Source organism: Falco rusticolus, chromosome 3, assembly GCF_015220075.1.
Source record: "Falco rusticolus isolate bFalRus1 chromosome 3, bFalRus1.pri, whole genome shotgun sequence".
Classification (NCBI taxonomy): Eukaryota; Metazoa; Chordata; class Aves; order Falconiformes; family Falconidae; genus Falco; species Falco rusticolus.
In genome coordinates, this window is record NC_051189.1 from 14,041,498 (window position 1) to 14,329,855 (window position 288,358).

At 39.7% G+C, this 288,358-nt stretch overlaps 3 protein-coding genes and 1 long non-coding RNA gene across 14 annotated transcripts; 2 read left to right on the top strand and 2 right to left on the bottom strand.

Moving 5' to 3' along the window:
* Positions 1-1,016: 1,016 nt before the first annotated feature.
* HHLA1 (HERV-H LTR-associating 1) lies at positions 1,017-24,528 on the top strand. Its single transcript, XM_037381732.1, has 16 exons — positions 1,017-1,222; positions 5,640-5,748; positions 7,743-7,802; positions 9,841-9,921; positions 10,361-10,444; positions 10,538-10,621; positions 11,986-12,069; positions 12,634-12,690; positions 12,784-12,870; positions 13,718-13,810; positions 14,888-15,085; positions 15,840-15,911; positions 16,162-16,233; positions 23,226-23,382; positions 23,723-23,805; positions 24,022-24,528. The coding sequence occupies exons 2-16, from the start codon at positions 5,673-5,675 to the stop codon at positions 24,063-24,065; spliced, it is 1,332 nt and encodes a 443-aa protein (XP_037237629.1). The 5' UTR covers positions 1,017-1,222; positions 5,640-5,672; the 3' UTR covers positions 24,066-24,528.
* Positions 24,529-27,775: 3,247 nt separating this feature from the next.
* Positions 27,776-51,293, top strand: OC90 (otoconin 90). 6 transcript variants are annotated; one of them, XM_037381727.1, is made up of 16 exons: positions 27,776-27,995; positions 29,126-29,221; positions 32,959-33,024; positions 33,216-33,275; positions 33,549-33,723; positions 37,624-37,739; positions 39,395-39,523; positions 41,022-41,063; positions 41,932-41,988; positions 44,223-44,273; positions 44,596-44,652; positions 46,536-46,685; positions 47,037-47,135; positions 48,696-48,870; positions 50,013-50,119; positions 50,605-51,293. In XM_037381727.1, the coding sequence occupies exons 2-16, from the start codon at positions 29,176-29,178 to the stop codon at positions 50,913-50,915; spliced, it is 1,641 nt and encodes a 546-aa protein (XP_037237624.1). In that variant the 5' UTR covers positions 27,776-27,995; positions 29,126-29,175; the 3' UTR covers positions 50,916-51,293. The 6 variants fall into 6 exon arrangements, with proteins under 6 accessions (XP_037237624.1, XP_037237623.1, XP_037237625.1 ...); XM_037381726.1 differs by lacking the exon at positions 27,776-27,995 and adding an exon at positions 28,004-28,076; XM_037381728.1 differs by lacking the exons at positions 27,776-27,995; positions 44,596-44,652 and adding an exon at positions 28,004-28,076.
* Positions 51,294-56,220: 4,927 nt separating this feature from the next.
* Positions 56,221-142,457, bottom strand: EFR3A (EFR3 homolog A). Of its 6 annotated transcripts, XM_037379301.1 has the most exons (25): positions 142,204-142,457; positions 136,973-137,026; positions 130,385-130,474; positions 118,080-118,156; positions 116,139-116,266; positions 115,537-115,687; positions 106,123-106,244; positions 102,401-102,550; positions 96,151-96,288; positions 91,025-91,103; positions 89,979-90,114; positions 88,235-88,399; positions 83,270-83,384; positions 81,322-81,373; positions 78,098-78,270; positions 77,581-77,656; positions 74,224-74,385; positions 72,856-72,987; positions 72,271-72,338; positions 70,972-71,099; positions 65,813-65,901; positions 62,232-62,280; positions 61,074-61,177; positions 60,456-60,505; positions 58,972-59,227 (listed from the first exon to the last, which is right to left on the bottom strand). In XM_037379301.1, the coding sequence occupies exons 3-25, from the start codon at positions 130,395-130,397 to the stop codon at positions 59,122-59,124; spliced, it is 2,463 nt and encodes an 820-aa protein (XP_037235198.1). In that variant the 5' UTR covers positions 130,398-130,474; positions 136,973-137,026; positions 142,204-142,457; the 3' UTR covers positions 58,972-59,121. The 6 variants fall into 6 exon arrangements, with proteins under 6 accessions (XP_037235197.1, XP_037235198.1, XP_037235199.1 ...); XM_037379302.1 differs by lacking the exon at positions 130,385-130,474; XM_037379303.1 differs by lacking the exons at positions 130,385-130,474; positions 142,204-142,457 and adding an exon at positions 141,537-141,555.
* Positions 142,458-157,076: 14,619 nt separating this feature from the next.
* LOC119144088 lies at positions 157,077-177,698 on the bottom strand. The gene is made up of 3 exons (XR_005102959.1): positions 177,371-177,698; positions 162,992-163,075; positions 157,077-157,216 (listed from the first exon to the last, which is right to left on the bottom strand). It is a non-coding gene; the product is annotated as an uncharacterized LOC119144088 (long non-coding RNA).
* Positions 177,699-288,358: the final 110,660 nt, after the last annotated feature.

The window sequence follows — 288,358 nt, forward strand, 5'->3', positions numbered from 1 at the left end:
CTTTGGGTAACATTACAACTTTCTTTGCCTTAGCTAGTGGAAGTGCAAGTCTGGGACAATGCAATTAAACAAAGGCAAGTGACAACAGAACAAGCCTGTTGACACACTAGTTACTCAGGCAATATCTACAGTAATAAATTAAGTAGTGCTGGGGAGCCTGGCAACTCAAATGTTCATAGTATTTGTAGGGCCATGACATTGATAGGACAATCTGAGAGTGCTCCTGACCAGTAGCTCCAACCTTTCCCAAGCTGGACCATTCCCAACAGGCAGTGTGTATGCAGGCATCCTGTGCATCAAATCTGCTGGCTCCTCTTTATCCTCTCCCTTTCTAAGAGGGGTCAGAATATTTGTGTCTTGAGGCTTTGTGCAGCACACCCTAAAGCACTTTTTATTTCATAGACTGACTGTGAATCCATTTAGGTTTCCTTTTAGTAATCGCTACAAAGTTTTGGATTACTTTGCACATTGAAGTGTTCAGTGGCTTATGATAAAATTACTGAATGGATGATTATCTGCTTTTAACAGTGTTGCACCTAAAACTCACCGGTTTCAGAGGAATCACTTAAAGTCCACTGGAGTAAAAGGGAGCAGAATTTCACCCACTGTTTCCAACAGTGATCACCTCTTGGATACTACTAAACATCACTCAGCATCACCAAAATTGCTTATGTCATTGTGACCGTATCTCTCCTCCTTGCCACTTAACTAACACAATTTTCTGGTTTAACTGTAATTTTGTTCCTTTTGATTTTCTATAGCTAAGATACACTTCAGATTTCTCCGCTGGCCTCTTGACAAATGTCCCCTGTTTAAATCACACCTTGAAGAATGGCTAAAGTTTTACCAAAAGGGGCTTACCCTGGCCTACCTCTTACCATCAAAGATGGCATTGGCCTAAAGGCAGTAAGATGAGCTGTCCCTTTAAAAGGGAAAAAAATCCTTTCTACTCCACAGTTCAAGTCATTACTGCCAAAAGGAGCTTCCAATCCTCACCTGACCTGCCACAGAGCCTTTCCATGCAGGCACTTTGTGTGCTTTATGATTGTGTTACCTCAAGTTAGTCTTTCTGGGATTAGGATAACAATTTTCACAAGATTTTAAAGCAAGATTATCAAGCCTGTCTACTCGAAGTCTTTCATAAAGTGCTTATTAAGACCTGGCAATAACCTCCAGTTTTATATAGGCTCTGAAGATAATAATCTTTGCCAAAAGAAATCAGGTAAGTTGATATTAACTATTCCAAATCTCAGTGGTTTCAACATGTACTTGGAGGAAACCATTTCAACTGTGCTATTAATACTTGGTGGAAATGTAGCAAATGAGTAGTTTTCTTAAATATATATATCTTGCATTTTATTAAATCCTCATACAAATAAATCTGAACTTAAAAAGTAGTTGTAGCAATGTAATGAAACGTGTAATTGTAACGCAGGCGTATTTTCACATTAGCATGGACTATTTCTTTAGACCTGGTGTATCATGGTCTGCTTAAAATGAGAGATGACCTTTAGACCTTTGGAACTGAATGAAAGTAAGGAAATGAATACTCAAGGACTTTCCTTTTTTATTTCTTTGTTCTCTTCTGTTCTGCTCTGTTTAGCATGAAGACACGCGAAAACTACTTGATATTTGATTGCCCTCTGTTTGTACAGGAAAAATGAAGACAATTCAAACTGCATGGTTACCTGCCACATTAAAATGAGTTCTAATGAAGCATAGTTAATAAACACATTGGTTTTAGATTGCTGCTAATCCAGAGTAACAAAGAGGGATTTCATAGGGGTCTTCATGAGTGTATAAAGAGAATCTGAACTGGATTAAAATCTCCAGTTCAGCAGTTCAGGGAATTCTGGATCAACAGTTCTAAGTAAAATGGATTCTACTGATACCATTCAGCTTAAAACAAACAAAGGAGGATTATCATGCCCAGTAGAGGTGAAGGAGAATTTGTAACTAAAGGCTTGACCTTCTGCCTGTATCAGATAAATGTTTGGAAGGAAAATATTCACTGAGTGAGTTTATGGGATTTGTCTGTCAGCTCATGGACGTGTGGCACCTGTGCCTTTACTGCCTGTGAATCTCAGTATGTTTTGAAATGGAAATTGTTAGTGATTTTGAGCTGAAGTACAATGAGGGTTTTGTATCTGCAATCTGGACGTGTATTTTGGTCATCACAGTAGTGTCACTTATGTTGCGGGCAAAAGATATACAGTTACAAAATAATAAAGTCTTGCACCTGATAGATAAAAATTAGATATCAGATAACCAAAGTAATGCAAACACAACATGTATCGTAAGAGTTAATATTACTAATATCCACACTGCTGAGAGTTAAAGTATTTCAAGCAGCAGTTCTAGGAATATTTGTCACAGATGGCTTTGAAATTTAATTGGACAGCATAAATGTTCAGAGGCTTAATGCTGGGAGAAGATTTTGGAAAGCATTTAAAACTTAATGCTTCAAATTTAAATCAGTTTCTACCAATTAAGGAGTAAGGGCAGTATTTCCTAGAGTAATGTTCTTTGTACTCAGATTTCTCTGCCATTTGTTTTTAAGCATCTTGTACTGGCCAGGGGACAGCACAGTGCTACATCTGGCAGTCAGGCAAAATAAGGCCTCTCACGAATGGAGGATTTTCCATTATTTTATACCAACGTTATTTAGTATTTCTTTGCTAGAAATAGGACAGGATTTGGCTTATTATGATACATGCTTCCGGGTTATGTTTGCATGTTGTCCTGGTCATTAGATGTTTTGCTTGATTGAGTCTGTAGTTTATAATCACACTTCAATTAAATGTGGGTCTTACGGCCACACAAATGCCTGCTTTAAATTCCTGCTGCAAATCAGCATCGTATGTGGAGAAAAACGTGTGTGTTCGTTAGCATGGAGGAGCAGCTCAGTGGGGAGGGCAGCAGGGAGCTGCAAATTCAAGTGAGCTGGAAAGCCTCTTCCAATGTGCTTCCAAGAACAACTTTGTATCTCACTCCATTTTGTTTCTAATTTTACAGCTCTGTTTTTCTTCTTTTTTCTCTCTCCCTTAAGATGCTTTGGTAAGACAGTTCCTTCATATGCCAATCTTCTTGCCTTTTTCTCTGTCTCTTATTAATGCGCTCTCTCTAGCCCCTGCTATAGCCTGCTGCACCAAATCTTCTGTCAGATGATTTTCCCCTGTCCCACCACCATGAACAACTCTGGGCCAGTTTAAATACATCAGGAATTAAGTTAGATCCCTGATAGGAAATTACCTACTACCTATCAACCCTTTTACTTATGAGCTTTTGTAGAACAGTTGTGTTTGCACATCAGTCTGTGAAATGCTCTTACCAAGGATTTTGGTGTTAGTCCATGTGTGATTCACTGGTGACCTAGGAGAGCCCGTGTTCCTCAAAGCAGGTCCTAGAAGTCAAGTCTCCCCACTCTGCCATGAGTGCTGACCACCAATCTGAAGGGGCAGACTGAAAACACCTGCTTCTCCTACCTCCTAGGTCTGGTTCTCTCACTTGCCATGCAGCCAAAACCCTCATGAAGGGCAGAGGTTTGGGCTTCTTTGCCAGTCTGGGCTGCGGAGACCCTCCAGCCAACCAGTCTTGTGCCGCAGGGACAGTACATGCAGGGAACGGATCACGAGCAACATGCTCAGAAGGAGGTCTGTAGCACATAAACAGCCGTCATCATGAAGCATGACTCATGGTAATGCAGATCTTGCAGAACTAAGGAGACAGTCATTTCTCATAATACAGGAATAAAAATTCATGAAGTTCTACTAAGAAAACAGCAAATTCCCACTGCTGACCTCAGTCAAAGACATAACACAACAGTCTCCCCCTAACAGGACACTTAATTGACTAGATGCACCAGCCACTATAGCCCTCTTACTCCAAAACATACATAGTTACAAACCTCCCCTTGACATGATTGCCATCCCGCAACCCCCACTGACCCAGAGCCGGCCCTCCCCAACAGCCACCTCCCTGCACCTTTGCAAAGCACTAGTTCTTCATATTCAGCATCACCAAGGAGTATCTCCATGAACTCTTCTCCATTTCATACAGCCAAACCAAAGAGGGAAAAAAATATAAAAACTGAACAGAATCCAGAGGCTTGGATTAGTTTTATATCTACCTCAGCATGGGCTACGTCACCACTGCTTCCATCACGTCAGCATGTTAGCAGGTTTTAGCTAACCTACTAGTCTCCCCTAATTACAGAGTCCACAGATCCATAGAAAAAGCTGTTACAAGACCCAGCAAGCTTCATAATACCCAGCAGTGGAAGCAGGGATAGCCTTGCCTGGATGTCAGGCCCTGTGATTGTCACGGCAGCAATACATTCATGGTCTGTAGTCTGGTTGTTGGTCAGATCCCAAATATTGTTGCAAGAGTCAAGCTTAGGATTTTTGATGCTAGACTGGTCCATGGGACACTGGACTCTGTCCATGGATAATTAGTCCAGCTCACAGAAAACTGATGGGGTACCAAGTCAGGGGAATGAGATTTGGCCAAGGCTTCCTCTCTGCCTCAGCTCTGTTCTTCTGAACATGCTGTGCAGAAACCGTGGATGTGTATAGGCTTGGGGTTGAGTAAAAAGGATTAGGCAGATGGACTGAATAGATGCGATGAACTGGCTAAGAAGCTTCTCAGACCTTTGTTTGAATAGCAGAGCTGTCACTTAAACACTTTTGACTCATCAGATGAGCAAACACAGACGTTTCAAACACAGAAATGCTTGGTATCATTTCATCGTCCCAAGGAAGAGTCTCTTTAGGACCATTAGGAACAAATCAGCTGTTTTCAGAATGTGTTAATTCTCTAGTGAACTCAATATGAGAAAGATTTTAAACATGATGATAATAGTTTGTTAATCAAACCGTATTATCTTCAAGATAATGATTTGCTGCGTACTTGCAAGATTAGCTACTCCAAGAAGATATGAAAAAAGTCTTTTGGATTTTTTTTGCGAATTTTTACAAGTTTCCTTATTTTCTGACAACTACAGAGCCTTGTGTAGTTTACAAAAAAATGAGGGAACATGTAAAGAAGCAGGAACTTCCCTTTTTTTTTCTAACCACTAATTAAATCTTTGAAACCTGGAAAGCAGCTTATTGTCTGAAAGGCATAGCATATTAATCTCTCCCAAGCAACTAGGCAAGGCAGTACAAGACACAACTTGGTGACAATAATTAACTACCGAAATCCGAGACTAGGGATGACCAGGCAAGCAATGTTTCTGCAGAAAAGGAGCTCAGTTGTTATTTGGTCTGAAATTGAACATAGGTAAATTTAATCTGGTTTCAACAGAAAAGGTTTAGACACCTGATGTGTCAGTGTCCTTTTGGGCACAGATCATCCTGCCAAAAAAGAGGGTGGTGTAGATGATCTTACCAAGTCCCACCAAAGCCACAGTTAATGTAGGACTCAAAAATCAAGTTACATACCAAATTCATGACAGCTGCATATACACAGCAAATACTGTTTATGTGATTACTGATTCTTTTCCATTTACACCACCAATCTTTTCTCTGCATCCCAGAGATCTAGTATTTCTCTCATGGTCACATTTGGGACAAGGGTTGGATAAAATTGCACCATATCCCAAACTTTAACACCACCAAAATAGTATTTCTTTCTCCTAGAGCAGCCAAACCTACTGGAAGTCAGAGTCCATAATGCAGCGGTTCTGCTGGCACGTGGTAGCGAAGATGAGCTTGGGCTTTCTGTGTCTCTTTCTGGTTTTCAACACAGGTAAGGATGATGGCTTGGTGTTCCCCAGGGAATAACCCAGGTGTCTCTTTCCCAGTTGCCCCCATAGCCCCTTTCTCACATCCATGGCAGATTTGGTTCTTTCACCCTGTGTAGGCACGGCTGATGTGCTGGACCTCCAGGGCTGATGCCATGCAGTAGGACAGACCAGATGATGGCAAAGGTCCATTCTTGGATCCCACACCATGAACCTGGAGTCAGAAAGGTTTAGATGGAAAGAGAGAAAAGGGCTAGGAGAGCTCTATAACCTAGATTGTCAGTCCAAATGTAGCTGCTACTGAGTGAGAGTTGTTAATATAGCTGACTAGCAGTGTATGAGGAGTCACAATTTACAGGCATGTACCATTTTTCCTTTATATATGTTGTCATGGTGTCATGGTTTAACCCAAGCTGGGAACTAAGTACCACACAGCTTCTCTCTCACTCCCCCACCTCAGTGGGATGGGGAGAAGAATCAGGAAAAAAAAGGTAAACCTTGTGGGTTGAGATAAGAACAGTTTATAATCAACATGATGATGATGATGATGATGATGATGATGATGATGATGATGATGAAAAAGAAAGAGAGATAAGAATAAAACCCTAGGAAAGAAAACAATACAATTGCCTACCACCCGCTGACCAATGCCCAGACAGTCCCTGAGCAGTGATCAGCCCCTCCTGGCCAACTCACCCCCAGTTTATACACTGAACATGAAGTTCTATGGTATGGTATATCCCTTGGGCTAGTTCAGGTCAGCTGTCCTAGCTCTGCTCCCTCCCGGCTTCTTGTGCACCTGCCTACTGGCAGAGCATGGGAAACTGAAAAGTCCTTGACTTAGAGCAAGCAATACCGAGCAACAGCTAAAACATCAGTGTCTTATCAACATTACTCTCATATAAATCCAAAACACAGCACTGTACCAGCTACTAGTAAGAAAATTAACCCCATCCCAGCCAAAACTAGGACATATATATAAAAAGAGAAAGAGAAATGTATCCAGGGATTGTCTTCTATACAAGGCATAGACTTTTGTACAAACAAGGACAAGCACCCAGGTTTCACCAGTTTAGGTATAAAGAATTATGCAGCCCCATCTCCTCTTTCTTCCCCTGCTTCCAGTCCTACAGATTTCATCTTACTGAAGAGGAAGCTGAACCCAGATTTCCTACTCCCTGGTGAGAGCTCTGCTTATTAGGTTCTAATGCAGAGCAGGGCATCACCACCATTGAGGTGAGCCCGCCTCACCACCAGCTCCCAGGAAAGGATGTCTCTCTGGGGAGCTTGGATGGACTGAGAAGCTGAAGCTTCAGATGGGCCATGTGAATTTAATATTTGCTAGCACTGGCTCATTTGGGGATCCTTCTGGATTACTCTTTGGAGGCACTCAGCTCTCCACTGATATGATAGGGTACCTAGCACCAAACTCCTGTGCTTCAACTTGTCCTGCAATGCCTAAATCACTGCTCTGTACCTTGCCCTTGTTGGCCTCCAAGGGAATCCCAGGATGTGAATCCAAACTCCTGAGCCCAGCTTCAGTTCATTTCTCCTATAACACAGCTCTTGAGAACAGTACTCAATTGAATGACTGTTCTGAATAACAATCTCACAGCCTGTGCAGATTTGTGCAGATTTGGCCTGATTACGCCATGGGCCTCGCAGTCAGTATTGTGTGCAAGTCTAGTGCAGATCTCTCCAACAGGTTGTTGCTATTTTTTCCTTTTGATTCTTGAGTTAAGGGGACGAGCTCAGATATTTAATCTGCTTTCTTTCTTTAGTTAGCATCTAAATGACCCGTCAAGTCCTTTAGGACATCCTTATTTTTAGGCACTTGATGAGCTGATGTTGTGGATACTCAGTGGCCTGCTTTGCAGTGCTGATGTTCATCAACTTCTGAGCTATAATAAAGGAGAGCAGCAAAGCAATCCAGGAAGACAGCTCAACAGAGAGTTGCTTGGTATCTCAACAGGGAAAACTGTCTCTCTTCACTTCACAGCTTCATGCATAAGGAAAGAAAATAAGAAAGAGAAGCAAGTGGCAGTGCTGGCTACTGCAGGTAACAAGCAGCGTGTCAGGAGACACCGTGTGGGACTGTTAATGGGAGTGGGAGGTGGCATGCTGGGCATGGAGGTGGCAGCAGATGGACCTTTCTGCAGAGCCTGTGAGCCCCAACCACCCCTGCTGCAAGGGCTCCTCATCTGACCCAGGGCTCACTCAGGTCCTTGGCCGTTTAACCTCTGTCCTTCCAAAATCCTAAAAGCTCTTCATTCCCTTTTGTTTTCCCTTTCCTCTCTTCTACACTGTGGACAAGCCCTGGGGTGCAGCTTGGTTTCAAGCTGGTTGAAAATAATACTGATGTCATTGGAAAATTGCATTTCTCCCCAAATGAGATTTTGTTTTCGTCTTGGCTTTCTGTGCTTCCTTTTCTGTCCTGCTCTGTTTTTTCTCTCTCTGTCATGCACGCAGGCCTTCCTCCTCGCACACACACAGATACCACACTGCTCTGCTTCTGCACGACTCTGTGAGAGGGAGGCAAAGGAACATCCTTGCAAAGTTTGACTCAGGAAAAACAAATAAGCAATGCCAACAGAAAGAAAGCATGTTAAAATAAAAAATACAGCTACAGCCCATTTATTCTGTCGTAGCACTACAGCCATCAAGGTAAGTGGGAAAAAAAAGTAATGAAATCCGTATTGCCATCCCAATTCCATGTTGCATCGGGGAAGGGGAACATTTCCTAGGGCCTGCCCCCTCCGTTCGTGATCTGCAGAGCGAGCCGCCGCGCTTCTGGCAGTAAGTACCCACTGCCCGGCGCGAGGGGGCGCCAAAACGCCAGGTCGCGCCCGGCGGCCTGCTCGGCCTCTGCTGGGGGCTGCCCGGGGCCTGCCTGAGCTCTGCCCGGCCATGCTCAGCCTCTGCTGGGGCCTGCTGAGGCCTGGTGGGGCCTACCCGGGCCCTGCCTGGCCCTGCTCGGCCTCTGCTGGGAGCTGCCCGGGGCCTGCCTGAGCCCTGCCTGGCCCTGCTCGGCCTCTGCTGGGAGCTGCCCAGGGCCTGCCTGAGCCCTGCCTGGCCCTGCTGGGCCTGGGGCCCTGCTGAGGCCTGCCTGGGGCCTGCCTGAGCCCTGCCTGGCCCTGCTGGGCCTGGGGCCCTGCTGAGGCCTGCCTGGGGCCTGCCTGAGCCCTGCTCAGCCTCTGCTGGGGTCTGTTGAGGCCTACCCGGGCACTGCCTGGCCCTGCTCGGCCTCTGCTGTGGCCTGCTGAGGCCTGGTGGGGCCTGCCCGAGCCCTGCCCGAGCCCTGCCTGGCCCTGCCCGAGCCCTGCCTGGGGCCTGCCTGGGGCCTGCCCGGCCCTGCTCAGCCTCTGATGGGCCTGCAGAGGCCTGCTGGGGCCTACCCGGGCCCTGCCTGGCCCTGTTTGGCCTCTGCTGTGGCCTGCCTGAGCCCTGCTCGGCCTTGCTCAGCCTCTGCTGGGGCCTGCTGAGGCCTGGTGGGGCCTGTCCAAGCCCTGCCTGAGGCCTGCCTGGCTCTGCCCGAGCCCTGCCTGGGGCCTGCCCAGCCCTGCTCAGCCTCTGCTGGGCATGCTGGGGCCTACCCGGGCCCTGCCTGGCCCTGTTTGGCCTGTGCTGTGGCCTGCCTGAGCCCTGCTTGGCCTTGCTCTGCCTCTGCTGGGGCCCTGCTGAGGCCTGCCTGGGGCCTGCCCGGGCCCTGCTTGGCCTCTGCTGGGGCCTGCTGAGGCCTGCCCGAGCCTTGCCTGAGGCCTGCCCAGCCCTGCTCAGCCTCTGCTGGGGCCTTCTGAGAGGCCTGCCTGGGCCCTGCTTGGGCTCTGCTGGTGGCCTGCTCAGGGGAGTAGGTGATAGGGAGCCTCACATAAATTTTGGGTACTATCGCACTGCCAGCTTTATCTTGCTGTTTTCCAGATTCCTTTCTGCACTCCTGGCATCTTTATTTCTCACCACATGTTTTCCAGTGCACTTCAATACATAATCCGCTCATTTTGTTTTTCCCATTCTGCAAGGTCTGCATATAAGTAGGGAATTCAAAACCATTTCCTTGTGCCTTCATGCAGCCAGCTGCTCAGGGACCCCTTCTTTTTCAGAGCTGCCTGCAAAGTCTGTGGATCTGGCTGCTATTAACCTGACAGAGCTGGTGAACAGTATGCTGAACACAGCGCTCAGAGGTAATGTGACAGGGCTGGGCAGGTCAGGCAGGCTGTCAGTCCAGCAGTGAATGCAATAAAGAACTAACAATGCTAGCAGGGGAAGCCGTAAATGCATGCCATCTGCCTCCAGAACTGATTCTAGGAGCACATTACCCTTGTGCATTTATAATGCAGGTAGCTGTCTGCCCCAAAGAATATAGAAATCAGTACGTGTTTGTGTATAGAGACAGCATAATGGGATGCCTTTAGAAAGCACTTTATCAGTGTAGGTTCAAATTAAAAAAGAAGTAATACAAATGGTCCTTCCCTCAGTGGAAATGAGAAAGAATTGAGTCTCAGGTAGCTGTATAGTGTCAGCACCTCAGGAGTCTTTTTAGAAATTGAATGAGCAGAGTCAAAACATGGTGTTGTCATAATTTGTTCCAATTGCTAATAGCATGGACATTTGTTTCTGCAGGTACCAAAAAACCCTTCTCTTTGCTGAGTGTCACATCTTATAGCTCATTTGCCTTCCACAAAGTGTCAGTCACCATTTATAACAGTGAGTGCTTTGTTGCTTTGCTCCGTGCAGGAGCATTTTGTCTCACACAGCTTGTGCATCAAGACACTGATTTTTTTCTGTCTTTCCCTACAGTTTCTAACGTGAAAAATGTTGACCCTGGCAAGTTCCCTATGCATTACTGCTACTGTTTGAACAACATGACAAATGACTTGACAGGTGGGTACACAAGAGAAGTTGGAAATTGCATGTTCTTAAGCTGAATTACTTCCTTTGGAGCTGAAAGCTGTAGCCTAAATTCTGCAGACTTCATCCTTATAAGTAGCATCACCATACTGAGTTCAACAGCCATAACTCATGATGAGTGGCTGCTCTGAAACTTCGGGGTGACTCCATGAACTTAGTCTCAGATGGCTGTACCCAGCCAGCCAGTCTGGGGTCGAGCCATCTGTCAAGTGACCAACACGGTTTACCCAGCAGAAAGATCTCCCCTTCCTCCTCAGACTACAAAGAGCAGTGCAGGAGAGACAACCCAGCAATGTATGTACATTACCTTCTTCACTTTCACTTTTCTGAAATAACCCACAGGAGATGAACAAGGGCTTCTCTGCACCAACAGTAATTTCAGTAACTTCAATGAGTCCAACAGGAGTGAAAAACAAGGCTTTATATCTTCATAGAGCTGTTTAATGGAGTGTAAAATACTACTGGGCAAATCCTTCACCTATAATACTCACTCACACCCCTGGTCTCACAGTATTTAACATTTCAGGATGGATCTGAGCACTTGAATTCCATGGCTGGTTAATGTAAGATATCAAGAGTAGCTCAGTAGCTAGGGACCAGAACCCATTCTCTCTAAGCTTCAAGTGATGACCACACACATGAGCCACAATGGCTTTCATGGCTTTTTCTGGACCCACACATCTCACAAGCCTTATTGCATAATGACCCAGTTTGCCTTGGAGGATAATGGAGAAACTTTAATCTTTCTGTCTCAAATCCAGAACATCTTGGTGATTAGAGCATCCTCCCAAGTAGCAAAAATTCATGGCCCAGCACAGGGCTCATGCCTGTCATTCCTTAAGTGAAAACATTGAGCTGTTACTGCTAGGACCTGTTACAAAAAAGCCGTAACACCACACCACCAGTAGCCATTTTTTGAGCTGACAGCAACATCATCGGTATGTCTGAAGTAGACCTCAGAGGAGAGAATCAGATGCCTCCTGGAAGGTCCTACATGGCAGACAGGCAGTTAGTGCAGGCAAAGCCTACAGGTACAGCACTCTAAGTAGAGTTACTTTAAATTGTTCTCTTGAACAGATAGATTCCATTTAAGTTTACTTCTAGGCACATTGGTGCTATTGTGGATATCATCTTTGAAATATACTTCTGCAGAATATTCCAGTGGCTTCTGAAGTCAACTCCTGTCCAGCAGAAACATTTTGAACATTAAAATATTTTAGACATTGTCATGTACAAGTATATATCCAAAATATGATCACATATAAAAGTGATTTTGTGACTTAGCATAGATGATAGAATATGTGTTTTCAATCATAAACTTTCTGTTTTGTTGTCAGATTTTACAGCTTTACTTGTTGATATTGTTGGAAACTCCACCAGTTATCTCACAGAAATTTTCAAATCCACTTCTATTCTCTCAGGTTTGCATTTCCTTTTAACATGTATCATTGTCTTATTTGTCTGACTTACTCCTGGTATGGAAACAAACATAAAAATGTGTATAAAAGCCTGTTCCTCTTACTCAGCAGGATTTTTCTTGCAAAGCATGGATTGCAGTTGTAAATTAAGTCTCCTTAGAGGAACTAAATATATATGTAATATGTATATATATGATATAGAAACATACATGTTTCTATGAATAGCTATGTTTTGTTTGAAAGTTTGGTGAATTATTACTAAATACTGGAATTTTTGGGAATTAAAATTCCCAAAGAATAATTATTGGCTATATTATCTTAATTTTTTCCATGTAAATATACTTGTAATTTGGAATTTAACTAGGTAGGAATATTTCCCCTAGAAATATTAGCATTTGGATTTGATGACGGTTCAAGGTTTTTGTCAGAAGTCAGATCAGAAGGAAAATATTTGGCCAGCTGCAGTAGCCACATACCGTTTCCTGGGTTTTTTTTCAACCGTTTAAGATAGTATCATATAATGAAAACTGGTAACAATGATCTGGTTTACATTTTTTTGCCTTTCAGTACCTCAGAGCAATGATTCAGATTGTATCTACATCTGTGTGATGACAGGGCAGACAGGTAGAAGTTAAAACCATTCCACCCCAAAACATTGCCATATTTATTCTCTAGAAACAAGTCATTCTTGATATTTATAAGCATTTCCATTTACAGGGAGAAATTTGTCTGACTTTTGGAAAATGCTGGAGAAGTCTCCTGTTATTAATTACACGTTTTCCAGTAACACATCTTCTGACCTGGGTAAGTACATCCTGGGGAATAAAAGGAAACAGCAGCAACAGTGAAAATCACATCCAGGTAGCACTTGCAAAGAATACTCCATCTTCATAATTTAAACATTCTTTAAATATATTATTTTATATTTTTATATTACTTATATATGTACATATATTTTATTATCATTAAAATAGAATATTTTCTATTGTTATCAATGTACTGTAATATTTATATTAGAAATATAAGTAAAATTTACAAACTTTTAATTTATTAGCTACAAGGTCTTCTAGTGGAGGACCAAACAAAACTTCCTAGGATGAGAGCTTCTACAGAATTCAGCACTGACTGGGGAGGGTTTCTGGTGCTCTTAATCTAAATATGTACCTTCCTTAGCACTCAGCACAAATTACCTCCTACCTTTACATGAGTTACTTTCAGAATGGAGTTGAATATATTCAGCCAGTGTGCTGCGTGGCTCCTCCACCCCAGACTGCTTTGCCAGGTTGAGCTGCACTTCAGATGCTCACCTCTCATTGCTGCTCACCTCTCATTGCTGCTCATGACTATTTCTCATTTTCAATGCTTTTTCAATGATTAAAATTGAAATTTCTCATTTTCAGTTTTCAATTATTAAAACAGGCAAATAGATACTGAAATCAGTGGCAAGTTTACCTGTGCCGAAAGCTGTAGGATGCTTCTCTTCTGTTAAAAAAAAAAATAAATCAAGGACACTTTGCCAAAAATTACTTTAATTAGAAAAGACAACAGCTGTTGTGATTATACCAGCCTTTTTTTTTTTTTTTTTCCTTTTTATCACACAATATGCAGTGGATGGTGAGTGTTCTAACTCTTGTCTTCTCATACCTCAAAGACCTAGATTCCATTTTTTCAAGTTTCATGAAATTACAGGAAGACCCAAACAAAACAGTGGATCCATCAACAGAACATGCATGGACATTTAAAAGTAAGCGGATATTGTGAGATCTAAATTTATATTCTTAACATCTTGACAAGTGGTCATGTGTTTGCTGCACAGCACTGTGATGTTGAACTATAATTACAGAGTAAGTTTGTCTGAAACAGCAAAATACGAGGTCAGTAGTGCACTGAATAGCAGGAGGATAGAAAAACTATTTTAAGAAGCCATTTTATTAGAAAAAGTTTTCTCAAGAGGCAGAGAAGTAAAGAAAAAATGGTTGTTGGTTTTAAACAACAAAGAAAAGATTATTTGAACTATTTGATCTCCTTTTTTATTGTAATTTTTTCTGTATTTTTCTCTATCTTTGACTGTACGTGATGTTCAGTTGTGAGTACCTGAGCATTTCATAATTTCAGTGCATTTAGGTTCACCACAGAGCTAAAAAATAGAAAAATGCTAGTCTGCCTCATTTTGAAAGCCAAAAAGCAAGGCTTCACACTTGCTCATGCATAGTAGGAGCCAAGAGAAATTCAGACCTTGACTTCATACCTCCTCACCACTGCAGCTGCATATCTGTACAAAGTTTCTACATGTTCCCTGGTCAGTCTGCTCTCTTTTTATAAGGTCTTTTGATTTGTTTAACCACATAACAACCTTTATTCTTTTCCAGCCCCAAATGTCATTCCTGCCACAAAATGTCGTCAGTTCTCAAATTCCAGTATCTGCCCTCCAGTATCTGCCTGCTCCCCTTCACATAGACAAGAGCTTTCATCTCTTCCCTCTGTAGTAAAGCAGTTCAGGAAATACAAAATAATTTATGTGAAGAAAAAACCCACCATTTTTCAGGAACACTTCAGTTTCTTCTTTTGTTTATGAAAGCTTGCACATTAAAATGTTCTTAGTTAGAATTTCAAACATTATTGGCACTCATTATGTTTCCATATTTAAAATGAAATCGAGAGGTAGCCTAATCACCTGCCAGGGGAAGTACTTAAGGAGTAGATGGGATTTTCTGGGTGTATTTTAGATATTATTGCTCCCCAGTGTGTTATGCTTGCTACCGCTATGAGGCATTGGCATCTACATGTTGTTGGCACCCTTCTGTCTCCTCTGCTTCTCCAGCTACCGCGATCCCTCTTGCCCAGAAAGGGGATGAAATCCCCACCACAAGGTTCCCACCATGGCCAAAGACGGTTGGAGCTAAAGGATCAGGGTTTCCATCACCACATGTGGATGCTTCCAGACCACGAGGCACAGCCAGGCCCCCTCCGACTGCTGCAGGGAGCTTGGCCCCATTGCCAGCCCTGCAGCTCAGCCCCAGTGAGTATGGCAAGGAGGACTGACACCTGCTTTATCCTGCTAGTGGTGGGGTTTGGCCAAAAGCTGAAACTGCATCTCTGAGGTGGAGGTTGGGACACCCCTCAGGGAGACCCGCTTTGCATCATTAGTGAGTCGATTTCTATATTGTAGAAGTGCTACAATCAGTTACAGGGTCCATCCAGCAGTTTCTTATGCTTTGGGGAAAAACTAAGTCTTGCTGCTCACTTCTGCTACCCACGTTTTCCCTCACAGTTTGCTCCAAGTTTGGTGAGCAGACCTGTAGGAAAGCAACGCAGAGCTGCTTCTCTTGGTCTTCACTAAACGTACCTTCTTTAAATCCTACCTTCCTCTAGCCCAGGGGTCCTCAAACTTTTTAACCAGGGGGCCAGCGTGGGGATGCAGTGGCAGGCAGTCATCTGCGGCTGTTTGGTTTCCCCCCCAACCCCGGGGGGGGAGGGGGGGGGGAGGGGGGTTCTGTAAATACCGGGGGCCAGATTGAGGAACCTGGGGGGCTGTATCTGGCCCATGGGCCATAGCTTGAGGACCCCTGCTCTAGCCCATGGATTTTTCAAGATCAAACAGAGTACAGCTTTTGCCCTTCCTTTTTCATCTTGACATTTTTATATGCCGCTGGAAGAACTGGGTGAGGGACTTTGGCTGTTGAGCTGTCTCATATATAGCAATTCTTCTCAGTAGACAGATAAATAACAAATATCCCGAATGACACGAAGCATGTGTCTTTCTGTTCCCATAGCTGACATGTACGCATTTTGGATGCAGACAGTGTCTCCTCAAGAAACCAGTAAACTGATGCAAACAGAGCCAGGTAAGATTGATCTGCAATAGTAACAAAGTGTTGGCACATTTATGAAATAGAAAATAATATATATATAGAAATAGGTGACTGTAAAATATTTATACATCAGTGTCTGTATGTTTATTAGTGGTCTGTGACTTCAGCTTTCTGCCCCCCCCCCCCCCCCCCCCCCGCCTTATTCTTTCACTCAATCCTTTTTTTTTTTTCTTCTTCTTTTTTTTAAATGTCAAGGCAAGTTATGTTCTTTTCCCTCCTTCAGATTTGCCTTCCTCAGTACTGTCTACACCACCCTACAGACCTGGGGTGACACTGAAACTTTACTCAGCTACCAGTAAGTAACTGCATCTCATGCAGCAAAAAAAGTTGTACGTTTGAAAGTATATCAATATGCAAAATTTCCCACACAGAAACAACATAAATATTTAATTTACCTGATACCTTATGTATGTAAAACACCCACAATGTCTAAGGTACCGCTTCCATATTTGTTTGTGAATCATACAGTGTCACATGTTCAAAATATAGATTATACTGTGGTGATAGAAGTCCGTTTGTCAACTTTAACATCGATTGGTTACTGAAGAATCTTAAAATTCATGCATTCTTTCTAAAATAAAGTGTCATATTTTAAATCTCCCTATTGGTACAAATAAAATGATTAAGTCAATCCGTGCTGCATGAAATCTCCAGAATTGCCTTAAATTTACAATACTGCAAACTTCCTTTTCAGCTAAAGAAGGATCATTATCAACTAGATTTTCAGGAAAGTTCAATTCTTCCTTTTAAGCACCAAAATAAAGAGCTAGAAATTAAGAGTTAGTATAAGATTATGTGTCACTCCACTTAGAAGTATCATAAACTCACGTTTGCAATAAAATTATATTTACGGATATATTACAATATTACAAAGTATAGTATTTATTTATATTTATTTTTAGCGTTTCTATTTATATATAATATATATAATATAAGCATTTATATTTATATTATTTAATAAGATATTACATGTTTTGAAAATGTGGACCTGATTCAGTGCCAGGAAGGGATTTTGAACTCTGGGAGAGCCCAGCTGCGACTGTGTATGTGTCTGAGACCAGGCTGCCTCTGGAGTACAAAAGGAATAAATCTCAGCCACAAATCCCAGTCTTGGGGTCTGAAGGTGACTAGTTCAGCTCTAGGTACAAGCATCATGGGCACCTACAATTAGGTAAAACGCACTCCATCCTGTAGATATCTTTAGTACCCTTGGGGTCCTTCTACTCCCAGTCTGGTGTCTTTGCTTCCAGTGGTGTCACGGGAAACCAAGCCACTTGGCCAGCTGAGCAGCAGACAAAGTACAGCGGAAGCTGCATGTATATCACAGTTCCTTATTATATACTCCCTGTTAACCTGGTAGTTAAGGAAGTAATTTTAAGGGATACATTGGCGTGTATACTCCAGCATTGATACTGACGTGGAAAGAACGATAGAATTATGATGTTCTATTGGAGGGAAAATCCAGACTGCCTGTCCTGGGTTCCAGATAAAATTGACATACCTGTATTCCAGACTGGGACTGTGATTGTCTGCTGTTTGGTGCAGCATAATCTTTTTAGGAACAGAAATTTGGTAGCTACCACTGAGGTTGGTGTGTAAACTCCTGTAGTACATGAAGCTGGGGCAATGCCTGTGCTCAGCTCAAGACTAGAAAGGTAAAAAATGTTCCTCACTTTTCCAGAATAAGCAGGTAGCTCAGTTCCAAATTTTCCAGTTTGGCTGCTTAAAGCTGTGATGGAGCTAGGAGCTCATGGGGCACTCTGGGAAGAGGCTGTTCATGGTCCCCCTGTTGACGATGACTCTGCTGTTACCACAGATGAGTGGGAACATGAGTCTTGCTGGGTGGTGAGGACTACTGGAAGGAATTTTGGAAATCTGTCCCTCAACTGCTTGTGTTTCTGTGTGGCAGCTGTCTAAGAGAAGCATAGACACCGGGTAGTGCAAAGATAATGTATTGAACTAAACTGCAGGGGTCTTCTGTATCATTTGGACTTGATATTGTAGGGAAAACCAGAGTAGTCTAAAGAACTAAAATGCCAGTCAAATAATATGTTTGGAAATCTAGCAAATACAACAAAAAAAAATAATTATTGAAAACATGAGCAAATAAAGGCCTGAAAATTCTGAAGGAAAGCAAAGAGAAATGCTGATTGTATGGTTTGTGATGGATTAGTAGGAAACATGAAAAAATAAACTGCACCGTTCTGGTATTGTCAAAGGAAATCATGGGGTTTTGATATGGATTCCTAATAAATCTGACAAAAAGAAAACCGCTGTTTACAGCCTGTGAAAACAGGAGAGGTAAAGAAAAAAACTGAGCATCACCAGCAGGTTTTTGCACAAAGGGAAACTCTGCAGCCTTGTGGTTCTGCTTATGGAGCTGACCCAGGGCACTGGGGATACAGTCATCTCCCTGGCTCCATACGGGTAACCCTGGTGTTTTCATTTTGGGATTACCTGGAGGCTTAAAATCCAAATTCTGGTCTGGATTCCCTGGTAATCTCACCTTTTCTAATATTTTCATACTGACTTCTCTTGGCTCATTGCTGAATTCTAACACAACTTGTCTGTAAAGGGTTTGGTTGGTTTTTTTGGATGGAAAACATATTTGAGTCAGAGAGAAAGGTTCTTTCACAAATCTTCAATTTTTCTGTCACTGGGAATAATCACATAGTAGGTGGGCAGTGGTATCTTACAATTTTGGTGTCATTTGCTTTTTCCCGTGGTTTTGCTCTTGTTGCCTATTGCAGAATCCAGGACCAGGATCCTGTGCTGTCACTTTTTGTAGCTTTTGCTGTTTATGATTGTGTTTTTCATAGTTTCTAGTCCTGTTCTGGTTGGCTGAGTTTTATGAGCATGTGTTGGGTTTCTTGTCTTTCTTTCCCTTTCTTTCTCTTTTTTCTTTTTTTTTTCTTTTTTTATTTTTTCTTTCTTTTTTTTTTTTTTAACTTATACTATTAGGAAAAAAGCATTTGAGAGCATATGACTCAGTGGGGCATCCATTTTCAGAAATAAATAATGTTATCAGAGTTAAAAATACTGACCGTGAAAGCCAAATTTTGACAACACCATCAAGTGATCATGCAAACACAAGTCCTGCAGAAAGGCAGTGTCAGGGAAGAGTGGGAGGAAACTGTTGCCTAGGAGGCCTAAGAACACTGCAGCAATAACCTACCTACTGAGACATGTTTTGAAGGAGAAGACTCACTAGTGCTGAGCCACAGAGCAGGTCTTGATGTAAGAGGCTTTTCAAACCATAGAGATAGGAAGCCAAATATCCTTTTTTGATCTTTCTTTCATTTTACTTCTGTTTAAAGAGCTCAAAATACCAGAGTCCTCATCTTACACCCCATGACATACATTGGTTGCATGAAGAAAATGAGCCAATGTCTTACCACGTGAATATAGTTTGACTTCTTGACACTCTGGATGGTGTGAAGAGAAGAATTTAAGATGAACTAGGTCTTATCTTGATTGGGAGCCAAGGAATATGTTATGGCAATTCTTATCTATCAAAAATTCTGCACAAAAACTAAGGTTCTCTGCATGTGTTATTTGCTTTGGGTGAGTTCAACTTAAGGATTAAATAATGGCCAGCCAACTAGAAGTTGCTGGAGTGTATGACTGGACTTGTGGTGGGCACAGTTCATGTGCCAATTGCTGTCTGGTGACTACACTATAGACCCTGGGGAACCTAGGACTGGGAACCAGCCCATTTTGAAAAGGCTGGAAACGTGGATTTCAATGTGATCAGGGAATGGAGAGTTTATCACAATGTCTATCACAAACTATGACGACAGAGGCTGTCTACATATAGGAATTGTGCATTTGAGGAAATAAATCAAACAGTGGGTTCACAAAGCAATGAAGGGCATCCATGATGCTCTGAAGGCTGAGACATTAGTCCAAGAACTCATTTCTTAAATCACAAAAGTGGATGCCAACAATAAAATATACAAGTGTGCATATTAGAGCGTGCAGGGAGGGATATTGGCAGTCTAAATCACTCACAGTAGCCGTAACATTGCTTTTCACTGGCAGCAAAATTTAATTTCAGTGTCAGAGAGATGGGATATTCAGTATAATATTGGGAAAGTCCAATTACTACCACAAGAATTGGTCACCTATCTGGCTGTGACAGTTACACGGTAATTTTAAATAGAGCAAAGCTCTGCACAGGGAGCTGTGGTTCCTGTGTTTCTGTGCTCCTTTGACTGACTCAGTTTCTTAGGAAAGAAAATTCTTAGAAAAAGAAGTTCTGAAATAAATTCCTACTTTAATTTTTTTTTAAAAAAAATTCAATCCAAATCTTTAGGAATTTACAAATTGAATACCAAAAATACATTTCACAGTAGAAATTTATTACAGAAGAAATATAAAACATTGCTATGAAGTGCTGAGAATTTTAATTTCAACCATATGATGTAGGTATACTATCCAATGCAAATAAAATTAAATATAACATTCATTGAAAGAGAACTTCAGCATTAAATAAATATAGTATTATGTTAATGTGACATTAATTTAAAATTAAGTGATTGTCAAAAATGAAAACCAAAGCAATTTGTTTAACTTTCAGCTTTTTAATTTAACTTTTCTTTCCCACATAGATGAATCCAAATTGAAATTGCAGTCATTCAGCTTACATTTAGGTAAAGCTGAATTTCTGCTGTTAAAACGTATAGCTTGAGTAAAGCATTTAACACCTGTTAGGCAGGGTAGCGAGTACCCACTTCAGTGGAGACTTAGATTCATTGGAGGGTGGCCTTTAGTGAGTTTTTATTATTCACAGAAACTCTAACATGACCTTTCATGAGCAACTTATATGAAAACCATGTTGCCGCATGCTTTGATGTTCGGTTATTAACAAGAAGAGTGTTTATTAAAGCAAGAAGTCATTAATTTTTCATTGCCATAGAGTGGAAAAAGATCAAGGTGTGTCAAATGCTAGTAAGTGGACAAAGCCTGATGACATTTATGAAAAGCTCCTAAGATTAAGAGAAATGCTGCTCCCTTTTGCCCATCTCTGACTGATCATGAAACTTGTGTAGCACCTTTGACACACAGCCAGTTTTCAGAGGGGCCCCTGAGTTTGGGAGCTGCAAGTGCCTGCCTATTACTCCTCCATGGCTCCTATTACCTTCGACAAGCACTGGCAGAAGAGAAATAGTTTTGTAGCGATCTCTTTCAGGTTGGCAGAACCTTTATTTTTCTCCTGCCCGTGAATGCCATTTTATATTAAACTTTTTGTAGGCACTAGATGACTCAAGCTTATTTCAACAGAACTTCATTAGTCCAAATTTAACCTCTGTAACCTCTCCTATCATATAACATAAGATGGCCCAAAGCTATAAAGCATGTGAGACATGTGAACCTGGAAATGCAATTACACTGTCTAAGGGGATTATACTCTGCAGGTAAAGCAGTTTATCTACACACGGCCAAAGCCTCCTGCTAGTTACACAAATGGAAAAACCAGCTGACAATCACACTGCAGCCACATTCACTCTGCACATTCGGGTTCTTTCACCCCAGAGGGTGCATGTGAGGGGGACACCCACCTCATGCAAGATGTGCCGCTCTCACAGCCTGGTCCTTGGTTGTCTTCTCAGAGCCCCAGCATGGCATTTGCAGGATGTCGCTTATTTTTTGGAGTGCTGGTGTAGGGGAGAGATCCTTTTTTAAGGACTGCTGTATGCAGGGGACAACACAATGTATGCGTATGCAGCCCCCCAGGGTCAGATGTGATGCCTTGCAGGGCAAGTAGCTTCACTGCAGCAACCTAAAGTGTACCTTCACCTCTTCTTCAGAGCATGGTTATTAAATATGCAAAGGAGAGGTCATTACACACCCATTTTAGCCATGCCCCAGTAGTCTTTTAGCATATTGCCTATTTTTTTTTTCTAGAAAGTCCTTTTGATTCTGACCCATCATAAACCTAAAAGTGCAAGATCATGTGTGACAGGTAATGGCTTGGAGAAGACAAGACTATGGCAAATATTAGGTTTTTCTCTTAATATGATGAAGAAAAGGCCTGAAAAATGAAAGCAGCTTCAGTTTTCCTTACTTTTTCTCAGTTTCCCCCATTTTCATCTTGCCTTCTTTTCTCTTTCCTATAAAAGAAAGGGAGTCTGAAGAGAGATTGTATTTGACACTGAAAAACCACATAGAGATTCAGGATTTTGTTACAAGCTGAGATCACCTATTCTGTAGTATTGCTTTTTCTGCAGTCTGGCACAGCTGCATTTGCTGGTGGGATGAAATGGTTGGTGTGCAAATGTTTATCTCTTGCTGCTGACTGCAGAAGATTCAATGAACAGAGTAAACTAGATGTTTTCCTTTTAGCTGGCTCAAGAGAGGGGAAGAGGGGGCCCGTCCCCAAGTACACCATTGCCCTGCATTTTTATGAAGTTAAAATAATAAAATGGTTGTCGCTTGAAGGAAAAAACATTGATTAACCAGCTGGCTTCTGGCAAACAATTAATAAAATGGATAAATTATTCCTATCTTCCTCTCAGTGCAGGCAAAAATTGACCTTTCTCCTCTTTTTAACTGTCAGTTTTCATGAAACCAGTAGGAATGTATTCATTGAGAGGATCTTTACCCAGTCCTAAAAACTGGGCTGAAATTAGCTGATTATTCAAATCACTAGAAGCAAGAAGGGGGAAACTGGTAAATGAGAAATGGCCAGATAGAAAGCCATAACTTCTGCATAAATCATGTTGATTTTGTTGATGCATCTTTAAAAAGTGATGGAGAGAGCAGTGAGAGTCTGTTTATTAGCTTTGTCATATTTAATCTAGAATTCAGATTTAGAGGGTGGATGTAGGGAAGCATGTGGAACCGGAAGTGAATCTTTTATTAAAGTAGCATATCCATATAGAAAATATCAAATATGTAAGTGTATAGTGCTGTTCTTTATCTTGCTCTTTTGCACTGTGGCAAACTGATGCTTCAGTGGGAACTGAACCTTCACTTAAATGGGTAACAATAAATAAATTACCTCTTAAGAGTTCCTTATATTTGTGATAAATAAAAGGAACGTGGTTTTACGTAACTGACCAGTAATGACAAATAATAAATTGAACAGAATATTTGTGCTTTCACTCAAGCAACTGCCAGGCTATGTGTTGTTTTCTTATCAATTATCTGCCTCACTCAGATTTGATTTTAAGATACCTACATGAGCTTATTAGTCTGCATGTTTCTTATAGCCCAGATAAGGCATTGCAAAAAATTTAATGGGACAAGTATTTGAACTAGTTCAGAGTTGTATTTTTTTCCTAGGGTGTCCACAGGCAACCCTCAAAGAGTCCCGTGTGACCTCGCCTCCTGTCACTCTTGTAGTGCAAAAGATCAATCCCTGTGTGATGGAGCTCTGTAGGTTTTTTCAGCTGTGTCTCTGTGTTGGTCAGAGAAGATATTCCAGAAAGGAAGCCATGAGGTAAAACTTGGCACTAGTTTCTCTCTCTCTCTCTCTCTCTCTGCTTAAAACTCCATCAGGCTTTTTTAAAATGACAGTTTTCAATCCCCAGTGCTTATTTTTGAGAATCCATTGTGACTGGGTGAGACCCAAATGGGTCCCCAGTGCACCAATCAATACTTGATCTGGCTTCCAGTATTCCAACTGAGTAAAGCTCAGCTGAATTTTTCCAAATATCTAATGACATCACTGAGGTCAGAATCTAGTTTTTTATTGCCATATTCAATATTAGCAGTATGATTCATACAGCTTATAAAAGAAAACAAGCTACTACTCTCCTAACTTTTAACTACATCTTTAGGTACTGTGTGGAATACTATTCCTGGTTCTTGAAAAATGCAAGTTATGTCTGTGAAAGAGTCAAAAGAGTTGCTTACTCCCACAGTAAGTATATTTTATCTTTATATCTCTACATACCTGATTATGAGGGTATAACAAAGTTTTATATATCCACAGAGTATTTGCTGTCTTTCATCAGATAGCTATTTAATATTTAAGGGATTAAAAAAAAAAAAAAAAAGATTGTTTAACCTTCATGTATGTTTTTAATATTTTCCTCATAAAAACTCTTCTGATGACAGTTCTTTTGTGTTCTTCCAGCATTAAAACAAAAATGCCTAAAAAACATCTGTATGTTGGTCTAGAACGCTGAGGTATTTTACTGCAAATTGGAAGACTGGTGGTGGTTTTAGTTGTCTCTTTCATTTCCCAGTGTAAAAATCAGGATGCAACCTGTTATTTGCAAATATTTGTAACAAGACATGCTATTAACCGCATGTTAAGCTAGAAATGTGTCTTCCTCCAAGGCATTGTAAAAATAATGTGTAAAAACAGATGTATTTTATACAAGTGATGTAACCGCAATAAAAGCATTGAAAGGCTTTTAAAAATTGTGTTTCATAAAGGATATTTATATGGTTAGCTGGTGGATGCAAATAGTTTATTCTACTTTTATTTACAACTAAAATAAATTAATCAAAAGTAACAGATACAAAATAATTGGAAAAAAAAACCTGAAATACTGAAGACAACAAGGATTTTTCCTACTGTTAAACATGCAGATTGTCCATTATTCCAAATCAAGAGTCTCCCATTACTTCAGCAACTCATCTAGTGCAGAGCTCAACCATGGAAATGTTCACACCTCTCGTATTTTCACTCTGTGATATATTTGTGTGAATTCATGAATTCACTAAGATTCATTTTCTTCCTTACATGCACCTCTTATGAATTAAAAGGAAAGAATAACTGAATAAATGGCACAGTCCTGTATTTTGCCACAGCACACTACACCACATGATGCTACTATGAACCCAAAGTACATCGTTAAACTGTTAATATTTCAAAAAAAGAAGATTATTTGCACTACAGCTGGTGTACATTGATGTTCCACTGAAGAAATATGTGTCCAAAGTAATACAAAGCCAAACAGAAAGGTGGCATCATAAATCCCTAGGGAAAGGTGGGACGCAGCAGCCCTCTTCCAAAACACATTTCACTGTGGTGCCCAGTAGCATGACGGAAGCATTTTTGTCATATCAAAGAGCAGGATAGATTGGTGTATTACCAATTACAGTTGATATTGTGGAAGAAATAGAAATGCTGATATAGTTAATTTATAGATCAGAAATACTAACATGGCCGTGGTACTGCAATGCTGTGAAGGGGTCTCACCCTGCAGCACCTCTCCTCATCCGAAGCAGGATTAGTTCTGCTGTGAAGAGCTGGATGAATAACACTTTTGTGCAACTCTTGCTTTTAAATCTCACAAAACCTCCTTAAAATGTGAAGACATGATTTAAAAAGAATAATCTGTATTGTTTCTTATATTTTTATCATTAAGTCTTCTGAGAACTCAGGAAGAAGGACATGAGAACAAGAACTTAGTGGGAGAAAACAATAATTAAAGTCAGTTTGACAGGGGTTTTTTTTATGTTTGAATAAATAGACAATATAAAAAATACTTTTTTAAAAGCTTCCCTTTTAAAAGATTGTGTTATTATTGTTTTAACGAATATCATCAGCTCTGCATCGTAGCGGCAATCTCCATGCTGGGAGGACACTTTTGTGTTTATAAAAAAATCATTCTGTGTTTTTCCTGCAGGAATGCAAGTCCTTGAACAGATTGCTAACCTCTCTATACTGCGATAGGGTGTGCTTGAGCTGTGTCTGGCACTGTGGGTAGGTCACAGCCATCTCCACTCTAAGGTCTTGGAAAGGGCTGAGAGCTACTGCCCCAGCGTGTCCATGGGGAGAGAAAGTATCACATAGTTATGGGTGTCTTGTAAAAAAGGCTGAGAAGGGATTAATGGCACCTGTCCTGAACGACAACAATCACGGCTGACTTACTGTTTGGCTTTCCCAGGATAATAATGAAATTAGTGAGAAAAACTATGAAATAAGAGGAGGAATGAAAAAGCAAGGCTCAATGAAAAAAAGTGAACACATTGGCTGCCCTCAAAACCAAAAGATTTTTCCATATTCCAGGTTTTCAGTCCTGCAAAGCCTCTGTGCATGTTTTGCAGAAGTACAGAAATGATGGTGGCATATGGGCAAATGAGTGTCTCAGAGGACGCACATTTATTGTTATGCCTAGTCAAGCCCACTCGGATTTGTCAGGCTGAAAATGTTCTTCAAGGCTGTAAAAATGCAGTTCAGGCAATCCCTGGAGAATCCAACTGGAAGCACCAAAACTCACATGAAAGTGGATTTTGGTATCATTAAGGCATAATTTCTGCCATGTTTCACTCTTCTTTTAAATTTTTTTGACAGGGCTGGTTACAGAAATGGTATGACTGGACCTTGTCCTTTTCCTGGCAGCATGTTGGTACTGAATCGATAGAGAATCACAGAATCTGGTCCACCCCCTGCACAGGCAGGGCCACCTAGAGCCAGTTGCCCAGGAACATGTCTAGATGGCGGTGGAATATGTCTAGATGGTTGTGGAATATCTCCAGAGGAAAGCAGGGGAGAGACTCCACAACCTCTCTAAGCAACATGTGCCAGTGCTCAGCCACCCTCACAGTAAAAAAGTGTTTCCTGATGTTCAGGGGGAACCTCCTGTGTGTCAGTTTGTGCCCATCGCCTCTTGCCATTTCACTGGGCACCACTGAAAAAAGCCTGGTTCCATCCTCTTTGTACCCTCCCTTCAGGTATTTATAGGCACCGATGAGATCCCCCTGAGCCTTCACTAGGCTGGAGAGTCCCAGCTTTCTCAACCCCTCCTCATATGAGAGGTGCTCTAGTGCCTTAATAATTTTGTAGCCCTTTGGATTTCCTCAAGTTTGTCCGTGTCTGTCTCATACCGAGGAGCCCAGAACTGGACACAGTACACCAGATGTGGCCTCACCAGTGCTGGGTAGGGGAAGGATCCACTCCCTCAATCTGCTGGCAATCCTTTGCCTAATGCAGCCGAGGATACCTTTAGCCTTCGTTGCTGCAAGGGCACACTGCTTACTCAGGTTCAACTTGGTGTCCACTAGGACCTTTCCTGCCTAGCTGCTTTCCAGCTGGCTGCCCCCCCGCCTAGATCGGTGTATGGGCTTTTACCTCCCCAGGTGCAGGCCATTGCACTTCTGGTTGAATTTCATGAAGTTCCTGTTGGCCCATTTCTCCAGCTTGTCAAGGTCCCACTGGCTGCAGCATGACCCTCTGGTGTATCAGCAGCTCCTCCCAGTTCAGTGTCATCTGCAAACTTGCCAAGGGTACACTGTGCCCCAGCATCCAGCTCATTAAGGAAGATGTTAGGCAAGACTGGACCCAGTACTGACCGCTGGTGTACACCGCTAGTCACTGGCCTCCAACTAGGCTTTGTACCATGACCACCACCCTCTGGGCCCTGTCACTCAGCCACTTTTCAACCCTCCTCACTGGGCTCATCCAGCCCATTTACCAACAGCTTCTTTATGAGGATCTTATGGGAGACAGCATCAAGGGCCTTTCTGAAGACCGTGCAGCTCCCAGGGCCTTGGAGGAGGCAAGCCTTTTGTTCACATACTTTTACAATTCCCAACTTGTCAGATTTCTCACTTCTCCGTGTTAAAACTCAGTGGACGGTTTGCCTTTTGTTGATGGCATCTCTGAAGGGTAGCTGTGTCTGCCCCTGGCAGAAGTGATGGGGAGAAGCCTTCCCAAAGCTCAGTGACTCAGCCTTGCCCTGGATTTCAGTCAGCTTGGATCAGAGCCGCCGTGGATAGATGAGAGCAGGATACTCAACCCTGAGGAATGCCAGTGTTCAAAGCTGTATACATTTTCACTCATCATTCATCACTGAACACTACCTCTTGCTAAGCTATTAAAGCCATATTCACATGCCCCAGAGATTTTGTGAGTGATTAATAACAATGAGATGGTTGTTGTTTAATTACAGCCAAGAGTATTAGGGGAAGTTACTATATGGTGAATGCACCTGCAGAACAGACTTCTCAGTATAGATCCTTTACATGGCTGGAGCTATATTACTAAGATACACTGTGGGCATAATAACTCTCAGGAATCTCATGGAAGAATTAATTAATAAATGTTGAAGTGGGATTGATAAAGGAAGTGATCACATGGGTGAGGTCTATATCCAGGTGGGTATAAATCGCTTAGTACTGACTTTGTTGAAGTCCATTTGTCCTCCATCCAACTGCTTTCGAGTAATATTCCTCAAGGTAAGCCTTTCTAGATGTACTCTGTAAAACGGGCATCAGGAAGAAGACAATGCAGAATCAGCTATTTGGGACTGGGGAGTTGTAGACTGAAGTTTAGGTAAGAGATTTGTGATAGACTATAAATATTTAGAGCTGTTAGATTTATAACCTCACTTCCTGGTGAAATATTACAAGATCTATTAGTAGAAATGAGTGCAATATTTGACCTTAGGGGAGCAGATAATCGCAGTAGTAGATGATGCAGTAGATACGTATTTGAAAACTGATGAATAAATGTTCATTTATTTGGCTGTAAAAAATTCCCTGCCTGACTTACTTAGAAAATCATTCTTAATTTAGGGTAATCAATGACTGTAGTTCAAAACCAGTCTATTGTCTCATTTAATGCATGCTAGTGTAAGGCTTTTTGCTTCAGAATTCTGTGCACACGTTTCTGTAAGGACAAGCACACCCAGAACCTGAAGATCATCAAACAACATAGTGTAAATATATGATACATTAGATCAGTCTCAACACAGATTAAATGGTCAACTACAAAATGGGAGATATCTTTGTGATGTGAAGCAAATTATATAATGGACTGCAGATTAACTGGGTTCAATAGAAGTAATCCCAGAATGTCTTTTCATTTACAGAGTGTTTCACAATATCTGCATTTAAACATAATGTGAAGAATTGTTTAAACATCCTGTTAAATCAAGTAAGATGTGAAAATTGTTTGCAAAAGAAAAGAAACTTCAAGTACACCATTTTATTGCAAAATGGACTTTCCCTGTCTATGGTATTTCGGCAGAGCCTGTTGACTCACCTAAAGCAATACCAAAACAATTATTTGTCAGGTTTATAGAGAACATCATTGGTAAAATCTGAAGGATTAATAAGGTTCATCATTGCTTTAATATGTGCATTTAGTATGATAAGGGTAAAAACTGAATTGCATCAAGGAGAAATATGGCCAGGCTACAAAAGGGTGATTTTCTAAGCTGATGTCTCCCCATTCCCAGATTCAAGAGATAACATTCTGCCTAATATTTCACTTAATTCACCAGGCATACCGGTCTGCTGTGTGACTTTTTCTTTTCTCTGGATTAAATAAAAAATGATTCTATTCCTGCTGGTGTCTATGTCGATGGTGTTACACAGTGGTAAGTGGCAATATATTTTTATGATTATTTGACATTTATACCTAAATAATACTTTAAGTATGTGCATTTGGAAACAATCATTTAGAAGCGTGCTTTCTGTCCCCTCAAACCTAGTTATTCAATGCCCAAATGGATTTACATAAGTTTATCTGTGGAGTACTTATATTTTTATCAGGACTTGTAGTGAAACAAGAAACATTTAGTGGGCTTAAAAATATTACCAAAAAATTGTGACTTCCCTTCTGCCAGCATTTGGTCATTATTTAAGTCCTTTGGACTCTAAAATAGTTACAAGTTACATGGAAAGAGATTCTACTCGTTAAATAGAAGTGTATTGTCTAAATTTTCCAAGCCGTTCAGTGCATCCTGAAACATAACTCATGTTCAGCTAATGCTCCTCCTTCAAATTTTACTAATAGTCTTGGAGTTATTTTCATATAACTCCTTAGATACTATTATAGCGAGCGAATGAGCTTCCAGCGACAGGCATAGGCAAACATTCCAAATTTCTTCAGTCCTTGCACCATGTAAGAATGTCATTAAGAGTAGCAGTGTGCAGGTAAAGACGCCTGAAAGTCTAACACCGTTTCTGGTCCCTCCATGGGGTTATTTCCCAAGGAAAAAGGAAGCTGAGCATCTTGGCATAGACAAAACTCTGCGCTGACCTACTTCAACTTCACCAGTTGCCTCTCTTCTAAGGTGGCGTGTGCATTAGGAGTTGGTACAGCAGCAGGTCTAACACAAAACACATGGGCTAAAATACATTGATGAAGCTGAACCTGAAGACTCCTACTATACGAATAGAAATTAGCAAGAACATAAGCACTTCCCACTGCAGTGACAGAGAATACCAAAATAACTACACTGTTTATTTAAAAAAAATAAAGGGGTATTTAGTCCCCAGGTGTAAAGAGGATTGTATATATTGATAATATCTGGTGCACTCAGAAGTATCTGCACACTCAGAAATTTTTCTGACATAACATTTGAAGGATATTTCCTCTCAAACCTCCAAAGCCTGTGCCACAGTTTCATATGCTTTTCCCCCAGCTATGCACAATCTGAGCACAAAGATTTAAAATGTTACCATTTTTAGGCTTGGAGAGAATTATTGATTAATATTTTTGTGGGATCTATTCTGCTGATCTCTGCTTTGGCTGAAGCAAATATCCGTGCATGAACTAGCATCTCTGTGAGGAGCTAATGTGATTTACCTTGAATAAATCAAATAGGTAGGGTTTGCTGCACCCTGGATTTTCCCTGCACAATCAAGGTTTCCACTCCCTGAAGACTGTAACTGTGTTCATGCCCTATGTTATGGCATTTTAATTAGCCGCAGTTGCCAAAAAAAAAAAACCCCACAAAAAACAAACAACAAAACCAAAATAACTGGAGGTGCACTGATGGTTTTTTAATGGGCTTTTTTGAAATAACACTTCAGAAAAGTGTTGTCGGAGTGGCAGCATCACAGACACAGTCCAGAAACATTTTTACATGTATCTGAATGTTGAAAGACATTCTGCGGATAAGGCATACTACTGGAAAGCCCAAGAGCAGATGTATCACACAAGTCTCCTCAGGACATATGCCAAGTCATTTAGCAGGTTTCAGAGAAAGGCGAGAGAAGCTGACCTCCCCAGGGGCTTCTGAGGTTTAAAGGACTGATTTTTGTAGTGCAATTTTCACTGGCTCTACAGGGAATGATGTAGGACCAATAGCCCCAAAAGACATGGTAGCAAAAGAACAGAGAATAATTCATCCAGAAAGCATTGTCTCTTTGTTCCTGCCCCCCAATTTAAACAAAATTAAGTGATCTTGTTAGCAAACAGTGGTTCATTGATCTTGACTCAGTGACAATTAGAAATACAGTTCTTTGTAATGAAAGGATTGTAAGAGCCAAAGGTTTACCAAGCTGCTGACCCTGTGGGAGAGATTTTTCTCCATGGGAGCTTCAAACATTTATGTATTAATTGGGTGTGTGCAAATTAAATTTTCTGAGAAGAACTAAGAGCAACTGAAGGATGCTGGAGCAATCACAACTTCCAGCAGTTCTGTAACGTGGCTTCATCAGTACGCTCCTCAGTGTCATTTCAACTCAATGGGATTTTCATGTTTTCCAAAATTTTGCTGAAAAGTCTAAATGATCAAGGGCTATTCATCAACAGACACTGTGTTTGAGCCATGGTGTTATGCAGCCTGTCAAAATCTGGCTCTAGATGCACTTGATGATAGAACATGCCTTGGGGGAGAGATGTTTGTCATTGCAGAGCAGATATAGGTGTTAAGCCAGAAAATAAGGGGCAGTTTTTCTTTAGCAAGGATGTGATTGAATGCATAGCATGCAGTGCTGTTAATTTTGCAAGGTACACCATGATTTTGCTTGAATCTTAATTCCTCGTGGCCATCAAGCTTTCAACAGACTTGTTTCAGTTCTGTGAAAAGGCCAGCATTTATTGGGAGACCTTTTCTGGTTTGTGGAAAACAGTCAGTTCCCTTCAGACCTTGCTGCGATGAAGGACACTTCTGACTGATTGCTGTTCATCTGAAAGATTTTTGTTGTAAGCAAGACTTTCAGGGAAAGAATAACTTCAGAGGAAGCACCTCTCCTTGCCTCCTTCAATCTCATATCCATATTCTGCCCCTAAAGTTGAGAAATTAATTGCTGGAGGCTTATGACTGTTACCATGATCATCTTGTTCACTACAGAAAAGTTGTAGACATCCTGAGAAGGCACTTATTTACAATCTAAAAAAGTTCTATTCTTTCCTAACCCTTTGCTAAACAGAGAGTTAAGCCTTGTATCAAAAGAACCCACTACTCTGCTTTACTCTCTTACACCTACATTTATTGCAGGAAAATGCAACAGAATAGCAAGATAATTGTCAACTCTTTCCCACAATCTTTCAGATTCAGATTCTGAATTCTTTTCAGATTCAGAGAAAATGGACAGCTTTCCTAATGCCAGTTATTCTGAGTTATTTCTAGATGCTTGAGCTCATAAATGCCCTTGACTTATGACCTTTAAAAAAAAAAGAAAAAGAGAAAGATGAAATATAAATAAATCCAAATTTCTAAAATCTCTTTTAAAATCATGCAGAAGATAAGAACAAGGAGAAATATAAATGGGAAGGGAGAAAATAAGTATTAGGTTTCACCCTAATTCAGGTAATGGCAAACAGTAAAAAGATAAATGTCTAGAAAATATACAACAGCATCCTCACAAGGAAAAGTAGATAATTAAGTTAAGGAAGAAATAGTGATAGGAAGAGAGGCAATAAGGCAACAGGCAATAAGGAATCAGAAAACTCAAACCTCTTGACTTCAAATAACCTGCTTCAAATAAGAGCACAGGGTTACAGAGTAGAAACGTTCTGGACAATGAAAGTATCGGGCAACTAAAACAATTTTATAGAATTCTACTGATACATCCCAGTAAGTGCTACTGTTCAGAAGAGCACAGGAGTACAAGGGTTAGCACATCCTCACTAGCAATACCTCGGTTTAACAGAGGACTGATTTTTAAGCTGAAGTCAATGTGACTTACCAGTACGCTTCTGGGTTTTTCTGTGTGCAGATGGAGTATTTCATGGCTTTAATAAGTCAGCTTGCTCGTGTAGGGTGGTATTCAAAATGCCTGCAGAGTACATGTCACAATGAAGTATATGTTGTTGGTTCGTTGCTTTTATTTATTTATCTGTTTAAACATCTTTTCTCCTCAAATTTGTTTGCTGAGGTAGGTGGGCAAGAATTGGAGCCACCAGCGTTCCTGCCAGAGCTTCTTAACGCACCTGAAAGAATTTCGAGTAAGAATGGTTTAAGCTTTACTTTCCACAGTATTGCATGGCAGTGGGGAATCACTTGTACTCCAGAAGCATTGCAGGGAAGTGTGCTGTTAGCAAATAGCTAGTAACTCTTATCTCAGGGGCAGTCTGGGGTCAGTTCTTGTCGTGTATTTTTTTTAAAAGAAATGTGGTTTGTTTATTTTTTTATTTAGACAATGCCACATTCTTCAATGGAGTCTTTCAAAATGTGGGAAGTGTTGCATTGTTTTTTGGTAAGTATGTGTTCCAGCTGCACGTGAGCACCAAACAGAAATCCCATGGAGTTTCCTTTTATATACACGGAAAACAAACAGGGATTTTTGAGGCTGTAGATTTCCCCAGAGAATATTATCATACTAAATACTGCTGAGTGTCAAGGATTGCTCAGCATCCCTGTGTTACTGCCTTGTTCAGGCTCTGTGTTGACGTCAGTGTCACCCATGTGTGACCCACTCCTGGCTCACCCCTATTTACCGTGAATTTTTTAATGGCTGTTCTCTTTCCAGACTGCCTGGGTTCTCACTTCACGTGGTTACAGTCCATCTTCACTAACTTCCCTGCCCTGCTCAACTTTGTGAACAAAATGAAGTGTGTTACTGGCTTTTGTCCCAGGGATTTTGAAGACTATGGTTGCTCTTGCCGGTTTGAGATGGAAGGGCTCCCTGTGGATGAAGTTGACGAGTAAGTCTTATCCAGATGTCCCTGACTGTCAGTGCCCTCGTGCTCTGATACCTGAAGCATAACACTTGCCTAAACGATTTAACAACAATTGTAAAAAATCAGATTTATTCAGAGGGTAAGTCCCACACCGTCCTGCCCTATTGAATCTAGTGATCCCTCACTTGCAACCTCAATAGCTGATATGACCTACAAAAGATAACTTCAGCCCTGCCCTGTGTTATTCCTACCTGCTGGTGAGCACTATCTTTTTGCTGGGCCAACACCCCATACCAGTTGCCTTACAGCATGGCTTGGAAACAGATGAAGTCGAGGTGGTTATAATCTACAACATGTAATGATCCACGTGCTTCTTTTTTTTCTCCTAGTTCAGACTGTCTCTTTATTTTCCCACACTTTGATGCAGAGAAATATTCCCAGCCTACAGATAAAAGCAGAGTACCCCACACCTGCATGTAATTCCACCAGTGCAAATCTGGTGGTGCAGCTGGTTTAAACTGGTTGCAAAGAGTGGCCACTAATGCAACAGAGTAAATAAACACTATATCCATGTCCTTGACATACATTTACCCAGGGGCCTCTAAATTCGGAACAGACCTTTGTGAACAAAATGTAATTTTGTTGTACTGGGGAATTGTGTCTTGCACTTAAATCGGTTCCTAAAACTGGAGGACCTTTTAATAAGGTGGCTGGGAGAGCAGTTTAGTGGGTTTACAGTCTTATCAAAGTGGTGGTATTGGAACCTGTGTAATACACCAGCAATGTAAGCTCATAGTGGATTATAATGAAAGCGTTGGCATATGAGGGAGGTTAAGCATCAATATAATCAGGTTACAGCGAAGTATGACTTCAAGTGGCAGTTAGGAGGTTCAGTAGATTACCTGTGTACACGTTGAGGTTGTAAGACACTGGAGCATCCAGGCACAGAGATCACTGTAGCTCAATGGCTTCTCCTAGTACCATGCACCAGGAGCAAAACCATCCAAACTCCATTCTGTGCTTTGGAGGGATACTGCCCCAGACCCTGACTAGGCTAGTGAGAAAAAAAGTAACCTCAGACCAGGACAATCAAATGGTTGTTCACTTATGCCAGCAGGAGATGTGAAAAGAAATTCAAAGAGAATCAAGATCCATCATGTCTAAACAGAAAAAAAAAAAAAGTTTTTCCAGCAATGTATCAATTCCCTGAGTGAAGACAGCAATGGCTCAAAAAGGGCTAATGCCTATAGCTAAATGGAAATTAATCCATCCACTTTGCAGCATGGGTTGGGAAAATGAAGATCTAACCCTGCTACCGGAAAAAAAGCCATGAGACTTCTTATGAAAGGTTTTCTGAACAATCCTGGTGACGTGCTAAAACGAGAGCTCAAGTCAGTTCAATGGATTGATACCCAAAAAGCTGAGCACCTGGGCTTTTGCTTCACTCAGCTTCATTTTAATGCAGAGCAGCATAAATACAGAAACAGCAGAAGGGTCTATCAGCAGTTTTTTTCCTGAGAAACGTCCACAGAATCAGTTTGTGTTTACAAATTGGTTAGCAGCCCTGCGGTGATATTTCCTTAGCAGCATGGCAACCTCACTGCAGTTTGGAGTAAATGGAGACTGATTATTGTTTTGCCACTGACACAGATATGCCCTTGGTTCAAGAAAGTCCCCAAACAGGTGGCTGCTACGTGTCTTTCTCAGACACAGTTCCCACAGCATTGCAATTGTTTTGTGAACTTTATTTCTTAGAAATTAGTTTTTTAAACCTTGGATTTTGTCACTGCCATGTCTCTTCCATTAAAAAAAAGGGCTGAGCATCACACTGTAGGTTTTTAAGGCACTGGAAAATGTTTGTGCCCATAAGCCCGACCTTTTCCCACAGTAGCTAAGTGTCATATTTACATTAGGAGCCTAGTCTACCTCCATAGTCCATGGGGAAAGAGAAGCATGCCCAGAGAACAATCTATGCCTTACAATCCCTGCTCACGCAGGGAAGGCAAGTAAATTTTCAGGTTAACTGTTGCAGTAAGTGTTGATGCAATTGTGATGCTCTAAACAAAGAAGAACTGCAGGGAGTTTGTATCAGACCAATTATGCAGTTAGAGGAGCTTTCAGGTGCTGACACCTCACTAGACCTCAGGCAGAGACAGGAATGGGTCTTGACATGTTTCATCAGCTGTGTGTTTAAAACCCTGTTCCTGATGCAGATTACAAACTTAAGCCTCGCCTCTGAAACAAGGCGCAGTAGCATCTGTGGTGGGGAGGAACCTTCAGGGCCTCTCTGCTGAATGCCATGCACGCTCGCTTGTGTTCAATGCACTCCTGCAGTCTCCTAGACCAGGTCACAGCAGGGAGAAAAGCCGCTAACAAGCAGCAGAGACACTGGCGTGCAGGAAATTGGACTCTGAAACTTCATTGGCTGGGATGACGCTATTCATGAGCTCTGATCCGCTGCTGGCAACCTGAGCAAACCTCATCGCTGATGCCTTTCACCAAAGTCAAAAGTCTGATCATGGTTAGGACTTGGATTGCTTCCCTGGTTGTGAGGACAAATTCAAAGGTGTAATAATTACTTATTAATATAGTAAGTGATTAAATATTAAATGCTTCCTAAATATAGGAAGTGAGAAAAGTGAATGTGTAGCCTAGAAGGGAGCCTGCAAGGGGCAGGTGTTTGCTCCCTGCTCTGATCAGCGCAGGAGTGCTTCTGTCTGCCGGTGGGTTCCGAGCATATGCAGGGCCATGGGTGGTGTGTGATAACACATTCACCACGTCTTTAACAAAATGCCACATGCACTTAACTAAAGTTAACTCCTTACATCGTCATCTTCCTGGCAGCAGGTGCTGGCTTTGAGCGTTAACATTGTCTCTGCATTCAGCAAGGTCAAGACCAATGGCAATTCAATAACAGACCCATGTTCTGAGTCCATTTCTTTGAAATGAGGATATTTCAGTCTAAATCTAACAGCAAGTGCCTGCTTAAGCTATATAACAATTTTATATGAGGTAAATGATGATTGAGTATTTTACCGGCGTTTCATTTATAGCTGATGTCAGTGCACAGAGATGCTCCTATAATACAGAAGCAGATGACTTGTCTGTTCAAGAAGAGCTGAAGAGAAGAGAATATTGATGAAGAGCTTATTGTTTCAGTTGACTTTCCATTGCTATTCACAGCTAAAGTGGTCATGCAGGCATTGGAGGTTTGCATGACAGCTGGGGTGTAGGAAAACGCAAGGCTTCTAACAGACTTTGTTGTGTGGTGGTAGGAGAAAAATGCTTTACCCCAGTGAGAGAAAAATAGTTTGTACCCCCTTCCCATGGCTAAATGGTGCATTTTTATTCTGATTGTTGCATAGAAGAGAAAGTACAAGAAACAGAGGGTAACTCTGCCTGTATTTATATGGTCTCAGTGAGACACAGGGATTCACAAGGCATTGCAGAGACATTAACCCTCCATGACTGCCAGGTTCTGTGTAGTTCCCCAAATCTGCAGTGAGAAAGCTGGTGGCAGGACTAGATCTGAGGCCTCTAGAGCAGAGCTGAGGGGGACTTTTTGGCAGCAAGCTGACAGTGCTGTGGGTGGATATTTGGGCAGTGGTAGTGGATTTCTCATTTAAACTGCCTGTAGAGTCCTTGTTAGAACTCAGGTACCACCGCAGGACAGACATGGATGTGCAGTCTCCCACAGCACGCAGACCTGCTCCCACCACCAAGTTTTGCATCCAGCTGTACTTATCCCACTAGACTGACTCAGGGAAAAGCAGTATTCAGCCTTTTTTGTGTCAAGGGACCTCAATGAGGACCCCTTTTTCTCCTTTGGCATCTTTGGCATTCTTGTGTAAGAGCAAGTTGAAAGCATTGCAGCCTGATCTTGAACTGAAACTGAATTGGTGAACTCTGTGTTATTTCATTAAGATGCTGCTTCCAGCACCGCAAATGCTATGAGGAAGCAATGGAGATGGAGTGCACATGGGACCCATCAAAGATTTCTACAGATGCTGTCAGTTGCTCTACTGAAAACCTGACCTGTGGTAAGACTAACCTATCACAAGAGCTTAATATTGGAGCCTCACCATGACTAAGACGTTCATTCTGGTCTATCTACCAAAAGCCATATGTAAATTAAGCAGAAACTATCTCCATCTATGGATTTTTAAGGGATTAAGTGTTCTGCTTAGGGGTGAATGGAAATAGGAATATGTAGAGGAATGAAGCTGGGTTAATTAGCATTGATAATATACAACTGTGGGCTGGCTTCAGGGGCGGTGGGTTGGCCGATATAGATAAGGTGCAGGTGTGGCTGGTTAAGTGAAGGGGTTGAGAGCCAATGAAGGGAGAGCAGCCGAGGAAGAGAGAGAGAACACACACCCCCTGGGTGAGGTAAGACAAGGAGAAAGTGGTGGAGGCACTCTATGAGGAGTGTGCTGGTATGAGATGGTAAAAAGACCTTGTTGCAGCTTGATAGTTTGGAGGGTGCTGTGACAAGAATACACAGAGGCATCAACACTCAACTAGGCAGGAAAACTGAATTCAAATAATTAGAAACTCACCAGGGCTCCTGTAACAGGCAGCCTCTTGCTGAGGTTTCACTGACTGCAGGACCATGAAGCATCACTTGAGGTGTCTCTACGCATCAGAAATGCAGCAGATGCTGGGGACACACTGCGAAAAGTTCCCTTCTGAAGCTCGAAGGCCTGATTTTTGTATACTTTGAGGGATCAAATTCTTTGTTCACAGTGTTGTGTACACTCCTCAGCTACAACCAAAGAGGGCAGGGGCCATGCTGTTGTAACAGGAGCTACTCCAGGCAATACTGGTACAGTCCTGGCAAGTGTGGAGTGGGGCTTTTTGATGCCTAATCATTTTTAATAGAATTTTTCTGCAAGTATTGGCTTTCAGACTGTATGATAGAACATGATTATGGGATACTAGCAAAGAGGAGCAGAATCCCAAAACTAATACCTTTTCAGTTTGACTCAGATTGTTGCTTAAACAATTTCCCTTTCTTGTTTCAAATTAAAAACATTTTTGCTATTTAGGCCAATGTATAAAGATCCAAGAGCATTAAACGTGAATAGTACTTTTTTAGCTCTTTCTATAATCAGATAACATTTTGTTCAAAGCAAAGAAAGGGGGGGGCAGGGGGAGAATAGTCCCCATTAAAAATACAAAACATGAGTATGACAGCTATGGAAAGTCAATGCTTTTTGAAACTCTGGAAGGTAGAAGCTTTTGAAATGGTAAGATGGTATTTCCTGGGAAACTGTTTCATATCCTTTATAAGAAGGAAATCACAGCTTGCATGAAAGGCTTGGGTAGTGGACTGTGATTTCATGAGGTTTGGAGTTTTTTAGACATGTTTTAATGAAGTCTGTGAAATGTCAAAGCTGGTACCAGCTAGATTAAGTTTTCCATGGAAAAACTAGAGGTAGCCAAGTACTGCTCTGTAGTCCTCGATACTCTGTAGAAAAAACAACACAAGCAAGAAGTCTATCACCAGCCATGCCAGGTTGGCGTTTCAGAAACTGGATTGGACTATGAAACTTGACTGTGTTTAACATGAAGCAGCACAGTATCAATAGGTTTGCACTGATGATTATAGACACAGTTCTTGCAGAGATGAAGAAGCAGGACACAGAAAAGATTTTTCAGTAGTACCTTGTTTGGATTTTTGTTTTCTTTCCAGAGTCTGGGGATCCCTGTGAACAGTTTCTCTGCAACTGTGACAAAGATGCCATTGAATGCTTTGTGAATGCGCATATTAACTCTTCCTTGAATGGGCTGGACGTCTCTTTCTGTCCGTCTCTGGTTACAGGTAATAATAAGGATCACATTGACTGCCTCCTCCTGCCAGTTTTTCCACTGGCATCAAATTAGACCCAACAAGAATGAAGCAGCAGCTGGGTGCTTTCCTGCAATAAATCTGGCAGTCTGTCCTGTTCTCAGTTTCATGTGTCCTTTCCATTTACAGCTACTCAAGTGAATACCAAGCGAGAAGAAGAAGGTAGACTAATTGCTGTCCTGGAGCAAGTCCAGGAGAGGTTACTGAGCTGGTGAGGGGGCTGGAGCACATGATGAAAGAGGAGGTGGCTCAGGGGAGATGTTTTTCCTGTCCTCGCTACCTAGTGGGGTTTGTAGAGAAGATGGAGCCAGACTCTTCCTGGAGGTGCACAGGCTGCAACAGGGAAATTCCTGTTAGATATGAATTAAAAAAAAAAATAATAATTGCGGGAAGCTGCTGCCAACCTTGTGAGGCTTCTGCCAACCTGACTGAATGGGTGATCCTTGGGAGGATTAGTGACCCCACGGAGGTCACTAGCAGCAATGTCAAACTGCCAAAATATTGCTAGCTCAAATCCTCACTTCAATCATGCAAACACTAACTGGAAAAGCAAAAATAGACCTACTCCGCTCTGTTACTCGGTTTCCATCTTGGAAGGAGAAATCCTCTCTGAAGCTGAAGGGGGTATTTATCTCCATTGTCATACACTGATCTCTGCTCTGTAGCTGAAATTACAGCCTTGCAAGGCTGAATACCTGTCCTGTGGGAACAGGGCTGGATTAAAAACTTAATTCATATGGATTGCAATCAGAGCATGGCAGCGGGAGGACCTTTGAACTCCCAAGCTGAGACACGTGAAAAAGCAATGCTAGTTTTTCTAATCCTTTGGCTTGTATTCACACATCCCAGTGCTAAGGACAGATATACACATCTATACCATGTGCCGGATGCATGCATCCCCTTGTGAACAGGTCAAGGGAGAAGAAAATGCCAGGGAAAGTTTGCACCAAAGCCAGAAAATTGTTTAATGTAAGCCAGTAATCTCTAACTGGGATCAGATGGCTCTAATATAAAGTATGGCAGTTCCAACGCATCACAAAGAAAGGGGAAATTGTTAGGTGCTAACAGGAAAATCATGCAGGTTTTACCACTGCTGATAAAGGTAGATTCAATTTTAGCTCGCTGAATACCTCTGCTAATTTTAGGCTCCTGATTGTATTAATGGGAAAAAAAATCCTTTGAATGAAACATTTTTATCTAGTGTTCACTCATGTTATTATCTTCCTGTGTAGCTGTTCTGTCCAGCTGAGACTTTGAAAAAGAAATAATAACTCTGACAAATTTCTAGGAAAAAGATTTTGGTAGATTCTTTATTACAGAGAAAAGATTGAATGAAATTGAGATGTATTTCCCTAAATCTTTGCTTTAATAGGAATAAATTCAATGAACTCCTGATTTTTACTATTCAGATTAAAGAGTGACAAACCCCTTTCCTGCCCTTCAGTCTATGAGAGAGCTTTCTTTTTTTCAGAAACAACCAGCAAGAGAGAGCTGACGACACTTCATATGGAGGGTATGTCCTTATCTCTGTAATTCTTTGACTGGAGTGTATTAAATTGAGACCAGTTTATACACAGAAAAATAACCTGAGTATTTCAGAAGCTATGAATTCCTTTCTGAGAAGCAAAGATGTTTTAGCAAGATGTCAAAATATTAAAGGAAGAGAAAAAAAGCCTAATAAATCAAAGCACCATTTTTGTGACAAGCAGTTACTCGGGTGCATGGGAAAATTTCAGCCAAATAACTCCTCTGTCTGAGAAGGAATTCAGAAGAGAACATTGAATCTCATTTAGAAATACTATAAAGAGAAACACACTAAAAGCAAATTAAAAATATTTTCAGATGGATCCTTTTCTATTTGCATGCACATTTAAGGCCGTGCTTCAACAAGATTCCTAGCCAAGTACCTGGATTTAAACATCTAAGTTTTTTGCTAAAATTTTAATTCTTATATTGATCCTTTCACTATAGGCCATGCATTTAAGTACCTGCTGAAATGGGGATTTAAAGAATGCTGATTGCTAGCCAATTTCTCTTGTTTAGGTTGAAACTCTTTGTGATAGAGACTGAGGGATTTTTGGTTTATTGTACTGTATGTTGCTGAGCAGAATTTAGTATCAGTAGTGAATAAATATACTAAGGCTTTATAGGCTTTTATACCTTTTGCATATTAAGGCTTTAATACTGCTGCCGTAATTATCAATAATTAGGTTTGCTCTTTCTGTATTTATGTCATGTAATAACAGCATAAAAAGCACAATAATAATCCTATTTAGAAGTAAGTTCCATTCTCATGACTCTGGTCATGTTACACCAAGATCCAGTCTAATGAGCATTCTAAGCCATAACTCTCTGCAGTAGGAATGTTTGTATTTTTGCAGAGTTCCTTCATCATGGGACTGACGAAACACAAGCTGCAACTGCATCCGTGGAAGAAGGTTTGCAAGTTACAGTGCAAGAAGCACTGGTTTCAGTTCCCAAAAGCTGAAAGAGTAAAATAGAAGAACAAGCTGTTTGCTTTCCTTCTGCCCTTCTAAAAGGGCTGATACAAAAGTAGATAGAATGGTTTGGTGATGAAATTCAAGACTGAATGAGAAGGTGCAATTTTTCAATTTGTGCATGTAATGTGCTTAACCAGTAAGTTTCCCAAGGGCTGAGAAAGAGCACTCTACAACAAAACCCAGGCCTTTTTTCCCCTGGGAACACAGGTTGCAGCAGGTGAGCTGTTTGGCAGAGGTGTCCTGTGTGGGTGCCAGCCACTGGGCCCATAGCCAATTGCATAGTTCTTGTCTTTAAAGAGATGTTTAATTATACAAGATCAAGCAGTAGCATAAGGAAAGATTGAGCACGGTTTATTGCAAAAAAAGCCAGCAGTGTGGTGGTTTATTCACTTGCGAAGCAGAGGTCCAGGTTGAAGTCCCTCTCATTCTGGTGCCTCTTCAGTGAGTTCCTAAACCATGAGACCAAGTGGTTCTTCTGACAAGCTTCATTTTTGTCCTGCTACAATCAATGGTTATCTTGTTCAGGAAGAATGCTTGTAAAATCACATCGCTGTGGGATAAGAAAACTATTCTCTTCCTACATGCGTGGTGGGCACAAGACATGAGGCCATGGACAAAAGTCATCCAAGGCCCTGGGTGGCTCTGGGAGGGCACACATAGTAAGTGAAGGCCAAGTCATACAGTAGTGAAATAGAGAAGGGGACCAGTCTTGGACCACCCGTTGTCCAATGCAGCCAATGCACCCTTGTAATGTGGCCCCATGACAAGCAAAGCCATTGTGTCACGTACGGAGACCCCATGTCTGCCAAGCACACAAGCAATGTGCATGGGATGATGGGATGGGTGCAACCAAGCCACCACCCAACTCGGAGAAACATGGGAGTCATTTTGTGGGAGTGGAGAGAGGTAGAAAGTTGCACTTTTTGAGACATCAAGAACCTGGTTTCAAGCTGTAGTGTCCTCCTCTGTGTTTCTCAAATTGAGCCATTGCCGTAAGTGGGAATCTGGAATAATGAAAAATCATATGGATGTTTTTCTTTCTTTTTTTTTTTTTTTTAGGAAACAAAGATTCAGACTTTAACAGTTTTTTGAAAAAAATTTAAAAATGTGCTATGGGCACAAGGGTACCTACCTGAAAAGGCTTTATGCCAAGTTAAGTGCTGGCTGTTTCTTCATACCTCTCCTGTATTACTAAGGAGGTCTTTTACCAGCTGTTTCTTGTTCTTGCCTAACAACAGCTCCAATATTCGTTCATGTTTTTCTGGCTGCTTCTGGGAGGCTTGGTAACACTAAACTGAGAATGCCTGAAGGAGTGAGTGCACCTGTACTTGCACATCTGTAGCATCTTCTGCTTCCTGAAAAAACGATTACTTGTGCATGGTTCATCATAAGTCTCAAAATATTGCCAAGGGATAAAAATCTGTATTAGAAATTTTAGAAAGCTGACAACATACCACAGATAACACAGCTAGTCAGACTTTGAAGGAGACATTTGGAGAAACCCTTACCATTTAACTAGTTGTTTCCCCATTTTAGCCCAAAGGAGCTTCGCCATTGACAGCTGTGGAAACTGCATTAAACCAAAGCTAAGTGCTACTCAGAAGCTCATTCAAAGGCAAAGACATTCTTCTTCACATCACAAGATCCTAACAACACCCAAAAAGATGCAGAGACAATTTTTTTCATAATTTGATGGCTGTTTATAATTTACAAAAATGTAGCTGACAAATGAATATCATTTTGTCATGCAAAGAAGTATGTTAGAGGTTAGGGAAGTATTTGGCCTTGTAGCTGCTCATCCATACTTGACTTCCAATGCAAGCACAAGGTGTTCAGGAGAAATGTGGCACCCTTCCGTGGGCAATAGTGGGATTCTGGACCTAATCCTCTTCAGTGTATTTGTCTGTCAGATGGATTTAATATTGAGTTTGCCACTTCAGTCACAATTATGCTGCTGCTTTGTTAGCGTAAAGCGCATTATTTGAACACAGCAATGAGAATATCAGGATCACTTTGTCTACAACAATCAGTGAACTGCTGAGAAAAAAAATATACATTAAATGCCTGGGTCTTCCTGCTTTGCTGAAAAAGTTCTTCTCAGCAGCTTAACTTTTCATAAGAGTCTGTGCTGGCAACTTAATTTCCGAGTTTCTATTTTCTGTCTTCATCAGTGATTTCTTTTGAGCCCAGTGAGATGGTCCTGGGGGCTTCCAAAGCCAGAGGTAAGAGACTGATCATATTTTTGTTGATGAATCAGGCACTCTCAACTCCAGATGAAAACTGATTTTGGTTTATGAAGTACTGTGGTGTCACAGCCAAAAATTTGCAGCACAGGATTTCTGGAGATTAATTCTAGTTCTTCTGACTGACCTGCACATCCTTCAGCAAACTGCTCCATTTCTCCCAGTTACCCTCCTTATAAAACAAGTCAAATCATGATATTTATTTAAGCCTTGTGATGTCTTCAGTTAAAGTCACTCCAGAAATGCCTTGCAGAAATACAGCTGGTAGGTCACTACCATGATGCCTCTGGTTTTTGTACAGTTACCACAAGGGACCGCAGAGGTACAGCTCCTGCTCCCTCCGTCCTCTTGATAAAAGGTCAGTGACTCTCAGCTTTCCTTTTGTGTTGACACAGCAATATTTCATCTAAAAGCATCACAGTTAAAATTCCATGCGTGGTGACAACAGGGCTGCCAGAGAATCAAATTTAGATCAGGTCAGAGAGCAGATACACAACCAAGAAAACCAGACTGAGAAGGATTAGCTGTTCACGGCCTCCAGCCACTCATTTGCACTCCGCATCCAGGTATTTGTGAAAATATCTTCATGTAAGGTTTTCTGATATAATAGTTGGTCCTTTAAATTACATTCATAGCCTTTGCTGCCAGAAGGCTTCACTTTGATTTTGCTGCCTCCTTTATTGTATAGAATTTCACAGAATTCTTTCCCACTCTAAAACCTATTCCAGCTTTTGCACTTGTTAGTGCTTTGAGCACAGCCATACCAGTAGCTACAGCTAGAAGTGGAGCACCTTGGTAGACCTGGAAGTTTTCAGCAGCCTCTTTTACGTAGAAAGAATTGTTCAGGTAGACTGAAATACACCAGAAAAAACATCAAGGAACGCTGAATATGGAGAGTAGAAAGCAGTCATTTTTTGACTCTGATCACACTGTCTGAACAGTATCCCTGTCTCCAGCCCTAACACAGATGTTTGGCACTGCTGTACCAAGCATTGGTCAAAATTACCAAGTTTTTTGTTCTCCTCTGTTAAGCTGAATGGATCAGAAAATCTGTGTGTTGTGTTGCAGATCTGCATGGCTCCAGGAAGATTATTTGTAATATCTGTTCTCAGCTAAGCGCAGAATTTCCCAAACTCCAGTTTTATTTTCTACAGCTAGCAGGAATCACTTTCATTTCAACACATCGCTGTCAAGCAAAGTGGCATAAAATGCGCACCTTGCTGAGCTATTAAAACTAGCGTGTTGCTATTGATCCCTTTCTGCAGCCTTTCATGGGCTTCATTGCATTCTTAGCAGTACTTCCATTTTTTAGTCTATTCTCTTATCCTATGGCAGGTTATTTTCAAGACATACTAAAGCCAGAACATCAGAGGGACAAATTTAATGAATTGGGAGTTTAATCCATCTAATAGATTCAGACAAGGAACTCAAAAGGAAAGGCTTTGAACATGTGGAAACACGTGCTCCCTAGTATTTTCAAAATTTTTTGTTTGTGAAATGCCACGTTCTTCATATTGACATTTAGGAAAAAAATGAAATCATTTGATTTCCATTTGATGTGTTTTCTTTTACAAGTTAGCTTATATAAAAAAAGGCTAAAAAAGAAGGATGATGTTAAGTAATGCCCTAATTAAACAAAACGTTCCTGCTCAACAATAAAGCTTCAGATAATCTAAAAACAAATACCCACTTAATTTTTGGGATAAAGAGTCTCCTTAAAGTTATGCTTCTATTCAACCTCAACTTATTTTCCCCTTGATATTTCCTTGTGGTTACAAGATAGTAAATCCTTCAGCTGCCCAGCTCTGCATCCATCAAATCATTTTCTGCCTTCACCAATGCTGCTCTCAGTTTTGGTACTCTCATGTGAACTGACACCTTTTTTAAGCCCTTTACTCACAAAATGACATCTCATAACATCTCACCTGTGCTTCATCTCTCAGTGTGGCCATATTATTTTCAGCAACTGGCACAGCTCTTTACCTCAGTATGCAACATATAAAATTGAAAAAAATAATCAGCAGTTAAACTGGTCCTATTTAACCAGTGTCTTTTCATCTGAAAGGCAAGAGATGTGAATACTCTTTGCTTTTCCAGTTCTCATCTTGAATGTTTTTTCTCTATGACCATCAATTCACACAAGTTCTGCCTGAGGATATTGCTCTGACCAGCTATCTAAAATGAAAATCTTGCTGTTTATTTGTCATGTCTTCTTCTGCTTTCCTCTTCCTGCTTATTCAGAAGAGGATGGATTTATGGAAGCTGTGGTCCCAGCGGAAGAGATAACCACCTCCCCAGCCTCATTCTCAGGAGATATTAACTCAATGCAAGTCAAAATTGTCCCCACCGAGAAGATTCCTGCAGGCACATCTGCAGGGACAAAAGAAAAAGGCAAGTAAAGACTGAATCTAATTTACAGCAATCCCCTACTCCTGTTCACAGCTATCTGAGAACTCAGCATTTCTCATAGATATGCAGAATAACAATATTTTCTCCCTAAATCTGGATAGATTACATAGAATATAGGGTGCACAACGCTGAGTGCACTGGAAATGGCAGTCCACTGTCAAACACTGACCAGGAAAGCTTAACCATTAATGAACAGTCTGCCAACTATGAATTAAACAAATGTTAGAAGACTGCCAACTGATTATGGTTCAGAACATGCACTTTTGGGCACGTTAGTGAAATGAGAGTTTATTCTACCTTTGCAAGTCTAATCTATGCATATGTCCTCTCCAGAGACAAGCCCTGCCATGGCTGGCCAGAGCACAGCTTCTTCTGGAATAGCTCCAGAACTGGTACTGTCTGACAGGGGACCTGATGAACCTGCAGGAAAAGGTAAATGAAATATTTTTTTCACAGTTATATCTCACGGAATGTTCAGCTACCTATGTATTAAAATGTAGGTGTATATTAAATATAGAGATTATAGTTATTCTAAACGAGTTAGACAAGCCCATGTGTATTGGTATTTATAATAACAGCAGGAGATGCAGTCACCTGCAAAAGCTTCCAACAGTTCAATACCTTCCACCAATGTGCTATCATTAACACTTACAGAAACTATTTATGATTAGCTTGTACATAAATTTTTCATTCAGTGCAGGGTCTAAAATGAGCTCAGTGAATGTTTCCCCTTGCTTTTGTTTTTAGGCAGCAATTTAATCATGTATTTGAGTTAACTTTATTTTACAAGCAGCAGAAGCAGTAACAGGAACTTCCCCTGCTCCTCACAGACCTCTTGCCAAATTCTTGCTGGAGTTGGCTTTTTTCTCACCATTTCTGATTTTGTTCCAACTCCTGCTCAGAGTTCACAGGGATCCCAAGACATTTCAGACCTGTCACTGCTGTAAATCCACACTCATGGACTGTCCTATCCATCTTGTTAGGCTTCCCAATGGAGAGAAGCAATCCCAGAACTGGAAAAGAGCAGACATGAAGAATCAACCCAGCCTTTCATCAAACTGGAAAATCTCATCGTAAAATACCAGCTTTTGGAAAGCGCCTATCAGTGCATGAACCTGGGGTTCGTTCTTAGTGAACTGAGTAGGCAAAGATCCAAGCAGGCACATGGGCAGAATTTCCTACTCAGGGAAGTAATCCAGGGTTGTCCTTGGAAGAAACAGGGAGAGTCAGTCTAGGGATGCAAAAAAGAAGATGGATTACTTATGGGGGCAAGGAGGATGCACAGGGAACAGCAGCCCTCCTTCTCTCTCCTACTATCCAATCATTAGCCCCTTCAGGTCCTTTCCTTGGTAAAGTCCCAAAAGATGACTCCCTGACTTCTTTTTTTCTTAATATGGAACACAGTTTGCTCTCAAGGAAGCCACAGAGGCATTAGGGTTGGGACAAGGAGATGTCAAAACCTCGTTAAGCACAGCAACCATCACAACAGATCACTCCTGCATTTGGGCTGGGGGCATCACAGCTCAAATTGAACTATATTTCAATTTTTTAAAAAAATAAGTTTATTGTTTCCTCCAGCACTACAAAGTCATAGCCCAGCTATCACTATGCAAGCACAAGAAGTTAGGAGTCTATTTTCTGAATTCTCCAGGACAGAAGCTACTGAATAGTGAGCTAGGTTTGAATATTTTAGAAGGAAAATGTAACTATGAAGGATTAGAAAGGATTGCAAAGTACTCTCATTGCAATCCAATTTGGCTTGTAATTTATATCTTCATAGGGATCTCTCTCCCCTTTAAATATTTTCCCCCTTCTGCTGTCTTGCTCAGTAGCATTCTAAGAGCCACAGTTCATGGACTGGAACAATAATTTACAAATAGTAAAATGTTGTCTTTAAAAGTTTCTGATAGCTCTGAAAATAATTCTATCATCACAAGAGAGCTCCCAAACAGTGGAAACATGATGTGTCAAATAACATTTTTTGCTTTATAGTATGTGAGCGATTAACCTTTCTGCAAGAGAGAGGAAATGGCAGAGTGAAGAGGGAGCTGCCCCAGCTAGGAGAAATGCTGTTCTGTTTGACTGAGCGATGCCCAGAGGAATTTGAGTCTTATGGTTGCTACTGTGGCCAAGAAGGAAGAGGTTATCCTGCTGATGCACTGGACAGGTGGGGGCTCTTCTATGATCTGTCATTAACTGTGGGTATTATTGGGGTGCCTGTGGAGCAACAAGGATCAGAATACTTTTTGTTGGGCCTTATGTAGCTACGTACCAGTAGGCAGACTGCATTCGGGGGGGGTGGGGGGGGGGGGTGGGGGAAATCTCCACTTACAAACTTGAAATACTCCATTGTCACCAAGACACATTCTGTTATTGCATCAATGATATGGAGAGGACTTACTAACTCAAAATAAGAAATGAGAATGATGGGAGGTAGGTAGAGCGGAAGGAAGAGTATGTCAAAAGACATGAGGATATAAGGGTTGCCGTGAAACTTGGCTAAGAGGTGGTTTGGAAAGTGATTTATGAAGCAAGAGTTAACACACACCCGTGCCGCACTGTCCTTTAGAACAAAGTAGGGCTGGAGTGAAGCACGGCCCAAGCTGCAGCCAAGAGCCCTGCCGTGGCTGAGTGTCACAGCATGGCATGGGTGACAAAGAGGAAGAATTCTGGAGTAATGCAGAGAATTCAACCAAAGCAAAGAAATCTCCTCTGAGAGCATCATATTTACAACGAAAAATCTCTCCCTGTGTGGAAGTTCATAGTAGTTGGGGCCACATCAGGTCTAAGGACAGCACTGACATACAGCACACACCATTTTCCTACACTTGCACACAAGTAAGACTGCTTGAGTATGACAGACTAGATGAAGGCTAGTCAAGGCTCAGGCTCTCACACAATTTTCACATTTTCAGCCAACAATATTTAAACACTTGAAGACGCTTCTCACAGCAGATTAGGTCACAGTCACAATTGTAATTATATGTCTTCAGATGAAAAAAAAAACAAACAACAAACCCAAACCCTAAAAACCTACAGTGTTGTTAAGGGTGGGAGACCAAAAGAATTAGGAAGGAGGCAGTGAAAGTAGGAACAGGTATAGGAGGAAAGTAGGAATGATTTGGGTTGGTTTTCTTCTTCTTTATGAAAAAGATTTTTCCATGATAGGAAAACTAAAAAAAAAAAAGTTTAGGAAAACTAAAATTTCTCAGTTTTAATGGGCATTGAAAATAGAGATAAAATAATTGCAAGTACTCTGTGATGCAGGAAGAGTAAGTAATTTTCATTTACATCTGGTATTTATTTTAGCTGCTGCTTCTCTCATCACTGTTGTATGGAACAAATTAAGAAGCTTGGATGTCATGCAGAAAGCAGTTCAAGATCTGAAGTTGTATGCTTTGATCATAAGCCAAAATGTAAGTTTGTATTAGAGGAAATTTTTCGTGTCCTGGCGACAGCGTATCAAAGCATTACAGACTGAATGCCACCATGCCTGTGAGCTTCTAGAGCCGAGTATAGACCATAGAAAGAAAAATCTGGCTTACAGAATGTTAGCTATGTTTACTATAAACCCAAGCTTTTTTCCTAGTTGAGATAAAGGTTATTATACCATGTGACCAGGTCAGGCTAGAGAAAACTACATTCATACATTTTATGCTTGGAGACAGAAGTCAGCTGTCGGTGTCTTTACATTCACAAATTCAACTAAAGCCAGTCAGACTGTCAGCTGCCCAGCCCCTTGGCGGCAGGCTTCTATTTAGATGACTAAAGGTGAATTTGGAGACTAAAATTCAAGGCAGATTTGAAAATTTTATTTTCAAAAGCTCATCTCTCCATGGCAAATCATACGTTGACTAATTGCAACTGCTTTCACACATTAATTCTAAAACTTCTTTTTAAGGTATTGGTTGGAGCATGTGTGAGAAACTACTATGTGCTTGCGCTAAGACAGCAGCTGAGTGCATGGCTTCTGCCTTCTTCAATGAAAGCCTTAAGTTTCCACACAGGCAAGAATGCCAAGAAGAGAAAGTCTTATGTCACAGTGACCCTTATGAAAGACCTTCAACAGGCACAGAAATAGGCACCGGGATTTCCAGCTCCGAGGAGAGCAGCGAGGAGGAAGGTCCACTGTGGACTGTATTAAGAAGAGCAAAGAGAGACACACACGGTCCCATTGGAAACTCCAGAACCGCGCAGCATGAAGGCAGATAACCAACCACCGCCAGGCGCTTGAGAAACGGCACAGAGACTCTCCCAGACAGCCCTTGCCTACCTTACTCTTTCTTAGCACTCTACAGGCTGCCTTATGCTTGCCAGCGCACAAACGACATAATCCTAGACTAGGTATTACATGTTAGGCTGTGTAACTCCTTACCGTAGTGAAGCTGGCACTATAGACCATCTATTTAGGTCAGATATTACCTTAAATAATTATTTGACGGTATTCTGTATTATTTCATTCCATTTCTATGTAAAAACTGTTCTGATCAAAGACTGATTTTTGCTAACTGTAGTCAGTTCAGGCTGAATCTTGCTGATGATGGCTAAGTATTTCAGGTTTTTAATTAAACCAATCTGCAACTGCTCCAACTCAGTTTGCAGACATTCTTCCTTTACTGAGCTTAGCAGGAAACACCCAGAAGAAAAGCTAAGGTAATTACATGAAAATGAGTTCCTTCTTCCCTTCCTATCCAATTTTCAGCCTGCAGTTTCTGCTGCTCAGTCAGATCATGACAGCAGAAGGCATGGTCCTTGCCCCAAAGCTGTGTACTACGCACGGTTACCTCCAGTTCTGAGAGATTTCAAGATGTTAAAGGGAATAAATGTAAAAGTTTTGCTTCCTGGGCTCAATTAAAACTAATGTGTTCCAAAGCATGTAATGTAAAGCTGGAATAATGCTTTTTGCCTTTTACTGAGCCCAGATTTGTTTGCTCCCCCTTCCCCCATCCCACCCCAAATTCACCACCCATAAGATTTACCAGTTATCAGACAACACAGTTTAAAAGGGTATGTACATCTTTCTTCATGGTAAGGTGCTAATTTAGACTATGGTTTGATCATAAAATATTGGACAAGTAATAAAATTACTAGAACTTGGCTACTAATAACAAAGCTAAACAACAGCAATCCCAGCTTGGGTCAAAATCACTAGCAACCTTGTTACTTTGATATGAAGGATGCACTAAAAGATACAATCTTTGTAGGCCTTTCTCATTAGATTTCAGTTGTAAAGCACACAACAGCGCAAATATACAGCTTAAACACAGGTGGTGACCTGCCCAAAATGACATATAATGTCTTATTCAATGGGATTACTGATATTTCCATATTTTCTCTGGGCACGTATCTGCAAAATCAAAACTACTAATAAGATACTTCCTCTGTAAGCGCATTAACTGTAAAAGTGAAGGTTTGAATTCTTTACCAGAAGCAATCATATAATTTTAACTTGGTTGGCCATTCATGCGTTGACCTGCCATAATTGACTTCGTGTTGTGTTTGCACCACTTGTGACGTCTTCTAAAAAAGTTAGATCAGTGATTCCCACTCTTTTATTCAGTTCCTTTGTCTTATACTCTTCAGCTGCATCCTTGATGCAGTTGTGCTGTATCTCACTAGGAAGCAGCAACAGCACCTCACTCTCACCAGCAGCTTCCCCAGTGCTGAACACCGAGAGAAACACAAGCCCCACAACTCCCTCACCACCACCACCACCTTCAGGTTCAGAGTTTGGGTTCAGTTCTGCATTATGTCCCAGCGTAACTTCCCAGGCATCTCAGAAATGAGAACCAGAAATCAAGAGAAGATAGTTTTCCTTCCCACTTGAGGTGTCTTCAGATGTTAACTACCATGACAGAATGCAACAGCTCAGGTACCACATTACCTGATACACTTGGGTTCCAAGTTGTATGATTCTGAGCCTGCAAACCTACGGTAGGATGAAAAAACTCAATGTGGCCCAACAATGTGCACTCGCAGCCCAGAAAGCCAACCGTGTCCTGGGCTGCATCAAAAGAAGCGTGGCCAGCAGGTTGAGGGAGATGACTCTGCCCCTCTATTCTGCTCTGATGAGACAACCCCCCCACCCCTGGAGTACTGCATCCAGCTCTGGGGTCCTCAGCACGGGGAAGACATGGACCTATTGGAGCGAGTCCAGAGGAGGGCCATGAAAATCATCAGAGGGCTGAAGCACCTCTCCTGTGAGGAAAGACTGGGAGAGTTGGGGTTGCTCAGCCCGGAGAAGAGAAGGCTCCAGGGAGACCTCAAAGCAGCCTTTCAAAACTTAAAGGGGCCTTATAAGAAAAACAGGGACAGACTTTTCAGTAGGGCCTGTAGCAGCAGGACAGATCAGGCATTGAAGAGGTCCCTGCTCATTGCCAGGGGGTTGGACTAAATGACCTTTAAAGGTCCTTTCCAGCACAAACCATTCTATGATTCACTAAGGCTTTTTAGAACAAAACCCATTGCTACAAACTTTCTAGTGATTGAGCTGCTCTGAAAGGTCTGGATTTCTTCTCTATAATCTTCCACAGCCTTGAACCCTGACACAGAAGCATTCCTTTCAGATCAATGACCGTATCCTAATGCTGGATAGGAAACACTACCCATGTTCTTCCAAATCATGAAGCAGTCAACTAAATTGTATCATTTGATCTCCTTGTGCAAACTGAAAGTTGTGAGAACAGCAGGTGAAAATGCCAGTGAATGTGCTCAGATGAGCAGTTGTTTGTATTCTATAAACCAGGGGTCCTCAAACTTTCTAACCAGGGGGCCGGCGCGTGGATGCAGCGGCAGGCAGCCATCGGCGGCTGCTTGGTTCCCCCCCCAACCCCCGGCGGGGGGGTCTGTAAATAACCAGGGGCAGGATTGAGGACCCTGGGGGGCCGTATCCAGCCCGCGGTCCGTAGTTTGAGGACTATTTTTCCTACATTAGAACTGCAAAGGATTCGGGCAGTGCAGGAAAAAAAATAAAAAGCAGCACACACACCAGAAAAACCAACCCCAAGATAAAAAAACAAACCAAAAAGGTATTTAGCCACATGAATCTCACTGCCTACGGCGGCTACACCCTTAGCACTAGTGAAAAAACCCCAAACCGAACAAAAAGGTTTTCTTTAAGGCAAGGCAGACAGGACAGTTAGGTGATGTGAGAAATTCTATCTGCAGACAAGACTTTAATTAACACCCACCCCACCCCCATTATGCTGTATAGAAAGAAGGCACTCCAGTACTTAAGCAAAATACTACAATTCTGCAAAATGCCCATCTTTGTCCAGTGCCGACAACGAGACTGGTATGTTTACTTGTTTCAGAATTGGAATTTTATCAGCCTTTTATCATAGTGATGAAAAACTATTTTATATTTCACAGCATTTATAAATAAAAATGATAATCAAAGGGCAGCTCGATAATTAGCTGAAATTAATTAGCCAGAAAAACTGGCCTTTAAACAAGTGAATTAAGTGCATTGCTGCTTAACAGCAATACAAGCTTCTTTGTCTGATTGACAGTAGCAGTGCTGCTGCTCTGAAGCCTACACTTAAAGTACACAGTTAAGAGAACAAACCCAGCCCTTTCGCTAATTATTAGAAACTAGTATTACATTCGTGGTTATGCAAGTAACGCATGCATATATTCACTCAGAGATGCTGAGCTTTCTGATTGCAGAGATAGAGACGGATCATTTGAATTGCTCAAGTGACAGAGAAATTACAATATAAATATGCTGTCATTCAGGCAATGTTGTCATTACTTCCTTCGGGCTTTTTTCCAGTATCTCTCTTATTTCAGGAAGAATTTAACAGCAAAGTTGTTCTGTAATTAGTACCACATGAATTGTGTTCATAAAGAGAAGTCTTAAATAATCTAGCTATGATTAGCTAGATTCATTCATCCTCTGAAATCAGTGCTGAAAGAATAAAAAAATGGTGAGCAGATCAAGATGACAAATTTTGCACAGCTTTTTTTTTTCCTCCTCTTTTTCCTCTCATTAACTTCACACTGTATTTTTCAAAGATTTGGGGCATAGCTGGCCAAAACCTAGTTAGTTTCCTCAAAGCAAACAAACAACTAATTTATTAAATACTAATCTAAAAAGATTTCCTACTTCATTACATACTAATTTACTTTCAACTTTTTAAGCACTTATTCTTTGACTGTAAAGTGGTAAAAGTATTAAAGATTTGGGAACATGATTTCATAAACAACTTGATATAATTTAAAATGACACGAACTCTGAAAACCAGCACTATTCAGGTGTAGTGGTCATCTTGATCACAGTATCATTAAAATGTCACTGCTTACATGAGTAAAGTCGTTCAAATAAAGACAACATTGTGAAGAAGAAAAGACTTTCAGACAGAAACTCTCCCAGTACCCAGAAAGTAGCTTTTAACAGATCACCTTTGGTTTGTCTTACAGCTGCAGTGGCTGCCACTTCTGTCCCTCCTTGCCTGGTCTCATGTGGTAGGGTGCCAGAATCACTTATTCACCTTTACACCTTCTCTTTAGCTATGATTTAAAATAACCTCGCCAGCGTGGCTACTCTTTTTCTCCCCGCATTGTTCTGAGGTATCCATCATCAAAATCTTGCTCAGACCAACGTGAGCAACAAAAAAAGGTTGCTGTTAAGAGCAACCTCAAGTGATCAGGTTCCGAGATCCATGATAAGTCACAGATCACAGAAAGAAGATGCTTACCCTCTAATATTTCCTAAATATACAGAAAGTTTTAATTAATGCCTGCAAAAATTAAGAACAGTGGAGCAAGGAAAAAAAAGACAATATAATCCTCTATATAGTAGAATGTATCACATGTGAGCGAAAAAGGTCCCAGCTTCCTCAAAATAGAAAAAAAACCCACTGTTCTTCCCTCAGGGTGCATACTATTAAAACCATTTAAATGTCCAGAGACACTGCAGAGTCTCCTCCTGTGGAGCCTCCTTCTCTGGAGACATTCAAAACCTGCCTGGACACGACTCTGTGCAGCCTGCTCCAGGTGAACCTGCTTCAGCAGCGGGTTGGGCTAGACGATCTCCAGAGGGCCCTTCCAATGCTGACCAGTCTGTGAAATAAATGCATGTTATCCAAAAAAAAAAAAAAAAAAAAGTAACAAACAACAGAACACTCAGCCCCACTAGATGGCATCACTGAAAAAGCTGCCTGTGGGTGAGCTGTGTATCGATCTTCGCACACACCGACAACTTTATTCATCGATACTACAAACTCAGTATGTCTGCTGACCAGGAGGCAGGCCTGAAAAGCACAGCTTATATGTCTTCTTGAAGCTTCTTTGCTATGAGGAAGTGATTTTTGAATTGTTGCATTCTCAAATTTTGGTGCTTTTAGTAATAGTAATAGTTTAATCATAAATAAAAGTAGTAGTTTAATAATGCTGCGATGCAATGACATTTGCGGGGGGGGGGAAGGTGTGTAAAATTAGGTCTATATTACATGCAAAAAAATGTCACTGACATTTTAATTGTAAGCAATAAAAATTAACCGACACCTCAGAAATATTAATTTTAAATTTTAATTTATTTTATTGCTTAAATATAGATTGCACAGTGTGTTCTTACATTTATTGAAAATGGTTCATTACGTACAGTACAGAATATATGACCATCAGAACAACAGACAGATTAGCCCTACTCTGATTTTGGACAACAGGCTATTTCTATCTTTTGAAATTAACAAGGATTTAATTTACTTTAATGTGACCCACTATCAAAAGCTATAATTTTTCAAATGACATAATGGGAAAGAGAACCCAAAGCAAAAGCTGGAATACATTTAAAGGGCTGGATACTGATTTATAAACATTGTGACAGCACTCAATGTGTTGCAGATAACACAGGACCAGTATGCAGATGGAGCTTTTAAGTTCTGCAACTTGTCTCAAGAACATGTAAGTGAAACAAAGCAACTTTATACTGTACAATGGCATTCTTAATCCATTTGGTTTCTTTCTTTAGCTACATATAACAATAGCTACCAAAACAGTACATTTTACAGTCACTCCTATCTCCCAGCTCTCTAGAAAGGCCCGAGTGAAGCAATTATCAACTTACAGACTCCCTGAACTTCCAGAAAGGAAGAAATTAAATATCATGTGAACACAGTGTGTTACAAGCTCTTCATTCCCTGCACAATACCTGCACAACACCTGCATTTCCCAAACAAACTTTGTTTGAACATTGAAAACATGGAAACCTACTATTAGCATAAATGAAAAAATACTTCATAAACAGAAAACGAAATGCTGAATCTAGTTATTTTCACATGCAGCATTCATGCAACAGAATTTAATCACAGAAACAATCCTGTATTTACAGCACAGTCTCCATACTGCAAGAGTGTAAACAGAAGTACATTCTTTCTTAGACTCCTCATTTTCTTTTTGTACAAAAGTGCAGTGTTATTCTTAAAAAATTACAGTGGATAAGTGTTTTACATTGTATCCCTAGGTTAAATTTACGATTTAAAAAATTACACTCTTTATATAGGCCAAAAAACTATTATGTCTTACCTTAAAAAAAAAAAAAAAAAGAAAAAGTGAAAACTAAAAGCTAGAGTCCTATTTATGTGTAGACTGTGGTCTGATCAGGCTGATAACGCTGCAGCAGTAAAAATCACAACGGAATGCTGTAGATAAGGGGCTGTTTCGTCATCCACTAACAGCTGTGATTGCACTGTTAAACTGAAAAGAAGGTCTCAATTACCTTTTGAGTTTTGTGAATGCTTTCTGAAAGTCTCAGCATGTTATCTCATAGGTTTAAGTAGCTGATATTATGTCACATCAGGCTTTTAAAAGTAGTCCAGTGGAATACTGTACTACAGTTCAAAAAAATTAAAATCCTTTTTACAGTGGGCTTGCAAATGCTCAAACCAGCTAATTAGCTGGTCTGATAACCAGATTCACATCTTAGAATTATGCAGTCAAAGATTATTTTAGGCTGGAACTTCTGAAGGTCATCAAAACCAAGCTCCTGCTCAAAGCAGGGCTAAGAGATTGTTAGATCACTTTATTCACGGCCTGATTGCTGTTGATGGAAACTGCTGGCTAACTTAAATGTTTTACATTTATTACACATATTTGAGAACATTCATTCATGTTTGTGTTGCTTCAGTCAGATTCAGAGAGATTAAGGGACTTCAAATGTACTATTCATGGCATCAACAAAAGCTGGTTTTTTTGTCTGCAGAATTTAATGAGTCATAAAGCTAGTTTTGACAACTCTTATCAAGATGTCAGTGATTTGCCATATCAGTTTTACTTCACTTATATTTGAATATATACTCAGATACATAAACCTATGAAAGTTACCATATTTTCCTTATTTCTAGAAAGGTTTGAGAAATGAAACAAAAACGAACACAGAGATGCATCTCTAAAAATGCTTTTGCTTGACAAGATATATAATGAGTTCTGGTCTTTAAATGGTTTCATCCGGTTTTCTTTCAATTTCTAAAATATCATTAAAAAGCTGTATTAAACTACAGAGAAATACCTCAGAGAATATATTTGTAATTTCTGTATTTATGATTTAAAATGCCCTCAGTTTATTTTCTGCTATACTAAATATATCTCTCGTGTATTTATACTAAAGCAGACAGTAAAATACTACTGCATTTTCAAAAGTACAGTTGTAAACCATACACCTTAAGACATGAAAAATATTGCACAATTCAGTGCTTCGAGAGGAGATTTCTCCTCTCTTAGGCAAAGCAGTTAACTTTTAGCAAGAAACACATGACATACACTGGGTGTATACACCTATGTGATGCATCAAAAAAATACTTAAGAAGTGTCCATTAATTCATTTACTGTACTTGAACACATGTAAGGTATTGGTTTTTTCCACATAGTCCAAAATAAACAAGTTGACTAGCTATGACAGCATGAACAAAAGGGAGCTAAGTTAGTGCTCCACTGGTTCCATTTAACGAGATGAAGCAAGCCAAAAGCATTCTATTTGGATATATAGTTGAGATGGAGAGGAGGAAGAAAACACCAACCAAACAAAACCCGAAACAAACCAAACCAAACCCAATTCAGCTTCAACACGTTCTTTAGTTACAATGCCTCAAATAAAGGAATTTACAGAAATACAATATCCTAGAGTAACTGAAATATTCACCTATATGGCAAGACAAGTTTTAAATCTGACTTTTAGATGTACTCAAATATGAAAATGAATAAACATGATCTATGAAAAAACCTAACTACAAATCTGTATTACAGAAGAAAAAAACTCAAGACCATCTCATGAGTTTGGCTAGAGTAACTTGTATTTGGCTCACGACCATCATTATTTTAAAGTTAGCTTAGATGAAATAAACAATAAAATTTGAAAACTCATCTTGTTCTTTCTATTGTACTCTACTCTAAATAATGTCCAGCAGACTTCAGAAGACACTTAATACACACAAAGATCTGGAAACTTCATCTCATAGACTGGAACAGATTGGTAATGAGCATGTCCAGCAGTAATGGTCATCGTTCCTGAGGGGCTAGGTGGAGGACTGTGTGAGAAGAACAATCAATATATATAATTTATAATTATAGACTGCTTTCTTTTTTGTAATGTTATACACTAATAGCTGATAAACAAGAGTAAACTACCAACCCCCAATCATATTTTATCCTATTCCTGAAATTCTAATGAAATTATCATGCCTTGGGTTTTATTTTTTTGTACTTTGATCTAAACCATCAACTTCGCTGATGTTACAGAACTATGAAAATGTATTTTATTACTAACAAATACTATTTATGCTGCACAAAGGATGTTCACAGCTGTCTATAATAACGTCATGCACTATTTTGGGTGTTCAATATCTACATACTTTCTCAAACAGATACAGCAATGGTAAAACAACAGCATTCTTCAGTACTACCAGTATACATAGAAATACTGTAAGTATACTATGACATGTTTTCTGGATATTCTCCACTACCAAAAAGATTCAAAACACCCCCATGAAAATCAAAGTGACTGTTTTAGATGAAGACTACTTTTTTTTCAGCGCGCTGGTTTTAGCTGGGGTAGAGTTCATTTTCTCCATAGTAGCTGGTATGTGGCTGTGCTTTGGATTTGTGATCAGAACAGTGTGGATAACACAGGAATGTTTTTGTTATTGCTGAGCAGCGCTTACACAGAGGCAAGGGCTTTTCTGCTCCTCACCCCACCACACCAGCAAATAGGCTGGGAGGGGCACAAGATGCTGGGAGGGGACACAGCCAGGACAGCTGACCCCAACTGACCAAAGGGATATTCCATACCATACGACATCACGCTCAGCAATAATAGCTTTAAGCGAAGAAGTAGGAAGCAGGGGACATCTGGAGTTACAGCATTTGTCTTGCAAAGTAACCGTTATGTGTGATGGAGCCCTGCTTCCTGGCAGTGGCTGAACATCTGCCTGACGATGGGCAGTAGTGAAGGAATTCCTTGTTTTCTTGCGCGTGCTGCTTTTTCTGTACCTATTAAACTGTTTTTATCTCAACCCATGAGTTTTCTCACTTTTACCCTTTCAATTCTCTTCCCCATCCCACTGAAGGGGAGTGAGTCAGTGGCTGTGTGGGGATGAATTGCCTACCAGGGTTAAACAACAACATTCATCTAAAACAATTCTTTCCTGCCTATTACATGTTTTTAAGAGCACTATGACACGACCCATCTGAAAGCAGTCACAATTAACTTTATAACTAATTTTTCATTTATTATATTCTTCTTGCATAAAGCCTTACCGAATGGTGAGTTCCAGTATCTGTGCAAGTCTATCATGGAGCAAGTTTGCCTAGGGGAAAAATAAAATAAAATAGCAAATTATTAACTGCTATATATTGAACCGCTAAAAGGAATGAGCAAGGCCACACTCAGTGAGCATGTTCCACAACACCACATGGCAAATCTAGGCAGCATTTCTTGTCTTGATTTCTTTTTACACTGCTGCAAGGATTCTGAACCCTGAAGAGGGATGTGAGTTTGCTTAACAAACCTGAAATACATTTAAATTATTCAAAATATATAAAGAGCTAAATACTGCTCCAGTTATTCCAGAATGAAAAAAGAATGGACTGTGAATCTAGATTTCAAAGATAGCAAGGAAAACATTAAGATGAAGAGTGTACAAGACTTCCATTCCTTTTCAAATGGTCTAGGAACAACCAAAAGCACACTTTAAATAACTGGAGTCTCCAAACACTGATATAATAGTGGACACAACAATTGAGGACAAAGATCTGAACTTCTTCAGAAGTAACAGCAGCAGCGACATGATAATATAAATCACCTTTAGCCAGCACATCCCCTTTAATGCTTATACAAGTATCTTCAATGCTGTATAACATTTTTCAGAAACTCACTTTGGTTTCACATTGTGCTGCAATTTCTTCAAATGGTGCTTTTTGAAACTTTTCAATCACAAGACGCCTTTTCTCTTTTTCTTGTTCTTCAAGTCCATTGTTATCTTAAAGTTTAAAAAAAAAAAAACAAAAAACAAACGTAATCTTTGCCTATCAAGTACAAGTGATATAAACCTTCAAATGTGCACTGAAGAAGCATACACAGTATTTGAAGTGATGCAACCATATGCAAGCAAGCTGTCATCTGTCATTGCTTCTACAGAAAAATGCAGATACAATTCCAGGGAGCTGGTGTGAGGACCCCTTTCTTGCTATGTGCTTTAACTACAAGTACATTCAGGTTTCCTTTTGCTTTATCATCTGGACTCAAGACTGCACTTCTCAGTCACTGCAAACAAGTTCAACAGAAAAGAACGGAGTATCTTCCCTCCCAGTATCATGAAGATAGGTGGGCAGAATTTTCTATTAGAATTTGGGAAAAGTGAGTTCAACCTCCATAGGCTGCGTGAAGCTACAACCAGCTGGAACTTTCCAGCATGTAATGAATTTAAGGAAAACTGTCAAATTTATTTACTGAAAATGTCAGTGCCTATTGTTTAAAACATTAAAGTCTATTCCATATTTTGGACAAGATTTTGGTGGACCGAACAGCATTTATTAGTAATTAGTGATATGAAAGAAGGAACAATGATAATTCTCAGTTCTGGTAACTAGGTCGCTTGTCATAAAAATATTCTTTTTAAAAAAGTAAGTGTTTTTGAAGTCTGCAATGTGTACCTTACAATCTGTTTTCTGAATGCACTGAAAACCTGAAAGTCTTGGTATGCAAAAAATACCTAAGTTGTTTTATAAATAATTACTCAATGGAACTTGAAAATCTCACATTATTTATAGCTTGGACTATAAGGGCAAATTTAATAGATGACAGCCATTTCCAGATGCTTGTCATTCAGTCACACTAGCTTCAGAAACTGAATTCACTAAAATTATCAAGATATCATTTCAGAAATTTAGAAATACATAGCTGGTTTTAAATAAATTTACTAACTGAATAAACCTAAACGTAGTATTTTAATTGTTATTCTGACCATATCTTTTTCTCTAGCAATTTCACAGTAAGCTAGAACTATGCTGCATAAAAACTGTAATAAATCTTACCAATTGCTTTCTTCAAAGCTTCAAAGGTGATTTCTTCAGTATTATCAACCTAAACACAAAGAAACAAAGCCCCTTAAAACCTCACATGTAACATATAAGCTTCTAAAAAATAAGGAATGTGATAAATACAGAAGGCCAAAACAGCCACAGCATTTTCTGCCTTACAATTTTCTAATAGCTTTATCTGGAGGTTCTATTACAGCTGACAGATCACTAATTCATGTTTTTAAGCCACTGCAATTAGTGAGGAAATTGTTATCAAACAAGATCAAGAAAAACTTTCCAAGTTCTAGCCAAGACAGTCTATGGCAACAATACTTTGGAAAAGGACTTAATTTTGGCAGAACAGTCCTTTGGGTCAGGAATATGCTGCGGTGTTTCTATAGTTAAGCGTCAGTACTGGTTCTTGGACAGCTCTTGTGAATAAGAGCAACTGCTTCCTGAGACTAGCTGAGCTACCAGCAATGTGGTACTAAAAGAAGAGATGGTAGCAAAGGGTAGAGTGGAAATTTATTACTGCTTTAGGCTAACTTCATACCAGTACGGGCTCCCAATAATTTGGTGCTTATGCCATAAACGTTGGAGCTAAAAGGCTCTTCTTAACAAGCTCTATTTGATGCACTGAGAAAATCTGTTCATTTAGCAATATGAATATCCATTTGTTGCTGCAGATGTACTTCATTAGGAATTGCTTGGGGCTGCAAAATTACCAAAGATGCATGAACATTTTCTCCGAAGAGCTCCAGCTCATGGATCTTTTGAGTTTCAATTCTTTGTAGACCTAGAGTTTCTGTATCATTAAGTATATTTACAGTGAAACCACTGTGATAGTAGTAGGGGGAGAACGCTTAGGTGGCAGAACAGTGTTCACTTGAATATACACCATGGTTTCTTGCCTTGGACTGCCTTACGTTAATCCTTCAAAACTAACTACATGTAAACTGCCAGCACTTTTATTTTTCCTTATAAACACTAATTGTTTAGAATGGTCTAATATGATTTAAGATAAAAGATCTGTAAGGTAGCAAAAAGTTATTTTACCCTATTCAGAAGACTCTAAACTCCTTCAATTTTTCAATTCATTGATTTGACCTATAGTAAATGGAAAAGCCAGAAGTAACTGTTTCCTTTTTACATCGGTGATGTTCCAGGAGATGGAGCTGTAAATGATACTTTTCTAACAGATTTTACCACATTAGCATTGTATTCTCTACCTCTGAATATATAAAAGGTTAACAAAGACACAGCAAAACACCCTTTATGCCAAATATTTGTGGATGTGGCTAGAGATAGAGTATTCAGGTTTTGAAATAATCACCTTTTACACAATTCATATTTGGGAAATATTACTTGTTTATGGCAGCCTTTCAGATTTCTAATTAACAACCATAGTACTTGCCGATATTAGCCAGCATTTTACTTTGTTATTAATATCAGAAGACCTAGCTACTTTTACAAGTGTTTTCATCTTATAAATGGTGGTAACTATGGAATAAACCATCTTCCTGAACAGGATTCACTAGCAGACTTGCCACAACAAAAAAACGTTTGATTGCATGTACAAAAGAATTTCATTTGTATTGTATACAGTAACAGATATTTTATGAATAAACAGTCTTCTACCTCAGACAGTGTACCAATGATACCATACATCATTAATCCTAAAACTTCCATTAAGTGGTTTATCCTTGCAATCATAAAGCCTCATGGTCCTTTGGATAATGTTATACTTACTAATCTACATAGGAATAAAACAAGATATAATATACTTGAAGTTTTTTCTTTTTTCCTCCTCTTGAGTTACATCCAGTTTATCACCTTATGTGGCAGGTGGCCAAAAATGCACATTACGAAGGCACAAGATTAGCCAAAATTACAGAGCACCATTATTGAAGTGGTTGAGTCACCATCCCTGGAGGTATTTAAAAGACATATAGATGTGGCACTTAGGGACATGGTTTAGTGGTGGACTGGGTAGTGCTGAGTTAACAGTTGGATTCAGTGATCTTAAGGGCAACGAGAAGTTCATTCTTGACTATCTACCAGTTTTTCAGTTGTTCATGATATAGGTATCAAAGGGCAGTTAGTTAATTGGAAAGTACTGGTTTTCCCTTTGCATTGTAAACAAACATTGCAAAGCAACTAAAGGAGGAATGCTTCATTTCATGCATTTCTGATCAATAAAATTCTTGTTTATAAGAAAGATAAACAGTAATTCATTATCCAAGACATTGTACCACATTAAACTGAGAACTCATGCAAAGATTTTGATTTATCTACAACTGCTGTATCATCTTCAAAAAATGTCCATAGATCAATGCTTAACACATCAGCATAATCACCTAAATCTGAAGTGGAAACTTCTATAATTTAACTCTACTTTCATGAGAGATGTTCAATATCATACATATAACACATTATTTTAATATGTAATACATAATACAATAACATATAGTAAAAGATTTTTAAAAAGGATACTAATTGCAAACACCCCCATTCCTATTTAGAGCCTTTACTTCCTTCAGAAAGCTAAAAATTGTGATAATCTGGCTTTTTTTCAAACAGCTTTTCTTCTTTCTTCTTAACTTGTGTCTAGTTTATCTCTATGCTTGCTAAAGCATGACAGCAAATGAACACAAAATACCACCTGAGGTATCATCAGCACAAAGCAGAAAGAAAAAATAACAGTGATGCAAAACCTAAATCACTTCTGTCCATAAGTTCTAAAATGAAACTTGCTCCTTTGCAATAGCTTAATATTGCATTTTTAACTAACATTCACTTTGACTCTATCCACACATTGTTTCATATCCCTAGCTGGTTTGTGCTTGAAGATGGCAAAGGTAGGTTTCTTTTGCAGGTCCAAACGCCTCAATTTCAACAGCTAATCTCTATCACAGCCAGGAGAAATCTGGTTAATAAGAATCAGCAGAATCTTGAAAAAGATTCAGCAGAAATAGAAATTTATTTTAAGACATACTTCAAATGAAGTGTCATAAGATGTGGGATCATTTAACTTATAATGCAGTCTTCCTAAGGGGTAATCAGCATCAGCTCCTGTACACTACATATGAACTTTTTATTGCTACCTTATTCTTCCTGTGACTATGAAGCACTGTGTGCTAAACTGTTTTGGTCTATGTATGTAGCCTGCCCAGCCTTTACCTGCCACCCTCAAAGACAGCAGGTGTCCCACTATTCTTCTATCTGTCAGCCCCATGCTGATGAAAAAGATGCTCAAGACACTTCAGATGATGCAGATATACAGATGCAGGACTCCATTTGATCCCTCAAAATCCAAAGAAAATATTTCAGGATATTTACTCACAAAATATTAGTTGTTCAGCATAGATATGTATTACTACCATATTCTGCAGCACTATCTGTAAAAACTATAACAACAAAATGTTTTTTACAGCAAGATCACATTTCTACAAACACAGGAGTAAAAAAAAAAAATCAAAATAACAAAACAATTTATATTGCTAAAACAATTAGATACAAGACTTTCTGGGAAAACTTCATTTGCATCCCCCCCTCCCCTGAATATACTGCTTTAAAATATTCCACCATTTTCATACCTTATCCTCTGTGTTATTGCCAGGCAGAATATCCACCTGAATAGATACTGTGTCCACAATGCTCTTCCTCCTAGAGAGTCTGTCCTCATCTAGAAGAAAAACAACTTATCTCACTTTTGTATAACAGTTGAAACACGATCAATCAAATTTCTACGCATCAGATGCTGATTTGTTTCTATATGCCTATCTAACCAAAGATCATGTATTTTATCATTTGGACTGTTGTGAAAAGTTACCAGTTACTGATCTGAGTTACTAAATATGAAGGAAAATAACCTTTTTGTTGTCCCTTCCCCCTCTGATCCCAGACCTTGCCAACTTTCCCTTAGAACACCAGATTTTTTTTTAAAAAAAAATATGAGATCTTATCAAATGCCTAATAAATAACATAGCACATGATGATATATTGCTGCAGAGTAATTTACAAATATTTTTTTCATTGTGAAAATGAAATATTAAGATCTTAATCTGAAGGTATTCTGAAACAGAAAAGGGCTTCTTAGAAGCTGCCTCATTGACAGAAGAAATGAAGATTTCTGAATGAAATGAACAGCACTCCTTCCTTGTTCTTGTTACTATAAGCACCATATTCAGTCAGAAGTCTAAAAATCTACTTGGAAGAAAAATTTCCGTTTCTAACTTCCTAAAAACATTTTAGCAAGTCCAGCTGGCCTCTTCAGAGTAAGACCAACTGTGCTAATACTAAAAGGAGCACAACAATTTCATTAATGCATAAGCAGATCATCATCAAATGATCCATCAGTTGATGGATTTTCCTTTTGTGATTGCATTCCTGAGACAAACACACCAATAAAATTTTCTCATTTCTGACATTTAATCCATTAACAAAATATTAAAAAAAAAAATCAGTAAAAATACATTTACAGACATGTCATGAGGATCCTCTGACAAATGGAGACTTGAGTGGCCTGACTTCTGTGTATCTCATTTACAAAACCATGAATTGTGATGGCACATTTCATATTTTAGCTGAGATCAAGACTTTTAGACCTGGCCATTATTTTCTGATGACTTGAACTGCACAGTTAGAAGCACCTACAGGCACCTGATACTAAGATAAGGGGAGCAACTGTAAACCCCCCCCCGCCCCCACTGCAAGGTAATTTATGCTGGTTCTTCTGCAGCCTTTGTTTAAACTGCTTCTAGCGAAGCCCTTTTGCAGTGCAAATATTGAGTATGAACAAACAGGATTCATTCCAGCAGAGCTGAACATACTCAGCTTTTGAAAATCAAGAAATAACTTTCACAAGTCACATAAACAAAATGCCATTTTAAGATCAAGAGGCAGTGACAGAACAAGATTAGTGAAAAAACACCTGAATTCTAGCTATCTTTGCCAGGTTCTCAGAGACCCGGAAGCATTTGAAGTGGCATTTTGAAGGATTTACTTAATTTTTAATCCCTGATGGCTCGCTGGTACACGACCCAGTACACACAGTCTGAGGAAAGCACCTTATCCCTCAAGAGTAAACACAAGACAAAACTACATCTTTGCTGCCATCTTGCTGCTCTCTCTGCAATCGACATGCAAACACCAGAAGATACATTTCTGGGACTACTTTGGATAGAATTAATTTTTGCAGTGGATGCCTCACTCTACTTGCCTAATAAAAATGCCCATTTGTCTCTAATTTCAATGTATTAAGTGAGTAAAAATTTGTGAAAATTGCCATTTTTTTCTGTTGTATGATGTAAAGGCCATCTCCACACACACAAAGGAGCCCAGTGGCACCAGGGCAGTGGCGGAGCCCTAATAACCACTGCCCTGTCCCCTGCCAGGGCTGTCCCAGGCACCCACCCATAGGGCAGTGGGAGCAGCTCTCTGGGTCACCTCACTGACTGTGGCGGTATCGGTGACTGGGGTACCGAACACATTGTGGGATGCAGGGGAACAGCATCTTGGGATTGCATAAGGCTCAGTAAGGGATGTTTAGGGGAGGAAGCAAGGGTGGGGAAAAGGAGGACTGAGATGGTTTGAGAAGGAGCAAGCAAGGAAAATACTGGGTGAAGGCATCAGTCCCATGTAAACCAGTTACTGATTGGTACCTGCATCTGGCCCTGCTCTGAGCATCACCAGCACAGCCTGCCCCATCTTCTGATTGAATTCCATTTCTCTTTTCCTGGGGGAGGGACTCTATTCTTTGTGCAGGTGTGCACATGGGGGTCTGAGCGCAGCACCTGGAGTCAGACCACAGGTCAGAAGGCCTGTGTGTCTGGAGCAAGTGATAGTGCACAGTATCAATGTGTGATCACGAGGGAATATCAAGCGGGACCAGCAGGTGAGTGGGTCAAGTGGCCTGGGAGCAAGGGGTGTCTGTGTGCGTCTGGCGCTCTGTGTCTCTGAGGGGGAGGCACCTGGAGCAACCAGGAGGCTCAGGCCAACTGTCCGAAAGACCATGGAGCCTGGGGGGTTTATTGAGACCCACATGTACACACATGTCTGCGCTTCTACGCACAGCTGGGATCTGTATCAGCAGCTGGACTGGGGCTGTGGGCCGTGGGGACTCACATATTCAGGTGCCAGTGACTGGGGAGACTGCGAACCAGGAGACAGCTGGTGAGCAGTATGTAAGCCCAGCTGCTGGTGGGATGCACACAGAACATATGCATGTATACCTGTGCCACTAACAGGCCTTCATCCTGAAAAGCCAGCCAATAAGATGAATCATCATTCTGTGAACAGCTGAGAGCTCCTTCCAACTTTTTACCAAGTTCTTGCAACGTCACTCAGAGGTAATTAGCACTACCACAAAAATGATACCTACAGCCCTACTACCTGCTCTGAAAAAGAAAATCAGAATATAATGTAGAATCCCAAATCAAGAGTAAACACAAAGACAAACCTTGCAGCTGGTAACACTGCTACAGGTATATCAAGGAGATAAAAAAAAAAAAGCAGAAGGAACAAAAAATACACTAAGTACAACACAATTTCTGGCTTAAAGATCTTCTAAAAACATATTGTCTTTTTGACTGTGCACATCCTATACAGACACACTACAGCTAGCAGGAGAGCAGGCTGACTACAGCTCAGTTTTACCTTTTGACTTGTGTCTGCACTTATGAGGTTTTTTGCCTGATGAAAATAGAGCTAAATTAAAAAAAATTATACATTTATAGACAAAAAAATTATTAAATGTGCATTTAAATTATCAGCTTCCCCCCTCCCCAAATAAGGAAGAGAACAAGGTACAGGAAGTTGCAGATATTAATGTCATTCAAACTGGTAAGAAGTCCCAAAACCTAAAACAAAGACAGGATGATGATTTTATGTCTATAAGTCATTGTTAAGCATTATATCATTGATATTCACAAATGCTAGAAATAATTAAGATAAAAGCTTTACTGGCTTTCTGGGTTCAACCATAACTTTCACAGGAATATAGAAAAATTGGATCCATCTTTTACTGAAATTAAATAGTATGTTTTGAGCACTATAGCATTATAATACTAGCAATGAAACATTTCACTTAAGTAAAAAATGAAAAGTTCAAGAATTCCAAGATACTCACTTTGATCTTGATTTAGTTAAATCAAAACCTTGGAAGTTCTATTCCACAGGATCAGAGATTAATGATCTTAATTAGACATGATAACAGACATGGAACCTGTTTTGATTACAGCTCTTTACAAAAAGATTACAAAAGAACTAGAATAATCTGATTCACATATGCTGAGATTTAGTGTTAAATATGGCCATTTCTCATCACCTGAAAAGGCAGTTAATCACATATTTGCAGTTAAACTCACTTAACCTTGATATCAGAACTTGCATTATCTTCCTCTGTAGAAATGCATTTTAATCAAATTATCCATGAAAACCCTAGCAAGGTCATTTGAGTACAAATAAACCTCAGTTTCTAGAGGAGGCTTAACAGAAACTTTACGCTAGGCTCTTTTTCTCGTTCACTCAGTAAAAATTTGAAAACATTTCCTTACTTGCTACCTACCTCTTCTGCCAATACTAAAATGTAACATTAACTATTTTTCTGGACGCTAGAAGAAATAATCCATCAAGTATAGCAACATTTTCCTTTTTTAGAAGACAACAACCAGCAACAGAAAACACAACACACTGCAGTTGTGTCAGAATATATCACTAGTTTGCCTGCTAGCACTTGGGACAAAACCACATCTGCTGTTCTGGAGAACTCATTCCCTCCCATAGCAGCTATCCAAAAAAGCTTATTCAAGAGCAGGCAGCAATGTCTCTGAATCATACTGTAAGTGTGATAGATCTGGTATTCACTGTCCATATGTACTATGTTTCTTTCTATGTGTGTGCTACAAAACATAGGAATCACATTTTCCTGCTAGGTCCTTCTATTTCACAAAAAGGTCATGTTTCAGACAGGGATGCCCCATCATCTATTACAACAGCAACCAGTTACGTACACAGAAAAACAACACATGGTTAATAAAAAAATTCTTCAGAAAATGTTTTTCAGCCCATTTTTCTCAATTGGCTGTTGAAAATACATTAAAACCTGAAAACACACAGTGCCACATACCAGCTAGTCATTCACACACTATGCTTGCATCCCAGGTAGCACAAACTCTCACAAATCTTCCTCAGGCTATTTTCATTGTGTTACCTGACATTAAGCTAGCATAGGTATCTAATGGAGGAAGACATAAAATTCTTGATTAAATCAACATCTGCTCATCAGGAATTTTACAAAAGCCATAACTCAAGTCAGCACAAAGCCATATGGCAGAAGGATGGAATATGTTCCAATCCAGTCTTTACATAAAAAGGATAAACTATGTCAACTTGTGTAATCCTTCCTTACCTTCTAACCAAGTTAATACTGAGTGAGGAACAGTAATAATCACTACTATCTTCTTAGGTATTCTTTCAAAAGCAAAGACTTTAACAAAGAAGTGGGTTCAAGAACTTTCTGCCCCACCTCCTGAATTTAAGGAAAAAATAATCTTAAAGGGCACAGTGTTGAAACTTCTTAGCAATAATACAGCTGCTAATGAGGGGGGAAAAAAAACATCTTGGAAAACGAAATTACACTTAGGATTAAGTTTTGTTGCCAAGTAGGCACATTACATTTCATTGGCACACAACACTTTAAGAAAGCATTCTTAGTAACTGCTACTTAGTAGTCTTGCCACTAATCACCACTCACCTGTTACCTGGGGTACATATGGAACTGACAATCTTTCCACGCTGTATCCACTGCCTCCTAATGATTCTGCAATCTTGTTTGTCAGGAAAAATAAATTTTTTTCATCCTTCTCTAAGGATTTTGGAAGACTGTGAAAATATATATTTGAAGTTATTATCTACCAACAGATATTTGCTCATTACGCAAAGTACTTTTCCAGTGTATGCAAGCAACCAAAAAGGGTCAATGGCAATGATTTGATGGAAATAAAAATTGCTTAGTTTTTTAGGAATAAATATACAGCCCCGAATTGCTCCATTTAATACCTCTGTAACAGTTTAAATTATCTTAACGTTTCTTGGTTATCAGTATGTTCCTCACCTATTCTGCACATCTTGAAAGAATATGGTCTCTACATAGAAAAACCTGCAGAGTAATAGTATTTCCCATTTGCCAGCAACGTGCCATTTCATCAAAAAAGATTAAGGGTATCCTGGGCTGTACCAGGAGTACTGCCAGCAGGTTGAGGGAGGAGATCCTTCCCCTCACCACTGATAAGACCGTACCTGGAGTACTGTGTGAAGTGCTGGGCTCCCCACAACAGTAGAGACAAGAGTTCAACAACGAGTCACTAAGGTAGATTAAGGGACTGGAGCATCTCTCCAATGAAGAAAGACTGAGAGAGCTGGGATGGTTCAGCATGGAGAAGAGAAGGTGGATCTTATCAATGTATACAACTACCTTAAGGGAGTGAGGATGGAAAGACAATAGTCAGGCTCTTTTCAGTGGTGCCCAGTGACAGGACGAGAAGCAACAGGCACAAACTGAAACACAGAAGGTTCTGCTTGAACATCAGGAAACACTTTTTTACTGTGAGAGTGACCAAGCACTGGCACAGGTCGCCCAGGGAAGTTGTGGAGTCTCCATCCTTGGAGATATTTCAAAGCCATCTGGATGTGGTCCTGGGCAGCCTGCTCCAGGTGACCCTACTTGAGCAGCAGCATTGGACCAGGTGATCTCCAGAGGTCCCTTCCAACCTCACCCATTCTGTGATTCAGTGAAAATGCATTTTGCTGTGTTAGCACTTACACCAAGCATCATACTGGGCGGATGTAAATGCCTCTCACTACAGTAAAAAAAGTCTGAAAAACATATTTTTTCCATATATGCTTTTAATGCTTGGTTTTCTTCTGCCTATTCTGTACGCTATTAATCCTCTAAATTATTTTTCACATATGCAATGTATTTCAGTAATGTGTGATTTTTAATGGTAAAATAGGTACTTCACTGTTCCTTATTTCACATTCTATATGTACTTACTTGCATTTGTCCTTGAAAATTGTTTCTGGCAGAAAATAAGATGCTTCCAAACTTCTAGTTTCGATGACCTGAAAAAAAACCCAAGACAAACAGCAGAAATGGAGTAGTTCCATAGCTGTTTTCTCCAATGACTAAATTGCCTGAAGAGGTTTTACTGTAGCAGATTACCAACCCTTCACTAACATCTACCTCAGCAGAAATTAGGCCTTTAGAATTTATTTTAACCAGAGAAAGATTGTGGCACTCACCCTTTAGACTAAAAATCTAGTTCTCAGGTCTTGTGCATGTCAGTACTGTTACCAAAACCAGGGAGGTTGTAAAGTCTTATACCAGATGGGGATTTAGCCCATTATATATGGTACCATAAACAAAATACAAATGCTATACCCTGAGAGAAGAATATTCTGTGCATAATTTTTAGAGTCTGCAAGTAATGCCATTGGAGACTGAAGACAAAGAGCAATGTTTGTGGACACAAGTACAGGAGATCAACACCACAAGCAATTACTTGACAAGTTATTTACCCATTTTACAGTAGGATATGTACTGTTCTAAACTGACTTAAATGACTTAATTATGTGTTACCTTGCTGACATGCTGACAAAAAGCAGGAACTGCAATCATCTGACTCAGAAAGTTTAAATATGCTGCAACCAATGCCATTACACCACAACGATTGAACATTGGCAGATTATCCTCATTGATGATGGCAATGTCCTGAAATATAAAGGATAGCATCATACTTTTCAAGTTAACAGGCTGTCCTGAATATATGAAAGTTGAAATTATTGTTAGTAACACTAGCTGACATATGATGACTATCTGGTATTAGTTAGCATTTCATACCTCTTATCTTAAAATCCTAATCTTTTAGCTCACTCCTGAATTACATCTATATATTGATCCAGAGTTAAAAGAACTTGAAGGATTCAACCCCCATGAAGAGAAATAAATCTACTCAACTCAAACCTCTGTTTCTCAGAGAGTACAGGTTAATGACTGTAAAGTCTCTTGTCCTTACCACCTGCTGATCCTAACTTTTTAAAGGAAAATTAGAAATTAGAAACAGTAGTTTAATAATAAAAAACACTCTTGTGAGTCACAGATACATAGTACCATAAAGGGAATTATTTAATGCTTATTAGCATTTCTATGTTTATTCAGATTGTATTATTTTTGCTCTAGTAAAACTCACAATGTCATTTTCATCAAGTAAGGATTTGGTTCAGTGACATGTTAAAACTGAGGATGCACTCTGTGTTTCAGAGGTTTCATAATGCAGGTGCACACTAGGGAATAAGGTTAATGACAGCAAGTGAACTGGGGATACAGGACAACTTCAAATTTCTATGGCACATACTAGCACAATTTTTTTTGGAATGCTTTAATTTCAACACAGATAAATCTACTAAGTTACACTGTTTCACTGAGTACTGTATGCAAGTATGAAATAATGTTTGATCCTGTAAAGGAAATGTAAAGGAATAAAGGCTGTCAATACATTCATACAATTTTACCCCAAAGTAAGATTAAATAGCCTGTTTCAACAAATATTTCCAATCGATCAATTAACAAAAAGCTTTCTCCCAAAGTGAGGACAACCCACACAATGTATATGGAATACTGATTCATGATCACAGGTTGTAGGAAAACCTTGTCAATTTGTTAAATAATATCAGTCATTCTAGGGAATATTTCAACAAATATCACTTCTCCTATATTTCCTGAAGAGAACACGCTGTAGAAGTTTGTAACAAATCTGATTAGCTGAAGCTTCCCTATTAATAGTGGCAAGAACAAAGTACACTTCCTTAATGGATTGATCAAATTCAAACTGAATTATGTGAATTCCAATCTGAAGATCAATATACAAACAAAAAAAAAGTTATCCACATCTCCAATTAAAAATTCAAATTGTCCCTCAATGAATGCAACACTGATTTAGACTCGTACCTGCAAAGCAATAGCTAATCGAATGAGATCAATAACCACTTCTTCATTGGCTAGTTCAATTGTGGTAAGAGCTAGAGATGTAAACAGTAGCTCAAAGTTTTTTTGGACATTGTCTTCTTCTTTACAGCCTAAGTAGATGTGTCTGTACAACTGCTGACCATGCTATAAAAGACAAAAAAGGGAAAATGAGTACTAAAATCACAGAATACTTTAGGTTAGAAAGGCTATTTAAAGGTCCTCTATTCCTATCCCTACTCCAGGCAGGGCCAACTTTGATGTTATTTTAGATAAAGAATTAATAAAAAAGGATAAAATAAAATACATGTATATACATATACACACAAAAAAGTACGATTAATCAAGACTACTATAACAACAGCTTCTGTATAAATACAGTACTATTTAATGTAGAACTATACAGGTGGGGAATATACAGAGAACTGCATGTGAATATTGCACTGCGTGTCAGACATTGGCATTCATTTCCTATTGAAATATTCAGAAATAAATCTGCCCATTTATGAAAAGGAGGGGGGAAAAAGAAGATCTTGAAACATCCACAAGAACATTCAAGTAACTGAAGAGCTTTCAAGGGTTATCCTTGTGAAGATATCACTTTTATTCACTAAGCAAGTCTCCTTGAATAGCAAACTAAGAAAAAATTCTTCTAGAGGATGTTTCAGAAGATGAGTAGGGCTCTCTAATGTACATAGAGGCCTCCACTAACTGTAGTGATGAACGCTGATTATCTAATGAAGGACCCTCAAATTAAAAGTGACTTTCCCTTCCTTGTAACACTGTGCCTAACCAATCTTCGTAAAGAAACTATTATCTTAACACAAAAAAAACCCAAAACAAACAAACAAAAACCCCAAAACAAAAGAAACCACAGAAAGGCAGGATAAGCAGCAGGTTTTGCATGCAACAACCCAGTACCACTCCAGCATTCTTAGTCTGTAGAGGATACAGGTCTGTATCAGTTGACCCAGTTGATTTTCAAGATCTAAGGACTGATGCTTTATCTCTGGAAGAAGTAGATCAGCTCCAGAAGGAGAAAACTCGTATTTAACACCTGCTTTTCAAGCAGGACATATACACGTAAGAAATAATAAAGATGGCATTGTTTATTTTATTACTTCTAAAATCAAATATATAGATGTTCAAATATATGTTTTATTTACAAAAGTGGGAAACCAAGCTACTAGCAAAGCACAGAAGCCATTATGAAATAAGCATTGTAAGAGTTTGCTATTTAAAGACAAGGCATATTTGGAAAATAAAGGCATATTTGGAAAATAAAAGTAATGAAATTATTCATCTCACTGATAAAGAATTAAACTTGCACATGAAAATAGATTAATACATGGATCTTCTCAACACACAGTATCTTCCCAGAAGATGGCAAAATGCAAGAATTGCCAATGTTGAAGTAATCTTTACGTTTGCATAATTCTAGTATTAACCAAAACAGGTGTAAATTTACTACAAGGAGTATTAACTGTACTAATTTAGCAAGAACATTTATCTTGCAATATTACTTTAAAGTTGCACAACTCTAGTTTGCATGTTATTACATATGTAGTATTTTTGCCTCTGGACAACTTAAAGTGCAATTATTCTGTTTTATAATTAGAATATTAAATTAAGTTAGCACTCTGAAGACAATTTTTTTTATTTCACAGCTAACAGGAAACAAAGTAGCATGGGATAGCTGGAAGAAGTCAATATATTTTCTCAGCTAACAGTGATATATGTTCTAGCCTGCTTTAGAGGTGACTTCAGTAATTTGTATTTTTTTGTTTACAAACCTATCTACACACATAAACCACAGTCAAGAATGACAGACCACACTAAATAACTGTAAGTATATTTCCCACAAAGAAAATAAGGTGTTTACTATAAAGAATTTCACCCTACATTATCATCATCTAAAAAAAAAACCACCTGTTTTTCTTTAGAACTAAACATACTCAAAAGTCAACTGGCATAATGTCCTGTAAAAACAAACTTGTAAGGAGATGCATTTTTTCTTCAAAGTTAAATTTCTTTAATCTCTTTACCTAAAAGGTAAGACACAAGTCCCTGTACAAAGGCTTTTTTAAAAAGATTTATAAATAAAAATTAATCTGAAAATACAACAAAATAAAAGCTATACAAACGAGAAACTACTACCAAGCATAAATAAAATGCTGCATAGGGATCTAACTATAGGGAAGGTTTTTTTCAAAATAATGGTTTAGATATACACTGTTCTAATTTCATACATGCAAAAATTTTCACTGAAGATATAAATGAAAATTTCATTCCACAGAACCACCTCTCAAGTCTAGGGCACCTCAACAGTGAAGTCACTCTAATTTGAATTAAAGTTGCTCGACAGTGATCTTTGCAACCTGTCGCACAAACAGAGTTATAGAAGAAAAGCAAATCAACTGATTCAGTTATTGTGGCACTGTGCTCCCCCCCCCATCCCGACCTAACAACGAACAACTGTATTTGGCCCAAAGTGGATTTGGGAGCTTGACTCCAGCAGCATGCCTATCCCACAAAACAGGTAATGGATGTGGTCTAACAAATAACTGAGGGACACCCGGGCTGAGGTGGGGGCCTCACAGCCTGCTGTCCAGGAAGGCTCCCACACATCTCTAACTGTGAATCTGTACCACAGGTCGGTCTGTACAGAATCCTCCCTGCTCCAGCACACCCTGCTGACCTTCCAGAACTGATACCTCCTTAAGGGCCAGTCAGCACACAATAATTGACTTAGTCCCATCTCACCATGAGTATAAAATCTGGCACTGTAGACTTTTTTTTTAAGGACAAGAACTCAAACTACCGGGTCAGGGTCAACGGGCCTGGACCTCTCCTCACCAAGAAGGGATGTCTCTTTACTAAGATTTGTGCCTTTGACTACATCAGATGTCACCTGGGACAATACTGTTAACAGAAGTGCTGAACTCTTAACTCCAGGTCGATTTTTGCAGGAAGTGCTTTTATAAGCAGCAATGCTGAACTTGTCATATCTGTCACCTTAGGAAAGCATCAATTTTTTTCAACTTTGTGAAACTGTTTCAGTGAAAGGCCTTAAACTGGGCTCTGACAGGCAAATATTGACTCTGATGAGTGGCTCCACATATAAATCCTTTTGACTTAAAACAGTTGACAGTCTGAGACTAGGATGATCTAGCCGCACCTAGACTACTCTCTGAGAAGGAGTTTAGAAAGCAATGGGATACCTTCCAAACCTTGTGACTCAACAGGAGGGCTGCCTCCCCCACAACCCCACTGACTCAAACTAATTTAACAGTTACTTTATCTTCTTTCCAGATAGGAAAGTTCACTTTTTCATCCTATTACCTTTTTCATGAAGCTCACGTCTTGCCTTGAAATTTTGTCTCGTTTTATCTTTAGATCAGAAACATCTGGTATTATTCTACAAAGGAAACAAAAACGTTGTTTTAGCAAAAAGTAGCTGCGGAAGAGGATGTGAAATACATGAACTATTCAACCAAATCTTGAAGTAATTTCCATTTTAATTATATCAATGTTTAACAATGACATTCACATTTCATTTGAAGAAGGAGAAACATACACAGAATTATGACAATCACTTTTTTTTTTCTCTCTACATAAAATACCACATTCTGTCTTCCGGTTAAACTAGCCGATATTGGCAATGGTCATTTAAGGTATCATGCACTGAGGCTTACCTGTAAAGCTCTTGCCATCAATAAATGATGCTGAGCACTGTGCATTTATCAGAACCGTACATTAACATTTCAAATGAGGAAAAAAATTTAAAAACCAACAGTACTTATCAATTCAGATATTAAATTAGAATTTCAAGTAGGCCAAAGCAAAGAGAAAGAACTACCGTATCCCTCTGAGCTTTGCTCTGTTGTCATGCCGATCAATGAGATTATGCAATATTTCCAAGACCAGCTGCCTTAGCTCAGAGTCTTCCATGAGTGAAGGAGACAATAATGGGTCCAGAAATGGGGGAGGAAGTGCATTAGTTATCATCGTTGCTTTGTATCCTGAAGTCACCTGTTCATTGTTGGAAGTAAAATTAGTGTGTGTCATTATTGCATTGTAAGAATTACTTGCAGCTGTCACTCACCTTTTAGAGGGCTTGCTTTGGCACCTGAAAGGTGGATTCATACTCTAGTATTGTATTAGTTTTGAAAATTCCTAAACTCACTATGAATTTGGAAAGACTTTTATACTCATGTTCAAATGAACTCCCTCATCTGTTTTGAAGTGGTACTTCTCAGGAACCTTCTTCTACCAACACACCCGAAAGAAAAAACAAATTGAAATTCTTTCAAAAAATGACCTATGAAAAGTTGCAGGGCATAAAATGAAGATGGTAATAATTCCAAGAGATTTTTCTATTTCAGGGTCCGAGCTGCTCATACACGGTACCAAGTATGTTCATGTGAAGAAAAAAAGATAAATCAGGGCTTTTATGTACAACTTGAACATTCATGGATATTACTTTATTGCAAAAAAGCAAGCAGCAAACATAATTTTCTTAAAAATCTGTTACCATGGTGTTTGTTTTTTTTTGGTTTTTTGTTTTTTTTTTTAACCTAATACTACCTTGACTTGCCTCATTCAATGACCTTTATTTAAAGCAAGCTCTGTAGGTACATAAGGAAAAGTTAACTTCTGACAATTTAAACATTAATTTGCTAAAAATTTACAGCAGTCAGAAATGTTTAGAATTTACTGTCTCTTAAATGGAGGTTACCAGAATTTTACAATCTCAAAACCAAAACAGAATTCAGAAAAACTGACAAGCATAAACTGTTGAGGATGACAAAGCAAAATTATTCAAAATTTAATTATTAAAAAAGCAATCATATTTTTATCTAAGACTTTACATAATAATTATATCTTCATTATACATATCTCAAACCATTACAGCTTTTACAAGTGAACTGTGTTGTGCTGTTTTTTGCTGGGACAGTGTTACTCTTCCTCATAGTAGCTGGTATGTGACTGTGTTTCGGACTTGTGCTGGAAACAGTGCTGACAACACAGGGATGTTTTCCTTATTGCCAAGCAGTGCTTACACAGCGCCAAGGGCTTTTCTGCTTCCACCCCACAAGCAAGGAGGCTGAGGGTCTGGGGGTGAGCAAGAAGTTGGGAGGGGACACAGCCAGGACAGCTGACCCCAACAGACCCAAAGGATATCCCAGATCACATGACATCATGCTCAGCAAGGGCTGCTGTTGCCCAGGGACTGGCCGGGTATCAGTTGGCTGGTGGTGACCAAATGGGTTGTGGGCAGCATTTTTTATGTTGTGTGGGTGGGCGTTGTGTTTGATTTTGTTTTATTTACCACTAATTTTTCTTTTTCTCCCCCCCCCCCCCCACCTTGTTTCCCTTTTTCACTTATTAATCTGTTTTAATCTCAACCCACTTTTCTCAGTTGTACCCTTTCAATTCTCTTCTCCATCCCACTGTGGAAGAGTGAGCAAGTGACTGGATGGTGCCTTACTGCCTGCTGGGGTTAAACCACACTGTGTGAGCAAGTGCTATTCCTATAGCATAACTCAACAGGCTGAAAGGAAGCTAGCTGGCAGAGGATACATGAAGGTATTTAATCAATCATTTTGAAAATGGAAAATTACTAATATTACAAACAGTAAGATTGCAAATAGAAGTGCATGCTTTTAATGAAGTGCCAGATTTTAATTGCATATACCACATTGTCTGCCTGTGTGTATGCATGACAACAGGCTAATTATATTGTGAAGTATTATGCTTTTGTAAAGAATACGTGATGTGCAATGCTCCATTCCGTACACAGAACAGGCAGGGTTTAGTAGTTTCTAGTTCTTTATTATGTGTGTAGACTAAGCCTTATATGCCACAACAAAAGCTTTGCTCTGAACACAAACCCTTCCCACATTTTTTCCATGATATTTATCAATGTCCGAGTAATTCATTAAGCATCAAAACATTCACTTTCACATCTTTGTGCCGTAATGGGATTTTTACTTCCATATTCTGAGAGGATCAAAAGCAAAAATCACTATCAAAAATGTTAAATTCATTCCACATGCATAATTTGAATCCCTTAAAGCATATTTAAGACTGTGCAGCACCCTGAATAATTAGAACAATTCCTACCAACTTCAATGGAAATTTTTAAGATTGGTGAGATGAATATTGTCAGGAAAAGTTTATGCATAGCTGAGTCTACCTTTAATGAAGGCAATGTGCAAAATGACCCCCTGAGGTCCCTTCTAATGTGTTTTCTCTCCTTAAATTGCAACTGTCAATACTCAGGTCTTCTGCAAGCCAGAATCTAGAATTCTATATTCTGACAAAGAAAGAACAGTTTTAACTGATTTGCCTAACACCACACAACAATTTCATGTCAGAGCAGGGACAGAAATTCATTTTCCAGGAAGGCACTCTTCTGCTTTAGTCATGAAATCATTCTTCATGCTATTTCCCCTACTTCAGTCACTAATTTTTGGTTTCTGCAACAAAACAGGCCAGAATTCTACAGGCAAGGGCCTCCTTTACTACCAACTTCTGATTTGTACCATCAGGATGTATTTCCAGAAAAACTCCTTGAAGGCTCACAGTTGAAAAATGTACTGGTGATAGAATATTTAACCATACCTTACAATAAACTTGAGAAATACTAGGAAGGAAAGAACAATGGTGCCTGAAGCTTTAAGGGCTTTGAAGTAGGCATCCATTCCTACAGTTTTAAAATATTACCCATTTTGACTAATTACAGGTTTTCTGGTGTCAAGAGACAAAAGTGATTTCACTTCAATGTTGCCAGCATTGCTGGCAGAACTAGTCAACTCAACCTCTTGATGATGTTCTTTTGGATCTGCAGATCCATTTATAAATGGTAAAGTGCTCTAAGAGATGAACAAATATTTCTTGAACTTCTTGTAATGTTAAGTTGGGAAAACGCTGTCACAATTTTATGCAGTAGAACTGCGGATCTAAGTAATATGAAGGTATGTTTAATTTCATAATGCAGAGTTGTAATACTGTACTTATATGTATAAATATATAAAGTGAAGCATTTATAACATAGTATACTGAACACAGAAGGCTTACCATAAGTAGAGATCTCAGCAACATGATTTGAATCCTCCTAGTTCCCAAATCCCTACAATTGGAAAAAAGTTGAAAATTAGTTTCTTTGCATATTTTCAAAATATTATTCTACTTCAAACGTCGTTCTAACACCTCCATTTTTGACAAGGGAATACAGCAGTCTTGGAAGGGATGCTAGCCGACCACAAATAAGGGGCAAATCTCTCTAAACGAGGTGCAATAACTAAATGTTTTTGAACAAGACATTTAAAGGAAGGCTTAAAAATCAAAGGCACATACAATTAAAAAATACAGTAAGTGATATATGGGAAGTTGATCTAAATCTTCGTGTTTCATTCCAAAACCTCTTTGTATCTTGAACTCTTCAACTGCTACATGCTTGACTTAATTTTCACAAGCATCAGCGCTCAGCATTTCTTCTGAATTAAATTTGAGTCTTTTTAAGAAACCAGAACACTTCTTGTTTAAATCAGACCCCAAAACTTTGAGACTAGGAAAAAGTTATCTGCAAAATCAGTAGGAAAAACTGAAAGAACCCTCAGTTTTCAGATCACAGGAAGGAACACAGAACACCACTTAACCTTTCTTCATCTGTTCTCATTTCCATCTGCTAGTACAAAAAGAGGTTAAATACCTATTGGTATATAGTCACATATGCACTGTTCTTGCAAGATCTTACAAGATAAAAGTGCACTTGGAATAAATTGGCCCAAAGAGACTCTTTCAAGAAAGTTAAAAAGGTACAAACCCTTTTGTCTACCAAACAGTATAAGGAAAGAGCAAGCCTCTTCACAAAAGTTATCCCTTGCATAACAGTGGAAATTTCCACCTTCGCAGGCTATAATCCTGGCTATATTCCGTTGGCAGTATCATTCATGTCTTTTGTGTAACGGAGACCAAATTTTCAGGCAGGTAACACAAGACTGTATCAGCAGTCAGAAAGCCTGCTTTATTTGGAATGACATACACGCATCATACTAACATACTACTCAGTCCCATAGTTACATAAAATCCCACGAAGGAAAACTGTATAGTTAAAAAAACAAACAAAAACCCCTACACCAGCTGGTAATCCAAATAAATCCAAATCCAAAGGGATTAGTATTTTCAAATACCACTTTAACACGTGACAACTGCCTGGCACAGACAGATTCCTGTCTTCCATGGAACAGTGTCCTGTACTGCAGGGACCCAATACTCTATGAAAAGCTACCAAGCAGCCAGGAGAATGACAATGACTTCCTACTGAAGACAGCAGGTGATCGGACATATGCGGCACAAAGTATCCATGCATACCTGCAAAGAATAGCTGCAACCTTCCCACTGACTTTCCCCATACTGAGAAAAATGAGTCATTAATCATAATTATTCATGTTACAGGGAAAAACATTACTTTGGTGCATGGCTGCTTTTTCATTATGGGTTTATTACAGAAATCTGCCCACCTATATCGTTTTCCTATTTCTACACAAACAGGGAAAATCTAAACCAAAACAAATTCACTGGAATTTCTGTGGTTGATTTCTTAATCTGAAGTCATCTTGTATAGAATTAAGAAAACGCAAAAAACATTAGTAAATTATGCACCTACTTGAAGAAATGTAGTCACAGTTCAATTTCCCTCACTCACAAAATACACATATAAGTAGTTATGGAATTAACCACCATTAAGTGGATAATTTTAGAAATGTTTGTACAGATGTGGAGAGAAAAAATGTTGTAGTGCAAAAAAATAAACTGCATTCCAATTGCTATTTTCTACCGGTAATGTGTTTGGCAACTGCTTTCATTTGTTGACACTGTGCAAATCTCTATTCTGCACAGTATTTAATACAGACCTTAATGAGTGAGAATTTGAATTTCACTTTTCCTAATGCTTTTCACTTCTTATCAGCATTCTAAAATCTAAATTTTTAATTAGAAATTAAAAAACGCAGGATATACAAACCCAAGGTGACTGGTATCCAGTGATTGTGTAGTTGTCCCCAAAACAGGTACTTTCCCCATAATGAACATCATAATCTCTGATCTCTGGTAATCTGGGAGATTGCTTCCAAAAAATCCTAAATAAAAGTTGAAGGAAATTACAGAAGGAAAGAGATATAGGGCCCTTCCCTTCCTAAGAAAAGCCTTATGAATACAAGGAATGTATTAACAAGGTCAAAATAGATGAAGTATAAACCCATGATTTGTTTTAGGGTGTAATACTCACATTTCAAGCATTGGAACAGGCTGTCCAGGGAAGTGGTTGAGTCACCATCACTGGGGGTATTTAAAAGACATGTAGCTGTGGCAGTTAGGGACATGGTTTAGTGGTAGCCTTGGCAGTGCTAGACTATGACATTGAAGGTCTTTTCCAACCAAAACAACTCTATGATTGTATGTTCATTTCTGCTGAATGGCTTGACAGTGTCTTTTCATGACACTCACTTTCTTCTTTGAATCCTGAAACTTTCTAATTTTATCTTCCTTTAAATATATAATTTAAAATTAAGTATGTGACATCTGTTAACTTGTAACTAGTGAGGCATTGGAAGTTCTTCTAATAGAAAAACAGTGTTGTTACTTTTGTCTGTTCTGAAGTCATCATTAAATATTACAGGTCTGCAAACAGGAATCTCAGACATATTTACTTAAGAGACTACCATGCTGAGCAGCTCTAGTGCCAGCACAGTTGCAGCAGAACACTCCAGCACAGTGCACAGGGCTTTCCAAAAGTGGGGGAACCTTAGGGGAGTGGAGAGACTCACCAGAAGCCTACATTTGGTGCCACAGCAGCTGAGGAGATCTGGGCAGGGCCAGGAGCAACAGCAGGCAAGCACCTTTATCTATAAAAGAAGCCCCTGGGGAGCACTAGTGACCAGGAGCAGCATGGCAGCTGGCATGCAAGGAGGGTGCTGTAGCTCTGCCAGCTCAACCAGGGAGCAATGTTATCCACCCGGCAGAAAGCCGCAGCCTCTAAGCTCTGCACCCACCATGACGGATGCAGCCACCCAGACAGAGCTGCGGTGGGAACGCGCAGCCACCCAGGTGCCGGGCTGTGCTCCTGTGGGAGATGTGCCCGTGGAGGGGAACTGCTCCGATTAGTGACAGAGCTCCAGAGGAGGCAAGTAGGCTGAGGAGTGTTGGAAGAGTGCAAGAGAGAGAGAGAGAGAGAGGCTACTGGAACGGCACCCTACCTTCCCTGGGACAGGCCAGTCAGCCCACAGGATGCATTATGGAGGATTCCCTACCCTCTCTCCACCCGGCAGAACACGGTGACTTAAGGAACTGGGGGCCATGGTGACAAGTTCCTGCCTGGTGCAGCAGGAAGTACTAATGCGCACAGCATGAAGAATAAACAAGAGGAGCTAGAAGCTTTGGCCTAGTCCCAGAGGTACATCATCGTTGGCATAAACAAAATTTGGTGGGATGTCCTATGCCTGGTGTGCTGCGATGGACCGTTATAGGCTCTTCAGGAGGTATAGGCAGGGCAAGTGAGGAGGGGGGCTGCCACTGTATACAAGAGAGAGGCTGGATTCTATAGTGCTCACAGATGGTGATGACACGGTTGGGAGCCTCTGGGTAAGGGTGAAGGTGAAAGCAAATAAAGTAGATGTTGCTGCGGAAGACTGGTATCGATCACCAAGCCAGGATGACAGGAACAATAAATTGTTCTACAAGGAATTGGGGGATTTCTGTAGATCAACTGCCCTTGTCTTTATGGGTGATTTTAACTTCTCAGACAATACTGTACAGCGGACACAAAACAGAAAATTTCTGAAGCACGTTGAAGATAAGTTGGTGCAGATACTAAGGAAGCTGGCTGGGAAAGGTACCCTCTTTAGATCTGTTGTTTGTAAACAGAGGTGATTGGTGGCTGTCTCCGCCATAGTCACCACGAAGTAGCTGAGTTTCAAATCATTGGCAATAGCAGAAAAACTGCCGACAAAACTTCAACCCTGAATATGGGGTCAGCAGCCTTTGGGCTGCTGAAGGAGCTAGTTAGTAAGGTCCCCTGGGTATCTGCTTTTGAAGGTATTAGGGTCCATGAATACTGGTCACTTTTTAAGAGCCATCTCTTAAGAGTGCAGAAGCAAGCCATTCCAAAGTGTTGGAAGTCAAGCAAGCAGGGCAGAAAACCAGATTGGCTGAGGCAGGGATCTTCTTCTATAATTAGGTGGAAAAGGAAAGTGTATGGATATTGGAAGCAAGGACAGGAGACACAGACCACAGAGAAGCTGCTTGACACAGTAAGGAGAAAATTTGTGTGTGGCCAAGCTCATTAAGGTTTAAGCTGGCCAGCACTGTTAAGGACAACAAAATCAGCTTTTTAAAATATGTTAACAGCAAAAGGAGGATCAGAGATAACATTGGTCTGTTGCTTGATGAGGTTGGTCACCTCACAAGTAAGGTCATAGGCAAACCAGAGAAGTTTAATGTCTTTTCCACCTCTGTCTAACACTGATGATGATGGGACCCCTGGAGCCCTGTGTTGGAAGACCATGACTGGGGGGGGGTGGGGTGGGTGATAAACCCCCAGCGACCCTGAACTTGTTTAAGACTTGCTGCTCCAGCTGGATGAACCTAAGTCTCAGGGGCCGATGGGATTTAGCTCAGGTTCCAATGTCATTGCAGAACCTCTCTCCATTATTTTTCAAAGGTCTTGGGAGTCCAGGGACCTCTCTGGACTGAAAGCCGGCAAATGTCCCAGTTTTCAAGATGGGTAAGAAGGAAGACCCTGGTCATTACAGGTCTGTCGGTCTCACTTCAGTGCCTGATTACAGAGAGGCTGTTTTCGGGAGTTAACGAAAAAAACGTCAGACAACATAGTCATTGGTCATAGCCAGTGAAGGTTCACAAGTAGAAGGTCCTACTTAGCCAACTCAATTTCCTTTTTTGACAAGATCACCCATCTAGTTGACCAAGAGAAGCCAGTAGATGTGGTGGTTTTAGATTTTAGCAAAGCTTTTGATACTATCTCTCACGGTATCCTTCTGGACAAAGTGTCCAGCACACAGCTAAACAAGTCCATAATACACTGAGTGAGCAACTGGCAGAGGAGTCAGTCTCAAAAACTTTTGGTAAATTGGTTACATCAGGCTGGCGCCGGGTCACACAGTGGTGTTTCCCAGGGCTCAGTGTTAGGGCCAGTGCTCTTCATGTTTTTATAAATGACCTGGACACAGGATCTAACGTACATTAAGTACATTTCGTGACAATACATTGAACTAGGAGGAGCTGGACTCCCCTTGAGGGTAGAGAGCCTTACAGAGAGATCTGCATTGACTACAGAGCTGGGCAACCGTATGAAATTTAGTAAGAGCAAGTGCTGGATTCTCATCTAGGATGCGGTAATCCTGGTTCTGTATACAAACCGGGGGACAAGGGCCTCGAAATCAGCCCTGTGGGAAGAGATCTGGGGGTTTGAGTTGATGGCAAGTTGAATACGAGTCAACAGTGAGCCCTGGCAGCCAAAAGGGTAAACTGTATCCTGGGGTGCATGAAGCACAGCACAGTGAGCTGGTCAAGGGAGGTGACTGTCCCACTCTACACTGCACTGGTGCAGCCCCCCCCTCAACTATGGTGTGCAGTTTTAGATGCCTCAATATAAGAGGGACAAACTATTAGAGCATATCTACAGGAGGGCAACGAAGACGGTTAAAGGCCTCTAGTACAAGACTTCTGAGGAGCACCTGAGGTCACTTGGTTTGTCCAGCCTGGAGAACAGAAGGCTGAGGGGTGACCTCATGGCAGTCTACAACTTCCTCAAAGGGGGCAGTGGAGGGGGAGATACTGATCTCCTCTTTTTGGTGACCAGCAACAGGACATGAGGAAATAGAATGAAGCTGCATCACAGGAAGTTCAGATTGGACATTAGGAAAAGGTTCTTCGCTGAGAGGTTGGTCAGTCTCTGGAACAGTCTCCCCAGGGAAGTGGTCAAGCACCAAGCCTTTCAAGAGTTCAAAGAGTGTCTGAGTGATGCTTTTAGTCATATGGTTTAGTTTTAGGTAGTGCTGTGAGGAGTAGGGAGCTGGGACTTGATCATTATGAGTCCCTTCCAACTTGAGATATTCCATTCTATTGCTATGCAATAGTACAAAAATGTAACTTTGATAGAAGCTTTACTTTCAAAGGTTGGGTTCTGGGGTTTGGGTGATTTTTTATTTTTTTTGGGGGGGGGATAGTTGTTTAACATCTTAACTTGGGAGTTTTATTGTCATGGTGAGAAATAATCTACTACATATTTGCTACTTCTTTAGAAAGCTTTAAGCCATAAGCAATGGTACAGATAAATGTTGTTCACTAATGTAAGTTACATTCCCCCTTGTTCTTTAAGTAGAGGATACACTTCATAAATGCACTGCATTTGTCACTACCATAAAGAGAAAATTTGAAAAAAGGGGATAGGGTATTTCAATGAAATAATTTACACAAGTTGTTGCTCATTTTCAGCATCATACTGAAAAGTACTGAAGTTGTGGTAGCACAACTGGCCATCAGGTGTCATTGTTGCTACTGTGTTTAACATTGGTTTCTACAAATTTCCAAGTAGTACCTACTGAAACATACTACTGCATATGATGGCAATATGATTTTCATAAAAGGACTAACAGTAGTTCTGTACTAGAAGGTACAGAATGATGTCTGTATTTCAAGGGCCATATAATAATATAAACAACAAATTTATTGTAAGTTCACCAGCATTTCAATTTAATTAAGCTATTTGACTATCTTCTCAGTTAACAATTAAAAGAACAGTCTTTCAAAGTCAAGTAAAGTGAGCCTGAGATTTATTTAGAGGCAAGCACAAGCAGAGATACCACATTTGCCACAATTCCTTTTTGCTTCAAGCTGTTTTAATACTATCTGATTAAGGAAGAAGGAGAAGGGGAGGAATTTTAAATGAGCCTATATTACTATCATTACTCACCAATTGTTTGAATAATAGCATTCTGAACAATCCTCTCATCACTCTCCTTGGAGCTTGTGCTGAAAGTGGCACTCCCTGCTGAACTACGCCTGTCACCCAGCTCAAAGTCAACACTGATGCGCAAGTGCTTCAACAAGGTGTTAAAAACCTCCAGAACTGTTGGGCCTGGAAACAACACACAACAAGGACTGCACATCTCAAAGGGAAAGATGCCATAAGAAAAGGAAAACTAACATTTTCAATCCCTTTTCAGAATAAATCAGATTAAGCTGAAAAGAACAAGTGAAATTCACTGTTCAAGGGATAAACTTTTGAAGTGTGCCTATACCTTGATATTTTAGAAATTAATTTGGAATCAGGAAATGCAATCAGTTAAGCGTAATCCATTACTATCGAGTTGTACTGGGTCTGGCTGGGATGGAGTTAACTTTCTTCCCAGCAGCCTGGGTGGTGCTGTGCTTTGGATCTGTGACTAGAACAGTGTTGACAACACACCAGTGTTTTGGCTGTTGCTGAACAGTGCTAGCAAGTGTCAAGGCTTTTTCTTTTTCCCACTCTGTCCCTACAGATTAGGCTGGGGTGTGCAAGAAACTGGGAGGAGACACCGACTGGGCCAGCTGACCCAAACTGACCAAAGGACTATTCTATAAGATATAACATAATGCTCAGCAATAAAAACTCAAGGAAAGGAGGAAGAAGTGGAGGACATTTGCCTTCCCAAATAACCTTTATGCATGCTGAGGCCCTGCTTTCCAGGAAGCAGCTAAACATCTGCCTGTCAACAGGAAGTTCTGAATAAATTCCTTTGCTTTCCTTGTGCATGCAGGTTTTGCTCCACACATTAAATTGTCTTTATCTTGATCCATGAGACTTCTCACCTTCCTTCTACCTTCTCCCTGTCCTGTGGAAGAGGGGAATGAGCAAAAGCTGTTGGCCAGAGTCAACCCGCCATGCAAGTTTTGCATAGAAAATATGAGTGGTCGCTGAAATTAAGCATCAACAATGGGTTAAACTGCAGGTACTTGCACCTGAATTTCAGTTATTTCAAAACCTGCTACTAAAATCTAGTTATATATATATATTTATAACAATGAATGAGCTCTTTTAATAACATAGTAAAAGACTTCACAAGTCTGTGTATGCAAGTGGGTTTTGTATAAAGAGAAAGGACAGGTTCAGATTCAAACTAATGAAGCAATGCAATTAGTTTCAGCCGTAGACCAAAAGAAAACAGCAGAGCACATCTGTGTACACATCTTCATAACTACTTGTACTTCAAGGAACTATGCTACCCTACATGACATAATTCACCTTATTTCAGCTGCTTCACTGTTACTAAAATTTCTCAAAGATCATTCTACTCGACTCCCATATTACCACTCATCTCACAGTAGCTGCACCACAAAGCAACAGTGCTCTTGTTTGTAGAGTCACACAAGGTTCTAAGGCTTTGTGACTTCCTACCAAACAGGAATTCCTGCCTTCTACAAGGCTGTAAAAACACATCTACTAATTTTTTTCAATGTAAAGAACTATAAAACAGTCAAAATGGCCAAGTAAGTAAATTTGAATAATTGTAAACCAAGTAAGATTTCAAGTGTTTTATCAGCACAGATGAGAAAAAACTAATAAATCAAACCTTCTCAAAATATATGCTTTAATTCAGTCTGAAAACAAGGCAAAACTGAGCACCACTCTTCAGATCTATTCTTTGACTTGATGCCTTTTATTTAAGATGACTTACCTATTGATCCTTTAGCTGCTATTGCAACTGCTTCCAAAAGAACCTGAATAATGCCAGCACGAACTCGTGGCGAGTCCCTTTTGCGAACATCAAGGTGCCCAAGAATTTCTTGTATTACATGATGGGAATATTGTGCCTATTAAAAAAAAAAAAAGAACAAAAAAAAACAGGAAGAAAAGCTTAATCTGTGACTTTAAGAAGAATAAACTCTTACACCATGAAGTGTCAGTCATTACCATGTTCCTATTCTGCAATATTCTTACTTATAAATTAATGTAAATTTCAATCAATTCATTATTAGATACAAATTTTTAAAAAAACACCATGACAGATGAAGCCACCCGGGTCCATCCAGCCCCATATACAAAAGCTCACAGTATTAAAATATCCAGGAACATTTACAAGAACAGAGGAAGCATGAAGTGGTACTTCATTCAGCTAACTGCAGTTCAAGGAATTTAGTTGGTCTTACAAAAAAGCGCCATTGATATAAATGCTGAGAAAACTCACCTTTCTTCCACAAACCTGGAATTTTAAGACTTTATCTTTTGGGCGTCTGCTCTTGACGCAATCCAAGAACCAGACTTTGACCATGTTTACAACAGAGGTTGCCCACTAGTAAAAACCAATTAGCACAACACAGTTCCACATGAAGTTGGTTTCTTGGGTTGTAAAAGCAGTACAGCTGTATTGGCATCGAGAAATTACGAACTTAAGAGAGATCTATTTAAGTAGCACAATGTCAGATCAGTAGGGCTATCCTGCTCCTTGTTCTGGAGCTTGCTGGAGGAACTCTGCCACTACCTTCCACTGAGAATACCTTAGTATCTTTTTTCCCTCATACAAATGTATAGTAATTACAAGTAAATCAGATAACACAAACCACAATTAGGTTATTATTTGAAAAGCTTAAAGGATAAGGCTAAGGAGTTTGGATTCTTTGACTTCATCTGTCTATTACTACCATGGCGAGGTAAGCACTTAGACCCCTCTCATGTGCTTGAAACATTTTATGCGAGGAAAAAAAACCCTCGAGAAAATCCTACCTGTATAGAATACATGATGATTTTGAAGCAGGAAACAGCAAATTCATTGGGATCCCATAGTCTGTGATGGTCTAAATGCCTGTAACCAAAAATTAAGGGAACTCAAATAATGACATTCCACAGATACAATAAATGGCATCTTATACTCAAAATTCACCTCAAAGGGATTATTTCCTTACAGAAAGCTTCCAAACAATGACTTACTAACTAGGTAAGAAAATCAGAACTTTAGCAAAGCCTTTGTTTCCAAGGTTTAGGATGTGATCTCAAAACATTTGGCTGGAACAGAAAGTCCTGACCTTCTAGTTCCAGAATTTAAGGAACGTAGTCATATCAAAGATACACAGTTAAGAATATACCATTTCCATACAAAGTGCATACATAAAAATGGCTGTGACATTATATGCTTATTTAGATGAAAAAGATATACTGAAGAGGATGGTTGTAATACCTTGCCAAACTTCCACTCTAAATAAGATAAATCACTTGTTTTGAATCAGGAGCTACAAAATAATTATGTCTGAATGTTACATTCAGAATAGAGACTCTAAGGAGTATCTTCATTTTGACAGTAGTTTAATGAATAATATATATGGAAAACAAAGAAGAGCTACTCTTTGTGTATATAATCCTTTATCACTCTGAAGCATTTCAACACTTTCTGTAAGAAATATCAAAACAGAATCAGAAGAATGCATGCATCAATTTCTCCTTAAATGGGATAGGAACCATGGATGAAAAACTGTCAGTTTCAAGCAAAGACAATAAATTTGGCTTAAGCACTATGCTGAATGCCATGAACAGGGCACACACAAAATTTTCCACAAAGGAGATCCGAGTACCTGGAAAAGCATGACAAAAATAAATGCATTTTCAAATCTCTAAGATTGAAAAACGTAATTTTGGATGCCTTTTAATTGGTATGACTTAGGTTAAAAAAACCAAAACCCAAAACCCACACAGAAACCCACCAAGCAACAAAAAAAAAATCACCCCAAAACCCACAAAGAAATCTTACAGAAACTGAATTTAGATAGTATCCAAATACGTACCTCAGCTACAGAATCACTACTGGACTGCCCTTTCTCAAAGAACGTAGTAAACATACAAAGATGCTTTAAATAACAAACTTGAAAACACACAAGTGAAAAGTCAGTACTCTGAACACAGGAGGACTGACTGGATGCTTTAACCTACTTTGCCTAGAACCTGGAGGTCTCAATTAACTCACTGGCCAGCTGCTACCAGCCTAGTGACCTAGCTGAGTACACAGGTCTCCTTCAAGATTGATTAAACCAGCTGGCATAAAGCTACCCTCTCCTGTGCCGTGAATTATGATGCAGCCTATTGCAGAGCTTAAAATTTTGACACTTACATACTCTAATAGAAATCCCTACAGGAAAGAATTTCAGGAAATTTAAAGGTGTTTTTCTGCCAAGATAACAGCAAATTTACACTACTAAATATCAAACTGGACTACCTGTTGAGGATAGCTGCCTTTCTTGTCCACATTCCAAACACACAGGTATATTTAATCCTGCCTTCAGGTAGAAAGACAGACAAAATTACCTCTATAAATCTTTCAAGGCTTATCAGTTCATGATTTATTTATTCATGTCTTCTTTCTCCCTAATATCACTCCAGCACAGTCCATCATTTCTTGTACATGATAGCTTATTTTAGCTAACTTATTTTCTTTTTGTCTCATCAAATACAAAAAAAATCATGCTCTCCACTATCTTCTCCCAATTAGAACTGATCCTTTAATCTGTCAGAGTAGCATGTGTTCTCTGTTACCCTTGACAGTTCCTCTTTATCTGCCCCAAAGATCCATTTAGGCAGATTATGGTCAACAATCACATATCAGGATTTTTTAAAAAAACCTTTCCTCCCAAAACAAGACATAGTTTTCTTTTTCCAGAAAGGCTAGGTATTAGCTGCTTCTGGTAGCTGAACTGATGGAAAGACAGCAGGGGGAAGATGACAGCCTAGGTTAACGTTTTGTGTAATAGCTCCATGGACAGCATACTTTGCACAGTGGTACTTTCCTCCTAAGAAAAGGAGTATTAGATTACTGTAGGTGATATATTTTACTTGTCATAATGCAGGCAGTGTATTCAATGTAGTTTTGTTTTTGTAAAAGACTGTAAATGGTATTTTCACCATGGCACATTTAGTTTCTTTAAAATCAAGTCACAACTTGCCTGTTGTTTTTTCCAATTATATTTCTTTTAATAAAGAATATCTAAGTAAGATTGCAAAACATTCTATTGCTGGATTAATAAATGCCAAACTCTGCCTTTCATTAAGATCTGCTGTATATACATAGTAAATGTGCACAATTAGGTTTCTCAAATTAAAAGGAACAGCAGAACCAATGCTGCAAATTACTACTTTATGGAGCGAGAGCCACTAACGGTCCCTGGATTTGCTCACATTGTCACACATGCAAGCAATCCTTTACAGTACAAAACAATAAATTGATACTGATGATTGGAAAGCAGAAACAAAACATATATGGGAATATAAAATCTTCTCATGTATCATGTTTGCTGATACATGTCTTTTGATAATCAAATCAATACACCAGTCTTTTGATAATCAAAACACTTGCACAGATGATGTAATAACTCACAAGAATGGAAATATAGCAAGATGAATAAGGCGTAACTTGTTATACTTGGGAAGTTGTTTATATACGCTAGACTCCTGTATCCCTCTGGACTTGCCTGATCTATTCACCACTGAAAACTCATGCTAAGAAATCTAAATAGCTTGTGACTGCTGACATGAAATAAAAAAAAAAAATCATAGCATATATTAATATAAATTTTTTTACTTTCATTAAGCACTTTTCCAGATTGATCTGTCAGTTTTCATTAAAAATGAGAATTTGAGAGTTTCTACCTGCTACATGTCGACACTTAAAACCATGGAGACCTTCTGCCAAAGACAAGGAGAATTAAGGTCAATCCAAACCCACATCAGAAGACCAACTTTAGATTTCAACTGTCATCATTATAGTTAAATCCCTCAATCAGTGAACGTACTCGGCCTCATGATCCAAGAAGCACTATTCTCTCAGTTTTGCACAAGGAGTGATACAGCATTGACCGATACACCAATGCCATATGACTAAGCCTTCAAGTGGGGAACTGAACCTGCATCTTCAGTGTTAGCACTGTAATAAGCGGCCTTACCTTTACTTCCAGAGCTTGCTTAAAAGCTGTGAAATTGTTGAATAATGTTAGGAGATCCTCTTTTCTAATCAAGTATACATAAACTAAGTCAGGTTTTTCAATCAGATAAAGTGCAATGGATTCACTGTCTCAAACTTTCTTTCTAACATTTCTGCCCATTCACAAAGTGAGGCTGATTAGAGCGAGCACTCACTTTTTGCTCAGGAAAATCAGTTTGGAAATTGCATTTTTTGCATCTCTTGTTCTTCAGAAATATTAAACATTTCCAGTAGTTCTTTATAAAAAGATAAATTTATCTGGCAATTCTTCCTTAAAATGGAACACAAAAAAGGTGACCACAAAGACTCTCTATTCATAGAAGAGATGGTATATTCTGAGCAACTGGTCATTATCTAATGACTTCAGCTCACAAATGCAGCATGTGGCACCACTGGGATGCCCAAAGACTCAAGTGGTTCCTTATGATCATAGCAACCAAGAAAAGAAACTAGGCTGGAAATATCACTTTGAATACATAAAGCTTTGGCTCTACCACAGGCAGGTGTGACACCACCTCAAATCCCAAACCAAGCACTAATTCTAATCTAGAGAATCTGGAATTATTTGCGGAAAATTTCCCTGATACTGAAATCATTCAAAAGACTGAAGTAACTGCATATGCTGATGAAGTTTTGAGATAAGCCTATAAAAGGAACTGAAAAGCGGTAAGAAAGCACTGCAATAGTTCCAAATAGTCCATACAGACTGTTTAGTACCTAAACATTCACTCTAGTGGCAGGTATTTCGGAGGAATATATTTTTTTTTGTTAAGTAAAACACTCAACTTTGCAACAGTTAAACTCCTATCAGATCTGTATAATAGGTATACTTGGAAAGTAACATAACAGCACAACTCTTTGTATTTAATGGTTTTGGGTGAAAAAACAAGGGGCTACAGTATTTTCTGCCCTCAGTATCTACCCCACCTTATTTTTGCATTTTTGTTCTTACTTCACAGTGGTAACTTGAAAATGGCTTTTGGTAACTTGAGTGTCTTTCAGTGTATGAATAGAATACTTAAGTCTTTGTGGGAAGCATGAGGCCATCTAAACCAAGATATTCCCATAGCCGGTGGGTATCTTGAAAATCTACAATAAGGAGCAAGCAGCTCTCCTCATCAACAGCAAAAGCCCGGGTTTAAAAGTAGTATTACCAAGTCTAAAGCTTCCTGCAAAGATTTGTCCTGAAAACATGTCTAATTTCTAGACAATAGCAGAGGTGAAAGAAGCATATTTAAGTTATCTCAATGCTTGTAGCTTTTTTTCACATCACATTTTTTTAAGGAAGCAAGTGGGGCAATGCAGAGAACTGAAAAATGCTGCTCATGGTTGTTTATACACCAGCTATAATTTGTACTGCGTACATTTGTACATAATGTGCACACAGTGTGCACACCTGCCATTCACTAATAAATGAGCTGTAAAAAGATATTCCTCACAGAATACCAAAACGGGTCTTGGAAGAAAACTGCAAGAAAATAGAATTCTTAACTTTATGTATTAATCTGGGCAGAGTATTCATTTGTGCTACTTGCATTTTATTTAGCTTGTCTCTACTGACTGCAACAGTCATCTATGGGACATTAATATCTTGAATAAACAGTTTCACGCTCAAAAGAAAGACTAGCTGAGGCAATAACCCATGCAAATCATTATATTACACTTCTAAACCCCAATAAAATGGAACACATTTCTCAATAACTATCTTCAAGTTAACAGAAAGGCAACAAAGAGGTGAGATTAAAAGAGATGCAATTTTTTGAAGAAACATGAATGGAATCCTTTGGGTTGTAAAGAGCAAGGAATTTAATGCAAGACAGCTGGATAATGAAATAAAAAAAAATATAATTCCCTTAAGATAAGACCTTTCCATGAATTTTCAACTTACGCGAAAACTGGTCTGACAGCATTATTCATATTTCCATACGTTGCTCGTCCTAGTAGCTCCCTGAAACAATTCTCAGCTAGCAGAGCAGGGTTTTCCTCTTTCTCTCCTCCTGTAGGAGAGGATGGAGGGCCGGTTCTGCTGAAATAAGACAAAAATACATTTATTTTACTACTGATTAATATTCATCTTCCTTACTGTACTCAGCCTTGGTTCTTCAACATTCATCAGTCATACTCTCGATCTTCTAGGCCAGGGGTCCTCAAACTTTTTAACCAGTGGGCCAGCGTGCGGATGAAGTGGCAGGCAGTCATCTGCGGCTGCTTGGCTTCTCCCCCAACCCCCGGCGGGGGGTTCTGTAAATACTGGGGGCCAGATTGAGGACCCTGGGGGGCCGTATCCAGCCCGCGGGCTGCAGTTTGAGGACCCCTGATCTAGGCAATATTGGTATCTCAAATATGCATCAACCCAGAATTCTGAAAAAAATATTTTATTCTTTTATAGCAGTACTACAGGTCACCATTTGCTCACTCAGTACTGACCACTGTATTAGTGAATATTTACATGACAAAAGCAATGGCTGTTAACATTGATTTAACTTAATACCCACTCCATTTTGACAAATTACTACCCATTGCTAACAATGAATGAAAGCTACGAAACCATGCAAAAAGTTAGGCAGAATCTTAGTCATTTTGTTCAGACTAATGATCTCATTCACCTGCCCATTACTGAATCCACCCTGTGTGGGTGAGTATTAAATAAAACTCCAATAGTTATGCAGAAACAGATGGCTTGTGACTTCAAAAGAAGTCTGACTGAACTAATTAGAACATTATCACCCACATAGAAGGTGAGCAACTTCTACACTATCTGGTTAGAGGTAACTAACTGATTGTCTCCCAACATTACTATGGAGAGCATTGTATGGGGTGCCCAGGTGCTGGTTGTGAGGCTGTGGGGTAGCTTCTGCAGGACGTACGTGTGTGTGTGTGTGTGCGCACGTGCATACGCATGTGCTCAGTTTGGCTTTCAGCCAGGGCTAATCAACCACAAGGACTGCAAAGTTAAGCATAGTACCTATTATAATGTCTGCATCAGTACACACAAACCTCGCATTTTAACCTTATTATAATATAATCCTTTGTCAAGTTGGTTTTTTGTCCTATAGTATTCTATGATACTGCTGGGCAACTGGACTCCCATATTTATCACATAGTATGTTACAAATAACTTGGGGGGGGAACCCTAATAAACTCCTTTCAGATTTGCAAATATATTTTTAAGACATAGATATTGATATTAATTTCCCCATACCATATTTACAAAGGTGGTCCCTGTTGAAGAAGGACTCTTCTTTCACTAAAGGCATTACTCAGAAACACCAACTGATTTCTTCAGTCAGAAAACAGTAACAGTGAAAACATACACTGTTAAACCTTGTATCAGATAAAGACACCATTAGGAGTGTTAAACTGCCTAAGTTTTGCTTAATTGCCTAAGCTACTACTTCTTCAGTTGCTAAAATATCCCAATGAATGACTTAAACTAAAATGAATATTATTTTATAGTAAGAAGGAATTAAAATCAGCATTTAAATATCAGCTTCATTTCATATGGAAATGTTAACTTATGAGTTAATATATCTTTCAGTGCAAAGCAAGGCTTTAATGTTTCATCCTCATCACAGCAGCAATGACCAATCTTTTGTAAAATTCAAATACTGGCATTTTCATTTCTTTCTTTTCTCTCTCTGACTAGGAATTAGACTATTTAAAATCAACATGGTACAAAAAGGAAGCAAGAGTACTGAATTAAAGACTGAATTCAGATACAAGAGAACTACAGAAACTCCACACTATTTTGGACAACCTAAAAGCTGCTCAAGCCCAAATTCTATCACCAAGTTTTGAAGGGAATAGCCTGTTCCTCACCTTGGCATAACTCAAATCAGCACCTGCACTGTGAACAGTGAAGGGCAGAGCCTTTCCTGAAGAGTTTCCAGTTCTCATTTTTGATGCAGGTCTTGGTAATGTTTTTTGGTTCATATTTTGGGTTGTGGGTTTTTGTTTGGTTTTCTTCCTTTGCCCGAAGTTACCTCCTTAGAGCAAATTAAAGGCATTTGAAATTTATTTCTGAAGTGCTTCACACATCATACCATTAAGCTGTTACTAGTATTTCATGTAAATTGAGCACTTGACAGGTGGAAGACTGAGAAAGAAAGAAAACTGTTTCTTCTAAGGTATCAAGAAGTACTGTTCCTACAGGTGTCAAGTATTTTTTTTGCACAAAAAACAGAAACTTAAGTGAGAATTCATTCACCTACATTAACATTATGCATGTATGCATTAGGAGACTTTAAGACTGCAGAAATCAGTACACTAAAACGGTAAACATACTTTCAGTTCTGCAGAACAAGCTTGTGCGTTAAATATGTTTTTAAAAGTGTTCACGAAGAGCATCAACTTTAATTAATGTTCACTCTTCAGCACCATAAAACCATAGCTTTAGAGCATTATAAAAAGTCAAATACTGAAATGCCAGAGTTAAATGGACACATTAGCATCATAGTTGTAGTATCTTCTGACAGCAAGAGATCTTCTAGTGTTTCAAGACTACTACAGTCTTAAAAGTTCCAATATAAAAATCCTGTTGCCTCTGGTAACACCGGTGTCTCAGAAGTTACCATAAAATCTGATAAGTTAGCAATGTTAATAATAAAAAAGCCCCAGGCACCCTGTTAGATAAGTAAAGAGAAATAGTTTTATAAATGCACAATGATTAGAATTCTAAAAGGCATGACAATTTGTATATAATCCACCATGAGTACCACTAAACTGCAGCTTTACTCAGCTGCTGTGCCCCTCAATCTCCCCATTTTTTTCCCTGTACTGCCTAGACTGATGTAGGCAGATGGGCATCCTTCTCAGTGCAGAGAAGGTATAAAAGACAGTGCAGTTCTGTCATTCTCATTGCCTTTTTGACAGATTCCCTAGAACACAGCAGCATTAAAGGTGGGTGTTGGAGGGCAGGGGAAAGCAAGCAGAACACACAAGAGTTCGTCTATCTGGAAGAATTCTAGTTAAATGTAGTAAAAATAAGTTATGTTTTAAGTGTTTGTATATGCAATCCTACAAGAAGGTGACTTCTCAGCATTGCTAGGAATCTCATTTTAGAATAGGTTAAAGAAAGAAATTGCAATTCAGTCTTACTAGTCTAAAATATTAGTCTTAGATCGCATCAGAATGTTCAAAATTATTTCTCATAGGATAGGAATGTAGGAATATGTCTGTAGGAATCACATTTTTATTTTGAACTTTAATAGTACCTACCTCCAAGTATTCCTCATTACGTATTTCTCAGCATTATCAGATGAAAAACAATGAACACAAAACTATTCTTTTAATGTTTTAGTTTTAAAGGAAAGCTTTGTACAGCCCCTCAAGTTTCTAAATTCAAATCAGCAACTCATTACTTATTTTGTTTCACTGACTTGGTTTTTAAGCAGAGGTTACAAAACCTCTGACAAATCCAACTGCAACACTGCAGTTGGATTTGCATCCTCTGCATCCAGACTTTCTGTACTACCTCAAGCCCAGAGGAGTGAAGCATGAAATGCATTTTGCAATGAAATGGGCAAGAAGCACTCCCTTTAGCTGTTCTACCAGCTTTCTGGTGGGTAATCTGTATCAGAAAAAGTGGCAACAAGGAATGGAAGGAGGGACATTTTGAGGTACAGTAGTTTCCACAGCAAACATCTAATCACAGGCTTAAACTGGCTCAGAGCAATTTTAAAACCACAAAACCAGGACTGGCCAAAAAATATGATGGGGCAGACGAAGACTTAACCACTACTTTTGAGCAGAGCAGCCACAGGAAAGTTTGACTGTGACTCACTCACTCTGAGAAAGAAATATATTCTGATCTACCTCTAAAACAGAATTTATATGAACACTATAGATCCATTAGAAGGATTTGAAGTCAAGTCCACAAATGCTCGATGTCCTTCTGCCTTAAATAAGGCTTTCACATTTAGGTTTGCAGTTATCACGAGGAGTATGTTACAAACTAAGTGAATTTCCGATTTCATACATCCCCTTCCCATTTTAGAGATGCATGTAAATTGACATACATGATCAACTCTTCTGAATTTTCTTCCAGAAACTTGAAGGAGATAGGCAGAGTCTTTCAGGCAATGCCTTATACTATACTGAAGTACACATGACAATTACTTTGTCATACAGAATCATAGTGAAGTACAGCTTAAGAAAAAACCCAATCTGATTTTTAGAATATGTTACACTTGCAGATTTGTCTGATAGTCACATAACTAGAATGTGCATTCAGATATATGGATAAATAATGACATCCACAATTACAATTATCTTTTAAAAATGTTGTTTAAATATTAATTTCTTTACTCCAAAAAATTGTCTCATCTGACATGTACTCAGAAGAATCTTAAATTAAGCTAGTAAGGTTCTACAAGTAAAAATTACACTGATCTTTAAGGTAAGCTTTACCTATGTGTACTTCAGCTTTAACTAAAAATGGTTATTTTCTATGGACTTTAGTTGAGGGTATTTTCTGGAACTTCTGCTCTTTCTCAAATAATGCTTTGATTCCATCTGCCAGAACAATATGCTTCTTACTCCTACTCTTCAATATGCCTCTGTTTGTGCTCCGCAAATATGAAGTCGCATATAAAACAAGATGAGAAATTTTCTATAACATCATTTAAGGCCAGCAGATCAACAATTTATAAATACTGTTTTCAGCTTTTCTCTCATATGCGCTTCACACAAAGCCCCTACTTGCCTCTTGGAAAGTCATTAATCTTTTTTTCTGGTGAATGTGCATTATAGAAAAAGTTTCAAGCAGCCAGTTCAGATATTTAATTAACAGTTTCTTTGTGACAGATTTGTTTTTCTACCACCACTACTGCATTGCTCAACAAACGGTAAAAATTCTTTCAGTACATATAAACTGATCTTCTTTAAGTGGTTGATCCAAATCCTATTTCAGTCAGTTTTTCCATCAGTAGTTTAATTTTGCTACATAAAGGACAGCATATGCTTGAGGGCACTGTAAAAAGTAGCAAAGGAAAGAGCTCACCTACATCTAGAAGCTCTGCAAGAGCAAGCAAAAGCTAACTAGGCTCTCGTTCAAACAGCAGTTTCAGAAACCTTTGTTTCTTATTGAGATCACTCTTCAGATGTAACATGTGAGAGAATATTTCTGCCCATACTGTGTGGGCCCTCAGTTATATGCAGTGAATAGATAAAGCATGGACAGATAGACAATGAGTGATTTTAGTAATTTAGTCTGAAATTTTGCCTTGGAGAAGGGACAGGTACTAGCAGTCAGAAATAAGTGAAGACAAATAAGGGTGAGGAATGGAAAAAACCACCCCCAAAATCCAACAAACCAAAAGAGAATCCTGTCAGATTTAGCAACAGCATCATGTGGAAGCATGAGAAGCGTGTTGTTATGGGAAGGCTGCTGAGCCTACTTACCAAGCAAGTTTTAAAGCAGCTAGAGTTGGGCGTGAAACAAACATTTAACCTTGTTTGCACAGCTGAAGTTGGTTTTAAGGAAGTTTCCCAGTTCTAGCAATAAAGACTTTTTATACCTACATAGTGCTTAGCCACAAATAAAGACACGGACCAGAAAAAGCGACTTTTCAACTGCAAGGTGACTGGCATATCCTCAACATCAGTTATCACAGAGATCTTTTCTGAAGGCATACCTGGCAGGTAATATGCCCAAGAGTCATTGAAAGCAAAAAAAGAGAAGGGTGTCTACATATAAATAGATTTTAAGTTCTCAGTTTAAGTACTGTTGCAGACAGGACAGACACTTGTTACTAATTGCTAAATGGGAATTAAACCCTCAATTTTTAACAAACAACTAGCAAAATCATTTGAGTCACCTAAAAGCCTGTGCACTTACTAATCTCTGCATCTGATGTTACAAAACACAGATTTTACAATTTTTAAGAAGTCTAAACATGATTATACAATTTTTGGAGCAATTTTTAGGCCAATAAAATCTAGAACAAGTGAAATGAAGGTGGTTGAAAAGACTCCAAGGCAAGAAACATTAAAGACAGATAAGCAGAGCTGTTTCAAGGAGACTTAGCTAATAAATGTCCGCAGTTGTTTCCACTAAAGGGAAGAAAAAGGTATGTACCATAAAAAACAAGCATAAAGATTGCTTAAAAAAACATTCCGGTGACCAGGAATATCAATACCTGTCAATATCTTCTATTTTCTGCATATTAAACAGCAATGATGGTACTATCTTGTCCATGTGTTGAGGTTCCCATATAGTTGCTCGAAGTTCATCATTAACTGTTTTTCGAACCACTCCCTGAATGCCCCTGATTCCAGCAATTCGTATCCTAAGGAAGGGAAAAAAGGAATTACTGAAAAGGAGAAACACAGCACCTCACAGTATGGTCCTCTACCTTTTGGGCAGTAGTAATTATGTAGTATGGAATCCCATTACATTCTCACAAATAGTAATTTGGAAATCTGGCCAATTCGTTAAGTTTGCCCATATTGTTTTTAAATGCCCTTAAAACTCATAATGAAGCTGACAAAACAACTGAACAGATGATCTGTAAGGATAGTGTTGACACTGATCAATGAATACTCAAAACTGTGTACGCCACTTCCAACAGAAGTCACATGGGTAAAACCCCACCAACTCCACATGATTTACTACCCATTAGTTGAAACCGTGTGCAATCTCAACCTACTCCAGTGCTGAAGAAAAATATTGTGAAGTTACCATAGTAGAGCTGAAGCAATATCGTAACAAATCTTTAAAGATTTGTGCAAGATTCACAAGATTTAAAGCAAAGGATAATTCTATCAACCAAAGTGTGACACACAAAAGGAACCATCACTCTTAAGCTAAAACTGTTTGAATGAAATTGAGAACTAATCAACAATAATAAACCCATAAAAATAAAAAATTAATGTACGTTCTAAAAAAGACTTAGTCTAGCTGTTAGCTATTGTCATTATTTTGTTAAACAAATAGTTTGCAGGAGGACCTGTGCAATGAAACAAATGGCAAAATATTATTTTTTGAAGTGGTAATACCAAATTAGTTGTTATAATAAATGGCAGGAATAGAATTTTACTTACTGAAAACAAGTAGAAGAAAGGGTGGTAGAGCCATCAAGAGAAATAAACGCAAGCCTCTCTAAACTATTTCTATTAAAATCTATCCCTCATTTTTTAAATCTTAATTTCAGTATGGACAACACATAACTATATTTTGTTCAGTCAAGTTCGCTAAATTAAAACGTCTGCTAGATGAACTAGCCAAACTCTATAATTAATATTTTTGGTTAGAATTCAATTTGTAAAAGCTTAGATCTGTAGCCTCCTGTTTTTCAGCTATTTCTGAACAAAGCCATGTGCCTTCCAATATGGATACAATACCATTCTAGAACTTTCAGGACAGTTTTAACAGGATTAAATACAAAACAGGGAAGAAGAGTGATGCACAAACAGCTAGAAAAGCACTTGGTATTACTGCACTAAAACTGCAGTGCAGTATTCCAACATTAAGTTTTCAATATAAGGATCTAAGAATGACTTTTAAGAAACAGGGCTTCCAAACTTCCATCACTGAAACATTTTTTTTCTTTTTAATTATTAGTTCTTAAGGTAATCAAGTTTTGCTGATATTTGGCTTCAGATACATTCAATACTAGCACTTAATTCCCCTGCTGAAAGGGAAATCTTACTTAACAGGTGATATTCAGTTTCAGACTCTGAAGCCTAAATGACCTGACTATGTGTGCAGAAGATGTTCAAGCTCCCATTCAAGCCAGTCAGTTCAGTGGAACCTCAAGCTATGCAGGTGAACAGTGACTCCAGATGGTCTTTAGCATCAGCTGAATCACACCCTAGCCCCATCAACTGCATTGACTACTTGTGATATCTGCATTTAGAATTGTAACCTGTAGTCATAGCTTCTCTGTTTTGTTGAATTACCTGTGCCTACAGCAAATCTGTTATGACAACTCCAAGAATGATTGCTGTTCACAAACATCTCTTTCAAAAGCGATGCATTTAAACTATCTAGGATGATGTGGAAGAAGTTGCATTTCTATGCATTTGGTTAACCCGATTAAAAAATTGATTCACATGGGGAAAAAAGGCTACACTTTTGTTTAATGGAGCGCCACTAGCACTAATTTTACATTCTTACTGTTGTATAGGAGGTTGAAAAATGATGATTAAAGAACTGAGGATGGAGTAGCATCAAATTCCAGCACATACAGGAGAGGTTTCATTCCACTAAAGAATAAAAGGTATTAAAGCAGAGATTACATTTAAATCAAGGTCATATACAGTCTTATGTCACTAGGATGAAATTCCTCCTTGTCTAAGGGTACATCAACATTGCAGACTGAAGCACAGGTAATGGTGCAGGCTGACAATTTGAAGAGCAAAAGATTAACACAATTCTCTTGCTCCTACAGCAATCAGTTCGAGGTATTTTACTTTGAGGCATCCTTGTGAGTGGTAGATCATACTTGATAGATGAAATCAGGGATGTACTGATTTCTTAATTCATTCCATGTTCTAGTTCATTATTAATATAACCACCCATTAGCAAGGGGCAATGAAGGCAAAAGTACTACTAAAAATCCTGACCTGAGCTTCGTATCCTAACCTCTTACGAAATGTTTTATGGTAAGTAGTTTAACATGTCTGTTTTAATTTCACTAAGCCCAGAAAGGCAAAATCTTAAAAAGCTCATTAAAACATGAATACAATTTGCAACCATCAGCTTCAGGTAAATAAGACTGTACCTGGCAGAAGCCTAAGTTATGAGTTAATTCCATGACACAATGGCTTCACTAGTGACACCTGCTTAAGAAGTTTCCATGCCATTTGCCTTTTGGTCCCCAAGTACAATCCAGTTCTTCCCCAAACAATTTTACAGGGTCATCCTGTAAAACCATTCACTGGAATAAATGTTCCTAAGGAAAATGGGTGGGGGCAAGGGAAAAGTATGGGAGAAGCAGGCAAACTTAATCCTTACGCTTTCAGAGACAGTTTACAGCAGAACCGTATGCAGCAGCAATAGGGCACACAAGTAAGATGGCAGCAAATTACAGAAAATAAGGAGGAATGACTTTTTGGGGGTTTGTTGGGTTTTTTTCTCCTAACCAATGTACAGAGCATTCATCTTTTTTGAAAATACAGTTCACAGATTTTTGAAACTGCAAACTTTAAGAAAAGTCCTTATGCGTTGCAGCTAACGTAACAACAGTACACCCAAAGGGTTGCGTAAGTGTTCAGCACGTGGATTTTTTTACAGTTGACTAAACAATTTAATGCATAGAAATAGAAAAGATGAGTACAACAGAGATGCAAATAATCTAAGCTGAAAAGCTTTCAGTTTTCTAAAATGCTCAGGAGTGGAACACGCACTACCGCTGCAGGTACAGAATCCCGCTAGGGGGAGCCGAAGTTAAACAAACCTGTGGTACTTACATAATCATGTGAAAATCTGTAATACTAATTCATGAAGGCATTTCAGTTTCATACACAGTATCGTACTGCAGACATCTAAGAAAATTCAGTTCTAATGAGTAATTCTCAAACAGCAGACTCAAAATATGCTTTTGCTATTCATATAAGTAGCCCCATTAATTTCTCAAATGAGTTATGCAACTTGCACACATTTAAAGTAGTAAGTAGTGCCTTTCTGGAGAAAATCCATGCAATCTGGCAGGCGTTATTCAGGTAAAATTCCACTTAAGTATTCTAGGAGTTCTAGACATGTAGGATTTGTAATATTCAGTGCTGTTTAAAACATCAAGACTTTCATTTTCTTCCTATGGAATAACCTATTCCACTAAATGTCATAATACAAGCTGTATTACAGACTGTATTAACGTGTTAAGACCGTTTTCTGTAATGCATACAGAATGACACTTACTCAGTTTGTATTTCTGGATCATGGTCACATGAATGACACATGGCACTGAATCGAGACACAAAGAAGTCATAGCGTCTGTGGTAAGAAGGTGTGTCTTCTTCAATGTTGGCAAATTTGACAAACTGGAAAATGAAATACATTAAAAAAAGCTTTTGATACCAATTTCCCCCAAAAGAATAATGAATACTAAGCTTCATTTAGAAAGTAACATAAAATATTGCATAGGAGAAAATCCAGATTTGACAATACTCAAGTATTTAACTTCAGAGAAGAAAAAGTTAAATTGGAGACTTTTCTTTTTAAAGCCTTTCCACTAGAACTTCATTTAGACCATTATGAAAGGGTACAACTGCATGAAATACAACATACTATGCAATATAGTGAATGTCATTAATTCATAGAATATTAAGAGTCATTTAGGTCAGAAAAGACCCTACGCATCATTGGGTCCAACTGTTAACCTACCACTACCAAGTCCACCACTAAACTATGTCCCTACCTGTCACATCTACACACCTTTTAAATACCTCCAGGGATGGTGACTCACGTACTTCCCTGGACAGCCTGTTCCAATGCTCAACAAACCTTTCGGTGAAGAAATTTCTCCTAATATCTATTCTAAACCTCCCCTGGCACAACTTGAGACCATTTCCTATTCTCCTATTGCTTCTTACTTGGGAGGAGACTGACCCCCACCTTGCTACAGCCTCCTTTCAGGTAGTTGCAGAGAGCAGCCCAAGCAATCAAAGGGTACACTCTCACTAGCAGGTTAACTAGCAACATCCTGACTTACCAAAATTCAAAGCGAATAAACTTGGAGGCATTCTGTCAATTCTGCCTATCTTTACAAAAGGGAAAAAAGAAGGAGTCATAGAATTATACCCAGTCAACTTAAATTCCATTCGCAGAGACACACTGAAAAAAAAAAGTTCCAATTTGCAAACATCTACAACACAACAAAGGGGTAAATACAGTCAACGTGTATTTGTCAAGAACAAATCACATCAACACAGCCTAAATTATTCCTGTGACAAGGAAATAGATTTTGTGAATCCAGACCAAGCAGAATCTGTCATATTTTTTCAGTGATGCTGTTGACAAAAAAACCACAAAAAATTCTCAAACGGGAGCTAGAAAAACACTGTCAAAAGAACATTCCTCATAAGATAGATGCAAAAGTGTTTGGAAAAAATACTGAAACACTTGTAAATCATCAAACTACAATAACACACCAAATGAACTTCTGAAGGGGCCTGTCCGGAATACAGTAGGTGTGTGAGTTTCACTGCAGACTTAGATAAGAGAGTGAGCTCATCAAATTTGCAAAGAACACTAAGCTGACCAGAGCTGTAGGCACATTTGATGCCCAGTTCTTGAGAACCTGAAAAATCACAGCTGCAATTTATGAATGGCAAGCGCAACGTACCATTTTAAGACATCTGTACAAATACAATCCAGACACAGCTGAATGCAGAAAAGCAATCTGGGGTTATAATGAACTGCACATTCAACAAAAGTCAATGCCGTTATAATGGCATGAAAAAGAAAATATATCGTGATACATCTGTATTACCCATGACACCTATATGGAAATTTTGGCCATCTAGTTGGCATTAATAAGTTCCGAGATGAAGTACTGCATCCAGTTGAAGCATCACAGCTGAAGATGGTGATTAACTGGTACAGTCCTTCAGTTATTCAAGGGATGAACAAAGCTTTATATAAACACCTGTTAATAAAAACTAAAAGACATTAAATTATCTGGTCTAGAGCTGCCTAAAAAATATTTATCTTACAATATACAGAAGACAGCTATAAAAGGAGAAAAGAAATAAATAGTTTTCTTTGTTCAGTAGTAATAGGAAAAGCAATAATGGCCTTACACAGAAGCAAAGGTCCCCTAAGTTAGACATTTTAAAAACCCTCTTCTAAAGCAAGATGACTGCCTAAAGACCTTTTGGACTCTACAACACTGACAGTTTTAAGAACAGGCTATAGAGGGAAGAAAAAAGGGAAATGAAAGGTGTCAGGAAAGGTTGGGTATAGTGCTGGTTTTGCCCTGAAGCAGAGAAGTGCCCCATTAATATCCCTCTGCTTTTTCACACCCCAGTATTCTTCATACCAATTGCTAAGCACAGGCTGAGGCACTTCTTGTATACTTTGCGATGCAGAACCTGCTTTTATCAGCACAATACCCATAGACATTTAGACAAGCCCAAAGCACTTCAGCATAACCTACACCATATTGATTTGTGGAGGTTTTGAGGTAGTTTTCAAACTGAAAGTAAAAACTTTATTTCAGGAAAAAAACACACTACTTTTTAGTGTTTTTTCTAGTCCTTTTTCTGTTCTATCTAGAACACATCCCTTTCAACTGCGCCAGCAGTTCACACATGGAAAGCTACAGGCGCAGCTGAGAACGATACAGTTTGTAAAATCATATTCTCAGCCAATACTGAAAACGGAGCAAAATTGTATAGTACTAGTCCATTTTAAGTGTCCTTCAGCAGAGAATATTCTGTATAGTCTGGTGATAAGAAAGTGACATACTGTAAAAAAATTCTGTTTAGTCTATTACCACAGTTTGAAAGACAATCCACAAACAGCAACCATACTTCTTTTCCATACAGTGAGTTACAAGAACGTTCATTCCCCTCCCATGAGATCCTGGAAAATGCTTTAAATGTCTTATATCTCGCTGGTTTGTTTCATGGAGTCGTTAATTACAAAACAGAAATAGGTTTTCTGAAGCTTTTTGAGGACAGGAACCTAATTAGTCCCTACAATACAGGATAAAGTGCAGAGTTTGTTTTTTTTTAAAAAAAAAAAAAAAAACCACAAAAAACCCACACACACACAACAAAAAAAACCCCACCCCAAAATCAATATGATCTTAGTAGTTTCCAGACATTCAAGTATTCAAGGCTACAATTGTTTCACCTAGCAAACTTCCATATAAGCATGTAAAAAAATAGAAGCAAAATGATTAAAGAACACAGAACACTATGGGAGCAGCCATGAGAATATTAACCCATTTACCATTTAGTATTAGCATCTTAGTATTATCTATAATATAAAATTATTTGATTGACAAGATCTTCCAACATGAAAACTTAATAGAACTCTAATAACTGTTTTGTCAGAAGAAAGATTTATTGTACCAAGACATTGCTTTGTAAGAATAAATAATTAATTTAGGCCAAGAAAAGTGTCAGGGACTCTCTCATGCTGGACATTTCTCCTGCACCACAACGTAGCTTCATAGCAGGGAAGCAAGTAATCAGCTCAGAAGTTCTACCTCTCAAAATGGTGCACACAGTTAAATGTCCAGAAAAGGCAATTTTTTTTTTTATTTCCTCATGTGCCTAACAAAACAATTTCACCCACTGCACATAAAGCGTTTCTGAAACATATTCCAGGATTAGCATTCAGATGACTGAACATTTAGGCCACAGGGAAGCTGTGTGCTAACACTTCTGACATGTACTGCAAGTATACAGTTCCACTTCATTACAGAAATTTTAAGTTTTTACAGTACATGTTAGCCTACGCTTTCTCCTTGCTTAGCAGTGGTGGTATTAAGCCATTATTGTTGTTAAATAAAGAATATTTTACTCCTAAGCACCTCAGATATTTTCAAGTATACTTCAAATATAAAAATTATTCAACGTAAAAAAGGACAAAACTTATGAAAGTCCAAGTACTTGCCTAAGGTATACTTACAAACTTTTTACAGATATAAACATGTCATTCAGTTATAGTAAATGTTTGAATCTCACACTGGTAATTTATGGAACTTTTGTCAGTACAAGCATCCTCTATATTTGTAAAATACAGAAGGTACAAAAGGTACAAAAAGGTACTTACATTGGTAATATTTCATTTCCAATAATTTTGAAACCAATAAAATTCAATCAGTATAAAAACATATAAATCTAACACAAAATAAAGAAGGTACATATTATCTATTCAGAAGATGTTTGTTCCAGACTGAGTCAAGAAAGTTGGATCATATTACAAGGGAGAGAGAGAGATTGTGTGAGTCCTGTAAGTAGATCATGCAAGTTCTCAAATTAAATTCTTAAGGACATAATTTCTTGTACATATATATAAGAAATGCTGTCTTATCACTCTTATGTAGCAAGTACAGTAGGAGAAAAATCGTAACTTTTAATGGACTCTGAATGGCTTTAAAGAAGGTCAGGTTTTTGCAGCAATTCAAGAACAAGCAATCAACATGCATCACATCTAAGTTTGAGTTACATTATTTAAAGTAGCTTCCTGTAAAAACAGCAGGCTGGATCTGAGCAGCATGGGCTTTTATATTTGAGCTCCACAGTCTGTCTTTTACAGCCTGCATTTTCTCAGTTTTCAGACCAGGGAAAGGAGGTGCTGATGACTAAGAGTTACCATCTTTTATAGACAAAGCTACTGTATTTCATTATTAGGAAACTACCACATAGGAAGACATGATATCCTATAAGCATAAGACTTATAAACTACACAGTACCATAAAGATGGTGAAGGGTCTAGAGAACAAGTCTTATGAGGAACAGCTGAGGGAATTGGGGCTGATTAGCCTGGAGAAAAGGAGGCTCAGGGAAGACCTTATCTCTGTCTACAGCTACCTGCATGGAGGCTGTAGGCAGCTAGGGCGGCAGTCTCTTTCCCAGGTAACAAGGGACAGGAGAATAGGAAAGTTGTTCCGGGGGAGGCTTAGATTGGATATTAGGAAAAATTTCTTCACCAAAAGATTTGTCAAGCTTGGAATAGGCTGCCCAGGGAAGTGCTTGAGTCACCATCCCTGGAGGCATTTATGAGACATGTAGATGTGGCACTTAGGGACACGGTTTAGTGGTGGACTTGGCAGTGCTAGGTTAATGGTTAGACTCGATCTTAAAGGTCTTTTCCAATCTAAACAATTCTATGAATTAATGAGAAGTGTGTGAATGTATATATGGACTTTGCAAAAAAAAAAAAAAAAAAAAAGAAAAAAGAGCAATGTCAGCTTTTCTAAATAGAAAAGTTTCTGACATTGGATTGATACATTAACTGCACAAACAGTATTAAAATTATCATAATACATAATAAAATAAGGTTCTCAGCAACAGAAATTAGTGATTTAGTTTAGTTATTAATAGTTAAGGTCACCTGACACTTTTCTTCGAGTTTTACCTGAATGGGATGAATAGTTTCACATTCTACTTCATGCAACTTGTATGAAAATTATCCTGACTGCCACGTGTGCAGTTGTGTAACAGTCAGCAATGGTATGTTAGCCTACAGGGCCATATTAGTGTGGCTATGAAACTGCAAGACCAGAAACTGTAAGCATGAGGTGGAGGAAGCAATATTTAACTGTAAATGACCCTAAAAGGACTGGCTAATGTGATGTACTCAGTATCACTCAAATTCTAGTAGATGCAGGCATAGAATTTAGAAGATAGTTTTATAACCAACAGGATAAGAAAGAGTGCTCTGTATAATTCTGTCTTTCTGTAGCTTTAAGTGCTATATAAAAAAAAGATCAAGTGGGGAACCTGGAGATAAAATAGTTGCGTTGTATATTAAATCACTACTAGCACATAATTCTGTATTGGTACATGGAATGAAAGAAGCATCTTGTAACAAAGATAAGTTTCCATCACATGCTTCCAGATTAGCATGCTGCAGACAAGCAAAAGTAGTACTCTGCTGGGAATGTTAATTCTGACATTCCTTACTTTCACAGCCTTGACATTTTATACTATTTTTACATTTACATGCACTTCAATTCTGCCAAAACCAACTGCTTTTATAAGCCAACACTAACAAATATAAAAATCTTGTTGTAATATCAGGCAATGACCGGTCAACTTTCCACTTGGGGGTACTGCTTGTCTTCTTGTGCTGCCGATGACAACCAGCAATAACAGTTACTTAATCATGCACAGGAAGCCCAGCACTGTCACTGATGGCATCATTATTTCACTGGTCCTAAGACAACATTGCCCTTCTAAAATGAAGCACCCCATCAACTAAAGAAAGCATTTGTGGAAATAATTGAAAATGTGGTGATACTGGATTCCACATTTATCTGCTGTTTTGCAGATGAAAAAACCCACAGTATTTCACTGCCAAAAATACAAGAATAATTCTCCCTGTCAGCATCCCAGATTAGCTCAAAATGTTTTTTATTCAACTGGGTTTTGTCAACATAATTTAAAATGAAAGTTTTACTAAATTATGCACCCCATTGGTTTTGATCAGCTGCTTATTAAAGAAATTTTCTGGAGCATCTCCAAATAAAAATGACAGAAAGTTTGATATTTTTTAAAAAAATCATCATCTCTTGTCCAAAAAATTTCTGAACAGAATTTCAAAGATTTTAAAGCCTTTCACCCCTAGACAGGAAGAACAAGCTTAATTAATTAATTCATTCTATCCTAGTAATAACCACTATGTATCTAAGTAATACATTTAATTATTTGTAGATGAGAGATAAGATGTTTTACATGGTCTTCCAAGTTACTGAAATTCTGCAAAATGGTTAGAGAGAAATTCAGTATTGCCATAAGTTTTTAAGTAAAAGTTTATTGCAGTCAGCCTTCAGTTTCTGTAATACTTAAGCCAAGGAAATCTTACTTTCTCCCCCCACATTTTTCCAGTTTTCTCACCACCATATGCTATCCTAGCACGTTGTTAATAAAAATATCTTCCATGATAGAAAAAACTATTTTGAACTTCATAGACACTGCCAATTTGAAACGTGGCCTACATTAAAAAGAAAAGTAAAAAACTATTGAACATATCCACTACTGAATTCACCAGTTTTCAAGTATCTGCCTATATAAGTAGATTTAAAATTATGTTATAAAAAAAAAATCATTGCTGCTGTAGCAAATAAGTGAACTTAAATTACAAATGCAACATATAAAAAAAAGTCATAGGAATTAATTATATGTATCCTGATGATCAGGCATAAAAGTATATAAATTAAAAGCAAACAATTATCTAAAATGGTAATCTTCAGGTTTGGTTTTTAGAAATAAATTAAAAAATGAAATTTAATTTCAAAATGAAATGGCTGAATGAAACTTTCATTTTTTTGTAAGATACAGAGCACCAAGTAGAATTACTTCTGCATTTAAAAGCAGATATTGGGAAGTCAGGGAAAGAAACCTGAAAAACAGTGGGAGCTTCCAGATGTTTCCAAGACTTTAAACTAAGTCATTCAGTAAAGATTTGTTTCATTTGAAACCCTGACTTCTGAGCAATCACAAGAGTCCCCACAGCTGAAGCAAAATCTGTTTGTGAGGCTGCAAAAAAAAGCCTACAACATAAAACAGACAGTTGAATCTCACTCAAAAGACATCACTGCCTTTGTATCCCAGTTAAGCTTTGAAAGTCAGCTTTTGGGATAGAAAATAATCAAGATCTACTTATGGACACAATCATATTCCATATCTTTCTAAGTCTAAGCGGACTACAAATTTCTTTTGGCCTGAAATTGAGTTTAACCTAAAAGTATTACGGAAACTTTCCCAACCAGTTTAGAGACATTTACTTCACATGCAATTTATTCTTCTTTCCCAGACAATACCAGTTTCCACTCCAAAGGGGTACTATCAGAAGAACTAAAGCACATGGAACATTATACAGTCACTTTACCATCTCTACTCCTCTGGGGTTTTTGCTTGTTTGTTTATTTTTTTCCTTCAGGAGGAGAGGAAAAGCTATTAAAGGCTAAATGTGATGGCGGACTTTCTCCGTGTCTAACAAAATTTATTTAAGAACACAGTAGGTCAAGTGATCTTGGTAACAGACAAGCTGTCAGTGCCAATACACTTTGTTCCTTTGGAGTCAACACAAAAAGACTCTATCTTTTCTCTTCATTGACTACAGAAGGCACCTAGGGAAATTAGCATAATTAGGTTAAAATTAGCTTTTGGAATACTGTTGGAAGAGCCATACATATTCACTCCCTTCACAGAATCTGACATCTTATTTAGGAAAATATAATTATTTTTGGCTACTGAGTTTTACAACAGACAAACACAAATTATCTCCTAATTTAGGAAGTCCATTAATCTGCTTTGCTTATGGAAGACTTCATTAGGAACTGACAGGGACATCAAACAGATTACTGTAAGGTGGAGTTCTGTTCAATAACATTCATTTGGAAGTGACGTGTGTCCTGTACATCAAAGTGGAGGGTGGCAGTAACCATTTGCCACCAAGGATTTTAAACAACTGGGAAAAAATACACATCTTGCTATTTTGCAGCCCAGGAAATAAGTTCCAAAGCTATTTCCCTAAGAGGTCTCCCCCAGACTTTATTATACAAACAAATCAAAAGAAGCAGGATAGTCTGGCTCAAATATATTAAGGTAAATAAACATCATAATTCATAGAATATATTTAAATTTTTTTTACACATATATATACATATCTCATTACTCTCTGTAAAGCTGTCCTGTTAGTTTGGGGCACAAGGGAACACTACTCCCCAACATCAGAACAAGAACTCTGCATTCTACTGTAACAAGAAATTCTACTCAGGAACAGCAGCACTCTACTATACCCTCCTCTCTCCCTGAACTGCAACTCCATTTAATTCCATCAGCCAGGAATCAGGCCCAAAGGAAAGCCGAACAGTTTTACAGAATCCACATGCAGCTAACAATGGCAGTATACACAAAAAGCAAGCATTACTTCTTTACTCATGTAAAACCAACCACTCTCAAGTGAAAACAGTCCACATCACAATCCTGGAATTTAAGAGATTCCTATTGCATGCACAAGCTGGGAAACACAATGGCTGAAGGGAAATATGGCAGAACCATAACACAGATTGCACCCATCACTCTATTTGGAAAACTGCATCTCCAAATCTTCATTTTGACACTTCTAGTTATGTCCTCCAAGCATGGATCCCAATCCTGAAATATTTAAGCTAGTAAAATGGTGAGGTTGTTAATACTGAAAGCTTTTGACTTCTGGCTACTTTTCAGCTAACAGGAATCTTTCTGTGTAGTGTCAATGCTGCGGAGAAGGATGTTGAATCCTTCCTCTCACACCATCGCTCTCGTTGCTGGACAGCAAACAAACACTGTCTTAACTATACAATGGCTCCAAGAGGTCTGTTTAAAGATTCAAAATATGAACTCACAGAACGGCTTTGCTGTTCCTTCCAGAAGTTCTTTCTGCAGGGGACAAGCCCAGACATCAAAAAAACTTGAGACTGAAAGGAAACAGTTTTTCTGCCTCCAGCCACTATCTGCTCTGTGTTTAGACCCAAATGGTGTATACCCTGTCACATACAGAATCTTCTCAACTCATGTTAACTGGCAGATCCTTTGTAACTTCTGAAACTACTTTTCCACAGCAAATAAAGATTTATTATGATTTGATTTAGTATCCGAGTTTACTCACAGAATTAGTTCCAAGAACTTGAAGCTTTGGTTCGCCCGATTCCAGAAGCTTGGCCACCATATGAAGAAAACTTTCCACGAATGGTTTTATGCTTTGAGAATGGCAAGCCATTAGGAGTTGGTCCAATGCCTCCATGGCAATTAAAACATACCTGAAAATTAATCAGAATCACATAAAGACATGCTACATTTTATGATTATCTTAATCAGTTTAGGTACTTATCACTATAAAAATTAGAAAAGAAAGAATGGAAGGCATATATTTCCCACTGTCTAAAAATTAAAGTTATTGGTATTTCTTACAATTAATTGGCAATAAATTAATCTTCCCCAAATTGAGTCATTTTTGCCCATGATTGTGGTTGCTGAGTGATCTCCCTGCCCTTATCTCTTGACCCATGAGCTTTTCATCTGATTTTCTCCCCCACCTGGTTGAAGAGGAAGGGCAAAAGAGTGGCTGGGTGGGCACCTGGCAGCCAGACAAGGCTAACTCACCACAAAGGGACTGGGTCTGTCTTGCCTTCTAAACTTGATTAGAACAACCATGACGAAATACTGCTACATGTTGGCATCCATATATAATTCTGTGGCTTATTTCCTTACCCATAGCGATGTCTGACCACATCTCTGCTCAGTCTCTCTGCTAGGTAAGCACCAATGCGATCCAGCTTTTCTGGTGCAGAAACTGCATAGAAAGTCAGCTTCTCCATATCAGCCTTAACAAGACCATCCTAAAAACAGCCATGCAAAATATAAAATAAAAAATTCACAGCATGTATAAAGATTTTGAAGTCTTTTTCCTTTTGTCTACTCAACATTTAAAGATCTGAGCCATACAGATAGGTATAAGATACTGAAAGAAAACCCAAACCCCAAAATCCACAAATTTTGTGCAAAATTACTAGCTAAGTTCTGAAACCAGCAACATAAAATTCAGTAAAATATCTTTTAAAGAAATGAAGCAATTGTCTGAACTGTCTTCCCCAATGTTTTGGGCAGAGGGCCGGGTATTCCAAAAGAAAGTATTTAGAACAGGTGACACACCTTACTAAGACACGCTTTTTCCCTACTGGTACAATGTAATTTTTTTCTTTTCCCACTCCCCCCAGAAATGTGTATTTGATGCTCAATTTTGACACTATATACAAACAAGACTGTAATTTAAATACTTTAGACTGTAGTTTAAATATTTTATTTCTTCAGTATCACATCTTGGACAAGGCTGACATACAGGGTACCTGAAACCTAATTGTTACAACAAGATAAAAGATTTACATATTAGTTCCAACATGAAAAATCTGATATGGATCTCCTCAGGTGAGGTTATAATTAAACAATCTGGTAAGAAGGATAAGTCTTTTTTTTTTTTTTTTTCCCTAGAAGTTCAGCAGAAATTATCTGTTTCAAATAAATTATTTTGAAGCTTTTAACACACTCAGTTAGTGGATTTCATCAAGCAAGTCTTATAGTTTAGAAAAGGTCTGTAACTTAATGAAACATCATGGACTGGCTCATGTCCTGCACTGAGCCACAGAACATAAACAAAAGCAGAGACGAAGGAGTGCCAGCTCAGAGTTACTGAGTGAGATTAAAGCTGTAAGCCTACAACTGTAGCAATTCTGAGTGTTTCTACACCTGTACCAAATAAGTAGATTAAAACAAATAGATCTATAAAACCGTATTCTTCCATGCTTTCAACATACTGTATACACAGAAACCACTTCCTTTAAAAGCCAGTAACTAAAACTTATAAATGGTAAATAGCACTCAGTAACAACACAGTTTAAAGAAAAGCCCATGTCCTTTGTAAGATAGAAGCCAAACATTATACAAATGCTGACTGTTCTGCTTACTTTTACTGTAACACAAGACAACAAATTCTGGTAACACATTTAAAAAAAATACTGCAGCAGAAACATAAACTCTTGATCAGTCTGAACCGTCACCATTATATAGGCGTTACTAAATGGTAACAAAGTGATTTTCACAGAGCTTAAGAGCAAAGCTTTAATATAGCTCCAAGACTGTTCCAGTGAATAGAAAAAACTCTGTATGAATAACTGGAGAAATTAAAAATCAACAACAACAAAAAAATCTGTTGCACCACAACAGTCCACCAGAACTATAGAAACTTACAGTCAATGCATCAAGAGCTAGAAAATAAAAATCTTGTAGAAAACCAGAAATTGTTGACATCTGCAACTATAATAAAACAAGTGCCTATGGCTCTAAGCAATTATGAAGTTGTATTACCTCTGCTGCAGAATACCCTGTTTAATTAAATCTCTGTTCCTCTGAATGAAACTTACTAATTTTTCTTTTCAATATGCACAGCCCTGCTTTGAAAAGGGAATTAGACCAGATGATCTGTAGAGATCCACTTCCAGCTAAATTATTCTGCTACCTGCTTTTAAAGCTATCAAGTGCTAAAGCAGAATTTTCCATAAAATCTTAAAATAGAAAAGAAAAAAAATTGCTAAAGCATTAGTTACTATTAGAATTTTTCAAATGCCAATCCCTTAAAATTTTAAAATCATCACTCACTTTTGGATCTTCAGGAAATATGTTATCTACCAGACGCTTGTAGCGAGGTCGCAAAGCAGCACAGCAACAGCACACTCCTGCAGAGAGATTTACCCAACAGCATTTAGAATTAAGTTTTAGGAACTCCAGTATTTTCATTTGAAGCAAACAGTTGACAAGCAAGGAGGAAAAAGATAGTGAATTCAGCTGCTTGTTACTAGCAGCATAAAGCAAAATGAAGGTAACTGAAAATGACTGACAAGTCAAGTAAGCAGAACTACTGTTATAACGTAACACATGACAAAATATGCAAGCATCTTGGGCACTAGAAATGCACCTCTCATCCAGCCACACTCAAAAACATGTAGAAAAATCAAGACATTTAAAACTTTAGTATTAATAAAACCCAGGGTACTTCACGTGCTGTTTTATCTTCATTCTGAACAATCATTTCAAGACGTATCTATACATGCATTATGTTCACTCTTCTACCGAAAAAGTCAACTGCAAAATCTTCTGTTTTACAGGCACCCATGTAAAGCAACATAAACCACATTATACTAAACAAGCTCTCCCTTCCTTCTCCCACTATTCTACTAGGCATTGGACAAGAGACTGTCACTTGAAATAGAGAAAAGAATTTTCCTCATTTCCACTCTACTACTAATACCATACTCATACAAAGATAATCAGAACCATACATGTAACTTGCATTTTTGTTCATTTAAAGAGTCATACTGCCTGGTCTAAAAAGATAGAAACCTACAAAGTATGGTTTGATTTTCCTAGCACTCAGGACTGCTAAAACTTTAGAGGAATTCCAGTTTATACCAAAAAATAGCACCCGAAACTAAAACTCAGCACACAAAGAAAATAAAAAAGTTTCTAGATATCAGTCCAACTGTTTTTAAGTACAGATTTATTCCCAAGGAATTTAAATGTTTTGACAAATGAGTTTTTACATGTTTCAGTGGACATATTATTAGAGTAACTCACAGGTTAGGTCTCAGATCAACATTAAAGCAGCTCTGATGTACAAGAGCCACTATGTAGAAAATAGTAAACTGAATAATAATATTCAGTATGCATGCAGATCAGTGGCTTTCTGGTCTTTCAAATCTCAATACGTAGAGCATTCAGAGTAACTAAATATCTTACAAACACTGTATTAAAAGTATTCATTTATGTACTCCAAAAAATCCTAAAACACTCTGCTAAAAATAGTAAAAGCTGCAGCAGCTTTTATTGTTAATCAAAACAGGGAAAAGAATAAAGGGTATCTTGCCAGTGACTTTGATGATTGCAATTTATCTGCAAATTTCTCAGGCTGTGAAGAAGTATTAGACAAATATATCAGGATTTGTATTTCTTTACTTAAGATATAACCTGAGTTGGTTTTAATCATATTTATCAGAACATCTGGGAGATTCAAGACAAAGACTTCCCCTGCTGTACTTGTTTTTATTACAAGACGCTACACGAGCACATTCTCCCTCCATTCCACCTGTTTTCTGACACTACTTGTCTTTTGGACAAAAAAATTAATTCTGCTCATAGTCTGACAACTTAATTCTTGCAATTTATTTAATCAAAAACAATTATTGAATAGAGTATGATTTTAAAATCACACTTTAAGTTCTCAGTGGTCTTTTAGCTCAGTTCATTAGAGACATATCACCAATAAGAGGAACACAGACATACAACTTCAATATGTAACTATGAAAACAGAAACATTCAAGGAATAAACAACTGTAAATACTAAGAATTTTTGTGTGAAACAGTAATTTGTTACTACTGTCAAGTTCTTCATATGACTCCTGTTGACATCCCCTACTCACAGAGGTCTAACCAATGTAAAAATCTATGTTTACATAAAAGGTGCAGGTACAAAGTAGCTAAAATCAAAGCTATTTTGTATGTCTTGGGAAAACATAGGTATCAAGAGGTTAAAAACCTACTTGATTTAAAACTGAAGTAATTTAGACACTTGTACAAAAATATTCTTTAGAGAGCAACATTGTGTAACTTTTTAAAAGTAAATAAAATCATAGTAAGAAAGGAGTACTTCATTAGTGTCTAGTATATCACTCAGGATTGAGACACTCAAGACAAACCATCAAAACCCAAGAAAACAAGACCTAATATTGTGAAATGTTTCTTCAGTTATGTACGCAGCTCTGTACCTGGCTCAACACTCTTTGTACTTGTGTCTTCCTACTTGATTTTCAACCTTCTGAACCTCTAACACTGGTCCAAAGTAAACAGTATATTTGATTACTACTAAGTACACAAAGTATTCTTACAATAACTGCAGTAAATTATTTTGCTACAGCTATCACATACTAAGAGTAAAAAATATGTAAAATATTATAGGCAAGACAGAGGCAAGTAAAATACTTTTAGAGTTAGTTTCTGTTTCTTTAAGTGATAGAAGAAAAAAATCCTTGCAAAGAACCATTTAGATCTTCAAACACTGTTTTAGAACCTTGTTAATTACATAAATTCAACCTAAACCCTGGATACAGTTGCTCCTTTGAGAAGGATAAAAGAATATCAGGTAACAGCACCAATTCATCCAGGCAGCCTCACCAGATGGTTTCAGTTAATGGAAACTCAGTATCATTCAAATACTGCTCTTCAAACATAAGGCACACAGTGAATTTTGACATTAAAAAAAAAAGCCTAACAATAAGTACATTGCGTAAGATTCAAAAATTTTCTCTTCTCCCCATCCTGGATTTTCAGTAGTATCTTTGCATTGCTATGTACTTCATTACAGCACAGTTTATATGGAAAAGAAAAAAAAAAAAAGAAAAAACCCCAAACATACCAAACTTTTCAAAGAATTCTCTTATCATCAAAATACAAAAATAAAATTAATGTGTATGTTAATGTAATTAAAATAATTTCCTAAATTAAACAGAATATTCAAGTATCAGACAGCAAGAGTTAATCTGTTAAAGCTTTCAGCCATCAAAGATATTTTAAGTAGAGAAATTTAAGTAGAACACTGTCAGAAAAAAACCCCAAACTGACAGGCTCTCCAAAGAACACAGAAAAAAAGAAAACCAAAAGCAAAACCCAAACAATTAACAGCCACAAGACAGGTTGTGGAAAAAACTACAGATCATTGCTCAGTGTTTTGATATAACCAGGAAAGATAAATAAAAACATAGGAATAGCATTTTTATTAAAAATATAAATATTGAAAACACCACACAAAAATCAAGTCTTAACAACAAACATTAGAAATAGATCAGACTTAAAAAACCAAACCAAAATCAAGGAACATATCACTATATAGACCAGAAAAGATGAATGTTGTAAAAGATGGTTAAAAGCTGAGCAATTGAAAACAGATACATTCTTGGATACAAACCTAACCCAGATAAAAGCTGATCCAAATAAATACATTCAATTCAGAGAAACAACCTGTTTTGCAGGTCTAAAGAATGCAGTCACTAAGCCAGGTAAAAAATAACTTGTTCCATTTTGTGCAGATTTATCGACCAAAAACCCAACGACAATTCCCTTTCAGTGTCAGGCAAAATTTCCAGTTTAATGGTTTCCCCATGAAGACATCTTCATGTCATTTTATACAAGAAAATATAAAGGTTAAAGCAGTATCTACAGAGAAGTACATACTGTTAACATGTCAATCAAGGTAAAAGGTTTAAAATCCTTATTATTTATTTCTCCAATAGCGGAACTTTATAAGTTTAAACATGTATATTCTCTTTTGCTAAAATCATCCTGTAATCTGCATTTTATACATCAAGACCATGCATATTTACCAGCTGTACACGTACTTCTTTTTACACACATTTATTCTACACAATAGCAGTAAGAAGAAACAGTTCACATTATCAGAAAATGGTAATTTCACCTACCCAAACACATACATGGTCTTGGTTCAAAAGCAGAATTATAATCATAGGCTTTTTCTTGCTCAACAGTTGGAACTTGAACATACTGCCTCATCCTGGATATGATTTCACTCCCCAGGTACTCTATCCTTTTTCAGAAATTTGCTCTCTCACACTAGCACAGAAGCAGTTCCTTCGCATGAGGGCTCTGCAATACTGTACGCTTATCTGATTAGCTCTGTGACATCTACATAAAGCTACCAAACACGTGAAAAACTTCAGTATCAAATTCTGTTAACAAGGCCAGGCACAAGAAAAAAGCATAAAAAGATACATTGTCAACATGGGGTCACAGCTCAAGGAATGAAACTGCTCGGAGTCAATTTCATTACTTCAACTTCCTCTGAACCACAGTTCATTATTTCTGTGACCAGAAGAAAAAAAATCAGTATGGTTTCAGAAAAAACTGTGCTCAGTCAGCTGCCACATATCACCATAGAGTTATAAATATTTTAGCAAAACATTCTCACTTGATCTTACTGAAGAACAGCCAGAAAAAAAATTGCTTAGTGCAAGCTGCTGACCAAAAAGGCTTTTTAAACAGAAGGGATTCGCCCTCCTAAGATTAGAGAAGCACTTTGAAAATTATTAGATTAATGAAATTAACATTATCTCTACTAATACTTCAGGATTTAAGAAGCAAGGATCACAGAATTTAAATCTTCAACATCCTAACTCACAAGGATTGTGACATATCAGGTAGAAATTATTTTCAGTTAAGCAATTCTCAAGTTACTTTCTAGCTTCTCATTACTTCTCATCACTTTATTGTTCTGCTTCCTGCATTACATCCAGTTGGGTAACACAAATACAGGGGTTTCATATCTATATTTTTATAAGCCCTGGAAATTAAAAGGCACTGTTTTTAATAAAATTCACAACTAATAATTTCCACTAAATAACAAATACCACACCAATTCTAAACTTAAGAGACCAGGGCTAATAAACTAGCATTCACTGCAAATAAATTCAGAGAAAACACCGAGCTGCTCAGAAACTGTCACCACATAGTTTACTAAAGAAACCCTATGGTGCAAATTAGAAAAATACACATTACAAGAAAGTTTTATGTCAAATGAGTTTGCCTGATTATTAACTGCTACTTCTTAGTCATACAAAACTACAGAAAAAAAACCACCTTCAAGCTGACTTTAAGCATAAATCACCAAGTTCTGCCCACCAAGTTTAAAACTTCCAGATTATTTTCCTCTTCATCAGAAACTAGCAAAACAGGAAACAAGTGGATTGCATTACTTATCTAATGCTAGAATGTCTTCCAAAAATTTGTAATGCTGTCTAATATTGTTGTCAACTGTTTGCAGAACATTAACGACCTGAACCAAGATTCCACGTTCACTCACTAAATATTTTTGTTACATCCCAAGCTTGGATCTGATAGTCCATATCTTTATTGTCTGTCTTCCAGGATTTTTAAAACAATCTTGTTCTATCAAAAAAATTAATTAATACAAAAGTTTGAATCTACAGATAAACACATTTTTTGCTAATATCAAGAAACAATATTAAAATTGCATTTGGTTGCTCAATGTACTTGAATATAACTGTAAAAATTGAGTACTTCACTTTTACATGTTAAACTTTCATTTTACTTATTTTTCTATATCTGAGATGAGGAATGTAAACAAAGAGAAATTTATTTCAAATACCCAAAGTGCATAAAATAATACCCAGTTAGTTTTGAACTGTTAATATCAGCTGATGCATTAATTCAGAACTAAAACTATTTTCAAGGGCATTCCTCTTCCACTATGAAAAACACATCAAATGTTTTAGAACAGGTAAATTATTCTGGCCATATAAGGGAGTTAATTAAAAATATTCTTCAACCTGCTATAAAAAGAACAACTGCTGTAAGGACACACTCATCAGCCACTGCAATGTCCCTGTAATGCACTCCCAGAGAGAACAGAGGGCTCTCATCACTTAGGATGAAGTCCCATCCTCCAGATAAGCCTCTCCTCCACCTCTCACCCTACTGCTACATGACTTCTGAACAGCTGGGTTTTAGCCTCCACCAAAACGCAGCAAAGAAAATGTCCAACATGCAGATGAAATTTCTGTCTTGACAACACAATATTCATCTTGACATGAACTTCTGAGCCCTAAGACAGCAAAAGCTAAGTAACAGCTAACATGGAAAATTCCATCCACTACCTAAGTCTGACAATTTTACATTTATTTTCAAAATTATTTTGGTGCTCAATTTGAAACAAATGAAAAAAACAAACAACTTTATCCCTATAACTTAATTCTTACAGTGAAGCTGTAATAATTCTCGTGTCATAGGACTTTAAGGTATGTTCTTCTATATTTGAATCATGAAACATGGAGATGCAGAGCATGTTACAGTGGAAAGCATGCAAAAATAATCTGAATATAAACTTTTTGTAAAAAGGAGGAATGACAATGCATGTCAAGCTACATGAAGTAGGGGCGGGGGGAGGGGAACCAAAGCTTACCACTAAGCTTCTTCAATGAAGTATTCTTTTCAGAACCAGTAGCAATTATCCCCAGGGAAGGTATTATCTTTGGGATGGTGCCTTTTGAAGGCCTCTAATCCATTAAAAGGAAGTTCTTCATTACATCAAGTTCTCTGGTTGCATTCTTTTTCACAAGCTCCACCGCCTGCAGTGTTTCCATACTGTCTCTTCTTCCTTGCACCTTTGTTGTTCTCACATAGCAACTTTGTTTTACTTGCTCACTTCTGTTCTCTTCAACACCACCTCCTCCTTTCCTACTCTGAGACAGTAAACAGCACTATTTTTAATACAGCATTAAGAATATCTAAAATTAATCTGGTTCCAGTGAAAGAAGTTCTACGGCTTATGAATTTTGCTTCTTAGTTCTTGTCCTTACTTATCTTCCTATTAAGCCGGCTATAACAAGGTCATTTACTTCTCATCACTAAAGCAATACAAAAAGGAAATTTTGTCACTCCAATTTCAGAAGACACTTGGAAAGACACATCTCCGTAAATCTCCCTGACCCCTCTCCATCACAGCTGGCACTGATAACCTGTTCATGGTAAAAAAAAAATGGGGTAAACTCCAACTTCCATTCCTGCTTTCAATACTGGATTCACAGTCAGTAAATGAATTCTAGGTGATAAACCCAGAGGAGAGAAAAAATAAAAAAAAAAGAGAGAGGTTTTGTGTCATAATACTCCTGTTTCTAAATAAATACTGATTTCATAGCAAGGTGTTTCAAGATGGGGACATGAGCAAACTACTGGACTAAAGAAGAAGGGGAGGGAAAAGGAGGCTCATAGTGTTTTGCGTAATCTCTGAAGTACATGAACTGGCATTATTCTTCCATCCAGACAAGCAGTAGAGCATGGAGCAGGTTTATAACAAACACTGACAGAATAACCACTATACTTAAGGCCTCACCCAGTAACACACTGAGCCAGAAGGATATTGTTTACCTACTATTTAATTCAGAATGAAAAAGTAAGGAAGGATTGACATTATCACAGCAGCTCCCTACTCCCACTGCTTAACAGGAATACTTTCATCTGTCCCACCTTGTCCAAATGCCTGGCTCCTCCCAAGATCAGTAGGTACAGGTGAACAGAATCTCCCCAGTACACTGATGACCCTGGCATAGAAGTAAGCTCCCAGTACCAGACAGTCTATTTTGTTCAAAGCCTGGCTTCACCTTGACCCCAAACTATTCTCTAACCTAGATAAACAATTTTCAGAATACTGCATCCTTGAACACCTCACAGCTGCAGGTGACAGGTAAGCATGCTGTAACCTTTGTAGGCAAAGGCCGACAAACTTGCTTTACTGAGGAAGGGGGCTGCAACATTTGCACTTCCCCTACCACCTCGTTCCCACTTTGTTGAAGGTAGGGAACAACACGTATCATGGAAGATTGTCCTACACAAGATGCCGCAGCACTTCAGGATTGAGATGGACACTGTGCTTGAAGGAAATACACTATGGAAGGCATGGGTGAAAGGTAATAGAACAAATACCACACGGCCGATCTCCAGGGAGGCCAGAGGTCAGTAACAAGCAGCTCTTGAGGGGTGCCAGGGGCAAAACTATTCCAAAAGGGTCACTGTTTCCCTCTGGAGCTTTCAAACCATACCTCTGATCTGGTAGGCCAACTACAAGTAAAAATACACATACTTGACTAAATACCTTGGTAAGCTTTGGTGACTGCTACTTAAGCATAGGCTACAGAATCCCTGCCAGATGCTCAAGCTGGTCATACCTTTTCTTCCCAGTCCCAGCTCCAGCTAGCAAGGCAGACAGCCAACAGGGACTTTCTCCATGCCACTCTTCCCATGCCCAGTTCTAGTTTTAAAAGTTCTAAACTACATTGTCCACACTCCCTGTTCCAGTGCATTTCCTCATAGATTACTGGACACAGCCCTCTTTCTCAGAAAGGAAGAAAGTTATTTTAACACTTGCTGCTCGCTTCTGTTTCCCTACAGGATTTCATGTGGATTAAGCCATTGCTTTTAAAGCAACACCCCTTGTATACATGTGTATTTTGAGGATGAGAGGGGAGAGGAAGAGGAAGGCATCAACAGGAAGCTGGGACAAGAGCATGGGTATGGACAAAACTCTAGGCAGAACATTACGACATGGTACATTGGTAGTCTGTTAAGGAGGGGCCAAAGCAAAGCCAACCATCTCCCAGTGATACTGCAGATTACACAAGCTCCCATTGTAAATGTGGCAACGTTACAATTAATGGTACATTTAAAGTCTCAAGCTTATGCAAGTAGCACACATGGATTACTTAGCATCTCTTCGAACACAAATGGTCACCCAAACACCATGAAAAGTTCTGCCTTTCAGCAGATGTTTTGATTCCAAGGTCAGAGTCAGGAAAGAAACTGGAATGACTCCCGATACATGGGAAAGTTTCCAAAATATCTAAAGATCTACCCTGCTGATCAACTGAAATCTGTATTACATAGCAGCCTCTTCTGGTTTTGAACCTGTGGCTTCCCTACACAAAGCAACAGACGGAACAGTGTCAAACACTCCCTGCTTTTGGAAGGTCACGAAGATTTTGTCAATACTACACATTTACACTATTTGCAGAGAGCTTGAAGGATGACACTGGTAAACTTTGACCACCTTCCACCCTACAGAAGACAAGCTCACTTCAAACTAATGAGTAAATGGTCACCAAGTGCTCAGGGCTGCAAGTCTTCTCAGGGTGATAAACACCGGAAACTTTGTGCAATGAAAAATCTCAATGTAGAGAAGGATGATGAAGTTTCCTGACTACTGCTACTTTTTCAACTTTAAGATGATGCAGCTTGTTTTCTTCCAATCCATGAGGGAGGAACACAGCTGCACTGGTAATGCTTATGCTGCTGCCCGTCTTCTTCCTCAGTGGAAAAGGATGCTTGGAACAGTTACGTCACCTCTTTATCACAGGTATCCTATGACAGCAGTATCTAGGCTGGAAGATTAAATTCCCCACTCCTGCCCAATGGTGCCGTGCCCAAATGCACAGTGCTGAAACAGATCAGGGAACAGGTACCACATTGTCACTTGAATTGCATGAAGAAAAACAATGCATGAGAAGCTTTCTGGGAGCGAAAACAGCATTTGTGTGATGATTAAAAGCCCTGAAGATGAGGAAGCAAAGGTTCACAGGCTGCCTTTCTGGCAGCGTCAAAGCTAATGCAGTGGGAAGGTTTAGCCCAGGGAACTAGATTTTAGCTAGTTCAGAGTAAACCACTGAACTATATATAGGGCACATAAGAGTATGTTGCTCTACATTATTCCTTTTTTCTGTTAAAAAAAACCCCAAATGCCAACATAAGCATGCCCAGAGCTTCAAAAACAAGCTTTACCCTCATTTGAGCACACTCAGCTATAGACCTCAGTACATATACACGATTTTTGAAAAACATTTCCTAATTAAACAGAAAACTTTCTGTGTACAAGTAGTTCAATACTACCTTACATAATTTTGATTTCCCCCACAGTTACATGTTGTGCATAGAAAGCAATATAAGAAAGGGAATGAATGAAAACTCTTCTGTGAATCTGGAACCATAGTGTGGTATCTGCTTTGAGAAAACCAAGTGCAGCAATTCTTCTGAGGCACATACACAGGGCTCAAAACAGAACAAAACATCCATTACTGTCCAGCAACAGTGTTTAAATTGTATTGACATTACTGAAAAATAAAATGCTGAACAAAAATGTTGTAATGTTACTTTGAAAAAAGAGTCACAGAAGATAGATAAGCTTAAGAACTCAAAATTCTTGTACAAGTCTCACCAATCAAGTACCCTGTTTGTGTCTATACCTACCTGTTTGAATTTCCCAGAAAGTATTTACAAAATGGAATATTGCATACCAGCTCATTGATTTCTAGCGCAAGCCAAGTACCCTTCCCCACAACCAGCACTTCTCACCATGCTGCAACTCCAACATCAGATTCAATTTGTAAAAATAATGTTCTGGCAGTTCTGAAGAACTTTAAGCTCACATCTAAACTAGCGTCAATAACAGATCACAAACTCATTCAAAAAAATCCACACACAGAAAAAATCTTGGATACAGCTTGCCCTGCATTTATTACAGGGCGAGAACTCGCTAGCTCAAACACATCAGACAAATTATAATTTAGTAACTATTCATATTTTATTACCTATGAAGTTCAAAAGTAGGGTATCAGCATCTTTAAGTCCTTTTCTAATCATTAACCAGTTATGTCCTATTTTAATGAAAATTTGATAATCTGTTTTAATTGTATAAATTATTCTGTATGTTAGAACTACAGAAATACACCAACAAAATATCTGTGAAGATTTATCTTCACATATTTCCTTACCTATTAACAGCTTTACGAAAGTATCAGGGAGGAGTACTGATTTAGTATGATGATATAGCTAACTTGAAATTTCCTTATTCATGCTCTTACTAAAGCATGAGTAAGCATTCTCAACCACAATTAAAGACACAGGGTATCCATTTCAAGACAAAGTACAGACTTTAATCAGCAAAATACCGTACCCTGTTCAAGTACAACATTGAATTACAATTGTGCTCTTGAAAAATGAAGGACTGAGAAGTTTAACAGATCTCGTTGGACGTGAAAAGAAAGGCTGAGTTATACAGGCACTATCTTTTTTTTAAAATCTTAGGATCTAGTATTCTATTCAGACTTTACACTTTACAAATTTATTTTTTAAAAAGCCACTGAATTTAAAAAGAACTAAAAAAGTTTATTTTGAAATCAAATATTTACCTTTTCGCACATAATTGTTGGGGATTTTGCACATCTTTACAAAAGATTCTTACTACCATGTTTCCAGTTTAGGAAAACAGTTCAATATTTTGAAAGAAGCTAAAGTTCTTAAACACAAAATACCAGTACTTCAGTAGCATTCACTTCATGAGCTAAGTTATTTCCACATGCAAATTATCAAAGGCTAGACAGTTCCTTACTGCCAATGAAACCTCTGCTCTCAATTAAAAGCATGCAAGTCAGACCACTGCAATATTCACTCTACACAAATACATTTACTGATTTAAACTTCTGTTCAAGAAAACAGCAAGTACACCATCAACAGATCTAATTAATTTGCTTTTTATATCTTGACCTTAGGCAAAGTGTTACGTTTTCTAGATTACAAATGACTTGCTAGTCTCAAGATTCTTAAATATATCTGTCAAGACAACAATTCTGTAACTGTTTTAACTTCTGAAATGTAAACAATTATGATGTCGCTTATGTTAGAAAACTTCATGCTCACCTCTACATGGGTACCAAAAGGCTTGTACTATTTGAGCCAGCTGGGTAACCAGTAAAAGTCATAGGTCATTCCCTTGAACACATCAGCTACAAATTTGCTAGTATACTTCATAGATACAAACTCCAGAATACAGAATCAAGCAGAACTTTGGCTGTACAGCTAAACATCTTCAAAACAGCAAAATCTGGAACTGCTCATCTTTGGATGCGATCATTAGCTGAAATCTACAAGTTAGTAGATAAGGAAGAGTCTCATTCATCTACCAACCCCAACTTTCTACTCATTCATGTCTTAATTCCTGCACAAATCAATCCTGAATAATGTAACTTTCTAGAAATGAAACAGCACTCTTTGAAAGCCAAGAGTTATGTACACAGCTAACTTCCAACTTCAGCAATTCACAAGGTACCCAATTCTCTAGAAAGCCACTGAGGATCCCTAAATGACAGGAAAGAAAGTCCATATACCATGTAAAAGGAAGGCCAAAATATTTTTAAAAGCAGCTTACCCTGGTATTTCCATAGAGACATGCATTTCCACATAGGGGAAAACTTAATCCCCCCCAACAAATCAATATATCTTTCTTGTCATGCACAAAAAAATAGGACACTTGCATGCATAATCAGCATGAGCCTTACCCTTTCGTCCCATGATTGAGAAATCAATAGCAAACAATGCTGCACATGAAGGTTAATCGACTGATAGGAAAACCAGTTGCAAAGTGATTTCTGTAAATAACAATGATAGCCATATTTTAATAAAACCTGAAAAAATTATTAAACTACATTTGAACATTCAGTGAACTGTCCACGTACAGTTTAAAAGCACACAAAAGCTTTGATGGGGACAGAATTAAATTAATTTCTAAACCATCTGATTTTCTATGTTATATATCCAGATTGCGCACACATAAATATGACAACAGCTGAAAAAATAAACTCTTCAGGTTTTGACAAGGAATGGTTGAAACAAAGTTGTTCATTTCTTGGCCACACAGAAGAGTGTTCCAAAACAAATGGAAGGAATGAAAGAAAGAACAATGTTAATGATGTTACTAGGAATTATTTGCAACATGTTTAGACTGGTGATTTTCACTTTCTACAAAACTGCTCCTAAACATTAACTTTCCCAAATGGGGTTAGAATGATGTGTACATAGAATGAATTAGCAGCTAACAGAACACAAAAGAACGAACACTTGTTCAAAATTAAGAAGTCTTAAAGAAATCCATGCGGATTCATTAAAGAATGTGGAAGCAGCCACCCCACTGGCACACGAAGTTGCTTAGAGTATCACGAGTGAAATAAATATCTACAAAGACCTACAGTTTTCTAGCTAAAAGTTCCAGTGGTTTGTTTTTTTCTTAGCTTAATCAAAGGATACATTTAGAGAAGTTACTACTTTTTCTTTTCATTGTAGAAAAAAGAATCACCTAAAAATCAGGTGGAAAAAAAATAGATCTGTGTTTACATATTGAAAGCATTTATTGTATATTAATTCGTAAAGAATCCATTACATATTTTGTAACCACAGTGTTACAGGAGTTACAGATACACTGAAATAGTTATTTTTCTTTACTGGCCAAGGTCTAACAAATGGCAAACAGCCAAAGGAAGCCCAACTATGACATACCCTTGGCAGCTGTTTTTCAAGTTCCTGCAGTAGTTAGGATAGTATTCAAAAGATGGACTTGATACAGGGCTGCTTGTGTTTCTCATCCTCCTAAGGTACTAGGATCAAGCAGCAGACAATGATTTGAGATACTCCCCCATGTAACTCTTCTATAACAGCCAAAATTTGAAAATTCTATAGGATTATAATGTATTTAATTTAACACTGTCCTAAGTAGTCAACAATACTGTCAGAAAAATAATAGGGTTTCACCTGCCTACAAAAGAAATTAAAGCATATATGAAAAATGCTTCATGAAGTGGAAGGTTCCATTTAGGGTTTTAAAGCATCAAGGGTACGTGAGAAACACTCCAGATGAGGAAAAAGAGTGCATTAGATAAAAAACACTGGAGAAAGTTATTAATTGGAACTATGGCTTAATTTTCACTTAAAAAACATTAGGATGCTTAGCCCATGAAATATTTAGGTAAACAGATTTGGGACTAAATCTCCAGCCACCATGGGTGTTTTAGAAATGTATTTCACAGGGAAATAAATCTTCCCTTTTCATTAACAATGTTGTTATTACTTACTTATTATATACAGAATACAAAAATAGAATTACAAAAGGCAAATAAATGAATTTCCCAAAACTGTTTTGAGGGCAAAATGAGGAGATTATCTGCCTGTTAAAACGTGTTAAGAACATTAAACAGGAGTTAAGTATTCACTCATTTCAAATTCCATTTCAAGTGCTGTTTTCCTTCCTACACTTGGTAAGGAACCTCTATTTAAAAAGAAAATTGTAATTTTAAAAGTTTGTTGGGTTTTTTTGGTTGGGGGCGGGGTGGGCGAGTTGTTTATTTGTTTAAAGACCATGAAGCAACTTAACTGAAAGTAGTAACATTCAAGGACAATGAAGACTGACAATCACTATTCAATTGTTCCATTTACTTTCATCTAGCTCAAACTAGGGGAGCCACCAGTACACACCAACTGCAGACTAGCTGTCTCTGCTAAGACAACTGGCAAAAAGACACAAGGTGTTTGGAAAGCTGAGGAAACCAAATGTTACATACTTTAATGAGAAGCAATCAATGCATTGAGCATACTTGGAGAAGCATTCTGAAGTTAACAAAACAGTCACTTCACTGTAACAAGAGGAGGATATGCCATGGAAGATTTTCTATATAACACATGTATCTCTTAAGTCAGAATGGTCCCTTTCTAACTAGCAAATATTTGACAGAATAGCACAGGAGATGTTCATATTACCACATTTCACAGCAGTACTTCAAGGGAAGAATGTGGGAAAATTATGTTTGTCAAAATCCTTATTTTTATTTGTTTGTTCTCCTAATTTGCCCATTTAGTCAGTCATATAAAGACCTGCTAATCAGCAGTTAAAACCAGTTTAACATAACGATCATTATTAACAAAACCTTGAAAAGCAAAGATACATTTATGTTAATGGCATAAGTAATAACAAGAGAAAAGAATGAGAATAAAGAAGAAAAAAAAAAATCAGAGTTACCAAAAGTATGTACATTCTTATAGTGAACAGGTGGTCTCACCTGTATCACACAATTTTTCTAGTCCAAGCAATCCCATTTTATACAAAATCTGCCTTTAATTTAAATAATTAATTGAAGTCAGGGAATACAGCCAGTAAGTAGGTTAGCTGTTTCAGAAAAAACTCATTATCTACCAAACTGTTTCAGGCATCTGATTAAGTGTGAATATCTGGAACATAATGTCCAAAAAGAAAAGTGTCTTAAACAAATGTTTTGATACCTGATTTAGCTATGCTTTTTTCCTCTAACAGAAGCATTTGTAACATTTCAACCCAAATGCAGCCAAGAAAACCTATCAAAACCACACATGCTCCATAACAGAAGTACATTCACTGAAAGTATCTGGACAAATTATTGGATAGGGAAACAGAGCACACTTGTGACAAATGAAAAATACACAGTCTGTACTGCAAAGGCTATCTGTTTACAAGTTCTTTGGTTTTGTTCTTAAATAAAAGGGCCAATTAATCTTTTAATGCACCATTTCTTTGTGATAAGTCACAGCTAAATCAGTTAAAGCAGCCATGACTCAAACCAGTCTACTCCTACTGTATCATAACAGCAATGAGGAAGCACATTTGCTTTCTCAACAGTTTAGAACTTGCATTTCAACTTCAGATAAAGACACCATGTTTGTAAGTACACCCTGCATCAATGCCCACATTATTTGCACAAAACGAACTATAAAGTCATAGCTACAATGAATATAGGGAAAAGCAATGCTTTGGCAAGGCTGTGCACGTACTGCAGCAAGTATATAGTGTTACACCTCCACTACAGACTAGATGTCAACACAAATGCCCTGCCATGGCTAGTCAAAACCAAGCACTTCTACACCTTAAGATTAAGGGAGCAGATAGAAATTTTTCTCTTTATGGCCTGTTACTGTATTGAGACTAAAACCTTATTTCAGTAAGGACTCAATGCAGTACTATATCCTCATATTCTTAAATGGGATCACTAAACAGCAACATCAACAGAAAATCTGATAATCCAATATGTAACAAACAACTAGTGCAGAGATCAGAACACGACTGAGATGAGTGTAAATAAAACATTACCTTTGCTTAACTATGTTCATCTCTCCCTCTCAATACCACATCCCAGTTCTGACGGCATGCCTATTTTCTGAACAGTTAATATTGAGGGAGATTAAAAGTATACAGTCATGTGAACATTTCATGTACAATAACTTCAAGACTGACTTCTAAAATGTCTCTAGGAACAGCTGAAATCCCCAGAAAGACTAGGTCTCTTTGTCCAGTCTTGCCATAAAACCATATCTTGGCCTCTCCTGACCTTCAAAACCACCTTTAGACCTAGACATTCCCTAACTACTGCACTGCAAAAAAGGGGTAAAATATTACCTGGAACTGATACAGAGACTCAGGAAAGCAATGAGGATAAGACTGGAAGAGGGAGTTGGTAAGTTTGACCCAAGAAGTCCATCAAACTTTCCTTTTAACTAGATATTATTGTTTTACTTTGTGGAATCAGACCGGTTGGGGTTGGAAGGGACCTCTGGAGGTGATATAGTCCAACTCCCTGCTAAAGCAGGTTGCACAGTCATGTCCAGGCAGGTTTTGAATGTCTCCAGAGGAGACCCCACAGCCTCTCTGGGCAGCCTGTGCCACAGCTCGTCCACCCTCAAGTCAAAGAAGTTCTTCCTCATATTCAGAGGAACTTTCTGTGCTGCAGTTTGTGCCCACTGCCCCTTGCCCTGTCGCTGGACACTACTGAAAAGATCCTGGCCCTGTCCTCTTGGCACTTGCCCTTAATATATTTTGTAGACATTAATGAGATCCCCCCCTCTCAGTCTTCTCTGCTCCAGGCTAAACAGGCCCAGCTCTCTCAGCCTTTCCTCATCAGGGAGATGCTCTAGTCCTCTAAATCATCTTCACAGCCCTCCGCAGGACCCTCTCCAGTAGCTCTCTGTCTCTCTTGACCTGGGGAGCCCAGAACTGGACACAGCACTCCAGATGTGGCCCCACCAGAGCAGAGCAGAGAGGGAGGATCGCTCCCTCGACCTGCTGGGCACCGTCCTCCTAATGTACCCCAGGATCCCATTGGCCTTTTTGGCCTTCTTTGCAGAGCTGCCTTCCAGCAGGTCAGCCCCAGCCTGTACTGGTGCATGGGCTTGTTCCTCCCTAGGTGCATGACCCTACAACTGTCTTTGTTAATGAAGAACTTCATTTATAAAGAACTCATTGAAGCATGACAGAAAAATTTTTTGGGGGAAAAAAAAAAAATCCAAAAGATGCTCAATACACTTCTTGTGTGGGATGAGAGAACTCCATGTTAAAGGAAAAAAAAAAATTAAAAATCCCAGTCTTTACAAACAACTTTGTTTTTCACACTTCAAGGACAAATACTTTAAGATTTCAAACTAAATAGTAGCAACCTGTTTCATCACTATGCTCTGAAAAGAATCCTGTCCAATCTCTACTGAAGCCTAAATAAGCAGGCAGAAGCTTTCCCTTTTCACATGCAACAAAGTTGAAGTCTTGAAGACTATTGCTATGCTCACTGATAAACACAGCTAGCCACAAAGTAATCGTTGCTTGCATTAAAATCTAATCATAGCTTATCAACACAATTTTTTTGAAAGAAACTATAAAGAAAGTACTGTTATTTTGTAAGAATTGGAATACACATGCATCTGTTAGGTTACCTTCCCTTCACCCATACACTTAAAAAGCCCATTAATACACACAGAGGAAAAATAAATGGCTGCGTAGTTCTTAATGTCTCTACAGGTAAGTATTGCAATTAGTTCTTTTGGTCTCCTTTACATTCCATCCGACTGTAGTAATGCAGATACTATAAGCAGTAGGGTAAACAGTGTTAATAATGACTCTAAACATAAGCATACCTGGTTTAGAAAGAACAAGTCTTACTTCTCCAGTTTAATTGTTTAAAAAAGCCACACACTCCTTCACAGCAAAAGTAAGTCCCATGTTAGAGGCCTTAATAATACTAAACACTGCAATCGAAACAGCAGCAGTTCACCGTGTTACAAAAGTTGAACCACAGTAATCGGAACAGTTTGTGCCAGCTGCTTCTCACGCAAATATACAACATAATACATACATATTGCCACCTTTTTGTTAAAAAACCTCATGTCTCTGGAGAGAAATAATTTCAACTATTTACCACAAAAGCAGAAAACACCTAAATACTTACAGTAAGGGTATTTTACATGACAGTGGTTCAAACAACACAACACAGAATTACTGTAAGACACTTTTAGTACCCAGTAGCCACAGCTTATTACAAATCTTATGTCACTGCAAAAGAAAATACTTAAGCATTCCCTCATGAAAACTAAACATTTGTGAAATTCATTACAAACCTATAAATAAAGTGCACTCAGTATGATTACTACTGAATTTATGAAGATTTCTTTATCCAAAGACTCATGTTAGTAATTTTACTAGAGACCATGCAGGATTTTTTTAAATAGTATTAATTCCAACTAAAATGTTTTCCTATTTTTCTGTTTTCTATTGTAACACATTCCATAACTTGAGCCTTTGTGTTAGGGAAATTTGCTGTTCTTCAAGGTAAATAACTTAATTCTTAGAAACATCTGCCTCAAAAAATCTCATTTAACTTTGAATGTTAAAACTTCTAAGTCTTATCACTTTATATCTTAAATAGTAATTCCCTCTTCTATAAACTATATTTGCAATTTTCCAAAGATGGGATTATAGCTACATCAGAACATCTTTTAGGTTTTGAATACAACTATTTCAGGACATACTTTAAATCACAAAAATCATCAATGTTAAGCTGTGAACTTCTAAGCAAAGAGGAAAATGAAGAGCTCATACTAGGTTCCTTTGAAAAATATACAGAGATTTACAAAGGCAGAGGCTGGATAATATTGACATCTTAAATATCTTAAAAATGACAACAGGTATCATAACTTGGATTTTGTTCCTTTTTTATTTTGGTAGGATTTTTAACTCCCAAAGAAAATATCATTACAGTAAACGCCCCTAAATACTGTCTTAACATACTTAAGGTAACAATACTTACTGCCAGGCATTGTTAATCAGGATCCTGTCCTCAATCATGCAAAAATATAATAAGCTATAAAGAAAACAAAAAAATAAGTCAAGACAATAGCTTTAGATAATTTGCGTCCAAATATGCATAGTAACTTACACAGAATGAACCAAAGACAGTCTTCAGCTCCAAAATCAAAGAGGCTGTTACCACAGTAACCCAGGTATCTTTTTATCTGACCAAACTCTATGTAGGTTTCACCAGTTCTTGAAATGTAGTCATTCTGTTCTTGCATTTGATGCCTGAGTAAACATTTTTCTCTTTATTCATTGGGATGACTTCTTGAACTGCCACTCTTTACGATGCTAAATGATGTATAGCCTTACAGGGTACTTACACTCCAAACGTAAATCACAGCACTTCTCTGTTAAAAATGCCCGAGAAAGGTTTCTGTTCTATACAAAAAAAACGATGCTGAAAAATTTGTAGCACTTTCTAGGACATTTTTGTCCCGGTATCAAAAAGGACAGATTTTTTTTTAGATATATATATAAACTAATATAAACTACTATAAACTACTATAAACAATAGCTGCTCAAATAATTTTTGATGCAATTAGATATCTTCATATAATTAACTCAACTGAACTTATAAGAATCTATTTTGGGGATAAAAATAGCCTAATCTACATTTCATTAATTAGCATTAAAATGAAAATCATTTGAAGATGTTTCTATATTAAAGTTGTGCATTTGGGTTTTATTAACCGCCAAATGCAACCTTCCTGCAAATGTACCTTTTCACAACTAAGACAAAAAAATCTCAGTTAGAGACAGTGTTGCTGCTTTTCAAGGACAAAATTTAAAAATTAAAGATATTTAGCTAATAGTTGCTTATATATGTACACCAAAAAAAGTAATTCCAGATACTGACAATGTGAGAATAAACATTTTATTTGGTCACAAACTGTTTTAATGACCACACACTAAAGCAATGTTCATAATTACTGAAAGCAAACTTTTTTCATTCACATTAAATATATTCCAATGTATTTCAATCACATTCCAATTTGCTGATAGAATCAGATTCCAATTTGCTGATAGCAGCTGTGATTAAAAATATTGCTTCAAAGTAATTTCTTTAAAATATCCTATCCTATTAGAAGGCTGTATGTCCCCCTCTGAGGACACAGTTAGAAGCAGAATAATTTTATAAAAGGAAACATGTGCTGTGGATTGTGGTGTTCAACAGACACACGGAAAAATGAATTCTCTAACTTACAGTGTAGTTAAGAATTTAGCTGAGAGATTACAGAAGACAGATTTACTACATATTATAAATGCAGAATCTGATGAGAGGTTCAAGGGAGTCAAATGCCAGACACTCAACTGAGTGTTCTGACCATCGCTAGCAATTCAGAATTCAATACATTTTCCTAGAACATTATCACTGTGATTGCTAGCAAAGTCAACTAACTTTAGAAGATACTAATGCAGAAATTACGAGTTAAGTTGTATAAAAAACCCTAAGTCAAGTTTTCAAACTGAAGAATCTTGCTTCTGTTTTTAAATCAATTACTGGATTTTTAATTATATTATGATCTGGAACAGGGCCAAAAATTCAATATGGAGATCGCCTTGCTCCTGTATGCAGAACAGAGCAAACAATTTCCTCTCCATGTGTTCAATCACTGCCTTGTTAGGCCTAGGGTAAAGTTTAGTCCACAGATGCTGCTATCTGTTCAGGTAGAACAGACTAAAACAGAATAAGAAGTTTCCCACCACGAGTCTGCTCTGCTGTTCGTCATTGAATTAAATTCTACATAGCAAGACAGAGTTAAAAAAACACCCAAAACCAGAATTTGATGATGTAGAACTTGGCTACAATTAAAAGACAGGTATGGCAAATCATGAGATATAATTTAGTTTCCTAAATAGTCTAACACTTCCTGTTTAAACATATTCCATGTCATTTTGTGATATCTGACAGACCACCAGAAGCAACTTAAGAATGTTATGTACCTATATAACATCTCCTGCACCAAAGCAACTGACTCTTGGATATTAAAGAGGTAAGTGACATGTTTACTTTTCTGCAGAGGGCTAAATGTTATTTTGTTTTCCTAAGGATATAATAATCATAATAATTCTAAACACAATTATAATCAAACTGCAATGCTTGTGAATGTACCTTAAAAGGCAGAACAACATTTCTATGACACCTAAACATAATTTTTCTTAATAAAAACTTTCATTTAGTTTCATGGAGAGTCTATGCAATTTGGCTAGGATAAGGAAATCCAAGGTCAATTCATTGTTCTATCTGACTCAAGGAGCACTAACACAGGAAAAAAAATACACTTTGTTCAACTTATTGGTTCTGATCATCTTCTTCCTCCAGTTACATGCTTACATGTGATTAATTTTTTCATTACTTTAACTAACCTGGGATCTGAAATTAAAGGATAGTTTATAAGCAGAAACTATTTATTATCACAAGATTCCATAAGGCTCTTCCATAAAAGCCAAACAGAAGAGCAGACATCTTTTTCCCTTCTGCCCTAAACCAACAGATCTCTGTAAGACTTAAAATGGAAAAACGTATATAGATCTTTGTGCTACAGGTAGAGAAACAGAAGTCAGCATACCCAAGGTTTACTATTTTCTTTTACTAAGCACACCATTATGTTACTCTGTTATGTAACACTATAAATGATCAACTTGACTTTGCCAGCTGGGCACCTATTCATTCCTCCAAATTAAGCTAAAGAATAATACAGGTTTAAGCACCTCTGACAGTCAGGCAACCCAAACTGGGCAGTCATGAACTGAAAAAGTAAAATACACTGCACATGAAGTTTTTACATCACTTGGTTCCCCACTCATGTTTCCTATGTGAAAAATTAATCAACACCTTTAGTTTTGAAGGTAGGCAAATGGCCAGTGCAATGCAAGATTAGTCACATGCTCATTTCATAGACAGTTAGGCTCCAACTAATATTCCCAGAATCCAAACAATGCAATATAAAATGGAATTACATAGCACAGTGCAGTTCTGTTAAAGTAGCTAACTTTATTTTGAATTAGCTTTCTCGGGTAGAGAAGCAATGCAATAGAGGAGCTTGGCTGTATCAATAAGGCTATCTTGTTCTCTCACTGAAGAGCGTTCAGCTAAACAGGCGTACCTAAAAGGACATTTGTCCTGCCTCACCTTAAGAGAATTCGGTCTTGAGCAGATGGTTTTAGGACAAGAAAAACCCTGCACATTAAATAAGTGTTCCTTAGCAACCCTTCCCACCATCTCAAAGGCTAGTTCAACCCAATATCCATTTCACTGGCAAAATTAAAAGCAATGTTCCTATGCCTAGGTACTTACGTTACCAGTGGTGCATTAAAAATCTATCAGATAAATAGGTTTTGCTCTATGCCAACTACAGAAAACATGATTTGCTTTTACTTAAAAAAAATTACGTATTTTCAAAATGGTTTAAAAATAAAAGAGTAATTTTACAAAAATTAGTTCACTACAGAGGTGGGCTGGGCAGTTAAATCACTAATACCAACCAAAGCTGTTTCTAAGCTGTGTATTTTACAATTTAGATTTCATAATTTGAAGTGCAATCCCCTTTCGTTATACTTGAAATTCAATTGCCAAGTCTGATTAGTATTCTAAGCTCTCCTTCCACTTGCATGTACTATAAAATTTGTTTATTCTTTTCTCCTGCCGAAGGCTGGATCAGAAGTAGAGACAAGTTACTGTTCATCAGTAACAGCAAACATTTTCATAACAGGATGCCAAACAAATATCTATTTTGAAAACAGTTGTTTAATTACAAACGGTATTTGAATTCACATTTTTGTGAGTTTTTTCCTGAATCTGAAATGAATCCAAATCTACCAGCGTTTTTTTAGGCAAATACAAAGTGTTACTAAAAGGCTCCAATAAAACTTATGCATAAGCCTTTACAGATATCAGGGCACTACAACCAGATTTCATCCCCAAACCATCAATTATTCAGGAAAACTTTAAGACATGCTTAAGAGAATCCATACCCTGAGTCTTCCAACAAGATGCCCTGAATAATAAAGTTACTCAAGAAAACACTTCAAATTATTCTGAACACATTACAAAGGCTTCAGGAAGCAGACTACCTGCATCTTGCCAAAGCCTTGGCCGTTACTCTCATTTTAGCTTACCTATTCAATTTACACAGCAACATCTCATGTAGCTTTACAAAGCACAACATCGGTGCTAGCAAACTTGATTTTGACATAGGAATTCAAATCTGGTTCTAAGTTGCAGGCTTTTCCACAAGTTCGCCAACAGAGCGGAGAGATGTCTCAATCCAAGCTAGCATCTTCTCCTAGTATCTCAGCTCAAAATGCCATAGAATACCTTCCTAGATGTATTCAGCTTAAGAATTTGTACTATTATTAGTTCTTGGTAACAGGTTTTGTGAACCTACACCTCAGTCATCTAAAGTATGGCTCCGTGCTGCACAATTAACTTTAAAGTAGAAAATGACTATTTAGGAAAGCTCACGGTGTAGTCCTTGTGTAAATCTGCATTGTGTTTGGTTAATGCTTAGCAATACCTCACTGTGTTATGGTCCATCGTAGGGAAATCCCAAAGCCACAGTCCTTCACCGCTTCCCTGGTTTCCCACCGCTACCACAGGTATGCCCAACCACATCAGACACGACTGACCACTTCAAGGTTTTGACTTAAGACTCGTGGAAGGCCTCTACCTCCAGAGGAGCGTCACGCAGGCACCACTCAGCGGCGGCAGGGCCTCAAGCCATCTCCGGGGAAAGGCAACGAGGTCCCGCTCGCTACTGCAAGCCCCCGGGCCGGGACAGCATTTGGGATGAGGAGCCCGCCCCCGGGAACCGCGCCGAGCAGCGCCCACGGGGGCACCTGAGGCCGGCTGCCCCGCTGACAGCCTGCGGGGCGCCGGGTCATGGGCTGAGGCGATGTCCTGAGGCTTCTTTCTCCCGCGGCCCCCACCGCCCTGAGGGGTGCCGCTGCAGCACGTCGGCCCCAGCCTCCCGCTCCCCCCCTCAGCGCCCGCCCATCTGGCGCGTCCTCCTCGCTCCCAGCCGTGGAGAGCGGGCAGGGGAACGGACGAACGGGAAAAGGAGACGGCTGCGAAGGCGCAGACAAGTAAAGAGGCCGCTTCCTAGAACGGACGAACGAGAAAAAGAGACGGCTGCGAAGGCGCAGACAAGTAAACGGCCCGCTTCCTGGCTCCCCCAGACTCACCTCATCCACCTCTCCGGCTCGGTTCAGCAGCCGCCATCTTCACCCCACCACCCCCCCCATTAAGTTGCCTGGGGCGCAACGCACGCCGGGAGCTGGTAGTTCTGTGAGGAACCTTTGTCTGCCCATCCCTCCCCACACACAAGCAAGGGCGAGGGGGCACGGCGGAGGAAGGCGCACCCCGGCCGCGCGGCCAGCCCCGGGGCAAGGGGCCGCCTAGGCGGCGCGAAGCGCGGTCGGGGAGGACGAAGGGTGCCGCGGGAGGACACAACTCCCAGCACCCTTTGCGGCGCAGGCTCGGCAGCCCCTGGAGGCAGAGGGGCGGGGGCAGCTCGCCCGGGCCCCGCCCCGCCGCCGGCTTCCCGCTCTCCCTGGGTCACGTGGCCGGCGCCTCGGTCTGGCGGCAGCCGGGGGAGGGGGGTGGCCGGCTAGCGGTAACTGGTTCTCTGCGCTGCCGGGCGGGAGCCGCGGCGCCCCCCGCACTTGTTTCCCGGATGAGCTTGATTTAAAGAAAGAAGTCAAAATTTCTTAGTGACTAAGTACCCTTTATTGGCAGCGCTGGGTGCATGGGGGATCGCTCCACCAAAGGCATGCACACCGAGGGAACCCCTCAGCCCTCACCTTATACAAGTCACTCGTGTCTATTCATTAGCTTTCCGGGAACTCATTAACATATCTCACACCTGGACAACCAGCACATTCCATTCAAGGGCCCAGCACATCTTCAAATTAACAACATTAACATATCTTGTGCCTGGACAATTAGCACATTCCATTCAAGGACCTAGTATATTTTCAAGTTAACAACATTAACATATCTTGTGCCTGGACAATGTCCTTGAGGAGTTGTCTCTATGCAGACTCTATTCCTTAGCAGTCACGTTTAAAGTCTCCATCTTCGCCACGTTGCATGTACAACAGGAATCTAAGACAAAATGTCCTTTTTTTAAAGATAACCAACCCAAGGACTTAGCAGTCTGTGCATGTGTCATGTTGCAATAAGGGTCCCTGGACATCTCCCGACCCTAACTAAACATCCTTTAGATAAGTGGTACAGCATTCACCATTCAAGCTGCAGCCCTGATGTAGAGGCTTTCTGAGGGCGGTTAGGCTGTGCTGTCGCTAAAACTTCCATGTTGCAGTGGTGGCGGCGCCGACAGGTGTTGTCTGTGAAGGACAGGAGGATGCCCGAGGGGGAAGAGGCGTTTCTTTCTTTAGGCAATGCTTAGTCGAAGTTGGACACTAAAACTGTGGTGGCACAAGATCCTTGCCCTGGCTGTGTCTTTCTGCCAAATAATGGCAGAACTGCACAGCAGGAAGGGGCAGCGGTTGTGCTCGGCTCCTGTGGCCCAGGGCCTGAGGGCAGGGCCCAGGGGCTGGGCAAGCTGCGCTTGGCAGCTCGGCTGAAACCAGCGTTCAGGCGCACCCACAGACTGTGATGTGTAACCCAAAGGGAAACCGTGACACAGCTACTGATCATCTGAGGCAGCGTAATCTCTTAATCCATTCCCCTTGAAATAATAGGTCCAGCTTCAAAACCTGATGTCTTTGATGCCTTATTTTCTGGGCAGCCAAGGGGAAATCTGAAAAATTTGTTTCCAGCTGTAGATAGTTCCTTCTGAAAGAAAACATGCCAGGCCAACCGTCTAATTAGGTGGGTGAGTCCAAGTCATTCTCCACATTAGAGTTTATCTGTTTCACTGACTTTGGGTTTGCATATGTTACATCTGGCAAAAAACTGGTGTTTCATCTTCATAAGCGTGTTGAGTCTATTTTTCTTCCTTTCACCAACAGCAGAAACAGGATCAGTGTTTCTGATTTGTGTTCCTTGGAAATAATCCCTAAAAATGCAAAACTTGGGAGGTGAGATGTCTCTATGTCTCAGTTTTCGGCAGTATAAAAAAGATTCATTAATTAGGGAAAATTAGCAAGACATCACATGTGGGTGCAACTGGGGGAGTTAAAAGAGTAACCTACAGTCCTTCTTACTTGTTTTCTGAAATACAGCTTATGGTTTTGAACGCTTGGTGCCAAACATAATGAAAATAATAACAAAAAAACGAACTGTCTGCCTTCCATAGAAAGGTGTATTGAGTCACTGCCTATAAAGCATAGCCTGTGAAGATTAGAGTGTAATTTATTAATGTTTCAGCCAACAGTGGTCAACACTGAGATACTCTGTATAGCTACATTTGTCCTTTATCCTTTAAGTATAGCTGGTGATAGATAATAATCCTCCTAGTTCTTTTCTGTAATCTAGAGGAAAGTTTTAATTTTTTTCATCAGCCAAAAATACAAATGAATTTTTATGGTCTCAGTTCATGTCAGAAGAAGCTTTAGTTCAAAGATCATTCTTCCGACCATCAGCTATTGGTAGCCTGCTGTCTTTATTGAAATGTTTCCTTCAAGCTGTTTGTCTCATTTTTCTATTAGCTGTGCATAAGGGTTTGCAGGCTGCAACGTACTTGTCATGCCATATGGTTTCAGGAAAATGCTGGCTAGTGTAGGAAAAGCTACTAGTTCTTACTAGTTGTGTGAATGAGACGAGCAGCAAGCTGGGTTGGTGTTCATTCAGTCACTACTCTTAGATTTAAATGTAATACTGTTAGTAACATCCTGATTTCTCTATTTTTGTTTTGGTTTAAAAAACACCAAAACAGTTTAAAGCCAAAGTTTCAGTTGTCTGACATACAACTCCTGTGTCTGTGATGAATACCTTTTCTTCTCTGAGGGTTTTTCAAACGTTTTCCTCCGGTTTTATTGTGTTAACAAACGTCTGTGAATACGGAGTAGACTTACACAGCTCAAATCATTGAATAAATACAGCGTTGGGATTGATGTTTGTTTGAAGAACTGATGCATTTTAAAGCAGGCCTCTTTTATGATGTTATTACATAAACCATGTGGTACCTAATATTCAATAAAAGTCAGTAAAGCCCTTAGCATAATTGTAGTGCTGTTGTTTAAAACAACTGTTTTCCTAATTCAATTTCAAAACAGAGCAAACAGCTGGAGTCTATGAATATGTATGTGTTGATCTCTCTGGGCTTCCTTATGTGTTATGTAATGGGTAGCAAATTTAGTTGTGCATTAGAAGAATTTTTTCCTTTATTGAGGACATCAGAAGAGTATATAGGCACCTTTCTGTCCAACACCAATTTTTAATTTACTGTCAATGAAAGAGCGACCTGATCCTTTGACTACATCTAGGGTGACAATCAAACTAACCAGTAAGATTAAGAAAAAGTTTAATTACACACATAAAATTGCTCCATGGCTAATTTGCAGCCAGACTGTCTGGTTTTACTTCTGATCCCAGTCCCATCTAAGTGGACTGTCCAGTTTTGCTTGAACATCTAAATCTTCTGGAGCAGCAGTTCATATATGTGTGAATCCACACACGCACAAAACTCTATGTCCCATGTGACCTGCCTTTAAATCTTTTTAAAAGAAGTGATATTTACTACATAGGCATAGCTTTTAGAGTTTTCAGTCTAGAAGCATTTTAAGTGTGAGACAGAAACTTCCTGTTCTGTGACCAATAACAAAATGTGAATTGCATTAGTAATTTGGCAGTAGCAGTTCTATGTTTTCTAATTAGATTACTAATTCACTTAAAAGTACAATCAAATGCTTAGTGTCTGCAGCAAGCTGTAAAAAGTGCCTTAGTTTGAAATGCTAGTGGAGGTTCAAAAGGGTAACAGGAATGATTAGTTAGCCTTAGATCATCTAAAGTATGAGGTCTTTTCAAAGAGTTTTGAAGAAAAAAGAGGAACAAATTAAAAAATCCCCAAAGAATTAATGTACACCGACAACAGTAAAATGCAGGAATAGTAGAAAGTTAATGTTACTTTTATAACTGTGTGGGAAAGATACAGTTAAGTTTAAAATGTTTTAGATGGAGAAAATAGATAAGGAAATATACAGCGTTCAACAGAAATGACTAAAAGCTGGACTGGTGAGTGGTTTACAGCAGCTCACCACTGTGTTGACAAAATCCATTATAGCAATTAAATCTGGCTTTCAATAGTGAGAAAACAGTAGTTTTCATAGCAATGACTCTGTGGCTTGCTCCTACCATTCACAGGAATTTCATTTAAGTATGTTTTATCTATATAATCAATTGCCAATTAAATAATAATTTTGTTAATACTTACTCAGTGGCGTATTTTTCCAACTTAGTATTTTTCTTCTTGGTTCTATAAATGGGTAGCAATTACAGTATTTTACGACCTTCCAAATGTATCTGATGATAGAAGATGTTTCTACCGAGTGTAGTTAGACTGCAGAGATCACATCCTCAGGGCCTGTGTTAAGACATTTATTCCATCATTGTTCATTTTGGCAGGAGGCACAGTGGATGCAAACTAACAGTATTAACCAGCCCTGAAAGCAGAGTAGAGAGTTCTGCCCCCCAAACCATCCAGTAGTTCCTGGTGGATGCTTCCCGCGCCCCCCCCCTGCCCCAGCTCTTCTCAAGCAAGAGTTGTCAGTGACAACTATGTTCACTAGGAAGACAGCTGTCAGGGGGACAGCAAAAATAGATTGGAATGATTACAGTTTTTTAGAAATTCTGAGAAAGTGCTGAGCAGCTGCTGTCAGAAAAGTTAGCCTCTTGCAGATGTCTTAGAGCAAGAATCTTAAAATTGCATCCAAAATCCTCAAATACTTTTCAAAACTGGGGCCATATATGATTGAGAATGAATTCCACATCAAAATTAAAGATGTCAATATTATAGAATCCTCAAGTGTGTAAGAAAAGTTCTCATATGACGCATATATACATACCTGTATATATTTGATAACAAATAATAGTTATGATTCACAGATGCTTTATTATTGAGTCATTAATTGTCCTAAAGTTTAAGAGTTTACAACAAGTTTAATCAAACAGAGGAGGAGACATGCTTATTCCATTGGATTACATATTCTTCATCCTTTCCTCTGGCATCAGGAGCATCTACAGTTATAATTTTTCTGGCCAATTGGAGCAATTTTGATTCTATTTTTAGGATTGGTACTGTTTCTATAAAGTAAATGGGTTTATACTACCATACTTAAATGAGGTCTGTGTTATTAAAATTTAACTTCATTGTCCAGCTGGGGGCAGAAGGGGAATGAAGTACAGAACTTCCACCAACACAGTGGGTCACAATGTGATGTCTCAAATACTGTATGTGAAACCCAGATTTCCTGAAGTGTTGCCTGTAAAGAGAGCTAGCTATGTATATGGGTCCCAGCTGATCATACTACAGGTTTTCATACTCCAAATCAGTGACAGGTTCCCAATCCATTACAGTAAGCTACTGATGTACCTCAGGGTATTCTGTATATCTTGAAGTGTTCTCTTCCCTCTACTATATAATAGGAGAGTAATATTAATTTATTTTTATTACTGTAACATCCAAAAATAGAATCTAATTATTCTCTTCCGTTTTTGGTCTCAGCTAGATTTTTTTTTCTTTTGAGAATCAATTAAAACCTTCTTGAAAAGAATGAATGTGCTCCAGTTTTGCTGCAAAGAATATTTATTCTGTGACATTTAACGTACTGATAACAAATAATGCACATTATGTTCCATGCAATTTATTTTTGTTTATTTTTCCTTGGTTTCTAAGGCTTTTGCAATCACATTGGTCAGTCCCTAATAACTTGAGAACCAACAGGCTGATTTCAGCTACAGATAGACACAAACAGAAGTCTTAAAGGTAAATGGGTTCTGGAGGTTTTGTGAAAATCTGTAGAAGATTAGGCAAAAGCAAACTGAATTAGTGACCTCACTGAGAGAAAAAAGCATCATGTGAACTCAACGTTTTTTATGTTGCTTGGCCTGGTCTGCTCAGGCATGCTGTGCCTGCGAGCTACAGATACAGCCAACAGCAGACAGCACAAATACAACACCAAGCCGGGCCTGACGTGTGTTCCTTTCTTCGCAGATGGCAGTGAGGGAATGGGGGGGGGGGGCTATTAAAAGTATTAGGGGATGAGTAAGGTCATGATGAAAATAAGAGAGGAATTAGGATTATTACAGTGGAGGTACAGGTATGTGGGACACAAATCCATGGGAAAAGAGGTTTCACTAGTTCCAACAATCACAGAAAAAAATTATGTTTTTCCTCTTAATACCTTTTTGAGAAAGACATGTCACACCCATTAATAACCAAACAAGTTTCTAAAAGGCCTGTGGGTGACAGCCTCCGCTGAGAAAAAAAAGACTTAATTTCCTATCACAGTGGGCCAGATTCTCAGTTTGCGTGAACTGGCAGGATTAATCTGAAATGAATTGAGTTGTGCTGACTTAATGCCAATTGGCCTACTGTTTTAAGATGTTAAAAATACTTCCAAGCAAATACAGAAAAGAAACAAAAAATTTAGGCAGGAATACGTTTAGGGAAAATGGGCATAATATTACAATATGAAAAGCCATTACGGTGTAATAGGAGATGGTAGGGAGGTAAAATATTAACTATGTTAAGATCTGGTATCGAAACTAAGTAGGATATTCATCCCTTTCTATCCCAAAACGTTTATCAGTTTTATTTACCCTGTTACAGGAAGTAGCATCAGTTTTGCACGAACACCTAGGCTGGGATAAAAAGCCTGAAGCATGGATACAAGGAGGTGACCAGGACTGTGAGGAAGAGTCAGTAGCAAAGTGAAATACAGGGTGGCATTAGGAGACCCGAGCCTGGGAATCACTCTTGGTTGAAATGCAGAGGATCAACTGTGCTCACTACAGCATCTCCTCTCTGTTGGAGGAACAGACTCTTAAGGCACAGGAATCCCACTGCCTCTCTGCTGTTAGCTGATCTTTGTAAGAAGTACCGGTTAACCGGAAATACTGGGAATACTGGGGTCAGAGGTAGCTGACAGATGACTTGGATCAACTCACATGATTTCATTTCTTTTAAAAAATAAATCCCCCTCCTGACAGCAGGTAAATCCAGAACTTTCTGTTCAGCTGGTTTAGAATGTTTAACCACTTCTGTCTTTTTAGGCCCATTTTGAAATAATGCTATACAGAGAAAAGACCCTGGTAGACTTAATTTTGTAAATAATAATAGAGATGCAATTTTTTTTTCAGTCATTATTTGGTACATATGTCAGATCTGCATTTTCCTGCAAATTTAAAATGTGGGAAATACATGTCACCAGGCTGTGTTTAAGAAATGCCAGGAGGTGGCGTGTGCCTACTTGATTTGCTCCTTCAGATTCAAGCACAGTTTTGTGCTGCAGGTACCTGAATACGTGCATTTGCTTCCACTTGGACTTCTGCCACAATTTACATAAATGGTACGTACCATTTAGTGTTTACCAAATGAGAAACTATTCTCTAATTTGTTTGCTCATTGCTGTTCAATGTGTGTCCCAGTTGAGCATTTGTTACCTCTTCAGATCTTGCTTTTGAAACTTAATTCCTTGTGGACTTTTGCTTTAGTGCTCATTGATGCTTGTCTGAGTTCCTCACAAAATGTAATGTGTTAATTTGCTTTACCCAGCACTTTTTTGAGATGAGTAAATAAGATACTTTTACCTCATTTGAACTGAATCACAGAAAGATTAAGGTTTGGGATATAGAGTTTGCAGTGCAGAAAACTTGGGGTTTCTGGAGTATTTGTCTTAGAAGGGCAATTGCTACTGCTACATGAAATGGCCCCTTGCAGAAACAGTCACTGCCAATACCTACCCGCTCCCTTCCAATATCTCCAGTTGTTTCCCACTCCAGTCCTGTCTCCTTGGTCTAAAGTCCAACTTTTCCTTTCTTAATCCCTCTGCAGCAACATGTAGGGAGAGGAGTGGATGTTGCTTCTTTCCTGGAAAAAATGCAAAAATAAATAGTTGCTAAGGGCAAGATAAGTTTTGTGCGTTATGGGAGAGGTGGGGAGTCCTGTAGTTCAGGGGAACTAAAGCAGAAGGATGGGAGATGGTGAGAGAGGAAAAGGGTAGGTGGAGGCAAAGACCCTGTGCCCTTCTCTCTCTCAAGACTCTTCCAGAGCCATGTGGGCATCACTCAGTATCCCTCACCAAATGCCCACTCAAATTCACCTGCTTGTCATGCAGCCCCTTGGCCTTCCCAGCCCCTGCATGTATTTCTCATGTTTTTCTTCAGTCATCTCCTGCCAGCTTTCCTGTTACCCATTTGCCACCCACATTGCCACATGCTACCAAGCTGAATTTTGCCTGCAGAGCTGAAAAGCTGAATAAAAGCTGCCATCACCAAAGACTTATATTGAGAGTATTTGCCAACTTTAGCATCCTCCCCTCCCCTTCCTTTCCCCAGATAAGTTTGCCTCTCCCAAACTGCTGGGAACGAGGGCTGGCCTGTGCTACCCCCAGAGTGTTTCCTGGGAGAGCACTGTCTAGTTATGCCAATATGCCAAGTTCATAAATATAAAATTGTGATAAAAGTGTTGCTTTATCTAGTTTGTTAGATTCAGCAGCCTGGGAAGAGGCCATGCCCTGACATGACATACGTGACTATCAAAATCTGAAATTAGTTTAAGATTTGTTTTCAAGCATGCCAGTTGGCCCTGCGTGCTGACAGCCTGATTCTGTGAGTCGTATGTCCTTCATTAAGGGTTCACATGAGGTGTCACCCTGAAGACAAAATTAGGGCCAAAACTGATTGAAAAGGTGGCAGCCAGTAAGGCTAACATTTCCAAAGCTGGGTTACTGCTGTCAGTAAAGGAGCCTGATGCTGTCTATCATTCATATTCTTTTTCTTTAGGCACTGGAATTTATTAATTTTGCCCAAAGTGATCTAGAACTTGCACAGCCAAGTGCTGTGCCCTGCCATGTACTTCTTAATCCCCTGACCCTTATCTGCTAGTAGATAAGTAGATAGGATTCCCAAATTCATATGACTTCCAAGCTAATCAGGATGCCCTATGAGAAAATAAAAGAGCGAACATGTATTTAAATAGTAGATAATCTGACTGAAAAAAAACCCCAAACACACAGAACATTTAAAAAGAACGCAGTGTTAAAATGCAGCTTTTTGATATTGCTGACTTTTAAAACCACTTCAAGAAATGCTATTCATGAGATCACTGACAGGGTTAATTTCTGACGTCACCTTGCCTTACAGAATTTCACTGAAGAAAGCAAGGCTGTATACATGTGAATGAACAAAATTTAGCTCAGAGTTGTTCATCTGCTGTGACTGCTACGCAGAAAATATCTGTTGCTTGATCATATTCTGTGCTTTATCTTGGTATAATTTTGACAGCAGAACAGATATGACATTTATACTGTGTTTAGCACATCTGAGGAAACTTTAAAGTGTTAAATAGAAAAATATCTATAGTCCTTTATAACCTATCCTGTCTCTGCTGAATAGGTAATTACTGAGATTAAACAAGCATTTCTAAATTCCAATTGCTTCTATGTTCTGATGGCTTTATATATGTCCTTCTAAAGCAAACATGAAAGAGATATTTGCTTTATTTTTTTTTAATAGCCTGCAAAAGAAATTACATTATTTTCAGGAATAACAACAAGTTGTTGTTTTTGAAGTATAAAAACTGTATTTTGCAATACTTGAACTTGTTTCTACTTCAAAGTTTCTGAAGCAAGAGAGCTTACATGTGTTTTTAAAAAACTTTTATTAAAACAAAACATAACTGTCAACATGTGTACTGGAGAGAAACCCATGGCTATAACCAAAAATACTATGCCATGATCTAGTTCAGACCCATTTCAGTCATTTTCTGACCATCTTCAGATGTCTTGCAATTATAGATACACTTGTAAATAAATCAGTCCAGGTTTAGCCTCTACAGGTGTAGGATCAAGTGGTTGGTTGTTACTGCTTATAGTTGATGTCTATAACCCATCAGATTTATTAACATAGCATTTATAGCTTAAGCCATCTTCAGTGTGATTTACACTGGCAATAAAATTATCTCCAAATGCAGGAGCTCATTTTGGATAGTGTCCAAAGGATTCATTGTTTTTAATGTCTGATCTGACTTCTGTCAGGTAATCTAAACGTGTTCTGATGCCACACAAGTGGGCTGTGGTCTCAGGCATCATCCTTCTATGGCCTCAGTGCTGCTTTCTTTTTATTCACAAAAACTGTAGAGACAACAGTCCTTAGTTTAAAACTGGTACTTGTATATCTGATTGTCAAGTGCAAGGCAACTGTGTGAAACACATTTTTATTGTACTAAGAATAAAATTTTTATTGGCAAGATTAAAGGCAAGCTAGGTATATATTTTTTTAATATTGTATAAAACGCAAAAGATTAACCCATCCCACATCTCCTACTACCTTTAGACAGATGTTTGTAATTGATTACAAAATTCTGATGTGATTATTTATTCACTTTCATGTTGCATCTACTTCTTACTGGCTCAGAAGATACTTCAATATTCCCTGTATTCTTATACACTCTTTCAAAGGGTAGGTAGAAAGCATTGCTGTCACATAATCAAAGCCATCTTGAAAGAAAAAGTTTGCCTCCTTATTTGACCTTTTTAGAGGAACAGACTTGCATAAACCTCTCTTCCCTCCCAGCTATGGTGCTGTACCTGAACGAGAGACTTACTGCTTCCTACCTCATCCATCCCATTCCAGAGAGAACTGGTCTATAAAATTATACCTTTCCACTTGGCTTGCAACAGATTATCTTTTTGCTTTCTTGCATAAGGCTAGACTTCTTAAAGTGAAAGGAGGAATAAAAATAAATAAAGGTACAGTTTTTTCCAGGAACTCTGTATAGTGACAAGAAGAAACTTTGCTTACAAGCCAGGGTAATGAGAGGCAGTAACCTGTATTTGAAGCAAGATGAAATGGAGAAATATACAAGTGTTGTTTGACAATTATCTTGACTTCATCCTTAATTTTACTTTTTAAAGAAGACTGAGAAACTGAAGGACTCCATCAGCCTCTCAGGTTTGTGTTATGGAGTTTCAAAACAGCTCTCCAAAGCAGGTGCAAATGGTAGGTTTTTATGTTTTCTTCATACGAAGTTGCGTTTATTCTCCCATAGCATTCATTAGGAATGGATTTATGTGATTGCATGTCCAACTTGAGCTTGAAGAATATTTGCCCAGAACTCTCCTTGTCTTTGAAACGTTCAACAGATAGAATTTCTGATCAAAATAGCTTGAAAAGGTGGTTTCTTTAACTGTGAGAATAGATGACTGTATTGTCATTAACTAAATGGTAGCTGGGTGAAGTTATGGCAGGGACAAGGTAGGGGACAAGAAACGAGGTAAAGGTTGGTGGAGAACTTCAGAACTAGGAATAATTTCTCAGTGCCGCTCTCTCAATGTCGTTTTAGCCCCAGCGTCTCCTCCCAGCTGTGTCCCCAGCCATGATGGCTGTCTGGAAAGGTAACCTACTTACATTCCCATCCCATGCCTTGCTGAGGAAGAACACTGAAAAGATCAGGAGAGTCCCCTAAGGAATTAAAATCTCAGCTGAACACTCATACCATTTAGTTGATGTGAAGGTCAGTTTTCTATGTGGTGAGCCTGGTGAAGAAAGAATTGAGACCAGTAACCAATGTCACCCACACTGCTATATTGTGACTTTGAATTCAAAACGATGAATAGCTCAGAAAGGCCACCAATTACACAGCTTTTCCCCTAATGTATGAAGTCCTCTTAAGGTTCAAGCTGATTCAGCGTAGTGAGGGATGTGCTAAAAAATCCTGTATTACAGAACTGTATGTTTATAAAAGAAATTTGTACAGACCATTTTACATCTGCTGAAGTGCATGGAATATTTGAATATAGCTGATAAGCGGTACACGATTCCTTATTTGTAATACATGAACTCACAGTTCAGTGTTACGTGAAGTGTTCTAGCACTGCAGAAGATTGCCTTAATCAAGTAACGTCTGTCTCTGGAGGGAAGGAACCCAAGTAAGATGAAGCTGGGGTGAGAGGAACATAAAGGGTGAAGGGAACATTGGTACCATTCTTTTATCACCCACTTCTACTGATCCTGCAAAAGTCTCTTTATCTCCATCAGCAGGTTTCAGGCACCAGGGAGTCTGCAGTACCATTCTCCGCCGTACTTCTTCGACCCTTCAGGGACTGCCATTTGATGGGAGTAAGGGAAGTGCAGGCGGGGACAGACAAGAGGCTGTGCCTGCAAGCTGTAAGGCACATTTATTACTGCGAGACAAAAAGCAAGGAAGGATGCCTGGTCTTCGAAGGTTTGTTTCACAGAATGAATCCCTTATGTTTTGCCCACAAGGAAGAAAACTTGAAATTTCAAAAATTAGTAAGGGGTAACACTAGCCCTCTCCCTGACATAGATTCTGCCTTTGCTAGGGCTGACCCATTTCTGTTCTTCCTTTAGCAAGACAGTATCTCACCAGAATAACAGTATGGTTCAGTTCATACACAATGTCCCTTGCCATTGTTAAGATTCAGAATGTAATTCAGTTATAAATATAGCTATTAATTTCAGGATCTCTAGGGATATGCTGAGACACTGATGCCTAGCTCCTTCATTACTTTATGTTGTATCTTACACAGCCAGACTGCATCAACATTTTTACACATTCTCCAGTTCTGATTAAGAAATGTATCTGCAGGAAATAAAGCTTACATCAGAACATTTTGTTGCAAATTTACCTTTCCTGTCAAACTTGTTGGCTGGCTGAAAAATACAATTTGTATAAACTACTCTTGTCATAAAGGAATGCATTCTCTGTGAACAGAGACTCAGGGCTTGGACTCTGCCCTTACCCTGCTATGTGCTTAGGGGCAAGACACATTATCTGTTCTCCTGATCCCCATATTCGAAGTGCGATCAATAATTGTTACATCCTCTACAAAGAATATTTACTTCCAGTGATACAAAGCACTTGTACTGGAGCAAGATGGTCTCATAATGTTGCAAACTGTCCATCCTCCCATCTCCTATCTTGGGCTGTTATATCACTCATAGTATCAGCCATCCAAGCACTAAAAATTTATTAATCCACTCTGCTTCTCTTCCTGCTTCCCCCAAACCATGAGACTGGCTTAACTATTATAAGGTTAAAGCAAGAATAAGAAGATAATAGATTTAATAACAAGAATTAGATTTTTCTTTTTTCCTTCAGATGCTTGAGACTTACGGTTACCCTTGTGTCTTATTTCAAGCTTTTTATTCATGGCAACCAGAGCCTTAGCTTCTTATGTGAAAATTTATTTCTATAATCCAGTAGTCAGGGCTTTGCCACACAAATAAAATACCATGAGTCTACAGTGTCTAAAACCACAGCACTTGGTGCACAGCCTGCTTTTCACTACAGTGTAATTTCGCATTGCATTATTCCTAGTTTCATATTTCACATAAAGTTTTAGTTCCTGGAGGTCCACTGCTCCTTTTCTGCAGATGAATTCTGATTTTCTGAATGGCTGTGTTCCTTTTGCAGACTGAATTCAGTTCCCCTCCAGAGGCCAGGGGAGTGAGGGAGCAGCTGGGGGAGCAGCTGGCAGCCACCCAAGGTCAGCCCACCACACAACCCAAGGAATAGGAATTTTGCTTCCTAGAATTTGGCCCTGAACATTTATCTTGATACCTAGAAGAATTCACATATTAATTGTGGCAGCTCAAACAGGCTTAATAAAGCAAAACAACCCACTTTTCCAGAAACGGCATGTATCGTGAAACTAAGCAAATTACAAACAGCAGGTAATACATTTTGGAGCACAAATTACACCCTGCAATGCATGCGGCTTCGCTTTGCCCCCAGTGGAATACTTTAATAAACCAATTAAAGTACTTTTTGAAATAGTATACTAATGAAATCATAATCACATCAATACGTGTCCTGAGTGGACGCTGATCTTAGAGTAGGTACAAAAGAAAAATGTTGCATGCACGTTCTTTGGAGACTAATCTCAACTGAAAATAATTCCTATGAAACCGAATTAGCTAGATGTTAAGTCAGCTTCTTTCTGTAGATGATTTGCAGTCCATTCCACTTAACTTCATATGCTGTTGGCAAGTTTAACTTATTTCTCAGTATCTGATGAAGAAATGGAATGAAGAAAGCATCTTGTTTCTTATTTTCCTTTTTGCAAGCGCCATGCATTGTAAATCCTCCTGCCAGGGGCAGTCAGTGGAAATTCAGGTTTTTTAAACTCTTGGGCTCTGACCTAAATGTTGAACGATCTCAATGATTTAGACTATATTTGCATTTGTGCAGAGAAAAGGGGGGAAGTACATGTGGTACTACATTGGGTGCCTGTGCCCAGGCAGTGGGGCTGGGGGGCAGCCTCGGGGGGGGAAAGGGGGAGGGGGCCGGCCCCAGCAGCCCCCCGCAGGGCTCAGCTGAGCCCCTCAGCGGAGCCGGGGGCGCCGGGGAGGGGGAAACAGGTTTGGGCAAGGGCCAGAGGCGGCCCAGGCAGAGGAGGAGGCAGCCGAGGGGGGAGCAGCAGCAGAGGCAGCCCCAGGCCGCAGCAGGAGGAGGGCAGGAGGTGCCGCAGGCCCGGAGCAGGGCTCCCCTGCAGCCCTGGCGAGCCCCCGCCGGGGCAGAGCCCCAGCCCGCAGCCCGGGGAGGGCCCCAGGCCGCAGCTGGGGGCTCTTTCCTGCAGGAGCTGCGGCCCTGGCGAGCCCCGGCGGGAGCAGGGGGTCCCTGAAGGGCTGCAGCCCGGGGCAGGGCCCGCGCTGGCGCAGGGAGACGGGGCAGGAGGCGGGAGCGGGGCTGAGGGGCTCACACGGGCTGGCACACGGCCCACACCGGCACAGCCCGGCCCGCGGGGGGAGAGGGGCCGGGAGCTGAGGGGGCAGCTGGGAACAGGAATTTAGGGAGGGTGCTAGGAAAGTGTTTTAATGTTTGTCTTTGTCACTACCTGAACAATTGGCAATACATTAATTTTCCTCCGTTAGAGCCTGCTTTGCCTGCAGTGTGGTACCTGTTGAATGATCTTTCTGTCTTCATCTTGACCCATGAGCTTTTCCATCCTACTTTCTCCCCCTGTCTTGCTGAGAAGGGGCAGTAACAGTGCAGCTGGGTGAGGGTCTGACAGCAAGTCAAGGTCAGACCACCACAGGTGGTAATAGCTAAAAAAGAAAATACATTGCTCAGTAATCTGTCATGTCTAGATGTCAAGAGCATCAGCCAGGAAGGCTGAAACATCTGATGTGAAACAGGAAAGCAAATATTACATATGCTGTTTCTGACTATAATAACCTCTGAAAAGAAGAAGAGAAACAAATGTGAGTTCCAGTGGTGAGTCTTTCATAAAAAAACCCAAACAACTAGTAAAACAGTTTCAATGGGAGTGTATTTATCTTAAGTACTCATATAATTTTTTTCTGGGAAATTCATATCTTATTGTTGAGAAAAAGGTGAAATAACTTTGATGTTACACACCAGAAACTGTTGTTTTGTAGCTGACATCATCATGATCTGCAGTATTTTGTAGTAAAGGAGAGTCCATAGAGAGTGGGTTACTGGGATAGATCCTAACTGGTACAGACATGCAGAGAAATGAAAAAAAATATATATACACTGATAGAAAATGATCACAAAATCACAGAATTGTTGAGGTTGGAGGGGACATCTCGAGATCGTCTAATCCAACCTTCTTCCTCAAAGCAGGGTCAGCTCAAGCACATTGCTCAGGACTGTGTCCATTCAGGTTTTGAGTATTTCCACAGATAGAGACTCCACAATCTCTCTGTGAAACCTATTCCACAGTTTGACCATCCTCACAGTGAAAAGGTTTTCTTACGTTTAAATATAAAAATTCCTGTAATTTCAGTTTGTGTCCATTGCTTCTCATATTGTTGCTGGACAGCACTGAGCAGAATCTGCCTCTGCCCTTCCTCCATCTGTCAAGTATTTATACACATTGATAATGTGCCCCTGGGCCTTTTCTGCTCCAGAATGAATAGTCCCAGCCCTCTCAACCTCTCCTCATATGACATGCTCCAGTCCCTTAATCAGCTTTGTGACCTTTCGCAGTGTCCCTCTTGACTGGAGAGATGAGAGCTGGACCTGTGTCTTCAGATGTGTCTCATGGGGGGCAAGTAGAGTGTGAGGATTACCTCCCTCAATCAACCACAGAAACCCTTTTTGTAAAGCAGCGGAGGAGGCTGTTGGCTTTCTTTGCCATGAGGGCTCATTCTGGGTCATGGTCAACTTGGTGTTCACCAGGATCTCCAGGGCCTTTCCTGCCAAGCTGTTTTGCAGCTTGTTGCCCCCCAGCCTGTACTGGTGTATGGGGTTATTTCTTCCCAGGCATAGGACTTTCCATTTTATTTTCTTCTTGAGATTCCTGTCAGCCCGTTTTTGCAGCCTAACGAAAACCCTCTGAATAGCAGCACACATATCTAATGTATCAGCCACTCCTTCAGTTTCATATCATCTGTGTACTTGCTGAGGGTGCTGTCTGTCCCATCATCCAGGTCATCAATGAAGTTGTTAAACAGTGTTGGCCCTTAGGATACACCCTTGGCAACTTGCCTCCAGCTGGACTTCATGCTGCTGCTGACAAAGATTTGAGCCCAGCAGTTCAGCCAGTTTTCCTTCCACATGGCTGTTCATTATCTAGTCAATATTTCATCAGTTTGTCGATACAGAGATGATGTCAAAAGCATTGCTGAGTCATGATAAAAAACAGTCACTGCTTTCACCTTGTCCACCAAGCTAGTCATTCTGTTTTAGGAAGCTATCAGGTTGGTCAGGATTTCCTTTTCATGAACCTATGCTGACTATTCCCAGTCACCTCATCCTTCATACGTGTAGGGGTGGTTTGGATTATTGGCTCCATCACTGTCTGAGGGATTGAGGTGAGGCTGACCAGCCTGTAGCTCCTAGTTCTTGATCTTTCCAGACTAGTTAAAGCTTTTGTCAGTTGTACAAGCGTGGCTTCAGCAAAACAAGACAAGCAAATCGACTGCTCAGTATCATGCTCAAGATGTTGGTTCAAACAAGGTTTTGTATTTTGTTGGCCAAATGTCATAACCACTGTGTTTTAAGAATAACTTCCAGTTTCATGTCCAATACAGTGACTTAAGTCCCTGAAAAGCAACCTTCTATCTGTAAGTTTTGTAGAACAGCTACTTGTAATGATTAACTGAGCCAAGATGCTTATGAAATATCATTTTAGTTACAGAGGTTCAATTTTTGCATCACAAAACCCTCTGCTATTAAAGCTGTAGAATACTTCAGTGGAAAATAAGGGTTCAGAGGTCACCTTGAATTTATAACCACAGCTGATGTGAAGTACAAGTGGAAATTAGGTGATTCACACTTTATACTGCACAAATCTCTCTGTGAGAGTGGATATAAATTCTGTGGGCAGCAGTAGGGCAAAATATATTGTAAAGAAGTCAATGGTTTGATTGTTAACAGCCGTGTTATAGAAGGATAGCACTTGCTTCCCACCCCTCCTTCCTAACCAGCAGCGAGCATCAGGTAAAACTTAACTCTAAAATGAACATACAGCACCACCTCTCGATGGGATTGCTTTCTGCAACGTGATCGTTCTGGAGTTCCTCTCCTCCCGGCTCCCTGCCCCCCTGATGAATGTAGTGAGAATTTGAGACAAGTAACATAGTATTTTGCGATAACAATTCTGTGAAAGTGTAAATATTCTCCCATCTCTGGTGGCTGCAGGGTCAATCTGTCTGCACAAGGCCTGTAAAGAGTTGCCATTTGCAACCCTGAGGTTACACCTATCCACTCAGTCCCACACGTGTTTCACCTTCTCTCACCAGTGCGATGGGGAAGAAAGTAAGAAGAGTGAAGTGAGAAGCCTCATGAGCTGTGTAACCATGACTTGGGAGGGCAAGTGCCATCACTTCAAACATCCCCCCCTCCCCCTTCCTTCTCCCTCTCCCCAGCTTTATATGCTGATCATGATGTCATATGATGTGGGATGCCCCTTGGGTCAGTTGGGGTCAGCTGTCCCAGTTGTGTCCCCTCCCAAGTTCTCGCCAACCCCCAGTGGTGTGAGAAGCAGAAAAAGTCTTGATGCTGCATAAGCACTGCTCAGCAATTACCAAAACAACCCTCTGTTATCAACACTGTTTCGGTCACAAATTCAAAACAGCACCATATGGACGGTAACTTTTCTATCGGCCCAAACCAGTACAGCATCTTCAATGAAACATTGGATTGGGCAACTGGGTCAGCTCCTCTATTGGGAGGTCAGAACCCACGTTTATGTGCTTTAACAAGGAGGTAGGTTTAGCAGGAATAGGAATCTCTTAAATTTGAACTGCTACCACCAAAAAAGTTACATGGGTGCCAGCCTTGTATGGAACTGTATTTTTACATAATTCAGACATCCTGAGGATGTTACCCCACATTATTTTTATATGTTTTTTCCCCCCTTGAATGTTATTATTTTGGTATGAAAATGGATTCTTCTTTTGGGCTGGACATTTCCTCAACAGACATTAGAGGACTAAAACCTCAATAAATAGGAGCCTTTGTTAGGGAACATTAAAATCTGTTAGCATCTAAAGAGTAAAAAAAAAATCCAACATGGATCCATGGTAATTCAGGCATCTACAAATATAAATAACCAAGAAAATTTTAAAATTTTGTGGATACTAGGTGAGAATCTCTTGTAGCTATTGTCTGTATTTGCATAATTTTGTCAAGAACTAGTTCTCTTTTAGCAGCAAAGGTTAACAGGTATCATTGCAGACTGACTGGCATAAATAGGTATTTCCAGGCAGTTTACTGCTCTGGCACACTTGCAAATAAGTTAGCCATCTTGGACCAAATTTTAAAAAAAAGCCTAATGATGAGGCAGTATCTATAAATAATCCAAAATACGCAGATTCAGAAGAAAAGTAATTCATGCATGTCTTGTCTCTTTCACAAAGAAACATGAGCTCAGAACTTTGAGGACCTGATGCTTAAAGTAATCAACCTGCTGGCTGACTAGATCCTCATAATAACATTATTTTTCTGAGAAAATCCTAGCAGCAACAGATTTCTTAAAGAGTTCTGAATTCTATGCTGATTTTCATTTAAAGAACAGGATAAAAATATTTTCTGTCAGTACAGAGCCTGCCGTGGGGAAAACATAAATACATGCTTGTAGTTAGCATGAAATCTATGGTATCATCATAATTTTATTCTGTTACCAAAACATGTGACACTGCAGGAATTCAAAATTCTTTCTGTTATCCATCACAATACAGCCTTGTACAGATAACATAATAAAATGCCACAGGCTGATTTATGCTTTAAAGATAAACAGTGTAGACTATATGTACCAAACTTTTGGTCATTGTCTCAGAAAAATAAATCACTTTGTCATTTTTATTTTGTAGGCTATTAAAAAATGTGATGGCTAATTAGAATGAAAAAATGTAGCTTCATTATTCATTGAATGGAGCTGCATAACACTGCACTATCAAAAGGATCCGGGGAAGAAAAGAGGCATTAAATTAGTAACACCAGACTTGAAAGTTTCTAAACAGTGCATATAAATAATTAATATCAAAGAGGAATATAAAAAATTAAAAGTAACTCGAATCCTGTGAACATGTGCGGTCCTTATGCAATCAAAACTCCCACAGAAACAAGAAGTTTTCCTATGAAAGAAGAGAAGACTTAAGGGCTTAGGAGATGAGATCAGCTGAAGGAAGAATGAACATTTATTAAATATGATCCAATCTGAAAAACTGTTTCTTGAATTAAAGCAGCTGTCTAATCCTTTCTAATAGTCACAATTATTTTCTAATCCTTTTTTTCCCCCATCTTATCATTTGAAACAAATACAAGAACAGTGATTTCCAAAGGAAGATGATGCCATAAGAGCTTGCTAGTTTTACTTCTGTAAGTTCGCTTGACTCTTTTAAAGTGGATCTATGCCTGTGACTTCAGCTGTAATCTTTGTTTTGTTTGCATGAAGCAAAGAGGGAGAATGGAAGAATGACTTTTCTTCTGTGCCAAACTCCAGGGAATAGCGAAATTCATGGCTGTCCACAGGCAGCGGGCTAAGGCAGTGCCCACTGTGAGTGTTTTGTGGGGCAGATAACTGCAGACAGTGTACGTGCTCAAGAGAACACACAGACTCCTACTACTCACTCGCATCTACCTATTTTCCCTTTCTGTTCTACTACATGTTTCTACACTGAAACGACAGCCATCTTCCATTTTCCCAGAACAGCGCCAGCAAGTCCAGCAGAAGAAAAAAGTCGATTGAAGGAACAAAGCTTGAAGTCCTAAAGATAAACCTAGTTAGGAGAGAGTGAGGACTACAAGAGCTGTGATACTGCGCATAAATAGCAGCTTGCAGCTGGGCTTGAAACAAAGAAATCTGGCAACAGCTGCTACATGAACTTCCTACAACTGTTGAAGTCTTCAGCTCCTCTTGAATCCCCTTGCCACTGCTGTACTCTTCCTCAGTCTCAGATTAAAAAAAAATAGTGGGTTTTTCTGTTTATTTATGGACTTGAAAATTTCCTGGTGTCCCTTTCGCTGGAAGGCCCGTGCCATGAAGGGTTCTATCAGCTCTGCTCTGTCTCTTGCTCTCCCTCAGGTGAGGGAAATACCATCCCCTAGAGAAAACAGGTCCAAATCAGTCATTATAAAATGTTGAAATGAATGAATGATTTTTTCCAAAAAACCTCCACTCCCATACATACATAGGACTGTATAACTAGAAAATATATTTTTTAATTGTATTATACATGCTTACTGCCTTAGCAAAAAAAAATAAAAAAAAATTCCTGATCGTGTCTGGTTGCGGCAGACCTGTGAGCTCACCTTTACTGACAGTTTGCTGGGATGAGCAAGAGGATGGAGTGTAACTGATACGCAACAAGTTCATGCTCAGACGTACACACAGGAGAAACAATTCTTACCTGTTCCCATAGTCACATTTTAATTATGCTCCTGTGCCCCTCGTTCTCTCTTGGAGCTTTTTCAGCTTGCTTTCCATTTGTTTGCTGTGGGAGTAGATGTGCACATGATCACTGAATTGTCAGAAATCCTCCAAATCTAATTTACTGAAGGCAGGAACAACTGGATGCACAAGGGAACCTGAATAAATTTCAGTTTAAGTAAAAATCACAAGCATTTTTAAAGAGGAGTGCTAAGATTATTTCCTTTTATTGTTTTAGGCAATAACATGAAAATCTTTATGGCTTTAAATATCAGTAGAAGAGCCATCTACTCATCATCTTATAAAGCATGCTGTTCTTCATTAGTGCTTGAGTTTTTACAAAATCTGTAAAGGCTTTTGTGTTTGGAAGTGCAAAATAAATTGAATTGTATAGAGTGTCAGCAGTCAGGCAAAATTAAGGATTTCAGGGAGCCATAATGGCAGAGAACATAATGGTATTTAAATTACTGGGCCATAAAGGATGGAACGATCAACAAGTGAGTAAAAAACATAACCCATGAAGAAAACTCCCAGAGCAAAGTACAGTTATTTCATCCCATTAAGGGATTCAACTTCTTTTCTAATTTTTGAAACAGATGGTATGACAAGATTGGCAATGCTCTACAGCATGAGCATCATCTAACTCATTCAGAGCTGAGCTGAAAATAACAAAATGAAACTCAGCATGGAAAAAGACTCAAGCTAACACATGTATGGGGAAAGAAATTCAAAACAAAGAGATGCAAACAGAAAAGGAAACCTGGAAAGCAAGTGTACTAAAGGAGGCCAAGAAAAGGGTGGCGCACAGATGATGTCCACTTAACCAGGAGAGGGGTTGTAGCTGTGCAGTCTTTAATTATCTAAACTGGAGCATGCTTGGAATGTTGGGACTTGCACTTCTAGACACAGCTAATAGATTAGTGATTACATGGCTTTTAATGATGAGAAGTCACTAAAGCTTGAGTTTCTATGCCTTCTGTAGAATTTTCCATACCTTCTTGACCTTCTTCATGGCAGACATGATGCATATATTTTATGGTTCAGAAGATCTGTAAATCTTGTTAGAGTTGCAGACTACTCTGTTTTCCTCAGCCCCCCAGGGAAGATCTGATTCAGCCTCACAGTGCCACCTTCTGAAACACCAGCAACTGAGTGCTGCGTATTTGGATATTTGCCATGAATAAAAAGATATTCACCAGGTCCATCTGTGTGCAGCAAGGTCAGACAAATTGACAGAACCATCCTTCCCTGACCAAAGTGTTTGGGGGGAGCTGTGCCTTTCCTGGTTCCTTCTTGGTTTTTATTTATAGCAATACTTAAGCACTTCCCATACATTACATTTCCACAATACATTCCTTTATAACTGGTTATGTAAAATAGTTCAAAATATCCTTTATTTATCATCATGAGGCTGAAAAATGAAGTTAATTAGAACTCATTCAGAGATTTGATGGCTGTGAGCAATTCCACTTCATAAGTTTCAGGACTAGTGTATTTTGTCCTTTTATTATTTGCTTCTGTAACACTTCCAATACTTTGTATAGTGGTCTCTTTCTTGTGACTATTAATGCATAGATTCAAAAAATGTCTTGGGTTTAATTATGTCTTAAAAAGAATCAAAGAGATACTTCATGTAATGTTTCATTCTCCTGGCACATCTCAGTTTTTTCTTTTGACTCCATTATCTTTTGCTTTACTAGTTTAAATTTAACATGGATTATTTGGAAATAAAGACCAAACTGATTCAGTTTTTCATTAAAAAAAGTTCATTGAAATCAATTGAGAAACACTGGTAAGTGCTTCAGAGTGCAAAATGATTTCCTGATAATTTTAGGAAGGAATCCTGACTCCTGTTCTCCTTCCCCGCCACTTTGTACACAATTAACTCAAGTGCTTTCCTTGCTTCTTTCTGTGGTGTATGTTGTCTTAATTGATCTGTTAAAAATGTTCATAATGAAAATTGAAAAAAAAAAAAAAAGGATTTTTTCCAAGTTGGTTTTAATTTCACCAAATAGTGATGCCTTGTCCAGTACAGAAAGAGAAAAAAGCATCCGTTTTGTGAAATTCTGTTGGTTTGTTTCCTTACAGACTGGCTAGATGTCTAGCTCTGGGCACCTCCAGTTTTGGCCAGCAAAATTACAGATGAAAGTCTATAAACAAGTAGTAGGATAGTCATAATGGATTTTTGTATCATGCAGGTTCATGCATTTAACTTCTATTTCCTTTAAGAGGCTTCTTTCATTAGGCTTGCTACAGAAGATTTGGAGACACACAGTCACATCCAAAATGGTGCCTCATAGCATGGCATTTTCGCATCTTTTTCTTTGGGAAAGCCTCTTCCTGCTTATTCTCTCTGTTACCTGAGCCTGGAGAAGGTCCCTGATGTAAAAAGCATGTCCTCTGGTCCTAATAATTGATTACTGAGTTATCTCCTGGTAAGGCAGATGGTTATACCCTTTCATTTCTTTCTCAGTCCTTCTTATGGTCCATTATGTTGCTCTTTTTTTGCACATCTTTTCCTGCCCACTTGACTTCTTTTTACAGTCTTTTGAAAGCTCAGCAGTACGTATGCTTACCTTGAAGAAATAATACCACACAGGCAAAAAAAAAATAATTATAATAACTTCATTAAATTATTTACATTCATTCTGTCATGAGCTCCATATTGACACCAGACACAGTATAACCAATGGTGAAATGAAGGAAAGATGCTTAAGCCAAGCAGTACCAGCCCATGGGCACTGTCAGTTTTTAGGGAGACTTGTTCTGGACATTTAGTAATTTAAATTTTGTTTGTTTTGAAAGAAAGATTCTAAGCATACATGGTAAAGAATCTGAGTAAAAATTATTCCCTTTGTAATTTGAAATATAAGGATAAGAGTTATTAACTTGGGCCAAGGTTTATATTTTCCTTTAACACAGCAGTTATCGAGGAAAAGTTTTACATTAGGTTTGTAAAAAATCATTACATGAGCAACAGATATTTGTTATTTCCTGAATATCTCATGTTCCCAATTAAAAGTAGCCTTTTACAGAAAGTATCTTTTTCTGCTTGATTTTAAGTCATTACAGTGACTCATTAAAATATATTGTTTCTGCAAACTCCCTAAGGCAGCAAATGAAATGTCATACAGACAGATCATCATCCATAAGGCACTGCTTTGCAATTAATATGACTTTTATAACACACTGTTGGTTTTTTTAGACTGACAATGTGTCCTGAGCCTCATTTTTTTTTTTTTTTAAAGCATTACAGGCAGCTTTGAAGTGAAGGGAATCACTTTGGGTATGTACAGAGACGGATGATCATGGGGATACAACCCATCGTTGCCTCTCAGTATGCAAATGATGCATGTCTACATTTGTAAGTGCAGAGGTTCACCATGGGACTTTGTGTATACAAATGTAAGAAACTGTTTGCAAACCCTCATGGTGAATTTAACATAACTGTAGCATATGTAACACACTGGCTGACTGCACAGATCCGTGCTGGGATAAATGGCCTGTACTGAGGGAAGGGCCTGAGCAATGACATCAGAAGGTTGCAATGATGTAAGCACTAGTAATAGAGAGTGGAGAGAAAGATCAAGTTTGGTTTAACCCAGCACTTGTGGGATCTTTGGTCCAGCTGTATCCCAGTCAGGAATATACCCTTCTACCTTCCTAGAAAGGCTGCAGACTTTCATTCTCCCCTGTTCATGCTTTTAAGTACTCATTATATCTCTGGATGTAATGTATATCTAGGATCGTGGTTCCTAGGTTCACGTCCCAGCAACAGTGATGGAGTGGTATTTCACTGAGTGGAAAGTATGCAAAGGTCAAACTGAAATCCTACTATATGAGAATATTAGGAGCAATTACTGCAGCCAAACAGAGCATTTACCTGACAAATGCAAAACTGTTCAAATCCCTCTATCATGCAGATTGTTTTATTAAGAAAAAAAAGGGATGGGTTTGGTTTTCCAAATTGACATGTTTTCCTGACATATTTATTAAGCTAATAAGCTACAATATCAGATGGGGAATTTATCAAGGATGAATCAAGCAGTTAATGGTGAGGGTGGGACTTCCAGATGCTCTGAACTGCCATCTGGGAATGCTGCTCTCCCTGCTGCCTCTGTACCCAGCCTGGAGAAACCAGCCTCCTGGTACAGGGCTCAAAGCAGGCAGGGTAGCAGGCTGCACACAGCCTTCCCTCGCTTGCTACAGGTTCATGCCCTGGTGGGGCTGGGATCCCCAAGGAACTAAATCATGCCTTTAGGGAAATAACACATTGATGCTTTGCTCAGGCACATATAATCTCCTCTCACATTAATGGCTGGGCTGTCTGAAGCACTATTACTCCTCTGCTTGTTTCTGGCAGGTATGCTTGACTGACTGACTAATTTGAATTTTTTACTGAATTTTTTACTCTTGCTGCTTTGAAAATTTGTGTGTTGTGACATCACTACCAAGTAGTGACACAATACCCTCAGCAAACACAGTGGTGTCACATCATGATGGCTGGATTTGAAGTAGTCTGCTCTCCCCTTCTTGCTAGCTCCATGGCTGTTTTCTTCCTCCTCCCTCCTTCCCTCTCACTCTCCAATTCTTTCTTTCCCTCCTTTCCCTTATGAAAGGATAAATGTTCCCTCTCTAGTTTGTGGTGGTTTTTTTTTTTTTTTTTTATGAACAAATGGGAGGTATTGCATCTCCCAGTTCCGTTTAGGTCTTTGGCGCTAATCTAACCAAAACACACCCAAGGAGATTTTTATCATGCTCTGGAGATCTTTATTTGACTGTAGGGACTAATAATGAATATTCAGCAGCTCAAGGAAACAGAGATGAATAACCCAGGGAAAGAGAAATAAAAGGCCTAATCAAAGGAGAGAGATAACTTGAAGATAAAATGTGATGGTACTATGAACCAGAGGAATACAAAAGGCTCTTCCAGATTGCAGAGGTTGTGGAGGAGAACGCTTTTCCCTGTAAAGGATAAAACACCACGTGAAAAAGAGTCACTGAGATCAGGAAAAAATATTTCTGCTGTCATAGTTATGGCCCTCAGATTAAATGAAACTTTCACTCGAGATTTGTCTCCTTAAGATGGAGAGGTCCAGCTGCTGACCTTGACCTGCTGTCTAGATCTGGTTCGTCCATCCAACCCAGAGTGGCTCTTTAGGCAGCAGGAGCTCCCCTAACCCCTGAGTGCTTTCTTTCAAGCCCAGAGTGTCTCTGTATGGAGTGTGACATGAGCTGGTCCTGCCTCTGCTGCCCAGAGAGGGTGAAGCAAGCAGCAGACATCTGCTTGCCCAAGCAGTCAAGCCTTGTCTAGCTGAAATGGCTGGTGCTGTCACATCCATATAACCTGCAAAGAAAAGGAATACACCCTCCCCCCAAAATCTGCCCCCCCACAAATAACATACTTGACCTACTTTTTAAAGGTGTCAAGCTAGATTAAATGGATTGCCTATAACGAAACCAGCAATGAATAAAAAGCCTTCCCAGCTGAAAGACAGATCTGTTAATTCCCTTTCAGTGCTCTTTGCTGTTCCATAAGGTGTCTGATTTTAATTCCATTTCCTTAACACATTAATAACAGGACACAGCCCCAGGTAATTACTCTTTGCTGCTGGAAATGAAACTGGAAGTATTTGAGCCTCCTGTGCCTGCGAAGGATTTACTTGCTGGGTCATGGGGGACTGCACTGAAATTACTTTGCAGGATTTTCTTCCTTGGTTTGGAATTTGTGAATGATCAGTAAGTGATTTTCAGCCATCAATCAGGACCTGTACTTTTACCTGAATTATTTAAATGAGAGACCCATATTTTGGTCTCAATTTCTTTTAAGCAAAAACTGTAAAGGTAAAAGCTGCTTTCAGATTGAAATACGATGTTTCACGTTTTGGGACTTGCACCTGAGGAGCCTTGCAATACACATTTCCCAATCAGCTACACATCTGGGGAGCATCCCCCATAAAGCCTCTGAATTTCAGAATTAAAAAGCAGAATCCATTTACTCAAGTCTCCAAGCAAAGCAATTTGGACTTTGATTTCTGGTAGCATCTTTTGGCTGATTTATGCTATGATTAAAATTTTTGTTGCTGATGATGCATTATGCATGCAATATCTGATGAAGTAAGATCACAGTAAAATCTAAAAATAGAGTCATTCAAGTATCCTTAAAAGAAAACCTGACATGAATACTAGCTCACACATCAATGAAACTGAGCTGCAAAGACACACTCCTCTTATCCGCACTTCAAGCAGAATTTAAAGCATAGACAGATCTCTGTTGTGCACATTTCTATCATCTAGACCTCAGAGGTGATTTGATTTAATTTAGTTTAATTTAATGAGACTAGAAGACTGGCAAGGTATTCACTGAATCTTCCATACTGCAGAGGTTGATAGTTTTGCCCATTTTGCCCTACGCAGTTCATGTGTTGCAGTTGACTGGCCGTGACTACTCCTCAGCAGACCGGTGGGTGCCACCACAAGTCAGGGGTAGCATTTCAAAACAGCTTTTATTTTCTCTCAAATAAAAGAACAAAATAATTCAACCTTATCGACATCAACGAAGGAAAACATCGTTCTTTCAAACTAAGCAGCCACAGCCTAAACATCTGCTCTCTGCCTGAATCATTTATTCTCTCCTTGATTTGAAAATGTGCTCAGGAGGGTTTAGGGCTTAAGGTTTATTTGCATAACCTGCATATTGGTGTCCTAGCATAAGGATCGGCTGCCTTCTTGAGTCACTGGGGACCCTAAACCTTGTTGCTGTGTCCCCTTCCCTTGGAACAGACACCTCTGAGGGTGGGAACATCATTCAGCCTCCAGCAGAGTGACAGGGAAGGTAGTGAGTGTTTGATCAGTTAAACCTGTGGTTTAATCTGTATATTCACAGAGTGAATGTGTCTCTGTGGGTAAGATATAGTTATCCAGAACATGACAGGGGGATCCACTGATCCTTGGGCAGCAAATCAATTTTGCCCCCTTCATGTAGCTTGGAAAGGGAAGAACCAGGTAGAGAGATCCTAAAAAGTTTTGGTAAGGGATTCTTCCAATTTAGTCATGGAAGAATACAATGAAAGGTACAGAAAACATGAATGACAAGTAGAGCAACAGGGATTGTTTGGAAAGAGAAGAGCGATGGAAAAAGCAGTGTGACTTCTGGACTCTTCCCCTCCCAGAGCCCAAGTGATCTTCAAAGCTTCTCCAGCATGTGTTTTAATGTTTGCCTCCATGCTGACGTCACTTTCCTCTTCTCTGAAGTTAACCCTGAAGAATACAGGTCTTCCTTTGAGGAATGCTTCCTGCAATTTGTTATTTTGGTTTTGGTGTGATAGTAACTGCTGTCAGCACATGGGCTTTATCGACAGCAGGCTTTGGTTTTGAACACAGCAGTTATAAACAGACCTGCCTGTAAAGAGCATGGAGTTGACCTTGCAAACATTGTGTACAGTATTGACGTCGGCTTGCTCCTTAGCGAAGGGATTTATTTGTTTTACCTCTGTATCTTCAGCAGTGGAAGGCTCTGACAGAATATCAATGGACTGGGTAATTTCTCAGGCATTTCAAGACAGCCATCCCTTGAAATTGAGATTTCATCACTTTGAGACTTGAGAAAAAAACTTTTTTTTTGCTTTTCCCACCACAGCACGTAGTGTCTGGATCATTTGAAGCACATTGCAGCATTTAATTAAGCTTTCACTACTTCACACACAAAAAAGACTCAGGCTTTCGGTAAGTGTATGTAGAACAATTAGCCTCTTAACATTCAGCAAAACAGAGATGACTTTAATTATTTCATTTGCAGTTGCTACTTCTAGCCTGTTTGGTTTTGAATAGCACAGCTATGATAGTTAATAACTCTAGCACAGCCAGAGAAATCAACAGTGAGGTAGATGTGCTTGCAAGCAAAGCTACATGCAACCTGTCTTCATGCCATGCTTGATTGTTACCCTTTAAAACTGATCAAATGAGGGCTCTACATTGTCTGCTAGCACCTCCATGATCAATATTATAAACAGTGTTTAATGCATGCAGATTTGCCCTCTCTATGGTGAGTAACAGTGACTACAGCAGCCTGTTATTTAAGAGTACGTGACAGAATTGCTGGTTTTGCTCAAATGGTCTGGGCTTGTACTTCCAGAGCTGAAAGCTCCAGCTTTTTTCCCAGTTAATGACAGCAGCACTAGTGCCTGCGCACATGCATTATTTACATTGAAACAAAATTAAAACTTTGGCAGAGGAGAATATTTTAGGTAGATTGTTTCTGCTTCCGTGAAGCAGTGGGAAGCTGTGATGCCTTAACTGAGAGAATAATGCAGTTAGATCTATCTTTGATACACCAAGAAATGACAACGCAGTTTTGCCAAGGGTCAAAATATTCTAGACCCATTCCTAACTAACGAGGTAGTGATACATCTCCCCACCAAAGAGGGTACCCCCACACCATGACATTTTGAAAATTACATGAATTCCATACAAAAGAACTGCACCCTGAGAATTTTTCTAAATTACTCAAATCTATAGGAGAGAGAAATCCATCAGCCAGAATGTCGTTTATTCTTCTGTCAATCTGATAATCTAAATAGTATGCAGTTGAGATTGTGGCGAGTTGGATTGCTTGCTATTTTTGTCCTAGATTTATAAAAGTCAGATGAAAGTTTCTTTCTATCCACACACACACACACAAAAAAAAACGGTCCTGCCCCTCATCTACATTCTTAAACATTGGAGGAAAATATTTTATTTAAGCCAGACAAGACAAGCTTATCCAATAAATACTGGGAAAATAAGTAGTTTTGGCTCCTGAAACATTAATAGAAATATGAATCCCTCTAGTATCAAACACATATAAAACTGTCAATAGTTTTAGAAGTAAAACTTTTGAGCATGCTTACTGAAATGTCTAGTCTATTATTGTGGAGGTAAAAAACCAAAATAATTACTCACCCATGCTCACACACTCTGTAGATTTGGTTTAATATTTAGACTTTTTTCTTAGAGTATAGCTGTTTACAAAGGTTTAAGGTGAAACTGGTTTTGCTCCACTTCTAGCCATCCCCCTCCAAGAAAATGGATTTTTCAAAACAAGTATTTTTTTTATGACAATCTATTTCAGGAAAGATGCCATTTCCACTCATTTGCATGAGACCAATTCTGCAGCAGTCCTCAGGGATATAACAACCGAAAGATTATTCTTAAACATATCTGTCTCACTACTGCCCTGTGTTCTGAATATGTTTTTGAATATGGAAAAATCTTGACTTTACTACTGTATGAATCAATATAGTTCTTCAGTTTTGAAAATGAAGCGTTTTGAATCTATTTTGATTTTACAGATTAAATCCTGAACTACCAGAATTCTGAAAGCCAGAATTTTGCTATACTTTTAAAATATATCCTACAGCTCACTAACATAATGTCAGGCATAAAATGTATCATCCAGTTCCATTTAAGGTGTTAAGCTTGTGCTCCAGTGTCATTCCACTTAAATGATCCTGCTAATGAATACTCCACAAATTTTGACTATCTGAGGAAAAAGGAGAGGCATAATTTGCTGTTATAAGGCAAAATATTTGGACTATTGGAGACACACCTGGAGAATGGATTTTGACACCAGCCAGTCCCCGAGGGAGGGCAGTGTCCTCTTTGACTCTTTCCACAGGAGCTCATATCTGCATCCCTGAGGATTTCACCCTGGCAGGAGGGCATGCAGGGGAAGACACTCCTCTTAGATAGTGGGTTTCAATACATTGGGGGTTTAAACATCAAATCCAACACTTCATACCTCAACCTGCAAATCCCTGACAGTCAGGTCACAGAACCATGGCTTGGTATGGTCCTGGTTAGACTCCTTACCAAGCTTTTTGGTTTTGATGTGGCTCTAATAGTATGTGAGAAGCACAGAGAAGAAAGAGGGCGGAAAAACCCTATCCTGCATTAGGGCCAGAAGGATTTAACTAAAACCAGTCTGACATTAGCCTGAGCCTGTGAGCCTGTTTAGCGCTGCAGAAACACAGTTCTACTAGAACATCTTCAGAGCTGATCTGGCCAAAAAGGTGAAGCTCATTTGGGTATGGACATACTAAGCTATTCCCAGCTCAGGAAAGCACCTGTGTGTGATTAAATACCAGGTGCTATAGGGATGATGCTGCAGATCTAAGGTCTCTATGGACAGCTGGGCTCCAACACAGTGCTTAGCTCACTGTTTATGAAAAAAAAAAAAAAAAAAAAAAAGGCAATCAGATATGGCAAAGAGTAATAAATTATGTTTATCATGGACAAGGAGATACATTTACCTTTTTTCAAACCATACTTCAGTTTTACTAGGTACTCAGCACAAGTGAGAATTACACTGGAGGGCAGAAGTCTGCTGCTGTTGGATCAAAAAAGCCTCTCTGAGTTTGATAGCTGAATAATTAAGAAAGACTTAATTCAATTCTGTCAATCTTCTCTTAGCTATGAATTGCTTCAGTGCTATATTTACAGCTGTTACGTAATCTTAAAGGTTGCTTATGATATAATGAAGAAACTCAGCAGGTTGCCAGTTTAAATAATATTTCATGTGTGTGTTAAAAGGAGTTATCCATCCCTATTCATTTATGTCGTTACAGTCTTGGGACTTGGGAAATCTTAACTTTGGTTTATTTACACTATTATAATAAATCTTGCTGCAGTATGGAGCTAAATTATTTTTTAAATAATGATGCAGATTGGACTCTTGCTCAAAAGTAGAACCGCAAATCAACAGATGTAACAGATATATTTAAACTAATTACCAACACATCACAGCAGAAACAGGCACATGGCGCGTGGATTCTTTTTCCTGTACCAACCATCTGATCCATGCCTGTGATCATTAATTTAGCACATGCTGAATTGTATTTTCAAACACTTCTCAAAACAAATGAACATGTCTTTCAGTTTTCAGATTCCAGTCATTCTGTTGCGGACACTCTTCATTTAAAGGCTATCTGGACCTTGATAGCCAGCAGCATTATTTATCAATGAAATATCTAATGGGCCAGTTCTGCAGATGTTGGAATTATCACATGACAGTTGTCTCTTGGCAACAATCACTGAATATCCAGAGTGAAATTTATCAGCTGTCACAAACTGAACTCAAACTAAAGTTTTATAATAAGAGGTAGGCGTGGAGGGCAAAGAAGGGAAGGAGGGTCACAGCACACCTTTACACCTTTGCCCATGGGTTTGGTGCGCAGTAGCTTATGAGTTGTCTTTGAATCTTCTGCAAGCTAGACTTCTAGCAAGTCCCCAGTAAAATTATACCAAATGTAGATTGAACAGGGAATTGCACAGCTAAGAGCTCTGCTAGATCTTCAGTTTAAAGCATGTAATTCTGAAGAGCTAGACAATAACAACTCCTGAACCGTGTGAAACAGAACAAGTAAAATAGGAACAAGTGTACTTCCCTGAGCTGTCCCCTTCACATTAGTGAGATGGCTCTCATGAGTCAAGTTACTTGCATTAACAAGATGCTGCACTTTACACCTTTTGTTAGAAAAGAAAACTCTCTCACACATGCAGAAATTGCATATTTTTACAGTTTTTCAAGGTCCTTGCAGAGGAGGTTTCTGAGTCATGCAGCTTGTTATTTCATTAGCAACAACGTTACCACAATGAGTGAAATTAAACCTACATGAAGAACAGCACAAATATTTGAAACATTAGTATTGGCAGGAAAGATAGCCAACTTGTTGCTGCCTGGTGCCTGTTCTAGAGCCTGAAAAAGTAGACTGGATGGCTGCTGCTGAGGGAGATGCTGACATTTTATAGAGGGGAAGGTTAGTTCTGGGCAGGAAAAAGGGATCTTTCTAGCAAGGGTAGATGCTATGCTGTCTCTAAAGCTTCTCAGAGGCTCTAAACTTGGATTCCCAATGAAACCCAGCTCTTTTTTGTCTTCCTTTCTTTAGCCACTACTCAGCTTCTGAGATGGTGGCAAAAGAATGGGATAAAATATGGTATCATGGAGACCAGTGAGATTTTCAAAGGGTTACTAATGCACCTGTAGTCAATGGTATCATCAATAGCTGAAAGGCAAAGTAAAATTCCTATTAACCCAAACACATATGATTGATCTGTGTCTACCTGGTTTCTGGTATTTATGACTGTAGTACTGCACCCCAGCAACTAAAACTTTAACAGGTTGATCTTTGTAAAGAAGGAAGGAAAGAATAAATAATTATTGCTGCTTTATATATGGAAAATGGAGATCTATAAAGATGGCATTGAAAATCTCCAAAAAAGCAGGGAATAAGAAGCAGACTACAAGAAGTTCAGGCTGTTGCACAGAGCTGGGGATATCTTTATATTGGGACTGTGTTATTGACTGGCAGAAATGTGGATTCTCCCCTTCCCATCTGACTACTGCCCAAAGAAACGTTTGCCTCAATAGACATAACCGTGCACACCAGCTTGGGTGGGCAATCTGCAGGGCGTTGGTAATGAGAAGGATCTGTGTGTTTGTCAACAAAGTTGAGAATTATTCCTCCATCAAACAGCACCACAGTACAAAACTTCTTAAGATCACCCATTACCTACCCCAGCTCTTCCCTTGGTGGTCTTTGTGAGGACATCTCATGACCTCACCCTTATGAAAGCACAAACCTCACAGTTTCCTCAAAGCCTCAGCTTTCCTCAGCTCCAGGGAGCTGACATTTGCACAGCTCTTCTTCACCTCAGGTCTCCTGGTTCCTCCTGACTATCAAACTTCCCAACTGCTTGAGATGAGCTTAACAGAAGAGGCAGAGGAGAGCAGGGGACAGTGTGAGGGGCACCATGTCAGGTGCCTCCACCTGGTACATAATGTGATCGTTTCTGATAGGCCCTGCTTATAGCCAGGGTGAGCAGCTAGGCAGCAGTGGTGAGGAGAAACTCTCAGTGTGGCCATTCATGCCTTTGAGAAAGGGGGTGGTTGCTCTCGCTGGCTGCACTTCAGGAACACTCACTGTCACAAATTCCCCTGCCTCAGACTGGCATGCAGGGCTTGATCTGTGCCCTGCAGGTCCACAGCCCACATGCATCTGGTACATGAGGTTGAGGCCTGCAGGAGAGGATTATTGCAGACCATCCACCGAGCTCTTCATCCCCTCAGCCTGACACTGACACAGCACCAAAGCATCACAGGAGTGATCTCATGCAGCTCATTCTCTGCCTCTATGAATAAAGACCAGTTTGAGAACAGTGGGCGGTGTGTGTGTGGTAGCTAGGGGGAAGATCATGAAATAGCAAGATGAGGATGTAAGAACAATAAGAGAAGCAAGTGTGAAGTCTTTGGTATTTCAAAGTACAGCTCACAAGGAACCTACAAAATCATATTTCCCAGGCAGATGCAACACACCATAATCTTGTACAAATACTCTAGCCCTTCTGCAACCCAGAGATAATTTAGAAGGAAGGGATATTAAGTGTCCTGGAATTGCTTTTTGAACAGCTGTGAAAACCTCTTTGCATCTCTTCAAAGAAGAGCTTCTTATATGGAAAAATTGAATAAGCTGCCTTTTGTTTTCAGGCAACCTCTAGAGCAGAGAGGCTGTGGAGGATCAAGCTGTGAGGCAAACAACAAACACCACCTCCACATGGCTAGGCTACAAACATACTAATATGTTAGTATATCCGTCTTCAAAATTCCGTGATACCTGGTAGGACAAAGGCTACCATCCCATCACCTGGAGAGTGCTAGGATGTGACAGCTAAAAATGGTTAAGTTTTTCAATGCTAGAGTCCACAACTTTCCACTAACAGCCCTAAACATAAAGATCCCTTCCCTTCTTTGCATGCCGTGCCGTCTGTTGGCCAAGTCTCATTCCACTGCACAGTGGACTTTAATTCCAGACACTGAGAATTTGCCTCAGTTTTCAGAGAAATTATAACAGGAGAGAAGGTAATAACAAGCAGTAGTGGAAAGGTCTGGGTAACAAGATTAACGCGACACATTAACACAAATTGTCCGTGCTCTTAATTCCTAGTCAACAGGTTTGGTGGCAATGCACCAGCTGGTTTCTCATGGCAGCTGCTGCTTTAAGCCAAAGTGGCTTTTGAGGCAATGCTGAGGTGCAGACAGGCTTAAAACTTTCAGAATTATTTTTATCTCACACAAGAAAGATGGCAGAAAGGAACTTGGGGCAGGGAGGAGGATTTAAATCAACAACAGAACCACCTAAGGACCAAAGGAAGGAGCCAACCTAGCTGCAAACTGATAGAAGGACAGGTAGGGCAGAAGTAACTAGAGACCTTTGAAGATTAGCAGAATAAACTAGCATTTCCTCTAGGGAATTAGGGTGTGAGAAAAATTAGCAGACCTAGAGTAGCAAAGCAGGATGGTAATTGCAGCAGTAAATAGACTTACGACAATCCTGGAGATACGATATGGACAAAAAAGTAGCAGGTCCAGGTGAATTGTCAGCCATGCACAGCTCCCCACTTGCTGTTCCCACTCACACAGTTTGTATTGCTGCCACCAGTGCTGCGACCAGAGCTGACAATGTCCTGCTCTTGCACTTAAAGCCACTAGAGTGTTTGCACTAACTGCATCTGCTGCTGAAAGCCCATTATGAACAAAGTCAAACACCTCAAAGTGCGAAGGCAGAACTGAGTCCCTGGGTCTATTCGTCTCTTCTTTCTGCGCTTCTGGTTTGGCGTGCGGCTGTGTTTTTAGAAGCAGGCTGCAGACAGCTGCCGACCAGATTCTGCTAAGGTAAGTGCTGTGTTGAAAGTAAGAATGAATCATTTAATAAAGCTTCTTTCCAGAACTTGCATAAAAAAGGCTCTATGGAATTGTTAGTTTAGCTCCCCCACACCCCCACCCCAGCCCCGGCCCCCATCTTTTCTCTTAATAGTCTCTGATACTCATTTATTATTAGAGAATTAAATTCTGACTTCATTGGGTCTGTTGGGGTTGGTGTTGGTTTGTTGTTGTTGATTGGTTTGTTTGGTTTGGGGTTTTTTGTTTTGTTTTGTTTTGTTTTTTCTTTTTTTTTTTTCTCCTTCTGGTAAGGACAGAGAGCAGTACATTCTGTATAAAAGAAAGGAAAACACATGCACTTCCTAACTATACAGGAGAAAGGAGAACCTCCTCCCTGCAGCACTCCTTTGCTAAAGGAGTAGATTGATGCTGGGAGGTAATACTGCTGATTCATTTTCAGGGTTGTTTTACTGGTGTGGGAGTTATACAACAAAGAATGAACTAAAAAATGCTTGTTTTGCTGTTTACTCTTGGGGACTTTGCACATCATGCTTGTTTTTTTGCTTATGTGGACTGCAATTCTATCATCTTCTCCCCATTTTAAAAAGTAAACTGTTTAAAGGTGCTCTGTGTAATGTGTTAAGTAACACTGTTGAGGCAGGTGTCATTGAGTCTATCTACTTACTACTGGGTTTACTGAGAAAGAGTAATAGCCCCTTTCAGACCTCAAAACCACATAATTTCAGCAGTGTAACTTAATGGCTTATTAGAAGGAAACTGTATAGTCGTTCTGGGAATGAGTGAAGGTCCCTCAGCCCATCAAGGTTTGTCCAGCCCTCGTGCTTCACTTCCCCTAGGGCAGCCTCTAATCTGTTTTCAATGATTGCAATATTTTTTGCCTCAACCATCTTGCTTTGGAAGCAATGTGCACATTTATGGGTCTGTTTACTGGCCTCAGACTGGAGCTTGTTTTTCTTTGTTTTATTTGCCTTTCTCTTAGAAAGAAAATCCCAGGGCAAAAGCTTAGCTACAAAGCACACCCTGAACTCTGAGGATGATCTTTCTCTTTCCTTTTACTGGCAGGTTTTTTAACTCATACAGAGTCATCAGACACCTCTCTTTCCTCCTTTTTTTTAAGTACAAAAAAAAAAAAAAGATACGTTATATATTTATTCTGTTTTCATTTTCTGGTATCTCTATATGGTATCCTCCTGAACTGGAAATCTTGCATCAGTGAGATCTAAGCCAGTACCCAAGGTCAGAACTGGGCGTTGAACTTGTGCCACGATGGGGTAGATTTAAAAAAACCCCACACTAGTATTGAGCTCTGAAGGAGAAAAATGCATTTTTTTTCTGGGATTTGCTATTGCCTGAAATAAATAATTTCACACTGAGTTTTTTTGGTTAGATACTCTTTTCTTCTTTACTAGGTAGCTTCTTTTAAGGGACAGATTTTCCTAGAAACACTTTAAGAAACAAATACAAACCAAAGTCTCATTTTCTTGAATATGGCAGGTCCACAGCACATAGTCTGATAAGGCCCAGACCTCTTACAAGACGTGAGCCCTGGCAGTCTCTGTCTCCCAGAGGCTTTAGTGATGTCCCCAGTTGTGTCTTGTACCAAACCACATACCATCTCATCTCCTTTAGGCCAAACAATTTTACTGGTGTCCAGGTTTTATCAGATTAAAAGTACTTACCTGAGAAGCTTCATTCAGTTAGAAAACTGTTAAAAGCTGTTTCTCCCATGACAGTTCACAGTTAAGAAGTGACCAGACTGTATGGGGCAAACAATCAAATTCCTGATCATATTTAGAATCAGGATTCTCCAGTTATATCAGAAATGTGGTTTGTTTTTTGTTTTGTTTTGTTTTGTTTTTTGGGGGGGCTGTTTTTATTTTGGTGGGGTTTTTTATATACTGGTAAACAAAAACAGAATAAAAGAAGCAGTGAAAAGAAAGATTTTTGGGAAGCCATATAACCGTTACTGAGAAAACTATCCTTATTTAGTAGAATCATTCAGTGATGGAGTAATACTGTTTACCTTATCTTGACCTATGCGTAAGTGCTTTAACCATGAGTGCTAAAATGAATTTTTTTTAAAAAGTTAGTTTCACATTCCTTAAATGTCATACTGCAATGTCCAAGGGAAGTACAGAGGTGATTTCTCAGACTGGAAGCATCCAAAGCATTTTAACCAGGAGCTGGGAAGGAGGAGCGCTTTAGCTCCGCAGCAGTGTGTCCTGTCCATAACAGGGTGCAGAGCCTGTGCTCCAGGTGATGTCAATGGGGAAGGCTACAACTTCCTTACATGCCTCTGTCAACCCGTTCTCTTTATGGCATTATAGGTCAGCACAAATGAAACTTCACTTAGAAGCTGAATGCTGCCCATGTGCATCACAGAAAGCCACTGCCAGATATTTACATTCAGGCACAACATACCTGGCTGCCAAGTTTAGCATAAATTTAAACCTTTTCCTGCTGCAAAGTTCTCACTCTGCAACGCAGAACATTTGCACGCAGACCTGCTGTTCAAATACAACAAACTTCTCGCTGTTTTTTCCTGTACCCATTTATAAGGTTGGTTTATAGGCTCTCACTTTTGTTGGTGTCCATTCCTGAAAAGTCCATGAACACTGCTGTTTTGCCTTGTGTCCATTCACACCCTTAGCCCTTGAGCTGCGGTAATTAGGAACAGTACTTTGTAGGGGATTGCCGTTTTCACCTTCAGCTTTGGGAGTACTAGGAGGGAAGATAATTAATTAAAACTGGCTGTATAAAACTAGCAATATTTGTGCAAACAACTGTTTATACAAAAATGAGAACAGCAGAAATATTTTCCTTAGAAAAAGAAAAAGGCGGCAAATTGTATTTTCCGAATTTGGATCACATTTGCACTGGATGTGTCTCCATGAGAAAGCATTGGACTTACATCAAGCCAGTTTAATTGTGCCTTTACCATGGCCCAGTATGCTCCTCTTTCATCCTTTCTTGATTATTCCCTTGTTCAACATGATTGCTAGTTTTCAATATGCAGCACCCCAGTTGAGCTATTTGCATTCATTAACCTTTCAACCTGCATTTTGGATTTCGATTTGACTTTTCAGCTTTGGTTTTACTCTTTTTTTTTTTTTTTTTTCCCTCTTTCTCTGCTATATTCCTTCCTTCACTCCCCACCCTTCTTTCTGAACTAGAGTCAGAGACACACTTTGGCTAAAAGGAGCGCAAGTTTTAAAAAGTAACTTTCTGTGCAAATGAGCCCTCCAGATAAGCCCACTAGTGTTTTTTGAGTTCATTTATTTCTTTGATGTTGCCAAGCAATTCTTTGCACTGTTGCACCTTCCCTCAGGGCTTCCTCTTACAATGGTTCCATATTTTTCTTTTCCCACTGATCCTATATTTGGTTACCAACTGCAGAAGAATAGCCTTATTTTTATACCACTGCAGGGTTCTTCAGACCAACATGAAATGAACCCTCTAATTGTAGCTTGGACCTAATCTTTCAGTCTTGTTTCCTCCTCCAATGGCTGCTATCAGCTCTATCTGTTCACCTCTGGAAAGTTCTTGCTGTCTAGTAGAATAGCTCACATAATCATAGCTGCAGGGACGTAATTGTCCTTGCCATCCTGTTTGACTTTGAATGCTTCGTTGACAATGGGGAAAATCCACTAAGATTGGATTTGGACTTCATGCAGATACTTAATGATGCCCATGATCCTGGTCCTCCCAGTCATTCCCCTGTTCCCATTTACACATCCAGATTTTCTTCCTCCTGAATGTTTCTTACTTTCTATGTTCAGATGAGGTCTCAATCATTTTTGTTATAGCTGCTCTTCTGGCAAAGGACTTGATGCAAATCTCAGCTCAGCAGAGGGGTCCTGACTCATGCCTTTAGGATAAATGTGTCTCAGAACCAGTAAAAGGTAACATATGAAGCAGCTACACTAGTTTTGGCAACTGAGCTAGTTCAGGGCACTTCTCCCCTAAAAGGCAGTGTGCCGTGAGGAAGTGTTATGGGCTAACTCCAGGTGAGTAACTCCATCAAGCAAATCACCTCAGTCCTCTAAAAAACTCCTCTGAGCATCTGAGGTTTCTCCTTCTGTTTTGTATTGTTTTCCTGTGTCCACTGATGTACAAGGTCAAGGTGCTGAGACTGGATATTGATGCCTGTGATGACTTCTCTCTGGGTTGTTCCTCACAGATGGGGAAAGGGAGAGTTTGTGTGGGCAAGAAAGGAGAATTATGGTCATTAGAGGATATCTGTTACAATGTGGTTGTCACTTGGAAAAAACACACCACAAAAGCCCACAAAGAACCTTTGGAAACCTGAAGGAGAAGTATTGACTGATCGCAAATTTTCAATGTGTAGAAACGCATTTATATTCCATTTGTCATCTCTGCACCGGCATTTCCCTCTGGGTGGTCCTGTCTGGCCTACAGTGGTTTAGCTCCATTGCAGGAGCTCTTCCTTGATCCTCCTGAGCTCACATTTCACTTTTTCTTCCCTTCCAATGAATCATGTCTCTCCCAGAAAAAAGGATGGTCTTTTTCTGCTGTCCTGTAACAATCCTCTTACTGCGTCCTGTGTGCCCTTTGCTATTGAAGTCTGCCTTTGCTATTACTCATTTATGCCATTCGCAAGTCAATGGTAGATATTTGCACATGGCAAGCTGGCACTTACTCCTCTGAGCAAGATACTACCCTCAGAGTAAAATTCCAAGCCAGAGCAAGTGTTATGAGATATGTGTTAAACAGGGATAGAAAAAATGGTTACTCTGAGTTACATTTTCATAAAAAAGACCTTTTCAAATTGTCTTCAGTGGTGGTAACATGCGAGGGTATGACCCTGGCTCCAGTACATACAGATTACTGATTAATTCCTGTTGCACGGAGGATCACAGCAAAGCTGAAAACTTTTTGGTGTACAGTAACAGGTAGTTTCCTTATCTGGAAAACCTGTATCGAAACTGAGCAGTGTCCCTGTTGTTTCCTTTTAGCAGTGAAAAACACGGAAATGAGGATGCTGAAGGTTCAAACGAGTCTCAGAAGTGCAAAATTTCTCACCCAAGAAGGAGCAAACCAATCTAAGATAACGAGACTGGAATAAATAGCTTTTTTTTTTTTTTTTGCTTTCTTTCTTTTTTTTCTCCCTATATTTTTTCTTTTTAATTTTGCAAGTGAAGAAACATTTTTAAACAGGTAGTTAAATTCTCACTTAATCACACAGAGCTGGCACTTTGGAAAGAATGATTTAAATAGCAGGAGGCTGAGGATAGGACTCTGGGTGTCATCACCTCGATACGGTCAGACTGATGCAGTGCCCAGGGCCAGACCTGTGGGAACAGAGTAGCCCTATTGCTACTGCTTGAACATGGAGCCATTCTGCCTCTTTGTATAATTCTCTTGGTTCTCTCTTACTCCTGGAGAAGATGGCACCTAGTGCCTGGCTTTCATTGGTTCTGAAAGCATGCTCTGGGTTCCTGAGTTCTCCTTACCTTGAAGGAATTTACTGTCTAGTGAGAGAAGAAATTGTAGTGGGATATAAAACTCTGGGTAACCACGTATAAAGAAGAAAATAAGTCACATTTCAGACTTCTGTTATAGGTTGCTCAGAACAGGAACTGTGATCTGTTATCCACAGCCCTGAGCGCAGAATGTTATAGATGAGCTACTTTTGGATGTTTTTGCAGCTGAGTTGGGTAAAAGGGGCAAACTCCCCCTCCTGGGTTACTTTGGATGAGGCATGTATTTTTTTGGTTTGGGATTTTTTGTTGTTGCTGGTTTTTTTTTAGAGAAAAGCACACTCTTTTTACACTAAAAGAAAATTTGCCTTTCTGCCTGAGGGTGTCAGCAGATATTTGGAATTCTTTCCGGGGGGGGGGGGGGGGGGGGGGGCGGGGAAGAGGCGGTGAGTCTGTCTTAAAAACAATCTGCACTTTCTGCAGTCTTCTGAAGGAAAGAACATTCCTGCACTAGCAAGTGTTTATCAGCTTCTTTGAAATATTTGGCTGGGAGACCTGAAGGAACATCAGGTTTCCTAAAGGCTTGTATGACCTTGATCTGCATTTTCTGACTATCAGTGGTTCCCACTGGACCTTGCACCCTAACTTTATTGATAGCTGGTACATGGTTTTTGCCATCGGTGGTAGTCTCCAGCAGCCCAAGCTGAAATTTGAACTTTACGGATTATCTGTCTTCAGATGCCTTTGGCCTCAGAAAGCTTCTGTCCTGAAAGGTAATGGGATGGCAGTAGCCAGACAGATCAGGGGCTGAGCTTCTCAGGCTCACTGAGACCACACCAGGAATCTGGAGTATGTCTTTCTGTTCTTACCATCTTTTCTTGATTAGAACTGCTCCTGGTCACAGCTGGTGTATGGTTGTTACTTCATGATCAGTATGTATCATTTATGAACACTGTGACTACTATGGGACTTCTGACTCAGTTGTTGAAGTAAAAAGGCCAGCAGGTACCCTAGTTTCCTATGCGGTGTGAATGACAACTGTGATTTCAAGACTGATACTCCCACACCAAAGCACAACTGAGAGCAAAGGCTTTCGTTTCTAAAGGAGGTAGTAGTCCCAACAAGTTTGAGTAGTCAGGTAGCTCCTCTTGTAACTAGGCAGGGAACTATGCAACCTGCTTGGCATACGGATTACTCACCCTGAGACTCTGGTAAGGTTTTGCCATGAGTCTTGCACAAAGGCAGCCGTATCTCAGTGGGGAGCTGCTGGACACACTCCTTTACACAGGAAGAAATACATTACACTGAAGATGGTGTTGCTTAGATGCTTGGATCTCCCCATCCCGCCAGTAGGTAGCACATTGACAAAATAGAGCAGAAGGGTCTGAGCCACTGTCACTCACGCGGCCGCTGCTGTAAACAGGGAGTCTTGCCTTTCTCCTAAGCCCATACTGCAGCACTTGGTGTTGATCCTCACATCTCGGCTTTGCATGAGAGTGAGTGAGCTGCCACTTTCCCTGAGTGAATGGGTTTTGAACACAATCATTCTGTCTGGTCCACTCATTCCTATATGCAAGCACTGGCAGAAGAAAAAATGCTGATGTTAACTGATACATATGTCCATGTTGTTTTCCCCACATTTATTTCATATTATGAGTAGGATGTTACTGTTAGTTTAGATTTTTGTTGAGGAGGCTTACTGTATGGCTTACAATATTTAGTAATGAACTGTTAGATACACATGGCAATTTCTCCCTTGCACTTTTTTTTCTTAGTGATCTATTGTTAGCTTTCAAATCTGTGTTGATTCTTGCAAGACATCATCCAAACAACTAAAAACTTCATCTGCATCCTGAAGACATTTCAGTTAATGTGCCTTGAAAACTTCAAAGAAGCATTGACAAAATGTCTAATTGTACTGCATTTTCTGTAGAAAGTCTGAAATACCTTCTGTGCATATACTCTGATTCACAGCACTTAACACTGCGAGAAACTGAGCTTCCTGAAGCTCATATATTTTTTGCCACTCTTGTGCTTTCCTTTATTTTGTAATGACAGTAACTGACCCATTTTTATATCAATGTAATTTATCTGATTTTAATCTGAAATTTTCTATATTCCCAACTATACTTAATATCCTTCTTCTGAACTATATGCTTATTCTTCTCCCACAAAGTTTTCCATTCTTCCCCAGAAATGTAGTATTTGACTACATACAGAAGTAATTTCCACTTACATCAAGGTTCACATTGATTTATTGTGTTAAAGTCATAGTGCCCCATATTGCATATTCTTGAATCTATCTTAAATTCATGTAAAATTTTTCATAAGATGCTCTTTCTCATCTTTCCAGTCAAATGCATAAGGAAAATGGAAAGAGTGCATCAGATATATGGTCATAGTTTATTTTTCATGTTCAATTACTGGGATTGGTTCCCAGAATGTAGCTCAGCTGCTTCCAGAAATAGTTCTTTAAAACCAGACTGAAGCCCCAAATCCCAAAATGAAATCTGAGAGATGCTAAATAAAATGAGCAAAAAAAAAAAAGGTTTTCACACACCTCTCTGAATCTAGCCCATTGCATTTCACACAACTATCATTGATATTTTCCCCTATGTTTCCACATCTTATTTATATTCAACATGTATAGTTTTTGCTCTTTGCTAGACATTTTAATTTACTGTGAAGAAATTCAGCTTGATATTAAAGAGAAATTCCTCTCCTCCTCCCTGAGAAACATTTATTTGGGGGTTTATCAGGGTAAATTTCTAGCCTGAGCCTATGTTGACTGTTGAGCTCCTCTCTAAACAACTGTAAAGAGAGTCACATATTTAAAACATGAAGCCCCTCAGACAGAAACTCCTACACTTTATTGTTTTTATGTGTACTGCAGCTGCTGCACTGTAGCATAGCACAGTATGATGCCAGTCTGGGCTTTCTGCTGATGTGCACTCTAGATGTAGAAAAACAGGAAGAGCAAAAATATTTTAAAACCCCTAGCCAGCAGTTGCTGGGGGTAGGGTTGGTGTTCTTGGTCACCTTTAGCCAGTTGTGCCTCCTGTTGCCCTGTCATTTCCAGTCTTTCCTGTCAGCTGTGGTTCTTGAAAGAAGTGTGTGGGGTGAATACCAGTATGGAGGAGGTACAGCCGTACCAGTAAAATAGAGGGACACCAAAGGGCAAGGACATCTTTTGAAGTCTGCCAACAGGGCAATGAAGGCAAGACCTGCACCTTACTATGTTAAAATACAATCTAGGTGAAGCATCAGCTTTAAAGATTAGAAGCATCCTTATTGTATCCCTGTGTTTGTGAATATAGTGTTAATTTAACAATGAGCATATACTTGATGTTAATCAGGTGCTACAACTTTCCATAACAAACAGGAAAAGCTGACAGGCTTGTCACAGCAGGTGAAATCATGTGCCTGCTTAGTTTGTAGGGACAGAACAGGGGCTTGTGTTTGTCCATCACTACTGGGGCATTTCACACAGCAATTCCATCAGAGCAGCTTGGAGGCAGGAGAGAAAGTCAACATGTGAAGCATGAAACATAAATAGCAGGATGTGCAATGAATGTTCCTTGGTGTTGCTAAGCAATATGCCAGGCGTGGGCAAGAGTGATGCCATCCTGGGACCGCTCCAAGTTGCCAGTCCTTAATGGAATATTCTTCTGCCCAAGATGCCCAAAAGGCGAAATGCATTTGAGAACTCATGCAAGTGCAGTGGAGAGTGCATTAGGAAACTACGGAGGAGAAATAACAGCTTTTGAAATGTACATCCATTAATAAAACATATGACACAAGCTTGAAAGGCCCTGGTGCAATTGTTTCCAAAGGCACCAGTGAGTTTTTTTGGCTCATTTCTTAGCTTAGAAATGTCTCCATGTCTTCTGCCCTTCAGACAAGTCCCTATTTCATTCCAAAACATGGCACAGAAACCACTGCATCTAGCAGCCTGGGCCATGAAAACATGGACCGAGATCCCCCAGTGCCCTGAAACCCCACAAGAACCTATGGGCAGGAGAAATGGCATGATGTTCTTGACACAGCTTTTTCAGCGTTTATTTTGTAAATTGTGGATGAAGATCTGGTATAAAAAATGAAACACTCCGCTAGCCATTGGAACAGAGAGGATTTGGAGGAGCATGCTCTGATGAAAGAGCACCTGTATGAAGGGTATTCCTCAGGAAACTTCTCACAGTGAAGTAGAAAAAGCTGTTCATTATTTTCCATGGGAAGTTTGAACTGTATCTCTCCTACTGATGGATTTTAAAAGTGTGGAGGCAACTTCTCTTTCTGGTCTCTTCAGTCCATATTAATGTTCTGGACACATCGCAGCTCCACATAAGGACAGACCAGGCCTGTCCCTTCCCTTACACCCCTCAGTGCTGTGGTGGGTTAGCCCTGGATAACAGCCAAACACCCACCCAGCCGCTTGCTCCCCCATTCGAACTGATGAGAGAAATTTGAATAAAAAAGCTCATGGATCAAGATGAAGACAGGAAGATCCCTTGCAAATTGCCATAGCAGGCAGAAGCACTCAAATTCAGGAAAATTATTGCCAATTAAAACAAACAAACAGGAAAACAACCCCCATAAAACCCAAACCAATTTGGGTAGTGGGAAAGAAAAAAATAAATATTAAAAAACCTTCCCACCCCCCCCTTTAACCCTGCCCAGCTGCCCCCTCAGCTCCCGGCCCCTCTCCCCCCGCGGGCCGGGCTGTGCCGGTGTGGGCCGTGCCTGCCAGCCCGTGTGAGCCCCTCAGCCCCGCTCCCGCCTCCTGCCCCGTCTCCCTGCGCCAGCGCGGGCCCTGCCCCGGGCTGCAGCCCTTCAGGGACCCCCTGCTCCCGCCGGGGCTCGCCAGGGCCGCAGCTCCTGCAGGAAAGAGCCCCCAGCTGCGGCCTGGGGCCCTCCCCGGGCTGCGGGCTGGGGCTCTGCCCCGGCGGGGGCTCGCCAGGGCTGCAGGGGAGCCCTGCTCCGGGCCTGCGGCACCTCCTGCCCTCCTCCTGCTGCGGCCTGGGGCTGCCTCTGCTTCTGCTCCCCCCTCGGCTGCCTCCTCCTCTGCCTGGGCCGCCTCTGGCCCTTGCCCAAACCTGTTTCCCCCTCCCCGGCGCCCCCGGCTCCGCTGAGGGGCTCAGCTGAGCCCTGCGGGGGCCCATTTGGCCCAGCCCGGGGCATGGACACCCCCAACATTCCCTGTTTCGATGGGAAGGGAGTCTAGAAACCAAGTTTGAAGAAAGCCAGAGCACAATTTTGATGGTGTGCTTGGAGTGGACTGTTGGGGCCAGCACCCAGCCTGCTCTGTGGAGCCCCCCTCCAGGGTGTTGGTGGCATTTCCAGGGCTCAGTCAGGCATTCTGAAGATGTCTTGATTATGAACAGCTACTGAAGGGATGGAGCATCCACACATATGACCATGGAACCTCACAGGAGCAACCCGGCTGCAGGACAAACCTCAGTGGGGCATACCTGCAGTAATCTACCAGTGCCTGGCACATACTTTTGTGGGCTTGGTCTTACTTTAAAAGGTTCTTTTGGAAAGTGTGCTGGGAATCAGGTGCCTGCGGGCCTACCTGAGCCCAGAGTTCTTGCTGAAAATGAGAAGCAAGCTCATAATTTTTATGAAATAGCTCAGAGTCCCTGAAAGGATCACATCCCTGCTTTTCTGCATGATCAGAAAATTGCCAATTGCTTCCTTCCTCCTTTAGTAAGAAACCCCTTTATCAGGAAGACTGAATCTGCAAAAGAATCTGACACCCAAGAGGTTAAACAGGCAAAAGGGATTGTAGGATTTGCTTCTGGCCATCAGCAAAAGTTTATGTACAAACAGGTCATTCCTGTTAGCTTTTATCGTCAAACTAGCTGTACAGGGACAGAGAAACATCAGTGACTTCCCCAGCCTCATTCATTAGCATGTTTCCTCTATTGAAAGGGCTTTTCTTCCACAACGGAAGGGTATTTTCAGGAGGTGCACATAGGCAGATGTCTGGGTACCAGACAAAACAGCAAATCCCAGTCCTGAGTGCTCCCCTAAGTACCAGTCTCTTTCTTCAGTGATAATTTGACTTCAGCATGAGAATACTGATGCACATCAACTCAGTAGGACTGTGCACATTCAGATTTTTGTTTTCATTTTCAATCTGACAGGTAAAAAAAATTAAATTCGGCGGTATTTTAAGGTTGTGCACTATACAGAAAATAATATTAAAAAAAAAAATGCCATGAAAGGGAGGCTGGAATTCAATCCTAACTACCAGGAACTATATACACATTTTACATTAGTTACAGGTTAAAAAAAAAAAAAAAAAGAAACAATTCCCCACATAAACACAGACCAGGGCCCCAGGAATTTCTTTATTATAACAAAATTGTCTGAACATTATCCTATTGACTGAAGCTTCTTCTAGGCTTTCTTTTTATTATTCAATAAATCCTGTAGTCATTACTGGAGGAGGAGGTGGTTTAAGCAGGATGGTCAGATACTCTCCAGCAACAACCTGAGACTCACCTGATACTTTACTCACATATTCCCAGGGAACATAGCTTTGAATCCCCTGAGGTTAAGAAGAGGTCGTCTTCATGCTTCGGTTCCCTTATTTTTCCAGCTGAGTATGCTAAGCCCTGGGCTAGCCTTGGCTCTATGAGTAGAAGGAGGCATTTCTCAGAACAGCAGATGAAACTCAGATGAAACCAAACTCAGAGAATACTCCTCTTGAGTAGCTCGGGAGCTTGGATCCACAGAGGGGTGTCATGGTCCTGAGCATACCAAGGGCCTCAACAACCTCTTCCCCCCTGCCCAAGGTTTGGCTGGTGGTCCTCAAGGCCAGCTCTGACATGATGAGCTTGGGTCAGGCTCCAGTGGAAAGGGCCTCCTCACCCTCCTTCAGGACCTCCAGCTCTGATCCTATTTTGGATCCTATTCTGAGGGACAAGAGCCTAAAATGAAAGTGTTACAGTATCTAGTCCAGAGGAATCTCAGCCAAGATTGCTGTATGACAATTGGCATGAAGTATCTGCTGCTGAAAATGTAATGTCTTCTTGTTGATTTTAAGAACAATCAGATGAGATTCTTCAATATGACTGTAACTGTATTAGACGTGCATTTGTTTCTTTGAAATATAGGATATTTTGGTATGTGAAAGTACTTCAAAGTGTTCTTGGAGAAACCTTGGGGGAATTTTTCATAAATTGGAAACTATGTCCTAAAAGCTGTCTAGGCTGGATGGAGTGTTACAATATCCAAGGAAATGAAATTATATCCACAGACTGCTGCATATTAATTTTCTTTTTAAAAAATTATATATATATATATATATCTCCTACCAGATAAGTTTACTTGTATGCTTTTGGCCCTGTAACAGAGATTTACCTCTTCTTCAAATACAAAATTGGACCACATGCTTTTCTTCTCCAGAGGGAACTGGAAACTGTGCCTCCACCAGGCTGTGGAAATATCTAAGGCTTGTGATGTTTCTTGGCAGTTGATCCTCAGTAAGGGATTCAACAAATTTTAGTTTCTTGTTTCTTGCTTTCTTTTGTGAGGGAGAAACCAGAGAACTATGAGGCTGGAAGACATGATAAGGCATAGCTTATCTTCTGTTTGTAGTATCCTCACCTTTTACTCCCTCTTATGTTCAGGAGTCAGGACTCCAGTACAAAGGTCACACTAGGTCTATAATCTGACTACTAAGCATGGGTAAAGGACATGAATATAAAGAAAAGAACAGTTTTGTTCCCAGATCAGGATGAACTCTTTGCAATTATTTTTATTACAGATTAGCACAAGGCATAGACATAGCTTTTAATGTGCTAAGGTCATTTGGGTGAGATTTCTTAAGTGTGGAACAGTTCATTGATCTCATATTTATTCTGGGTCTGTGGTTACCTCTGCTTGTCTTTCTATTTATGCTCTCTTATTGTATAATCTAAAAATATGACAAAGCAGACTAGCTCTCCTGCGCTGGCACAAGCTGCCTTTCTTTTCAGTTCAAGCTGTCCAAAGCTATTCTGTTTATTTGACTTGTTGTCACAGTTGCTTCAATTTAGCTTCTAGTCTCTTCTTCGTGTTGACCCATGTTCTTTCATCCATAGATGTTCATGTGATCCCTTTAGCAGAAGGTTAATTGGTTGTATTTTGTTCTTCTTAACACACACGCACACACACAAAAAAAAAAAAAGGCAAGAGTAACCAAATTTAGCTTAATTTTTAGATGGCTAAATTCCTATGATGTGGAATAAAATTTGTCTACAGAGGTGTGATCTCTCAAAGCTCCTGGTGTTGATATGAATGCAGTTCTCCGAATTCTAAGCAGGCACAGCCAATCCTGCTTCTCTGCATGAGCTCTATAGCAATTTTTTCCTTCTTCCCTACCTCCTACAGATGATTTATCACAGATATTAAACTATCCCCAGCCCCAACAAAATACTTCAATTTTCTGCTAAGAAGCAGATGCTTGCCAGCTCACATTTGTTATATCGTAATGACATTCTGGAGCGAACTGAAAATGGCATTCTGCAAAATTGAAGTTTTTTGCTTTCCATCCCTGTTTTCTCTTTCAGTAAGAAAGATCATGGAGAAACTCCACTGTGTTTTGCCATCATGCTGTCCCATGAATGACAGCTGTGTTGGATTTATTCATCAAGGCATGGAGAATGTAGTAATAAAAGTGCCAGTCAGGCTGTTTTCTCACTCAACAGAACATATGGTAAGAGGTGGATTTTTAGGTTTTGGACATTGGCGTAAACCAGAGCTTCTGTTGACATGGGACTGTTGAAACCCACATCAGAATTACGCCTTTGGAAAAAGGAAACAGTGCTTACAGTGTTGAATGTTGCAACAGTTCACGGATAGCTCTTGGCTCTTGTCCCATGGCCGTTCTGACCTGGGCAATGGCAGAGGAACTTCCTGCTCCAAAACTTGTCTGAAGGCTCTGGGCTTGACAAAACTTCATCACACAGGTGCTGGGGGCTACAGCTACGTTTATAAGTAATTTAGCACATCAGAAGTGGATCAGTAAATTGAAGTGATTTGTGTTGAATTTTTACAATCTCTTTTACAAGTAGTTCAAAGAAACATCTATGAGTTAGTTTAAGTCTAGTGGCTTGGTCCAGACATCATCTCTGCACATGTGGTGTGAAACTTTCTGAAGGGAAACCAACCAACAAACCTTTGCTTCCTTGGTAATAGACTCCTCTACAAATGATGTGGCTGCTTCCTGCAGATGCAGGGGCTTGTCAGAGCAGGTCAGCATCCCTGCTACCATCACTCATGGAGAAAAGATATGCTGTAATTCCTCCTGTGGTTTACAAGTGACACTCCAGTAACTCCAGTACCTGTTGCCCTCTCCATCTTCCCACTTTGCTTTTTGCACTACAAGATGTCATATGGAAGTAATGGAGAACAGAATCCTGCATCCAGAGCAACAGGACACACTCATTAATGAATGATTAATGAAAGGAGCTCCCCTTGCCCCAGGCCTCACAGTCTTTGAGAAGGAGGATGGGCAGAATGGCTCCCTGGGAGTCCTTGCCATCACAACTGCTTTGCCCATGATCAGTCTGATGCTCTGGGTCTGGGAGCTGAGTGTGGGGGAGTGCACTATCCTCTGGTTGTAGGGTGACAAACAGTGGATGCAAAAGTTTTAGCAGAGGAGAGGCAGCATCTAAGGTGCTCTGCTGTGACCTGCTCCAAGCTTCTAACCCACATGAAATGTTCTGAGCCCACTACTGTGGTTGAAAGTCTGGCTGTATCACCTTTTGGTATCTCACAGCCCCCCAACACCTACCAGCCATTAGCTAGTTAGTGGGATAGTCACATCCACTCCAGGCCAAGTGTTTGTGGAGATGTGTGGGGTCATCCTCCCACTCTTTACCTTCATGCAGTGCCTAGCACTGATTAATCGTCCAGCATTTTAGTCTCTCTGAGTTCCTGAGCTGTGAGGACATTGCTGACAGGGCTTATATTCCCATCTGATGTCCTGTTTATGGTGGCTATGGGTGTATAAGCAGCGAGAGTTGCAACCCACTGTGGGGTTATACAGACTTTACATCCTTCATCTTAAGGTCAAAAATCAAAAATCAACAGTAAGGATCTGGAATGCAGTTTGAGACGCAATTAAATCTATCCTCATAATTAATAGTTCTAAGAACTGAGAAGGACATTCAGAACTAAACAAGAGAGAAGAGTGCAGTTGTTGTTTTGTATTGTGTATAAAGCTTTCAGAAGAGCACAGTCGCAGAGGTTAGCTTTCTCCATACTCAGACGAAATTCAGCCATGGTGTTTATTTGCAGCCTTCCCTAGCCGAAGGCAGCAGTGTTTTCCCTGTGAAGCTATTTGGTTCAAATCCAAATAACAGCATTTCTCAGAACAAGCATGAAGCCATTTACTTTCTCGAGGCCACACAGGCCATGCTCATTTCTACAGTATCTTCTTGACAATTGAGCAATATCTAAACAAACCCTTTAACGAGGACTGTGAAAAAAATTAAGCAAACTTGTTACTTTCCCACAGCCATAGTTTGGAAAAAAAAAATGCAGCTCTTGGCTATTTTGTTTTATTCTCACCTGCTGTTCAATGCCTCACAGAACCCCTCAGAACCTAAAAAAATGCTTCTGGGAAGTCCGATGTCTCTGTACTTACAGGAAGAGTTAATGAAACATTTCCTACCAAACAAGATCCCTAGGAAAACAGTTAGTGCCAAGATTAAAGAGAATATTTATATTGTCTGAAAAATATAAATATGTATGAATAGGTGTATCCTTAACTATTGCACATCAAAGAAAGTCAGAGAGAGCAAAGACAGAGGTAACTCCTCAGTGCTCTCTGTCATCCCGCTATCTTTATGGATGAATTGCAGGTAGCCATATTGTAGTCAGTAAATTGTAGAATTTCAGTATTTTTGTTTCAGTTCACCCGGACAGCCTCAAAACCATCAGGGTCCTCACTGAGTTAGCTCTTGTATGACACACAGCAAAGTGCATTGCCTCACCTTGTTGTATTTAATTACAAAGGCTCAGGATTTCAGGGTCTGGAGAAGCAAATTCTCCTGTTATTGATGCTGGAGAAAGGCAGCAGGAAAACAGAGAAAAGCACGGGTCTCCCACGTGGCTGTCATATTCCTTATCCCTCAATTACAGTAACACTGAACTTCAGTTCTCTTCTTGTTAGGTGAAATTGACTTCTACTGGAGTTAACTACAACACACTGTACCGTACTAAAGACCAAACTATTTTATTAACTCACTGCATAAAAAGTATTCGTTCCTGGAAAGATAAAATGAATGATGGTGACTGCTGCAGGGGAAAACTGCTCAATTCATGTGATTTATTTCAAACCAGGATCAAGGCTGTTTATAGATTATATTAATGATACGTAATTAAAAGCCAATCAGTCAACTGCACTTTCAGGATCAGTATTAGCAATATAACAGATAACCCACAGTACTAGACAATTACAAAATGTTTAAAGATCTAAACAACCTACTATAGTCAAAGGGCTGCTTTTGGCAGTGCTGAACCAGGGTCTCCCTGCAGGTGTGCTAATCTCGTTTCTCTGCCCACTACTACACATTTTCATACAATTTTGCTATATCATACACGCCCTGTGTGAGGATTCACTGATGTGAGGTTTGTACTTGTGGTAATGGGGCAAAATGAAAGTCAGTTTTCTCAAAGCCTAAAACCCTTCCTCAATTTTAGTATTGTACAGGCTTCCTAGTGAAGTAATGTATATTTCCAACCCACCTCATGATTAGTTAGTATTTATGTATCAAAGGGACAAATATTATGTGCCTCCCATTTGTGAAATCTGCAGATGAATTGATAGTTGCTGCAGAAGAGAATACAGTAAAACAGTGTCAGCTGTTATGCATTGTGGAGCCTGGTGAGTGCTTGGGGGAGAGAAAAGATTATGGATGTGGAAAAAGAAACATTGTTTTTTTCAGTCCTGGCTTTCTTTCTCTTATTGAACTTAGGATGAACATGCTGTCAAAAATTGCTTATTCTTACAGATTTGAGAGATCAGAAGTTAAGAATAGCACAAGATTTATAGATAAATTACCTATTATAGATATTTATAGATAAATTATCTTTGTTTCTCCTTATGTTCTACATCCACATATTCCCCTCTGACAACAGAAGAGAAGAAAAACCCCAAATCCTGGCATAATATCAGATTCCTGTCCCCAGCAGACAGTGGGGAACCAGAAACAGCAGAAAATTCCACAGGTTCCTCAAAAGAATTTCCAGTGCACAAAAACCATACAAAAATGTGTATGCTTAATACTATAGTAATCTGGACCGCAGAGGGAAAAGTAATGGGAATCAGGTACGCCTGATATTTGTCACACTGCCAAGGAGTAACTGCTGGTAAGAAAATAGATGACAAATATTGGTGCTTTCATGAGGAGGTTTGACTGAACCAGGACACAAAAATACTAGCAAAGCTAGTGATCAAGTTTACATCAAAATGCAAGCATAAGAGGAAAAGACTGAAAGATACTCATTCTGCCAAGTAGAACAATGGAAATACAGACAAAATATAATATTTATAATTTTAGCCATGGGTCGTTAGGAACTAAATTAGTTTCTGTGGAAAATGTTTGAAAACATTATTCCATCTGCTGCTCATTCTACAAATTTACACATTTGTATGTGTGAAAGAGTATCTTTGCAGAGAACATTTGTTATATACAGACACACTTTCATCTTTGATGACAGCAATGTTAAGTTGCTACAGACCTTTGCTGGACATATCTCTGAAAAATATACTGAAAAGAGTGTCCCTGGACTATTTTTCCCACAATGGTTTTTATTGTTATTAGATTTTATACCATTGTCCCTGGAGAAATGTTCTGGAAAGGAAAACGTAATGAGTATGAAACAGCTGCTGTAGACAGCGACTGTGGTTATATAACTCTTGGGCAATTTATGATCTTTCCTGGTGGTCAGAAGATAGGAACAACCACAGGTAGAAATAGAACAAGAGAATTTTACCTTTAATCTTTTTGACTTTGTAAAGGAAAAAGTGAGAGTTTTAAAACATGCCTTTTCTTTGTCCATTTTCTTCTGTCATTGGTAAAAAAAAAAGGTTTTGTGAGCAAAAGAATGGCACCATTTAGGAAGGCAGCAGAGAACCAAAGAAATTAAAAGAGTAGCAAGAAAGATAAAAGTATTAGAGACAAAACTATCAGTGGAGACATGGAGGGAGCTGAATCTATACAATCTATTACAGTAAAGATTCATGAAGAATGTGATAATAGTTTATGTATCACTTCAGAGTAATAATAAATATAAAGAAGGTAATTCTCAGAGGATGATATGATGAGAAGAAATGGCCTGAAACTGTGAGAATAAACCTTTTACATAGGAATTAGGAGATATTTTTTAATGAGAAGGATAATCAAAGGGAGTGGCTGAAACAGCATGCTTATGAAGAATCTCACCTAGGTAAGGTAAGATCTTATTTTTAACAATCTTATAGTTTTGAAATACCAGACTGATGTTGCTATACATTCCCTGTTTTTCTGATGAGAAGTAACAAATATCTAATTGTTCCTGATCAAGTTCCTGACATAGAAAAATTAATCAAGCAGGTCATGTATTATTTTTTATTATTCGCACTGCTTTTTGCCCCTGAGCGGGATGTTTTTCAAGGCTCATGGACAGCATCCCAGTTCCCAGCTCCCAGGACCCACTGGTGTCTCAGAAACTGTCATAAAGCACATGAAAGTAGTGAAGAAAATCCCATGCTGTATGTCAAAAGTAATGAAAATAGTTCATATCACACAATGCACCATTTCTTCAAAGGCTTAATCCTGCACTAAGAAAACAAATACGAGCACCATCTTGTCGTTGCTACCAAAACAGCACCTGAAAATACCTGAGTCAAAAGAGTGGGAGATATAAAAATGCCGAGGCAGAGATGAGTATAGTGACTAGCATCAGGTGGGAGAAAGCACTTTCCTATGGATTCCATAGCATTACAGCATTCAAAGCACCTTGTAACTGAAGTTTGCAAGAGATAGTAATTATAGTCTCTTAGGTGGGATAAAAGGAAATCTGACAGAATGTTTTAGATCTTGAAAACCACGTTCACTCCCTAGGTGCCTTGTACTAGGCTCTGAGCAGATATGCTGGGCTCGACTTGGAAGAATACATGAGAAATTCTTCAAAGCAGAAAAAAATAGGCAATACTCTGTCACCTCCAGGCATATTCTGTGCCTCATGTATCACAACAGTAATGCCATATATTATATTTAGTATATTGTTTTGAACCCTAGAGCGTAAGTTTCCTCTAAGTCTTCCCTGGGAATGTGTCTTTCCTCACTAAAGAAGTACAAAGAAGTGAGAACTAACCTCAACATCAATTTACTCATCATGGTTTCACCAAGGCAGGACAAAATCCCAAGGTTGTTTTACATGCAAGCCTTATTCCAGTCTTGGGACTTTATATGAACACCAGCAGATCTTTCTGGGATCCTTGCTATTTGGTAGAACTATAAGATGGAAGAGACCTCTATATTTTCCTTTTTTTCAGTGAATTGAGATTATTTTTTGTTTTCCTCATAAATTTTAGCCTGTGCAAGTGTTAAAATACATGTTCAGTGTTACCTGAAGACGAAAACTACGATGAATCCACTTTGAAAGGAACATTTAGATTCCTGAATGATGAGTACCTTAACTTGTCATACTCACAGATCTCAATCACAGAACATTTCAGAAGGTGGGGTTAAGGTTCTCCCTAGGAGGGAAACTGAAATGCAAAAATCATAAAACCCCTCACAAAAGATGAATTTCTGCCCTTTATTGGAGCTTAATCGTAGTCTTCTTCCTGCTCCTCCTTTGCACGCATGAGGGCTACAGCGAGCTCCGATGAACTCTGTGCACAATGCTGACACAACGCTGCCTGCATCCTTAAGTAGCAGCACAAACAGGCAAAGCAGAGGACCAGGTTTTCCACAGTAGACCATAATTTTGCACAGGCACAGACAGACAGGTTGAAAACTTCCATCTATTATTAACCATGGGTACCAATAAGAAAATACCTGTGACTAATAACTTAATCTGCAGGCACAGGAATCCAAACTAGATCTGCTGTTATCACGTGCAGATCAGAGATGAATCTGCATTATCAGATGTGGTTTAGACCCATTCAGGCCCTTGGAAGCACATGCTCTGAAGGATTTGATTTTATCTGTACAAGCTAAGTCATAGAGACATGCTGCAAAGTGAAGATGACCAAGAGGAAAGTCCAGATGAGCACTGTTGCTAGCTAGGATATGGGGAGTTGTTATACTACTGCTTCAGATATATTTAAAAAAAAAACAACAAAGCAAAACAAAAGAGTATCTGCTAAATTACACTCTAAGGAAAGACTTGGGCACGTGTCTTTTTTTTTTTGTTTTAATTGGGGTTGTTTTTTGGCAATGTTTCTCACTTAGGCTATCAGCAGAATTTTTTGGAGGGGCTTGTAAACCCCCAAGATTTTGCATTTTAGCTAAAGAACAAGGCTTCTCCACTGGAGTTTGTTTTGAACTGATTCATCTTTCATGTGTACCAGCCTCCAGAGGGAAAATAAAAAATACACACTTTTTCTCTGATAAAAATGACAATGCTCAGAACTGATTCTGTTGATGATTTCTCTTCCCTGGTAGATTGTAGGCTATTTTTTATTAAGATCTGATATATGCCAGTTAGAAGAAAGTTGTTCTTTCTTATGGAGAATGAAACACTGTGGACTGAAAGGCAAAGAAGCAGCATGGTCCCATACTGTAGAAGATTGATCTTCGGAACTGCATTGGCAAAAAATCTCTGTTCACAAATCTGAGCTAGGACTCTCCAAATGGACACAGAAAATTTAAGAATACGCCACTAGGAGGCTGTTTGTTGTTTCTTATTGTGTTGTTTTTTGGGGTTTTTTTAATTTAAATTGGAAACAGACATAGCTAATATTCATACTGTCTGTTTGCAATCTGTAGTGATTTAATGGATCAGGAATGATCCAGGGCAGTGGCAAAAGGAGTGCTCCCTAGTAACCTGGAAGCTGAGACTTCCCAAAAACAGACTAAGGGCTTCATGACAAAGCAGGGTGAATATTGTGCTTAGTGTTACGTATTCATCTATGGTTATACAGGTTGCCTTTAAAAGGAAGCATATGGTTGCATTGTATTATCAGTGCATCAGCTAGGACACTTGTTGTTTATGTGTTGGAAATGCTAAATTTATAGAAAGTTACATAACTTTCTGAACATCAAGAATTTCCACTGAGGATTGCCAAAATTTTGAACATGACAGGAGAGAGAAGAGAAGCAGCAGGGTAGGAACTAGTGTGCCTTGTGGCATATGGTGTTGCCCATGTGGAATTCCTGGATGATCCATCAATTACCCATACCTGTCAAGCAGTCAGTGAAGAAATTCATTCTATGAAGGTGAATAGCTAAAGGGTTTTTAACCACTGTAACAATCACATCTGTTAATATTACATACAATATTTTTTATCTGATGAAGAAATAACTTGCTAAATCATGACAAAATATTGGCTGTAGTCTGATCTGGTATAAGTAAATGATGAAAGTTTGTTTTGTTTATTTTCTGTTCTTTGGATATTGTTACAATTTTGCAGCAAATCTGGAAATTTTAGTTTAATTTTTTTCCAAAACGTTTCTAAAGCTTACAAAACCCATTACAAATCTGATCCAAAGTGTGTCACATCTGTAGTTTACTCTGATAGTCGCATGGATAGATTTCAGCCAGTACGATGTTTATTTCACAGAGAACTATTCTGGGTTTCCTGTTGCTTTTAGTTTACATACGTCTGCCGGATGACTCATTTCACAATCTAACTTGTGTTTCCATTTTTACTCTGGTTATACTCATCCTAATTTTTTTCCTCACTCCTAATCAAAGAACGACTTCATATAATCATGAAGACTAGCCTGAAAGAGAATTTCTGGCAGCTAAATTTAACTAAACTGCAAACTTCTGCAGGGGATGAGAGAAGTGAGTGGGCTTGGAAAAATCGATTTAGTTGGAGTATGGTGCTAGTCTTGTCACATAACAAGCAATTCTGACCTTCTGGTTCAGCCATGCTTTGATAGATGTTTTATCTTTTATCTTCTTTTTCTTCCTTCAGATTACTGAAGGGGTTATTTAAGCTCAAGTGCTGTAAGACATTTGACTGATCTAAAAGTGCTGCACATCAGTAAAATATGATGCGGCACTCCTTGATAGCCTGGGCTAGACCTGAAAGTTTTACCAGCTACGTCTAAGTAAGTACGTTAATCAGAGACTGAGATTAGCTGAAGTAATGGCCAGGAGTTGTTCATGTTGTTTAATCATTACTGCAGACTGGGCACGGTGTAGCCTGTACTCTCATGAGTGCTGCCTGGGCATGGTTCTGTCATGTCCCCACCAGGGACCCATGTCACTTGGCACTTTACATGAAGCCACCTTGGTTTTCTTCTGGTGGTGATGGGGAGTTTATCCACGTGGATTACAGCAGTGCTGTGCTGCTTGGCCTTAGGGTCCAAGAATGAGCATTGGCCTGTTCTTTCTATTGCTACATAGAAACTGGGATCTACTTTGTGCATAGCTAGATTAGAAAGGGAGAAAGTTCACAGGTAGGTTACACCACTTCTTCTGAATAATGGTACCATAAAAGCAGGATTTCACTGCCTACTTGCTTCTGCTGGATGAATCCATGAAGACCATTGAAACCAGCTTTGAGGCTGCTCTGAACTGTTAAAGATGTAAAAATAAGAATTTTAGGGTCACTTGTAGATGAACACAGAACTGTGCCAGAAACCTCAAGAAGTTACTCAACATTTCTTGTAGTTTACATAAAACTTCCTGCCAGCTCTGAAGTGAAGATACCTACATTATGGCCTGCGTTATTACAGCACAGAAATTGTTTGATAACAGCATCACGTCCTTGGTTCATTGCTTCAGCTTGGGAAAGAGATCCACAAATCTCCCAAAACTCAGCTATGCAATTCCCACACCTCATGTAACGCTGTTGATATGGTCCATCCTACTCAGCAAACATGTCTAACAGCAGATCAGGGAGAAACAGCTAAGAGCAGGAAGGTGTACAATCAATTGCACAAATTAACTGCTCAAATGTATGAGAAGAGACGAACATCCAGATAAGATTTCCTCAAGAGACGCTGGAGGAGAACAGGGAAGAACAGAAGTCTGTACGCTGACCCTGTTTCAGGGAAGAATAATGCTGGAGAGAGGGAAATTATGAAAATGTCTGTGAAACACATGAAAATACCTAGGTGTTCCAGCTTCAGTGAAAATGTGAATGTATTGCCTGGGAACAGACGAGAAAGATTATCCTAAATTATAACAAGGGACGTTTAGATTACCCTCTAGGATAAATATTAAAAGTAGGATAGTTAAATTCCCTAAAAGCTTTTAGGATGAGACAGCAAATCTTTTCCATCTGTCACAAATGATGTCACCATACAAGACTGGCAGCTACATGGCGGGCGACTAGGTGACTTCTTCAAGTTGCTTCTAGATCATTTGTTTGGTGATTTTTCTGTGGATGGAGGTGGCAGTGGCAAATTTGATTCAGCCCTCATCCTGGACTTATTGTACTGATGGCCATACTGCTTTACAAAACCAGAATCAAGAACAGTTAGGCTTATACAAAATGCAGTGCCATTATTGAGAGGCCAAAACAGGAATTCAAGCAACTATAGCTGCATGGAAAGCAGAATGGTTTGGAAAGACAGAAGGATGTTAAAGCAAAACTTCTTAAACTTTTACTTATAACCACCTCCAATGCTAAGGTATAGCATTGGCTTCCTTTGGTCATTCATTTTAAGGCTTGCTGTTACAGAAATCAAAGAAACATGATTGCCACTGACATATTAATCAATAACAGGGAGTAGAGAAATGTCAGAGAGCAGCTGGTAATGTGGTTAAAACAAGCTTTGGATCAAGCTGCTCAAGGGATGTAAAGGCCAACAAGTAGAATGGATGCTAGCTGCAAAAGCAGCTTAGAGACGTTGTTCTTTTAACAGCCTTAAAACAGAAGCTTCTTAGCAAAACGGCCCTTCATTCGCATCTTATTCTAGACTGAGGTCAGTGGAGGATGACAGGGGTGATTATTAGAAGCCTACAAGATGCAAGAATGAGCTGCAGTGAAAAAAAAGGAAGAATTAATTGTGAATCCATCCGAAGCAGACTCAGAAAGGGGACCTTACTGAAGGAGGCTGTGGCTTTCCATGCAGAGGGAAGATACACATATTTCAGCAGTGGTTTACAGGAAGGCTTAGACCTGAAATCTTAGTGGTTCTGGACACATGAGTATGGGACTGGACAAAATGAGAGCAGTCAGTGTATTGTATGTCCCGCTCTGCATGTTTCTCCTTGGTGAGTCTATGCAGAAGTACAAAATGTTAAGTAGTCCTTGTGGAGAGGCTGGTTCTTTTGATTGGCATGGTTACCTAGGCAATGTGTTGATTCAGTCAAAAAAACAGAGTACTCATAACAGCTTGATAATATATTTTAGAATGAAAGCAAATCCCATAAGAAAGAAACTGAGATAACAATGTCAAATAAACTATAATGGAAAAAATGAATTGTTACCAAACTTGCAAACAGAGAGAGATCACCTTCCAACCAGTTCATTGCCATAATGCCATGAATGTATCAGAATGTTGTGCTGGTTTTGGTTGGGATAGGGTTAATTTTGATAGTTGCTAATATGGAGTAATGTTTTTGATTTGTGCTGGAAACAGTGTTGACTTTACATGGATGTTTTCCTTATTGCTGAGCAGCGCTTACACAGAGCCAAGGGCTTTTCTGCTCCTCACCCCACCAGCGAGCAGGTTGGGGGTGGGCAAGAAGCTGGGAGGGGACACAGCCAGGACAGCTGACTCCAGCTGACCCAAGAGATGTCCCAGACCATAGGATGTCATGCTCAGCGTATAAAGCTGGGGAGAAGGAGAAGGAAAGGGGGGACATTCAGAGTGATGGTATTTGTCTGCCCAAGTAACCATTATGTATGATGGAGTCCTGCTTCCCTGAGGATGAATGAACACCTGCCTGCTGATAGGAAGCAGTGACTGAATTCCTTGTTTTGCCTTGCTTGCACATGCGGTTTTTGCTTTACCTGTTAAGTTGGTTTTATCTCAACTCACAAGTTTTCTTACCTTTATTCTTCTGATTCTCCCCTCCATGCCATCATGGAGGACTGAGCAAGTGGCGTGTGGTGCTTAATTGCCAGCTGGGATTGAACCATGGCAGATGTCCAGTGGACATATCTAGTGAGCTATTTTCTTGTCCTTTGAATCTTCAGTTAGCTATTTCCCATCCTTTATATGGACAGTATCTCTATTCATACTGTCTGAGCAAGTCAGGGTCATCACAGAGAGCACCTGCAGCCTGGGAGGGGAGGGCAGACTCTTTCGTGGCAAAAAAAAAAAGTGTCCATAGAATTAGCGCTGAACATAGATGGTCCCTAGGCCAGACAGGTTAAACACTGGAAGTCTGTCAGTCAGATAATCCTAACTATTGCAGCCTTATTCTGTAGCAGTGAAAAATCTGAGATGTCTGAAAATCATTACCTGATTAGATGAGTATTTCCAATGAGAGTTGTATGACTACCTTGCAAAGCCACTTTAGCAAACCCTGGAGCTGGGGTCAGGGCAGGTGTGTTTGAAGACTACAGCTTGGCTCCAGAGGGTTGATGGGATCTTGGCAAAGCCCATAGTGCTTGCTGTGCTCTGTGCTCCATGCTGGGGCCTTTTCAGCTTGGAAGTGAAGGCACAAATGGGATGAAAAGCTGGTGTGCCTTTTGTGGGTCTACATTCTGTGCTGCCCATGTCCAGGCAGACAGAATGGGTAACTGCAGCTAGATGGGATCCATCTTGCTTGGAGTAGTCACACAGTGTCTTGCTTATAGCGAATAATTAAAGGAAAAGTTAATCCCCAGCTGGCTTTATCAGAAAGCTTTCAGTCTACTGGTTATTGCCTGAACCATGCAAAGCTTTCAGAGAAGAATCTAGCATACAGGACATCTCTTGTCAGGATCAAGTAGTGATGTCCAGCACTACAGCAATGTTGACAGGAGTTGGGGCTGCTGCAAGAAACTGAGCTGATAAGGTATTCAGAAAACAGCAGCTCTCAGGATTCCTTCTTAGATGTTTACATAAGGACCTGCATCCAATAAATATTGTGCATAGTGTCTTCCAGCAGTTTGCCACTGTCAGAGATGGAAATGCCCCTCCTGTATGGCACTGGCAGGACCAGTCATGGCCCTGCTGCCAAAAGCTCCCAGACCCTGCCAGCGGGTTGCCAGCATGACAGCACGCTCTTCCTGAGAGCTCTTTTGACAAAGAAACTGGTGGTACTCAGTACAGCTGTTTTCATCCTGGCATGACTCACTCTTAGTTGAAACATCATGATTCATGGAAGAGTTTTAGCTCCATGATTCATTCAGGTCCACTTTTCACTACTGCCCAAAAACTTGTAAGCAGTAGGTGACTTGCCTTTACCAAGAAAAACTAAAAATGAACTAAAGTTAACAGCTCTTCCAATAGAAAATTAAGGCCCTTCTTTTTCAGAGGTACATAGCCAGCACCAGGGCAAGATTCGACACACCAAAGTTTGGGATATTCAGAAAGCAGATGCATTCCAGCCTGAGCAATATAGCATATTCATGAATAAATGGTTTTATTATTGATGCACATCAAACTGGCATGAATTGCCAGTTCTCCTTGATCTCCTGCACATAACGTTCCTTCTGTCCAAGATGTTTTGCCCTGGAGTTTCCACAGCTTTCCTTCTTATAAATGTATAGGATAAAAATTGTTTATTATGTCTCTAATATTAAACATAACAGATCTAGGAGTAGCCAAAGGAATAGGTTCCTGCTCTTTCAGTCTCTTCTTTTCCTGAAGATTTTCACGCTCTTAGTTCTGCTGAATGCTGGATCAATTATTTACATGTTTCTAATAAGAGGGCAGAACACTTCAGCACAAAAGAGACAACAGGATGAGGCAGAAGGAGGCAGAAATATTTTTCAGTGGTCAAAACAAAGAAAACAATATTCATCTGCATGAACGTTAGCTATAGATTGGATTGTAAGCTATAACAGTTCCTTGGAAAAATGACAGATAACCATATTCACTCCATCATAGATAGGTCATTTATCGTGAGAGCTGCTGGCAATTCACAGAGTTGGTTTCTATACTTAGTGTTAAAGAAGTGCCCAGACCCTGGTCCCATATGAATAAGCATTTTGTTTACTTCAAATAATGTACATTTGCTTTGGACAGGGTCCAGAGACTCCAGCCAGAGATTTAAGCATCAACATACATGAGTAAACTCATTCTTTGATTCATGGAGATGCGAATAACATGACAACATTTTGTTGTAAAGCATTAACCACAAGAAAATGATTAGGACCAAACCCATTCTTGGATTGTATGCACTTGACCCCAAGGATGACACCACAAAAGTAAATTTGACACTTTGGTTTGGTAATAAATCATAATCATGTGGGAATGGAGGGATCACCAAGGTGATGAATTTGTGTCCAGTCAACAGCTTGTAATGAACTGATTTGTGTGTGTTACCAAACAGTGTCACTAATGCCTCCCTAACTCTCTGCAGCCACAGGCTTACTATGTGGAAATCCCTCAGCTCCAGCTTTTTGGGCTCTTGTGGAGTCAAGGGTTGCTGTGATGGTTGAGATTTACAGAGGTTCATTTGTGGTTTAGCACAACATGGATTACTTCCAAGCCAGGGGCCATGAGGCTTCCTAGCATTGAGGAAGCTGCCTCTATTTAAGCTCCCATCACGGTTACACTTACCGCAGCCTCAGCAGTGACCTCCTGCTTGTGTGTGTGCCTGGAGTGAACCTAAATCAAATCCAGATATGCATTTGATTGCTTCAGTGGGTTAGAGGTCTAGGAAAAGAGATGAGGTGCCTGAAGCTGTTGAATGCATACACCCCCAATTTTAATCTGGGGCAGGAGCAGTCACGGTCAATCAACTAAAGAGAAATCAAAAGTCAGTTTGATGTCCTTTTCCAGAAGGAGTAACAAGGATAAACTTCCTTTTATACAAAATTCGTACAAGTGAACCACAAAACAAGGGGACTCACTGACTCATCTTTCTGGAAAGAACTGTGTGCAACAACAGTAGCATCTCTCCTTATATAAGTTGAGTTTGGCTGGGAGCCAGATAGAGAAGAAGTGTAGAAATGTATTTAAAGCTAAATCAGCTCTTTCCGGAGCTAAGCCTGAGCTTAGCTGGGGCTGGGCAAGTTAGGACAGAAGAAGCTGGAAACTGGTGGCAAAGAACAGTTAAATGTTGCCAAGCATTGTACGTGGTATTAATTTGAATGTCCCACCTCTTACAAAACCCGTACACATAAGCGTCTGTCATAAAACAGAGTGAGTTTCATCCAAGGGACTTGAAAAACAAGCTGAACAATGCAATAGCATTTCAACTTCTGATACGGACAGTTGTGATCTTCCAAGAAATCAACGAGATGCACAGATCATGCTGTCAGGTATCCATCCATAAAGATCTATGCGTCAGTCCAGGATACCACGCTCATGGTGTAGACTAGTGTCTTGAGTTTTCTATTTTCATGTTTCATGAAAATGTAATATGGTGGCTGATGCTAGTACAATGTGATGAATAGCTCTGCTAAGTTCTCTTAGCACTCAGCTTAATTCTTTGCTGAGCGTGTAGATTTATGAAAATTAATTTTATGAATTTTAAAAAAAGTATGATGCAAAATTCAGTTTCAGGATGTAATAGATTTAAAATAGTCCTTAAATGTCACAGGTATTGGTATACTATAGCATCCAAATCAGGTAAAGGATCAAACTTCCCAGTTTGTGATATCCCCACTGTATTCAAGTCTGACAATTGGCTTTCTCACAGGCAGGTGTATTCAGAGCTGGGCATCTGCTTGGCACCTGCATCCCATTAAAAAAAATTAAAATATTTCTGACATACTTGTAAGGCAGCACAGGATGGAAGTGTCTCCTATTGTCCTCTTTTCTCTGCTACAAGGAGGCTGGAGCAGAGCCGCGGAAAAAGCATTGTGGTGCCCTGTGTGCTCAAACTCTTACTTTATTTGGGGTTCAGTGCCACTACAATAGCCAGTTCCCAATCCCAAGGGTCCAGGTCTCTGAGGAGATAAACCTTTAGATTTTCCCTGTACTCACCAGATAATAGTCAAGTTGACTTTCCTCATTTGATTAAACCCCAAGCAAAACTGGAAGAAAAAAGACTAATGCTAGTAAATGACAGCTGATGTCAGTCACTAAGGAGAACTTACAGTAGGAATTTCCAGAACCTACTGAAAAGTTATTACAAATAACAGGTCTCCAGCTGTGGTACGGAGATAGCAATCTGAAACTATGTGAGAGGCATGAGTATGGTCTTTGTGGATGTCCACATTCAATTCAGCCAGGATATAAGACTGAGCCCTGCTCTAACTCCCACTGATGCTGGTGTGAATCCAAAAGGACACCTTTTTTCTTTTTCTTTTTTTGTTTCTTTATATCCAGAGGTGGAGATTGTGTAATTAATTTACTACAAATTTGGAGTAGCAAATTTCTTACTTAGCTATTACTTCACACTTTCCACTCTCCACAGTTTCTAAACTGGGAAAACATCTGAGCATTGAAAGTTGAGCAAACTTCAGTACAGTTTGAGAAACGTAAATACTGAGTCATGAGCCCAGGGTCCTTAAAGGCTGCCCCATAAATATAATCTGTTTCCATGTTGGCTTAGTTCTGGTTAGTTGTACTGATCACCAGGAAGGCTGCAGAGCACAGAGGTGTCCACATGGAGAGAAAAGCAAGCTCAGGAGCAATAGGTGGGCTGCCTGAGGGAGGGTGGAAGAAGCCAAGCTCGCTGAGGAGCATTTTGGTAGGTGCTTGGGTTTCCTAATAGCCTGAACTGATACTGTGTTGTGACTTTTAGCTGACCTTTTGAGGAGACCCATCTTAAAATGATTCTAAGCAGATTAGGGTATCACACCACCACCAGGTATTTTCAGTACTTAATGCTCTTTATTTTTGTAGTAAGCTAATCACATTTTCCTGGAGTCTTTCCTCTTTTAACTGCAGCTGTTATAATCTCTGGTTTTTTAATTTTCTCTTTCCCTCAAATTGCATTAGGAGTACTAAAGAAAACAGTCCACTGTTGGGTAATTCTCTCCTTGAGCTGATTTCTGTTATCGCTAATGACACAGTTTTCCCAGGATCATGAGAGCAGCTTTCCCCCATTCAAGTGACGGCACACATCTGGGTTTTCTAATGGGTGAATGATGTGATGGCAAGTTCCTCGACGACCATCTGACTGCAGTAGGCTCACCAGGGGTAGGGGTGTGCATTGTCACCCACTGGGATGCTGCACAGGATTGTGTAATAAGGAGACTGTAAAAAAACGAGCAGGGAAGCTCTTTTAGTAAAATAACCTGCTTCATTCCCATGTCTGATGCTACAGTTATAGGTTTTTGATGGGTTCATTTTTCATCTCAGCTTCAACCAAGCAGGCAGGTACTGTGACAATGTAAACAACGGGATAGGTGTATGCAAAGGGGCCTTTTTGTACTCAGAAGTACATGTAACTGCTTCATTGCTCTGCCTCTGGTTCTCTGTTTTCATTAGCTATTCGATGGTTTTGGGAATGCTTCTTGTATGCACATTAGGGCAAAGGCATGCAGCTGTGAATTCCATGAGATGGGGGTAGTCAGAACTGATAACGGAATATGCAAATGACATTTACAGGCTCTGACACCAAATTTAGCAAATACATGCACAAATTAAATTTGCAATCCTATACTTAACATGATATTATAACTGTGCATTTAAAGGCAGGTGTTTGTTGAAGTTGTTTATAGGTTCATCTGATTTTTTTTAAAAGCAAACCGGTGTTTTCCTACTCTTCTAATCCAGCTGGAAAATGGCTAAAGTAAATCTTAACTTAAAAAATTAAGGAAATAATCAGATGGTTGTAAGCAATCATAAAACATTAATCCTGTAGGTGAGCTTTGTTTTATTTTCAGGTGCTGTGCAAATGTAACAGAGATGTGAGCAGATTCAGATTAATGGCTTCACAATGACTGTACATGCCTAATTCAGTGGGAGTATTTGTAGGGCAAAGGTATAAGAATCCAAAGGTATGGAATTAAATTTGTAACCTTAGCTACACCTATAGCTATGGCAGTTCTTTATAGAATCACCATGGCAACTCATGGATGCCATGAAACTACAAACCCTACTATTTCAATTACACTTGCAATAGCTATTGTTTCTTTTTTATTTTATTTGTGTATGTTTCAGTCAACCTCTGGAGCTAAGTAGGTCAAACCATGCTCCACATACTCATGGTTGCCCACTCATTGAGCTCTGTTTGGGTGAAAGAGAGAGGGAGGCACATGCCAAGTTTTTTTGCTTATTGTACTCTGGGCCAGTTTTTTTGACACATAACTGGGCATCAAAGTTGCCAATAACTGTGTTGTTGCATATTCAAATGTCCAAATTTTCCTCTAGTGTATCTTGGTGTTTCTGAAATTTCACTAGGATCATCATCCTTAAATACCCAGTTCCCATAGAAATCTGCCAATGTAGGCACATAAACAAATTACGTAACAACTGTGCCCATTCCTAACCATTAATCTTACGACTGTACAAGATGTTGCATTTATCTTCTAAACTTATATTCATAGAGACAAACAAAGCCTGTTTATGCCAGCCTTTGAAGGGAAGGGTAAGTTACCGATTTGGCTGGGAAGTGATTGCAGTTGCTGCTCCAAGGTGAACTGAAGTGAATACAGATATGGGATAACCCATCCCAAACCAGAAAGAATTAATTGTGCCCACAGGCTCCTCTCCATCATTGCTAGGAGAAGCATAAACAAGGAAGTAACAGTGGCTGCTGGACTTGTAGACGATTAGGGGTGATACCCCTCACTTCGAGGCCTGATAGTATAGCCTAGGTTAGGCTCACGTGATCCAGACTGAAACACAACTCCATGGTTTATACCACCAGGAATCCCAAAAGGAAAAGTGCTGTCAGGAAACACAGCTTTCTGACATAGTTTTCTGGCTGCTTCTGCTGCTAGAGAAGAAGTCATGGATTTTTGCTTCCTGTGCTCTCTAGTGGGTGCAAAATATATGTCTGTGGGGATGCCTTCATGCTATTCCAGCTCTGATGAGCACTTTTACCATTGAAAAAAAATGTCAGTGATTGAGCTGAATGCTTTCAGGCTTGTAATAATCTTTGCAGTTTGTCCTCCTACCAGCCAGTTATGTAATCTTTTACAATGAGAAGTGTTTATCCAATTATGTATTTAAAGGACCACTTAACCTCTTTGATTTATGTCCCTGAGTAATTAAACAGCTGCACTAGGTGCTTCCCATATACTTTTCCTTGGTATGGTGGTTAATCTGAGTTTCAGCACAGATCCAAAAGGTAGCTGTCTGGTTGTCCCTTCTTCACTCCCCAGCAAGCCCTGAGTCCCAGAGAGCGTGACAGTGGATAGATAATTGGGGCAGCACATTTTACACTTCCTGCTGGCATTTTTGTTATCTTGCTGAAGCAGACTATGCAATGGATTCGGTAACCAGAGGACCTGAATCTGTCTTGTCAGCAGGGGATAAATATGTGGCAATGACAGCTTTTTGTGATGGTGATTAAGGATGTCTGGCTGTCACGGTGCATTTGCATTGGTTGGTGTGACTACACAGATCCAGAAAAGAGCCAGAAAAGAGCGTAGCATCTCTTTTTGTCCTTACAGGCAGTTCAATGGAAGTGCTACTGGCCCTGTCTGGTAAAACATGCGTTTAGTTTATCACTGTATTGTATAGATCAATAAGAAGCTTTTATTTGTAATGGCTTTGTCAGGGAGGAAATAGCATTTAGTCTATTATTATAGGTCTGTAAAATTCCTCCTGCTCTGTGTCAGGTCAGAAAACTACTTGCTTCTTGCTAACGTCATGCCTTGCACATCATGTGATGTTTTCCTGCCTTCAAAAGAATTTGTAATCAGAAGTATTGAGAGCAGTTTCTCTTTCCCTGCAATGTACTGAATTAGCTCGGCAATGTCGTATATGGGAAAGAAATGCCTTTAAGCATTTTTGCTTCCCTGGAGGTAGCATCAGGCTGCTTATAACGTCCGCTGTGTCTGCTCCTATCATTGGAGGCTGCAAATGGGGAATACCTCATGTGTCCCTAAGACTAACTGAAGAGAACTGTGCACACTGCATTGGGGCTGGCTTCTCTAGAGCCCACTTAGAAACTCGAGAAGGGCTTCAGCTTGTGTTTAATGAATTTAGATGCCTAAATTCACGTGTCCATGTCAGACAGACATTTCAGGTCCCATTAAAGTCAGTAGAGACTTAAGGCTTATTTAGGCTATCTAAACTACTGCAGGACAGGTAACCACATGAGGCTGGTAGATCTGTGGCTGACCTGTGGCCTTCTGGATCGGCAGCTAGAGTCCAGGTGGGATCCTCTGGGGCATCTCAAATGGCCCTAGCCTCTGCTGAAGCCACTGAATCACACCTGTAGAGGTGGACACTTAAATTAAGATGTGTTAGTGTTGGAGCTGAATCCCTTTACCCGGAACATTAATGACCACAATTCACACCGGATGCTGGAAGCAAACTGGAAACTTCTCCAGTTTGCACCAAAGTTTGCAGAAGTTGGTGCAGATTCATCAATGGCTTTTGGAACATGTGCTTAAAAAATATTTGTGCTTTAAGGTGTGATTCATGGAAACAGCTTTAGCTTCCCCCCTGCCCACTGCCCTCATTTTCAAATGTGCTTAGTTTACATGGCAGAAAAACTAACAATGTTTCTTTTAATTAGCAGCAATGTCAACTGGCTCTGGGAATCATGCCTTGTTTTTTCCTTCCCACCTTATCACATTTTTCCACTAGATGTAGCACATCCAAATGAGTACACAATGTTGAGGTTTTTTTCTTTACTAAAAGCAGACTGATGTGGTAGAAGTGACTAAAAAAACCCAACAAATTTTTAGGTTGAAATTGAACAATACAACCGTCCAGTGTGACCTCAAACATAGCAAAGCTCTGAGAATTTTACTAATGATGCCTTCAGGGAACTAGTCTTTTTCTGGGAAGGATTCCCTAGCTGATCAGTAAAGGTGGGCAGGTAACTCACTTACCACCCTGTCTACTTACAACAGATGGATGGATATCCATTTACGATGATTCAAAAATTGGGATAAGATACTGAATTTTACTAACAATCATAATTTCTATTTAATAGTAAATGATTACTGTTTAATCAAATGAGCACTTCAGATTAAAAAGAAATGAATGGCTGCAGCTATGGGGAATAAATAAATAAATACGGACATCCGTTGTATCTGTTTAACATCCACACATTTTTCTATAAAAACTAATGAACAGGTCACTATGATTTTCCATCTACATGGTTTTTATTATTTATCCCACGTACAGAGGTTGGCATCTAGGCCATTCGGCGGGTGAGGCTAATTTTTTCATGGTAACAGGGACACTAGTTTGAAATTTATTTTCAGTTAGGATTTGTTAAGTACCTTGGTGAGAATTTTTTAAAAGCCATTGAATTGCTCACTGAAAATTCACCTTGACGTTTCAGAGCAGGCTACCCAAAACTGTCACTGAACTTTAAAATGTCGCAGTACCAGAATCATATGCTCTAAAAATAGAGGAAAGGCTTAAAGAGGAATTAAACTGGCTTAGACACGTTTAATTAATCACTATGCTTTGGGAAAAAAAGTAACGTGCTTTTCCGTTGAAGTGGAGAGACAGTTCAGACAGGGATGAGGTTGTGCAGAGGCATTATTGGAAGACATTAGTGTACTAAGCAGGAATGAGTCCTGTTCTTTTCCACTCCTGCTTTTGCAAAGCATGACAGAAACCGTTTCAATACAGCCCATGCGCTCTCAGACTACTAGTTTGCACCACTGGGGCCTCCTTCAAATCCACTAGCAGAAAACATCTTGGCTCAGTGGATTGAAGCCATGCTCTAGCATGCTCTCAACACACTCATACACACACTTACCTTCAGCTGTGTGACCAAAGAGAAGGGTGGAAGAGGTGAGCTGGGACGGGAGGGCAAAGAGAAGAAGGTCTTTGGCCATGTTGTTATACGTTAGTTGGTTAGAAGGTGATAGTGGTGACATCCATGGGGCAGAAAGGGAACAAGGGACAAAGTAGTTTGTTGCCAGCCCTCCCTCCTGCTATTCCTGACTCGGCTGTGATGGACACTGGATCTGAATTGTCACCTCATCTTGTCTGGGGCTTTTGGTAGAGCTGGACATTGCCACTAGCCCAGCCCCACTCTGATGCTGTGGGACTATGCCCTGTTGCTGAGGGGACGGTTTCTGCCTGTGCATGATCTCCTGGCTTGCATCCCTCCTAGAGCAGCCCCACTCCGGTTGCTCCCTGATGTTAGGTAATGTCAGCACATGTCTCATTTTGCACCATGGATACCTGTGAAATCAGGAGCTCACCCACCCGCTGTCCTCAGTGTTGGAGAGAAGCCCTTCTTTTTTGGAGTTGGTCCACAGCTGCCTTCTTGCAAGGAGGCAGCAATGAGTTTCATGGGTACCTTCCCTGGTCAGCTCTCCAGCTACCACTCAGGCACAGAGGGTTCTGCTTAGCTGTGCCCCATTTTAGGCCCATTTGGAGTTCACAGACCCATCTTTTGGCATCGTGTAGGTGAACCCCAAAGCACCAAGAACCATTTTTTTCCTCCTAAACTAACTGCATCTCACCGGGCTGTCAGATTCAGCACAGTGGTGAAATGCATGCATGTGGCTCAGCTACACTGTGGATACGACAATGTTTTACTAACTTACCCTCTGCAAAAGGACTGCTAGTATCAGCACACTTTTTTCCCAGTGAAGAAATAAACAGTATGGTCCACCCCCATCTCTCCCATGTAATTACAGTCAGGCACAGTAAAACTGCTTCTGCGGCAGGGGTGCTTCAGCTGGACCCTTTCGCCATTTGGTTAGAGGGCCTCTTAGCCTGGGTAATCCACTCAGCTGTGCATGGACATCGCTAGCCAGTGCCAGGATCAGGATCAGGTCCCTCTGCTCTGTAGTCTGCCAGATGATACAGCCATACTTTTAATCACTTCAGCTGCCCAAGTCACTTGGGCCAAGTTGTCTGTATAACCTGTGCGTAGCAAGGGTTTGCACAAGCTCTAGCTCTTTTCCAGGCCAATGCTAGCAACCTGATCACAATCCCATCCTCCCCTTCCTAAGATCACACAGAGAAGCTGAACTCAGAGTGTATTGTCCCATCTGATCTGTAATCCTTTGAAAACCAGAATTTCTAATGGGAAAAACTGATATGATAACCCCTCAAGTCTGGCAGTGCTGTTGAGTGCTACTGTAATAAGGTAGTGTATATTCAATGTAAGGATAATGGATAATGTGGGATTTATAACAAAGCCATAACTCAATAGAGAGGGGTTCAGATGATATCATGAATCGCAGCCATGAAGAATGATTGATCGATGAGATCATTAGAAAACTGAGATTGAATTACAGGTCTGGTAATTTATCACTTTACAGCCTCAGTATTTTTTGTGATATCTGAGGATCACTTACAAGTTTTCCTGCACTGTGTTTTTTCAGGTCCCTAATTATAAATAAGGTGCCTGCGGATGCTTTTAAGTCAGTGGGCAGTCTGCTGTCACTGTCTTTCACTGTAATCAGAGTTGCAGGCATACAGTGAACTTCCCTTTTGAATTATTTAAGACATAGATCATTGCAGAATTACACCATAGTTTTTCCTTTCTCAGTGTTCAACACGGCAGTGGAAAATTCCAGTTTAATAAGACTGGAAGGTAAATTTCTTTCATAGTTAACATTTTATTGTGCTAATTAAGAAGCAAAACAGAAAAAGATTCTACAGTCCATGTAATTGTTAATTGTATTTCATATTAATTAATAAGCATCCACCAGTTAGTCTGAGACATGACATTTTTCAGCATGCTTTTTTTCCAGTTGGTTTAGTAGATTATACTTGCATCTCTGTGCACAATATCTGGACTATTGCTTCTATATATTTTGTATATACATATAAGCTCTCTGGAGCCATAACAGTTTGATAAAGTAACAAGGCATTTGCTTTCTAGAGGCTGAAAATTAACAGCCACAGGCAGACCTGAAAAATTAATGGATTTAGTTCATTTTCCAGCTCTGACAGCTACTCACCCAGAGCATTATACAGTGAAATGTCCAGGATGGCTGGCACCTTTGAAAGAAGAACCCACAGTCTGTGGGAATGGCAATCAAATTGTGATGTGATTTGTGATCACCTGGGTGATATTTCTGGACCTGACTTTCAGAAAATGAAAAACAGAGATGCCACTTAGACTTCGTGTCTAATCAGTTTGACACTCTTGTCCCTATAATGGCTGGAGGACAGGGACATTCTGTCTTGTCTCTTCCTTGCTTCTTCCCACATGTCTTGCTGTGCAAAGTCTCTATCCAGTGCTGACGCAAATACGTGTTTTTCACTCCCTGTCTTCCAGTGTTGTGGCTTCTGTGAAGCACAATCTGTGTGCATACATCTCCCATGCCTGTGCCGCCCCCGCCTCTTCCCCTTTCTCAATTCTTTCAAGAGGGTTAAAAGTGATGGAGTTGTTGCAGGTCTCTTTCTTCCACTGGTGTTTTGAACCGATATGACGATCTTTTTCAAGTAGCAGAATGAGAGTGATGTGATTCCTTTGGGCTTCCCTGCTGTGCTGCTGCAAAAGAAGAAAATTATCCTTCTTCCCTTTTTTTGTTGTTTTAGTTTTGGCTTGTTTTCTTGTATCTCTTTGTTTTGTTATTATTATTTCCCTGGTGCTCTCTGGCTGAATGCGTGGACAAGCAGCATTCCCAGTTCTTGGGAAATTTCACCTAAGAAATACATTCAGTATGAATTAGGCTGGATTGGTCAGGAATATTCAGAATTTGCTGTGAACTGGAAATTCCAAGAAAATCTCATGCCTGACACACCAGATTATTGTGTTTACAAAACAAAAGGTTCTTGTTGCAGCTGCAGTGAAAAATTGACGTTCTTGACAGTGGTCCTCCTTGTGTGGCTGCAAAGAGGCTGATGGGAACGGCGATGTCTCTGTGGGGTGGGCAGGATGCTCAGGATCTGTGATCCACTCACACCCTGCCCCCTGATGCTCATCTAAGTGTGTCCAGTGTACAAATGCTCACGTCCACAGCAGGGACTCTACAGTCTTAAAGTACTCAGAGACCTTTGAGAGTTAACAGTTTTACCTTGTCCTGCTAAAGGACTGGGTGATGATTCCTTACTTGGAGCTCTGAAACTTTTTTTAATCATCTCCCACTGCATGGCAAAAGCATGAGCAGCAGCAGAGGCAGTAGTGGCTTCTGCCTGCAAGGCAACAAATCCTTACAAATTTACTTCCAGAGATGCCAGTGTTTACATTAGGTGGTCAGCAGTTTTGTACGTATTAATTTCTCCCCCAGTGTAAACATATAGTCTCTCAGCCAGAATCCTGAAAAAAAGATTATGCTGTTCTGCCACTGGCATAAATTGACACCATCAATACACCCGTTTCAAGCCAGGCTGGGCTGTCTTAGGGTCCACTGTGGCTGCATTACTGTAGTACCTTGTAAGTTCTCATGAGATTTTATTGTTCTGCATTGGTCATATTCTTAAATGTGTGGTGTCCGCCCTGCAGAATGAATATCAGTCAAAACCTGCTCTTCTTAGGTTTCTTCAGGGTATTTCTCTAGCTCTTCTAGATTACATAAGTATTTAAAAAATATTAATAACTTAGTTTGCATGAACTTTTCTGAGATACTAAGACATAATTCTCTCTGACAGTGAGAAAGCACAGAGGATTACAGGTGAAGAAACACAGGCTAATTTGGGGATACCTGGAGTGACCTGGCTGGTGCTTCTGTTTTCAGAGCTTGTGCCTTTGCCTGTCTGGCTCTCAGCAGCACAGTTCCCACTGTCACAAAATGGAGCTCTGAGTTTTCAGGTAAGCTGCAAGTCCTCCACTACCTCCCAAAACAACACCTAGCAGAAATACTTACCCCTTCCTATGCCACTGTAAAGATGGAGGTCAGATCCCACTCTCTGGGTCAGTTCTCAGCTTCCTCACCACAATTCCCTTGTCTACAAACCTGCAACCACTCCTCCCCACCCAGCCCTCCATCGAAGGAGGGGATGCTGTTAACAAATCACCCCAGCGCACTCCATCTGTAAGACCAAGGTCCTGCCCAGAAGTGATCCCTGCATTAGAGAGTCTATTACAATGCACGTGCCGGCAGGGTGGGGATTGAGGTATGGTTGCCTGGGACTGCCTCTCTTCTGTTTTTTTCCCAGCCTTTTACACATAGGTCTCAGCAACATTAATGTTCTGCTTATGCACGGATGAGTTAGGGGAAGGCCTGGCACTGCTGAGCAGATGGTGATGCTGTCCCCTGGTGAGACATGGACCTGCCCAAGGAGACCTAGGCGACCTTGCTCATTTAGAAGACATGTTTTTCTATTGCATTCTATTTATGTGCTGATGAAATTAACCACATAATATCAAACCGCAGCTGACACAGAAAGGCAAATGAGAAGCCTCTCTAAACCACTTCTCATTTATCCTGATGAGATGGTGGGAGGGGGAGGGAGTTTTCCAACTCTGAGGTTAAATTATTTGTTATACTCTATTCCCCATCTCAAAAGCTGCAGAGATTTAAATAGTGCTTATGTTACAGGCAGAGGTTTACATGGCAGCTGCTGGGAGAGTCTCAGTGTTGATGAATGCAGCTCCTGTAGTCAATGTTGTTGACAGCTGGGTTAACACAGGGCTGTGTCCACACCTGTGCTACGTTAGCACAGGGATGTCCCACCGAGACCAAAGCCTTACTGTCCCCAACCCTACACAGAGACAGAAACAGACAACCTTCCTTTTCCAAGTTAACTGCTTACTTTAGAAAGGCAGGTAAAGGTGAGAGTGGAAGTTCAGGCTGAGCTGAGAAAAGCAGGGTTTTTTTATTTCTGTTAGCTCAGCCTGCCTTTACATCGGAGGTGGGCACTTGCAGACTGAGATGATCGCTGGATTCTGATCACAGGTCCTCAGACTAGCTCCTACAAAGAGGGGGACCTCTCCAGTGTCCTCTCCATGGTAGATGAAAAGGCCAGAGACTGCAATAACTTTGGCATGGCTCCAGCCCACCACTGCCCAGAGGATTGCCATAATAATTTTTATTTTTCAAATTTAGTCATAATTTTCATGGGAAATACAAAACCAAATCTCACATGGATGGGGGCCTACAAGAAAGCTGGAGTGGGACTTTTTACAAGGGCCTGTAGTGATAGGACAAGGGGGAATGGCTTTAAAATTGAAGACGGCAGATTTAGATTAGATATAAGGAAGAAATTCTTTACTGTGAGGGTGGTGAGGCACTGGACCAGGTTGTCCAGAGAAGCTGTAGATGCCCCCTCCCTGGAGGTGTTCACGGCCAGGTTGGATGGGGCTTTGAGCAACCTGGTCTGGTGGAAAGTGTCCGATGGCAGGGGGGTTAGAACGAGGTGATCTTTAAGGTCCCTTCCAACCCAAACCATTCTATGATTCTGTGGTTCTATGATTGCTTAGTGGTAGAGAAATCTCCGTGGTGCTTACCATGTTGCTCCAGTGGTTAATCACCTTAGCTCTTGAAATGCCCAGAAGGTCTGATTTCCACAGCAGATATGAACGCTAGCATCCCTGACATCACCCCCCATGATGTGTTTTAGGAGTCCCCAGGCTGTCAGTGTTCAAGACCTTCCTGTGCAGGTAACACTTCTCTTCATAATTTGTCTAGAGGTCCTTTCACTAAGTTTGGAGAAAATGCCATTGTCAGTAGTATTTGCTTCACACAAAAAAATTCTTAATATTCAGATCTTTATAAACACTTCTGCCTGAATAGATGCTAATAACTTTAATAAATTATTCTGAAATTTTAACATTTTTATATTTTAGAGTGAGGTTTCTAATAACAACCTAATGGAGCCTGCAGCTTTTTTTTTTTTTTCCCACACACAAATAAGTCCATCTTTATTAAAAGTGTACGATATAATTACTTCTTGTATATGCTTTCTTTGCCTGTTTCCAGACCTATTTGCAACTTGGGGCATTTCTAATAAGCTTTTCATGCAGTTTATTTCTTTATGTATTGTATTTTTCTCCTGAAGTGGAAAACCTGCAAATACAAGTGCATTTGGGGGATCATAAATGAGGACACTATAAGAAGAGAGATGCAATTTTAGATGCTATGTCATATCAGATCATGTGATTTGATTTTGAAGCATGTATCTTTCTCAGAGCAATTTAAAAACTTCAGAGGAATTAAGAGAATTTGGGAACAGAGGAAAAAAACTTTCTTTTCTTTACTAATTAATTAGATGACATTAGTAAGATCCAAGAATGTCATGCTGTTAATAAACGAAAAACCACAAAAACCCCCAAAGCCAACCCCAAAATATCTCCTCCTCAAATCCCACCAAGTAAAAATAACAACAAATTACTATTGTGATGGTACTGTGCTAGACACTTGAAATAAATTACCTGGACCACATATTCTGAAGTTCAAGGTAGAGGTTTCAGCATCACAGCTCAAGAAAGAAGTAGACTAACTTGGACTAGATGATGACAATCTAAATATGATGATCAGACATATAGAAACCATGACTCTCAAGGAATAATTAAATGAACGACAGCTGCTTGGTCTTGAAAGGGGAACTGACTGGACACACTCTAACAGTTTTCAAATGTATAAAAAACCCCATGAAGAATAGGTAACAATATGTTTGCTGACATGGCTGGGGTCAACAGAAGACCTATTGGATTTAAACTCCAAATAAGGTAAATTTCCAGTATTTAGATTAGACACTCTTTAAAACTTCATAATGGCGCACTGAGTGAATCACGAAGTAGAAAGCAGGTTGTCTGGAGTTCTGGTGTCGCAATCACTGGATGTTTTTAGGAAAAATATTACAAATGTCTCTTGATTTATATGAAGTTACATACAATTAACCCTAGTTGGAGGCAAGACGATGGGTAAGTTATCTCTTTCCTCATTTCGCCTTTTAGGATTCAGATCAGAAGCAGGAGATTAATACATTTCAGTTTTCATGGGATTTTTAGTGCTGGGTTTTTAAGCTTGAGGTGAGAAGGAGACACTTTCTGAATCATTCTGACAAGCAGTATATTGCAAAGAGGACTGCAAGTACAAAGGAGATAAGCAAATTGAGCAGTTCATCACAGACAGGAACTTCAGCCAGTTTGGATACCATCAACAGAAACAATTTACCATTTGAAAATGACTCCGTGTTGAAATATTTTGGAGAAATACATTTTTTTTGTGGAGAAATACCCTGTCTCCCAGATGAATGCATTTTCATAACTTCTAATGTTCTGTCCTGATGCTTTCAGAACAGGATAGTTTTTGATTTTTCACCTAAAAATAACCAATTTGAATTATGTATATATAGTTAATTAAAATGGAAAAAATCATGATTGGAGCAAAGTATTCTGATTCTTTTGGAAGAAAACATTTTTATTAGTTCTAAATAAAACACGTAGAAGAAACAGCTTTGGGTCCTGCCTCAGAAGAAAAATAAATGTCAGAATCATTCATTTAATGTCCTGAGGAATGGGCTTTCTACTTTACTTCGTACTTCATTAAAAATGTTCCTAGATTTTTAGTACAATTAGACATTGCTTAAATACATGTTTAGGGAATCCCTCTAGATTTTAGAAAGTATAAATGCATAAAAGAAACTGAACAATCACTGTGTCTCCATGTTCAGTCTATAGTTGCAACATTTTGGTTTGTTTTCTTCTTATTATGATTCAGATTATAGGCTTTATAATAATATCACTCAAATATAGCTTATGATGAACCTTACAATGAGACATAGGAACAGTGGGTGCTCTCTGTCCCCTGAAAAGCGTAAAATATTTGAGCAAAGGCAGTTGTATTTGAACTACTAAAGTACTCAGAACATTTAATTTATTTTTAGAGTTAGCTCATAAAATATTAATAGTCTTTTCTTCCCACTCAAACAAGGATGCATTTTTTTAATAATAATGAAATATAATTTGAAACTCCTGACTTCTTTCTTTTTCAGAAACACCTGTCTTAACTTCTTTGCTAAGCATGCTTTTATTACTCTTCCGTAAAGTTTAGTTGAATTTGACAAAGGTAGCATCACTGTGACATTATTTGACTGCCCATTTTGACCTGGAAAAACCAGGTAGAAGAGGCCATTTACCTTCTCTTTATTTAAAACTCTTTTGCATAAATTACTTGTTTATTTCATGTTAGTAGTGAAATAAGCTTTAAAAGAAAAAAAGGCTCAGGATGAAATTTGGAAAAAATAATCAAATGCATTGTCATCTACAGCAACATAAAGAAATAATCTGTCAATACAAACTTGAGATAGTCACTTTTATGAAAACTGGAAAAATTAAAGGCTTCAGATTCAAGGATATCTTTAAAAAATAAAGGGAACCTGTACACTCTACTTTGTCCTGTCATTTGGATTTTGCCAAGGATCCATTACTGTGAATTCCCCAGCTTCATCTGCAGTCCACTGATGTAAGTGAAGATGCAGGACTCAGACCCTCCTCCTCAAACTCCTAACCCCCGTCTTTTAATTACTCTCATTTCCACTGCTGGTCTGACTTGCTCTGCAACCACTGTGGACAAGAATGGGTATCAGGACACTGAGAAACAACAAAAGTAATGCAGTGGCTGGTTTGTATGCCACTGCAGCAGTCTAGTGTGACATCCATACCAAATACCATGCAGTGGAAAATGCAAGCATTTTGGGGGGGAGATGCCAAGATTGGAAATATGAGGTAATCTCCTTGATATAGGGCATCCCCATAACTGCTAAATCCAGACTTCTAATTCAGAGATCCCTTATCAAAATGCAATGGTTTTATTTTCTTCCAAATAGCCTGAACTGAGACTGTGAATCATCCTCAAAACCAGCTCTTGGTAGCTGGCTTGGAATTGATCATTCACTCTTATTCAGTCTGAGAAAGAAGACTGCTGCTAGGTCACCAGGTCTAGCATCATTGCCAAAGTGGCAAAAAACTCCTTCACTAAAGCAAGGGCAGAGGTACAGCATGCCTTAGCCAGGGTGTTCTGTTTTCAGTGGCCTTACAATTTCTCCTTGGTTGGGCAGCAACCGAGATTTCAGTCCTCAGAAAGATGTGTTGAGTTGTTACAAGTTTCTGAGCTGTGCAAGCTTCTTGATAGTAAGCTGTGGTGAGTAATACAGAGAGCAGAGACTAACCACTGGTGGCTTACAGGACATTCTGGAAACAGATTTGGTCTCTGGGTGAAGGGGCATGCTGTGCTCTATTGCTTGCTAGCTCTGTGACTTTTTCTTGTTACAGAACCATAGAATGGTTGGGGTTGGAAAGGACCTTTTAAGATCACCTAGTCCAATGGCCCTGCTTCAAGCAGGATCAGCTAGACAAGATTGCCCAGGACTACATCCAGTTGGGTTTTGAATATCTCCAACCATGGAGACTCCACAACATCCCTGGGCAACCTGTGCCAGTGCTTGGTCACCTTCAGTAAAAAAATGTTTCCTGAAGTTCAGTTTGTGCCCATTGCCTCTGGCTCTGTTACAGGGCACCACTGAAAAGAGTCTGGCTCCATCTTCTTTGCACCTTCACCTCAGGTATGTGTTCCTATTGATGCGATCCCCCCTGAGCCTCCTCTTCTCCAGGCTGAACAGTCCCAGCTGAACAGTCCCAACCTTTCCTCACAGGAGAGGGTCTTTAGTCCCTTCATCATCTTTACGGCCCTTCACTGGACTCACTCCAATAAGTCCATGTCTTCCTTGTACTGATGAGCCCAGCACTGGACACAGCACTCTTGATGTGTCTCACCAGTGTTGAGCAGAGGGGAAGAATCACCTTCCTCAACCTGCTGGTGACATTCTGCCTAATGTTAGCCAGGAGCCTTTTGGTCTTTTTATTGCAAGGGCACCTTGCTGGTTTATGGCTAACTTATTTTTTATTTTATTTTATTATCCACTGGGACCATCAGGTCCTTCACTGTAGAGCTGTTCACCAGCTGATCATTCCCCAGCCTGTTGAGGTGCATGGGGTTATGCCTCCCTAGGTGTAGGACTTTGCTCTTCCCCTTGTTAAACTTAATGAGATTCCCGTCTGGCCAAAACTGTGAACTTGCTGAGGGAACATTTTATCCTATCATCCTTGGATACTAGGAAAAATTTCTCCACCTAAAGGGTTATCAGGCATTGGAACAGGCTGCCCAGGGAAGTGGTTGAGGCACCATCCCTGGAGGAATTTAAGAGACATGTAGGTGTGGCTGTTGGGGACATGATTTAGTGGTGGACTGGGTAGTGCTAATTTTATGGTTGGACTTGATGATCTTAAAGCTCTTTTCCAATATAACTGATTCTATGATTCTATGTTCTTTCTGATGGAATGGCAACATAGCAGGGCACAAGCAGTCCAAGAGGTTTCTGGAACGCACCGATGACAACTTCCTAACATAGACGATGAAGGAGCTGCTGAGGGGAGATTCTCTGCTGGACCTGGCACTAACAAACAAGGTAGAATTAGTCAGGGATGTGAAGGCTGGTGGCAGCTTTGGCTGCAGCAGCCATGAGATAGTGGAGTTCAGGATCATGACAGAATGGAACAAGACAAAAAAAACCAACCCAGGATCACAGCCCGGGCATTCAGGAGAACAGACATTAGGCTGATCAGGGACCTGCTAGGAAGAATCCCATGGGATACAAGCCTGGAGAAAAGAGGGGTCCAGAAGAGCTAGTGGATTTTCAAGGATGACCTCCTACAAGCTTAAAAATCCTGATGTGCAGGAAGTCAGGCAAGGGCATCAGGAAGACTGGATGGATGAACAAGAAGCTCCTGACTGAACTAAAAGAGAAGGATAGAGAGAGTGGAAGCAGGTGACCCAGGAGAGGTATAGACATTGTTTGGGAGTTGGGATGGGGTTAGGAAAGCCAACGTTTATCTGGATTTGAACCTGAGAAAGGATGTGAAGGGCAACAAGAAGGGCTTTTGCAAGTATCTTAGCAGTGAAAGGAAGACTAGGGGAACTATGGGCCTGGTGTGGCCAGGGCACTAGTGACAAAGGCTGTTTGCAACAGCCCAGGTTGCTACCACTTGCCAGAGGCTACTTTTAAGGTTCCTTGCCTGCCATTGCTCCTGGCCCTGCCCAGGTCTCCTCAGTCATGGTGGCCCAAGCTGTGGGCTCCTGGTGGATCTGTCTGCTTACCTCAGGTTCTCCTGGTCCAGGAACTCTCCCTGTGCTGCTAATCATGCTGGCACCAGCACTGCTTGCCTTGGCGACTGATATTTGGATCATTGAAGTCTCCCATGAATACTAAGGCCTGTGACCTTTTGGGTTCTTCCCATTGTCTGAAGGCATCCTGTACTTCTTCCTGCTTAGGCAGGGTGCAGTGGAAACATACCTAATCGTTGCATCCTTCTACCCAGCACAACAGACTTCACAGTTTTGCCAAATATGCAGGAATATGCTATCAGTTTCTAAAAGTAATTAATGTGCTATCTGCATCACACCTCCATTTCCTTGAAGGGTTCTTACTACAATACTGAGCCATCAAAAAGAGATGCAGTCCTCAGAAAAAAATATGAACTTTACTACTTAGATGATGGCTTTATGAACTTTGTAAGAACTGAAAAAAAGGCAAAAAATTATTTTTTCTTGATCATGTTGCTTATGAAAATAAACCCAAGCTTACCCTTTCTTACTGTAATTGGTGAAATGAAACTGGAGTTATGAGGATCACAAGTTTTCAGACAGACATGCAAAAGATGTATTGATTAGCTAAGTAGCTCAGATCAATGCTCCTCAGCCTTGTTTAGTGAATGCCTCCAGTCCGAAATAAAAGTGGTTGCTACTCTCAACATTATTTATTATAAAACAAAGCTAAGACACTTTAATGATGGACTGTGTATGTATGCTTGTGTGTCCTTGGGAGAATGGCAGACATCCTTGATTTTCTGAAGATGTCAATGGAACAAGATTTTCTTTCCTCAAACTGTGACAATGTCTTGAGTGCCCATTTTAAGTTCCAGGAAGGTTATAACATTTTTAATGTTTATTTGTAATCAATAAGTAGGCAGTCCAGAGCTTTAACTTGTGGAGACAGAACACTCCATTTTTATTACAAACCAGCTGCCATCTTCTAACTTAGTCCTGCTCCCTAGATAAAAGCATTTAGAAGCGTGAAACATGCTGCACTGCGTTTAACCAAGCACCTGCTGGTGGACTATCTGCATGGTAGAGACTTGAAGCAATGTCATCCTACCCAAAGCAAACACCAGAAGATAGATGCCAGATACCCCAAGTAATATGAATGCTATGTGATTAATGGGAGGTTGGCTCTGACGAAGACATTTCATCTAACATTTGGTTTTCCTTGCAAAGCCTTGTATTTTTCTTGCCCAGCCACCTATATGATAATGGCCTCGTGGTGCTCTGACAAAAGTTAGTATTTCAGATGCATGTGCCAGTAATTCAAATAGAAACAATATTTTAGTGATTTCCAAATCCTAATCCATGAGTTAATCTTCAAGGTACTGAGCCCAGTTCAACCAAAAAATTAACTGTGTGCATGCTCTTTACGAGCCTTTGTCTAAAAAGATAGGTGCATGTATATGCTTGAAGATGTTAATGTGCTTATGTGTTTGTTTTCTATGTGGGCTCTCCTTCCTGAGGTTGTGGGGTAAGCAAAGAAAGCATTTTCTTGGTTTGGTCATGTTGTGACTTCAAAGTTGAACAGGGCTATTCAGGGAATGAAGAAAGGAAAGTAGCAGACAGTTGAAAAAAGCTTATTGTCTTTAGCCAGGACAACAGCTGGTGGGAGAAGAGACGTTTTCTGAGGCTCTTCCCACGTGCTGATCCAGAGCTTTCTTAGCAGGAGTAGGCTGAACTGGTGCAGACCCCTCAATCTGGAGTTATTTATTCATCTCATAAAGTTTTTCAAGCCCTTTATGAGAAGACACATTTATGGAACCTGGAAAAAAGTTCAGAGATAAACCTCAATAATTGATGATAGTGTCTTGTCTTTCATCCCAGAGCCCTTTATAAATTGTAAACATCCACTACCAAACCAAAATATATGTCATGCTAGTGTGAGCACAGCAGCCGTTAATATGGAACAGGTCACTAAATGGCAGGACTTGTGCAGGAGGTGAGGAGGAGTAAGAATGCCAGGTGAGACAAAAGCAGCGATTGCTTAGACGGGAAGGGAAAGGGAAGCCAGTACTAACATAATTGGTACAGCAGAGCTGTATAGGTGGTTTGCAGTGCAAGGTTTGTACTCTGTGAGTTCATCTTCTTTGCCTGTGTCTAGGATAATGAGGTTGGCCTGATGCCCAGAGCCAACAACTGTCTTGACTGTAAATCTCCCAGCCTCATCTCCTGGGGCCCATCTAGCTCGACCCTGCAGGTTCTGCTGAACTCCCAAGTTTGAGTCTGGTTCCGTCCTTCCACCTTCCAGGCCTAATGTTTTCTGTCACACCTAGGAACTTTGGAAGTGCTACAGGCACTGAGCATGGGCAGTTTGCCAGCGACAATTTTACAATTCCTTCCTGTAGAGCTGGATTTTTTACCCACAGATAGAGACAGCCCAGAAGCAGGGAGAAATCTTCAGAATGCTGTCTAGGAAGTTCCCATTGACAACTGTGATAGGAACATTAAGGTATGACAGAGACAGGGAAGGGTGACTGCAGGCTGAATGCAGTCAGCATTATGCATATATTTATAATAGGTGGTATATTCATGCAGAGATCCCTGGGACAGCCTTACCTGTTGGATGTAGAACAGTCCTATAAGCACAGAACCAGATATCCTTGCTGTAGCGGGTGAGAAGCAGGATGGCTGTCATGGTTCCTGTGTCCATAGCACTGTGTTACTGCTGACAGTAGAAAGACTCCCCAAAGGCAGTGCACTAAGATACTGAAGAATACTTGACTTCAAGGAAAACACAGAGGGATGGTGTTCAGTACAGTGGTAACCTGAGTACTTATTGCAATCCTAACTCCTACGGGCTCGACTGATCTCATTGGGAGGTTTCTAGCATGCAGCCATCAAGGATTCAGACCCTGAGCAGATACTTTGATCAGCAGGCTGTAGAACAGTGGTGGTCGTGAGACAGCCAACAGCTGTTTGATGCAAAGTGCATGAACAGTCCATGAAAGAGGGACATGACCCTAACACCCACTCAGCTGAGTAATCCACGTCCTGTGGTCTGGCCACAGTGACCCAGCTTCAACTGAGGGATGGAGGTATTGTTATCCACTTGATATATCCTGGTGGTTAAATATGGGGCAAATGTGGCCATGAATCCTCTTTTTTAAGGAGGGAGTTCAGTCTAGGAAGTTGTTGGGTGAATGCTGTAAGCACCATGCTGTATTCAGGAGATGGGTGATGGCAACAGCAGTGCGAGTCCTGCTCAGTAATCTGTGCTCAGGGGAAAAGTAAACATACAAGCTCCATGAAGGGTGCAAGTTCAGTTTTCCTTGGTTAGTGTTTCTCTGTGATAACTTGTGTTTCCTTTCAGCTATTTCTACATGGCTCCTTGATCATTCTTTGCAGACTGTGTTAGCTGAAGAAAGTACCTGACTCCATCCTGCTGCTTCATTTGGTTGAGATAAAGCAGCTGCTTTTTAGATATCAAGCCGTTCCCTAGCATAGGAAGCTAACGATTTGGTCCTCATTAAATATTCTATTACTGACACAATACTGAGCAAATCATTTAACTTCTTTATGTTTGTATTTCCCACCTGTTCTTTGACTGTCTTCTCAGTGACTTGTTAAGGATAGGAGGTCCCATTCTCCCTGGACTGATTAGGATGCAAATAATTTTATAATGGAGAACAGACTAGTAAATAAGAAAAACAGGTCCAGGAAAGACTATGAAGGAAAAGGTGTCTGTTTCAAGGGAAGGAGTCCTTCCTTCCTTCCTGTTCTCAAATATTAGATAATGGGAGAAAATGTTTTTAAAATAGAAAATAGGTAATACCCTAGTATTCTAGCCAACATTTAATTCACCCCCACCCACTCAATATTCACCTCAAATAGTCATTACTGGCAACTCCTTCGCAGAACATAGGCAATAGCGTACCGTATTAATGGGCCATTTTTGTTCAATCTGGCAAAGTTTAGGATCCTATGGGAAAAAGAGCCCTTGAGTTAAAAAGCTGATAAATTACAAGAGTTTCAACAGAAGACTGTAAGGGAGAAACAGTGAATAGGTAAAAACTGGCAAGGTTTTTCCCTTGTCACAGTAATTCCTCCTTCACCGTTTTTCCCCCTTGTGTGTGAGTTGTGAGTGAATACGCAGCTTAGAAGACCTCCGTAATTGTTTGCATTTTGAAGTTTGGAGAGCCCTTTGTTCTGGAGAGGTGTCAGTTTGAGTGTTCATTACATTTTTCTTTTTCACTTTTTAATTAAAAAAAAATTGCAAATGCAAAATGTAGCTGGGTGATCTATGATGAAAAAGACTTTGTTTGAAAGGGGATTGGTAATGAGGGCTTGGAAGATACATTTGGTAGTTCAATTTCAATGCACTTTTTTCCATCTACCCTGACCAGTTTTATTTGCTGATGCAAAACCCACTGTAGACTCGTGAGTCATCTGTTATAATTATTTTTCATCACTACATTGTTTTTCATTCGCAGAAAGTTTACAGTTAACTTTTTACTGAAGGAGGAGAAGAATCATTTGTACTTAAATATTTATCATGCTACAAATTTAGAAGCAGAAAATGGTGGAAAAACATTTCTAAAATCAGTCTTTCTGCTGGCATTTAATCTGTGATGGAGGTCTTAGATGTCCTGGAAAAAAAATAAAATGGGTCTGGCTGCAGGCATCAGAAGAAGAGGCAGCTGCCTGGATAAGGAGACTGCTGGGAGCAACTAACTACTCCACTGGTAATTATGACCCCAGTGTTGCCTCAACCAGTCCTTCCTGGTGTCTTGACCCTTCCTCTCCACTTCTGGTCAGTGTGGGAGTGCAGAAAAGATGGAGTTGCTCCTTTCTGGTGGAGCAAGAAGGAACCTACTGCTGGTAAGGGTTGGCAGAAGGACAAATGAGTTGGCAGATTTTGGCAGCTGGTTTAGGAAGCATTTCTCTTGTCCTTGGGAAAAAAAATCCAATTGTCTCACAGCCAGAAGAGATGTGTGGGTGAACTGGTGATGAGTGTAGATTACGCACAGACAGAGGTAGAAAAAAATGCTGGGTACTCGGGTTTTCAAAAGACAGGTTATTGGTCATCTGGAATTTGTTTTCCTTTCTTTAGAGTTGCAGCTGGTTTTAAGTCTGAGCTGCTGGATGGCAATGGCAAGGAAATGAACCTCCTGGAGTGTGATAGCAAGCCCTTTGATGAGAGAGCCCATGGGAACAGTGAACAGGGAACTCCCCATCTTAAGATGCTGTGGGTACTAAAAGTTTACATGCAGTGACTGGGCAGCTTCATAGAGTCCAGATCTCCTGGAGGCTGTTAAAAGCAAAGACAAGCCTCTATGAAACCTGTGTCATATGTGATTTGGAGGCTGGAGAGCAATCACTGCATGTCTGCCTTTTTCTTATGCTCCTTCCTTTGTATCCGCTTGCTGACCCTCGTTGGAGACAGGATACTCTGCTAGATAGTCTGACCCCAAATAGCCTGGTTTAATATGAGCAGCAGCCTGTCATACTTCGAGTGATGATCCCAATTGTGCAATGACGTAATGCCCTTAGCACACAGTGAGCCACTCAAAGCCAGAATTAGCCTTAGCATGTTGTCACATGCAGGGGTGGCTCTGACCTCAGTGACAGCAGGGCTCATACCCACCAGAACTTTATAAACCTCACAAAAGTCTTTCCTTGTTTTCTGCCTCAACAATGGCATGCAGCAGTGGCAAAACACAACAAAGATTTAGGAGAACGGTTTTGTACAAAGCAGCAGCAATAGATACTATTAATTGTCAAGATAATACTAACAAGTTGAGAATATTACATTGTTATGTGTTGAGAGGGAAAAAAGTTCCAATACTTTGTAAAGGACTTTACAGCTTCATCCTACACATCCTTTCTTGAGCTCAGTCTGTTGTTACATTCTCATCTTCTGTGAGTTTGGATGGGGCCAGCAAAACTGAAGACATACAGCAGCTTGTTACAACATGTAACCAATGTCCATATACCTACATACTCATATATCTTTAATGAAGGTTTCAACATGTTGCAGAGCTCTTGTGCATCTGTGTGCCAGCACAATAACCCTCAGAGGGGATTTTGCCAGCTATCATGAGGTGCATCGAGACAAACTGGGCAAAAATGGGGTTTGCAGGAGGAAGTTATAAGGTACTTTACAGGTAACGGCCATGTTCTCAGCTTTCCAATCTATAAGAAATGAATATTCTTGTCTTGTTAGTTGTATCTTGCCAAAGGATAACTTTTACTGTTCTTGCTTTGTACGATATCATTTTCTTAAGCCTACGTTGTGTTATACACATGCACACAGACTCAGTTCTGCTACATCATTTTGTTGAGATCCCCACCAGCTAAAAAACATCAGAGCTGTCAGTAGTCACATGGATGTTGTAAAGAGGTCTCAGGCCTGAGCCAGTACCTTGCCCTATGGTACTGTACAGTGTGGAGACAGTATCAAGTGAGGTATGGCTTCATCATTTCATGGTGTGATTGCAACTATGAAATTGTAGTGTGTTTTGACCTAGTTCTGTCATCATATAGTTATTAATATAAGTATATTGCCATTATTGCATTGCTCATAAGGACAGCATAACCTTTGTGCATCTCTTACTTGTGTTTATCCAGTAATACCTTCATGCCTTGCCTCCTCTTTTTCACAGATGGGTTTCAATGAGCAGCACAGCAGAGGCTGGTGAAATTTACAGTCCGATGGAGAAACCGTTGTTCTGTCTGAAATGCTTCTTATTGGAATATAAAACGCAGCTTACACATTGTGTTGAAGTGTAAAAAATTTCTATTGGGGTCACGCCTAAGGCAGAGCAAAGAATTGTTGTTGTTCATCTGAACATTAAAAAAAAAAGCATGAGGGGAAGCAATTTATTTTAGATATATGATTTTTTTTCCTTGAAAAAGAAAAAAAAAGAAAAATATTTGGGTTTGGAGTTGACAGTCTTTTATTTGAACAAACCCACTTTTTTTCCCCTTTTTGTGTCACAAAGAGAAGAGAGTGATCACAAAGGAAAGGTAATTTTGATTTGGGTTTAGTTAGCCTTTTCAAGTTACTTATTCACTTTTTAAACAAAAAGCCATTTTCAGAAATAAAGCATCAGTGTGTAATATTCTGTCATCTCCACCAAAGGATCACCTCTTCCTTTGATCAAACCATTGCCTGAATTTGTGAATAGGGTCAGTCCTCACAGCTGTATTGTTCAGCAATGACAAACTCTTTGCCAGAACATTTTTCCAAGTTCTATTTGTAGTGTAATTATCAACAGCTTTAACAATGCCCTGATTTATTACTTGTAAACTTCATTGTTTTTCTACAACCTCACATACAGAATTATTTGTGAAAGCAGGAAATGTGTCTTATTACCTCCTAATAATTTTAGATATAAACTGTCCGGATGTTTTTCAGCTAATACATCTAATTAGCTCACTCTCTGAAAGGGTCCTACCAAAATATGGGCGCACCTAATGGTAGATAATTAATTATACTCATCATGGCTAGTAATTTCAGATGGCTGTCTGAATCTAACACATACGAATGTATCAGTTAAAAAGATGCCAGGCTGCCATGCAGGGATCTAATGGGAGATAGGTTGTCTACAATATCACTTACACTTCTGAGTATAAATTATGTAGGTCAGTAATTTCCTGATGACAAAATTGTAATGATGTTCCGTGAGTAATAATATCCTTCTAGAATTACTTTCTCTTTTGTGTTTTTTTTTAGTGTGTGTAGGTAAACTACTGTCCAGGGAATTCAGTACTCAGCGAGGCAAATGCACTTCAGAGGAACTGTCAGGCCATGTAACTTGGTGAAAGCAGGTGAGATGAGGAGTAGAGGTGACGTATTGAAATGGCTCACATGTAATTTGCACGTAACTCCTGCACAGCCCTTGTCAAACCATAGTGCCTCTCTCTCCTGAGACCAAGAAAGTGTGATAGCGGATGTGATCTGACTTGCCCCTCTCAGAAATGCCACTGCACTTTGCATGAATTCTTATCTGGAAGCAAATGTCTCTCCCAGGCTGTGCCTTTGCTACTAGTACATGGGAAAATGCCTAATATTAAACTGTTGCCCCAGACAGGGTGGAGTAACAACAGCTCATGAAGTTTAATCTGCCACCTCTTTCTTCACTCAAGGAAGTGGAATCTGAAACCATGTAACCATTCCCCCAAAAGCATATTATTTATTCATAGTCATTAGATCCTCCTGCATATAAGACATGTAAAGAGAGCAGTAATTAGATCTGAAGAGATGTGCATGTGAATAATATGTTAATTTAGCCTTTTAAAGTGTTTTTAGAACATTGGAAAACAGATTCTCACTTTCTCAAATGAACTTGCTGTGAGAACTTAATTAATGACTATTTTTACTAATATTTAGCTTTACAGACTGATTTGGTATATTCAAAGTCTGAGCTGTGCTGCTGTCTCAGATAACTCACACCTCTTTCCCAAAGTGCTCCTGAACATACACAATCATTGCCAGCACAAATAATGTCATGTGCAAACTGCATCTCTTAAGTTCACTTTCCATGGACAGGAAAAAGCAATTACTTGCATATTTGCACAAAGGAGAATGAAACTTGCATCAGTAAAGAAGAAATGGGTTAATTTCAAAATCATAGGGGATATTTACTGATAATTTATTCTGTTATTCATCAAGACCTTCATGCAAAACAGAGAGAAACAACATGAATCATCTATTAATGTTTTGTTATTGCTTTTCATATATGCATGTTAAATGAGGACAGTCCTGATTGTAAATAAACATCCTCAGAGCGTTAACAACTGACTACAAGCAGTCTAACAAGTCAAACTGATTTTAGAGACTGTATGTTATGCAGCAGGTGGGATAGTGTATGAAAATAATTATTAAAAGTTACTGTGATTTGGCAGGTGACTGGGAGCTCATTAAATTGCTATAACACAATTGCTTATGATCCCCTGGCCTTTTGCTAATTTTCAGCCTTCTCGGTAGAATGCTATCCCAGGAGAAATCATCTTTTCAGCTCTGGGCCATGAAAAGTTGTGGTTATGTTGTTTTTTCTTCTTTCTTTCTTTCTTTTTTTATTTTTTATTTATTTTTTAAATAAACCTGCAAATTTTAGACTCCCTTGAGAATTGATGGGAAGAGTAAGATTAATCATGTGTGTTAAATTAAAGCTCAGTGTGAGAGAAATCTGGGCTGTAAAGTACACAGTATCCTATGGGCAACTGAAGAGGAGGTCTCAGATGAGAACGTTTCCAGTACAGGTGAGGACAGAAAGGTGAAGGCTGAGAAAACAAAGGAATGAGCGGGGATGACAGGTAATCAGCTAGAGGTAACTTTGGTAAAAAAATAATGTTCTTGGCTCATTCTTTCCCCCAGATTAAAGTAGAAACAATTGCACTGTTTGGTTTGGGTGCACAAACTGTGCAAAATGCCAGATCAGCCTGCCTTCCACGTGAAGCAATTGCTTTTTTTCAGCAGTTTTTCCTGTGTGTGTTTGGCTGCCTGCTGTCTGGACATTAGCATATTCTCCAGTTAGCCTGGACAAGATGGATGGTGTCTGATGAGCTTTGGGTTTCTCTGAGATGGTGAGTACTCTGCGTGCCCTGTGTGCTCCATGCCCAACTCCTTCACATTAACCGCACATTGCTCATCGCTGACCTCATGCAGCCAGCGCTACCCTCTACTGCATGGCACATCACAGCAGCAGAGGGAAGAGGACTTCAGTCGGTCACTCACCAGCAATGGGAGACAAGTAACGGAGGTGAGCAGAGGAAATACAACTGCGGCAGAGTTTGCTGCCAGGAGATTGTAGAGATGTCTGACAAGGCTTGGTGCAGAGGACTCATCCCCATAATCTGGCTTTGGACCACATCAGTACGTTGAAAGATGTTTCTCAACAAACATCTCTATCCAGGTCCTGGAAACAGTAGGTAAAAGATAAAATGGATGTATGAAGAGAGCAGACCATTTTCTAAAGGTTTAATCTTTCAGTAGGCATTCAGCTGCTTTGTCCATGTGTAATTGAAGACGATAGGACATTGTCCTTTCTCTTCTCTTGCAGAAAGCAGCTCCCCTTTTTCCTGCCTCAGAACACTTGAACTTCTGCCTTGTCCCTTTCATATAGTTTCATGGAAGAGCTTTGGACAGCTGTGCTGAGCAGTCACTAGTGCATGCAGCTGCTCTGTGCTAAAACACCTGGTTGTGACTGATAGGCTGTCTTCCTATTCAACACCTATATTTATTATCTACCTGAGAAGGCTTGCTTTCTCGATTTAATCATGGCCTACTGAAATCCATAGAAAGTTTCCTGTTTACTTCAAACAGGCTACAGATTCTGGTGTGGCTTTTATCCTTGATTTTATTTAAGCCAGGACTTCATCCTTAGGGTCTGAACTAGCCTGGAATCACTCAGCTGATTTTCTTGTGAGGAGGTTTGGTTCTGAGATGAGTAGTTTGCTCAGGCAGGGGTATTTATTTACGTATGCTTGTGTATCTCCAGCCAGGAGAGGAGACTGTGTTAGTGTGTGCTATTGCAGAATGTGTAATTAGGCAATGTGGAGGTGCTCCTAAGAGATGTTTTGCTTCTCATAAGTTCTTCACAAAACAACACCCTGAAAGGGGAAACACGGTGCAGGAAAGTGTATCCTGATTTGGCAGTGGCTGCTGATTATGTTAGGAGAAATGCCCACAGTCTCTGTTGATTAGGTCAATCATTCTTTACATCTTAATTAAAGGGCCTTTTAAAAGTTTCTGCCTGAGATCTGCAACTGTCTTACCGATGAGTTCATGTAATAAGGTCTTGCTTGATGATTAAACCTTACCCAGCTGTTAAAAGCTGTAACTTCAAGTCACAAAACCACTGCACAACTTTGAGCGGGTCTCTTGCCTAGTCTATTTAATGATATATGTTGCTTTAGGCAAAGGAGAAGCTTAATTGGTTAGTGTCAAGTGCTCTGAGTTCCTCAGCTAGGAATAAAAATGGAAATTAGGAAGCTGCTGCACTAGTCTTCAATAGAAAGGCAATAAATACTTCATAAAATAAGTAACTGGGTCTGATATGGATCTGATACCACATACATGTGGTAGGTAAGTAGACATGAAGGAGTTTGTCAAGCTGACCATTTGAGACCGGTCAATATGACAGTCTGTTCTTGGGCTACTTGAAAGCCACTGCATTACTGAACTTCATAAGATATGTGTCAAAAATTGACTTTGATTACTCTTTTTATTCATATAACCTGTCTTCCACAGTTTTTTACACTGTCTCTTTCCACACATCCTTCCAAAACATATCTCCAGCTTCCTCAAGGAGCTGCCACTGAACAGTATAGTATTTTTTTTTTCTATCCTCTCCTAAGGAGATGAGGCAGGATTTTACTGCATCCAGTCTGTTTTTCACTTCTTCAAATTCCTGTGTAAGTCTGTTTGGTAGAAAAAGGTTTTTTGCAGTTTGAAGGGTCTTTGCTCGATAGAAGTATGCTCTGTTTCAGATGAAAGCACGCTAGAAAGTAGACTGGGCTTGCATCTCTTTACACGGTGTAAATTATTTAATATAATTTATTTAAATCAGATATAGTCTACTGGGAAGTACATGGGAAGAGATTCTATTGATGGTTTTAGGTAGAAGGTAGTATGGGTGGAAAATTGGAAGCAGCCTTCTGTAAGGATGAGGGAAGCAGAGATTTGATACCCTGTGTTCTCCTGCCAAGTAGCCAGATCCACAGCTGGTTTGTCCCAAAGTACCTACCTCACATAAAGCACAAGAAATATTGTGTCACAAAAGAAGCAAGCTCAAAAGAAGCAATGCTGTTAAAACACCATAAATATTACAAGATTAACAAATTCCTTTAGCAGGGAAGCAAACGTAGAGACTGACCTTGTTCTGTTCAGAGGCTTGAAAGCAAAACAGCTTCAGGGCAACACTGCGCTTAATGAGCATGTAGCTAAACAAATAACCTCAAGGGCCTCACACTTTTCCTAAAAGAAGCATCATTTCACACTCCTGTACTGTCCAAGTGGGGTTTTCATAACTGCTGACATACCCAAACAGCCCTTAGCTTAATCACACTTGCTTTTCCTCAATGCCATTCAAGTCCAGCAAGATGCCATATACAATTAGCCACTTCTGCGTCCCTGGTTTCTGGAGGCTGGAAGACAACGAGAAAAGGATAGTTGTAGTTGATGTTTGTTTAGGCTTAAAGGCAGTGAAGTAGACTAAAGAGGTGAACCAGGGAAGGGGTGAGCAGGAATAGGCTCTGGTGAGGAGGGTGCTGCACCATTCAAGGGAATCTATTAATAGGTGGCAACTTGAAGAAAATTCTAAGGAGATGCAAGCAGGTGGGTACAGGCTTTGAGATGGAGCAGACTGCTTGGAGGGGAACCCGGGGCTGAGATATTAGCTGAGGATATACCTTCCCCAGTGGCCTTCAATTAAAACAAGATAAATGTATTTCCATGGCAAATCACCAAGTTCTACTGGAAATTAATGCAACTGGATGTCAAATTTACAATAATATCTATGGAAACCTGCCTTTACAAAACAGTCTGAATGAGCAAACTTCTTCAGTTGATGATTCCTACTTACAGACAGAATGTATTCATGATACTTTCTTGTTCTATGTGCTGTAAGAAAAGCCTCTGGATAGCAACTGAAGGGATGCTCCAAACCCAGGCTAATCCAGCCTCTCTTTGTTAGTGCCTTTCATACGAGAATGCTATCTTTGACATCTTCCATATTAGCTCCCCTGCGAACAGTGCAATGAGTACTTTGAAAATGGTCCATTTGTACAACTCAGATAATCTGTGTAGGTGCAGTTGCAGCTTCTTATGAGCAGAGTCTGTCTGTCAGCCTTTGCCCTCTATCCTCTCTCTACAGAAAAGAGTGAGAATATATTTGGGGAATAGAACTGTAACTGTCTGGGACTTTGAGTGATTGTTTAGACAATCTCCTTGTTTAGATAAGCTGACCTTGTCTGATCCATTTTTAGAGCCATCCAGTGAACGAGTCTGCAGCATACTTTATCACTCGGTGTCACCATCCTCACACATGGCATTCTGTAGCTGAAGTCATCTTTGCTTCAAATTATTACTGATTTCCTCTTGTTCTTTTCACTGAGAACATGAAATACTAATTTTTTGCATGTTCGAAGACTGTTGTCATAATTTCCTCTAATCTTACTTTTTTCTGACTCTTTCATAGATCATGCTTACCACATTGGTTGTTATCTTGGGGTTTTTTTTTTGGTTTTTTTTTTTTTTTTACTTTCTGCACTCTCTCAGTTTTTTCAGAAACATGTTGCCCAGAGGTAATCACTGAATTCTAGCTCAGCCTCTCCTACTACTACTAAGAGTGGAATAATGATGACTGATGTTGTACATATGTTATACGTGGAAGATAATTTAAAAAATAAATTTGCTTTTTGTAGCAGGAATCAACACTGGAGTCATAGAATCATAGAATCATAGAATTATTTGGGTTAGAACGGACCTTCAAAGATCATCTAGTTTCAGTTCCCCCCTGGCATCTTTCACTAGACCAGGTTGCTCAAAGCCCCTTCCAACATGACCTTCAACACTTCCAGGGATGGGGCATACACAATTTCTCTGGGCAACTGTTCCCAGTGTCTCACCATCCTCATCATAAAAATTTTATGTCCAAGCTAAACCTACCCTTTTTCAGTTTAAAACCTTTGTCCTTTGTCCTGTTTCTACAGGCCTTGGCAAAAAGTCTTTCTTGATCTTTCTTATAAGCATCCTTTGTATATTGAAAGGCCACAACAAATTCTCCCTGGAGCCTTCTCTTCTTCAGGCTGAACAGCCCCAACTCTCTCAGCCTTTCCTCGTAGGAGAGGTGGTCTAGCCCTCTGACCATTTGCGTCGTCCTCCTCTGGACTTGTTTCAACAAGTCTGTTTTTCCTGTGTTGACAACTCCAGAGCTGGATGTAGTACTCCAGCTGGGGGTGCTGCCAGAGCAGAGTAGAGGGACAGAATCACCTCCCTCGACGAGCTGGCCACACTTCATTTCATGCAGCCCAGGATAGGGTTGACTTTCTAGGTTGTGAGAGCATGTTGCCAGTTCATGTCCAATTTTTCACCCACCAGTGTGCCCAAGTCCTTCTCAGCAGGGCTGCTCTCAAACCATTCATCCTCCAGTCTGTATTGGTATGGGGAATTGCCCCGACTCAGGTACAGAACCTTGCGCTTGGCCTCATTGAACCTCCTGAGGGTCACATGGTCCGATTCCTCAAGCCTGTCAAGGTACCTCTGGATGAAGAACTGCACCACTCAGCTTGGTGTTGTTGGCATACTTGCTGAGGGTGCACTTGATCCCACTGTCTATGTCACTGATGCAGATATTAAACAGTACTGGTCCCAATATGGATTCTTGAGGGACACTAGTCATTACTGGGTGTTGAATATACTGTTATGTTGAATACACCTAATTTACTCAAAATTTCCTTAGTCTGTTCTTTCTTATTCTAACTTGAACTCTTACCCTCTTCTTAAATAGAATAGATGTAATACTTCCATTTCACTTTACTGGTTTTGAAGACTGAAGATTAATTTTACTTTCTTGTTCTGCTGTTATTGGTTTTTCAAGCTCAGAAATAGACGTACATTTCCCTTTGTTGCTGTTGCTTTTACTCCTGACGTGTTTGTACAAGCTATCCCGATTACCTTTTTTTAATTCCATTACAGCTGTATGTGGTTGTGCAGTTTAGGTTTTCTGACTGTAATTTTCACGATTACTTTGGGGAGGAGAAGGGCAAATCAGGCTGTTCCTGAATAGATTAGGTCTATGTGGGTAATGTTACTCTCCTAAAGCGATTATCCTGTCCGGTCATCTTTTATGTACATGGCTGTAATGAAAAGTTTTATCATTTGACTTTATCACTTCAGAGATTATCTCATGTCTACAGTATCTTACCCCACCTTCAAGGACATGGAAATTTATCTGCTGTTGAAAATTTTGTCAGGGAGAATAAGTGAACAATTTTGGTGGCCCGATACCACAAATTTCAACTATTACTGCAGACACTGATTTACTGTACTCAGTTGCCTTGATGATATATTATAGCCAAGATTTGTTTTAAGATATTTGTATAATATATAGATGATAGCTATAATTCTGTACTGAGCTGTGCTTTTAACAACCATAATCAATTATTCCTTCTGACACAGGAAAGCCATAAAACATCAGCTGAAGACTGATGAGTTATGAAACACCCTGACTCATTAGATACATGAACACTGCAGAAATTTTGGCACAAATTACCTGACTTGCAACGATAATTAATAATATTTATCTAGCTCTTTTAATCCTGAAAGATTTGAAGACATGTCTTAGACATTCAGTAGCCAACACAGAAAATGAGACATAAAAGTCAGCTGTGTTCCCTCAGGAGTAAATGAGGGAATCTCGGGTTGCTGAAGGCAGAGTTACATTATAGCTGACAATTAGCAATTGTCACAGGAGCTATACACAAAAATTCACTACCCCAGCTCAGCTGCTAAACTTCTGCTTTACTCTAGGCAAGTTTTCCAACAGATTTGCCCTAACGTTCCTATTTGCCTAATGTTGAAAGCCATGTAGAGACCTTGAAGGGCTGCTAGCATAATTAGAGCTTATGGCTCTCTTGCTGTCTACATGTAAACAGTATGTCTTCATCAGTATGGTTTAAGACTATATCGTTAAGGCACAGCTTGTTGGATTTAATATTTCCTCAGCACTCTACAAACATGAACTCATTATCTGCATCTCTCACAAACTGGGTGGCTGATTGTATGATCTCTCTTTCACAAGTCAAGGAACTAAGGTGGGAGGCATCCAGTAATTAAGCTACCATATGAGACAATGTAAGGTGGCATCAGCATCTTTATAAGTTGCCCTTGGGTTTCTAGATAATCAATGAAGCGTAGGGTGTGATTCATGTCATCCTAAAGTAGATACCTACATTTGGTTAAATGACTCACCCTATGCTTCATTGACTCTGTGGACTTGTTTTCTATTAATTATAATAGGAACACAAGAAACTTGGTCAGATGTCAATGATTACATTGCTGGTAATTTAGTTAAGGAAGTTTTGGGAAGCTAGGAAATACAAACCCTGCCCTAAAAGCCACAAGGGAATACAAATAACATGCTTTCAGATCCCCATTAAGCCCACTGAAACCAGGCTGCTCTAACCCTGTTGTTAGAATCAAACAAATACCAATAAAACCTGGCTAAAATTACCTTCCCCTTTGCCATGACAAGATGTCCCTTCCCTCTAAGAATGATCTGTAGTCACAGACCACAGAAACAATCCCTCTACCATGACTACGACCTCTCCGCTTTGAGCACATGTGAGAGCACAGCAGAGTGGCGAGACCGTGGGGCAAGTCCAGCAGCCTGCTACCTAAGGCTGCCAGATGGAAGCTGACTGCATGAATGGTGGAAAGGCAGAACTAGGATGGCATATTTAGTCATTCACTACAGATCCCAGCTTTCAGGGACGTGACTGGTTCTCTTCATTGACTGCACAGAGAGTCAGTGTGTGACAGTCTGAATCCTGCATTGCTTTCACAATCATCTAAGAGGTGTCTTAAGAGTCTTAGGTGTCTTAGGAGATGCAACAATGAAAGTGATGCCAACTATTGTTTGGTCATATTAACATTTCTTCTGGTGTTTGGATAAAAAGAAAATGTATACCATAACCACAGCTCTGGAGACTGTGCAGCTTAGAGACCAATAAACAGGTGAACTGATATCTCTTCATTAGAAAGCAGTTGGGAAGAAGCAGGAATAGAAACTCAGGAGAGAAACTAGTTCAGTTTCTTTTCATGGGACATACTTCCTCTTTACAAAGAAAAAGGGTTTGTGTTGTAAAAATCTTTCCATTTCTAAGGTACATTCCAGGTATATTTTGGGGAACCATGTGAAATGTCCTCAAGATTTCAAGGTTTGCTTGGCAGCATGTGGTTAATTAAAAAACAAACTCGACAATGACACGAACAGAATACCACTGGCTAGCACTTATCCCATCTATCAGACACATGCTGGAGCATAAACATGGGGGTATATTAGAAGTTACTGATGCCATCTGGTCTTCTTCCTGTTCTGACTGTATAACAGTTTCTGCATTTTAACACAACCATGTTGGAAGGAATTGATAGTGAGAAGTAACAGCGGTCCAAGCACAGGAAATTTAAACAGTTAATGATGCGGAAAATGCACGAGAGAAATGAGGTTGGAATTTCGGCATCCCAGCTCATAAACAAAAGGTAACAGCAACCACAACAGCAACAAACAACACATCTGTCAGTTTAAGCACTGAAGTTTTTCCATCTAAGGAAAAAAATCACTATGTAGAGACTGGAAACAGTGTAAACCACCATGACCCAGAAGCACATTTGAAAGGAAGGGAAATTTATCCAAGCTCTCTGCAGGAGCAGTGAAGTTGTACAGGCACCGCTTGCTGAGGGCTGAGTAGTCAAAAGCTGTACATAACAACTATATCTGCAAAATGGGCTGCCCGAAGCGTGCAAGGCATAGACATTTTTACTGTGTGTGGACAGGGCTTGTTTGCAACATGCAGTAGGTTGAACTTTTAAAGCATGCACACTCTTTGTGCCCAGTATACCTTCTTTCATGTGTAACTCTAAACATATTGTTAACAGTAAACCTGGGGAAGAAAAGTAGGATACAGCTGTCTCTCCATGTGGAACATTTTTTAAAGCTGAAAATAAGGAAGTTCTATGGTATTTCAGGATGACAATATTTTTTCCCCATCTAAAGAACAATATTAAACTAAAACCCTAAAGAATCCAACTAACTGATCAGCTACAGCAACCAACAGTGAAAGCCTTTCAGGACAGTCTTTAGCTGATGGCTAAGTGCAAGAACCTGTGATATGAAAATCTGTACTCATACTTAATATCTTACCCTCCAGGCTGTCTTGGGTTCTCCTCTTACCGCTGTCTCATCCTTCCTAAGTAGTGGAATATTAATTGAATCAGGGATTTGGTCTGATTTTCCATCTTAAGGCACTGTGAGACTCTGAGACACTGGCTAGCTGCTGTTTCATACTCTGGTTTTGGCTAGAATTTCCATCTTGGATCTGAAGAATCTCTTCTGGCCAAAGTTTTGTTTAAAACTCTTGTAGTCATATGAAAAGTTGCAATGAATGGTAATTTTTCAACAAAAATATTTTGCCTGAACATTTCCAAACAGTTTTGTGTAGTACCCTGCTTGGATGTATAAAACTCCTGCACTGATGTGGATGGGATAGAACTTGGGAACCCTGCAGCATCTCTGCCAGATTTCCTGAGTGATCTTGCATGAGTCACTTAATCTTTTGTGCTTTGCTTTTATCCTCTGTCTCATCTAGGATTTCTGTCATTCTTTCTCAGTTGTAAGGCAAATGGCAGAATCATTTTGGGAGGGTGGTGGGTGATGATATTTACTGTAGTTAAAGAGTGTGAAAGACAAGCTTTCTCTCTTTTTAACTGCTTTGTAAACTTTGCTCTGAAAGTTTTGATGCTTTTGTTGGTCTTCGCCAGTTTATCATAAGTTAGCTGTGTCATGTCCAAAGATTTTATCTTTTCATTATTTTCTCATTCTCTCAACACATATTTCTTCCTAGATGATACAGCAGCAGAAAGAAAAAAAACAAACAACCAACACCAACAAATAAACACCTGCTGTTTCTGTCTATGTTCTGCAGCTAGAGAAAATGAGTCATTAGTTCAGCGGCAGTTTCCAGCCCACTTACAAAATCTGTGATCACTAACCTTACATTTGCCACCCTATTGTGTTTTAGGAAAATGTCCAGCCACAGAGAGCTCTCTAGTAAGATAAATAACACCACCTTCATTAAAGGGAGCAACTTAGGCTCATTTCTTCTGTAAGTAAAGGTGGGAGTATTTACAGATCACGTTATCACTTATTTTTCACTTGCATAACCCTAAAAGTGTTTTAGTGCAGACCTCTACATAAGGAATTTGTTCCAAATTACCATAAACTTGCTTTTCTCAGTTTTGTAAGGAGCCTGTGAAAGCATGTCATGGAGTCATCTCTGCAGTCCCCTGATAACAAGGGCTTGGGGACCACACAATTAGAGTCACTGGTGCCAAAGAGGATTATTAAGGAGGAGAGCCATTCCCTTGTGAACACAATAGGCTGTGGACAGAGGGGTTCCTGCATACTTAACACCTCCTGGCTGGTCAAACTGGAATGATCCCGAGTGTAGCCATCTAACCCTGAGATTCCCCAGTACCCAATGTCACACCTGCATAGGGCTTATCAGGCAGTTCAGGGTAATTAAATGCTTAATACCAATCTCTTTATGAGCAAAAGCACTTCGGGATGAATATCCTGAAGCCTTCTACACCCCTGATGGCTAAAGTATCATTGCTTGTAGGTGAGGCATTAATGTCTTTGGCCTCGCTTACAGATGACCAATCTCTGTATCAGATTTTTCTCTTTGAGCATCTTTTCTTGGTTTCTGTTTGTGAAGAAAGACCGAGCATTACCTGCGCACAAATCCTGACCTAGCTCTGGAAGCAGATACCGGGCACTACAGCCAATGTTGTCCTTGACCTGGTACTGAAAAGCTGGACCAAAGCCTGCTAAAGCCAATAAAACCTTGCAGGAGTTTTTGCTTCAAGCCTTGACTAAAAAGTGACCCAGGGAAATGGGAAAAACTGGGAAACTGCATTTACTCAAAGCAGAAAACAGAGGAGCAGAAGCAAACATGCCAATTTCCACTTAATTATTTCACAGTATGTCATTACCTTGTGAAATCCAATGCAGTGACGTATCAGCACCAAAGCAATAAACTGCCACCGTCTTTCCCCAGTTTTAAGAAGGGCACAGCACACCTGTTTGCCGAGGAGAAAAGCTGTAATTACTGCTGAGTGACTGTTTCTGTAGCTGAGTGGATGAGGCAGACCTCCAGCGTTTGCTTGCCATAGTCAGTAAATGTCTGCATCATTCACAAACTGCAGGTTTGTTCACACTTAACATTCTTTTCAGATCACTCCGCTGAGAGTTTGACTGTAACAGCAAAAATACTTTGCAGTTTTAAGACATGTCTCCCCACAGTGCTTCAGAGTTCTCCACAGACACAAATTTATTCAGCTTCGCAGAGCTCCTGGTTGAAGACCTTATTCCACTAGTTAAATGGAGGAGAAAATAATGTCTGTTAAATAAACAAATAAAAAACTCCCAAACATATTTAGGACCCTGGAGGCTCAGGGACATAGGAAAATTTAATGTTTCAAATAGTAAAAATTGCAGGAGCCATATGTAACACAAAACACAGATTGAGTTCCCTGTCTGCCCATGCCTATGTCTGCTGAGAATCACTCAGCTGCTCCTCATGCAGATGAGATTCTTGCTTACATTAAAATTAAGTGGGAAAATTACTATAGGCATCCTTTTTCAAGGATCTGTTTCTGTTATCTCTGTTTTTTTCTGTTAATATCAGCACTATAGACCCTGTTCAGCTGTGGGATGGTTAGAGGAATGTGATCCTTCTCCTTTTATTTGGCCAAATGTTTTAATCCATCTTCAGAAATTTCATTGGAGCCCTTACTCCCACTAAATGAAATGACTCAGGTAAACAGCCACTGTTTTTTAGAAAAATAATCTGGCAAAATTCATTAAGGATTTCTGGATCTGTCCTACAGCCACGCAAGTTTTAGCTAAGGTTGAGGTGTGGTGTATTACTGTTGATCATCAGCTGAGGTGTGACTTCCTAACTGGGTATGCCTATACTCTACAGCAGTAAGTCAGAATTTTGTTTTAAATCACCACTGCGAGGGACTGAAGCAAAGCGATATAGAATCATAGAATAGCCCAGGTTGGAAGAGACCTTGAAAGATCAACTGGTCCAACCTTTCATGGAAAAAAGAACCTAGATGAGATTATCTAGCACCCTGTATAGTCAGCAATGTGGACTCTACCACATCCCTGTGAAGGTTGTTCCAGTGATTGCTTGCTCTCACTGTAAAACATTTACTTCTTATGTAGAGATGAAAACAGTGCAACTTGTACGGAATCATAGAATCATTATAGAATCATAGAATTGTTTAGATTGAAAAAAACCTTTAAGATCATCAAGTCCAACCATTAACCTAGCACTGCCAAGTCCATCACTAAACCATGTCCCTTAAGTACCACATCTACATGTCTTTTACCTCCAGGGGTGGTGACTCAACTACTTTCCTGGACAGCCTGTTCTAGTGCTTGACAACCCTTTCTGTGAAGAAATTTTTCCTAATATCCGACCCAAACTTCCCCTGGCGCAATATGGGGCCATTTCCTCTTGTATCACTTGTTACTTGGGAGAAGAGACGGACACCCACCTCACTACAACTTCCGTTCAGGTAGTTATGGGCAGCAGTAATGTCCCCCCTTGAACCTCCTTTTCTCCAGGCTGAACAACCCCAGTTCCCTCAGCTGCTCCTCATAATATTCATTGTCCTTTGACCTCTCCTTGTGGCTCCTTGTGAAGAAAGAGCCTCCATCCTCTTTGTAGTTGCCCTTTTAAGTATCAGAATACTGTGATGAGGTCGTCTCTAAGACGTCTATTCTGCAGGGTAAAAAGACCTAACTCCTTCAGTCTTTCTTCATAGGGCAGGTTCTCCAGCCCTTTGATCATCTTCATTGCCTACCTTTGGACCCTCTCCAGTCTGTCCATGTCTTTTTTTTTTTTTTAACTGTGGGGACAAGAACTGGACAGTACTCCAGGCCTGACAAGAGCCGAGTGGGATGGCCATACCTGTTTCTCTGCTAGCAATGGGCTGTGGATGCAGCACAGGATCCAACTTGCCTTCATTGCTGCCGTGGCGCAGCTTGTTCAGCAGTATGCCTGGGTCCCTTTCCACAAGGCTGCTCCCAATTCACACAGAGCCTAGCCTGTACTGGGCTCTTCAGTTATGTCATCCCAGGTGCAGGACTTTGCACTTGTCTTTGTTAAATTTCATACATTTTTTGCTATCCCACTCTTCCAGTTTGTTTAGGTCTCTCTGTAAGATGGCTCTTCCTTCTGATACGTCCACCTCATCACCCAGTTCATCAATAAACCTGGTGAGGGTACTTTGAATCCTGTCATCGTGGTCATTTGTGAAGATGTTGAACAGTGCGGAGTTCAGTATTGATCCCTGGGGCACCCACTTTTGACAGGCTGCCAACCATTGCTCACCACCCTCTGAATCAGTTTCCTACCCACTCTGTATCTTGTTAATTTGTTTAGGAGGAGGCTGTGGAAGAAGGTGTCAAATGCTTTGCTGAAGACCGGGTAAACAATAACCACTGCTCTCCCCATGTCAACAGAAGACAGAGTTTTGTTGTTGAAGGTGACCAAGTTTGTCTGGCATCATTTGCCTTTGGTAAACTTGTGATGGCTAATCATGCCGTAGTGCAATGGACTGGAAGCATGAAGGCAACCATGATGAAATGAACCTTACAGGACTTTAAGACTTGTTGAAGTCAGAAAAAAATTGTTCATATCACTGAAGATTATTCTTCACTGTGATCCCATGTGGACAGTTATTTTCATCCTTCATTAGGTGGATGGCCATGAAAGGTGTATTTTCACCTTTCCAGCAATAACTAGTAGATGGGTAAGTGGAAGGTGGCATGGGAATGGTATCTTCCTATTAGATGAGAATTGTAAGAATAAGGTTTCTTCAATAATTTATTGGATCAAGTTTTTAAGCAAAAATTCTAAGTGTCATTTAGAAAGTAGTAAAATAACATCCTTTGGTTTGGAGTGCTAGAGGTTCTGAAATTTAGCAGACAGAATAATCTCTCATTATTCAGACAGTGTAAGGGAAACACCTTGTATTCTTAAATCTACTCATATCTGTCACTATTAAATAAGGATGAATAAAAGGTGTCACATTTTATCATAGCCTGAATAAATGCAGACAGCTGGACAAATCCAGGCGGAAAATGACTTGTGATTATCTCAATGTGACCAGTCAAAAAATAGGAACACAGGTTCATTATAATTCTCTTGGATGCTCATAGGAAATATGGAAATCCTAGTGCTTCCACCAAACTTTTTATCTTCTCTTGTTTACACCAAAATGTTGATGATTTGTCTGAACTCCCAAAGCAAGTCAACACTACAGCTCAGCTAGAACACAACTTCAAGAATACTGGTCTAATTGCTCAGGTATGAATGCAAAAAGTCTCTGAATAACTATTAGTTTAATAACAAAACCCTGTTAATGGAATGGGGTAATTTTAGCTCTTTGATAACATAAACCTTCTTCTTTTTCTCTTTCCCAAAACATCCCTAGTAATTGGGCTCTTGCTGATCAAAATATGCCAATTCATATTATTTTTAAGATTGCAGATGACTTCTAAGAAGCACAAGTCTTAAGAGAGTATCAACAAATGTTTCTCAAGTGTTGTACTGTATCTTGGCCTCTACATCATAGAGTATAACTCACACTGTTCGGATCAGCACTTCTTCCTTCAGAGGGTACTATGGCTTAAGCACGAACCACCAGTCAAGTGAGACAGAAGGGTATTTAGTCAATAAAAAGTTGGCATGTATGCTTGTATCACTATGCAACAAGGACAGAAAAAATCTGTAAAAACTGTAAATGCAAGATGTTAAAAGGTGAAGAAATACAAGGAATACGTAATGAGGGGAATTGATTCCTGACAAATTCTGTTGTCAGTGGTTCAGTCATAAAATGGAGCTATTGTGCTTTATGGGAGATGTTTGTTGATGTTTTCTTATGCTGTATTGTACATGAAGTAAAATCAATATTTTTTTTCTGTTTGCACAATTGGAACAATAACCATTAAAATAAATGTACTCTTGAGAGAGTTTAAAGTGGGAATGCCCTCGTCAATTAGACAGATCCCTTTCATCAAGCTCTGCACTCCCAGGGTTCGGTACTGGTCTCCCTGTGAAGGTTAGTGTTGTACTCCATCCAAAAGAAACAAGGGAAACTTGGACAGCTGAAATGTAATAATATGTAGCTAAAGCTACTATCTATTCCTTTAGCAGTGCCTCCATGCAAAATTAATGTCCCTCATTCTGCTCATCTCAGCAGCCAGCAGCCAAGCCTCTCCCTAACTAATGAGTTTTTCTTGGACTCTTAGGCAATACAGATTCATATTTAATGAATTAAAAAAGCACAGAACCACGTTTTTAGTGGTATGGGGCTAGTTCATCCTAAAGGGACCCTCAGAAGTTACTGTGCCTTAGAAGACGTGATTCACCACCCAAGTATCTGGTGCAGAGAAGATTCATATTTCTTTGGGGTTTCTCAGGATTACTGGGTTGCCTTGCAAGGAGCAAAGAAGCAGATAAAATCATGAATTTCCTTTCTGTCCATCTTACAGGGTGTACTGTGTCCTTGCATATGTTTGCACTGAGTTGTCCTTAAATTCTTAAATATATAGGACAACTACCTATTTTACTTGTATTTGCCTGAAAATGTGTATAGAAAATCCACTCTGCTCTTACTCAGGAGACATGTAAAGGCATCTGCAACGAACTTCAGGTTACCAGCTGGGTAATTACAAAAGAGTTAAAAGAAGATGACTCAATACTGCCACAAATGTATTTGAAAATACAGTTTTGCTTTGTAGTTTAGCTAATATTAACTTATTTATTTTTCTCCACAAGATGCATTGTATATCCTACTGTATGCACTTGTAAAACCCTTCTCTGAACTGCTGTAGCTTTTCTACGAGTTTATCTGGGGCTGAATTTTACTGTTGGAGAACATTTACCACAGAAAGATAAAACTACCTTATGCTGGCACAAGTACTCCCTCCTGGACTCTTCCGTCTGCTTGGGTTTCAGGGAACAGATGCCAGGATGAATTTCAGACCTGGGAAGTGCAGCTGAGTGAAAGAATGGCTTGTGGCAGCAGCAGCTTCCAAATTAAGAAGAAATCTCTTTAAAAAAACAGGAGAGAAAAATAACTCTTAAACCCAGATTTAGTAAAGTACACTGGAAACAGAATCATGGGCAGATAATTAATCTGTGAAAAGCCTTTTGCAAAGGCAGAGGACATTACCAGGCAGAGGGAATGACATCTCTCCTGATAATGGCTTGTGGTTACTTTGGAGAAATTAATATATTGAAAGGAAACATTTTAAAAAGGAAAAAAAACCTCAAAGCAGAACTGAATTTTAGAAATTAAGCTTTTCTTTTTAGTTAGAAAATCATTGCAAGCTTAAAATGCTGAGAGCCAATTAAGGGCTGGAAATGTTTTGATAACTACCCTCACAGGCTTAAAATAGCAGGTTGTTTCTTCCCCTAATAAGCCAGCTCTGTGTATCACATATTAGAACTTCAGGCAATGAATCTTCCAGGCTGGAAATACTTTAAAGCTAACCACTTTTTTAAAAAGCATCCTGCTCTTCCACCAAATTTTGAAGCAGATTCCTTTAAGGGTAATAAATCATCTATTTTTAGCTTGTAGTATGAGTCCCAGAGTATCCTGCCTCACAACCTGTAGCAGTAGGGTTTGTCTGAAAACTCAAGAAAGTCAATGGATTATTTCCTCACACTTCAAATGAAGTTCTGTGGTGTTTGGTTTTGGTTTTTGTTTTTTTTTTTTCCCAAGTCTCGAAATAATAATGCAATTATGCAGTAATATTATAATGACAACTTCTCTGGATTTAGATTTATAATCAGCAAATGTAATTAGGTTCTTTTCTAAGTAATTTGTTTACTTAACATAGCAATAATTACTCAATTACATTAAAATAAGAGCTTTTTGAATAACTCAATTCAAATTTTATTTTATTCTTTTTACTTTGATTAATGATTTCATGGATGATTTTTTCCTTAGGTATTTCTACAAGTCAGCATTAATAGCATATGAAATGTGTTAGGTGGGAAGTATGGGAAAACTAGGGTATAACATAAAAAATATAAATAATTTCAGGGAAAGCACTTAAGATTGAAGCATTAAAAAGTCACGCGTCCTTGATTGTCTGGTTATAACAAATATTTGACTATCATCATGGAACAGATTAATTCTACAGTGTTAAGAGAACTTCCACATGTGGCATCATGGACCGTTGACTATCTAATGAGAATGCCAGAGTGTTTTATTTCCTGAACATTGTGGACTTGATCCATAGCTCACTGAAACTCGTTGAAAGACTTTTATTGACTCCTATGAGCTTTGAGTTGAGCTCAATATTTTCACGGTGGGTTTTTTTTCCCTGCTCCTAATGAGGCTCTAGGTCAGTAGGAGCCAGTGAAATGGTCATCTGTCAGGAAGCAGTTTTCCCAATGAACAGGAGCGATATTGTGGTCACTGGATTGAGGAGGGACAAACACAGTAAAGAAAAGGATAGAGCAGTTGCGGGACATCTACAGGCTGTAGGAAACTGAATTAAGATCTCTGCTCTGCCTCAGTGTTACTGTGTAACCTTAAGCAAGTAATTTACTGTCGTACAAACAGATCACTTGTTACTTCTTTTAAGCTTCCATACCCAACCTGCTTATGTGCCAGGTTGCCAAAAATGTCCAGGGTTACCCCCATATGGAGTTGATAGCTAAATTCTCTATTTTCAAAAACAGAAAATAGAGTATTCTCTAAATCCTGTTCTCTAGATAAAATGGTATCTCTATCTTTTGGATGGGTACAGTGAAAAGAATTACACTGTCACTCTGTGAGGGGAGTATTTGGGAGCCTTTCATTACACTTGATGGAGATACAGTGAGTATGGTCAGTGAAGTCAAGGATGTGATTTATTTGACCAGCTGTATGCACCTGCTTTAAGATGAAAGGTTCACCCTGCAATGACTTTGAATGGGAATTTCAAGTGATTGGGTCAGGTGTAGATGCCTGCACTGGAAACATCCATGTTTAATCAGAACTCAATTTCTAAGATGCCCTGATGTTATGCTGCAACAGGTACCTGGAAAGGGTCTTTTGCTGTGCTTATATGGGCCACTGTTTCACAACCAGGAAATAGGAGTCTCAGTGTCTCAGATGCTCAGGGGTGCCAGCTTTTGGTACCCATCACTCTCACAGAGGGCATTTAAGAACAGGTGATTACTATACTGTACCTGTTCTACTTCTCTTCATAATGCTTAGCAGAAAAGCATAGAAAATGAGGATTAAACACATTAAGCACTACAGCTCAGGTAGAACGGATAGAAAGTGTTTCCATGTAGATTGCTATGCAGGGCCCATGTCTGTGACCTGTGAGAAGGAACAAGACAGACAAGAACTCAGATCTCCACTCTGTAGTGGCACTCAGCTATGAAACACAAATAAACTCTGCTGGGCTTGACCCAAAGAAAATTCATGTAACTATATGCACGTGCAGACATCCAAGTTGGTCCAGTTGAGAGTGTCAGCTAGTCTCTGTTTTCTGTTTGTGTAAATCCAGATTTCAGAAGCATATGACTGACGATGGCTGACTAAGAAACTCACCTTAGTATCTTTGCAGTGAACAGTACTAACCTCAAATTTATCAGTGTTACCTTCTCAAGGAGTCATTGTGAAGAGAAGAAGATTTCGGGTGAAGTCTTAGGGTCAGCATTACCTAGGACTGAAAAGTGCTTTCAGAGTGTTTTGATGTACTATTCAGTACAACAGAATGAATTAAAAAACTTCTCTTGAGTTCAAAAAGCACAAAATGAGACCTTTTCAGAATAAATGAACCTCAGGAGTGGGTCATTGCTTTTTTCTTTTTTCTTTTTTCTTTTTTTTTTTTTATTGACCGCTCAGGAGAATTTTGCTCATGACATTCAGTGTGTCAAGAAACATTGTACTAGCTCATGTACGCTAGTGTCTGAATCATGAGGCTGAGGATAGAAAATGTTAGCTCTGCTGCTGCGCCTTGGTGTTGGCTATGAAGTCTGAAGTCGCTGACCCCCTGGTCCATAGGGCATTTAGACAACACCTGCTCAGCCAGGGGTCTTGCCCCTTGGCTACAGGGGAGAATGAACATTAACAGATAAAATCCAGTGCTGTAAGAGAATAATTGGAAAAAAGTTGATTTTTTTGAACTGACTTCTGTACCCAGGTTATGCTTTAGAGGCAGTTCACATATGCAAAATAGTTTAAGTGCTGACAATATTATGTACAGTGTACTTTAGAGGAGATAACAGCAAACAGATGAGGACTGCCAGAGCTTGAAAGGGGTGTGTGGGGGGCACGCTATTAGACCTGCAGTGGAAATTTGTTTCTGGATATTAAGTAATGAAGTGTTTTGGTACATGGCATGTGTGCAGGTCACCTTGTCTCCTTCATTTGAGCCTTTCAGGAGTTAGCAGCCACAGAGCTGGCCGTTATAGTCTTACTTTTCAAATGCCACCCATCGTTTCCTCTGGATCTGCAAGAAGACCTCCAGCAATGTGGCTGAACTACAGCAAGGCAGCAGCATTCTTTAATTCATTGACAACATAATCACACTAAACCCTGTCAAGGTTTATTTATTGCTGATTATTATTCTATCTTTCCCTCTACTTTCACCTCACATGCCGTTCACTCCTGGTTGCCATGGAGATGCTACACAGTATTAGTCTAACTTTAGATTAGCCTTGTTCCCCTGCATACTTTAAAATTCTTTAGGTTTCTTAGCAACTCGGCTGAATATCTAGATCTTTCGGCTGTTCTCCTAGACACTGGAAGAATGAGTTTACCATCCCTGAGCATACTTGTGGTTTAACCCCAGCCGACAACGAAGTACCACTGAGTTGCTCGCTCACTTCCCCCTCCCCTGGCTGTGGGATAGGGAGGAGATTCAGAAAAAGGTAAAACCTGTGCATTGAGATAAGAACAGGTTATTAATTGAAATAAAGTAATCATACAACAACAACAACAATAATAATTGTAATAAAAAGGAGAGGGAGAGAGAGGAATAAAACCCCAAGGGAAAAAAAACCCAAGTGATGCACAGTACAGTTGCTCACCACCTGCTGACTGATGCCTAGCCAGTCCCTGAGCAGCAATGGGAAGCCCCCAGCCAATTCTCCCCAGTTTTTACACTGAGCATGACGTCCCTGTGGCTAGTTCAGGTCAGCTGTCCTGGCTGTGCTCACTCCCGGCTTCTTGAGCACTTGCTCACTGGCAGAGCATGGGAAACTGAAAAGTCCTTGACTTAAGAGTAAGCACTACTTAGCAACAACTAAAACATCAGTGCGTTATCAAAATTACTCTCCTACTAAATGCACAACACAGCACTGTACAAGCTACTAAGAAGAAAATTAACTCTATCCCAGCTGAAACCAGGACAATTTTCAATGCCTGTGACAAGGGAGAGGACGATGCCCTGCCTACATGGGCTAATCCATACCCGTTCTCATAGATTTGCCGATGTTCACTGAAGTCACCTGAGCATGAAGGGAGTTCTTACATAAATAAGTCTTTCCAGACTGAAGTCCTCAGAGGATTTTCATTACAACAACCTTTTTTACGGCAGGAACAAAAGCATAAGCTGTGGAAAGGATAATTAAATAAAATATTAAGAATTTTGCAAATAAAAGCTTGAAAAAAATAGAGGTTTGACTAAAAGATTACATGGATATCTATTCTACCAAAGTAGCATTGCAGGAAGGAATGTCAAGAAGCTTTCAGCTAATAATTATCTAACCAAGAAACCTGCAAAAGTTGTCAGATAGGACACTGTGCAGTATCCTTGATATGACTCCATAGCAGTCAACAGAAAAATCAATTCTAACTATGCAATATCACAGTAAAAGTTCCCCATGCAAAGGGAAGAAAGGAGGGGAAATCTCTACGCAGCAGCATTCACCCATTCATCTCTAGCTGATACAAGCCCCAGCACCCCTGAGTGTCAAGAAAGACATTTGGAATGGACAGAACTGCAGCAGGAAAATCTGAGTAAGTCCCCTAAACAAGACATACCTACATCAGTGATCCTGGAGACCAACAACCTCCCTCTATTTTCTAACTATCCATTTATAGGAGATGGCAATGAGGCTATTTCCATTTAGTTCAGCCTCTTTAGGTCCATATGAAACCTCAGATATTTACAGAAATCATTGGCTGTCACAGGACAACGGACATTTAAAATGGAAACTGCAACAAGGAAGTTTTATCAATTTTAACTTTTTACATTGTGCAGGCCTTCCTAAGACAGACTCAGTATAGCATAAGCAGCTCTGGGAAATATCAGAGTTTCTAAAACGATTCAACAAAGTATTCCTAAAGGGAACCAACTGGGAATAAGCTTTGTGTGTTCACATCTAGTGCATGGCCTGTCACGTTTCATTTAGTTTCCTATTAGTCCTGTTCTTTTCCCTCTCTCTCTAAACCTGTGCTCTGTTTTGTAATGTGAGGAAAAGCAACAAAATGCTGACAGAGCAACTGCCCTGCTTGGCACTCCAGACTTCTGTCTGATAAAGACTGCCACACTGGAGAATGCCTCAGGGAACAGAAGCAGGTAGCAGTTCTGCTGCTCTCCTCCTTGCCTGAGGAATTGTCGGGATTATTTTTTAATACCACTTCTATAGTCAGTGCACTGTGAACTTATCTGGGTTTCACGTTCACCGCAAAGGAGGAATCAGGCCAGTTTTAGCTTCTTCTCATAGGCTGTAATATAGCATTAGATGGGAAGAAACTCTAATTAAACAGAGATTGAAAAACACAATCCTAAACCTCAGACCATGCTTCTTCTCCTTTTGAGGGTAATTAATTCCATAGAACTCCAACTTCTGTCCATCCTTTTTGGACTACAGCAAGATGCTTATGTCTACCTCACATTCTTCCTCACCAAAAGTCAGCCTTGAACATTCTGGCAATCAGCTAACTGGTAAGTGTCATCAGAAATGGTGAAATTCAGACCTACATTTTCTGAGTAAAAGAAAGTCCAGAAAAAGCATGTTATGACCAGAGCAGCTGTCAAGAACTTAGATGAGTTGTACCACGTATGGGATTGCTCGGTATTTTTTGGAGGAAGAAATGTCCTTTTATCAGAATCAGAGTTGGCTAAAGAAAACTGCTGTGTACTGTTTTAGTATTTCAGTTATTAGTCTGCATGGCCTGGGAAAGCAAATGCAAATCAAGGAGATTCTAAGAAAATGGGCTGAATTTATTAACAGTTTAGGATGAGATTAAGTTTCAGTGCACTGTACGTAATGTGAAGAGAGTTAGCTCATTTCTAAAATTATCACTACTCTTTATGTGCTCACTGAAATACTCCTAATGAAACTAGTGGGAGTTTTAGTTGAAAGTCTAGATTAATGGAAAGGGGAGGATAAAATAAAGCTGGATGAGATTGTAATTGTTAACGCCAAATCAAAACATTGAGCAATATATCCATACAGAAAGATAGAAGACCAAAATCATTCTTCCTCTTATTTGACTGATTTTCATAGAGTGAAGTTCAGGGCTAATTTAACTTAAAGTTATGTTACTGGAATCCAGGCAACCCCCCCAAAAAAACCCCACAAACAAACAAACAACCCACAACAAAGCAAAGGCTGTATTAACTGAGGAGGAACTGTGTTTATATAATTAACTGAGAATCCATCTGAGACGTGTGGCAGAATTATAACTATACCCCAGAATAGCAAAATTTCATTTGTTTTTCTTATAAATCAAAGCTCAGAGGAATGATTAGCAATAGGTTGACTCAAGTGCAATACTATTTAGTCATGCTTGAAACAAACTTGAATGCCACCAGGCAAGTCTTTGAGTTTATCTAAACCCTTTTGCAACTGAGAATGCTGTTATATGACCCCAGCTGGCTTAAGCTCAATTTTGTTTGATGGTAGTCTCTGCATCTAAGAGGTTGAGAACATTGACATGTTCAGACAGTTCATGTTGATCTGGAAAACCTCAGATAAAGCAGAGAAAGTAAAGCAAAGCCAAGCACAAATTGTTTAATGTCTGGGCTGTTTAATTTTCAGTACTGAGCCTCTGTCAGCACTAATGCTATAGGGATGATGGCCGTTAGAATTGGGGAAAATACAGAGCAAACCCATGGAAATCACTACAAATAGGTGTACTGCCTCACAAGAAGTGAATCATGTCCTACTTTGTCTGAAATTGTGTAGGGCCATGTTTTACAATGCAAATAAATATCATCTGGGCCATTGCTCATTTTAGAATTTTATTTCCAGATGGACTAGGCCAAGGCAGACAGACAACACTTCAGAAAACAGCTTTCCATGGTAATACTTCCCCTTTGTTATAAGTGAAATAAATTAAAGTACCGTTCTCTGAACTGTATTCCTACTCTCAGGAACACAACCAGTTATTTGTCTTCCCAGGAGACTGCCTCCTTTTTACTGACTGCCATTCTATTTATATAAAGTCTGCTTGGTAAACGGAAGATTTATTCATTTCTCAAGAAAGGGTCAGCACGTCTCCTAGGCACAAATTCCATCTGCTGTCAGATCCATTATTTCAGCTAATAGTTAAGGACAGATGGGGGATGGTTTTCTTCAGGAAACCAAGTCCATCTCACTACAGAAGAAAAGAATTAGTTTATTAATGTCCAGGAGAATTAGCAGCTTGTTTCAGATCTTTCCTGAAGGGTGCAAATTACTAGAAGGGGTTTGTCTTGTAATATTTTGAGCTTGGAGTGTATTTCAGGTTTTGATTCTAGTCCTGCAAGTCACGACTCTTGGGAACATGTATATCGCAGAAGTCCTCATAGTTACATCAAGTACTACTGGAGGTGTGTAGAAGCTTAGATTTCTTTACAAACTGAAAATACACCCAAGAAGAAGGGTAAACACCATAGCCCCTTGCTGCCTGGGGATCAGTAGAACCTTAAGTGCTCTGCTGTCAGCTGGTAAGTTTGAGGTCAACTGAAGTAACCTGCCATGCTACAGTCACACCTACCATAGCGTAGATGCACTCGGGTGATGCTGCCTGACTCCCCGAGCTGCTGCTGGTGAACTGAAGCTCAAGTCATTCTGGCTGGTGTGCTGGGTATGGCAACGGGATGCAGCACCACAAATACAGACACTGGTTACATCCACCCGTTTATCTGGGTGCAGATCTAATCTCTTCATGAGAGTTCTTTCTATATTCTACTCTGAACGCCCTTGCTTGAGCTAGTTTGCCTTGAGTAGAGTCACTAGAGGCAATGTCTTCTCCATGTGGTGGAAAATGATGCAGAGATGCCAGCACTACCTTTAGGACAGGAAGCTGTATAAACTAATCAGCCTGTCTCCGTGTCTGAAATAATTAGTTCTGATGAAGAACAGGACCCGCTGCTTTGTCTGTATCACCATGCTGCACTGACTTGCTCTTAGACCTGAGCCAGCGCTGCCTGTACTGCTTTTATTTACCTTAGTCTTCCGGGATAATACCTTGTATTAGCAGCCTCCGTGATGACAAACCCAATACCTGACTTTAACTGGAGCTGTAACAAATGGCTGTCAAACTGCATCTGCCTCTCTGCAGTTGCGGTAATTTAGAGCAATGATTCACATTGGACTTGGTCCAGAGAGGGACCAGCTCTAAGCAGCCTTGAGTGAGGGGTGAGAAGATTTAGCATTCCATCAGGCACAGTCTTAGTCAGAGGCATGTATGCACACACACACACACACAAATGTGCCACATTCATACAAGCGCAGAGCAGACCCCTTTCTGACCGAGTGTCTGTACTCCACTGCTGTCACCTTCTAAAGTTCCTACTACAATTCTGCATTAACTCGTCTCAATCCAACTTACAGTACATTTCTTATTTGGAAGCCATTATATTTGTCTCATGTTGCTTTGGATGTCACATCCATTGCACTCTTCACAGAGCTCTGTAAACACTTTCTCTGTTTTTGCAGGCACGTCAGAACCCCTTCATCGGATACAGTTTTTAGCCATTCATTCAGATTTCCTTGATAAACTTCCGTTTAGGTTAGTGTCAAATTCCATGTATGTCTTACCAAATATTAGTGCTGAAGAAGTGATGTCAGGCTTCTCAGCTTTTCTAAACATCTTCATGTTTTATCTGCTTTAGTCCATTAAATTGTGACTATTTAACTTCACATCACAGTGCTGGACTTCTGTTTTATTCTTAATAATGGTAGAGCTAAGCTATATTTTTCCTTTGTTTTAGTGATGCTGATTTAAAATATGCCACTTCACATTTAATTGCTTGTTTCTACATGTGTTCAGGAAGATACTAGGAGGAAACGTCTGATCTGTAATGCCAGGATGCGTTCTGGGGCTGGTGGGCTTTTTTGGGTAGAATTTTTGCCAGCTGATGGGTCCTACAGAACTTGTATTTTTATACAAGGTAGATTGATTGCTTCTGAGCCGTGGTGATTATTGGAGTCTGGTCTTGAAACTGTGTTTCAAAGTTTTATGGTACATATGCATATACGTACACACATACATATGTACATAAGTTATGTCAGGAAGACACGTTGAGACTGCCAATGGCAAGACAGTATCTTTTTCTTGTGACAGGTACCTTGCATTACAAATAGACACAAAACTTCATAATGAGCCTATGAATACAAACACATGATCTGCCCCTTGCACACATTGTGCTTTTTCAGTACTAACAGTAGCTAACCCACAGACAGCTGAAATTCTTTTTTGCCTTAGTTGCTAGTTTAGATATATATAATGCATATTTTCTAAAAAAAAGGTCAAAATTAAATCTCTAATACCAATAGTCTATCCAAAGCCACTGGATCAGCCATTTTAAAAATCAGTAAAAGCACTTTTTACAACTGCCTTTACCTCCATTTCTATCTCCAAATCACAGCTGCATTAAGAAAAATGGAGACTGTTTGGACAACACTTAATTACTTAATGGAATGGGTTGCTATGGATGGAATAGGTGAAACAATAGTGGGAAAGAGTGTAAGTATCATTATAAAATAAAATAAATAGACACCCCACCCCCCGCCACACACCCCCACCCCCACCCCGAAACTGTCCAGAAGATGCATGAGAAGTTGTCATCAGTCATTTATTTTTTATTTTTCTTTCATATTTCTTTTTTCTAGAGTAGAGCTTGAACATTTCATTGCTACAAGTCAGGACAATAATGGAAGAGAATTCTGAAAATTGTTACTAGTCTCCAAATAGGTTATAAAAGAGCTAAAGATGTTTAAGGCCTCAAGGCTAACAATTACCTCCTCAGCAATGTAGTATATGAAAATGTCATAAAACCTTCTAAATATTAATGATTTAACTTCTGTCTCATCTTCTTCAGCTAAGTCTGAAAAGGATTCCTATGAACCTTATACATTGGGAAATGAAAACCCAGAAATTAAAAATGCCTGACTGAAGATTTACAGGACATCTGCAATACAGCTGGGAGCAACACACATCTCCTCTTGTTCCAATTCAAACATCTCATTGTAGGCAATGGTATAGGCAAGTTCAACAGAGTTGCCCAAATATAGGCTTCTCGTGTCCTTTGGGATTCTGTAGGATGTCTCAGCTCCAAGAAAGCTTGAGTCACCTATAGGTCTTAGGGAAGATCTAATCCCCATGTGGATGTCTTGGCTATCTGAGGGTGTTTTAGATGTCACTTGGTGTCTACTGTTTAGCAAAAAAAAAAAAAAAAAAGCAAAAAAAAAAAAAAAAAAAAGCGCTCTATGTGCCTGCCTGTGACCTAGGCTCTAGGCTCCAATGGAGATCCAGTCCCTAAAGCTGTTCAGGTCACCTTCAGGTAGACATTTGGTGCAGAGTCTACCTACCCTGGCATGTGTCTGCTGACAGCTGAAATGCCTGAGGATGCCAGACACATCCATATGGAGATGGCAGATACGATATTGGATCTATAGGAGATCTGTGCTCTTCTGGAGCAACAGCTGGAGGCCAGCCAGCACAGCCTGCAGCACCTCCATGGGCAATGAAAATTCATGCTCTGGCACTGGACCTTTCATCTCCACTGGCCATACTCAAGCAGCACACACCTGCAAGCTGGTACCTAAAGTCACTTATGTTAATCGCAAACCAAATCCCATCATTCGTGTCAGATGCAGACAGTGGAAAATCATGACCCTGGCTCACTTGTAGTGTGGAATTAACAAAGGCCCAATATTAAGCTTGTTGAGAGAAAAAAAATGAATCTTGGATGACAGTGCTCCTTGGTGCTGTGTTTGGTTTGTGGAGTGGGGTTGTCTTCCTGGGATAATGTGGGTAATGACTTGTTCTGAGATGGATCTGCAAAGTCTTTCCCAGCTCCTTTTTCTATCAGCTAATACCTCAGGTTTAGTGTTTGTGCACTGAATTATATGGCACAGTTCCAAATTTCATAGCCTGCAGCAGTAAAACAACTCAAATCGAAGATTTCACTTCAGTGCACTTGTGTACTTTCTATTCCGGAACAGCTTTTGATGCAGCAAGAAGTGTGTACTCTGTAACTACAATCTTATTTACCAGAAGGGAGAATGTTCCATTTAGGCTTTACCTTGCCTTTTATTGGGCCTAGATAGGCAATCTCCTACTTTTCTTTGCCTATGTTTCTCTTCCCACAGAAAATCAAAACTGTTTTAAAAAACCTGATCTGCTAAACCCAGGTCAGCTTTATCCCCAGTAATGTTAAGTAAATGACACCACAGTTCAGTTCTGCTTGTTGCATTGAGTTCTGCCCAAAATTTCTGAGTAACATTGTGCTAGTCCTTGCACCTAGCTGATTGCTTAGACATTGGATGTTTGGTCTGTCCTCCATCATCTCCACAGTATCCCTCAATATATGTTAAGGAAAGCACCCCAGGTGCCCCTGACTGAGGAAACAAGGCAGATACATACGGTACGGGAGAACAGAGCTTTACTTCTCTCTCTGCTGCAGGGATCAGATGCCACACTGCTCAACAGGGACTCCTCAACCAACCATGACCGCATTGCTTGCTCTACCTTACATTCTGCTTTCCCCCCCTTTCCCCTTGCAAATGAATAGCCCACTCCTGCATTACGGTTTTCCTATGGGCTCTGATTTATATGATAATCTTGGCTTTTGTGAGTGATTGCTGGTAAGCCAGTACCCTCATTTTAGTAGCTTTTATAATTTTTCAGTCACTGGAGTTTCTAATACTCATTTCATACCTTTTATGTTCTAGGTTGTCCATTATTGTTTTATTAGTTTAACTGCAGTTTGGCATGGGCCACTTGCTTTTCCCCTTCCACTGCTTACTGTGGTAAAAAATTTCTCATACTTTTACTTTGCAGGATTAACCTCAGGCCAGGTCTTGCCATTTGCATGCATGCTTTAACTTTATTTTTATATGCGTTGCAGTTTCTTTCTTTAGAAATAATTAGGGAGAAAATAAGTAAGGCAGAGGGAAATTATGCTATGTTTAACTGAGAAATCTACTGGCTTGTGAAAAGAATTGATAATAGCGCAAATTCACAAATTGGATTTAATTGCCAGAATGAATCAGAAGTTTCTGCTTCTGTTTCCTTAAGAAGGCTTTTTTCTCTTGTGTGAACCATTGCAAGTTGTTGAACTTTGCAGCTTCTGTGACAACACAGATGTTTCCTCTTCCTTCAGCCATCACACAGACACTTTATGCTGAGCATTGAGACCATTGATACCAGTCACCATGAGGCTTCTTGCTCGGGCTTCAGTTTGGTTTGCTGCCACTGAGATTTCACCCTATTTGATGCTAAGGTGTTGGGCTAGGAAGTTGTAAATCCAGCCCAGCTTGTTTATATGTGCCATGTTGCCTTCTGTTGAATGATAATAATTTAGGATTCTTACTGGTCCTGTTTGCATTAGTCTTTGTGAGCAAGCCCTTTGGGGATGACTTCCATGGCCGTAAGAAGGCATTGCAAAGACTTCATAGGTATCTAGAAGTTGGCCAGGACATGCCCAGAAGAGGCAATGAAGACAGAAAGCCCCGTCTTTCTGAGCCCTGGTTGAGGTGGCCAGTTTGAAACAGTGCATGGAATGTCTAGAGCCATATACGTGTTCTTTGCAGTTGATCTGTGCCTACTGAAGATATCCTCTAGCAACCTTTAAAGCTGAATGTGCCTGGGAACATCCATAGGCACTAAAGCCAACTGGCATGTGTTTTAATAAACTCTCAGCCTCCAAAGCAGAGTGGCTCCATACACATTGCATATTGGGAACAGTCCCTGGACTCCTCTAACTTGCAGACAGTGCTCTGGAGCTTTTGGGAAACTGCTAATAGTCACAGGCTAAAATTGCACCAGGGACTGTTCAAACAGCTTGGTAGTACAGTCCGTCACATTTCCATGACCAAGAACATTCCCCAGCTCTATCTAATTTACTAGTATAATCACTGCCTATACAGCTTGTGCAGTAAAGTTGGTCTCCTGCAGTACAAAGCACTCTAAGCATATGTATACGCCTGTGCCAAGGCATCATTGGAGATGGATCCATGAAATCCAGAGCCTGAGAGGTGCAGCATGGCCATTGAATGTGCTTGGACTCAGGTGAGGGTCTGATTTCATGTCTGACATGTAATGTAGGTACTGCTTTTACAGACTGGAAACAGGGAGTGAAAACTTTACCTTCGATACTGAACAGTAAACACTCATTAGTCGTAAATCTGGGACACATAGCGTTGTATAGGAAATGGGAGATTTCTGTCAGCATCATGGAACACTTAAAAGGTATTAGGCTGTCATAATACTGCATATATTTTTTAAAACTTAGGCTCAAACTAGCAGGGAGAAGTCTGGCAGGTTAGTGGTGAAGAAATAAGCTTGCTGAGTTGCATATGTTATTAAATAAAATGAAGTATCTGGTTATTATTTTGTCAGTGAGTCTTAGTCTGTTCAAAATATTGCAACTTCTGGGACTTGTGAATCCTAAATGGCTTGATTCTGAGTTATCAAAATAACATATTCATCCAGGTCTGTGGGAGTTAAAATGACATCAAAACCATTAAAGACATGCTAACTCAACTTCACTAGTGTAAAGGGAAACATATTTGTAATTGAGAGGAGACCCCCTGCAGAAAGGGTTAAATGGCCTCCACAAGGTTCTTGTTCAATGGATTTAAATAGGATACAAGAAGAAGCAATAACAGGTGCTGTCGAGCTCAGTGACCTGTTAACAGTGGTTATTTAGCATGAAATTCACTGTGACCAACAGAGAGTAGCTTGTGAAAATACAGGTCACTTCAATTTATTGTGTCCAGCTTCTTTTTCCATCCATACAGCCCCCAGATACAATTTTTGCTGACAACAGTAAGTCCCCAAAAAAGCATTCCTGCAGACTTTCCTTGCCCTGCTGCCACCCACATAGCAACCTGCTGCATTCTGATGAAAACACTGAAACTTTGATTACAGTCATTGCTCAGTTTATACTACAATGATATCAATAGAAAGCAGGAACTGAAAGCAGGTTTACAACAGAGAAATTAGAAAATTGGTCTCTCCAAAACCTAAAAGGCATTAAAGGGATGGTGGAATTTTATAATCATGCAAAATTTTGGTTTTGCAGGATTTTTTGACTTCACAGAAAGGACAATAGAAAATTAAACTTTCTGAAATGCTCCATAAGAAGTCTGTTTGCAACCTTGTTAAGAAAACATCATGATAAGGATATCAAAATAACCAACTGTCACCCTTAAGGAAGAAGAACGGTTACAAACACAACTGCTACAAGATAGGCATTTTTTTTAACAGCACCACCATAATTTCAGTCATGTGAGCATGAATGTGTCCTTATTAAATAAAAAGTAACATAAGTTCAGAAAGATACCTAGGCATAAAAGATTTATAACAGATCCCGTGTTTCTCCCTTTCACATCTGTGTTTTGTCATTGCTGTTTGTTTGCTTTTGTCTCAGATTACATGACTGAGCTTAGGCACTTAACTGTTCTGAAATAGCAGTACAAGAGCTAGTAGTCCTCACCCAGGACCCACGAACACGCCCCCAGCCCCCTGCCAAGTGCTAAATCACCAGTGCAATCAATAGGAGCTGAATGTCTGTAAAAGTCTGCCAACAGCCTGCACAATGGGGCTGTTTCTTAGGGCTCATGAAGGTACCTGGTCATTTTGGGGTACTACTGAAATACAAAAGCATTCATAATACTTACTTAAACTGGAAATTAAACGTATTTTTGTGAGTTTCAGGTTCAGGGTGACTGCATTACCAGGAAATAGATCCACTGTTTTTCTCTTAACTGTGCTTAGCAGTCATACAATGACATACAGAACTCCAGCAAAGGACAATGATTCTGCACTTAGCAGGCTTCTCTTTCAAGAATTTTATATCCCCTGATCATAGATCAGCTCCTGCATGGAAAAGTAAAGTGGACGTCCCAGAGGATGACATTTTAACTATTGCTGTTACTGTTACCACCCGACATTGACAGCCCCAGAAGTCAGGATAACAGATTATCCTGCTTTGGTGCATTCAGCAGAGCAAAGGACAGTCACACTGGCAGACTGTGGACCAGGATGGAGCAGTCCTGGATCCCACCCAGCTCTGCCCCAAACTTTCTACCTGAGCATGGGCAAATTACTTAATTCTGTGATGCTTGTGAATATTCACAGACTTCTCTGCGCTGCTTTCCATCATGACTGTCTTGGTTCCCTGAGCTAGGACTCTCACCAGCAGCTTGCAGTAGGCTCAGCTCAGAGGGACTCTGCCATAAACCTGGCCACCATCAAACTCAGGAGGCAGGTGAAACAATCCCAGTTGAGAAGCCCAGGGACCTGGAAGAGAACATCTACATTTCTTTTTCAGTTGCTTGCTCAATAAGGGTCATGCTTTCATATATGCACATTTCTCAGAGCCGTCTGAGACATTCTAGATGCCAAGGAGCATCCAGAACAGCTGTGATTAGCAGGTGACACTAAAATGCTGTGCCCATGACAGAAAAATCCAGCTTCCACAGTTACTGACTGGAAGGGATATAATTTTCAGGGACTTCCTGATCTCATTCTTCAGGTCATGTTGGAAAGGCATATGGAGGGGACCAATAATAGCTGATCTCCTCTCTCAGAGGGATGCTGTTAGAGACTGTAAGTATATGTTGGCTAATCAGAGCTCAATCTGCATTGGTCTTGCCTTTCAGCTGATCTTCCTATCTCTACAACTCTACAGCTATCAGTCCTTCTTTACATACCAATTTATGTGACAAAATGCAATATCATAACACCAGTGTGCACAGCTTTGTCGGAGTTGTGAAATAGCAGCTCAGAAGGTGAATGGGCAATCAATCTTCACAACAGCTGGCAGAGAGCAAGAGCTGCAAAGACATGTTTTATGATTTTATCCTAGCTAGGAGCCTAGCTCTTCTGCTGCTGGCCTAGTACTTCCTGGACTCTGCTGTGTTATAACTTGAATTGTTTGCACAGGAATAGAGGCAACACAAAGGAGACACAAAGCCTAATATGCACAGCCATGGACTGCACAGGCTGGCCAAACAAGGCTGCCTCTTGGCTTTGATTTATAATGAGCAGAAATGCAGTGACCTGAGCAATTATCCATCTCTTTGACTGTGCTGTGTTCTTTATGCCACAGTGATTTTTTTGCTAGAAGAAACATAGTTATTTTTACATTGTCTTTTTTATATAGTCACAGTCTTGCAATCTCTGCTATGATGCGTTAAGCGGACAGCTGTGCCTTCTAGTGAAGCTGGCAACTATGACTTGCAAATATTTCTATCTACGCAGTTAAGCTGCACTCTTCAAGGCTGAGCAATGCAGATTTCTTGTGCTTCTTTCTACGGTTCCTACTGGGATTTGATGGAATTTAAGTAATCAGAGATATCCAAAGCAGAACTTAAGAGGACTGTGAGATTTTAAGATACTCCTAGATATCTTAGGATATTCATAGACCTGAGGGCCGAGGGTGCTTGTTCAGTATGTGGTACAGGACCCCTAATAGATAAATATTCTTCCTGTCCTTGCAGGAATGTGGAAGGGGGAAAGAAAAAGCAAAAAAAGCAAGCAGCATCAATATTCAAGCTTGCTCTTACTTTAGTTATGAATGTACAACCATTTATTCTAGACACTGTAGGCAATAGACAGACAAACCGAAGGTTAATACTTGATAATATTCTAAGCACACTTGTGTGCCACCGAGCAGTGCTTGCACACATGGGAAATGCAAATCCTATCATCCAATTAAGCCATGCACTGTGTTAAGTCTCATCTCATTGATGTCAACAGTGATTATGCTCATTCATGCCCAGACTGAATTAGGTATGTAAAATCATAAGGTAAAACCTAGATGCCCTTACACAAGTAAGACTCCCACAGATAACAGCATGGCATTTACCTTAAAAGGTATCAATATTTGGCTTGTAGAAAAACAAAAGAGCTAAGTGATCCCTCACTCTTGAAATACAGGGTGATTTTCCACAGTTCCATGGTTTCGTCCTTTCCTCTTTTCACCATGTTTTGTAATGAAACTTCCCCTATTCCCTTATTGTTTATACACAGCTCCTCATTCACCCTTACTGATGGGGAGAGTTCCCTGGTAGTCAGCTTTGTGCTTCCTTTGCTTGGTTTCCCTACAGCACTTCCAGTAATCTTTAACATCTTACAAATGCAGCTGTGTAAAAAGATTCTCCACCAGAGCAGATATAGAAAGTAGTTTTAAAAGACATGAAAACAGGATCCCAAATATAAATAAGGGAACTCAAAAGGTTGGTTGGTTTTTTATTATTATTTTAACTACTAATATTGATAAATATAGAGCAAAAATATTTCAGTTCTCAAAGAAAAATTTTCCCAAAGATTTCAACCTCATCAGGAAGAAATAGCTGATTGGCATAGTCCATAACTATTTAACTGCTAATGAGCCTGCTCCTGTCAGGACTCCTCTGTGCCATTCTCTGTGTAAGCAGAAAATGTAGAAATCTTGCTTTTAAAAGCTGATATGATGATCTAGAGCAATACCTCAGCTTTCAGGCTTTAGCTAAAAGATGTTCTGAAAGAATTCAGGCTGCCCCAGAAACTTGTACCTATCAATTATAATTACATTGCATATTTGTTGACACTTCCTCAGGAGATCCTTTGCATTTGTTGAGCATTACAAACATTTATCATCTCAGATAGCAGCCGATGTCACATTGAAGTCTGAAGATTAAGCTGGCATCAGCGAAACTAATGTTCTTTTCTGAACTGTATGCAAATTGTGTGCAAAATAAACAAAAAAAATCTGTTTGGATGTCTGCATGGGGATGATATTGCTACCAAGCACTTCCATGTTTTTGCAAAAATTGTTCTGGCTCATTGATTTTCTTGGGATTCAGTATGACACATGAGCAGTTTTAGGAGGATCTTGATTTCTCTATGTTCCTGCCTGACTCCTCTTTGTAATCAAAGAAGGTTAAAGCAACTACATGAAGATGGCCAAAAAAAAGGCTATGCAAAGTGCTGGGTCTGTTTTCCTTGAACATACATGTATGCCCCCAAAAAAGGAGAAAGTAGCCTCTCCCCTCGTGTTAAGTGGATGACACCATGAAAATGAAATGCACAGACATGTAAGTACAAAGAATAGTTGTCCCAGCATAAATTATTAATGGAACTGAGTAACTTTGTTACAGTTTTAAGAAAAACTTCGCCACGTCTAGATGAAATGGGATTAGTTTACTAATAGAAAGTGTTGATAAGCTTTTGAAAAATGAAGTGTTGATACTAATACAAAATGTTAAATTTACACATTTTGCTTTGATCATCAGAAAATACTGAGTTTTATCCCTGCACTGCAAAAATGTACAAAAGAAAAAAAGAAATAACCTAAGTGATTTGCTGAAGAAGAAACTCAGAAACCTGTAATGTTTATGAATATGGAACACTCACTCAGGTTTTTTTCATAAAAATTGGGGCAAGAATGAATTGGTTTTCTTACAGGTATCTTATAGGTAAACGAATGCATTTTGCCTCACTGAAGACAACAGAGAAAAAACCTGAAAAACTGCAAAAGCAATGCCTCCTAGGACCACAAGGATGATGTAACCACTGATGACTGATTCCAGAAGAAAGAAAATTAGTTACACACAGCTAAATATTCTTGCAATCACTTAGCCATTGCACAGATTTATTTAGAACTCTGATTATTGAAATATACATAAAACTAAGGGAAGGCTTTGATTTTATTTCTTTGCAAGCATGAACATTGGATCTCATTACAAGCAATTGCTTAATGCCCCAGTGCAAAAGTCTAAATAGGTACTCCAGTGTTTAATAAAAAAAAAAAAAGGAATGATTGAATCCAATTTTACTTCTGAATTACGATGTATGTTACATATTGAACAAAACCCAGTTCTTTCTGAGAAAGTTTTAATCATGTATTTTGCAAATGTATACAAAATTGACAAAATATAAGAAATGAGCATTATATTGATAAATATTTGCCTATAATGATAGTAACCTAGTGTACCCAAACATACATTTATTTTACGATTGGATTCCAGTAAGAATTACTGTTGAATTCAACCAGTCTGAAGATACGGAAAAAAAAATTATGCAAAGCTGTTAGATAATACAAATATGTTCTTCTGTTTGTATGACCACCCACTTTCTCCCCACTCCCAAATCCTTTCTCTTAACATAATTGGGACTCACCTGGTAAGTAAAAACTTGGTTACCTCAGGGCTGTATCTGAACATTAAGCTTTGAGGATGTTCAGGTTCAGCATTGGTTTGGATGTCACTGCTTTCTGTTCAGACTAAGGAAGCTCTGGTAACAGAATTAATGCGAAGCATATTTGGCTCATTAGGTGAAAGCATGAATAAGGAATCTGTTATCAGTTAGCTGGTTTAATGAACTACTTCATATGTCAAGGAACTGAAGAGTTTTCTATATCTCTATCTGTACATCTCTATATCTACATACATATCTAGGGTCAGGGTCCTGAGTATTTTAAGTATGCCTTTTCTCATCTCTTCAGCCACCTTCTCAGAATTTCTACATATTTGAATTAACTCTACAACAGTAATTCTTTAGAATGCCAAAGGACATGAAGATGTTTGTTTTAAATGCTATGGAAGGAGTTAATTTTCAGTGGGAGCTTGAAAAAATGGCAGTCATTTCTGAAGACATAGGAGTCATTGACAAAACCCTAAAATACTGTTTTAATTCTAGGACATTTACATTTAACAAATGGGGAAATGCGATAATGACAGGCTGAGGCCATGAAGTCTACTGAACTGAAAGAAGTTCAGTAAAGGACTAACTGTTTTGAGGAGAAAGAGTTTCAGGGTGTGAAAACTGAATCTTTTTAATCATAAAAATAAAATTGGGTAAACTATATATAACCTCAATTCATCACGGCAAAACAACTATTTTTAGGAGGCATTGTCTCAAATGTCTCCTTTAGGTGGCAGAATACTTTCACAAGATATGTTGGAGCTGAACTAACACACCACACGGATCTGGGGCAGCAGGTAGGAATTCGCAGTAGAATTGACTTGGTTGGTATAGTGTGCACAAGCAATGTTGCAGTGACTAAGAATGTAATAAATGAGTAAATAAAGCACAGTTTTCTGTCATTGTAATAGTGACCATGTTTTTTAAACTTCATTCATGGATTTTATGTCTACTCAAATACATTTCATGTATTTTTATTAATAAATTGAGATTGAGAAGAAACCTTATTTGGTTCTACAGCTACCTAATGGATTTTTACAGGGAAGATGAAGCCATACTTTTGGAGTTGCACAGTGATAGGCACAAGAGGCAATGCACAGAAACTGCATTTTTCATTAAGTAGAAGGGAAAAGAATCTTCACATAGACAGTACTCAGACACTGGAACAGTGCTGGCCGGAGAGATGTGTGAACTTCCATCTCTGGTGACTCTGGGCTGGTATAGACGGCCTGAAAATACAGTTTTCTTTTTCATCTTTTGTGGGTTTTCCAAAAGCAGTCAGTGGATTTGCAGGGGAAGACTGGAGATTGAAAACAACTGGAATAGAATGAAAGAGACTGGTCTTTCTGTTCTGTACCATAGCTTGTTCAACTGTAGCTGCTTTTCTGTAGATAACACAGCTATAAAAGGCTGATTTCTTTTGAAATAGTATATTTAATTTACTGTGAAGTATTTAGGAAACCAGTCCCTAAAGAGGATGCAGAAATTATCTTTTCTACCATCAATAATGCATGAATTCTAGAAAGTGACACCCAGGGGGACGTTATTTACAGCTTTATGTTTATTACTCCATAAGTGTTACAGCATTTCTGTCTTCAACAGCTTCTAGTGGTGGCAAGGGGCTTCATGAAGTCTAATTCAAAAATGCCTCCCCTGCTTTGCTCACTGTCTGCCGCTGTGAATAGAGCCTTGAGCAGCTGTGACCCTCCACAAGTTCTCCAGCTCTTGTTCAGACAAACTCCCCCCCCCCCCAGATGCTTTACCAGCTACTAAAAAGTATATGCATCACAGAAGAAATAGCTATGGTAAAATTTCTGAGTTTTATCATGTTTTGGTTAAATTTAAAATTTGTTTAAAATCTTCGTGGCTGCAAATTTTGCTTTAAATTTAATGATGAATATTTTCAGAAGGAGGGAAAGTGCTTTCCAGCTCTGTGTGTCATAGGATCCTAAGGGCATTTTTGTGCTGGATCCTTTAAAAAGGCTCATGGGAACTTGTTCATCCTGTTTGAACAGATTTCTGCAACTCATGCAAAATATGGCAATATTTGAAAATAAAGTCTGAATGGACAATTTTTTCCACTTTTCTCAAATAGGATCAAGATCTTACCTGTGGAAATCCCTCTTCTTCAGTTGACCATATCCATCAGCCTGACATTTCTGTTTAGTTCTTAGCCTATTACTGCTCCTTCCCTGCTCTTCCTCCCCATCATAAGAAGGGGCTTAGAAAGGTCCATATGCATTGGCCAAGAAATGCAGAACAACTCTGGAAACCAATGTGATCAATGTTACAGCAAGAGAGGCATAAACCTTTCTGGTATGTGTTTGAAAACTGGTACTAGCAAAGAAACCACTGATTTTTTGAACATGAAGTTTCCTGTCATGCTTGAAGGTGAATTTCTTTTGGTAGACAACCTGATTAAAAAGGAAGTGTCCTCTATTCTGTTCTGGAGAAACCACTTTTTTTTGCCAGTACAGTTCTTCATAAGTCAAGAGCTGATCCAGCATATTACAGATTAAGATGGATGATGGCACATCCTGATTAAAAATCTTTCTATGCAACAGTACAGTCTTCCCCATTCTGCTCGAGAGAGTAAAAATGATGCGCCAGTCAGCTGCCAAGTGGAAGCATCATCAACCTGTGGAGGTCAGATCCACCTCTGAATATATTTGAAATATGCTGCAGAAAACAACTTCGGAGAATCTTACTGAAAGCCATAAGTCTTTCATAAAGCTCCAGCTAACACATGTCCTTTCTCTGCCCTTTTGTTTGACTGATAGACCTAGCTCAGTGTGATCTGAATGTTTAGTAGGTCTGCTCTAACACTCTGACAAAAAGACTCAAGGACTTTCTTGGTTTCATAGTATTCTATGCTCTAAAATGTGTGACATGTAATGAAACACAGATATTGGAGATCTAGATCTTAGATAAAACGTCAAACATTGTCATGTTGGATCTGCTGCTACAAAATACATTTTAATTTTATCTCTTTTTTTTTTTTTCTTTTTCTTCTCCTTGGTAATTTTCAGTTAACCTTGTTTAGCTCATAGCATAGGATTTTATAGTCCTGAGTTACCTGATCTTGCATTTGTTAACATAAGACTTGATCCAATTTCTATTGCACTATTGCTCTAGATCATTGTATTTTATGTAATTCTCAATTTAACTGTATTGATAATGTCTCTTAGGTTGACCTCCTCTGCAAATACTCTCTTCTATTTACTAAATTATAAATGAAGATGTTGTGGAGGTGCTCCACAGTGTTGTTGATTTTGTGTTCAGACTCCCCTTAGCCTGATGCTTCAACATGATACATTATCACTTTCCTTTTTCTTGGGAGTTCTAACATTTAGCTCTCCCTGCTTTCCAGCTTAGCTAATTCTTGTGATACTACATTAAATGCTTTTTTACTGAATTTTCAGCTACCCCGAATGATACGTACAGTTTTATGAATATTTGAGATTTCCTCTGTAAGTTCCTTAGAAATTCTGAAATGGCTCTGTTCTGTACAAGTGCAGAATATCAGTGTGGGTCTTTTTTGTCACCTAGCTTAAGATGCTGGGATCTCCCTATAGTCAATAAATCGGTAGTGGATATGAATCAAATGACCAAATCCTACTTCAGGACTAGACAAATAGATCTCTGCTTCTGTCAAAGGAGCCTGTGTTGGTTTAGGTGCGTATTGTTAGAGATTCAAATTTCATCTGATGCCTCCCATCACAGCTTCCCGAAGAATAAAATTTAAGATTTATGGAGTATTTCATATTTTAAATCAGATCTAAATGTTATTGCTAAAAGCAAACCAACTCACATTCCACCAGCCCACAACCTACGCATTGTATAGACCACTTATTAAACTGTTTTTTCCCTTGCTTTTTTGTTCAGTCACTGGTGGTTTAGACTGTAGGAGTATTAGATTGCAACAGTTTATCTTTAAACATTGGGTAGATTGAGAGAAGGAACAGTATCTGCTTGATTCTGTTAGCAGCATTTGGTGTTAGGTATTCTGGGTGTTGTAGAGAGGTTGCTTGCATAAATTAGATTGTTAATACTTCAAGGGTATACAAGCATTTATAATTCTTTTTTCAGAGATCAACAGACAGATATAATCCCCACAACAGCTGTGCCTGCCAGTGGATTTCCTAAAATAGGGTGAATAGTGTTTATACTGTCCAAGCTGAGAGAGAGAGAGGGACTGAGTGATGAAGGCCCCAAGGAAATGGTAGCAAAGAGAGACTTCAGGCTCAGGATGCTGTTGAATGCTTATCTCAAAATTTTATCTAGCAAAAATATTTGTGCTTTTCTTAGGAGTGCTGTGTGGGCTTTTCATTCGGGGAGAACCATTCCATGCCTCTCTGTGTTCAAACAAGTGAGGTGCTCTCTCCCCTTTAGCATCTTACTATAAGCCATTTGGGGCAGGTGATAATGAAAAAGAGCGCCAGAGAAAGAAGGCCCACCATGCATTTGTGTAGCCAGAAATGGTTTCCCTGATGCTCATGCAACCAAAAACAGGACTATGGGTACAAATCCTCTGGACTGTGCCAGGCAATATAAACTGTGGGATGTGCTCTTTACGGTCAGAGAAACCCATAAGCTGATGATCTTCCTCCAGCAGCACCTTTCTTCTATGATGTTGCCCCAGAGACTTAACAAGTGTCTTCTCCTACCTGTGGGCTGTAGCCCCACTCTCCTGTGAACATTTTTAAAGCCCCATCAAGTGGGTTAATGATGTCAGTGATGAAGATGTGAGTCGCTTTCTTGGTCAGTGGATTCCACCTCTTCTCTGCAGTGAAGTGCTTGCTTCAAGGTCCTTAAAGAAGTGAAACTCCTACTCTCCTCCAGATGAATGTCTGAGGTCCAGCTAGGACCACAGCTATGTTAAGTTCTGGAGGACGTTCTGTAACCTTTACTCTGACAAGATTTTTGGACCTTCAGTTGCTAGGAGTGACCAGGGTCCTTGCCTTTGGTTACTCTGCTCTGTCAAAGAAGCAGAAACATTCTAAAAGCGGCACTTATGTCTGAAAAGGATTTACAGCAGAAATAGCTCCTATTTTGTTCTAATGCTCTCAGTCTCGGTGAAAACAAGACATTTGAGAAATAACAGACTAGGAGAAAGCAGGCGTGTGCCAAACACCAGCTGAATCTGCTCCCTGAGAAAGTCACAGAGGCAGGAGAACTACCACTTGTGCTGTCTCCCTCTGGGCATCTTGAAATAAAGAGCTGGAAGCAGTCCCCAGGTACCTGTAGGTAATGGAGAAATTGTCATTGTTTGAAAAATAAAACTATTAGGAACTGTAGAAAAGTGGGGGGATGCACACTGAAAAGAAAATGTTCTTTGCGTAACATACAAGCTTCACCTGCTTTCTGCAGTCTGCTGAAATCTGACAGCCAGAAGTATTGCTAAATGAAGAAGGACATGTGTCAGCTTTGGGTTGAAGTTTAGGACTATCCTTTATGTTGTAACTACTATGTCATGAGGATTTTATACCTGATTGCAAGGATTTCCAGGCTTGGAGTCTGCAAATCTCCTAAGACATGATTAATTAATTGCCATGTAATGAAAAAAATATTTGTGGTAGGCAAAAACCTCTCATGAGCAAGTCTGAGTGTCTCAGTTCTGACGTATGACCATGTTGGAGGCTGAAATTTATTTAATGTTAAGTCTTTATTAATAAAGCTGTCCTACCTGAATAATACAGGTCTCCAGTTTGCATCATAAGATTCAAAACTGCAGCACATTAAACCAACGTTCACTTATGGCTCACAGTTACGTCGAATGTGATTTCCATGTGACGTACTGCTGTTTTATGATACTGATCCGCGATAAAAAATCTCCAAGTGCTTCCTAACCCCAAGGTTAAAAGCTGCTCTTTTATAAAACATGAATTCCACCACACTTCTCTCATCTCTTTAAGGAACCAGTGCAACAAATCGACACGCAGACACTTGAACAATTTACACACAGAAGAAAACCTGTTAGACTAATCCTGTCAATGATTTTGGTGGAGGATAGAAGCTTTATTTTTTGATCTCAAATATTTATTAAAATTATTACATTTCTTTTGCCTGCCATCTGAAAAGTGAAGGAGAACTTTTGGTTGTTTTTTGTTTCTGGTATATGTAATTGTAATTCTCTGTGTAGCATCATTTTTCATGTTTAATAAGAACATGGCATTTAGTATTTGGGACCAGGAAAGTACTGCATGGGATAAGCATCTCAAAGCAATTATTAATCTTTTGGTCTTTCTTCAGTAAGACATTTGAAAATGTTCAGAAGCTGTTCACTTCAAATGGCATCCTGAATCAGGATCCAAGTCAGTCACTATTGTCTTCGGGTTTATGTACAAACATATCTAACATTAGAGTTAGGCTAAAGGCATCCTAGGTAAAATGCTGTGTCACTGCAATTGCACCAGTGATGAATCTTATTTTGATGTTGCAATTATCTAACGAAATGTAAAGTTTAGGCTTTCCACTTTCCAGTAAGTGTTATGAAAACCTTTCATTTAGAATTATATAGTAAGAACACAGAATGCCTCACAGATGAGAAAAAATTGATAGGTTAGTCAAATCCAGAGCTGACTGAAAGAAACTAGAAAACAAGCTGCTTTAGCAATCAAGAAAATTCTGAATGCAACCAACTGTTGATAAATGCAAAGTAGTGAATAATATAGGAATAAAATAGAAGTAGTTATATACTAAATTGATATGAAAATTCAGTAGAAATCCTTGTTTTACTTTCAATCTCAGGTCCAGGACAAAAACCCAAACCCAAAATAAAAAAAAAAAAAAAATGAAAACAGAGAATGAGGATATCATAAACTCTCTATGTAACAAGTGACCTAATCTTGAACGGAATATGTTGTTCCTCGTTTCACCTTAATGAAGGTATTGGAACACAGCTATATGACCTGAGAAGTGCCAACAAGGGTCCATTAACCTGGAATAACTAACAAACTAAAGAAGTGAAAACAACAGGGTTGTTTAGAACGGAAGAGAAATAAGTAAATTAAGTCAAAAGAAAAAAGTGTACATATATTGAAATATCTGGAAAAAGTCAGACAAGAAATTCTGTTCTCAAATGAATGTGAGGATGTTAAAGGAAGTTGAAATGTGACAAAGTAAAAATTGTAAAGAAGGAATAAGTGCATTTTCCTCCTGTAATTATCTGACAGAACTCTTTGCTTCAGGAAGCAATGGCAGGCTGGAAGTGAAGAGGTTTTAGAAAAGGACTGGTAATAATTCTGGCTATGAAAATCATAATTCATTACATTTACAGCAAAGACTGAGAGGGATGTAAATCTCTTGCTTCCAGCCTTGACCTAATCTGTGAATCGTATTCTGATTTCTAGGTTACTATGCTATAAACTCAGCTACTGCAAGTTCTTACAACCTTCCCCAAACTTATCCAGCTGGAAACAAGATACCAGAGCAATGCAATCTAACTGCAACTCAGTATGGCATTTCTGGTGCTTTTAATACCAGTCACATTTAGTGAATCTGAAAACTAAATCTAGGCTATTTCCTTATTAGTAGGCTTTTTCACTGCGGTTCTCAGCAATTTTTTTTCACCAAGTTTATGACCATTTAGATAGTATAGTATCCCAGAGTCCCTGTCTGGTTTCTGAAGTGTTCAATCTGTTTTAGCAAAGCCAACAATCACATTTTGGGGCCATGATAGATTTTGGTTGTCTATTTAGCAGTGCCCATTTTGTTACTACCAGAAGACACACAACAAAGTCTTTCTAACTGAGAGCTTGTGGTCATACCCAGACATTTCAGTTTTAATCCAGAGAAGAATTCTGGGAGTAGCACACAAGCAGGAGCTAACAACGTCTTCCTATGGGTCCTGGGCATTGCTGGGAAACAAAACTGAGGTGGACTTGCACTCAGATGATACACGATCCTAGATGATCAAACCATGTGAGCTTCAGCCGGTCCTTCTAGCTCACTTCTGCACACACCTGAGTATTTGCAAATGCTAACTCTTGTATATCCTCATTGTCTGAAATGGGGAGTTGCACTTCAAATATTAAAAAGCTTATGCATTTATAACAGGGGCCACATTACTTCCCATTAGGAGCTCTGTGTCAAGGATGTTATTTTCATTTAAAATCTGCTCTACATCATCTACATCCAACCTGCAGCTGTTCAAAACTAAAAGTTTGCGTTATAGCTCAGGATATATAGTGAATTCTATTATAAGTCACAAAAATAAATGACTTGTTCCTTTGAGCACATTAAATTTTAACACAGCAAAAGCCAGTATAAGTAGAATGACATATATATAATGAGAATGTTTTTCTAGGGGGGTTTGATGGACTGTGCTCTTTCAGCAGTCAAGTGTGTTTGGCAAAATATTTTTTTGAGCCCCTTCCCACCAATAAACAAAACCTGTATTAAAAGTTTTCTTCTAGTATGAAACTAATTAAAATCTATATCCTTGTAATCTTAATGTCTTGTAAAATTAACAGATTGGATGTTTTGGTCAGCATTGTCCTTGATGAAGACAACCTCATCTGAGACAATCTCTGCTTGTGAAACACTATAGTACTTCATAGGAATCCCGTAACCATGGAGAATTATACAAAATGTAATTTGGCCATTGTGTTGATGTGTTGATTTCATAGAAAATAAAGGGATCATGAAAGGGGAATCAGCATCATGGTGCTGCAACACAATTTCTGTCCCTTTCCTAGCTTTCAGAACTATGTGAAGTGTGAAAGAAGTCACATTAAAAATATTGGAACACATGCACATGGAGAAAGTAATAATATTCTTGTCTGGAAGTTCTAGAATTCAGACTTTTAACCCATAGAGTTGCTCTCGTTATGAAAAATTGTGTCATAAATGCAGTATGTTATGTCTGACTGCCAATTCCCTTGTGGAGTGAGGGAACCAGAACAATATTCAAGAATTTATACCATATACCAAAAATCTGTAACCTGGAGCAGGTAAGCTTGGCAGTTGCAAATGACTGGGGAAAAAACATGATGAAAAATGTTAATATTCCGTGACCTGATGATTTTGTGGGTTTTGTAGAAAGTTCCTACATACTAGCTAATGACCATCAGGGTCATAGGTCCTCTTTTTAGCTATGTGCAAGGCTAAAGCTGATCTTTTCCAGGTCTATTAATAGACATCAAGATTTTGTGTCCTTGGTAATTTTTGCACAAGTTTTATTATTCTACTTCGTATTATAGGTCAGTCCACTCCTTCTGCCTGGAACACTGTGCTGGCATTCAGGTACACTTGAGATGCTGCAATGTCTTTGCTTTCAGCTGCCCTCTCTAAAACACCTTGCAAGTGACTATTACCTGATAATTCAGCCTCCAACCTCAGACTCTTTCCTCCTTACGTGATAAATTATGATGTCTGGTAAATGCTGCAACCAAACACATTTCCATGAAGCAGTGGCTATTTTAAACTACTTTGGCTTCTTGTTGTGGAGATGGCCACTCAAAAAACCATCTATTTGTGCTATGCTTTGTCTTTAGATATTTTGGAGTGATCAGTGTGCCACTTTACAGACTGTGGCAAATACGAATGTGTATATGCCTGTACTCCTCTTGAACCAGATTTACTATACTGTAAGTATGACCCTGATTGCCTTTAGTGTATCACTGAGACCTTCACTTGGCTTTTGGTGTTGCAAATAATATCAGTGAATGGATGGTCCATTCTATATCAAGACTTTTCCAGCACACAGGTCTACCTCAATAGCTCTTATTTTAGGGAACATTTCAGCTCAGGGGCTTTTGCAGTGCATTTTCAGCCTTTAGGACCTGAACGGCACCTCACTGATACTTTAACTCATGGCATCTGCTGAACAGCCATAAAATGGAAACATAAAATGTTGTTTCTGAATTGGTGGTCAAACAGCAGTGCACTCCTTCTGTCTTGCAGATCCAAGTCAGCAGGTGGACTGAAGACCCTTCAAGCCTGTGCGCTGCAAGGGCCTGGACTCAATATCTGCATTCAGCACCTTCAGGCAACCCTTCATTCGCTTATGAAATAATTAAAGAACAAATTCTTTTTGTCATTCTCTTCCATTACCAGCCTTTCAATTTGTTTGTTTGGTTGGTTTTTAAATGAATGAAAATTGTGTTTACCTTATGTTTTGGAAAATACCAATCCATATTTACCCACCAGCACAGGGAATTAGCAGCCTTACTTCAATTGGAGTAGAGTTGAATTAAACAATCATTGATCCAGATGGTTGACTTACAACAGAAATTAATAAGAACACTTCCCAGAATCAAATTATTCCCCGATAAGACTGTTCAGTCAATAAACGACTCTTGCAATATCATTCTCTAATGACATAAACATAGCATTCACTTTTCCTTAATCCCCTACATGTCAGCCCATAACAAACAATCTTACACAGAGATAAGCGTAATGTGTTTCACTTAAGGGTTTAAAATGATGCTTCTTTGAAGTGGAGGTCTAGTCTGACAAATCAACTTGCAAAAATGACAACATAGGTTTTAATGAGATGACTCAATGAGTTCCAGATTAAGCGTGTTCATTGCACTGCTAACTAAATGACTTCCCTGTCCAAGTGTGATGCATCACAACTCACACAATGGTTCCTTATGCAATGTTGCTGCTGGAGATGGCCAGCTAGTTGTGAGAGTTTTCTTATACAGAAAGGTTTCTTGTTATGGTTCAGGAGCATATGTATGAACTTCGCTTTTGACTCCTGCTGAAGACTATCCCTACAGGACCTAGCTATAAATTTTCCCAGCCATTCTCTCCTTTGCTGTTGGTTAGAAAATGTCACATGTCTTAACCAAATGCATCGATAGGCTTCTGGATTCAGGTGACTTCTGATTCTCATACAGTGCTCGGTTCATTAGAGTAGAGATAACCTCAATGTTGCAGTAGGTCTTGCCATCAAATCAGAGTAATCCTAAATCAGAATGACAGCAGGATCTGCACCTGAAAAGAGATTCAGAAAATAAAGGGCTGGTCTGACATTTATCTTTTTAAAATTTGTGTTAAACACAATTGTCTTATTAATGTAAGTGTAGTAGGATCTAGGCAATGTGTCTTCCTTTTTTTTCAAAGGTCCATAATGATCAAGTAAATAATTGTTTCCATGACAATTGAGCCAGACAAGACTCTAACTCATTCTCTTAGAGCTGCAGTGATACCAAATTCAAGACTATTGAAAACCACTTGTTTTAATAAAGATGATATGATTTTGAATATACACTGAAAACAGATTTGTGAGCTGCATTTCTAGCCTGCTTTGTTACTTTTTGCCATGTTTAAGATTTGTTTCCTTAAATACTGTGTAACCACAGCACAGAGGCTGCATCTGCTCTCTGCCTTAAGTAAATCTTCTTCATTTGTGTTGTATATTTTCTGTTGCTTCATTTTGACATTTCCTTTCATATACTAGCAACTGTTCCTTATATTCAATTTTCCTTGCACATGGTCTAAATCTCTTTGTAGGTATTTGTGGACCAATTTATTGGTTAGTGAAACTCTAGTCTTCATGATTTCACTCTAATACATCACTGTTTATTGATCCTGTATTTTAAAGTGCTGGCAGTTCAGATTCTACAGCTGGTACTCACTGCAGGAATGTGGCTTAAACCACAGTACTGAAGCTTTTTGAATGCTAGTCAGCTATGTTTATGCATCCTCCATCAAAATCTAAATTATGAATACCTGAAGAATACAGCCTTGCTAACACTCACTTAATAATTTGTTTTCTATAAGATAACTTTTTTGCTGAGTTAGGAGAAGGATGCCCAGTTTAACGTTAAAGAGCTAATTTGGAGTGCTGAGAAGAGTAACTAATAATCACTGTAAAGGAGAACATGGAAAGGGCATATACAAGATATTGAAATGGATTTAACTTTAAATAAAAACTTCAATTTAAGTAAAAGAATTAAACATATTCTTGTTTATAAAAACAAGAGAGATCTTTTTAATTTATTTCATTCTGGATTCCTTTTGAAGGGGGAAAAAATGATTCCACTGTTTTCAAGATTTCTTTATTATAAAAGAGAATACTTAGTCAAAGGACGGTCCTATGCTATTGACCTTGTAGGAGAAAGAGAACAGGTTTATGTCATTTGACCATAAGATAGAACTCTACTGATTTAAGTTGTTGGAAAGAGAAATTCTATTACCCAAAAACATGTAGAATATAATAAAAATTATATCTTTAAAAGAAATATTCTGTGTTATGCACTCAGAGATCTGTATTATTTGAATTTTACAGTGCTATGAGCTGACAAATGGAACCCATTGCAAAACCAAGAGGGTGATGAGATCAAAGTTAGGAAGAATGGTCAATGGTTAAGAACAGTCAATTCTTAACAGAATTTGAGCATAAGAAGTTCATATCTGGAATGATTTAGGTATCTTTAGCAGAGATTTTTTTTGTAGAGAATGAAAAAGCCATTGTTGTCTCCAAAATACAAAAAGAACTGTCATAATACATTTAGAACAATTTCTTCACGTATTTTATGAAAAAAAAATCTTCTTGTATCCACATGTGACGCTCAACTGTTATTCCAACTTCACATTATTTTATTCATAGCCATCTTATGGGAAGGTGCTAAAAACTGAATCAGAGAAAGAGAAGCTTTTACCTACCTACCTTGCTTATTGTCTTTGTTGGCCATATCAGTGCTTATATTGTGCTGCAATGTGGAAAAGTACTTTCTGAGCAGACTGCACGACAGGCAGAGGTGAAAACAGAAGTTTTGTACTTATAAATTTCGAGCAAGCATGACTTGGAGAACTGATGTGTTTCCCCAATTCTTGATTTATTGAAGATACACAGGCTTCTCATACTAAGACAAAGATTTTTTTAGTTAGCAAGTTACAGCTTACAAGGGAGGAAAGGTCTCTCCAATTCTTAAATACTTAGATTGAAGAGGAAGAATCTGAAGAAGAACTTACTGATTTTTGCAGTAACCTTTTTTAGTTTTGTTCTGACATATCTTCTTTAACTTTGAAGGTTAACGCAAGGGAGATCAGTTACCCTTTTCCTAGACACAGACGGTCACTTTCAGAACCTTGACACTATGAAAAATTACTTTAATTCAGACATTTTATTTGGGTAAGACATAGATTGGAGAACTGAAACCAACTCCTGCCTGTACAGCTACCCTGCAAAGAAAAGGAAGCAAGTACCAACTCAACATAAAGCAGTTGTTCACTTGTCCAAAAATACTTCAAAAATTATGCTTGAAACTCACAGCTGACCATGAGATGACATTTAATATCCCAATACAAAATACATTTGAGCATTTGACTCAAAGCCCCTCTAGTCAATACAGACAGCTTGTCAAATTAAGCAGGGAAGTTCAGAACACTATTTTCTTATCATAAAGCATGCGCTATTACTTACATTTTGTGTGATGAAACACACCTGAAACACCATTAATACCATTTATTCAGTCTGTGTTTACTAGAAGAGAAGCCTAGACAGCTATGACAGACAAGGTTATCAGCACTGGAGACACATTAGTTAAGATGAGATTAAACCCTTTTTTACTGCAATATGGTAGATGATTGCTGTGTTTGTACCTACACTGCAAATGTAATAATAAACATAGGGGGGGAAATCAATATAAAAACAAAGTTAATGATGAATATTAGACAGGTTAAATAGTAATTGAATAAAGTTATCCAACTATTTTGCTAATACAGGAGACCTCTAAATTCTGCTTGGCTTTTTTTTTTCTTACGTCAGTGGTGCTTTTGTAACATCACTTAAGATATTAGCTCAGGATTTAATAATCTCCTTGCTATGATTTCTGATAGATATTATAAAGGGTGAAAATGACAGAACCTAGCTTCAATCTGCAATAAACTGAGTCTCATGCATACCTGTGGCCATCATATACATTGAATTACATCATCTACACTTTAGTTTTTCCTTTACCTCTGCCTTGTATAGGTTTGATGGGGTTGTAGGTTGGTTGGTTTTTTGGTTTTTTTTTCTTTTCTTCTGCCCCTAAATAGTTACAGGAAAACAAAGACTTAATTGGACACTATTTAGACAAGAATCAGTCCATTGGAAGCTTACCGCAGAGTGAATGCTTGTTTTCTTGGTTGGTTTTTTTTTTTTTCCTGCTGAAACATATTAGTTAATAGCCTATTTCATAAAAAATACTACAATTCAAAGGTGGCTCCCACATCTTCAAGGCAATAAAATCAAGAGGGGAATCTACAGAGGAATACCTGAACGCATTTCTTTCTTTTCCATGCCATTTTGGCAAGATTTCTCGAGTCCCACAACAAACCTTACATTTCAACTAACAAATTTGACGTTTGTCAATTATTACCAAAAAGGAGAGGAAGAATGAGTGGTGACAGCATTCAAAATGATGAAATCATTGACGTTTTCCATGATTAATACTAACACGGTAACTACTGAATTTGCAGGTGTCAGCAGCATATCTGCCAGTGCTGAGGCAGCTACTTTTCTTAAATCTTTCAGCTTTCATTAACTGCTGTGGTGGGTTGACCTTGGCCAGCTGCCAGCTGCCCACCCAGCTGCTCAATCCCTTCCCTGCTCAACAAGACCAGGAGAAAAAAGGACGGAAAAGCTCATGGGTCAATATACAGGGACATCGCTCAACAGCTACCATCCTGGGCAAACCAGGCCTGATGTGGGGATAATTTAATGTATTGTCTACAAAAACAGAGCTGGATGGTGAGAAACACCGACAAAACCTATACACCTCCTGACTCTTCGCATTCCCAGGTGCTTCCCTTGGCTCCCGTCTCCCCTGGAGGCCGGGTTGGTGTGGGCCGTGTGCCAGCCCGTGTGAGCCCCTCAGCCCCGCTCCCGCCTCCTGCCCCGTCTCCCTGCGCCAGCGCGGGCCCTGCCCCGGGCTGCAGCCCTTCAGGGACCCCCTGCTCCCGCCGGGGCTCGCCAGGGCCGCAGCTCCTGCAGGAAAGAGCCCCCAGCTGCGGCCTGGGGCCCTCCCCGGGCTGCGGGCTGGGGCTCTGCCCCGGCGGGGGCTCGCCAGGGCTGCAGGGGAGCCCTGCTCCGGGCCTGCGGCACCTCCTGCCCTCCTCCTGCTGCGGCCTGGGGCTGCCTCTGCTGCTGCTCCCCCCTCGGCTGCCTCCTCCTCTGCCTGGGCCGCCTCTGGCCCTTGCCCAAACCTGTTTCCCCCTCCCCGGTGCCCCCAGCTCGGCTGAGGGGCTCAGCTGAGCCCTGCGGGGGCCCATTTGGCCCAGCCCGGGGCAGCCCCGGCCCCCCCCCCCGCAGAGTCCACCCCAGTGCTCTGCCACCAGTGCCAGGGCACAGCAACCAGATAGAACCATCCCGAGAACAAAAGGAACAAGTTGCTCATTTCCTATGGAGTTACCATTTCATTGGTGCCATTCCTAGATAATGTGTGTTGTGCACCATCCCCAGGCTGTAATGCTGCAAGAGAAACAGGACTCAGGCCTGACAATGCCTGCAGGACAGACAGAGGTTCTCAGAAAAAAACCCAAATCTGTGTCCTTTCTTAACTGGAAGAAAGGAGGTGCTGGACGGAAAGTGATCAGCGTGTCTGTCTGAGTCTGCATGCAAATTAAACTTGCACTATGTATTTAAGGTCAGCTTAATTATTTCCTGAACTCAAAATAATAATAAAAAAAGAGTAATCATTTCATGAAGAGAAGGGGATGATGATAAAATCAAACAGAAAAAGGAAGGCTACGGAGGATGGAAGCAAGGTCAGGTAGCCTGGGAGGGATACAGAGAAATTGTCCGAGCAGCCAAGGACCAGCTTAGGAAAGGTAAAGCCCTGATAGAATTAAAGCTAGCCAGGCATGTCAAGGGCAACAAGAAGAGCTTCTATAGGTACCATGATAGTAAAAGGAAGACTGGGGAAAAATGGGCTGTCTCTGGAAGGAACTGGGTGACCTGGATACCCCTAATCTGGAGAAGGCAGTGGTACTCCGACTTTTTTGCCTTGGTCACCAGCAGGTATTCCAGCCACACTGCCCAAGTCATAGTAAATAAAGGCAGGGATTGAGAGAATGAAGAACTGCCCACTGATGGAGAAGACCAGGTTCAAGAATATCTGAGGAAACTAAAGGTACACAAGTCCATGGGACCTGATCAGATGCATCCGCAGGTCCTGAAGGAACTGGTGGCTGAAGTGGCTAAGCCACTATCCATCATCTTTAAGAAGCTATGGCAATTCAGTGAAGTTCCCACAGAATGGAAAAGGGGAAACTTAACACTCATTTTTAAAAAAGGAAAAAGGAAGAACTGGGGAACTACAGGCCAGTCAGTCTCACCTCTGCCCAACAAAATCATGTAGCAGATCTTCCTGGAAACTGTGCTAAGGCACATGGAGAATAAGGAGGTAATTGGTGAAAGCCTGCATTGCTTCACTAAGGACAAATCATGCCTGACTAATTTGATGGCCTTCTACAACAGGGTTTCAGGGCTGGCAGATGAGGGAAGAGCAACTGGTATAATTTACCTGGACTTGTGTAAAGCATTTGACACTGTTGCACACGATATCCTCGTCTCTAAACTGGAGAGACATGGATTAGATGGATGGACCACTTGGTGAATAAGGATCTGGCTGGATGGTCACACTCAAAGAGCTGCGGTCAATGAGTCAAGGTCCAGCTGGAGTCTGGGGATGAGTGGTGTTCCTCAGGGGTCTGTACTGGGATCAGTGCTGTTTAACATCTTTGCCAGTAGCATGGACAGTGGGATTGAGTGCATCCTTGGCAAGTTTTCTGATGACACCAAGATGAGTACTGCAGTTGACATGCCTGAGGGATGGGATGCCATCCAGAGGGACCTGGACAGGCTTGAGGGGTGGGCCTGTGTGAACCTCATGAAGTTCAATGAGACCAGGTGCAAGGTCCCGCAAGTGGGTTGGATCAGTTCCCAGGATCAATACAGGCTGGGTGGAGAATGGATTGAGAGCTGCCCTGAGGAGAAGGACTTGTGGGTGCTGGTGGACCAAAAGCTCAACATGGCCCAACAACGTGCACTTGAAGCCCAGAAAGCCAACTGTGTCCTGTGCTGCATCAAAAGAAGCGTGACCACCAACCTGAAGGTGATCCTCTCCCTCTACTCTGCTTTTGCAAGATCCCACCTGGAGCACTGTGCTCAGCTCTGGGGCCCCCAACATAAGAAGGAGATGGAGCTGTTGGAACGAGTCCAGAGGAGGGCCATGAAGATGATCTGCTATGAAGACAGGCAGAGAGAGTTGGGGTTGTTCAGCCCAGAGAAGGGAAGGTTCTGGAGAAACCTTATTGCAGACTTTCAGTACTTGAAGGGGTCTTATAAGAAAGATGGGGACAGACTTTTTACAAGGGCCTGTAGTGATAGGACAAGGGGGGAGGGTTTTAAGCTGAAAGAGGGTAGATTTAGATTAGACATGAGGAAGAAATTTTTTACTGTGAGGGTGGTGAGGCACTGGACCAGGTTGCCCAGAGAAGCTGTGGATGCCCCGTCCGTGAAAGTGTTCACGGCCAGGTTGGACGGGGCTTTGAGCAACCTGACCTAGTGGAAAATGTCCCTGCCCATGGCAGGGGGCTGGGAACTAGATGATCTTTAAAGTCCCTTCCAACCCAAATAATTCCATGATTCTATGATAAAGGGAATCAGCTGGTTTGAATGGGTTTTTGTTGGTTGGTTTGTGGGGTTTTTTTGTATGCTATTCTTTTGAATGAGAAAGGAAACTCAAGCTTACAGTACACCCAGTAGGAACATTTTGCACCTCCATTGTCTTTATTCCCACATCGATTTTGAACCTCAAATGGCAATCAAACCAGTTTCTTTCACATAAAATAAGCTCCTATCAATTGCATGAGACTGCAATCATAGGTTTACAACAGCATCTCTTTCTGTGAATATGTAGCACTACATTTTCTGTAAGGTTTTAACTAAGCTTGGCCAGTTAGCTCTGGAAACCCACTTTGCCTGTTCCTCTTCTCTAGTTGTGTCTTTTCTTGTGTCTTGTCTGAAACCATATATCTTTAATGACCAGTCCTACGTTTGACAGCAGGCTGAAATCAAACTGCAATCTCAGTAGTGCTGCATAAAAAGAAAGCATTTTACAATTTCATATCCAAAGTAATCCTGAGCTGTTTGGACACAAGTGTCCTGAGACTGTATGAGACACCCTGAGGTCTTCTAGGGCTGCCCTTGGACACCTGCCATCTGAACAGCAATCTGTTTTCTGAACAGATTTCAAAAGAAACTGCAAAACTATCTTTTTAGTCCAATAATGTCTGCCTAACCACCATGGCCCATTACTGCACATCATATTTCCTATAGCCTGTTGCACTGAGATTTCTTAGCTGTAATTCCTTTCTAACCTTGTCTTTCTTGCATTGAGACTGTTGTTTTTATTGATTTCTGTTTATTTTATTAAACTTTCATGAATTTATTTTTGTCCTTTGTATTTGTAGTATCTTTTAGTTTGGCAAATCCTTCAAAATGGAATCTAACGTCCTTTTGCTTTTCCATCAAATAAAAAAAAACACACCTTAGTCTTATCCAAACTAGTACTACCTAATGGGACTAATAACATCTGCTGTCACACTTCAGGAGGACTACACTAGTTGCTAGTGCTCACTGTAAGGATCACTTTCTACACACATTTGCACCCAATTAGTGAAGATAAAATTTGACCCCCCTCAAAATGTTCATCTTCTATTACACTGCATCAGATCGCTTCAAATTATCTATGACAGTGATAAGATGTGCTGCATTAGCAAAGGTGCAATAAATACTTTCAGTTAATATTCAGTTTTTCATCATATAAATTGAATTGGAATAAGTTGGAATTTTATTTCCAAATAGTTTACTGAGTACAGCTTGCTGTAAAACTATTGAATTCAAGCAAGTTGTAATATAAAAAAATAAAATTACATAAATAAAACATCAGCAGTGGAGAAATCCAGAAAGAAATTACCATTCAATATCTGCACAGCTGTCTTCTATTCAGAGAGAAAGGGGATGAGAGGAAGAACAGTTAAAGTCAGGTGCATTTTGAAATAAATTTTTCTCCTCTGTTTACTGCAAATGCCAGTAATATTAACTGAAATATGTGAAAATGTCTGTAGTGTAGATTTTTATTTATTTAAACTACCTGTGTTTCTGACTAAGACAGCTCTAGGTTATCTATTTGTTTCATTAGTGGAAATCATATACTGAATGTATAAATGCAAATATTTATTGTTTCTGCATAAATAGCTCATATTTCAAGCAACAGATGCATTCAAGAGCTCAGAGCTACTCAGTAAACAGGAAAGAAATGTCATGTTCATGTTGATACTTTTCTTTGTCACCTTATTGATTTTTATTCAGGATGGCACTTGAACTATTTGTGCACCCACATTAAGAGATACTCTCCTCAGAAGCGTTCTCAGACCTTCTTGGTGTGCACAAAGCGACCAACTGTGCTTGAATATGGGATGTAACTGTTGCTTCGGAGAACCTCCACAATCATCAGGGACCTTTATGCTTTATTATTCTT

Coding starts and splice junctions, on each gene's coding strand:
- OC90 (XM_037381727.1), top strand. CDS start 29,176: ATGATTCTATTCCTGCTGGTGTCTATGTCGATGGTGTTACACAGTG. Junction 39,524..41,021: donor CTGTCCGTCTCTGGTTACAG/GTAATAATAAGG, acceptor TCTTTTTTTCAG/AAACAACCAGCAAGAGAGAG. Junction 44,653..46,535: donor CTCCGTCCTCTTGATAAAAG/GTCAGTGACTCT, acceptor CTGCTTATTCAG/AAGAGGATGGATTTATGGAA.
- EFR3A (XM_037379301.1), bottom strand. Junction 78,271..81,321: donor TGCTGAGATCTCTACTTATG/GTAAGCCTTCTG, acceptor AACAATGAACAG/GTGACTTCAGGATACAAAGC. Junction 62,281..65,812: donor GCAATAACACAGAGGATAAG/GTATGAAAATGG, acceptor CTTTGTGTTTAG/GTTGATAATACTGAAGAAAT.
- HHLA1 (XM_037381732.1), top strand. CDS start 5,673: ATGCAGCGGTTCTGCTGGCACGTGGTAGCGAAGATGAGCTTGGGCTTT. Junction 10,445..10,537: donor GTCAGTCACCATTTATAACA/GTGAGTGCTTTG, acceptor CTTTCCCTACAG/TTTCTAACGTGAAAAATGTT. Junction 13,811..14,887: donor ACATGCATGGACATTTAAAA/GTAAGCGGATAT, acceptor CTGCTTCTCCAG/CTACCGCGATCCCTCTTGCC.